At 43.2% G+C, this 228665-nt stretch overlaps 2 protein-coding genes and 2 long non-coding RNA genes across 7 annotated transcripts; 3 read left to right on the top strand and 1 right to left on the bottom strand.

Moving 5' to 3' along the window:
- Nucleotides 1-17979: 17979 nt before the first annotated feature.
- Nucleotides 17980-198975, bottom strand: LOC125891979 (rho guanine nucleotide exchange factor 10-like protein). Of its 3 annotated transcripts, XM_049581633.1 has the most exons (28): nucleotides 198592-198974; nucleotides 166262-166540; nucleotides 166155-166182; nucleotides 157719-157792; nucleotides 155006-155071; nucleotides 153128-153343; nucleotides 150808-150941; nucleotides 132970-133083; nucleotides 116191-116299; nucleotides 92175-92278; nucleotides 91963-92040; nucleotides 90166-90345; nucleotides 82066-82182; nucleotides 79377-79469; nucleotides 73716-73886; nucleotides 67567-67712; nucleotides 67085-67251; nucleotides 66813-66928; nucleotides 65939-66066; nucleotides 65713-65813; nucleotides 54479-54594; nucleotides 34299-34385; nucleotides 29073-29293; nucleotides 25990-26147; nucleotides 25681-25823; nucleotides 22920-23091; nucleotides 21898-22014; nucleotides 17980-21273 (listed from the first exon to the last, which is right to left on the bottom strand). In XM_049581633.1, exons 2-28 carry the CDS (start codon nucleotides 166428-166430, stop codon nucleotides 20702-20704), a joined length of 3897 nt encoding a protein of 1298 aa, XP_049437590.1. In that variant the 5' UTR covers nucleotides 166431-166540; nucleotides 198592-198974; the 3' UTR covers nucleotides 17980-20701. The 3 variants fall into 3 exon arrangements, with proteins under 3 accessions (XP_049437590.1, XP_049437591.1, XP_049437592.1); XM_049581634.1 differs by lacking the exon at nucleotides 155006-155071 and having other exon boundaries at nucleotides 17980-21291; nucleotides 198592-198975; XM_049581635.1 differs by lacking the exons at nucleotides 153128-153343; nucleotides 155006-155071; nucleotides 157719-157792; ... (1 more) ...; nucleotides 166262-166540; nucleotides 198592-198974 and adding an exon at nucleotides 151032-151373 and having other exon boundaries at nucleotides 17980-21291.
- LOC125892072 (uncharacterized) lies at nucleotides 29226-42843 on the top strand. Its single transcript, XR_007449690.1, has 5 exons — nucleotides 29226-29323; nucleotides 41206-42146; nucleotides 42259-42481; nucleotides 42645-42689; nucleotides 42795-42843. It is a non-coding gene; the product is annotated as an uncharacterized LOC125892072 (long non-coding RNA).
- Nucleotides 42875-52705, top strand: LOC125892029 (uncharacterized). 2 transcript variants are annotated; one of them, XM_049581754.1, is made up of 16 exons: nucleotides 42875-43150; nucleotides 43608-43682; nucleotides 43787-43855; nucleotides 43941-43988; nucleotides 44067-44192; nucleotides 44447-44617; nucleotides 44708-44814; nucleotides 45025-45335; nucleotides 45476-45655; nucleotides 45762-45934; nucleotides 46031-46081; nucleotides 46405-46619; nucleotides 46745-47693; nucleotides 48662-48795; nucleotides 50044-50209; nucleotides 50972-52705. In XM_049581754.1, exons 1-8 carry the CDS (start codon nucleotides 42902-42904, stop codon nucleotides 45137-45139), a joined length of 960 nt encoding a protein of 319 aa, XP_049437711.1. In that variant the 5' UTR covers nucleotides 42875-42901; the 3' UTR covers nucleotides 45140-45335; nucleotides 45476-45655; nucleotides 45762-45934; nucleotides 46031-46081; nucleotides 46405-46619; nucleotides 46745-47693; nucleotides 48662-48795; nucleotides 50044-50209; nucleotides 50972-52705. The 2 variants fall into 2 exon arrangements, with proteins under 2 accessions (XP_049437711.1, XP_049437710.1); XM_049581753.1 differs by lacking the exon at nucleotides 46031-46081.
- LOC125892078 (uncharacterized) lies at nucleotides 94433-95073 on the top strand. The gene is made up of 3 exons (XR_007449697.1): nucleotides 94433-94576; nucleotides 94663-94776; nucleotides 94893-95073. It is a non-coding gene; the product is annotated as an uncharacterized LOC125892078 (long non-coding RNA).
- Nucleotides 198976-228665: the final 29690 nt, after the last annotated feature.

Consider the following 228665-nt stretch of genomic DNA (forward strand, 5'->3'; position numbering starts at 1 on the left):
GCAGGAGGCATCTGGCAGGACCACAGCAGCAGCACAACCACACACGTCACGCTGTCCAGGCACCGCTGCGATATGATTACACATTAATTGTGCTGTCTCAGTGAAACTTCCTGATTGATTGCATGAGTTGATTTTGTCACAAAACTCTGATCCACACATCTCACTGGTAAATCCCAACCGCGCAGACCTGGGTCTGTGGGTGCATGAGCTGAATGCCACTCCATCCTGGAAGTCTACAACTGATCCTCATATTGATTTTAATGAGGAAATGAAGGTGTACAGAAAGAAACTAAATTGTGCCATTGAGACTTCCTGTTCAGTCGTGTTTGCAGACAAGACTGGTTTTGATACTGACATGTGCATGGTTAAATCTGTTGCAGACATCCCAGAGCTACAGCAGGTTTCCACTTATCTCTGGGCCAAAAGTAAACATGATGTTCCCTGTGAGGCAAATTGTGATTTGTGATATTGGGCTTTACAAATAAAATTGACTGATTGGTTGATGTTGGTCTGATAAAACAACTGTGAGCCTGTGATAATCACACCTAAATCAGACAACAGACCCTGTCGTAATCAATATCCTCTCAGATGTGAAGCAGTTGAAGGCATCAAACCAGTGTTTGATGATCTGTTGAAAGCGGGCGTGATTGTTCCATGTGCAGACTCTCCTGTGAGAACGCCCATATTTCCTATGCGTAAAATACACTTGATGGCGAATCTGCAGAGTGGAGATTTGTGCAAAACCTGCAAGCTGTGAATGCTGCTGTGCAGGCCAGGGGGCCTACGGTCCCAAATCCACATACAATTCTGTCCCTAGTTCCAGCTGATAGCAAATGGTTTTCAGTTGTTAAACTGTCAAATGTTTTTTTTTTTGACTGTTCCAGTACACCAAGAGAGTCAATTCTGGTTTGCATTTTGATTTGAAATTCTGCTTTGAGAGATAGTTTGGAAACTCTTGTACTGCCTAAAGGAAGTGCTTTGTTGCAGTATGTTGATGACCTATTGGTTGCGAGTGAAACCAGAGAGGGTTGGGTTAAAGACGCCCTCGCCTTGCTGACTCATTTGGCTGAACAGGGCCATAAAGCCAGCCTGTCAAAGCTACAGTTTGTTGTACAAGAGGTCACATTCCTGGGTCACATGATCTCTCCTGAGGGAAAGACCCTCACATCCAAGCGCATTGAAGCCATTCAAAAGATCCCAAAAACCTGAGAAAAAATTGAGGCTAAAAAAATGAGTCATGTCATTTTTAGGGATGACAAGCTACTGCAGGCAATAATTATGCTGAAACTGAGGCACCATTAGCAGCAATTGCTCATGGGAAAGGCCTGAAAGCATCCGAGTGTGTCATTTGGACTCCTGACGCAGAGAAATCTTTTGTTGATTTGAAACTTTCTTTGCAAACACCTCCTACTCTTGGACTGCCTGACTGTATACAACCATTTACCCAGACTGTTGACGAAAAGGCTGGGTACATGGCTTCTGTATTGTTACAAGCACACGGGGGGGAAAAGCGACCTGTAGCTTATTTTTCATCCAAACTTGATAGTGTTGCTGCAGTTGACACACATGACTCTGTAGCTGTGATAAATTCTGCTTGCTCTCCCAAGCCAGATTTGAGAGACACATCGATTGCCAACGCTGATTTGAATCTTTGTAGATGGATCATTATAATCGCGCAATAATGTGCTATTTAAATCTTAAAAGATTTAGTCCCCCCCTCCCATTCCTAGTAGTGGTAGCCTATATCCCACATTCTTTCCAGCGGGCGGGGCTAGGCTGGACCCGGCTGCCCACATCGCGCATCGGGGTAAGATGTACACTCACACAGACAGAATTTGCAACATTTCTCCTGCATTGTTCAAAAGCCAGAGTTTAGTGATAGTCAGAGAGGACAGGAGAGAAAGAAGAGGGAGAGGACAGGACAAGAGCAGTCAGTGGCGGAGCGGCTCATAGGTAATGGGTACCTGTCTGTAGGCTCTCCACCTGTCAATGAGACAAACATGAAAGACGTGCAGTCTAACTGACGAGGAGCGGTCATTACACCCGACTGTTAAGCACAGTTGTGAGGTGCACAGCGGCAGATCTCACAGCACACTGTTTATAAACCAGTTTACCAGTTTAATTGCAGGACATGTTTAGTTGTTAAGCCATTTCTCATAAGTATAGACATTCACTGTATATCCACTTTTCTACATGTGGCTGCTGCTGGCTTGAGTCTTGACTCTCTTGTTATCAATAACTTGCAATGCTGAGATAAATAAAGTCCAAAAAAGTAATTTATTACGAAAAGGTCAATAAGACAGGTTTCAAAATTCAACATTGCTGAACAGTGTTTCAAAAACATTTTTTTTAAAGTTATGATCTCGCTGCCGGTTAAACAAAATGAAAGGAAAAACAAAAAAAACGGTTTGCTCCTGCAGCCAGCCAGAGACAAAGGATCCATTCCACACACCTGAGCCAGAGAAAAAAGAGGGAGAGAAGGAGAGAGATCGAGTTTCTGTCTTTGATGAATATTGTTATTGTTTTGCTGCTATTAAACAATGAGTGACATGTTTTCTCCGTTTACTTAATGGCATAAATATTCACACTACTGCGCATGAGAGACAGAGACCTGCTCTGCTCCAGACACACTCAGCACCTTGGACAGCACGGCGCACCTGACTGTTGTCGATGTGTAAATGTTAATTTGATTTCAATCATTTTGTTTTAAATCTGGACATGTGCAGGTGGACTCAGCCAGTGCTAAGAAAGGTCCTATGCCTGCCTGTTGGAGAGATAGAGAAAAGATTAAAGCGTCAAATTGCGGTAAAAGATGCTGTATAAAAGACAGGCTACAACTTTTTTTCCTTGTCCCCCCTGGAATTATTCTCTAAAATTTTACTGTTTATTGTCCCTCCCAACTATGAAATTGGATTTTCGTTCCTGGTTGAAGCTTTTCCCACAGCTAAACAGGATGCAGCAGCAGTGGCGAAGGCTTTGATGACTCTGATAATTCCCAGGTGAGAAATTCCAATTGGTGAGTTGGTGAGTATTGATCTGACACACCATTGTGCATATCATCCAGCCTCTGGAGGGGCTTGTGAGAGAGAAAAAGCAACTTTGAAAAACAAACTTGAAAAATGTGTGAGGAGACTAAGAAGTCATGGACAAAAGCTCTTCCTATTGTATTGATGCACATGAGGGCTAGAAGGAGGAGCAGAAATGGATTCAGTCCATTTGAGATCTTATTTGGCAGACCTCTCAATACCGGGATTGGGCCGTAAAAAGGCAGTTGCCAGACACTGGTCGCTGCGAGGATGAAATGTTACGGTATTGTGCAACCTTGTCCTCTGTTTTATCTGAAATCCACCAACAGGTGAAAGCTGCCCTGCCCAAACCAGCGGAAGGGAAGCTGCATGATCTCAAGGCAGGCGACTATGTTGTGGTGAGAGATCTGAGACGAAAGTCGAAAGATCTGGAAAGCTCGCAGGTGGGAACGGTTCGTTCCAGGTGCTTTTGGTGACGGAGACAGCAGTCAGTAGTGATGGGTATGGATCGCTCAGATATCACGTCTGGGCATGTGGCAGACATTTTACCAGGCACTTCAGCCTGGATGGTGTGGCAGGTGCTACTTGGCTAAGCTGCTGCCTGATGTGACTATTGTTCCTGATTTGACTCATTTTCACACAGACTATGATCACTACTACCTACCGCACAGAGCAAGACGAGCTGTGGTAAGGGTGCCCCCTGTGGAGAAGGGTTTTGGGGGTTTCCTGTTATGGTGAGGAAACAGTAAACAATACACACAAGATTGATGCTGTAGCTGTGAACTTTGAAAATCTCACAGGCAACATGGCTACAGGATTTAGCTCACTCACACCAGCAGTACAGGGCCTCAGAAATGTGGCTCTGTAGAACAGGATGGCTATGGATTTAGTCCTGGCTAGCCAAGAGGGGTTTGTCATATTGTGGGTACTGATTGCGGTACATACATACATACATACATACATACATACATCACTGATAACATGACACATGTGGTTGCTCATCTTAATGACCTGTTGCATCTAGAGAAGAGTCGTGACACTGAACTTGGAGCAGGTATGGACCTGTGGTCCTGGTTTTCTTTGAGTGGATGGAAAGCGTCATTATTGCATCTGTTTGCCCCTGTCATACTGGTTCTGCTGATGCTGTGCATTTTTATGTGGTGCATCGTTCCCTGTGTGAGATCTTTTATTACATCAATGGTATCATCTTCTGTAGGGTGCTGCGTGCAGATGGATCTGTGAACTCCTCCTTAGAATTCACAGGAGTCACTCGTTTAAGTTTTATTCTGATTCACATTTATGTGTTTTGTTTAGAAATGTTTTGATCATTAAAGTTGATTCAATAGTAGTTTGATTAGCATAACACATTTAATCAAACTTAGCAATCACATTTTTACATTACACTACTTCACATTGATTACACTTAGCATTAGGTTAGTTGACACCATATTTACCCAATTCATTGTTTTGATTTTGATTTTCCTTTTTTTGTTTTCTTATCTCCATTTTTCATTATTATTTCATTATTCATCTTCATTCGCTTTATATGAACGTTCGCATGATAGTCAGAGTTCCCTTAATTGATTTGTTGCTATTGTGTAGGGATTTCATCCGATCAACTTCAAATTGGCTACAGATCGTCCTGAGAACATGCTGATCAAAAGTTATTAAAAGCTTTTCTCTATGTAAAGGGGCGTGGCCGCTAGGGCGTGACAAATTTTGGCGACTTTTCGTTTTCTTGCCATCGAATTTCGAACGGCTCTCACGCCCACATACTTGATCTCAGCAGCTTCAAACTTGCTGGACATGATGATGGCTCCGCCTCGAAATGTTAATATGCCACCTTACTCATAGCGCCCTCCGGTGGTAACAGGAAGTTACCAGTTTTTACTTTAACATGTACTAATGCCACAAACTTGACTGCATCAACTTCATTCCACTTCTAATGCATGCAGAACAAGTTGGTGAAGCTACCTTATGAACTCTGTGAAGCTACGTCTAATGGTGTCCATGTGGCGGCGTGGTGACTATCGAACCCTCGCCACTAAATATGTTTGGCTTTTTGATGGCTTCATCTCCTCATGAAAATTGATACACAGGTCAAGAATGGCGAGCTCTTGGATCTGATAGGAGCGTCACCCATGGGGGGGACAAAATGCCTCTATAGCGCCCCCTTGAAATTTTCAAAAAATCCTCCCCATAGGGTGTTTTCTGGAGTTGGAACATGAAAATTGGTACACATGTATGTTGTCCAGATGCACATAAAAGTCTCTGGCACCAATGGTCTACTCCAAACAGGAAGTCGGCCATTTCCTAGTCCCAGGGATTTCATCCAATCGACTTCAAATTTTTTACAGATCATCCAGAGACCATGCTGATTAAAAGTTGTGTTCTGCATGTCTGCAGGTGAAAGGGCGTGGCTTCTATGGCACTGCCATTTTTAATGCATCGCCATGCATATTTATTTATGAACGAGACATTGTGTTTTTTCACTTCTGCCAGGTTTTTTCTCCCTTCTCGCTTTGCGCCACAGCCCCCGCATGCCTCAGGCCCCCGCGGTTGCATGGGGGAGCGAGGGCCCGGTCACAGCTGCTTGCAGCTTTAATTAGGGCCCGAGCGACGATGAAGTCGTCCATGAGGACCCTATTGTAATCGCGCTGTTTATTATTATTATTATTATTGTTCATTCATTCATTCATCTTCTAACCGCTTCATCCTCTTGAGGGTCGCGGGGGGGCTGGAGCCTATCCCAGCTGACATCGGGCGAGAGGCAGGGTACACCCTGGACAGGTCGCCAGACTATCGCAGGGCTGACACATAGAGACAGACAACCATTCACGCTCACATTCACACCTACGGACAATTTAGAGTCACCAATTAAACTAGTCCCCAATCTGCATGTCTTTGGACTGTGGGAGGAAGCCGGAGTGCCCGGAGAGAACCCACGCTGACACGGGGAGAACATGCAAACTCCACACAGAAGGGCTCCCACGCCTGGGATCGGAGGTGGCGCTATTGCCACATTGGTGTGTTTGAATGACATGAAACTCAGTTTACTACTTCCCCATGAGCCCCTGAGGCTCTGTGCAAAATGTCAGGCAATGACCACCAGGTGGTGCTCTTTAAATTGAAGTATTTTATATCTCTACATCGGTTGGGCGAATTAACACGAAACTTGGTATAATTATTGTCAATGCCCTCCTGAGGATATCTGATGAAGGACTAACCGATTCGCCACTAGATGGCGCTCTGGTGGCCGTCTAATTTAATATTTGGCACTGTGCCAACACTTATGGAAATGAAATTGATAGGGGTGGTATAGACTGGCCCCTGTAACTCGCACACCAAAAATGACCAGCAAGTGGCGCTATTTTCAATGCAAAAGCGTTTTTGGCCCACAACTCCCATGTAACATGTCGCACATTGTTAAACCTTCTATTTTCGTGTTCTCTGAATTCAGCTGAATTGTGCAGTGTAAGCCACAGCCACTTTCGCAGTAACTTTCCATTCGCTAAATCGCGACAAATGAAAAACGTACTTTTTCGAACTCCTCCTAGGCGATTTGACTGATTTGCACCGAACTTTGCATGAAGCATCTGTGGACCCTCCTGACAAAAAGTTATTAAAAGAATTTTGATCGTCCAAAAAACGCCCAAAATATAAAACAACAAATTCCTGCACATAGTAAATTGGAACATCTTCAAATCCTCTTCAAAACTTTCAACCTCCTCTTGTCCCTCATACTTTGAGCTAGAGACACCATGTCAACTTTTAAAGAGTCAGAAGACCTTGAATGCATTAACTGTACATAATTAAAAAATGTCAGTGCCTGCTGTTTTTAGATCGGCGGGACAGAGCTGCCAGATGAAATGGAGGTGATACAGCCCCCTCTCTCCCTCAAATCTAATCAATTCCACCATCAAATGACTCCAAAACGCTCTAGTGTAAAGCACACGGTTTCTGCATTCCCCACGCTATGAAATAATAATGTATAATTAAGTAACATTACGACACATGAAGCAAATACTCAGAACTACTTTCTTCAGTAAACCACTGGGTGGAGTGACACAGTTCGTACCTGAGACAGTGCCATAGTTCTTGCTTGCAGCCTTGCATTTGCGGTATCGCCAGCTGGACGCAGCAGAAAGTTTGAGAAAAGTTTACAGAATGCTGCTGTAAATCATGGTTGACACATGTATTGTAAAAGGTTGCGGTAACTATGGAGATATATTTGTGTCTTTATTACGTGCGAGAAAATAAATGATATGAGAAGGGAAAAAAATGTTTGAGAGAAAAAGTTTTCACACTGATAGCAAAAAATAATAATATTTGAGACTAAAAAAAGTTTTGAAAGAAAGTAGGCTATTTTGTCATAGAATATAAAAAAATAATCTGAGATTTAAAAAATGATTTCCAAGAAAAAAACTCTCTCAAAAACTTTTTTTAATCTCAAATATTATTTTTTTTGCTATCAGTGTGAAAACATTTTCTCTCGAAAAAAAAAAAAAAAAATTGTTTCAAAAACACTCTTCTCAAAACATTTTTCTTCTCTCTCTCAAAACCTAAGTCTTTGTCAGGATTTTGCTCTCACTGTGAAAATAATGTCATGGGCAGGTCCACGTTCCTATTGGCCAGTCTTGGAAGTCGAATTCAACTGAATCATTAATCCACCATGGTGGATTCACCGGCACAGGTGCGCTGCGTTATTTGGGAGCAGAAACTAATGTTTGGATAAGATGATGACACACACACAATTGATGGCTAGCTAGCTGAGCAAGTTGGTTATCAAAATCATTCCTATAATGAATCCCTCTTCTCACCTAACGTTATTTTACCAAGATTGTGTTATTAACTGCACTAGCCAGCTAGGGTTAACTTTACATCTAGCTAGGTTATCCCATTAACGTTACTTTACTACGGTGCTTTTCTCTTCCAACATTCCATGTGTGGCAGGAAGAGCGCTGCTACACCTCCGCCCTTAATTGGCATCAGCTGGGCCTAATTTCCAGTTGTCGGAGCGTAATTGCGCAGTGGTGGCACCTGCGTTATTTGGTCTTCCCTTCACGGGCGCGCTCACTTCTACCTGGCGTTTATCTGGCGAGGGCTGTGTGTGGCGTGCTCGGTTTCTGTACCCAAACTTGGGACTCATAAAGTAGGCATGGGTGCTGCAATGTTTGTGTGCTGTTAAAGCGTATTATGGTGTCACAGCTGCCGTGACTCTTCGCTTACAGCGCGCTGGCCGCTCCTGCTGTGTGCAGCTCGAGGGGACTTGAAAAGCGTGGTGTCTGCTCTTCCTCACTGCGAGACGGTGACGGGGTTTGAGCTGTGCGCTGTGCGTCAAGCTCCCTTCGCTCCGGTAAGCTCGCTCTGTTTTTTTATTTCTACTTCTGCTAGTTGTGTTAACTTTATGTTAACAGCTTGTCCTGCTCTCTGTCCTGCTGTAGCTGAGGCCACAGCTTGTGGCTTCTTCTCCTCCTCTGCGCACTGTGTGGAGCTGCAATCTGCAGCCCGGTGACGTGGGCCGCCAGCTGGGCATTCTGAGGGACGGCTATCCACGGCCTCCAGCCCCGGTGCGGCCGCTCCGTTTTCCACTGCTGTTCTGCCGGTTTTCCACAGACTGATTAAAGCACACTGTAACGTGGCTGTGCATTCATGCGGCTTTGGACCTCTGTGTTATATTTGGAAGTCCGTCTCCTGTCCCCATATTTACCAGTGTACGAATCTGTGTGACCTTCTGTTGTTAAGAGTAGTCTACAGGTTTGAGTGAATTCCCTGGGGTGCAATTCCACAGGTGGTGTTGTCGGTTCATTTCCCTCTCCTCTCCATTTGGCCACACATGCATAACGTTAATGTATGCATATCCGCTCCCAAATAACGCAGCGCATCTATGCCAGTCAATCCACCATGGTGGATGAATGATTGTTGAATTTGACTCTTAAGACGATCCTCACCTAGCTGTCAATTCGATTGAGACTGGCCAATAGGAACGTGGCCCCGCCCATGACATTATTTTCACAGTGAGAGCAAAATCCTGACAGGAGAGCAAAGACTTAGGTTTTGAGAGAGAGAAGAAGAGAGTTTGAGAGTTTAAAAAAAAGGTTTTTGAGAGGTTTTTTTTTCTTGGAAATCATTTTTTAAATCTCAAATTATTTTTTTTATATTCTATGACAAATTACTTTCTCTCAAAACTTTTTTAGTCTCAAATATTATTTTTTGCTATCAGTGTGAAAACTTTTTCTCTAATATTTTTTTTTTCTTAAACATTTTTTTTCCCTCTCATCATTTATTTTCTCGCATGTAATAAAGACACAAATATATCACCATAGTAACAAGCCAAAGACGTGGAGCAGGGTGACGTATATGGACAGGATGAAACAATTTGTGCTGGATATCGATCCCAACACGCCTGTGGAAACGGTCCATAAAATGTTTGTTTACGAGGACTACAGTGAAAGGATGGAGCACAGAAGCTCAGGAATGGTTCAAATGCTTTTCTTGAAAGATACTGTCTTTTCATCTGTCGGCATCACAAAACGAGCAGACGTGGTAAGTGATCATTGATCGTGTAATTGTGCTCAGCATCTCTCTGCTGTAAAGTTAACATTACCGGGCCCTATTAGCAGCCGGCCTTTTACAAAAAAAATAATAAGTAAACGCCGGCCCCTTTTATAAACTGGTGGTGTTTATGTGACATTTTTGGCATTTATAGAGCGCTAGACCCGGATTACACACATCCACAGACACAGAGAAGCACATCCATACACACACATCAACCCTCAGCCAGGCACATGCGCAGTTGCGCACTCTCAGCTGATTGTAAACAGATAAGATGGCGACAAGACGCAACTTCAGTGTTCATTTAAAGCTAGAAGTTTTGAAATATTCCAAACAAATGTCAGGGGATTACACCGCGAGGCATATGACGCCTGGTTAGCAGAGGACGGCAACAAAACCTTCACAAAAGGAGGGAACATGAGAGCAGCTGACAAACGCAAGATAACGGCTTACCGGCGACACACAAGCCCGTCTCCAGGTCCAGTAATTTCCTCTTTCATTGGTGTCATGACTGCCCAGTACCTGGACAACCGAGCCGTGGCGGCACACAGGTATGTGCCGTGTCAGAGGAGAAATGAGCCATTAACATTTCTGTCTTTGTGTCAGTGTTCGGGGCTATCAATTGAGTCATCAGCTGTTCTACAGCTGATCTACAATTAACCAATAGCACAGTGACACACCTTCTCCGTCAGCCTATCATCTCACTGCTCCTCATTTTAAATATGGATCTTTTTCTGCCCGCAGTCCTTTCATGCTGCTGCTGTGCATACCCTCCACCTCCCCATTACCACCTAGTGTCCTTGGATGCAACCTCATTTCGCCTCATCATTCATCTACCAAGTCATCAACCACCACCACCTCCACTGGTGTCTAGATTCAATGGGGGGATTTATCTCAAATAATCTCCCTGTGGTGTCTAAGCGCCAAAGACTTCATTGCAATCATATCAGCACAATCATCTAATAATCTGTACACCTATATTTCGCATTAAATTTGATATTTATTCCTTATTTCTGTCTCTCCTGATTGAACTACTGTTACAACTCTTGTAATTTCCATCAAGTACACCAGCAACAACTGTGCCATCAAGGAAAAGATTTTTAAGTAAAATCCATTGTGTACTGTATGCAAAGTACTCTTCTGCAGGGTGTTTAGAAAAATAAAAATATAGTGACAGTGCAATTTGTAAAGAAACTGTAGGAGAACTCCTGTGTTGCATAAAGTAAATCAAATACATGCTCATAAAGAGACATCAAGACATGGATGCCTTGCTTGCTTGAAAAAAGGCCTCAGCTCAATTTAAAAATGTAAATATTACATTGCTTGATAACAAAACCAACACATTAATAATGCAAACATATCTGTATTCTCCATGGTGATTACCTCTAACAGCTGGCATTTTCTGTAACTCCTCCACTATTTCAATAGCAGTGGACATTACCATATACCACTGAAAGTGCAACCAACAATACTAGACAGGCAAACACAGACAATAAAGAGTCAATTCGGCACATGTGAAGGGCTGTACGTAACCCGCTGCTCAGCCCCAGTCATAAAGCTAATGCTAACCCAGCCAGCGGCAGCAACAATCCCCCACAGGTAACCAGTCTCTCGATCATCTTCATAAACAGCATCTTACCGGCTGCCTCTTCGGACTCGTGTGTGGATAATTCAGTCCTGCACAGTCTTTTCCGTTGCTTGCAGTACCGTTATGATGCCTCTTTGTCCAACTCCGCTTGCTAGTGTGGCTCGTTTACCTCCAGTTTACTCTCATCTGTGGCTGGGTGCACTGCTTTTAAAACTCTGGGTGGGAGCATGCCTATGTTCCCACAGCCTGTGTTCCCACAGCCCTATGTTCCCACAGCCCTGTGTTCCCACAGCTCTATGTTCCCACAGCCCTGTGTTCCCACAGCCCTATGTTCCCACAGCCCTGTGTTCCCACAGCCCTATGTTCCCACAGCTCTATGATCCCACATTTCCTTTTTCATAAATTTGTATCAGATTTTATCCCCCTTTCTCCCAATTTGGTAGCTAATTACACCCAACCTATTTTTGTATAAAGCAAGGCAGAATTTACTTCCAGGAAATATTCAAAAAATGTTTGGGGATAGAGATGGAGGGTACAACCTAAGAGGGAGAAGGAACTTAAAACAACCAACTTTTCGTACCACATTGAAAAGTATGTGCATATCAGTCTATGTCACTAGTCACTTGAAACAAATTTAGGATGATAGGAGGCGGGTTGAAATAAACCGAAATTTCCCTTTAAGCAAATAAAGTGCAAATGATTGATAAAATGCTATCAGTTCATAAGCCCAGTATGTGCCAGGGAACACCTTGAAATTTATCCATACTTCTCCTTCTCCGGAGGTCAGAAATTACCTGTTTGATTACTGTATTGCTGTCAATTACAGTCTGCTGTATTACCATATTACATCTTGTTTTGCATAATTTCAATCACACAACACTTATAATTAATTTTATCTCTTCTGTATGTTTAGATGGCAATTATCTTCTTTCTGTTAATTGTAATGTCTTACACCTTTTACCTAATACGGTATTGCATGCCAATCTAGGCTTGCATTTATTTTCGATGGTGCCTTTTGAAATCCTGAAATGTATCAATTTTATCCTCATCTCTAAGCCCGGAACCAGCATTGCTTCCCTTTGCAGCGAACCCAAGTTGGCATCAAGGACCCAACCACAGCTGATCTGCATCGGCAATCTGAAGAGCACAACACGGCAGTACATCATTGTCGCGAGAAATGATGGAGTGACCATTCCTGTAGATGAAGGCCTGACATGTGCTGTGGACAAGCTATTCAAGCTCTACTGGGTGTGCAACTTGTCCTATCCACCACAACTCAGCTCTGTGTTCACCTTCCTTGAATACATCTACAAAGTGCTCATCTCAACCAAAAGGAGAGCCAAGGTACTAGAGCTTATCTCTAAGCTTCAACCTGCACAGTAGATCACAAGAGAATGTACACATGTCCAAAGTGCAGTCAATATCTACAGAAGTAAAGCAAGTCATTTGGCATCTATGCGAAATACATGCCTTATCAGATGGACAGGACTTGACTATTACCTGCAGCCAAGATGGTTGCCCAAGGACATACTATAACTTCAATTCATTTTCCAAACATCTTCACAGAGACCACCAGTCCACAACAACATTCATGGACTATGTGTCTTTTCAAGCTAATGCCCACAGTCCATCAGATACATCTGAGACAGGGTCGTCTAATATTGAGGACACACCAGAGTCTGTTCCATTTAAAACTACCATTCCTAGTGACTGTGTTGCTTCTTTTGTGGCAAAAATGTATTCTTCATCAAATACGACTTTAATGGATGTGACAAAAAGTGTTACTTGTACACAAGAGGTGCTAGAAAGGACTGTAGAAAGTTTACAACATTCAACAACTATATTGTTGAATAATCTCCAAGTACCACTTGACAATGAGTCTGTCCAGTCATTAATGAGCGAATTTGAAAATGCTAAAACTATGTTTAAAGATGTAGACACACCTTTCAAAATGAACAAATACTTTTCAGAGAAATTTGGTCTTGTGAAGCCAAAAGAAATATTTCTTGGTCATAGGGCAGACACTGGAAGAAAACAGGGACAAGTAAAACAAGTGTTGGCAGCAGACACATGTCAATATATATCAGTCATTAAGACATTAAATTTTAATTCAGTAATGAGCAGATGCAAAAAGTTTACTTCCAGGATAAGAAACAAACTGAAGGCAAAATGCACAACTACTGTGATGGCTCTAAATTTTCATCTCATCCACTGTTTAAAACATTTCCTCAAGCCCTCCAGATAGAGTTGTATTTTTGATGACTTAGAAACAACAAACCCCTTGGGCTCCAAAACAAAAATTCATAAAATGGGTGCCGTTTATTTTGCCTTGAGGAATCTGCCACCGGAGTACAATTCATCACTTTCAAATATTCACTTGTGTCTTCTATTTAATTCTATGGACAGAGAGGTATATGGGTTTGGTAAAAAATTTTGCTAGAGGACATCAGACTCCTTGAAAGTTCTGGTGTACAGGTGGAGCTGCAAGGTCAAAATTATATTCTGTATGGAACAATCCGTGTCTTGGCTGCAGACAATTTAGCTATCCATTCCCTTTGTGGATATGTAGAGAGCTTTTCAGCAAACAAGTTTTGTCACTTTTGCATGGTTGACAAAACAGTTGCTCAGTCTGTTTATGATGAAGATAAACTTGAGAAACGCACCAGAGAAAATTATCAGCAGCATATGAGATTTAATGATCCAAGCTCAACTGGAGTTAAAGAGGACTCTTGTTTAAATAAGCTGCAGTATTTTCATGTTACTGAGAACACATGCGTTGACATTATGCATGATATCCTTGAGGGTGTAGCCCCTTTGGAGGTGAGACTAATGTTACACCACTTCATTTATGAACAAAAACTTTTCACCCTGGAACTGTTGAATCATAGAATTTCCAGTTTTGACTATGGGTATGGAAATGAGAAAAATAAGCCAAGTGTTATTCTCAATCTGAGAACTGCTGACAATGCAATAAAACAGACTGCATCACAAATGTGGTGCCTTTTGCAAGTGTTAGCTTTTTTAGTTGGCGATCTTATTGACATGAGAAGTAAACATTGGCATTTATTCATTATGCTGAGGGAAATATGCAGCATTGTCTTTGCACCCATTGTTACACACGGGCTTGCTGTATTCCTGAAACAACTCATTATAGAACACCACACATTATTCAAGAAGCTCTATGATAGACCCTAACCCTAACCCTTAACCCCTAACCCTAATGCTCCTAAACACCATTTTATGATTCACTATCCAAGGATGATGATTACATTTGGACCTATTTCTCAGCTGTGGTGTATGAGATTTGAGGCAAAGCACAATCCATTAAAAAGACATGCTCATGTGGTTGGAAACTTCAAAAATATTTCTAAAACACTGAGTTATAAACACCAAGTTCAGCACATGTATAGCTTCAAGTTTGGTGACGCTCTTTCTGAGAAAACGCATGTGACAAATGCATACCCTGTTACCATCAGCTCCTTGAAGAAAGCAGATGTTGTGCTGGACAATCTGAGATCAACCTATGATGATGATGACTTGACTTTGAACAGCTCTGTCTATGTTGCCCACACTGTTAGTGTGCTTGGCCAGACTTACAGAACCGGCTGTGTACTGCCACTTAAAGTAGACAACAATGGAGAGCCTTTGTTTGGTGAAATAATTCATATTATACCACAGGCTGATGTATCCATTCTGATGTTTGTAAGAATTCTTACAGTTAAATACTTTGATGAGCATTTTTATGCTTATGCTGTACAAAAAACTAAAGAATATGAAATGATCAGTCTGACCGCTGCCGCACATTTCAGACCTTTGGACATAATGTCTGGTTTCAATGCAGATGAACTATACTTAAACCCAAGGTATAAGATTGTCTAGCTTCTCAAGATTTGCTGAATCGTGGCAGCTCTACTTTTGGATTTCATATAACCTTTTAGAGCAGACAGCAACAAATCTACACATCTTGAAATTGTTGTCAAAGACAATCACTCTTGAAATTACATTGTAAACTGGAATAAATGTGCTTGATGCCAGATTATATGTGTTCTATTAACATTTCTTAATGTAAAATTATCTTAAAGTAGGTTATCTGACTGCATCACTGAATTTGAGTAGTGAATTATGTTTTTGATTACATCTTCAAGAAGGAAATAAGAACAATCTGCAGTCTGGAAATCAGATAATTCACTACTCAAATTCAGTGATGCAATCAGATAACCTACTTTAATTTGAGATAATTGTACATTAAGAATATGTAAGCTGAGTTGATAAAATTGAATTTTAAAACATTCTGTTGTACTTTTAAATTGTTAATGTACTTTTGTGCACTTGTGCATTGTTCCATAGCATGCCAACATTTGACCATTTATTAAATGGCTAACATTTTCACATCTGTCTTTTTGTCCCTTTAATTTTATGCCTCATGTTTAACACATTAGGTTGCAATATTAACACATTAAGTAGTAGATTTTGGTCATTTTCAGTTACACATAATCAACATTTAACGTGTTGAAATCACACATTTTGTGTGTTAAATTATCTGACACAATTTGTGTGTTAAAGTGGCTCACACATCTATTGTGTTAAATTTGACACAACACGTGTAGTCCCTGAGCACACTTGCTACGTGTTAAAATTCTGCATAATGTGTCATTTTTAACACATCTGTTTTTGCTGTGTATGCATATATGTAGCATGTGATTGTATTACATGTGTATACCGTATGCGTATTTGTACTTATCTGGTTTTGTTTGTCTGACTTAAGGAAATGAAAACAAGGGTTCGGTATCTATAAGCTGCTTCAGCCGAAACCCTTTTTAGATCAGCCTATTATATTTTTTCTTGTAATGATTGTGATTGTGACGATTTCTGCTGCTGCTGATCGAAATAAAATTACTCATTCATTCATTTACTATAAAGTGCTTCCAAAAAATTTTGTTGGAGGATAGGGCTTAAATTGAAGGGAAATGTAGGAACACAAGTGTTATTTTGAAAATGTCCTAGAAATGTTGGAACATAGGGCTGTGGCCGAGGCCGGTTCTACGGAGGGGCAAGAGGGGGCAATGCCCCCTTAAACAAATATCTTGCCCCCTCAAATCAAATCTGCCGAAAAAGGCACAAAACAGAAAAGTTTTCTCATCTGTCTCCATGCTGTGTGCCGGCTGTGTGTGATCTACTGTCTGCAGTCGGCAGAGACCCTCCCGCATCGGCGTCAGGTTTCTCAGTCTCAGTGAGGCAGAATGCAGCAGTAATGTGAAGTTCCGTTAAACTCGTTGTAGTGTCTCGTGAGATACTTAATATATAGTTAACAACAAAAACAAAAGTAAATATAGCAGTGTGAGCATATAGTGTGAGCCTGTCAGTGCGAACGTTTCTTCAATCACACAAGCACAGCGAGAGATGAGCGCCCTAATGCATGTCACATACTGAGGACAAATGCCCTGTGTGTGCCAGACCCCTAAATAAAGCCCCGCCCAGCCTCTAGTTCTGCACGCTGTTTTTTGATAATCACAGTGATTTTTACAAAGCTTTTATTAACTTTTCACTCCTGCAGCTTTCAGCAGCTCAAAGGAGAGTAGAGTGAAGAGAAATCTGTTAAATTGCTAACAAAAAAAGACAAAAAAACAAAACAAAACAAAAAAGTATAAAATGTTCTGCTCTATCTATCTATCTGTTGTGTTTGTTAGTTCTGTTAGTTTGAGAAGTTTTTTTTTATAAGACTAGCTTTGGTAAATACTGGCTATAGTGAGGTTATTGTAATTACTAGGTTCAAATTTATTTCATATGTCTAGATGCCTAATGGCCATCCAATAAGATAAATGTTAAGATGTTGGTTGTGCCTGGATGAAGGATATTTTTATTTTATGTTTTCTTAATTTTTATTTTATTTTTTGTTTATTTTATTTTTCAGTTTTCCTCCATGAGGGATTGCCACCTTATTGTGGTCAGGGGGTTTGTGTGCCTCAGTGACCCTAAGAGCTATACCAGCAGGAGCTTAGTCTTCAGGTGAGACACCCAAGTTGGACATGTCTTAGGGTAGAGGCCTGACAAAGTGCAATCCATTTCTTTAGGTTGGGGGTTGGACACACAGCGAACAACAACCCAATTCCATGTAGAAAACAGTTATCACCAACAAAACAAGCGGCGAGCACATTTGAGACCACGGTGCTTTGACACCCTCTATAGGGCACTCACACAGCGTCCCCACATCCTGCGAGTGAGTGAGTGAGTGAGTGAGTGAGTGAGTGACCGACCTTTATTTGTCAGCTCTACCTATGGCAAAAATGTGCTGGAGCATGATGCCCCCTTCACATTCATGACTGCCCCCTCTTATATGCCTGCCTAGAACCGGGCTTGTGGGACCATTGGGCTGTAGGAACAGAGGGCTGCCCCGGGCAGCAAGGCTGGTTTCAGACTGGTTCCGCTTGGCTCCTCTTTGTTTGTTTGTTTGTTTATTTAATCGTTTATACTAATTTTAATTCTCTCCTCTCTCCTTTCCTCACAGTAGAAACTCCCAGTTTGACTCGACACACAGTATTTAACAGTTCTAATTTCTGATTTTTCACCCTTCTCACCTGTGATGCCACACTTTGATTTCTTGACACAAACAAACTAATGTTTTACAGGAGAATGAGCAATTCATCTGTTGAGTTGAGTCTGGTTTGGATCTTTTGGTCTGTTTTGTAAGGGTCACTGTTAGAAAAAAATAGGGAAGCACAATATTGGATTTTTTGCCAATATGCCAATACATAACAATTCATTTGACCGATAATGGATACCAATATTGATATATCCACTTTTTTCCCCACCTCATTTTAGTGATCATCAAATCTCTTCTGTAGTGGAATTAACATCATATTATGCATGCATAACTTTATTGTGATGGCCCAGCAGCAGATGGAGACATGAAATAAAATACTTTTCAATATATGTAATATTCATTCATTGTGCAAATTCAGAAAAAGCATGTTTGCCAATTCTGATACAGTCAATTCAATTTAAAGCCAATATCGACCAGTACCAATGATGTGCCGATATTATCATGCATCCTTAGAAAAAAAAAACAACATCCTAGAATGGGGTCATGATATTTTAAGACACAAAGTCCATATGCTACAGCAATGAAGCTAGAATACATTACTACTTAGAAAACATTACAGCGTTTTCCTGAAAATATCCTGACTTAATTTTTGAGGTTTTAATTTTTGTGCCTCACAGTGCTCCTAAAATGGGTTTCACAAAAAGGACACCCAGCAACAGTGGTGACATATATTATTGTCCTGTATCACAAATCAAAACCCTTCGAACACAACTGTAAGTACCATTATCGCTTCATATTACAAAAACAAGTAGGCAAATGATTATGAAAGGAGCATGTTAAGGTGCCTGTCTTAGTGCAGATTAACATTTGTATGCACACCAATATTGACAGACTGGTTATTACTATAATACATTTAAACACAAACACTAAACGCAACTGATGTAATTTCTATAACAACTGAGCTCATGTAGATTTTTCAATGAAACTTTATAAGCAGTTAAGTTTTAGTTGAACTTTTTGCAACATTCCACTCACTGTTTCACTGTAAACTTAAAAGCGAGTTTCCTTGGTCTAACATCAAGATGTTTGTTGTACCAAAAGTGCTGGTTTTACTTTGTAAGTGGTCAGTGTTGACAGGATCACAGGCTCAGTGTTTCAGAAGGTGTTCATCAAAGGTTTAAAGAGCAGCTCCAACAAGTTGGAAAGTTTAGATGGCAGCAAAGCAGGATGTTCACTCAGTGTATAGTACCTGTCTAAATACATTTCATCCAACACCCAACGACACTTTGTACCTGACATGAAGCAAAAGACTTGGGGACATATTTACTAAGAACATGGCGCAGCTCCCATGCTGTTTTTAGCCTAGCTTAGCATAAAGACTGGAAGCAGGGGGAAACAGCTCATCTGACTCTGTCCAAAGTTCACCTACTGACACCTTCATAGCTTATAAATGAACATGTTGTATGTCATTTGTTGAATCCATACACAAACAGAAATATAAAGATAACACTTGTGATTTTAGGCAAAGTTGCATGCTGGAACTATTTCTTGACAACAGTTTATCCATATGCCCAGCACTTCTGTGCAGTGGCTTTGGTTATAGTGCAGGTTTTGGTTTGTATACAGATTCGATCAGGGTACCTACAGCTTAAGGCAAGTTTGATTTAACACTTTAAGCCTTTTTTAATGCCAAATGGAATAAATCTGAGACCAATTCAGCATATCATTTTACGACAACTAAAACTGATGAAAAAAACAAAACAAAACATGAACCAACATCAGTTAGGGGTAAGGACAATTTTGCCCAAATGAACAGAAGTGGGAAATACCTGGCATTTGTTGACAGGCTTTCTGGGTAATTTTAATGAAGTTATTATAAGTATGGTTCAGAAACAAGACCATGCTTCTCTCTCCTAATTCAAATCATCTGCATCTCACTAATTCAACAACTTGAGCCTCATCACTTCAACCAGCTGCCATAACCTATATAGGTGTGTCTAACCCTTTCTCCTGTTTGTCTCAGTTCTCACAACCCTAACCCCAAACCCTGTTCTTCTCCTCTCTTCCCTCTCAGCAGGACAGCAAAGTGGCTCAGCCGCTAGCACCGTCGCCTCACAACAAGATGTTACTTGATATGAACTCTGAGGGGATTACGCAGCACAGAGCTCATCAAGACGTGGCCCCCACCCTTAGTTTCGACCCCTGGGTTCATAAATGCTTTAGCCTCACCACAACTCCATCCGACCCATCCATCCAAAAGACTCTGAAAGACTGATACTGAAGATAGAAGATTTTTTAATACCAATTAAGGCCTTGTTGTTAAATTAATGAATTCAATGCCTTTGAAGACTTTTTAAGGATGACGATAGTAATGGAAACCTCACTGTGAGGACAAGACATCAGGAAGCAGTAGATGACTGACTCGAGTCATACTTCATACTCACTTAATGATGCGAATAATAATGATCTTCTACACTCACTCTAAAAAACACATTACCCACAGTGTTGCAGTATTCCTTATAATAAATATCCAATCAGGACAGGGATGCACAAAAACCATGTGTACAGCCTGTTTGAAAAACACGTTGGTCCTGGGTCAGAATGCATCACATCTGTGAAAAACAGGTTAAAAAATAGTCTGACATGATGTGACAGGCAGAAATGCAAATTAGGTCCAGTGTGAAGAGTGAATTTCAAGGAGCTGATGATTGTTGGTCTTCTTGATTATGAACATTAGTGGAGGTAGCTGCTGACTTGCATATTTTGCATCACAAGTAATGTTACCTTTAATGTTAGCTTGCTAACATTACTTGCTGAAGGTGTTCACCTGTCACAACCAAAGCACTGATATTAAAAACATTGAAGTGTCACAGGTGATGTGTCCTTGGCTCCTTTGACTGCAGATCAGATGTTGAGTCTAGGTGAAACATTGAGAAGTAAGCTGGTTTACCGATAACCACATTAAATGAGGAAACGGATTGCTGTCATCTGTCATTGGCTGAGAGTCAGTGGAAGCTGCCACACCAGCATTGTGTTTTCACTGGAACCTGAGCAGCTTCCTATCCTGTGGTATCCTCTGCCACCAGAGAAGATGGCTGTAGAGGTGACTTTGTTGCGCCTGGCCTCCCCCTCTTTCCACTCCACGGGCTGCCCCCGAACCCACACATCAGGGTCCTCACTCACTTCATAGATGGAGCCATCCTCTGGGCTGTGCTCCAGGGAGTCAGGGAAAGACCTGAGGCTCCCCTGTTCAGGCTGGGCGGTCAGCAGCTTCCCAGGCAGCTGGCAGGTAGAGTGGAGGCGATACTGCAGCAGGAGACACTTGGGCTTCTCCTCCCTCTGTGGAGGGGCTTCTGAGTCCTGGGGGTAGCTGCTCTGCTCCAACCTCTGCCCTCCTTCATCTCCTACCCCATCACCTTTACCTCCCCCTCCTCCGCTGGCACCCTCCTCGCTGCCGTTGAGGATGGAGTCCCGTCTGAGCATGTCAGAACCCAGAGTGCTGGAGGTCGACACCAGGAAGTCCACCGGACCACAGTGAGCATTTAGAGACGTCATCCCCTTACCTGAGAGGTACAAGAGTTCTGAATGAATCCACATGGCAATACACACACACACACACACACACACACACACACACACACACATAAGTGCTGTACTTGCCGTTTGATATGAATATTTGACGATTTCCATGTAAAATGATTAAGTTTGAACGCAGCTCAGCAGCACTAAAGCATTTCACATTTTCACATGTCTTGTGTGTCATTTATCCTGGCTTCATATGAGAAAGTATGTAGAGAAAAGCTCCGCTTGTTGCTAGGCTAATTTATACAATTTAAAATGCCATAGCCTTAGCCTTAGCACATTGGATTTGTGTGGAACCCATATCTACCATAAGACAATTAATTTGTCGGTGAACCTTCTGAGTTCACTCTCGTCATCATTGAAAATGAGGCCAAGCCCTCAATGATTCTTCAAGAATAAATAAAGGTTGAATAAATGAATGAATTAATGAATGAGTGTAATTGAGCCAAATATTCTAACGTTACCTTTGTTCAATGTTGCTGTTGTTCCTGGCTTCATACTTCATATATGTATAGGTATAGATAAATTTATATAGGTAAATATCATGTTGTGTTTTATGCTGCAGTCAGGAGGTGAGTAGAAGAGCTACTGTACTCCGTACTGACCTGTAATCTTGGGGATGCCCTCCAGGGTGGGCACAGGGAAGGTGATGATGATGCCTTGGCTGGTTCCCACCCACAGCAGGCCCTGGCAGATCAGTAAGCTAGAGACACAAACTTTACCTGGAATACAAAGAGACATTTAACCAACAGGACCACCATTGCTGCTATCACAATAGTATACAGTCCATGTTTCACAGTGGTTCAGCCCTGATCCAGGACCTAGTACCTGTCAACATCCTGGATCGCCAACTCCCAAAACCTGCACATATCAGTCACTGAGCAACTCAAGAGATGGTATTTGTCTCAGTGATTTATAAGTGAAAGAGAATGACATACAGTAGGTGCAAAGTAACAAAAATGATTTACACTGACCACAAAAGCTCCCCCTAACTGAAGTCAACACAAACCATGAAACTAGGGTGCATGCTATTTTATTTTTTCCGATATCTGATATGCTGATATGTGACAACTCATCTGACTGATAACCGATACCGATGTATCCACTTTTTTCTCCACCTAATTTTAGTGAATATCAAGTCACCTCTGCAGTGAAATTCACATCATATTACGCATGCATACTCTTATCGTGATGGCCCACCAGCAGATGGAGATATGAAATACAATTCTTTCCAATGTAAGCCAATATCGTCCAATACCGATGACATGCTGATATTATTTTGCCTCCCCACATGGAACATCAAAGATTCTTCCTCATTCACTGACTGAATGAACTTCTGTCTCCTTTACATACCTGTTGGCTACTAGTCACAGCACTGAGTGCTCTGCTGCTGAGCTGCACTACAGTCACTAAATACAGCTTCATTATCTTTATTTGCTTGAGATGTAACATAGCATTCATACAGGTAACTTATATACTTTATGTGTCATTTTGTCTGATTGAGCATGGCACTCTCAAGTGAGCAACAATGACTGTGCCAGGGTTGCTTCAATACAGTACTATAATTAGCACTATACACTCCACATATTCATCTGATTCTGGGTGTTAACATTTTGTCTGGCCTTGCCTGGTGTCAGATGGGCAGTGCGGGTGGAGATATTGACTTCCTGTAGTGGTTCCAAGGTCTCTGTGTGAAACAGGTGAATGGTGGAGCCCTGGGTGAAGGCCATCCAAACCCCCCCACCTGAACGAACCATGTGGCTAACACTGCAGCCTGGATCAGAGTGGGCTTTAAAACTCTGAGGAGAAAGGCAGAGAGATGGTCACAGTCTATAGGTCATCTGTCAGCAGTAACTCAAGGTCAAATAAGATTCTATGCATTCATATTTGTATCATATGTAAGAGGGGCCATTTGGGGACTGTATTTACAATTACCATACACATACTTTTGCTCTCACATACACATACACATACTGTAAGAGTCAGGTATAGCCTGTTAGGCTGTGTATACTAGGGTATTTAGAAAACGATAGGATTTTCAATAGCATCATATACCATATACCCGGGTGAAATGTCAGGAAGGTGTTATGGTATGAAAATAAAGATACCAGCCAAGCCTCATCTGTGTTATTGTTGTACACATTTTTTTGGTCACTTACGATGACTAGGTCACATGATATTGGAGGTGGTAGCTAAAGGAATTATACCTATTCACCAGTTACTTTTGTCAACGATAGGAGAGGGGGTGATAGAGGAAGCCTTATTTTTTGCTGATCACTGTTTATAGTTGATGATCACCTTTTGTATGCCTGTGAACCATTTTTTAACCATCTTTGGATAAGTTGTATCCTCAACAACTAGAGTTCAGTCAGGACCACTTTGTCAAAGAAAACTTTAATTCCATGCAGTATTATATTTGGCACTATGGCTCTGTTCTAGGGCCTCTCTGCCTTTCCTTAGGCCTACGCAGGTAGCCTAACGCTGAAAGAACACACCTCCCTGCCTTTTACATGCCTACGTGGACAGCCTTAAGGAGAAGAGAGCACACCTCTCTGCCCTTCCACATGCATAAAAGGAAAGAAGTTGAAGTTGCAAATATGTTGGAAAAATTGAGCACAGTGTTAGTTCAGGCAGGACATGAAGTCAAGCTCTGCTCAGCTACCAGCTACATCAGCTGATCGCAAGCAGCTCAATCAACTGATGGGTCAGCTGATTGGTGGAGGGGAGTCAGCCGATAGATCACATGATTCCTTTCTATGCAACCAATTGGCAAATCTCATTCAGGACACCCTATTTAAATTGCTTCGTCCTGCCTACTGTTGTTGCTTCCTCTGCAAGCCACTTTGCAAACTGCCTCCACCCCAGCTCCTCCTTTTCATGCTGTCTGACTTATTAGTGGCACTTCTGTTTGTCATTGATGCTTGCTCTGTTCTGTTCCCAGGAGGGTCTTTTGCTCTGCCTGCCTAATTCTTTTCATGTTGGCACATGGAAGGTCAGGGGGGTTTGCTCTCTCTCTGCCTCAGGCTATCCTCATTTGTGCATGGAAGGGTGGAGAGGTGTGCTCTCTCCACCTTAGGTTTTCCACAAAGGTGTGTGGAAGAGCAGATTGGTGTACTCTCTCTGCCTTTCCTCAGGCTTACGCAGAACAGAGCCACACTGCCAAATATAATACTTCAAATGGAAATAAAATTTTCTTGGACTAAAGTGGTCCTGACTGAAATGCTTATAATGATGTTCTACATAAGCAAATGCAATGAGTCCGTGAAAGCCTAACATTGTGTGTACCACAAGCTATGAAGTAAATTGTCACTTAGTCTAGGAGGTGTGTTTTTGTCTTTTCTTTAATTTCATCCACTCAGCAGCTTTTCCATTTTAGGGCTTATTCATATTTCAGCAGTTTTCCAAACCTAACAGTAGAAAGGTGACATGCTCAACAAAAGCACAAGGGCAAATACTCATGCATACACCAGTGAGTGAACACAGAAACACATTTTTTAAAATTCAAGTTTCCATCCTTCCCCACAGAGACTGAGCTGCTGTCACCAGTGAGGAGACGGAGGGAGGGGAGTTGCACTGCGTCTGGCAACCTGCTCCAGAACTGACACACAAGAGTTAAGAGACATTCATGGTGAGCAGTCAGAGTTCTGGGAAAGGGAAACTACGTACTGAGTTGATCACTGCTGGGACAAGCATATGAAATGTTTCACTTTGATCCCAATCTAACTGGATATATTGCCAAACATGGCGGACTACTTGGAGCAGTTGGCAACGCAGCTTTCACATCAAAATGTAAGTTTACCGTTATCTAATGTGCAGCGTTTTTAAGACCATACAAAGACCACCCACCATGTCATGTTAGCCAGCTATTTGAATTGTCACCTACGTAAAACGTGGGCGTACCGATCTCTAATTGAGCCGAGGTCATGCTAACGGTAGCTAACACGGCTCCACTGACTTGCATGTTAAGTAGCTAGCAGGCTAGCAAGGTAGCTGGCTTTGTTGATGTATTTTGCGGTCTATGGTTTAATTTAAAGGGTATTAACGGTAAGCTTACATTTTGATGTGAAAGCTGTGCTACCAACTGCTCCTTTCGTGAAGTAGTCCGCCATGTTTCAGATCCAGGGGCAGAGTTGTGAGATTTGGAAATCCTTATCCAGTCAGATTGGGATCAAAGTGATCCACCCTGCCAATGTTTTGAAATACCCAGATGAAGTCAGCAGGATGACCTTGATCCCTGACTGAGAAAAGGAGGATTTCATTATCCGGATTATTCTGACCCAGATTACAAGTTTTGAAATACTGGGCCCAGGGTCTCATAGTGTCTTTTAGCCAAAGCCAGCCAAAGGTTGTATATGATGATGACCAATGTGGAACACATTAAAATGTACCTGTGTGTTGAGGCTGGATCCTTGGATGACAGTGACTTGGTTGGCACAGCTGGCCCATACAGTGTCTTCAAGTGTCAGCAGACTGCAGACTGGCTCAGAGCCCAGAGGCACCAGCCTGCACGAGTCCACATCCCACAGCCTCTCTGAGAGGAACAATGGTCCATGGTTAAGCACCTTATCAGGACTCTTTGGTCAAGCAGTTATTACTGCAGTGTAACATTGTAAATCTGTCTGGACCACAGTCTCTTTCCTCTGACATGCAAACCAGCATAAGGTCAGTGTGATAAGTGTTCTTCAGTGAGTACTCACCGCCAGTCTTTCTGTGGTACACAGCTACTTTGCCATTGGCCAGTCCAGCGAAGAGGAAAGATAGTGAGTGTTTGAGGCAGAGAACTGGACAGCTGTCAGGGTTCACCAAGGTCAACAGGCACTGAACAGCTGTGTCCACACTGCCGTACACATAGATGCTGGGAAGACAGGGAAACACATTAGATTGAAAAGTCAAATACTACACATAAAATGAAAGACAAGCTTTAAGGAATATTGTAGTTTAACACTTTGGGAGAGTGAGATGGATTGATGGATATCCATCTCATGTCTGTGTGTTAAATACAGAGCTGGAATCAGAATGTGGTTAACCTAGCTTAAGGTATGTTCACACCGGACCTGTTTTTTTTCCCGCTAGAGACGAGTTTACATACAAAGTCAATGCAAACGGGCGATTGAGCATATATATTCGCCCGAGAGAAAAATTGCTCAGGCTCTGAGTGACAGCGACAGAGTGAGAGAGCGAAATTTCGCTCGTCACTTGAGATGAGAAATCCCAGCTGGAGCTGTATTTCGCTGGGTCCTGTCGCTTGCAGCTCAACGCTGATTGGCTGCCGTAATCCCGGAATCCCGGGGGGATTCTTGACTGTCATGACATGTCAGCTTCATTAAAAGTATAGCTGCAAATTAAAAGCAACAAGAGATGTAAAAACACACAGAGACAATACATCTGTGATCAGTTCCCTAATTTAATTTTAACAATTTTTTCAATCTTCTCCAATTTCTTGTTTTATTTTATGGAAGTGATCAATGTAAGTGCACTTGTCCTAGAGCCACCACGACGGTTTTTATAATGCAAATAACTCTGTTTAGATAAAAACTACAAGGTTCTCTTCCTATGACTTCCACTAAAAATGTGTCTTGTATGTTTTCTGAAGCCTTTAAGTTACAAAAATGAAACACACTACACTTCTGAGCATTTATACCTCCGACCGTGGCAGACCGCTAAAGATGGGACTCTACCTACACCAACTGAAAACTTTTAACTTTTTTAACTTTTTTTTTTGTATACAGCTAACTGACTGGACCAGATAAAAGGTGAAAATATGTGTGCTCTGAATCAGTTTGTGTCTACAGACTTAAAATCCATTCTCACTGAGGTCAAATATCCGCGCGGATTATTCTCGCGGAAAAATATAAAAGTTGATTTCATGGGTTCTTATGGAAGTTTGCACACCGGGGCGAAACTTTCATGTGGTGAAAAAGTTTCCACCCAGACTTTGACCCCCCGCGGAATTCGCCAGCAGAACTACACAGCTGGGCCAATTAAATTGTTTATTTAGAGTGCCAAAGCCACGCCCATTCCGGTGAAGCTCATGGGACCTTAGATCGGAAAAATATGATTGGCAGTGAATGAGGAGAGAAATATTATCTTTTGGTCCCGTTTGAGTTGTGACATGAAATCCAAATATGTCGTTAATTAATTTAAAACATAAATTTTAAGGTCAAGAAAGTCATACTTAGTGGTAAAACTGTTGAGATATAAGCTTTTGAAAAAAACCTAATTAGAAAAACTACACAGGAGGCGGTCGTGTATGTGACGTCATAGCTTTCGCTCACTTCCTGCAGCTTGGAGTGACCTGGCACAAAACACACAGACATCTTCAATCATAAATCGATTAATCATAAAACAGTGGAATTTCAGCGGGGAGGCCAAGCTGCAGGAAACGAGCGAAAGCTATGACGTCACATACGCGACCTCCTCCTGTGTACTCTTGAGTCTTTCTAATTCAAAAGCTTATATTTCATCAGTTTTACCCCAAAGTATGACTTTCTTGACCTTAAAATTTATGTTTTAAATTCATTAACAACATATTTAGATTTCATGTCGCAACTCAAACGGGAACAAAAGATAATATTGCTCTCCCCATTCACTGCCATTCATATTTTTTTCCGATCTAAGGTCCCATGAGCTCTACTGGAAGGGGCGTGGCTTCGGCACTCTATAGTCGCGCAGACCGGGAGAGTCCGAAATCCAGTCAGGCAGGGCAGTATGGGAGAAAGGTTGACAGCAGTTCACAGCACCCCGTCCTTTTTGATAAAAGATGGGATGATTTTATGAACAATGAATTAAAGGACAACGTCCTGTGTTGAGAGTGATAAGTGCTAAAGAAAGTTGATGTTGATGCTTGTTAAACGTTAGCTTGATAGCTTGCTGCCGCCGCTGCTGTTGCTGCTGCTACTCTCGTCCATGTTCATCCACACCCGTTCACGCAGCACTGACTTGGAACACAACAACGCGAAATTCCGCACCGCGCGGAAAGGCGCTGTGCGAATATTCCGCAAATCCGTCCCGCATTTCCGTATCGCGGCAGTGAGAATGAACCTTTACTGGGCGTTCACGCAGAACGCAAATTCGCATGTCGAGATTACATACAAAGTCAATGCCAATGACCATTTTGTTAATTCGCATTATTGCGTCAGTCGCGCGAGTAGCGAGCCCGCCCATCTTCACTAGATAACAACATCTTGCCCCCCATTCTCTCTTCAACCATGGCTGAGATAACCACCATCGCTGCTTTGTACCTGCTCTGGAAGTCCCAGATGCGTCGGAGGGCCAAACGCCGTCGTTTTCGGGTTCACCCTATCCTGCAGAAGCGCATCCAACTCGGCGAGTTTCACCACCTCCTCCAGGAACTCCGTCTGGATGATAGCCGCTTTCAGCGGTACTTCAGGCTGACTGGGGCCCAGTTTGAGGACCTGTTGGCGAGGGTTGGCGCCAGGATGTCCCAGCAGGACACCAACTACAGGCGGTTCATTTCAGCTGCCGAGCGCCTGTCCATCTGTCTCCAGTGAGTAGCAGTTTATTGTTGTCAACAACTGGACGTCAGGGCGTCAAGACGTCACTGACGTCGGGACAATCTCAACGCTGATTGGCTTTCATGGCACAGCGTCACGCAAATTCGCCTCAAAAGTTCAATATTTTCAACTCGAGCGATGAGGTGCGAATTTGCATCTAATCGCGTCTTTGCATTTACTCTGTATGTAATCTTGACGCGCAAATTTGCGAATTCACGTTTGGTGTGAACGCAGCATTAGGCGGTGAGCTGGTTCCAACGACTGACCTGCCATCCTGCAGGCCAACACAGATGATGTTTCCTATCTTGGCTGCAGTCTGGACCTTCTCAGCCTCTCTCGCCTCTTTGCTGGGACACAGCTCCTTCACATAGTCCAGACAGAGGACTGGGGCCCTCAGTGGGACAGTCTTGACCAGACGAGGAGTGGTTCGGTTCAGGGAGAAGATCTCCACTTGGCCATGGTTGAAGTTGCCTCCTCCAGCAGCAACCTGAACTCCAGTGGAAAAAGGCTTATCTAGGTAAATACATACCAATACAACATACATCCTCAAGATTTAATTAAACGTCATGAATTAAATTATTTGAAAATTTCTTAAAAAAAAAAAAAAAGTCAAGAAGCATTTGATGATGTGTACTTTGTTATCCCAGATCAGTACACCACGATATCTGATGGAACACTGGCCATGTTTTGTCTTTTTATAAGGAGGAGGAAGATGGCCATGGAAGATATCATGAGAAATGAAATTGAGAATTAAATTTGAAGAAGTTACTGAATATATACAGTACAGGCCAAAAGTTTGGACACACCTTCTCATTCAATGCGTTTTCTTTATTTTCATGACTATTTACATTGTAGATTCTCACTGAAGGCATCAAAACTATGAATGAACACATGTGGAGTTATGTACTTAACAAAAAAAGGTGAAATAAGTGAAAACATGTTTTATATTCTAGTTTCTTCAAAATAGCCACCCTTTGCTCTGATTACTGCTTTGCACACTCTTGGCATTCTCTCGATGAGCTTCAAGAGGTAGTCACCTGAAATGGTTTTCCAACAGTCTTGAAGGAGTTCCCAGAGGTGTTTAGCACTTGTTGGCCCCTTTGCCTTCACTCTGCGGTCCAGCTCACCCCAAACCATCTCGATTGGGTTCAGGTCCGGTGACTGTGGAGGCCAGGTCATCTGCCGCAGCACTCCATCACTCTCCTTCTTGGTCAAATAGCCCTTACACAGCCTGGAGGTGTGTTTGGGGTCATTGTCCTGTTGAAAATAAATGATCGTCCAACTAAACGCAAACCGGATGGGATGGCATGTCGCTGCAGGATGCTGTGGTAGCCATGCTGGTTCAGTGTGCCTTCAATTTTGAATAAATCCCCAACAGTGTCACCAGCAAAACACCCCCACACCATCACACCTCCTCCTCCATGCTTCACAGCGGGAACCAGGCATGTGGAATCCATCCGTTCACCTTTTCTGCGTCTCACAAAGACACGGCGGTTGGAACCAGAGATCTCAAATTTGGACTCATCAGACCAAAGCACAGATTTCCACTGGTCTAATGTCCATTCCTTGTGTTTCTTGGCCCAAACAAATCTCTTCTGCTTGTTGCCTCTCCTTAGCAGTGGTTTCCTAGCAGCTATTTGACCATGAAGGCCTGATTCGCGCAGTCTCCTCTTAACAGTTGTTCTAGAGATGGGTCTGCTGCTAGAACTCTGTGTGGCATTCATCTGCACTCTGATCTGAGCTGCTGTTAACTTGCGATTTCTGAGGCTGGTGACTTGGATGAACTTATCCTCAGAAGCAGAGGTGACTCTTGGTCTTCCTTTCCTGGGTCGGTCCTCATGTGTGCCAGTTTTGTTGTAGCGCTTGATGGTTTTTGCGACTCCACTTGGGGACACATTTAAAGTTTTTGCAATTTTCCGGACTGACTGACCTTCATTTCTTAAAGTAATGATGGCCACTGGTTTTTCTTTAGTTAGCTGATTGGTTCTTGCCATAATATGAATTTTAACAGTTGTCCAATAGGGCTGTCGGCTGTGTATTAACCTGACTTCTGCACAACACAACTGATGGTCCCAACCCCATTGATAAAGCAAGAAATTCCACTAATTAACCCTGATAAGGCACACCTGTGAAGTGGAAACCATTTCAGGTGACTACCTCTTGAAGCTCATGGAGAGAATGCCAAGAGTGTGCAAAGCAGTAATCAGAGCAAAGGGTGGCTATTTTGAAGAAACTAGAATATAGAACATGTTTTCAGTTATTTCACCTTTTTTTGTTAAGTACATAACTCCACATGTGTTCATTCATAGTTTTGATGCCTTCAGTGAGAATCTACAATGTAAATAGTCATGAAAATAAAGAAAACGCATTGAATGAGAAGGTGTGTCCAAACTTTTGGCCTGTACTGTATATACATACTGTACATACATATATATATATATATATATATATATATATATATATATATATACATACATACATACATACTGTACATACATGTATATATATAAATATATATATATATATATATATATATATATATATATACATATATATATATACACTAGTGTATACCCATTGAGTGCACAGTTGCCCACGTACAGTTTCACATGGTGTGTGTTTGGGATACACGTCATAGGAAATTGCAGATTAGATAGTCAACTGAACCCATTGGAGCAATGTATTCAGACAGAGTTTTTGAAAAACGTGGGACAGACAGAATGACTGAGTGACAGAATGACACACTGACAGTTTCCATACCACGACTTAGTCATACCAAAAATTAGAAAAAAAACCCCCAAACACTCGGCCACAGGGGGAGCCACAACGATCGGTCGCATTTTAGCTATTTTTAAGCATTTTTCTGTTGTTATAGTGCCACCCAGTTGCCAATTAGAGTGAAATTTCTCCAGTCACCTTGAGGCGTCCTGTTCTACATATCTACAAAGTTGCGTGGTGATTGGTGAAACTCTTGAGATGTTATACACCTTTATGTGATGAGCCACGCCCTCCACAATATTCATTGCCTTATAGAAGCTCAATTTTAGTAAGTTTTCCAACTTTTGCCAAGAGGGAACTTTAGATATTGGTCCCTAGATTATGTTCACCGAGTTTCATGCAGATCAGTCAAATTTCCTAGGAAGAGATCAATTTTAAATGTTTTTCAAAAAATTCAAAATGGCAGAAAATCTATATAACCGGAAGTTATGGGTTCTTGAGGCAAATTTGTTCCTCATGAGGAGAGGCATCTATGTTTCATGTGTCTACGACATACGGGGCATGAGATATGCCCATTCAAAGTTTGCAATTTCAATCGGTTAATATAGCGCCCCCCGTTGGCCAATTGATGTAATCAATCACCCACAGACACAGTTTCTGTCATTATATAGTAAGAGATATATATGTATATATATATATATATATATATATATATATATATATATATATAAGTGGATATAAATATATATTCATTCATTCATTCATTTCCATAACTGCTTATCCAAGCTTTTTGTGATCATCTTTTTTTTTTTTTTTTTTTTTTTTCATTTTCATTAAGTTCAAACAGAAACATTTCAGGGGATACAATTGGATTGGAGAGAAAGAAAGAAAGATTCAGAGAGAAAGACAGTTAGCCCAGGACAAAAGAACGTGTCATGGGTAGTATTGATGATAATAATAATAATAATAATACAAAATAGTAATACTCATAATAATAATAATAATAATAATAATAATAAATAAAATAATAATAATAATAATAATAATAATAATAATAATAATAAATAAAATATAAAAGTAAAAATAAAATTACATACATAATCTACAAAAATACACACAAACACACACAGACTCACAAACATATATTGACAAGACAGAGCGGACTTGACATCTAGAGGCACTAAGGTGAGAGAGCCAAACTGCTTATCCAAGCTGACACTGGGCAAGAGGGTGGGTTATATAGAACTGGTTTGCCAGGAACAAGCATGGGTTGGATAGCATTAGTTTATAATGTTCCTCCTGCTACAATGGAATGTCAGTTTATCAGCTAACGGACAGGAATTTAAAAAGCACATAGATGAATTATCCAGCAAAGCAGATGTAATCTGTGTACAGGAGACATGGTTGAGACCAAATGTGGATTTTAGGACAGTTGGTTATGATTCTGTTGTGTAGGGGGAGGATTTACAACTTCTATTAGAGAAGATATGTCATTTAGAAAGGTAAGTGTAGGTAATGATCAATAACTGAACTATGTAACTGTTGAGATATAGACACATAAGAGAGAGTTCGTATTAGTTAACTATTATAATCCTCGTAAGAAACTTGAGTTGAATAAACTAAGACAACTTAAAGGGACGGAGGATAAGAAGGTGGTGGTATGTAAAGACTTTAATGTGGATAGCACACTATGGAGAGGACTAAGAAGAAGCCCCAACTTAAAAAGTTGTTTGGAAAAACCTCATTTGAGCTCTGTTTTTAGCCTCATTGTAGTCTCGCCACCAGACAATCAGAGATCTCCGCCTCCTGATAGTCTGGGGACACTCCTTTCTAAAGTGTGTTTAACACACCAGCAAAAACGGCCGGCAACAAAGCAACGCCTCTTGCATTTTTGAAAAGGACACGCCTTCTCGGAAATGTGCGCTCCTCCTTCTCTCGTCCGCAAGGAAACAAACACACAGAGAGCTTGAAAATGGATGCCGAGAGATTTAACTCCGTTTTATCAAACGTGTGCTCATCCGTGAAGAAAATATTTTTTCCAGCGGATGTCTGAGTTACAACATGATTGAGCTAACTGGAGTAGTTTCATGTCGTATCCGACAACGGGAGGCTTTTTTTAGATGACGTCCTGATGTTAGCTTTGCTGCTGCTGTTACCTGTCCCTGTCAGCTGCAGCCACTGATGCTTTCTAGACATCGTGATTTCTCATAACTGAATAAATACCACACATAGCAACACAAAACTGCTTTGCTAGCTCAATCATGTTGTAACTAAGATATCCGCTGGAAAACATACTTTTTTCACGGACCGTTTAATGAGTTATTACCTATTACAGACACTGCTAACGGCTAACAGCTAACGGTTAGCCCAGCTAAACGTGCACACAGAAATAGTAATGTTCAATCATTGTGTTTATAGACTTTATAAACATCGAATTAGTCCAAACGGTGATACAGTGATGTGAAAAATGTGATATATAGGCTATATATATATAGCTAAAAGCTCTGCTGGTTTTCTACCCCGAAGTATTTGTAAACAACAAGGCGATTCCCTCTATAGCCTGGCTGGACGGATGAGTCATGGCCTTGTAAAAGATTATGTTTGTTTCTTTTACAGTAGTTGGTGAGAATGTGTCGTTGCATATGCATGTGTGTGTGTGTGCATACACTGTACAGTACAGCGAAGCTGTCGTAAGTGCAATTTATTTGCTTCTCAGTGGGTGACAACCAGGAGGTCCACTGGCCGTTAGCAGTACTGTAGCTAACTGCACTCACCCAGAGGTATCCCTGCGGTAAGGACGTACTGGTAGTGCAGAAACCAAGCAGGCTGGACTGAGATGGACTGTGAAGAGCTGCCGCCAGCTGTACATACAGAAAGAGACAGGTTTCATTTACTGTAGGTCTCCTGGACTCCCAAAAGTTCATTTTCACACATGTACAGTAAGAGTCATATAATATGCCCTGGGACCAGATGTAAACCTTTTTTCGTCCAAGATAACTTTCATTGTTGTGATCACATCATACAGAATGACTGCACAGTTTCCAAAAACAAAAGGGGAGAGATGAGGAATACATGCAACACTGATCCAACGTAGGATTCAAAGCAAGAATGTTCTGATGACACCCTATAGAAGCATGTATGACAACTGAAAATACTTACTGATCAATACATTCTGAAATTAATATATATTTTAATTCATAAATACAACCAATACAAATCCTATAACAGCTGAGAAATATTTTAGAATTAATAAACACAGTAATTGTCACATTCTGCTCTTGAATGCACCTCAGTCTCTCCCTGCCAATCACCCATACCTGCTCTCACTCCCCTGATCACCCACACCTGCAGCTCATCCCCAGCAATCAAGCCAGCATAAAAGCCTCAGTCTCACACTCACCAGTTGCCAGATTGTTCTTTGCCATGCGAGACTTTCCAGTGGTTTCCTGCCTGAGTCTACGGTTCCGACCCTGTTTATTCCCAACCTGCCTGCTCTGTCTGATCCCCGGTAAACCACCTTAGCCTTCTGTCCTTGACCAGGAGTTTTTGCCTTGTCCTCCTGGTTTCTGTCTGCCCGGCTGGTGGATGTCCGTCGTGATCTCCGGTCTGCAGTAAGTTTTCTGCTCTTCCATCTGCCTGTGTGTTCCCTGTACGGGCACGTCTGTGTCTCGCAGGATTCTGAACTGTGCCCTCGTCCAGCCTGCTTTTTCAGAGACTATCTTAAGTTCTCACCAGAGAGATCATTCTTCCGCCATCTTAAAGATAGGGTTGGGTCAGTATGAGGGGGAAAAAAAAAAACCGCATCAAGTCGGTAATACCGGATTTTCGTCACTTGGGGGCGCAATTGACTCATTTAAAACAAAAAAAAAAAACAACCTTAGGACAACAGAGTGACAATAACAAGTTAACAAATTTTGCAGCTTACTCATCAGTGCAAACAAGGGTTGCCTCTTTCGTCTGGCCCAAAGCCAAAGTGTTGCCATAGTGGTGCATTCTTTGATTTCTTTGAGACTAAATTGTCCGCCATGATCGACTCCCCATCACGACAAACTCCAGGCCTCGGCGCATGCGCACTCGCACCCCCTAGCTCAGTCCCCGCCCCACCCCCCTCTCTTTCCTGCTCGTTGTGCGCTTGGCGAAGAGGCAGACACAGTTGCTCACATACGGAACGCCAACAAGGTCACTAACACGTGAATTCCAACACGTAGACAACACGTAGACAACACGTAAACAACGCGTCAATTTTTCACACGTTGTTAACGTGTTGTTAACGTGTTGTCTACGTGTTGTTTACGCATTGTTAACACGTTAACGACGCGTTAACGACGCGTTAATTTCACGTGATTGTGAGCCCTTTGGCCACTTGTCCAGTTTGAAACGGGTGAGAATCTTGAGTCCCAATCGGCTCCTGAGCTGTTAAACCATTTACAGTACAGGCCAAAAGTTTGGACACACCTTCTCATTCAATGTGTTTTCTTCATTTTCATGACTATTTACATTGTAGATTCTCACTGAAGGCATCAAAACTATGAATGAACACATGTGGAGTTATGTACTTAACAAAAAAAGGTGAAATAACTGAAAACATGTTTTATATTCTAGTTTCTTCAAAATAGCCACCCTTTGCTCTGATTACTGCTTTGCACACTCTTGGCATTCTCTCCATGAGCTTCAAGAGGTAGTCACCTGAAATGGTTTCCACTTCACAGGTGTGCCTTATCAGGGTTAATTAGTGAAATTTCTTGCTTTATCAATGGGGTTGGGACCATCAGTTGTGTTGTGCAGAAGTCAGGTTAATACACAGCCGACAGCCCTATTGGACAACTGTTAAAATTCATATTATGGCAAGAACCAATCAGCTAACTAAAGAAAAACGAGTGGCCATCATTACTTTAAGAAATGAAGGTCAGTCAGTCCGGAAAATTGCAAAAACTTTAAATGTGTCCCCAAGTGGAGTCGTAAAAACCATCAAGCGCTACAACGAAACTGGCACACATGAGGACCGAGCCAGGAAAGGAAGACCAAGAGTCACCTCTGCTTCTGAGGATAAGTTCATCCGAGTCACCAGCCTCAGAAATCGCAAGTTAACAGCAGCTCAGATCAGAGACCAGATGAATGCCACACAGAGTTCTAGCAGCAGACCCATCTCTAGAACAACTGTTAAGAGGAGACTGCGCGAATCAGGCCTACATGGTCAAATAGCTGCTAGGAAACCACTGCTAAGGAGAGGCAACAAGCAGAAGAGATTTGTTTGGGCCAAGAAACACAAGGAATGGACATTAGACCAGTGGAAATCTGTGCTTTGGTCTGATGAGTCCAAATTTGAGATCTTTGGTTCCAACCGCCGTGTCTTTGTGAGACGCAGAAAAGGTGAACGGATGGATTCCACATGCCTGGTTCCCACTGTGAAGCATGGAGGAGGAGGTGTGATGGTGTGGGGTGTTTGCTGGTGACACTGTTGGGGATTTATTCAAAATTGAAGGCACACTGAACCAGCATGGCTACCACAGCATCCTGCAGCGACATGCCATCCCATCCGGTTTGCGTTTAGTTGGACGATCATTTATTTTTCAACAGGACAATGACCCCAAACACACCTCCAGGCTGTGTAAGGGCTATTTGAGCAAGAAGGAGAGTGATGGAGTGCTGCGGCAGATGACCTGGCCTCCACAGTCACCGTACCTGAACCCAATCGAGATGGTTTGGGGTGAGCTGGACCGCAGAGTGAAGGCAAAGGGGCCAACAAGTGCTAAACACCTCTGGGAACTCCTTCAAGACTGTTGGAAAACCATTTCAGGTGACTACCTCTTGAAGCTCATGGAGAGAATGCCAAGAGTGTGCAAAGCAGTAATCAGAGCAAAGGGTGGCTATTTTGAAGAAACTAGAATATAAAACATGTTTTCAGTTATTTCACCTTTTTTTGTTAAGTACATAACTCCACATGTGTTCATTCATAGTTTTGATGCCTTCAGTGAGAATCTACAATGTAAATAGTCCTGAAAATAAAGAAAACTCATTGAATGAGAAGGTGTGTCCAAACTTTTGGCCTGTACTGTATGTAAACCTGGGGGGGTTTCCACCCTCTATTTAACATGATAAGAAACCTCTTAGTTCTTTGCCATTGTCTTCCTTTATTGTGTAGCTTATAAAAATAAAACATTTGGGTTGCAGTTTTAGAACTTTATTAGTTATTACCAACATTAGTTATTAAATTATAAATTATCTTTATCAGGATAAAATTGCCTCATTTTGCTCCACTATAGTGGGCATTCTAGCTTTAACACCATTCATCAAACGTTAATTTAATATCAATAAAAACAATAACTTTTTTTTTTATGGAAATAGTAACTGCAATGGTACTCAATGAATATCTGTATTTGGAAAACATGGAACTTTACTCTTTGAGCATTTTAATTTAATATATGACCAGCAGGGGGCATACCTTACCTTACTCACTCTTAGTTCTGATTAAATGGTAAAATATAGGTTGATAAGAATGTCCAGATTTAATGTTGGTGCTATGGTCAAAAGAAAATAATACACATTCATAATATTCATTCATTTAAAATATTCAACTGTCTGTGATTTTTTTCCTGCCGTGGAGTCTTGAGCCGTTTGCAGTGGAATCACATCAGTCCCAGCCTTTTCATATGGTCAGTAAGCCATTTTAAGTCTGTCACATTGCTAAATCAGAATAAAAACAGTCAGAAAAGAAGCCATAAAAAGATGCCCTCAGCTCCTCTGACAGCTGCTGCAGGACTTTCCTCCGGGCTCTCCTGCTGCTGGTGCTCCTTAAATAAGATGCGGGCACTGATCCCAGCCAGGTCGAGGGTGTTATAGAAGACCGCAACTGGCCATCTTCCTCCGCCTTTGGACGTCCACGCCGTACTTGGTGTTGTTGTAGTACATCACAGACACTCGTTTTGCCTTTGCCCCACTAAAGGTGCCCACACCTGTGTGCAGGTGCTCAGGATGCAGACATTCTTCCTCAGCTGTCCCTGGTACACAGTCAGTGTCACATCATTTCTGCGAAATGATGTGCGGTCAATATGACCGCTTATGGCCGGAATAGGTATAACATATCACATTTTCTTTGTCTTTTGTGTAATTTATATAAAAACTATTAAAAGTTAAAATGCAGACACTTTTAGGAAAAGTCATGTAAGGGCAGTATTGCATTTTTTTCATTCAACAAAGTTATTGCACATATACATTTGAAAACGGTCAAAATTACGGTCTTGGCCGATATATGTTACAAAAAAATGCGTATCTTGTGTTTACTTAAATGTTATAATGTGTTTTAAACAACGGAGTGTCTATTTACACAGAGGTGAAAATTAGCCTTTGCCCTGCGATCTAGCTATTTACACTTGACCCCTCACCCATTCTAATCCTGAAGGTCTTTAGAAGGGTATACATTTCATTAAAATGGGTAAATAACACCTGTGTACCTAATTATGTCTGAGTGACTAATCTCTGAACAAGAAGAGGTCTGTTTAGGTTTTAACTAGCCCCATTATCAGTGATAATGCTGGTTATACAGCCCTAAATTAAATTTTGATGCTCAAAGAAGGTCTGTCTATATATATATATAAAAATTTTATATAGATACACTGAACAAAAATATAAACGCACCACTTTTGTTTTTGCTCCCATTTTTCATGAGCTGAACTCAAAGATCTAAAACATTTTCTATCCACACTAAAGACCATTTCCTCACAAATATTGTTCACAAATCTGTCTAAATCTGTGTTAGTGAGCACTTCTCCTTTGCCGAGATAATCCATCCCACCTCACAGGTGTGGCATATCAAGATGCTGATTAGACAGCATGAATATTGCACAGGTGTGCCTTAGGCTGGCTACAATAAAAGGCCACTCTGAAATGTGCAGTTTTGCTTTATTGGGGGGGGGTCAGAAAACCAGTCAGTATCTGGTGTGACCACCATTTGCCTCACGCAGTGCAACGCATCTCCTTCGCATAGTTGATCAGGTTGTTGATTGTGGCCTGTGGAATGTTGGTCCACTCCTCTTCAATGGCTGTGCGAAGTTGCTGGATATTGGCAGGAACTGGAACATGCTGTCGTATACGCCGATCCAGAGCATCAATGGGTGACATGTCCGGTGAGTATGCTGGCCATGCAAGAACTGGGATGTTTTCAGCTTCCAGGAATTGTGTACAGATCCTTGCAACATGGGGCCGTGCATTATCATGCTGCAACATGAGGTGATGGTCGTGGATGAATGGCACAACAATGGGCCTCAGGATCTCGTCACGGTATCTCTGTGCATTCAAAATGCCATCAATAAAATGCACCTGTGTTCGTTGTCCATAACATACACCTGCCCATACCATAACCCCACCGCCACCATGGGCCACTCGATCCACAGCATTGACATCAGCAAACCGCCCCCCCACACGACGCCTCACATGCTGTCTGCCATCTGCCCTGAACAGTGAAAACTGGGATTCATCCATGAAGAGAACACCTCTCCAACGTGTCAGACGCCATCGAATGTGAGCATTTGTCCACTCAAGTTGGTTACGACAACGAACTGCAGTCAGGTCGAGACCCCGATGAGGACAACGAGCATGCAGATGAGCTTCCCTGAGACGGTTTCTGACAGTTTGTGCAGAAATTCTTTGGTTATGCAAACCGATTGTTGCAGCAGCTGTCCGGGTGGCTGGTCTCAGACGATCTTGGAGGTGAACATGCTGGATGTGGAGGTCCTGGGCTGGTGTGGTTACACGTGGTCTGCGGTTGTGAGGCTGGTTGGATGTACTGCCAAACTGTCTGAAACGCCTTTGGAGATGGCTTATGGTAGAGAAATGAACATTCAATTCACAGGCAACAGCTCTGGTGGACATTCCTGCAATCAGCATGCCAATTGCACGCTCCCTCAAAACTTGCGACATCTGTGGCATTGTGCGGTGTGATAAAACTGCACATTTCAGAGTGGCCTTTTATTGTGGCCAGCCTAAGGCACACCTGTGCAATATTCATGCTGTCTAATCAGCATCTTGATATGCCACACCTGTGAGGTGGGATGGATTATTGCGGCAAAGGAGAAGTGCTCACTAACACAGATTTAGACAGATTTGTGAACAATATTTGTGAGGAAATGGTCTTTTGTGTGTATAGAAAATGTTTAAGATCTTTGAGTTCAGCTCATGAAAAATGAGAGCAAAAACAAAAGTGGTGTGTTTAGATTTTTGTTCAGTATAGATAGATAGATAGGTCATTTATTTTTGCAGAATCTTTTGACACAGTACAGTACAGTCTCTGTATTTATCATATTCAAAGGAATTCATATGTCCAATCAAGATATTTTACATATTCCTAATTATTTTATATATGTTGTATTATTTGTATGAATATCTATTTTGCCGATTGTCTGCTTGTTCATAAACTAAAATAAAGATTTCTAAATTGAAAAAAACAAAACAAGAAACAGGCTTGACTCAAGAGCAAGAGGTGCAAGTCAGAGGCCATTTACACGTACACGGTGATTTTGATAAACGGAGACATCTTCCTTCATTTGTACCCTTCGTTTACACGCAAACGGAGATTTCTCCTCTGAAAATGAGTCCTTCTAAAAACTCCGGCCAGAGTGGAGATTTTGGAAAACTCCGGTTGCCAGCCAATCACAACGCTGCTTCCCCTCCCCCACTCATTTGCAGGCACCTGGCCGTGGCTAATGGACATACAAAGAGAAGCTGGGACTGGATGCTTCAGCACTCTGTTGGTGGCGGACGGTGCATTATGTCGAGTAGAGGTTGAGATTACATCACTGCTATGAGAAACACATTTAACGGTGTAATTGAACGAATTCAGAACAGACAGGAGCAGCCGAGTTCTTCCGAGAGTCTTGTAGAAAGGTAAGTACTTCAAGTTATCTGTAAAGGACTCCAAGTGATGTTCACAAGGTTGACGTTTGCGTCGGTTTTGTAACATTATTTATGTTGTGTCTCTTTAAGCTAACCATAATAAACCATTGACGGAGTAATTTAAGTAAGTCATGTTTAAGTGATGTTAATAAAATACTCCGTGTCGTTGTCTACGTGAATTTGAACATTTTATTGCGGAGACAAGTTGGGATTCTTGTAACATTAATGCATCCATGGTTGAAGTGCGCGCTATAGTGTTGGCTAACATTACCCTATTTAGCAAGCTAACTTTGCAAAAATGCCATGTTTGGAAACGACGTTGGATAGAAAGATTTCAGCCATTTAAGGTTTTATAAAATGGAGGACTTGACTCACGCCGTTTCAGCAGCTTGGTTTTAAATGTATATTGATGGCAGTGAAATAACAGTTTGACAGTAGGCCTACATTTACTACAGTCTCTTAAAGAGGTTTCTAAAACGGTTACCCAGTATTTTATGTCTAGGTTATCCACTCCGTTTTGATTACAATTTATTCTTTTAGGAGACTTTGGCTAATTAGACTTTTGGCTTTGCTTCACAGTCTGCACATTTTCTGTCACTTTTTCAGGTTGCGGATTTTCAGGGAAAATGATGCCCCCAGTAGAGGGCCAAGGAGGAGGGGGCAAACAAGACTTGCCACTTTCAGAGTTGGTCTCCTCCTCCATCCTGATATGGAAACATTCCACCCACAAAAAGGTATGTTACAAGATGTTTAATTATGCATAGGCTACATTATATGTTCCTGTAAGAGAATTTTGCACAAATTACTTGTTTGTAGTGATTTTATTTTATGCAATTTGCATTGTAGCGGAAGCTTTGAGAAAAATAAAGGTGCCAGTGTCCTTGTCAGCAGAGGAGTTCCATGCTGTCCTCAGAAATGCGTTTCCGAGAGTGGGCAGCACGGATTTTGAGTTGGCAAGGGTAGATTGTCATAAAAAAATTACAAGGCTTCAAGTTTCTCCACTGTCACCATCTGTGCTGAAAGCCAGCAGAGAGCTTAATCGATCAGCTTTATATATATACTCCCAAAGGTACTGTACATTGACCATACCTTGAGCTAAATTACCTGTTTAATTGTAAAATGAATTTTTTAATGTGTAAATCTAATTGTCACTGTTTTGGGTTGACCTGTTCATGTGGACTTGATGATTCCTATTGATGAATAACTGAACATTTACTCCGTACTTTTTAAAGGAGAGTCTGGCAGAGCAGGTCGGAGAACAGCAAGATGGGTGTAATGTAAGAATATTTTTTACCACCCTACAGATCTGACAAGCAACATTTTAGCAGTATATTGTAGGTGTTAACATTCAAATGACCAGTACATTATTTTGGTCTCTTTAGGATGCAGTAGAAGTCTTGGCCTCTTGCCAAAGCCTGGACCAAGATGATGTAGGCACCTTTTTATCAATACCTGTGTAAACTCCATTTTAAAGGCAGTGTTGGTAACCATGTCCAATACAGACTTTTTGTGTATATTGGGGGGGGGGGTTAGATGGAGCCCCGGGGAGATGCATCTTCCTAGATTTTCTACATTACCAAGCCTGCCTTTTAAAGCTGTTTCTAGGCTTATTTTATACTTCACATATATATTGTATAACTTGCCAAAAATGGGGTGTTGTCCTGGTATTTTGAAGGATGTACAGGTGGTCCATGCTTTGCATAACTCCCCAGAGAGGCCTCATACAATCGAGAGGGATGTAAGTACATTTATCAGCACTTTTAGCATTATCTAATGAACATTTATCTATGACAATTATTACCCAACATCAACATTTTTGAAGTGTTAAAGTGTAAGTCCGGCATAGGAGTTTGTTTAAAAAAATGCTCTTTTACAAGCCTTAGCAGTAGGCTAGGTCTGTATTGACAGGCAGTCCATACAAGTCGATGCACTGGAGTTCAGTTCAAGGAGGAAAGTATTGAACGCCGTTTTGGATACGTTCAGTACACCGCCCCAAGCTAATCATTGTTAGCCATGTCTGGCTGTTGGCGTGTTTCAGGGATTTCTCCCTTAATGGTTGACAAACGAAAAAAATTGTCTCGATGGCTTATTTGATGTATTTTCATGCCGAAAAAGACCATGGGGTCCATTTACGCTGGACTTGCGCTTTAAGACAATCAATTGTTGACATTGATATCACATTTATTGTTTTACAGGTTGTACAGGAATCTCATGACACAGAGATAGTGGAAGTAGCAGATGATGTAGTGGAAGTAGCAGATTTTGCTGATGTAAGCTTTTGTCTTTTATGAGTTTCATAAGAGGGACTTTGAATATGTCAATGTCAATCATAAATAGATTTAATGTTTTTATATTTCTTAATGTTGCCCAATAGGAGTGGCGTGCACTTTGTGCAAGACAAGATGAGGAATACCTTGAAAGTCTGCAGACTGACCAAGAAAGGGTAAGCACAGGTGTGTGTGTGTGTGTGTGTGTGTGTGTGTGTGTGTGTGTGTGTGTGTAAAATTTGGACATCTCCTCCCCCACAGGACCAGGCACAGCGCAGAGAAGTAGACGTTTACAGAAAACGCAAAGAGGCAAGGTGTCACTAATTTTGTTTTTTAATTGAACCAAGCATAGACGGATTTATTTTATTTCTTGTTCTCTTTTGACAGGCTTTGGAAAGAAGGCGGCTTAATTTGAGCGACCAAGCCGAGCCGCAGGATGGCATTTCACTGCAAGTGAAATATCCGGATGGCCATGTTGTAAGGAGGAGATTTCTCCTCATGCAGCCAATTCAGGTACTCAAATTGTGTTTAGATATCAGATACCTCCTGGTGCATTATTGCTAATTTACAAAAATCCCCTAAATTATATGCAAACACTGTCAATGTACACTTTTTTCTCTAATTGTTTAAGAACTTTAAACAAGGAGACTATGTCGGCTCAGCATTAATTAAAATATATATATATATATATATATATATATATATATATATATATATATATATATATATATCTATAGATATAAATTTTTTGTTTTGTTTTTTTGAAGCACCTATTTGACTTTGTCGGCTCAGATGACATGGCAACAGAGGTCTTCTCTATTCAGAAAGCCAGGGCATCACCAATAAGAAGTACAACAATGGGCAGAATAATTGATCATATCAATGAATCCTGCACAGTTTTTGTAACCTGGGATGACGTAATGGACACGGACATTACTGTGAGACTCCTGTATTGCTATTTAATTTAAAACATCATTATTTAATGGTAATTGAGTTTACTCAGGTTTTGAATTTTTGTTCTTTGCCAGGACACTCTGGTTCCCGAAGAAGATGACAGTCCTCAAAACATCTCATCCGTGCCCTTGGATACAACTGCTGGCTTCCTGAATTTGAGTCATGTTAATGACACTAACGAGTAAGTAGTAGTTTCCTACTTTACTATTAATAATTTACTGTATGTATTAAATGAGCCATGGCCAGCAGGCCAATAGAGTGCTTTATACAGATTAAATATATTATATTAATGCAACTGTTTTGGATGTTGCAAAACCCCACCGCAAAATGGTTCCATCAGCCTTCACAGCTCATGGATGACATAACTGGTTACTGTTGTGTGTTGTTCCAGATCAGATCTGAAAACCTTACTGACCACTCTAGCATCAAAGGTCTGGATTGGAGAGACGCCCAGCTGTAATATGATAAATGTATGCAGAGAAAACATAATGGATGGTGCCATCTGAGCCTTTGCAAGGAGGAGTTTCAATCCAGAATCCAAATTAAGTGTCATATTTATGGATGACTTCATGCAAGCAGAGGGTTCAGTGGACGAGGGGGGCCCTACATGGGAGGTTTTCCGACTGCTTATGATGGCTCTCAAAGACAGCACCCTATTTACAGGGCCACAGAACAGCAAGAACCTGTCCCTGGACAGCCATGGTTGGTACCCACATATGGCACTTATCTAACTCACCTAATTGATATTCCTGCATTTGTTGAAATTTTAGCTTTGAGTTTGTTGAAAAAGCCTTATCCTGCAGATATTTGCCAACTGGAAAATCTCATTTCCATTTTTGCAGCATTACACAGAGGTCTCTACAAAACACATGGAGTGATGATGGCTGTCGCACTGGTGCATGGAGGAGTGTCACCTTCTTTTTTTTCCTGAGAGGCTCTACCAAAACCTTTGCTCTACACCTACATCACCACCCACTCTCAAAGAAGTAGAAGATCAGGATTTGCAGTTGAAACTCAAAAAGGTATGTCAGTTTTGTCCTTACTTGCTGTATTTATTTTACTTTATTTTACACTTGAAGTATCTCAAAGGCCTGCTTCTACTAATGAACTGTTGATGATGTCTTAAAGATCAGTGAGGCAGTTGATATTACAGCGGCTAGAGCTGCCATTGAGGAAGCTGCGGAGAGCCTGTCCTTGTTGGGGTCCCTGAGGCATATCACCACCATGGAGGGACGGGACCAGTTGGTTCAGGCTGCCACAAGTTTCTACGTGGAAGGAAGGACAAAGGAAGCCTTGCAACAGTGAGTATTTGAGTATAGTCCCACACTTCATCTGTAATGGTGTCTATAAATTGTAAATTTTGTTCAGTTTTAAATCCTTAATTTTGTTCATGACAGTGCTACAGCGGTTGGACCACATTTTACTTACATTTTGAGGAAAATGCTTGGGTGAGCTGGAAAATACTTATTGCTGGAAAAACAAATCTTCATGGTGCCACATACTGTTGTCTAATATAGTGCACTTGCTTCTGTTTGGGGCCAAAGTTTGACTGTTCACAATGTGTTGGGCCTGTCTTTGTTAAGGATACTTAACTGGGTAATGACGATCAATTGTGTGCCACTCCTGATTCACTTCACCTATGGCAATTGCTTAGTTATCATAACATGGGTGTGTTGGGCTAACGTGCTTTTCTCTGAACATGCTTTCTTATATCTCACTTGTGTTGTTTTTCGTGTGTATTGATCTCTTTAATTTTATTTGTTCTTTACAGACTTGCTGAAGGACTGGGCACACTTGGTCTCCTGGACCTGATGAAGATTAACCCCAGCATCTTCAAGGAGGTGTTTACTTCATCAGAGAGGCCTTTAAAGGCTACAGACTTGATCTCCCTGTTCAAAGCAACGCTGTCCCATCCTGAAAGCAACCAGTGGCGAAAAGAGAAGAGAGTGGAAGGGTACTGGAGAGACTTCTTACTTGATATTGAAGGTAAATGAATGATTCACTGTAACGATTGTGCTGAGTATTGAGATTTCATTTGAGCTACTCTGACTTTTGCCAACATAATCCTGCTTATCAGCTGTTAATTATTGTATGACTGTACAATTTTACAGATGGTGTGTTTGAGATCACAATGGAACAAATCCTGGTGTTTGCCTCTGGAGCCGACAGAGTGCCAGCTCTTGGTTTTTCCCCTCACCAAACGCTGACTTTCATTCACGAGACAGGGCGGAAGTACCCTGAAGCGAACACCTGCCTTGTAAATTTGAGACTGCCTATCCATGACAATTATGTACAGTTCACCAAGTTCATGTGTGAGGGTATTATTCAAGCTCCCACTTTTGGTCTGGCTTAAAGTCACTGACATGATTTAATGATGGCTGTTTTTGTTCATTAATTGAATATGATTTGAACCTGTTTCTTTCTGATAGTATTTGATGTGTATGCTATTACAAGTAACTAAAAAGTCACTATAGTAGGACATCAAGTAGTTTTCAAGCTTTAGCTGGTGGGCACATGGACCTGCTATTGTTTCTGGAACTCTCCTAATTAGAAATTTAGATTATGTCTACTTTATAGGTCTGTAGTTGATGACCTAACAATGTTAAAGATCTCTTAATTAAAAAAAGCTGTATTTACATGTGTTACAGAATTTGAGCAGTGCTGTTTGAAACTGTATCCCCTATAATTAACTGCTGCACAGATCAGAGTATGGAAAACTTGTGTTTTTAGGGAAATATGCTTTTATCCCAATGTTTATAAAAATGTCCTTTTGAGTAGCACAGTTTGAGCTACTATGCTTGAGTCTGCCTGACACAGCTCTAATAAAAAAAATAATTTGGCCAGTAGGTGGCGGTGTGTCAAGTTGCTGTGAGTTAAAATTGCAATGCAACAGGCTTCCGTAGGGTCTGGAAAAACAATACATGTGAGCGGGATACAAGGAACGAAGGTCATGGCTCTTTCAACTTTTCTAGATCATTGTAAAGCTACATATGCAGAAAGTTCCAGACTTTTCCTCACGGATAATGTTTCCAGTGATGTCCTGCGACCAGTACTTATAAGGTAATACTACTTTACGTTAGACTCCAAGAATAAATTCATGCTATTAGCAAGCTAACACAGGTTGTTTGACCTGGTATTGTCGCAAATTCTGAATATTCCTCATGCGGCTGAGCACATGTTTAATGGTCAAAAAGTCGTTAATCACAAATTACATTTGTACATTATTGCATGTTGCAGAAAAATAACATTAAATGTGTAGCAACAGACTGAGCCAGTGTCTTCATTCTGCACCCGCTACAATTACAGTAAATCCCACGAAATTGCCTGCCAGCAAAATTATTCCCTAACTGGGCCAACCCCCTTTATTAAAAAGATATGTTACTACGTGCTTTATCATAAGGTTACGCTTTTTAGGCGAAGTAACCCTACTGATGTTTTTAATTAAGGATTTGCGGCGCATATTTAGAGGTGAGTTTTTGTGACTGGTCAGTGGCCTAGCTTCGGCCGGTCCGAACTGATCGCTTGCATGTATTGTCCTCCGTGTCAATGGTCAACAGGTCATGAACACAAAACTTGAGTGAAATTAACATGACAAGGACAGCTGGCTTGTAGAAAGTTAGTAATGGCAGTAGCAGTTCTGGTAGTAATAACAGGGAGGAACTGCAGCAAAATAGTCCCAATGATCCAGGGCTTTATAACAATTGTTCAAGATGTTTATTGGTAGTTTTAATCTGCATGTTACCTGCACCCACTGCAAGATCGCTAGCACCCAATCCCGGTCACTTTACAGCTGACACAAATCGGTGATAAATGTGCAAACCAGCCATGTAGAGATGTGAGGCACTTGTACAACCAATAGGTGCTTGCAATGAGCGAGTTTGAGGTTATACTCAGTCATGCTCCATGCAGTTGTGTTCAAGTGGATATAAAGATTCTAAAATGCCATATTTTTTAGTTGGATGGGAATGCAACATTTAATGTTATTAAGATTACTTTTTCAGAAATGTCCCATTTTGTTAATTCCTTAGACTGGAGACCCTTGAGAGGAGCATCAGATGGGCAAGAGGGAGGATTCTCCCATTGGATGATGCAGATGAACTCCTTCCATTAGTGACTGGTTTTATTCAACTAGTGCAAACAGCTTTGTCAACTCAAGATGAAGGTATTTTCTTTGATTCATACAGTTGGCTATCTCTCTTGTCAGTCACACTATGTACAGGTAAATGCAGTTCAAAGTGCTTTGCAAGGAATAATTCACACACAAGACAGAGAACTGTAATGCACGAGACAAATAAATGAAAATGAAATATCTTAGCAGCATACTTGAAAAGGAAAAAAATGCATACATTCCAGGATTATTACAAACATCTAGTTAGATCTTATTTTAAAGAAGTAAGTTTTGAGGTTGGGACAGGATAGTTGTAATGTCTGCTAGAGATTACATCATGCATTATGTCAGATAATTGATTATTAAAGTATTTCTGATTCTGATGTCAAGGCTTTCAAGTTTCAAGACACTTAAATGTGAACTTGTTTTCAACATGCTTAACTGATGTTCAGGAGGTAGGTTTGACTAATATAAATGAGTGTGAAAGTGCCTGTGATTTTACAGGAGTGCAGAGAGGTGTATTAAACTGTGACTCTGCTTCTTGATCCCAACTCTGGGTTATCAGGGTTTAAGACCGCCTACAAACTCGGCCAGGTTCTAAGATATGAGAGCGGCTCCATCCACAGTGGGATGAATACCATCTCTCCTAATAAGACCAGGTTTTCCCCAGAAAGACTGCCAATTGTCCATTTAAGTTAAGCAGTCTCTTGTAACGTGTGTGAGACCCACAGATAGTACTTAATCTCAAACTGATAGAAATCCTGCCACTGTCACTAGAATTGCCAGACACCAACCTCTACTGCATCCCTGACCATAACCATCTCTAATGATCAAATTCTTGAAATTATGAATTCTGAGGTCTAGATTAATATTTTATCTTAATTTCATCTGTTTAACCAGTTTAAACTATTCCCTATTAAAACATTAACTGGAACACCTGCCATTACGTCTGTGATATTCCTGGAGCCAGACTATCCGTAGGAGATATGAGTATTCATTCAAGCTAAATATTCTTCATATAACATAAACATAATCTAAAAATTGCATAGTGTTGCTTAAATGCATTGTATTTCATACGACTAAAAAAATTCATATCCATGCACCTCCACAAATCCACCTGTATGAGTGTAATAAAATATAGGCCTTATCAGGAGAGCACTATCAATCCTGTCTGCTGTTGGTTTAAATTGGTTTAATTTAGAAGACATGGACTGTCTCAATGTGATCTTCGGGATACTGGCTGACATGCATGCATATTAGTTAATATCTATCTTCTCATTAAATCTCTTTTTGCAACATTAGGTACCTCTGGATATCAAGCCCCATTGGTCCGGACAGGTGATTTTGGACGATCCAGCTACCTAATCACAGAAGAACACCTGAGATTCCTGCTTTCATGTGGATTTGTAATTGCAAAAATTGCTGAAGTCCTGGATGTATCAGTCAGTACAGTTAAACGGAGATTGAGGTATGAATGACAATTGCAAGGTATACAAACAGTATATTTTCCGCTGATTGCAGGGCTAATTTTTAAATGTTTAAATAATGTGTTCTTTGTCAGTATATTCACTTGCGGTGCTTGACGGTAAATTATTTTTCCCAAAAAAGCACATGCTCCTAAATTGAAAAATGAGAGAGAGAGAGAGAGAGAGAGAGAGGAGTGCGTCTTCCTCTGAGATACACACGTACGTGTTTTAGTTACAAAGACAACAAATTCAATAAAAAATGTAGCAAAGTTAATGGGAACTACTGAATAGTGTTGCACACATGCTCCTAAATACATTTTACAGTACACTGTTGAGCCCTGACTTGATTTTTTTTTAAAATTTTACCATAAACTCAGTGAAATTGGTAGAAACCCGCTCATTTCAAGCTGGTATTTGGCATCTGAAGGTCAAAGTAAACTGGAATAAGCAAAAGTTAAATTACGTAATGTTATGTATACAGGTAAGACATTCCATTTATGTGAGTTGGGTCATTCTGAGAATTAAAACCAATGGCCATATTCTTTACATTCAAAATCAATAGTTTGGCTTAGTTTATTGTTGAGGAAAGAAACTGTCTTGAGGATAACTCATTTAACTAAATTTTAAAGGTGTAATTTATTACTAGAGTTGCTATTATTATTATTATTGCTGTTACCTGTATCAGAAGTTGTGTTTCTGTAACATGATCACTTTCAGGAAAATGCAGATACACTTGGACTGAAATGTGTTCTTCTCTCTCCTAGGTTGTTCAACTTGTCCTATTTAATGAGGTATGCACGCCTATCTGATGCAGAACTTGATGAAGTGGTCCAGCAGTTGGTTGGAGAAAATGAAGAGATTGGTGCTAATGCTGTTCAGGCCAGACTATCTTCTATGGGTGTTCGAGTGCAGAGAAGGCCAGTGAGAGAGAGTTTGATTCGAGTGAATCCAGCTGGAGCCGCACACAGAGCATTGTCTCACCGATTGCACTGGAGAACCTACAGTGTTGCAGGTCCCAACTCGCTGTGGCACATTGATGGGAACCACAAGCTCATCAGGTAGGCTGATGATAAATTCATTTCAGTGAGACTAAACACTCAACCAACTGGATAATTTACAGGGTTCTACAGTGCAAGCTTTTCACTCACTTTTGTGAGTGAATATGCTGCATGCAAATGTAAAAAAAATTGGCTGTACTGGTGTGAGTGACTTTTGGATCCAATTAACTATGATGACAGAATAAACAAGCACAGATCCTGCACAGATGTATGTTGTTATGACACAAGTTAATATTCAGTTTTTTTGTCAAGTGTTTTCCCAGTCTATTGAACTGTAAACAGATTTTATAAATTCAGATGTACTCTGTTATGTAACTTGTAATTATGAGAAGATGTTTGCTGTGTCTGTTTTGTATTATATTACTGATTCATTGACATTACAGTACATAGAAAATTGCACTTTGACTGCATCCCTACATTTTTGGCAGGAGTAAGCATAGAATCCTGAAGTTATTAATGTTATCCTAACACAGAATACAAATAATAGCTTTTTGTTTAATTTTTAAGTGGAGGATGGTGATCCATGGTGGAATCTGTGGCTTCAGCAGACTGGTTGTGTTTTTGCAGGCTTCAGACAATAACAGAAGTAGCACAGTGTTTGATCAGTTTGTTCAAGCCACTGCTAGGTATGGGGTACCGTCTCGAATAAGGTGTGACTACGGGAGCGAAAACAATGCTGTTTGCTTGTTCATGAACATTTACCGTGGATCAGAAAGGGGAAGTGCCATACGGGGCAGAAGTGTCCATAACCAGCGGATTGAGAGGCTTTGGGGAGATCTTTGGCGGGGTATGACTAATGTGTACCACCAGCTTTTCTCCTTCCTTGAAAATGATGGAATCATTGACTGTACGAATGAGCTGCACTTGTGGGCACTACATTATGTTTACCTGCCACGGATTAACCGGGACCTGGAGGTTTTCAGGGAACAATGGAACAACCATGGCTTGCGCACTGTTGGCCACCGCACACCATGCCAGATATTTGTCCAAGGATGTCTTCAGAGGCAAACACAACCACTCACAGCCATGGCTGAGATTTTTGGATCCGACACTGCTCAAGAAGGTGCAGCTGCTGCTCTTCCTGCTCTGAATTGGCAAGACGTAGTAACAGTCCCTGCTAACCAATTCAGTCCAAGCCATGCACAGATGCAAGAACTCCAGGGTGTAGACACTCTGGCAGGACTTAGTGGTAGTCTGGCTATAGATACACTCCAAAGTGTAATTGACATTTTGGAACAGTAATTTCCCGTCCATGTCACGGCCACAACTGTAAACCTGCTACATATAGCTGATAGACTCCTTTCCCATTGCCAGTAGACGAGTGACACTGACTATAGTGACTTGTATCTGAGCAGAGGTGTTTTCACATTTCCTCTGAACACCTATAACCCTGCAATAAAAGTTATGTTTATGAAGGGTATAATGATGTATTTTTGCTGATGGAACTCTGGTTATTCATTCTAATGGTGTTTTTTGGATTATATTGTAAAGTTGATGAGTGATTGTGATTTTGAACATTTTTACTATATACTAATGGTATGAAATAAAAATACCTTTCTCATGATGGTCTATTTCTGTGGGTGTTTTGATGTAGAGCCAGATGTGGATTGAAATATTTTCTGTTAATTAAAATATTAATTAAGAATTAAATCCGGACATTCTTATCAACCTGTATTTTAACATTTTATCAGGACTAAGAGTAAGGTATGCCCCCTGCTGGTCATATATTAAATTAAAATGCTCAAAGAGTAAAGTTCCATGTTTTCCAAATACAGATATTCATTGAGTACCATTGCAGTTACTATTTCCATAAAAAAAAAGTTAATGTTTTTATTGATATTAAATTAACGTTTGATGAATGGTGTTAAAGCTAGAATGCCCACTATAGTGGAGCAAAATGAGGCAATTTTATCCTGATAAAGATAATTTATAATTTAATAATTAATGTTGGTAATAACTAATAAAGTTCTAAAACTGCAACCCAAATGTTTTATTTTTATAAGCTACACAATAAAGGAAGACAATGGCAAAGAACTAAGAGGTTTCTTATCATGTTAAATAGAGGGTGGAAACCCCCCCCAGGTTTACATAAATGGTTTAACCCAACAGCTCAGGAGCCGATTGGGACTCAAGACTCTCACCCGTTTCAAACTGGACAAGTGGCCAAAGGGCTCACAATCACGTGAAATTAACACATTAACAACGCGTAAACAACACGTAGACAACACGTGAACAACGCGTGAAAAATTGACGCGTTGTTGTCTACGTGTTGTTTACGTGTTGGAATTCACGTGTTAGTGACCTCGTTGGTGTTCCATACTCACAGACTCGGGCTTACTATAAGCGGAGCAGACTCAGTGTAAAAATGTCCGTGAAAAATCCCCGGGATGTGAAAAATACATGCCAAACAGTCTTTTGTGTGACACTGGTGCACGGAGCAGAGTCTGCGCGGTCGTGCTTTGTACGCACAGGGTTTGCGAACGTCCACTTTTACCGGGTGGACCTCCGCGTAGTCCGCTCCGCGTACATTCTGCCCGAGTATGCGGTCCGCTCGGTCTCTTTAAAAAAAAAAAAAAAACCCCGGTCCAAGACGGAGTACCGAACCGAATTGGTATTACCGAGAACCAACCCAACCCTACTTAAAGACTCAGTGAACTGTGCTCTAGTCAGACTATTCTCTGCTATCTGCCCTGAACCTGACTGTGTGCTGAAAATAAAAGAAGCTGTGACTGAACTGATTCTGTCGTCCTATGTACTGCTTTTGGGTTCATACCACCCTGCTAACAGTAATACAAATACTATTACAAAAATAATTACCAGCTGAAATAAACACATAAATAAACGGTTAAATCAATATTAAATGAATAAATAACTTTAAGTTAGTAGCTCATCAGGAAAAAAAAACATATTTCCAAATGTCTGAGTCTATATCTTGATAAGACTGGCAGTACTAATCTCACTGCAGAAAAAAATGGAAATGACAAATTCCCCCCATTGTGGCGGAAATGTCTTTAAAGGGAAGGAAAACACAATTCATGTATCAGATGAAAATTAAAATATAAAAGTAAAATGCTGATGCTTGAATTTTCCTTGGGGAGGAGACCCAGAGCCACTGCTGCTCAATAGGTTTCACCCCAACTATAAAACAAAACCTATGATCTATAAACCCAGCTCTGTCTGTTATCACTATCTCTAACCAGCAGCAGCACTCACCTTCACTGTGTTTGTTTTGAAGACAGGAAGTTTGCAGGTCAACAGTGGAAAACTAAATGAGGCTTTTTTCTTCCCATCTTCTTCAGCACATTCCCACCCCGGAGTGTTTTCCCGTCCTGAGCAGACAGACCACGCACACACACACACATTTTAGACACAAAGTCAGTTTGAAGAGCTTTCTCGCCTTGATTGTAACCTGTCTTGGAATGTCCATGTGAACTCTGTGTGTAGCAGGATCCAGCAACAACTCCATTTCTGAAGAAGGCTCAAGGTGTTTGGAGTAGGACAGAAGATTATGATGCTATTCTATACAACTGTGATAGAGAGCGTATTGCGATATGGAATTGCTGCTTGGTTTGGAAACTTAAATGTCTCGCTGAAAGCAGAACTAAACAGGCTGGTTCGCACAGCAATGAAAGTGATGGGGGTGAGAGAATACCCTCCCATCCAAAAGATTTTGCAGATAGTGTAATTAGACAAGCAAAGAGGATTACTGCTGATCCCTCCCACATCCTGTATGCAGAGTATGATCTGCTCCTGTCAGGGAGGTGTTACAGGGTCCCCATCAAAAACAAAAAAAGATACCTTGATAGATATAAGAACTCATTCATACCTATATCTGTGAATCTCCTCAACTCAGGTCATATGTAGGGTGGGTGTATGAATTGACCATACACATATTGTATGTTTGCACTGTTCTGATTGGTTCTTGTCATTCAGCCATAGTGGGTTCTTGCAAATGCCATTAGAAGCACTCTGAAGAGGCAGAGGAACATCTTTTTCACAAATTATCTGCTTTATGTACTGAAATATTCATTGTTTTTTCAGTGCACTAGATGGTGCTGATATTTTTTTCCTGGTGAGGTCAGCAGAGGTCTCAGTCACCAGCATTTGGCAGGAAGTTCATCCAAACAAAGAGAGGCACCGGAGAAAGCAATAATGCATGGGCATTTAAATCAAACGTCTGGACTTATTTTGGACATTTTAAAACAGACGAAAAGGAGGACTTGGATATGACACATATGATTTGCAAGCAATGTCATATGAGAATAAAATACTCAGGGATTACTATGAACATGAGGGCTCAGCTAACACTCTACGATACAGAGATAGCGCTAGCTGCTGATGGAAAAGCTAAGGTTAAACCCGCTCTGCCGAAAAATCAACTAACACCGGACTCACTTAGCTTGACAAAACTACCATCCACTCTGACAGAGCTAAGAAGATAACACAATCCATCACTTACTTCATGTGCAAAGATCTGCGTCTACACAGAGCTGTCAAAAACAAAGGCTTTTGTTACTTGCTAAAAACACTGGAACCCAGGTATGTGAGGTGTACCCAAGCTCTATAGAGAAGTGAAGCATAAAGTTGAGGAATCAGAGTATGGCAGGAAGGGTGGCATTAACTTGTGACGCCTGGACTTCAAGATCAGTGGATTCATATGCGACTATGATGGCACATTATCTCACAGAGGACTGGCGATTGCTGTCTCACATTGTCCATACTAGAGCAGTGCACCAAAGTCACACTGGAGCAAACACTGCACACTGAAGCACAAGGATGGAGGATTGGTTGTAACAGACAACGCTTCCAACATGGGTGTTGCCATTCAGTTAGCAAGATACCTGCACGTGAAGTGTTATGCTCACATGCTCTGTCTTCGCAGAGGGTGTTAAATCTGCCAGTAGTTCAGTCAGGTGTATGCCGCATTTCTGACTGGTTTCATGACAGCGTTGGTCAGTCTGTCTGCTTTGCATCACATTTTGCCCCAATAGAAATTATTATATGAACAGACTGAAAACTTTATCTTATGAGGTAAAACTGATGCTGACAAAGTTTCCTTTGAGAAAAAAAAACTGCAGTTGGAAAAAGGTAAAAAAAATCACAATACATCCAAATGTATTATCACAATACTCAGCATGTTGCAATATCACAATAATATTGTATCGTGACCTAAGTATCGTGATAATATCATATCATGGGCCCTCTGGTGATTCCCAACCCTAGAAAATAGTGTGTAGGAGTGTAGGTCTTGTTAAACCAATATTGATAACCTGTCTCTTATTTTACTTTCTATGCATATACTACTCAGGCTACAAGTGGAGACTATGTTCCTGATACCAAAATCTTTTCCCATTGCCTACAGATTCTGCCTACAAAGTCAGCTCCATCTACACAAAGTTACACATGGGACAGCTGCTTGCATGCATAAATAAACAGAAAGGGAGATCTAATTCCTGAATGCTTTATAGTCACAATGGTCACAGAAGGTTTCAAATAACTCATTACTGAAACAAAAAGGGAGAGAAGAAACCAGCCAGGTTGTCATCGGCCAATAACTTCTCAGAAACAAGACGTCAAACATAAGGCTCAGCATGAATAAGCTTTCAGTATCATTTTCAATTTGATGCAAATGGATAAACTTCAGTATTCACCTAGTTTCCACAAAATCTGGAACATGGATATGATGTTTTAGTGTCCTAGAGTCTCCCATGCTGTGTCAATGGCTTTTCATTATGCTCACAATAAAAGTCTGAAAAATGTACACAAAATCTACAAGTAGGCTTGGGTTGTATCACGGTATTAAGGTTTGCCAGGGTATTAAGTAATCCAGATGGTATAATTTTCTATACTGTCAAAAATACAGGCGCTCCTCTTTATACTAAACTCATTGTATGTAATGCACAGCACATGCCACCAGAGGTCAGTCTCTGGTCTCTGCTGATGGAACAGGCAGCTGAGCTTAAAGGGATAGTGCACCCAAAAATGAAAATTTACCCATTATCTACTCACCCATATGCCAATGGAGTTTTAGTTTTAGAGTCCTCACAACACTTGAGGAGATCCAAAGGGAGAGTGGGTAGCAACACAACTCCATCTAATGGAGGCTTACAGCGCCCCAGATTCAGACGTCCAAAAACACATAATTGAAACCATAAAATAGCTCCATACTGCTCGTCCATAGTGATCCAAGTGTCCTGAAGCCCCGACATAAAAAGTTGTTTGGAAAAACATCATTTGAACTCTGTTTTAAGCCTCATTGTAGCCTGTAGCTCTAACTGCCTCTCTGTGCACCATATTCAAATAAACACAAGAAGTTTGTGCTCTAGAGAAAGGATCAACACTCAGTGAAAAACCTAAGCCCTATGATAAGCTAATATGGCAAGGCTTAACTATACAAACCAATGAGCAGTGATAACTAGCATGTCTTTGGGGTCATCAGGTGGGAACCTCCTTTCACCAGTGTTTCGTCTCGTTGGTCCCACAACACCTCCAGGAGGCTAGACAGTGATCTCTGGCGTCCCAGAGACACTCCCCTAATGCCAGGTCTCACTGCTCCCTTCCCTGCACCAACCCAATAACCTCCTTTACCTTACTTACACATGGCTTTCTCAGCCCAAACAGTACTGCCACCTTCAACCAAACCCAGGCTCCGTACATGTGAGCTCTAGGTAGAAGCAGGGCTGATACTACCTTTCCTAGCACATTCACCACACTCTATTTCACACGCTACATAGCATAACTACAATATAAGCTAAAGTTAAAGGAGCTAAATAAACTTACAGGATCAGCAAACACACTCACCTTGCCGCATGGCCTCAAACAAAATGGATTCAAATAGGCCACTCCCACATTTAAATACTTCCTCTTCCTGGATTTCCTCCTGAGAGGAAGTGGATCTCTCCACCTGATCTCAAGGAGTTATGTACCCTGTTTAGTAGTTCCCCCTGCTGGCCCCCAACTGACATTATTTCTTCTCTTATAGATAAACTGGCTACATTTAATTGCTTCATCTGACATTTCCCTCACTTCCTCAAACTCTGTCCCTGCACTCCGAGTTCCCCCAGGAGTGAGACAGCTGATCTTGCTATGAATCCCCTACACCACACTTCCACTGGACAAATCCTAGTCTTCCATCCTCGCTGCTCAGCTTCTGCTCCTAAGTCTGCATATCTAAGCTTTTTTTTTCATAGGCTTCTTCCACTGAGTCTTCCCAAGGAACTGTCAGCTCAATGAAATAAACTATCCTTTGACTCACTGACCACAACACTAAGTCAGGCCTCTGCCTGGTACAAACTATTTCCTGGGGAACAACAAGCTTTCCCCCTAAATCTACTTGCATTTCCCAATCACAAGCACCTTCTAGGCGGCCACACCCTTGCCTCCTTACTAACTTATCTCTTCTGTGTTTCTCTCCCTCACGGACAAACTGAATTACTAAACTCCTATCCTTAACACCTTCTGAATTCACCTGTCTTCATTTCCCTTCGATGCCTGCAGCTAAACATTTCAACACCTGGTTATGTCGCCATGTATATCGGCCTTGTGACAAGCTAACTTTACAGCCTGACAAAATATGTTTTAAGGTTGCGGTACGTGAACACAATGGGCATGATGGGTCCTCATTTACCCACAGTTTTAGGTTCTGGGGGGTTGGTAACACATTGTATGTAGCCCCTACCAGGAACCTAATACGATTCTCCTCCATACTCCACAGGTCCCTCCAACTAAGCTTCCTCTTCTCTACACTTTCCCAATTCAGCCACTGTCCCTTTTTAGCCTGGGCCACTACCCTTGCACCCCTTAGCATCTCTTCCTGTCTACGTATCTGTTCTACAACCAGTTTCTTTTATCTTTGAGATCTGCTTTATTCCATACCGGTTTGCCTGAGCCAAGCCCCAGGCCTCCCTGGCCAAACTGAACATCACCTACAATCTCTGCATGCCTAAGAGCTGCCTCTGCCTCCTGAACTGCTGATCTTGGGTTCCACTTCCTCCCCTTGGTTGGATTTGGAACCACACTCCTAACTACCACGTCCTTACTCCCAGATAACAACAGCTCTGTCCTGACCTTGGTACATTTAAATTCCTCTGTTAAACTAGATACTGGCAGCTGAAGTATCCCTTTTCCATACAATGCAACACTACTTAGACACCTAGGAGCACCCAACCACTTCCTAATATAGGAGCTAACCGACCTTTCAATTCTCTCCACTACGGATATTGGAATTTCATAAATTGACAATGGCCACATTAACCTAGGATATAGCCCAAATTGCAAACGCCACAGCTTCAACTTTCCTGGAAGTTCTGATTTATCTATTCTATCCAGTCTTTCTGCCACATCTTTTCTAAATTTCACCACCTGTTCCTCATCATTCAACTCCACATTGTACCACCTACCTAAGCTCTTTACTGACTTCCCTAATTGTTGGGATTTCCTCATCATCTATGACAAACTTCCTATCACTTAACTTCCCTCTACGTATCGAGATGCTTCTAGATTTACTAGGCTTGATCTTCATTGCTGGCCCACTTGAGGTTCTTATTTACCTTCTCTAGTAGCCTCTTTGTACATGGCATTGTTGTGGTCACCAGTGTCATGTCATCCATGTAAGCCCTAACTGGTGGAAGATGCAACCCATTCTGCCGTCTCTCTCCACCTACCACCTGCCTAGAAGCCCTGATGATTACTTCCATTGCCATAGTAAATGCTAATGGAGAAATTGTACACCCTGCCATGATGCCTATTTCTAGCCTCTGCCAACCTGTTGTGAAACCTGCTGTACTTAGACACAGCCTAATATCCTGAAAATATGCTTTCACTAAGTTAACAACTACCTGTGGCACTCTGAAGTAGTCAAACACACTCCAAATGAGGCTATGTGGTACTGAACCAAATGCATTTGCAAGATCTAAAAAATACTACATACAGGTCCCTTTTCTTAATCTTCGCTGCTGGTACCAGATCATGCTAGTATGCTCTAAACACCCTGAAAAACCTGGTATTCCTGCCTTCTGCACCATGGTATCTATTAAGCTATTCCTTTCTAAGTAGCTAGCTAATCTCTGTGCAACTACATTAAAGAAAATCTTCCCCTCTACATTCAAGAGAGAAATCATCCGGAATGGGCTAAGGTCCACAGACTCCTTCTCCTTAGGAATGAGGACACCCCCTGCCCTACGCCATGCTCTTGGTATAATTTGCTTCTCCCAAACTATTCTTAGCTGTTTCCATAAAAATTTAAGGGTATCAGGCGCACTTTTATAAACCTGGAAGGGGACTCCATTAGGCCCTGGGGCCGAAGAAGCCTTTGCACACCTGACCACCTCCTGAACTTCCTTCCACCTAGGTGGTCTGACATCCATCTCATGCTCTATCCCTTCTAATGGAGGGATATCGGGTGGGAAACCTACTATCCTATTCTTCTCTAAATCTGAATATTTTCTCAAATATTCTTCAACCTCTAGCCTTTCTGCTTTGAGCTGCCCTCCTTTCCTGGTTGAACAATCCTTTAACAAACTTAAAAGGGTCCCTGAAAAAACCTGTCCTTACATGTTCCTTCTTCCTCCTCTTTTTCCTGAGATGCTCTGCCCTTCTAAGAACTGCTAGCCTGCTTCTCAACTCCTCTTGCAACACCTTAATTCCCTCCCTTTCTTCTTCTGTAGCCTTTCTCCACACCTTTCTTAACTGTCTCCTTTCCTTGACTAGCTCCTCTATTTCTCTTTGCCGCCTAGACTTACCTGACTGTACCCCCTCACTCCTCTTTCTCTTATGCAACCCAAACCTCTCTACACCATATGAGTAAATTATATCTCCCATCTTTTCTAACCTTTCTATTGCATTTCCTCTAAGCCTACTTAAGATTACTGACAAATCTCTATTAACTATCTCCCATTCTTTACTGTCATTTGCCCTAGGCCATCTAACTCTAACCTTTTGCTCCATGGTTCTCTCTCTGACTGGCACACTGGCCTCATTGTCACCTGCATCCTCTCTTACTACCCCCTCCTCCTCCTCCTCCTCAGTGGCAGCGTTACTGATATCCTGTGAACTGTGGTTTTCTACCTGCCACTGGACTTCATCCGACTGACTCAACTGACTTCTTAGGAAGTACAGATCAATGCGGCTACTTTGCCCTTTCTTTGCCACACACTTCTTTCCCTGATGAGTTCTGAGGCCTTTTACTGATGTTACTTTCTTCCAGCCACAAGGACAAACCTGAAGCATCTTGTTCTCAACTGTGCTACTTTTATCCTCTACAGACGCGCTCGCCTTGCCCTGAGTGCTGCTAATTCTAGCCCTGGTGGATAGGTCCGTGCCCCTATCCTTCACTGAGTCACAGATCCAATGCATAGTCGTGTCCGTTCCAATGTCTGTTATCGTGTAATCCACCTGTGAGTCATCTTCCACCCCTGCTCTCGCTGACTCTTGAGGTATTTTTCCTATGTTGGCTGTAGGCTAAAGCCTCTCTGTGCACCATATTCACTTGTGCGCGCTTGCGTGAGACCGTGAGACATGGGCACCACTTTCATGTGTTCACGTTTATGTTCACGGTCTTGGATCACTACGGACAAGAAGTACGGAGATATTTTGTGGTTTCAATTATGTGATTTTGGACATTGGAATCTGGGGCGCCGTAAGTCTCCATTAGGTGGAGTTGTGTTGCTACCCCCTCTCCCCTTGGATCTCCACAAGCGTTGTGAGGACTCTAAAACTTCACCTGAGCCTCCACTGGCATATGGTAGATAATGGATGAATTTTCATTTTTGGGTGCACTATCCCTTTAAAGACACCGCGACACCAAGTGGTGGAGTGGTTTCAGTCTCAATGGGACTTCCTGGTTAAATAAAGGTTAAATAAATCAATAAAAATAAATAAAATAAATTTAGTTTGTGGGGTATAGCACCGCACACTCACCTTCATATACCATTTGCTTCAGGAAGGTATGAAAAATTAGCTACTGCCCAAGCCTATATACAAGGGTTGGCGAATCTGTAGAAATAAATGATCATGTTGATTTGCAGTGTCTTTTCTCCTTATCTGCTGAAATACATGGGGCACAGAGGCGGTTTGTCAAGTAGGTGGAGCAGGGCTTTTTACCTGCTTCTCAGACCCCATCTCTGCAGGGTGTGGTTGCTGCCAGCCTCACTGTGTATGTACTGAGTTTTGCCAAACAATAATGCAGTTGGTTATGGAGGGTCTGTAAGTGTATAGACTATATCAACTTACTGTATTTATGAACTGCATCATTTTAACATCAGGATACATCAGTTTCATTTATTTTAATGTGAAATGTAAGAACACACACAAGGCTGCTCTGCTGCTTTGCACTGCCTAGGTATTACTCTGTATCTTTTTTAAACAGATTGTGCTCATTTTTTACACAGTTCTATGTAGTTTTTACCTGTTGGAGGGCCATGACACACACAAACAGGAAAAAATAGACCAGCTGCGCAAAATAGAGTTGAGCAGTGTGGTGCCGAAGCAAGCACAGCTTCCTAATTTAGTCTAGCAGCCTCAGTTGATTATAATGGTTATAATGATTTGGGCATACCGTGGCTGGCATGTCGCGCCACACCCGTGTCCCATGTATTTTGGCTGTAACCCCAGGTTCACACTGGACATGTAGGCACCGCTGCTCGCCTGCGTTAAGCAATGGGGCTGTTCACACTTGATGTGCCTTAGCCCCAAATTCTGCAGCCACCTCGCAATCTGCAGAGATAGTTTCAGTGTCTGGTCCATTTTTTCTGTGAGCTATGAGCGAATCTGGCAAGAAAAAACACTGAATCTATACAAACAATATAAAGGATATATTAGATATAACGTAAATGATCTGATGATAATAAAACATGAACCCCATGCTTCCACATATTTGTCAGTTGTGTCTAAATAGGTTGAGGGAGACAGGCGGACACACACAGATGCACAGAGTCAGAGTTCTACATATAATTAGAAAAGAGCAGAGCAGAAATACATCAATTGCACAACAAGTGGCATATCACGGCACTTCTGCATCCAGTCTGAACATGGCGTTACACTGCATGAACTTCAGTGACACACCACATACTGTTGGAAGTTATTCTCAGTCCATGTTCACTCACTCACTCACTCACACACTCACACACACACACACACACACACACTCACACAAACGTATCAGCGAACACACACACAGTGCATTCACTGCGTACTTGATAGGTGTACATTGTGTGTGCAACCATCACCGTGAACTTGTTACGCATGCAATGCACGTGCAATGCCTGCACACGCCTAGACGTGTGGTTATTAGACGTGCGTGCGTTGACACGTCATGTGATTGCAGGGGTCAAAAGTGTCAGCTTGAAGCAACAGCGCGTCGTGTGACAGGTAGCATGTCATACGAAAATTATTATGAATTTCAATAGAACAAACTTGCCTGATTAACTGAAAACAATTATACTATAATGAAAAAAATAATAGTCTATCGAAAATATAAAAATAATAAAATAATAATAATAAAATAATATCTGAAAAAAGCCCATTTTACTGCGCTGAGACTCAGAGCGAGCAATTGACACTGAAGTGTCCCAAAATGCATGTGACAGATCATCTGTTACAATACTTGCAGCTTTATATCAAAGAAAAAATGTGTCTCATGAAATTGTTATATTTTTAATGTAAACTGTAAATGTATGTCTATTTAACGTTTAGAGTGATTCCAGCAGGTAGTCTGAGTAGACTCTTAGCATTGTGACTGAAAATATTTCCCCATAATTTACATGGAGTATTAGATTTTTAAAAGGTATCAAACTATTTGAATGCATTGCAGAGTAGAGAGTTTCACCCTCCTGGTCACAGGCTGAGGTGGATTAAAATGAGGTGTGTTAATTCAGCACCATGGACAGCTCCACGGATTTATCATTAAACAGCGACCTGCTCCACCTCAACCTGTGATATCCACAGATTTGGGTCATTCAATTTTAATCATTAATTAATAGCGTAATAGGGTACGGGCGGATTAAAACCAGCGGACCTCTGTGTTATACTTTCCCAAACTATAGGCTTTATTGTGTGTAGAACCACTTTCTACAGGCGGCGGATGGCTTCAGTCTTAACTCCCGTGATCAATAATGTGCTGAGAAAATGTCCAAAAAAAGAAATTTATTACAAAAAAAGGTCAACGAAACAGGTTTCAAAATTCAAATTATATTTTGTTCAAACGAAATCTTCAATATGACACCTTATCTTTGGTTACTTTTCTGTCAAACATTTTTTTTTTTTAAAGATGTGCACTCCACAGACAGAAAGGACCGCACGGAGCAAGGTTTTTGAGCACACTCGGCTTTCAGTTATAACTGAAAGGACTGCAAATATAACACAAACACTTAAGATGTCATACTTTAAAACAAACTCTTAACTGGCCGGATCAACAAGATCCTCTCCCGGGGTCTAGGCTTGTGGCCCGTATGCAGTGGAGGTTCCAGCGCTGGAACACTGGCGGCAGCGTGACAGACGCCCGCACACACAAAGCTGGAAAGCGGGAGGTAACTAACCTCCATCCTACCCCTGGAACTTCTCCACCTACGCTGGCTGTCTTCGCCCCCCCCCGACCGTGAATGCAATAAAGGTGGCTTCGTCGGGCACTTTACAGCTACTCCGCTTCCCAGAGCCAAACTGTCACTCGCTCGGACCTCCTTTCTCAGTTCGTGCCCTGCAATCAAGTCCAGCTGTGTATGATCAGTGAACACATTGTCTTTGATTACTTGTCGCCATGGCAACCGGTCCACTCAACCCCAGTTCATTAGCCTACAATATGAATAAATATTGGACGGTGATTAGAAATTCCTCCAACATGGTGCAGGGAAACTATTTTTCGGATCGACCCAGGAGAGAGACAGACTAGGATGCGGACTTAAAAGCAAAGAAAGGCAACCCTACACATATGGATTTATGAGAAATAAGAAGAAAAAAAGATGCGCCCATGTGTAGCCTACACGCGTTGTGCAAGTGCTGGGGTCAAAGATGTCAGTTGTGAAGCACACACACACACACGCCTGCCTGCACGTGTAAACTATGGAGACAGACAGTTTAATAAATCAAAGTAATTTGATGCGTTAGGTGTTAATGATGTGTACATGCACTGTGTGTGTGCGAGATTCACACGCAGGTGTAGTGTATGTGTGGCTTTGTAACGCGCTGTGCACGCGCCCTGAAAAGATGTGTGAGCGCGTCATGAGAGTAGAGCGAACAACGCCTGCGCGTCATGTAGCAGGCGTGCGTGTAACACTCGTGTCTCCATAGTAACCCTATGTAAAATGTAGGCGTGCGCTCACGCGGTTTGATTAGATCTGATGTGTCCTAAGTAGGCGCAAGTGACGCGTTGTAGTGTGGTTGGGTGAAATGTTTGACCCCTCATACACACACACACACACACACACACACACACACACACACAGTGTTGAACTTACCCTGAGCAATCTTGGCAAGGTGAAGACTGTTCACCCAGGAGATCTTACTGAGGGGACTGGGAGTGTTGAAGACGACACTGATGCTTACTGGACGCCCAGACCTGGGAACAAAATGTATAGTGGACATGAAATCACATGAACATTTGAACATACTTAACACATCTAACTAGCTGAGCCTCACTGTCCCTGCTGTGAGCCTGTCCCATGAGAACCTCCTGACACTCACTTGTCAGGTTTGCCTGGTACAGAGAGACGCAGGCGACACTTGTTGGCATTCTGAATCTCCTCCTCCTTCAGGCGGATCAGCCTCTGCAGAGCCAGACACCAGTCCTTAGACACTGTGGTGTTGAGATTCTGACACAAAGACACAACAAGGGAAAGAGGGGGTGAATCAGTTAGACTGGCCTTTACTTCATGAATGGAGAATGGTGATTATGCGCTCCTGTTTTTGTCATGGCCATGGTATAAACCCAGCATACTCATGTTATTCGTACATTAATAACTTTTCTAATGACTCCAGTAAATGGTCAGGTGTAGTTAGTGTAGCTCATATCCATAAATGGTCAAAGAGGAGAGCAACAGCTGTATCTGACTGCTGAGTGTTTACAGCTTGGCTGCACATCAGGACACAGAGGTAGTAAGGAGTCCTACAACTGTTAATATAGTATATTTGCAAATCTGGCTTAATGCCCTGCGTCACGCATCAAATGCCCTGGCTTTTCACTGATTAAATGTGGTAACCCTACAGTGACTTTGACCTTTGCCTCTTGACCACCAAAATCTAATTATGCCTCAAGGCATTCTTGAGATATTACATCCACAAGAATGGGACAGACAGATGGACGGACGGACAGACTGACAGATGGATGGAAAACATAATGCCTCTGGCCACAGCTATCCCTGGCACGGAGGCATAACAACAAATGTATGAACAAAGATGTGCTCTGATTTGTTTTAGACAAAAGCAGCAACAGTAAAATCATGGTTTAGGGTCATTTAAACATTCTGTTAGTTCCACAGAATATGAATGCAGTAATTGTATTCTAATTAGAACGGACACCTTCTGTGTGACATTAACTGAGACCAATAAGCACTGTTACCTGGTAGGTTCCATGTAGTGTGCCCACCAGCTGTGAGACCTTCTCCACCACAGCCAAGTCATGCTCCAGCTCTTCCAGCTCTTGGTACAGTATAGGAGGACCCAGAAACACTTTACCTGAAACACAGGAAGTCATATTCAGCTTCTATATCAGCCTAAACATCTGTAATTACGACCAAATTAGCACCCATGTGACTAAAAAATCAGATCTGAAATCATGTGGTGTAGTGTGGTGTGTGTGTTGGTGGGCTGAGCTGTGGACTGTGGCTCTACCAGAGGTGCCGGAGGTGGAGCTGTGGCGTCTAGCTGTTATGATATTGTCCCTGCTCTGCAGACCCTCCTGTCGCACCTCTACCACCTGTGTCTGCAGAAGGGGGACACACCACTTCACTGTGTACTTTGGACCAACAGGAACCAGGCTGCTGATGTCAGGGGGACCCCTGGTGGACATAGGAGGAATACTGTGTTCAAACCTAGCTGTCTCATTAGTCTAAATCACAGCAGCCCATCCCCTTGACCTTGGGAGCACATATCTGAGCAAGTTCTATTGGCCAAAGTAGGCTGTGAGATATATCACAGTATTGTAATGTCATGCAAAGTGATCCGAACTTCTGTTCATTTTTACATTTATTTTTTAAGCAGCACAATAAAACATTACAACATGGAAGTAATCCCAACCATCACACCTACGGTATCTGAGACAACAGAAGCTTCTGGAACTCAAGCAGCAGCTTCAGGGTCTCAGAGGTACTTACTTCAGGTTAACATTGGCACAGATCAGGGTGTCGTTGAGGAGGAAGACCTTTCGTTGCTTGGACTTGAGAACTTGACCTTTATCACCATAGACAATTTCAGTGAGCAGTTCACACTGAATTAGCTGCCTCTGCTCCGAGGTCAGCAGCTGAAAGCACAAAGCAGTTGACTGATTAAAGCAGATCCCTTTTCTACACTCTGACTGAAGTATAGAAATTGGTAAATGAGTTTCTGTAGAGTCTGCCTTCAAGGAAACCTGGCAGAATTTTTTGCTAAATGACAGTACTGTTCCAACCCAACGACAATTCACACTTCATGATCTACAAATTGACAAAATGACAAATTAACTAGACAAAGGCTAGTTCATGAATGAATCTGTTAGGTTGTTGATTTGTTTGGATGGTTAAAGCTGGGCCCTGACCAGCTGCTGCACTAAAGACAATGCCTTTGTCCATGGGAGGTGCACTCTAACCGCTGTGCTACTGGGCGCCCCCTGTCATAATTGTTTTAGCAATGTGTGGACTAGTCAACTTTTTGAGCCAATTTATCATGTTGGATCGGCGGCTGAATCAGCATGAGAAGAGAAATGGAAGTGAGGAAAGCAAAGAAATATCTAGGGTATGAGATCGAAACAAACTTGTTATATGAGGTAAGATGATTCTTTTTTTAGCACGTAATTATCAATTGTGTGTCCCCATTAAATCAGACCAAATATGCCAGGTTGAAAACATGTGTTTTCAGATGGGATTTGAAAGTGGAAAGGGAGTCAATATTGCAAATGTCATGGGGGAAAGAGTTCTAAAGGCAGGGGGCAGAATGGCTGAAGGATCTAAAAGTCATGGCGGGCAAGGGGGCAGAGGGTGATGTGAGTTGGATTGCAGAAGAGGATATAAGAGTACGGGAAGGTGTGTAGATATGAAGGAGTTCAGACAGGTTGGAAGGGGCTTGATTATGACAGGTCTTAAAGGTGAAAAGCTGAATTATTGAAATTGATGTGATATCAGGAAGCCAGTAAAGCTCCTGGAGAACAGGAGTGATATGATCTATGGAGGGGCTTCTAGTAATGATACAGGTGGCTGAATTCTGGGCCAGTTGGAGTTTGTGAAGACACTTGAGAGGAAGACCAAAGAGGACAGAATTGCAATAATCAGTATGGAATCTGTAATACACTGACGTGTGAGTGACGGGTGAAGACAATTAATATTACATAGATGAAAGTATGCAACCAAGTAACATTATTGATGTGTGCATCAATTTTACCCAGTGGCCACTAACGATATTACATTGACTGAATTACATTACATCCCTTGTGGCCTAAAACGTACTTTCCCCATAGACCACCATTATAAAAGCCACTTCTGTAAAACTGTTGACAGGACACCTCAAACCACAAGCAAGGTCAATTATTACTCTTTCTTTTAAAAAAAAAAAACGTGACATCATCACAATGTTAAGATTGTGAGCCAAGTGGGAACTCGCAGGTAGGACCAGCGGGAGAAACACTACTACGCATATTTAGTGGGCCTCATACCACAGAAGTTAACCCAGGTGCTAGAAACCTGGAGTATGCCCCAGACAAGCAATTCCATTGGAATGACTAGGCGCAATCTTTGTCTGGTATCGAGATATCACTATGCCTCTATGGCATATGCCTCTATGGCATAAGGCCAAAATAGTTCAATTTCTGTGTGTAAAATAAACAAGATCTTTGGCATTATTGGGCCCACAGAGCAGGTGCAGTACAGACTAATGCTGGCTACTTCTGGTTTAGCCCTCTGCTTACTTGAATGGGGATAAAATGATTCCGTTTGTGCAGCTCTTCTAGACTTCCCAATAGTTCACTAGCAAGGACCACACCACAACGATATGCAGTTTAAAGGTTTAATAAGGATGTGATTGTCAGAAAATGGTTATGAATGGGGTGGTGATAAATGGGGGAGTGCAGATTGGCAGGTGAATGAACGGGATGGAGATGACGTCATCGGAGGGTCGGACTGGGTGAGGTGTAGATGTGGGCGGAGAGACTCAGTGTGGGGGTTCCGTCTCGAGTTCTGATGAGCCCGTGCAGTTAGGAAGCCCCCAAAAGAGTCTGATTAAGTGAGGCTTAGTCTGTTGTGCGCTAGACGGAGATCATTGAGGTTATTGTGGATGTAGGTTTGATATGCTTGTGAAGACCAGCGGCCGAGAACCTGAATGACTTGGTCTGAAATACCTGATCTGGCGGCTGAGGAGGCGGCACCAATGTGGAACGAATGGCAAGAGTAATGATCTGATGAAATTCCGGAGAGACGGAGGATGTTATGGAAGTGTTTCTGGAACCAGAAACGGGTGGCCATCCTCCCTGTTTCGGTGAGGAAGAGGGGATCTTGTGGTGAAGCGCGGACGGAATACCGGGTGTGGATGTATCTGGTCAATGGCTCGTGCGGGCTGAGAAAGGAGTTGAGGCGGAAGATGTAGATGGGAAAGGTTACTCCTAACTGATCAGTTTTACTCCTGCGGAGCGTGAATATGAGCGAGTCTGAAGTGTGGGTGGTGATGTCGGATAGACTGGGATGACGGGAAGGATCGAGACAGATGATGTTGGAGCGAATTCAGAGCACCTCAGGAATCCGAAGAAGGCAAGTAGAAACATTGATTCCAGTGTTAAGTCGACTGTGGGAGAGATGTAACCGGAGCGCAGAGTGTGTATACAGCGGCAGAGCAGATCGGAGGTGAGGGGGAGGCGTCTGGCTGTCAGCGCTGGTTCTTGCTTTCGTAAGCCTTTGATTAGCATGGTGATGTGAGCATGCGAGATTGATTGACAAGGGAGGCCGGTGGATAATTTATGGAATAAATTGATACCAGATATGTTTGTATGCTGGAGGCCCGGATTTTTGTTACGGTATGACAGTGTGTGATGAAGTTGCACATGGACATGGCGTCCAGAGAGGGAAACGGTAGATGATAAGTAGCGTGGTAATTCTTGAAAGAATTCCAGCCGGTGAGGTAAGCAGATAGTATGCTTGGTGCTAAACTGTTAAGGATGGCTTCTTGGGAGGTGCGAGTGAGATTTGCCAGATGAGGATTTAGCTGAATATGGTCGCTGAAAACGGTGGGATTGGTGTGGGATGGACATCCGAGTCTGGAGCCAAGCATCTGAATTTCTGGAAAGAGAAGCGGGAGAGTGAGTCAGCAATGGCGTTGTGGTGATCGGGAATGTGACATGCACGGAGGATGAATTGATGCTGAGCAGAGATGAGAGTGAGTCTGCGGGTGAATGGCATGATGGCTGGGGAATGGGAACGGCCTTTATTGATTATATCTACTACTGCTGTGTTGTCAGAGTGGATATTGATGCATTTTTTTGACCATTCGTGCCCCAAGATTAGAGTGGCGATGATCACGGGGTACAGCTCGTACAGAGCAGACGAGGGAGAGCGTGACTCTGTGTCGAGGGACTCGAACTCGGAGGGCCAAGCGGCAGCAAACCACCTCCCCCCGTAATACCCACCGAAACCTACGGAGGGAGCCGCGTCCGTGTAGAGTTAAATGGCCTCGGGATGGGTGATGAAGTCGTCATAGAAGAATGAGATGCCGTTCCAGGATGACAGAAATTGCTGCCACATGCGCATTTCTGTTTTACAAGTGTCGTCCAGAACCACGTGGTCGTGGAGAGAGGGAATGGATGCGGCTCTGGTCAGCAGTTGAGAAAGAAAAGATTTTGCCTGTGGAATTATGCGGATGGCGTAATTGAGGTGCCCAAGGAGAGTGAGCAGCTGGCGTTTGGTGCACCTGTCTGTCAGAAGATAATTAGACAAGAGCAGCGAGATGCGCTGCACTTTATCCAAGGGCAGTGAAGCCTGGAATGACATTGAGTCCAGAGTGATGCCCAGAAACTCAATGGATGTGCCAGGTCCTGAAGTTTTTTCTTCGGACAGAGGGACACCGAGGTCAGAAAATGCAGACGTAAGTGTAGTGAGACCGTGGCGAGGAGGTGAGGACGGGGGAGTCACGACAAGAAAATCGTCAAGGAGATGAAGGACGTAGGGGAGCCTGTAATTGTTGGAGAGGATCCAGCATAGAGCCTCGGATAAGGAGTCAAAGATTTTGGGACTGCTCTTGCAGCCGAAAGTGAGACGCACGGAGAAGTAGTAAGCCCCCTTCCAGCAGACACCGAAATAGTGCATGCAGACGCCGGGTGAGAAGGGGCGCCACATAAGTCGCAGGAGAGGGAGGAACGAGCTGCGAAAATGCGGCAGTATATTTCTGAATCGAGGGCCCCCCAGTATGTCCCCTGGTTTAGCTGCTGCAACCGGCCGGCTGCTTGTGCGGCAAAGTGGACATGGTAGGTGTAAAATCCCGTCCCCCCGAAACGCAAAGCCATGTCCAACACGATGGACAGATAGAAGTCCAGCTCTGATCGACGGTGAGGAAAAGCAGAGCAGATGACATCGCGAAAAAGGGAGAAAGCGAGAGCAAACTCGACAGGAGTCAAGTCTTTGGACCTGGTTGGCATTGACTGCTTTAATAGAACTGGACCGAGGACAGTCTGCAGTTCCCTGGGTTGACTACTGTCAAAAAAAGATGGCTGAATGAGCTGGGCTAGGTCTACATAATTACCGGACAGTATTTGCTGGCACAGTGAGTGCGAGACGGGTGAGGGGCGGTGAATGGCAGAGGCCGGCGGAGCTGGTGGTGTGGCTGTGGCCAGAGTGTAGAGGGCAGCAGAGGAAAAAACATTAGGGTGTTGGGGAAGGGAGAGGGTAGGGAGGGGGTAGGGGAGGGGTAAGGAGAGACACGTCGGAAAGAGAGTGGAAGGCAGTGAAACACCCACCGGAGGAGCCTGTTGTGCTGCGGAACGGGGCTCCTGGGCTGCGATGCCAGCCGGAACAGGATAGTTGGAAGGAAGGGTAGAGGAAAGGGATGTGGGGATGGAGGATGTGTGTGCACGGGTTGAGAGTGGAGGCCTGCGAGACAGGGAGGAGAAGAAGGCAGATATGGCGTGTGACATATCTGCGTCTGAGGGAGCAGGCACAGGGGGTGATACGACCTGACCCCCGGCTGGGGGAATGAATGAGGGAGGCTGCTCCGGCTGGAGTGGTGGAGGCGCCGTGACGTCACCGACGGTGACGCTGGCGGGAGTAGGCCTCGGAGGGCGACCCGGAAGTGCGGCCGGCTTGGGAGAAGGAGCTGTGGCCTTGGGAGCCCGGACAGCGGCTGAATAGAGCTGGAACAGCCTGGATTTGTTGTCGCTGCGGTGGAAGGGGATGTTTTTTGCCCTCAGGAACCGCTGGAGCCAAGCGATGGTCCAATCCCTGATGTCGGGCTCTTGCTGTGGACGTGGAGATGGTGGAGATGGCCGAGTTGAGCGTGACGGAGCCCCGCGGGAGCGGCGAGGTCGACTAGACGCTGCACCGCTTCGGGAAGGAGGAGGAGAAGACCGCCGCTGGCTCCCACGGTTGTGGACGGGGCGTCGATTTCCCACCCGCGAGGACGGAGGAGAGGAGGCCTGAGATCCACTAGGAGTTGGGGCGATCTCGTTGATGGAGCCCGACGGAGAACCACGGCGAGACGGAAGGATGTGGACCACAGAGCGTGGCCGGCTCCCCTGGGAGTTTCGGCTACCGACAGACTGCTGAGACAGGGTCAGAGGATCACCTGGCTCGAACAGAGAGGCGTACAAGTCGTCGGAGTCTGATTCGGACAGGTTGACTTGCAACACGTGATCCATCGGTGAGTACGCACAAAAAACACACTTGCTGAGATAACCTATGTAGGGTCGCCAATGTTCGAGAGATCTGAGAGGCCTGTGGTAGAGCTGTGCTGGTATATATATGTTAGTCAGGTGATTAGAGGAGTGGTTGAGGCGTGGTCCTGCTCCTGAACCTAAGTTAAACAATTAACTCCATTTAATAGAGTAATTCTGCTGGGTTGTGGCACTTAAAAAAATGTATCCACTGATTTACAGATATCTGTTTCACAATGTAATTCTATGGGAAAAGCTTTTTGGACCCCATAGCATCACGTGACAGATGTAAATCCACAGTTTGGCCACTATGTCAAATTGGCCTAAAAGTCAGGTGCTGCTCCCAAAAAGAAAAAAACACCTACACCAACCCATGGGGTTTCCTGAATAGCCCAAGTTTGTGTATTCTAATGCATCATGTGTCACCTTGTTGAAGCTGCGGCCCCCCACACTGTGTGCTAACTGCTGGATCTCAGCCTCCTGATCTGCCAGACGCTTCTGCTCATTGAGTTTCTCGGCCAGGGTCTCCAGCTCAGTGAGAGCCAGCTGCAGGGGCAGCCGGTCAGTGTGGGCCTTTGGAGTATTCTTCAACATGTCCTGATACACACAACAACAATGCAACACAGGGTATTAACTCACCTTAAGGTGAAGGGTAACATGATAATGTAAAGAGGGTGCACCACACGCTGCCCCTCTCAGAAAGATTTACATTTCCTGTCTGAAAACACTGGCAAGAATGTCAACCTTTTCAAACCTGTTGGGTCTGTGTCTGTGTTCTGTGTTTTTGTTTTGTCTGTCAGCTGGTTGAGGCGGGATCTTCTGTCATTCACGGCACCTGCTTCCACTACCCACCTGCTGTTCATCAACTTGATTGCCACTACTCACCTCCTCCAGTATTTAAACCCGGTTTGCTCATCCAGTCCTCGCCAGTTCGTCAGTTACTTTCAGTGGTAAACTACGTCCCGGCCTCTAGTTGACTATCTATTTTTGCTGCATGTATATTTTGAATCTCTTCGTTTGGACTATTTACCTCTGTTTTCTCCCAGTACCATCCTGTTGCCTGCCTCCCCACCTCGGCCAGCTCCATTCCCACATTCCTGGCTCCAGCTCTGGACTCCTGCTTTTTGTTTCCCTGTTTTTTGGACTCAGCTTGGTGAAAATACACTCACTCTCCTTTTTTAACACAAGTCTGCATTGTGGATCCAGTTCTTTACTAAAACCTAACAAAACCAGGGATTCAGTCAGAACAGCTTCATTGATTTACTGTCAAACTAACATGTAAGTGAGCAATCACTAGTTTGTTTCCCCATGTTTTGTGTCCAGGTGACTATTGGGAACAACAATTTTTGAAATTGGTCCAATATTAAGAGAGAAAACAAAACAGGCTGCAATGTAATCCCCACAGGCAAGTGTGCATCCACTAAAAGTCCTTTTTGTCACTGACAGGTTCAGATTGTTATTACAAGTGTCTGACAACATCATGGAAAGGATCTACAAAGGAATTAAATCTTTTCCTGACCTTTCGCTGAAATGGTCTGTTTGTTAGTATGTGTGACCAAGTCTCACTCTTAAAACTTGGAAGAGGTGACTCAACAACAGTGGAAAGGTTCGTGAGAATTGGAGAGAGGAGATGCCGGGGAGAGTGTATTGGGTTGGAGCGTTATCTTAAAGATTTTCAATGTCATGGTTGAATATTCAGCTGATTTTGATTTTATTAAGAATGAGACTTGAGTGACACTAATAAACAGACCAGATTAGCAAAAGGTAAAGAAAAACATTTAATTTCTCTGTAGGGATCCTTTCCATAATGTTGAGACACATTTAAAGACACGCCAAGCACCATTGGGCGTCACTTCTGTTTACGCTCAACAACGTTATCAAACACAACAGAGCTTTATCTGCTCTGCTTTATCCCATTATCTGCTCACCCTCATGCTGATGGAGGATCAGGTGAAGTTTTAGAGTCCTCACAACACTTGCGGAGACCCAAGGGGAGAGGAGGTAGCAACAAAACTCCACCTAATGGAGGCTTATGGTGCCCCAGATTCAAACTTCCAAAAACACATAACTGACCTATGGCTAAACCACGCCCCCCTCCACTCACTCACAAACTATCAACATTCAGTGACCGGGCGCTATGGCAGGTGTCACAGTACATGGCATTTTGCAGGAGGGAATTGATTATTATTATTATTCATTCATTCATTCATCTTCTAACCGCTTCATCCTCTTGAGGGTCGCGGGCGGGCTGGAGCCTATCCCAGCTGACATCGGGCGAGAGGCAGGGTACACCCTGGACAGGTCGCCAGACTATCGCAGGGCTGACACATAGAGACAGACAACCATTCACACTCACATTCACACCTACGGACAATTTAGAGTTATCAATTAACCTAGTCCCCAATCTGCATGTCTTTGGACTGTGGGAGGAAGCCGGAGTGCCCGGAGAGAACCCACGCTGACACGGGGAGAACATGCAAACTCCGCACAGAAGGGCTCCCACACCCAGGATCGAACCGGCAACCCTCTTGCTGTGAGGCGAGAGTGCTAACCACCACACCACCGTGCCGCCCTATTATTATTATTATTATTTTCTAATATACTTTATTAATCCCCGAGGGGAAATTCAATTTTTCACTCTGTTTGTCAATTACACACAGGTCCGGCTACCAGTCCACGCTCCATATTTTGGTCCGGACAGGGACTCATACAGGCGACCGTCCGGTTCCCAAGCTACCGCCTGAGCTACTGCCGCCCCATGGCCTAATGACATAATGATCAGATGTCATTGAGAAGTAACCAGAATGGCCTAAACTATGCACTGGAGGGATATATTAATCATTTTATTGTTGAGAAGGTCGATGAAAAGCTTAAATTACAAGCCAAAATTTACAGGTCACAGTGTACGCTTGTGAACCGCATCTCGTTGCCGTCACCATCAAAGACAACAAGTTAAAGTGCCACTGAAGTTAAGGTTTTTGGCTCAGAATATTAGAAAAGGATAAAGGCCTTTTTACTATCTTTACCAAGAGTGTCTCTCCGTTAGTTTGGTGCTACAGTATTTACATTAAATCATTCAGCATAATGTTTGCCAACCTTTGTTATCTCTGCGATTACAGATAAGTTAATGAAGCTAAGCTCCACAAGTTAACGTTACTTTAACTAGAGCCCTTTGGACAACAGCTAACAATGATGTACGATCACCAAAGTACAAAACTAGAACAAAATAGGCTAATGAACTCCCAGCAAACAAGGTGACATGATGAACAACGCAGCTAGGCGCTAACGTTAGGCTAACTTCAGCTAACATTAGCTGGAGATGTTAAAGATAACTTGCAAAGTGACAATATGTTGCCTCAAACACGATGTTGACATACCTTAAAACAGACGATGTAGACATAATTGTTAATCTTATTCACGTTGAGTTGATGTTGTGGTCTACTGCACAACTTTATCCAAAGGAGACACTTTTCTCAGTTGAGATGAGGTTTAGGAAAGGGTAAAAAATACACCCTGTCGCCCAGCCTCTCAGGATACCTTGTGTCGGAGTTGCATGTACCCCAGGAACACCGCTACCATTTTTAAACTTCAAATCTCAAAAAAAGCTCATAAAACCAAATAAAACTGACTTTCTGTAATGCATTTCAGTGAACGTCCAGGCAGAGAATGTCTGAGTGTATGGGAATGGCCATACGCACTGTGATTGGCTCATTGCATTTGAGGGTGGGGCTTAGCCATAGGTCAGTTGAAACCATAAAATATGTGTCCTGAAGCCCCGACATAAAAAGTTCTTTGAAAAAACGTCATTTGAACACTGTTTTTAGCCTCATTGTAGCCTGTAGCTCTAACTGCCTCTCTGGGCACAGCGTTCACATGTGCAGGCTTGCACGAGACCGTGAGACATGGGCACTGTGTTCATGTGTGTGTGTGTGTGTGTGCTTGCTTTCGCTGGCCTTGCACTGGCTGGTTGGTGCAGCCTGGACCACAATGTTTTTGTTGCCATCTGAGGAGCCTGGGCTGCCTACAGAGACCGGACTTTTTCACAGCATATTCAGAGGACATGTAGCTAGCAGATCATGAGGAGATGTTTGCTGTATGTGACAAAAACTTTTCAAGCTTAGGAAACTTAGAGAGCTTTTAAAATAACAATCTGAGGCTGTCAGTGACAAAAAGAAGTGACAGTGCACAACTGCCTATAAGGATCACATTGCAGTCTGTTTTACAACTGCAGCTGCATCGGTCAATACTGGACCAATTTTAAAAGTTGCTGTCCCCATTAGTCACTTGGAGTCAAAAAAACATGACAAAATAGGATGCAGATTGAAAAATACTGAAGTTTCCTTTTAATGTGTAGCTGGTTTAATGGAGGATCTGTAGAATGTGGAAACACAATTAATTGAAAGGGGACACCTTCAGTTATTGAGATAAAAGCTTGGTGTCCCCAGGTGGCACAGTGCAAGCCAGCTCTTTCTGAACGGTGGTATTCCTACTCTTGGAGCTCTATTAAGACAACTGATGTATAAATTCATGTCTCGCCTGGACAAGTCCAAGAATGCTATTATAGAGGCTATAACTAGCCCTGAGCAAAGCTGCTTTCAAAATACATCTGGACTTCATAAACATAGCCTCTATAGGAGCTTTTAAAATTGTTTGATTGTATTATTGTTTTTATTGTATGGGGGTTTTTTTTGTCTTGTTTTGTGGCTCTATGGACCTGATCTGTGTCTGAAATGAAGTAAATATATATACATGTGTATATAAAGGTGTCCACCAGGGTTCCATCTTGGGGCCTATTCTATTTTCTGTTTTTATAAATGATTTGGGTAAAGATATTCAAGCAAAAATAAATTTATATACGGATGACACTGTCATTTAGATGCATGCTCTCTTCATAGTACAGGTAGTGCCAGAGCTTTGGACGACATTTCAGTCATTACAAACTGCTCTGCTGAGTTTGAAACTGACTGTAAATGCTCGGAAAACGAAGTTCATGGTTTTCTGAAAAGCTCGCTCACAGCTGCTTGATGATTTTAACATTTTCACTTCTGACAGTAAATCCCTTGAAAAGGTGCCCGCATACAAGTATCTGGGTAATGAACAGATGACAAGCTTTTATTTAATGTACATATTGCCACGCTAGTTAGGAAGCTTAAAGTGAAGATTGGCTTTTATTTTAGAAATAAATTTTGTCTTACTTGTGCTAAGAAAAAAAATAGCAGATGCTGCTTTTCTGTCTGACTGATTACGATGACATTTTGTACATGCATCCATTCTATGTAGCCTTGATTCAGTGTATTTTATAACAAGTGCAACGTCCCTTACTCGTCACTGCATTCTTTATGATTTGGTGGGTTGGACTTCATTGACCACTTGCAGATAATAGCTCTGGTACATTTTTTTTTATCTAAAAAGCAATATTGATCAAACTTCCAGCCTACCTATGCACCCTTCTGTGTGACAGCTCTGGTAATTACCAGCTACGCTCCTCTAGGTGGTTGCCTTTGAATGTAACCCCAGGTTTTAACAGATCCGGGGAAAACTGCATTTTCCTACTCTGCACCACAGACATGGAACAATCTTCAAAAGCATCTAAAATTAGATACACTTACATCCACTGATTAATTTAAGGGCATCATAAAGAATGTGGCGACAGAGAGATGCACTTGTTTTTACTTGGGATGCCACTATGTTTGAATAGTTGTTGTTTTATTGTGGATATTTGTTGTTATATATTGTACTTGTTACATTTTAATGTTTTTGTTTGGCTGCTACCTCAGCCAGGTCTCTCCTGTGAAAGAGATTTTCAATCTCAATGGGACTTCCTGCTTAAATAAAGGTAAAATAAAATAAATTAATTAAACTGTGGATATATGTTATTTACAGATTTAAGACAATCACATCTTAAAGGTCCAGATGAAAAATGCGCAGGTGTCCAGATGATGTTTTGTGTGTGTGTTTGTTTCATTTAAAACTGTTGCTTAAAACCATGGTTCAATATGTAATTCATGAGGATGAACATACAACTGCAGATGATGGAACAACACAGAGACATGCTGATGTGTGACAGCAGGTGACTCAATCACTCACCTGCAGCAGTAGAATGAACTGAGGAAAGCGTTGGATAGGTTTGACCATCAGGCCATACAGAGTGATTCTGTCTGGACTGGATGCCTGCTTCTTCTAAAAGTCACATGGAAAGGAGATTTTGTTAGTGCTTTGAAGATGTAACATTAAAACAGTCTCATGCACAGCCAAATAGCATACCTTGCACAATCAGGTACGCTACCCGTAGGCGGAAGTATTTTTATAGTGTAATGTCTTAGTGAAAAGTCACGTGTTTGGGAAGTACTGAGCATCCAACTGGATAAATGAGACTTTGATTATACTGCACAAGTTGTTTGAGAGTTTGTAAATCAATGTTTTGATATGGATTTCATGTTGTTAAGCATGGTCCCCATTAGGGTGGGCCATTTCATCTCATTCACAATAATACTGGTATAGTTTTTAATATCATATGAAAAATTCACAGTGTGATGTTCGCGATATCTGAACTTGTTGACATATTGACGACATACTGTTCCACACATCAACAACAAGCATGGCTGAAAGCAAAAAAAAAAATTAGCGACTCCACAGAGTTTTCAAAAAATAGGAGCAGCATTAGTAATGTGGAAAAAACTGTGGAATCCTGAATGTTTTATAAACAGCTGCAGACTTCTCAGACTCTTTTAGTGAGTTACTGCGAGTTATCCCGCCTGCAGATGGTACTCTTTCAGCGAATCTGCTGACAGCAGAACAACATCTCTCCCTCTCCTCTCTCGCTATGCGTTGGTGTTGTCAAGTGATTTTGTCATAAACCTTCGGTAATGTAAACCTGCCATTTCTCCTCTAATCATCACGCTGTAACCTGTGACAGGTTGTTATGCTACCGTAAGTATTTCAGATTCTCATATGTAGTTTTTTGTCAAGCCACAAGCGTCACATAGAATTACATTACCAAAGGTTTATGACAGAATCACTTAACGACACTGACTCCCGTGTGGGCATGGCGAGAGAGGAGAGGGAGAGATGCTGTGCTGCTGCCAGAGGAGCCGCTGAAGGAGTTTCCCCTTAGTGGTAAGACGCTAAAAGAGTCTGAGAAGTCCAGGGCTGTTCATAAAACATTCAGGATGCCACAGTTTATTCCACACTACTGAAGCTTGTATGCTTCTTTACACCAGTCAAGTTTCTCTTCCACTTTATATCCATGTCTGTGAAAACATGGATGCTTCACACACATCTCCCCTCGGCAGCACAGAAAATCATACAATCAGCACAGTTTCAAGGTGGACACCCAAGATTAGTGTCACCAATTTACTATCTGACTAAAATCTCCCCTTCTGTCCTAAGATATGACACTAAGTAATGTACTGAAAAGTGTTATGATGTCACAGTGAAGCTGTTTTGTCATAATTAGAATTGAATTCTTGAGTTATGGCCAAAAACAGAATTTGTGAGGTCACAGTGTCCTTGACCTTTGACCACAAAGTTCTAATCTGTTTATTCTTCAGTCCAAGTGGACGTTTGTGTCAAATTTGAAGAAATTCCTTCAAGGTATTCTTGAGATATCAAGTTCACAAGAATGAAATAAATAAGGTCTTTTGACCTATGACCACCAAAATCTATTTAGCTCTTCATTGAGTCCAAGTGGACATTTGTGCCAAATTTGAAAAAAAAACCAAAAAAAAAAAACCTTGAGATGTTCTTGGGATATTTTGTTCACCAGAATGGAATGTACGGACTAACGGACATACAGACAAATTGAAAACATAATGTCTCCGGCGACAAAAAACTAGCTCTCCAACAGGGCAAAACACCATGACACACAACAATATGTAACACTTAAAGAATTTTTAACACATTTACAAAATTACACCACTGAACAGCATGCAGGGGACCGCTCGCTAGCTGGCCAGTTAGCATAACAGTCTGTTAACAGCTGTCACTTCCATAATGTCACGTTTGAGATCAGAAAAGAGAGATGGAGGAAGAAAGACACCAAGAGACCGGAGAGGCACTAGATGAACTTCTTCTCAAGAGAGGGGCTGTGTCTGCTGTTTGGAAGGTTTGTTGGTTTTAAAAAATCCAACTTGTATGCACTATAAGAAAAAAAGAACAACCTCCCGGCATACAGGTAACTTTAGCCTGCTGCTGCGCCTCTCCAGACTCCATGATTTTCTGTCAAAGTCGGAGATGACCAAGAAACAACAGAACTGGAAAATCGTCCAACTTCTCTGAATGTTGTAAAATGTTACCTTCCCTGCAGGGTATGCTAGTGGAATGAAAAGGTCAAAATAGCCTTTTGCAGGTGAGGACACTCAAACTCAAAACTGTTGTTTTTGTGTTTAATAGTTACTCAACTGACTGGGGAAATAAATTATTGTTATTTATTACATTTAAATAAATTGTTTAAATGTGAACTTGTGGCCAGTGGTAAATCCCCAACAAAAATTTGGTGGGGGGGGTAATTTAATTTGATAGAATGCAGTCTCTTTTTAAAAAAGAATTTGGAAACATAAAAAAAAACAGTTGTCAGGGCATAAAACCAATGCTCTGTTGATCCTTACAAATCAACACCTAATAGTCCAACAATGGAATAGCTGTCAGCACTGGAAAAAAAATCAAATATTAAAACAGACAGAATCTCAAAAAATACCACAACACAAATTTTTGGTCGTAGTACCCAGCACTACACTGGACTATGACTTAAACTAATTAAAAGACAAAATGTAAGCACCTTCAGAAAGTCCAGGAAAGCAGGTTTAGACATGCAGGCTTTCTTGATCAATGCCATGGCGTTGGTGAAGTTGTTGATGTAGTCACTGTACACGTTCAGCACCATGGACTTTGAAAACTGTGAAGGAAAGAGTGTGACATCATCGTACATGGCCACCAGTGATACAGTCCACTGTTTCTTCCCACACACACCAATTTAACACTGCCTCTGCAGAAACTTACTGCAGGCTTTTGATTTATTTTTTAAAGATTTCACCTAAACGTAACAAGGAAACTGTTTTTCACCTCTTGAGCAACTGACCAACCAGAGGCTCAGTATGGATAAATACTCGGAGATGCCTTCTACTCTCACGCGCCTCTCTTTTGTGGGGTCCCCCAGGGGTCTATCCTGGGTCCCCTTCTATTTACTATATACATGTTACCCCTGGGGCTAATCATGTGTGAAAACAGTATAGATTTTCATTGCTACGCAGATGACACACAGCTGTATATCCCGTTAAAGCCCGGCACCACTGATGTTTTATGTCCCGCTTCACTGAAGTCATGAATTGGATGCTCAAAAATTTTCTGCAGCTGACTGACTCCAAAACAGAAATAAATATAATTGCCCCTTTTGTTCCCAGCACTACTACCATTAACAATATCTCTTGTCCTTAGAGTGCCTTATCTGATTACATGAAAAAAGAGGCCCATAACCTGGGAGTCATCTTTGAGTCAGTGCTGTCTTTGGATACCCAGGGGACTTAAGTGGTGCAGTCCTGCTCTGCCCAACTGAGACATTTAACAAAGATCAGGTCATTTCTTTGCTCTGCAGATTTAGAAAAGGTGATTCATGCTTTTATCTCCTCCAGACTTGATTACTGCAAGGTCTTTTAGTCCGACATCAACGAGCAAAACATCTGAAGACTCCAACTCATACAATACACTGACACTGACAGACATTTAACTGGTACTAAGAGAAGCAACCACGTCAAACTTGTCCTCTCTGCCCTTAACTGGTAACCTGTGAATTTTAAAATTGATTTAAATTTACTGCCTGTTTTTTAAGGCCCTAAATTGTCAGGCCCCCGCCTACATCTGTCATCTGTTAATTCCTTTTGTGTCTGATCACTGCTTGAGATCCTCCAACGAGGCTCCACTGATGGTTCCAAAATCTCGACTTGTCTCTAAAGGTGACTGAGTTTTGCTGTCCAGGCCCCTCAACTGTGGAACTCCCTGCCTGAGATCAAATTCAGTGACCTCTTTCCAATCTCTTTTTAAAACTCATCTTTATCATTTGGTCTTTTCTTAACTGATGGTATTTGTTACTACTTTTTATACTTTTTGGCAACAATTAAATCGTAGGCAACTGGACTTTGATTTTGTCTAGAAGACGTTTCGCCTCTTATCCAAGCGGCTTCATCAGTTCTCAACGCATCGGTCTGACTAGTGCTCACTAGTCTGACAAACAGTGGAGTAAGACTCAGGTTTTTAACCTCTGTGGAGGTGTACACCCACCACCCTCATAAGACAATACTTCGTTAGTGGAGTTTCACTGGACCATTGTTTGGGTCAGGTGAGTCACACTAGTGAACGACAGTCGTTAGGAGTGAGTGGGGCCACTGGTGAGCAACAGTCGTTAGGCATAATGTGTGGTTACCAGTGAACGACTGTCGTTGTGTTTCTTTGAGCCGCTTGAGGTTAGTTTCGGGCAGTCTTTGTTGTTCAATCTCTTAGGTACAGCAGCAAGGGCCGCATTGTAAATGGGGGATAGGTGGTGTCTCAGGCCACCTCCCCTATTTAGAGACGGCTTCTCTATTTTAACGTAGATGGATTCTTTCACCCCTCTTTCGAACCATCTGTCCTCTCTGTCCAAGATTTTCACATTGCTGTCCTCAAAGGAGTGAGCCTTCTCCTTTAGATGTAAATAAACAGCAGAAACTGGACCTGAGGAGTTTGCCCTTCTGTGTTGAGCACTGACTCAAAGATGACTGTGTTTAGCTCCTCTGGTGGGTAACACACCACACCACATACAAAACTCGCACGAATTTGCAGGCAAAATCCAGGGTCTAAGGCTAGAACCGGATGAAACCATGGTATCATATGATGTAACATCCCTATTCACTTGCATCCCAACCGGGGAAGCAGTGGAAACGGTGAGGCATCATCTTACACAGGACAGAACGTTACCGGACAGAACAAATCTCAATACAGAACAAATTTGCCAGTTACTGGAATTGTGCCTTAACACAACATACTTCCAGTTTATCGGTACTTTTTACAGACAGAAGCATGGCTGTGCTATGGGGTCACCAGTATCCCCCATTGTGGCAAACCTGTATATGGAAAGGGTAGAGCAAAAGGCACTGAACTCTTACAAGGGTACATCACCAAGCCACTGGTTCAGATATGTGGATGACACATGGGTGAAGATCAAATCCCAAGAACTAGAGGCTTTTACTGAGTACATCAACTCAGTGGACAAGAACATCAAGTTCACTAGAGAAGATGTTAATGATAACCACCTACCTTTCTTAGACTGTGATGTACACTTGGATGAGAACAGGAGCCTCCACATTGGGGTATATAGGAAACCCACACACACAGACCAATATCTTCTTTTCGACTCACACCACCCTCTGGAGCACAAACTGGGAGTTATCAGAACCTTACAGCACAGGGCTGATAATGTACCAACCACCACTCAGGCAAAGGTACGGGATCACAAACATTTGAGGAGAGCGTTGGAAACTTGTGGCTACCCTAGTTGGACGTTTAACAGAACAAAACGATCCAACAAGAACAATAACTCAGAGAGGGCTGAGGAAGGAAACAAGCGCAGGAACATTGTCATACCCTATGTGTCCGGGGTGTCTGAGAAACTCAGGAGAATTTTCAACCAACATCAAATTCCTATGTGTTTCAAACCAAGTAACACACTCAGGCAAAAACTGGTACACCCCAAAGACAGGGTACCACACACTCAAAAAGCAACTTGGAATATGCTGTCCAATGCAGTGAAGAATGCAAGGACTCATACATTGAGTGAAACCAAACAACTATTAAACAAGCGCATGGCTCAACACAGAAGGGCAAACTCCTCAGGTCCAGTTTCTGCTGTTTATTTACATCTAAAGGAGAAGGCTCACTCCTTTGAGGACAGCAATGTGAAAATCTTGGACAGAGAGGACAGATGGTTCGAAAGAGGGGTGAAAGAATCCATCTACGTTAAAATAGAAGCCGTCTCTAAATAGGGAGGTGGCCTGAGACACCACCTATCCCCATTTACAATGCGGCCCTTGCTGCTGTACCTAAGAGATTGAACAACAAAGACTGCCCGAAACTAACCTCAAGCGGCTCAAAGAAACACAACGACAGTCGTTCACTGGTAACCACACATTATGCCTAACGACTGTTGCTCACCAGTGGCCCCACTCACTCCTAACGACTGTCGTTCACTAGTGTGACTCACCTGACCCAAACAATGGTCCAGTGAAACTCCACTAACAAAGTATTGTCTTATGAGGGTGGTGGGTGTACACCTCCACAGAGGTTAAAAACCTGAGTCTTACTCCACTGTTTGTCAGACTAGTGAGCACTAGTCAGACCGATGCGTTGAGAACTGATGAAGCCGCTTGGATAAGAGGTGAAACGTCTTCTAGACAAAATCAAAGTCCAGTTGCCTGCGATTTAATTGTTGCCAAAATGGAATTGACCTGGATAAATGAGAATATCCACAGACTACTTTTTATACTGTTTTATCCTGTTTTATATCTTGTATGTTATGGCCTGCTTTTGATGCATGTTTTGGTGGCGGCTCGGGTGTTTTTTCTGTGTTTTCCTGTTCTTCTTGGACCTGCAGGGCTGGTGTGTGGAGGAGGCAGGGCTGACCTACATTTCCACCACTGGCAGTGAGGCACACCTGTTTTCCATCGCCACTAATCAACCCTCCATATAAGCCTGGTCATGACTCCACTCCTGTGCCAGATAATTCCGTCTCGTTCGGTAGTGCATGTCTCGTTAAGAGCCTTTTGTCATCTTGTGAGTATTTTTGCCTTTTTCACTCATGGACCAACCCCACTGATTGTGCTTTTTTCTCTGTTTTTGTAGTGTGTTGCCTCGCCGCCTTTCGGTCTCCGGAGCCCTCGCCTCCAGTCACCACCAGGCAGCTGTTTTCTCCCTGCAGCCGTTTTTTGTATTTAGCGGCTTGCAGCCGTTTTTTGTGTCAAGCGGCTTTTTGTAATAAACTGTTAAGAACTTTCACTCCGCCTGTTTTCTGCAACTTGGGTCCCGTTGGTTTTCAAGCCAGTCTGTAACAGAATTATCTGGCCAAGAAATGGACCCAGCAGAGACAGAGCATTTGAGAAATGCACTCGCTACACAGGGAGCCATGGTGCACAACCATGACGCCATGCTGAAGCAGATTTTGGACCATATGCACCAGCTTACAGACAGTGTCACTGTTTGTACAAGCTGAAAAATGTGAATTTCACGTTTCCTCTGTCAACTTTCTAGGTTATGTGGTGGAGAAGGGGCAGCTCAGACCAGACCCTTCTAAAGTTAAAGCAGTGGAGGAGTGGCCGGTTCCTTCTACATGTAAGCAGCTACAGAGATTTTTGGGCTTTGCAAATTTTTATAGGAGGTTCATAAGGAACTACAGCCATATCGCTGCCCCTCTCACCCAGTTAACCTCGGTTAAAAAGTCTTTTGACTGGTCTGCTGCTGCACAGAGTGCTTTTGATAATCTGAAAGGAATGTTTACTAATGCACCAGTGTCGATTCACCCAGATCCCAAGCTGCAATTTGTGGTTGAGGTGGACGCCTCTGATTCAGGGGTAGGGGCCATTCTCTCCCAGCACTCGCCTGCGGACAAAAAACTCCACCCCATGTGCCAAAAATCAGAAGCCGGACGCGCTCTCACGTCAGTTTGCGCCCACGGAGGAAAACGCAGCGCCTGAGACCATTCTTCCCTCATCCTGCGTGGTGGGAGTGGTCCGGTGGGAGGTGGAGCAGACGGTCCAGGATGCGCTTCGGAACCACCCAGCTCCCGATGAGTGTCCTGCGGGCCGATTGTTCATTCCCCCACCTGCAAGATCCCCAGTGCTCCAGTGGGGGCACTCCTCTCGCATGGCATGTCATCCCGGGGTCCATCGGACCCTCTCCCTACTTCGCCAGCGGTTTTGGTGGCCTCCAATAACTGTAGACACCAGAGAGTTCATCGCTGCCTGTCCGGTCTGCGCCCAAAACAAGTCTTCTCATCACACCCCTGCTGGTCTCCTGCTCCCCTTGCCTGTTCCCCACTGCCCCTGGTCCCACATAGCAGTCGACTTCGTCACTGGACTCCCACCTTCAGAGGGAAACACCACAATACTCACCATAGTGGACCATTTTTCCAAGGCGGTTCATTTCGTCCCTCTCCCTAAGCTCCCGTCAGCCTTGGAAACGGCCAACCTGCTTGTGTAACACGTCTTTTGTCTCCACGGCATTCCCTAGGACATCGTCTCTGACAGAGGTCCCCAGTTCACCTCGCAGGTATGGAAGGCTTTCTGTCCCACTTTGGGCACCACAACCAGCCTCTCGTCAAGGTACCACCCACAGTCCAACGGTCAGACGGAGCGTGCCAACCAGGACCTGGAGTCTGCATTGAGGTGTGTGGCTTCCCATCTCCCGGCCTCCTGGTGCTCCCACCTACCATGGGTGGAATATTCCCATAACTCCATGGTCAGCTCCGTGACAGGTATGTCACCTTTCATGGTGACCCACGGTTTTCAGCCTCCCCTATTCCCCAGCCAGGAACTGGACGTTGCAGTCCCTTCGGTCCAGGCCCAGTTCCATCGAGCTCGCCGGGTCTGGCGGGAAGCCAGAGCCGCTCTGGAGAGGACGGCAGTCCGGAACCGGCGGATTGCGGATTGTCATCGCACACCGGCTCCAGAATACAAGGTCGGGCAACAGGTTTGGTTGTCATCACGGGACCTCCCTCTCCAGACGGATTCCAGAAAAATGGCCCCCAGGTTCATCAGACCCTACCTGGTGGAGCGGGTCATCAATCCCAGTGCCGTCCGAGTGAAGCTTCCAGCAGCTCTCAAGGTTCACCCCGTGTTCCACGTCTCGCACCTGAAATCGGTGGTTGACAGTCCCCTACAACCTCCTGCTGATCCCCCTCCACCCCCCCCGTCTCATTGATGGTCACCCGGCGTACACTGTCAACTACATTTTGGATGTCCGCAGGCACGGCCGAGGTTACCAGTACCTTGTTGACTGGGAGGGATACTGGTTGTCCATGTCTCAGATTTTGGACACTTGCTTATTGTCTGATTTTTATGAAAGGTTTCCCAACAAGCCTGGTAGGACGCCAGGTGGTGTCCATTAGAGGGGGGGTACTGTTATGGCCTGCTTTTGTTGCATGTTTTGGTGGCGGCTCGGGTGTTTTTTCTGTGTTTTCCTGTTCTTCTTAGACCACCACGGGCGGTGAGGCACACCTGTTTTCCATCGCCACTAATCAACCCTCCATATAAGCCTGGTCATGACTCCACTCCTGTGCCAGATAATTCCGTCTCGTTCGGAAGTGCATCTCTCGTTAGAGCCTTTTGTCATCTTGTGAGTATTTTTGCCTTTTTCACTCATGGACCAACCCCACTGATTGAGCTTTTTTCTCTGTTTTTGTAGTGTGTTGCCTCGCCGCCTTTCGGTCTCCGGAGCCCTCGCCTCCAGTCACCACCGGGCAGCTGTTTTCTCCCTGCAGCCGTTTTTTGTATTTAGCGGCTTGCAGCCGTTTTTTGTGTCAAGCGGCTTTTTGTAATAAACTGTTAAGAACTTTCACTCCGCCTGTTTTCTGCAACTTGGGTCCCGTTGGTTTTCAAGCCAGTCCGTAACACTGTACATGTTTTTCAGCTTTATAGTTGTTTTTATTGTGAAGCACTTTGTAAATCTGTTTTGAAAGGTGCTATATAAATAAAGCAATAATAAAAAATGCTATAATAAAAATGCTGATATAATAAAGCCAGAATATTTGGATCTGATGGAATGGTGGACTTTAAGACTGGGGTTTGAATATTTCACTCAGTGTAAACATCCTATAGCTTCAACAAAGAGCTGACAATGAACAGCCAGAGAGAAACCCATAAGATTGAAACCCAGAGTGAAACCCATAAAAACAGAATGAATAGAAAGGACTCTGAACTGCTTGCTGTGGTTATTTTATGAGCTCAATAGAAAATGGTGATTGTTGTGAGTTGTCATGGTGACAACACATGTCAGTGGGTATGTCACACTCTCTGATTTGATAACTGTCTATTTCTAAACAGAAAAATACAACCATGGAGCAAAAAGTTATTCTCTGTCACCAAACTATGACTAATGTTAGTTTATCTGCCTTGTTAAGTCATCGTAAAACTCTATTTCATTGTCTTTCCACTGTTCCACCAATCACAAATTTTTGTTTAGTTGAAATAAACATGTCAGAACATGCTGATCTACATGCTGTTTATTCCAGCTGCTCACTGAGCAGTGCTTCTCACTCACTCCTCTGAAGCATAACATTACATCATGTTTCAACAAACATGCAATGAGGTTAGCCTGCTACAACAGTTGAAATGGCAACAATATACATAAAAATGGCTGCTGCTCTGACCATACTGATATGTTAATTTGAATGGGAATGTCCATTCTACTCTCATTCTATTTCTATGGAAGAACCATAAAACTAGTTCAGGGGAGATACAAGAGGAAAACTGGCTTTTAAGGGGATAAGCATAGGCTTTGACTGATCACATAAATAACATAATTTACTGTCATCTGTACTTGTGACTCAATTGTTTTACTTTGAAAGGAGAGCATTTTGTTATCTCCAGAGAGATGCTCTGTGTCAAGCAGAGGTCACTTCGCGTTCTCTGATGATGGTCCGACATACTGAGTGAAAAAAACTCTAAACACTCTACCCATTTTAAACATGGCAGTGAAGGAGCATGAGAAAATAATCATGACAGCTCAGAGACTACACATTTATAAGAGAAGGTGTGACTTTTAAAGACAACACCAGCTGGACACCTCCAACAAAGGGAAGGAAAGTGAGAAGGACAAAAATTAAGAAGGAATCAATGAAGGAAAGGGCTAAGTGACTGACCGAGGCGACAAACAGGTCTCCGATCCTCTCGCTATGATCCCACTCGGCAATACGGGATGCCAGGGCGATCTGGAACATTGAGTGGCACTGGTGGATCTCCTGCAGACGGTAAAAGATTTGACGCACCTTCTTGGGGTTTAGGGTCAAGTTCTGTGGCTCCAGCAAAGGCATCTGGTACTCCTAAGAGACAAAGAAAGGTCAGCTAGCATACTGAAGATCTATGGTTATGTTTCTTTCAGCCTCTACCAGTATTACACGACATACACAGTAGAGTTGCACAATACATAAATACATACTGGGTAGATGATTTTGTTGCTCTCTAAACTCAGCTCAAGACATGACATTTGCATAATGTTTTGTACACAGTCTGAATATACAGATATATATAAACATATGTGGTTTTGTAAATCAAGGTTTCAGATTTGGGATTTTATTTAACTTTCAGACCAATTTTCAACATACAGGAATATAACCATATTTAGAACTATAGAACAAATACCAGTTCAACACTACAATCTGTCAAAAAACACAAATTTTATTGGGGACCCACTCTAATCACCTTCTGTGGGTCCAAACCTATCAACATTACGGCATATTTTTTTAATTCCGTCTGCATAGGCTATTCATTGTCTGAGGTCTATGTTAGCAGCACAGACCTAAAGCAGAAAGACATTAATACTGTATGTTTCAATATTAATAAATCAACTGCCCACACCTATGGCCCCCTCCTCCCCCACCACCACTCTCAGGGATGTCAACAGGCTCTTTAAGAAGCAGAACCCCCGCAAAGCAGCAGACCAGACTCTGTCTTTCTGTCCGTCTTGAAGCACTGTGCCGACCTGCTGTTCACCTACATCTTCAACACCTCACTGGAGACATACCATGTGCCAGCCTGCTTCAAGGCCTCCACCATCATTCCCCAAAAAGCCAAGGACCACAGGACTTAATGACTACAGACCCATTGCCCTGACCTCTGTGGTAATGAAGTCCTTTGAGCGTCTTGTGCTGTCACACCTCAAGGCCATCACTGACCCTCTCCAGGACCCCCTGCAGTTTGTCTATAGAGCCAACAGGTCTGTAGACGACGCTGTCAACATGGCCCTCCACTTCACCCTCCAGCATCTGGACTCCCCAGGCACCTACGCCAGGATCCTGTTTGTGGACTTCAGCTCTGCCTTCAATACAATCATTCCGGCTCTGCTATAGGACAAGCTCTCCCAGCTGAGTGTGCCTGCCTCCACCTGCAGGTGGATCACTGACTTCCCGTCTGACAGGAGGCAGCACGTGAAACTGGGGAGACATGTTTCTGACACCCGGACTATCAACACTGGATCCCCCCAAGACTGTGTTCTTTTTCCTCTGCTCTTCTGCCTGTATACCGACAGCTGCACCTCCAGTCATCAGTCCGTCAAGCTCCTGAAGTTCGTGGACGACACCACCCTCATTGGACTCATCTCCACCTACTCTGCATTTTTTAGAGAACACATTGTGTACTTTGCAAATAATTAGCTAAATACTGAGTTATAATCTCATTATTACCATAAATCACACAATGAGGAACCACAGAACATCTCCATCATCAATGATGGTTGTGCTGTTATGTTCACTGGCTCAAGATCTTTTCCACAGAAGAGGTGAAGAACGGACTCTTTAGGGAGAGTGAACAGACCAGAAATGACTGGAATCACAATCCTTTGAATATGTTCTATTCTATTCCTCTTATCTCCAATAGAAACAAAGCCTTTGCACACTGATATGTTGTGGTAGCCCTGATACCTGAGGAGACATGTGGCTCACCTGGAGGATTCTCTTGAGTGACTCCAGGTAGCTGCTTTCACTCTGAACGATGGAGCTGAGGATGAGACGCCGGACAACCTGGGGGAGGCAGAGAGAAACTGAGATGAACCAAAGCTGGCTTTCTAAGGTTATGTGGTCATTTCGATACACAGGCATTTGCACTTGGGCAATGCACAAGCATTAGTGTACAAACACTCGCATCCAAAATATACCTGCTGACTGCTGAGGCCCTCTGGCATAGGACACAGTTGCAGTGGAGGGTGCTTTAACTCACACACAGACACATCCATATAACCTGCATCATCCTGTCCATCACCTGCGAAGTCAAACACAACCACTTAATACACACAGAAACCAAAATAAAAACATCAATCTGTTTTGGTAGCATTGTTACAGATATTTACAGGACAATCATAGCTTTAATTGTGACTCAAGTTTTACTTGTTTCCATTCCTGTAAAGCTGCGGTGCAGTCACTGACAAACTCGAACAGTAAATACATTTGTCGTAACATCTCACTCCAGTGAAGTAAATACTGTTAAGCATCTTTGTCATTGCAAGCATTTACCAAATTGGTATTATTCTTTGCATTGAAAACTTTTTCCAGTGTCTGTGTGTTTCAGTTCATTCTTGTATCTGTCTCTTGATATGCTGTTTTCGTGCCTGTAAATGATTGTACCCATGATTACATCTAGGGGGTTGTTTATTTGTGAATTGGACGTGCAGCTCTGCACCACGGAAAATCACTCACTTTCTGCTGTAGTTAGCCAGTCCCCTATAGCTGGCACAGAGCCACATAGTGTCGCTTCTGCTAGCCATCCTCTGGCAACCCCCTTACAGCCAGGAGGCTGGGTGACTGTCTGAGAGAAGCGTAGTGCCAAGCTTAAGCCCATGGTTCACCACCAACCCGTTGACATTTCTAACCATTTTTCATTTGGATGGAGCTGCTCTCATTTCTAGAAACCTGACTGACTTTATTAGTAGTTCAAAACCATGACAACCCAGAGTTGAGAGTTGAGGAAGCAGAGTCACAGTCTTACAAGACTCTCAGGGCTTCCTCCAGTGTAGTTACGCACCCATAATGTTATAAAAAAAAAGGTGTAAATTATTTAAATCTAAAGTTAACAAAATAGCACTTGTGTTGTGGTTTGATAGATGTCATCTCTGTGTGCTGTGGGGAGGTGTATTCTGTGTTCCTTTTATTTTGGCAGAGGCTGGGTGGGGATCTTCAGGTGATTTGGGAGCTGACTGCCTTGCAGCTGGAGCTCATGTCTAATCAAGGACTGCTCTTAAGCAGTGAGCTGCAGAGGTCCAGTGGCAGTTCTGGGGAGGGGCCAGCAGGGGCCAGTGCCCCTGTAACATTGAACCTGGACCCCCCTGTGCCCCCCCCCCCCACTCGGAATAAAAATTGATACAATAATGAAAATTGCATGTCCCGCCGACGAGAAAGGCGGAACCATTGCATGTGGCATCTTTGTCCAGTTGGATCCTTTAGTGCGCTGCACCATAGCCAGACTGGCTTACAACGTGGATGACAACTTTTGAGCATGATGAAGTATACCACTCGTGAAGAGACAGAAGAACGAGTCAGTTACGAAGGAGATTAAAGGTAAGCGAAGCCATTTTATACCTCTGACAGAAATGTTGTTAACTTATGTTACTAGCAGCAGCCGGCAGCCAGATGTAAGCACAAGGCTAACCGTTAGCCGCTAACGTTACCACGGCACAAGAAAGCTAGCAACAGTTCAGTTGCCTGTTATATTTAATGTTATTTGCATTCTGAGTTGCTGACGTGTGGTGTATTCCTCTCCTTTGTTTAGTAGTTCAAAATGAAAAGAAAAAAGCCAAAGGACATAATGTCCTATTTCTACCCATCAAAGAAAATCGTCAATGACAAGGCAGCTCATATTGAGACAGAGCCAGATGATTCTGGTGAGATAGCTTAAGAGAGGCGACAGGTGGTGGTTGAGAGCACCACAGAAAGAGAGACAGACACAGTGAACGTTGAAGAAAGTGGTTTGCAAAGTGAGGGCACAGAGGAGGACAGAGAAACAAACGAAGATCCTGAGAGTGAAGAGGGGGACATACAAGCACAGAGTGAGACAGAGACAGAGGATCCATGTGCATCAACAAGCACTGGACCATCAGGTGTGTGTGTGTGTGTGTGTGTGTGTGTGTGTGTGTGTGTGTGTGTGTGTGTGTGTGTGTTAGTATGTCAGAGAGGAGGAGTATCAATAAAAAAAACAGTTACACACACAAGATAGAAGGGAAACCTTAAATTCATGTGTGCATTAATATAGCTATATAAAATATTATTTTTCTTGCATCTGTTTGAGCTTGTGTGTGTGTGTGTGTGTGTGTGTGTGTATGTATGCATGCTAACCAGTGTATTGCAGTTTCTATGATGTGTTCATGTAGAATAAATGTTATTTACATATAGTCATAGTTTGTCCTTCTTCACAGATATCAGCAGATGTAGAGAGGACCCACCAATGCAGCCGAAATTAACGTTCCCAAGGACCTTGATGGGGGACAGGAGGAGGAGCTTTAAGGCGGCCTGGTACCACATCCACTCGCAACATTTTTGTTGCATATTCAACTGGAGTATTGTGACTGTATGCCGGAACTTCATATTCTACCTCATGATTTAAACTAAAGATTTTGAATGCTCAAACGCCTGTCTTTGTCTCTTTTACCTCAGATTGAATGTGCCCCTTTGACAAAACTCTTGGCCTCAGGCTGGCCCCTCCAGTAAAATAGGTCTAGAAACGCCACTGCAGAGGACCCACCGCCAGATTGTCTCCATTGCTCTGTGGTAGTGTTTGCCGTTACTTCTATGTGGTTTTTGCATTTAGTGAGAGCTTCTAGTGATTTTGGATTCTCAAGTTTGCTCCACGTACTGATTGACGTTTTTGCTTTTGTGTCCCCCAGGTCCAGCCTGCTATCGTTCCGTGCTCCAGCACCTAGCCACCAAGCCGCCCAGCCTCGAGCCCTCCCCAGCCACCAGACACCAGGTCATGAGCCTCCCTGCCTCCATTCTCCAGAGCCCCTCTCCACACGCTTCCCCCCTCTGTTTCAAGCTCCTGGATTCCTGTGTATGCCTGCGCCTCTATTCCCCTTCCTATACCACCAGCCTGTGTCGCCACCCGCCTTCTCCCCAGCTCATCCAACAGACGGCGACACCCCTCTGCCCCTTGCCCCGTGCCACATCACCCAGCCCCTTGGACTGCTGCTCACCTCCCTCTCTCTGATTATCCCTTCAGTAAATCGCTTTTCATTATGTTTAAACTGTCTCTGTGTCTGCTTTTGGGTCCAATTTACCACCAAACATCACAAGTTGTATATAAAAAACTAATAAAAATGAACACCTCTTTTGTAGGAGACAGGAAAGTTAAATGTGGACCTTTAAACATCAGATTTTTGTTATTTATAGCAGTGTTAGCTATCTTTTTTTTTTTCAAACCTGTCTGCATTAGTTTTCGTAGCTTAGCGCCACAAAAGGGTGTAAGCTTTTTATGAAGATTGATGCACTGTTAATCTTGCAGTCAAGTATTTTATACCCATACTGTGCGTGGTTGTGACCGTCACCCCCTCCCTGGAGACTAGCCTATCAGCCTTTATTGGAAAAACTTCCTAATACGAGCCAGAGATGGCCGTGATACACCGTAGTATGTCAAGGGGAAAGTAAGGGACAGACAGGGGGGATTGAGGGACAGGTGCTTAAGTCTTGAGTTATATAGCGACAGTGCATGCGGAGAAGAAGGAGAAAACAAACAAACAAGCAAACAAACAAACATACAAACAAAACAAAACAAAAAAACAGAGGAGAAACAGGCAGTGTAGCTGATGTATTGTGGCCTTGAGGTTGTTGTGCTCCATGCAGATTACAAAAAATAAACAAATAAATGTATAATAAAGAGAGAAAAAAAAAGAGAAGTCTATACTGAACACCAGAAATGTGAGAGTCCTGGTGGTGGAGGTAAAGCCCGATTGTGGAGAAGAGTTGCCAGCGCAGTGTGGTAGGTTTGAGAAGCAACTGAGCCCCTTTTGATTGATCCCATCGGTTCTTTGCGATGCGTCACGGGGATGAAGTATCGAACATGCATGCGTGTATTTGAACCCTCTCAATGTGTTTATGAAAACCATCACCAGGGACCAGGGCCAATGTCCCAGCCCTGCGGGAGAAGGCGGGTGGCGAGGCACCCCAAGGCCGCAGGAGCGCCCAGACCCCAAGCCCAGGGAGCCGCAGAGGCCGCAGGACACCACGCAGGCCCTAGGACCCGGGGTGGCAATGGTCAGCACCCTCAGAGAGCCAGAGACACACCCCAGATGGGCGGGGCAGGAAGGCCCGCCCACCCGCCGCCCAACGCAGACCCCCCCGCCCCCACCCCCCACCGCCACCAGGACGCACGGATGACGGGCCCCACCCAGCCCCCCGGACCCCGGTGCGCAGGAGCATAGGCCAACCCGCAACCCCACTAGTACCCCCCCCAGACCATCCCAGACCCAAAGTTGGACCCCCAGCCCGTCCGACCCGTCCCCCACCACCGGCCGCACACCCGGCCCACCCTGCGCGGCAGCAGAACACCCCCCCGCGGGCGGCACCCTGCCCCTGCACTAGGCCCCCAGCCCCGAGGCGGGGAGAGAGGAGCAGGGACGGACGGGGAGAGGGGGGAGGGAGGAGGGAGGGGGAAGGGAAGGAGAGGAGCGAGGGGCGCGGGGTGGAGGAGCCCACCCACCCCGCACCACCAGGGGCGGAAACAGCCCCTCAGGGCGGAACGGCCACACCGCCCCAGGCCCAGGGAACACAAGGAGACCCCGCCACCCCCAGGCACACAGGGCGGGGAGTCCAGACGCACCCGCCCCCCAGGGGAAAACCGCCCGGCCCCACGATCCCCCACAGAGCCAGGGAGCAGGCCCTGATTCAAGGGAGAGAGGGTGCACTTAACACATGCTTAAGGCCTTGAGTTCTGATGAACCGCTGTGGTATATTGTGGTGAGAGAGATAGAGGGATTAGGGGTTACATCATTAACAGAAACACATTACATATTACACAACAGTTTTTCTTGAGTTGTAATATTTATACATGTATGTACAGGTGGCATATGCTCACAGGCTGAGTGGCACTATACAGACACGTTTAGTGAGTGGATAAATGGTGACCATTTTTCTGTAAAGTATGTTAATTGGTTTCAGTGGCTAGCAGATATTTTCTCCAGCGAAATATGTTCTGCAAATAGATTCAGCCAATGGCTGATGTTGAGGATCTGTTTATCTTTCCAATTGAATTCCAATTTCTTGACGATGGCGAGAGCTACTAAAAGAGAATTGCAGTGGCTGTTTGGGAGGTCAATTGTCATCAGGTCACCAATTAAGCACAGGTTGGGAGATAATGGGATCCTGCAGTCCAAAATGGAGGAGAGTTTTTGAGTGACTGTTGACCAGAAGTGCTGGACGGGTGAACATAACCAGAGGGCACGAAAGTAGGTGTCTGCAGTGTTCTGAGTACACTGAGTGCATATGCCAGACTGACTGAAGCCCATTCTATTCATCTTTTGTTGGGTGATGTGTGTTCTGTGGAGTACTTTAAATTGGATAAGTTGTATATTAGTGTTTCTTGTCATCTTAAATGTATTTTTGCATATCTGAGTCCAGAAGTCAGGGTCCGGTGATACACCCAGCTCCTTTTCCCATTTTGTAATTGGTAAATGTATAGAATTGGTCTCTGACAGTAATTTACAAGTCTTAGAAAGGTTCTTTTTATTTCTCGGAGAAAGCTTTGTAATATGTTTGGCAAATTCTGGTGGCTATCCTGATCCTGAAATTTCCATTTCTTATTTCAAAAGTTTGAAATAAGTTTGTGTATGTCATAAGTATATTATCTTGGAAAAGGTGGTGGAGATGAGTTACTCCCTTCATCTTCCATGTGCTAAAATGGAGAGGTCTTTTGTTAATTTCAAAATCCGGGTTGTGCCAAATTGGAGAGAGCAAGCAAGGTTCTATCTGAGAGTTTGTGATTTCTAGTGTTTTCCACCAGGCTGACAAGGTGGAAGCAATCATTGGGTTCTTAAAACAGTTATGACGTCTGAGTGTAGTGGTGATAAATGGGAGGTCAGAGAGTTTTATGTTGTTGCAGTCCGCCTGTTCTAGTTCGAGCCAGGAGTTGTAGTCTTCGTTAGGATATAACCATTTGGATAGGTATTGTAGCTGGTTAGCTAAATAGTAATGTGTAAAGGTAGGAGCGTCCAATCCCCCTTCCAATTTGTTTTTCTGAAGGGTGCTTAGGCTAATTTTTGCTGTTTTGTTCTTTGAGTAGAATTTTATAATTGCAGAATCTAATGACAGGAACCATTTCGATGTGGGTGTGAATGGAATCATGGAAAAAAATTAGTTAATTTGGGGTAGAATTTTCATTTTAACTGTGGCTATTCGTCCCAGGAGGGAGATGGGAAGATTATTCCAGCGCTTCAGGTCACCACAGATATTGTCTAGCAGCGGGCTAAAGTTCAGGTGGACCAGGTCTGATAGTTTGGGTGAAATGTTTATGCCAAGATATCTTATGTTGCCCACAGGGAGAGAAAATTTTTGGTCTGCAGGATTCCAAGAGTTCTCCGTTATTGGCAGTATTGTCGATTTGGACCAATCGATGGGGTAGCCGGAAAGTTTAGAAAAATTTGTTATGAGATTAAATACTTCATGTAAAGACGACTTCGGTTCTTGGAGATAAAGTAAAATGTCGTCAGCATATATCTTAATTTTGTGCTCTGAATTGGCGGAATGAATACCTATGATCTTGCTGTTCTGACGGACTGCCATAGCCAATGGTTCAATAAATATTGCAAACAGTAGAGGTGAGAGTGGGCACCCTTGTCTGGTTCCTCTCTGCAAAATGAAGCTTTTAGATGTGATCCCATTGGTGGTGACTGTGGCCTTAGGGGAATTGTATAAGGCTGAAACCCACTGGATAAATGACTCTCCAAAGCCAAATCCACTCAGGGTGGCAAATAGGAAGGACCAGTTGACCTTGTCGAAGGCTTTTTCTGCATCAAGTGACAAAATAATTGCTTTTGTGTTGCCGCGTTGTACTTTACTCATCAGATTAAGAACTCTTCTGACGTTATTACTTCAGTGTCTGCCATTAATGAATCCCGTTTGATCATTATAAATTATTAATGTGATTATTTTCTCCAGCCTAGAAGCGAGTGCCTTTGAGATAATTCTGATATCACTATTGATTAGTGATAGAGGACGATAGCTAGAAGGAAGTGTGGGGTCTTTGTCTGGCTTTAGTAATAATTTGATTGCTGCTGTCTGGTCCTGGAGCCTTACCTGTTGGCATTTTGTCTAATGCGCTCTCTAGGTCATTAATAGTCAGGGGAGCATCTAAGATGTTTCTGTGTTCAGTGGATAATTGATTTAATTTGATTTTTTCCTCAATGTTTTTTTCTGCTTGCAATTCCTGTTTCTTCTTGTAGGAGGAGAACGATATAATTTTTCCTCTGATTACTGCCTTCCCAGCTTCCCATATTAAAGATGGAGATAAATTTGGAGAGTCATTATCTTCAAGAAAGTTTGCCCACTCCCGTCTCACCATTTTGTCAAAGTCTGGGTCTTTAAGTAATGAGATATTAAAGCACCATGTTGGGGACCGTTTATGGATGGTTTCTATTTGCAGATTGAGTGATATTGGTGCATGGTCGCTGATAATGATCAGGTGTATTTTTGTGGTAATTTTTTGTGAGATGGAGTTATTTAAGAGAAAAAAAGTCAATTCTTGAAAATGAGTGATGCACCGGAGAGAAGAAAGTATATTCCTTCTTCGATGGGTATTTGAGTCTCCAGCCATCGCCAAACCCAAAATCATCCATATATTCCTGTATTACCTTAGACGATTGTGATTGCTTTGTGTGTACTGAGTTACTAGATCGGTCTAATGAAGTATTTAGGACTGTGTTAAAGTCTCCTCCAATTATAGTTGTCGAGCTGTCTGATAGGTTAGATAGTAGAGAGAAGACTGTGTGAAAGAAGGCTGGATCATCATTATTAGGGGCATACAGATTAACGATTGTATATCATTTGTTAAAGATTGTTGCCTGAATAATGATGTAGCGGCCTTCTGGGTCTGTTACCGTGCTGTTTAAGGTAAATGGCAGTCTCTTGTGGACCATGACAGAGACACCTCTTTGTCTGCTGTTATAGCAGGATGAAAAAATTTGATTAAAATTTGGATTTTTAAGAGATTTTTCTTCTGACTTAAGTAAGTGGGTTTCTTGTAGGAGAAAAATATCTGTTTTCAATTTTGTGACAAAGTCCATCACTTTAATTTTTTTCGCCTGTGAGCGAACTGTGACATTAACAAAGTGGGGGTTCTATCATATTGTGTGTGAGTATGGAGAATAATCTGTGTGTGTGTTTCTATGTGAGTTTCTATCTGCATGGATTTTGCATGAGTCGATGTAATTGATAAGTGTATGTATTACAGTCGACCGATGTGTCATGGTGAAGCACCGCAGTGTTAGCTATCAATTCAATATCAGATAATCATATTGACTTATTCTGTGTTACCGAAATCTGGGTGTGTCATGGTGGATATGTTAGTTTGTTTTACAATACACCTTTAACTGGGTCCTTAAAGAAAGTAAGATAGCTCCCTTTTTTCCCATCGACGGTCTATGAAAAGTTTTCGAAATCTGAAGGGGCAGCATGGCTTGAATAATAGTGATTTTTATAGATTTCTTCAAGTTCAACACCATATTGACCAATTGATGAAGGTAAATAAACAAAAGCATGTGGATAATATAATACTAAAAGTCTTCAAAGAGGCTTACATTTTGAACTCAAATCAAAAAACCATCTCAAGACTTTAGAGGGGGCTACAACTAATGAAATGTAACTCATTGTATACAAATCAAAAAAGGGAAAAGGAAGTAAACCTAGGTATAACAGAAGAGGAATGGGAGGAGTTATGTGAACTACAATGGAAAACGGGTGAATTTTGGACCCATTAGCAACACCAGGGACAGGTGGAGCAGTTTATACTGAGCTTTAATACACCACTTCAACAATACAGGGACAGCAGACTGGCGAGGTAACAGAGTCAATGTTCAGGTTCAGAGCTCAGAATAGAAACAGAGCCTTCCGTGAGGAATGCTGAAGCAGCACACAGGTGAGGAGCCAGCGTCTGGCAGGCAGAGAGCATTGTCAGAAGAGCTGGCATTCCAAAGCCAGGAGTACTCAAAGAGGAAACAGTCTTTCTGATGCGAAGCCAGTCGTGGGTAGGGGAGAGCTTGTCAGCAGCGATGAAGCGTGGAATCCACAGCGCACACACAAAGGCAGAGTGTGCAGCCACATAGCGAAGCAATCCACAACACAGAAGATCACTGGTCACTGAATCGGTAAACTAACTTTGGATTAGTGGTTTACTGCGGTGCAGACGAAGCAGAAGAGTCAGAGACAGGCAGGGTCGATAACGAGAAAGCAGTCAGGAAACAAATTCTGGAAAGTCTTGTGTGGAGGCAAAGAACAATCTGACAGGGAGTGTCTGTGAAGCGGACATTGTTTTAGTGACAGGAGGCAATGATTCACAGGTGAGAAGCATAATCCTGATGAGGTGGATGTGGTAGACCAGCAGGAGCGGGAAATGTGTGGACAGGTGATGGGCTGACTGGTAGGTGTGGTGACAAGGCAGGGTCAGTAGGAAATTATTGAGTGGGCTGAGGAGATGGCAGGTATGGTGACTGAAAAGTGCCACAAAGTAATGCAACATAAAGCTACGAGTTCAGCATCATGAAGAGAGTTTTGTTCTGTTCAAGAGAGTCACTATGTCAATTCTTCAAACTGCTGGAGACAATGTGGGTGCTCTGATGCCAACCACTATCACATATTCTGGTATTGTCTGTCACTAATTTCTTTCTGGCAGGAGGTTCATGCAGTTTTGCAAAAAGTGTTCCAGATGGACATTCCATTTAAACCCTGTACTGGGTACCTTGCCATTGGACAATGTAACCTCTCATGAAAGATACTTAATTCGGATTCTAAGTGCTGCCAGCAGGAAAACCATTACCAGAAAGTGGCTAAATCCAGCAATAACAACAGTGGTTGATTGGATTGACATTATATATGACATCTTTAAGATTTAAAGGACTAGTTTTTGTATTAGACTGCAACAGGACAAGTTTTTAAAAAAGATGGGAAAATTGGATGGTGTGCATTAAACTTGATCATTGTTTGTTTAAGGTGAATTTGTGTCATTTTGAGTTATTTTATTTTTTAATTGTTTTTTTTTTATCCTTGTTTGTAAAGTGATTCAAGTATCATGAAGACACACCCTAACATTCTGGTTCACATAGTTCAGTTTTTTTCTGTATTAGTTTTTCTATGTTCATACCTCTACTTACATTTACTTTATCCGTCCATTTTGACATCTCTATTACAAACTGTAACACACTTTAATGTTACTTTCTGCAGTAACTGTTTCCTACAGAAGGCCCAGAAAGATAGGGTTATAAGCCCTTTGTGAATGATGAAGCTGTCTGACTGGACCCTGAAATAACTAAATAAAAAGATAAATGAAAACAAAACAAAATGAAACAACAACAACAAAAAGACAAAATAAACAAAATATACCAAAACCATTAAATGTTAACAAGAGAAGACAACTTTACATTGGTTAAATAATGAAATATGAAAACTTATGAAAAAACAATATCTGGCTTTGAAAACATTATCTTCTAAACTCAATACTGATAGTATGTGCTTCATATTATACACAACTTATAGGAAATGCCAGAGATCACAATGTATCTCTTTTGAAACATTTAAACAAATTAACCAATAAATCATACAGTCAAAAAGGAATTAAGGAATTGAAAAAAAAAGATTCCCTTGGGCTTGAACCTTTAATAAGACAGCACAAAAACAAAAGGATTTCGACCCTTCGGGCTTGAACCCCTAATAATGATAAAATTATCAGATCCAGCTTGGCGCATCAAAGGTGCGCTAAAAACTCGCTAGCTGAAACCAGGTCTACTGTCAGCACAGGCGGAGTGCAGCCGGTGTAACGGAAGTTTGGCTGACCAGTGGACAGTGCGCACACGTCACCAAAACCTCACAGGCAGGTTTCCAGAATCTCAGGCCCATTAACAATGCAATAAATACCTACAAAAACCACTATTCAATGCAACTATCTGCAATCAGCACATAAATGTATCTCTATATCGACTGTCCCGTCACATCTGATGTCAGATCAAAGGGGACTGGTGTAATGGAAACCTGTGTAGGTCTGCTCGCAGTTCCATATATTCGGACACTGCGAGCTTGGACCTCCCGGACCAAAACATCAGTTTCCTCCTGGGAGAAGTTTGGCCGTCTGACGCTGCTGCTCTCTTCTGCCATGGCGAATTGAGTAAACTCTCATTATGCCTTTGCGCGGCGCAATTAAGGGCGAGGAGAGGGGCTCATTTGATTGGTGTGATGTGAATCGGCTGTGTAAAACCCACTCCATGCCTTCTCTCCTCCCTCTTTCTGACTTGCACAGGTAGGAGGGACGGAGGTGGGAAAGAGGAGTAGCTGCGCCAGTGCGCGTGGTGTGTTTGCAAACTTGCAAAATCTACCTGGCCACATCCAGTTGGCGAAGCGCAGGTGCACTGCGCCTCCGCCTCGCCCGGTCTGTGAAACTAGAGGCCCCTGTCTCAATGTAACAGAGGTCTCCTATGCAAACTTCAGTCCCTCTCAAATTGATTATCTTGTTGGTAGTGCTAGCACTCACTGCAGACAACACTCGACTCTTTAGCACCTCTTAAAAATAAGATAATGAAACAAAGAAAGTTAGCTCTGTGGTACAACTCCAAAACCTGAACATTAAAACAAATATTGCGAAAATTTTAAAGGAATTGGCATTCAATCAATCTGGAAGAATCTAGTTTAGTCTGACAGGACAGTCTTAAAATGTATATGAAGGCCCTCTGCAATGCCAGAGCAAACTATTACTCACCATTAATAGAAGAAAATAAGAACAACCCCAGGTTTCTTTTCAGAACTGCAGCCAGGCTGACAGAGAGTCACAGCTCCATTGGGTCTTGTATTCCTTTAGCCTTCAGCAGTAATGACTCTATGATTTTCTTAATGACAAAATTCATCACCACCTGCCCTCGACGAGTACCAATCTGCCTTCAGACACAAGGACCTTAGACACAGCTGCAAGACCTGGTATAAATTTGGAATGCTTTTTTACCATCAATCTTAAACAACTAACCTCAACGATTTCCTCTTCTAAATGAACGTGTCTCTTAGACCCCATTTTTGTTATTTTTGCAATAACGATATTCTTGACAAATTAGGAAAAAAAGAATTACGTCTTTTTATAAATATATAACTAGCCCATACCCCTTGAGTGCACAGTTGCCCACATACAGTTTCACATGGTGTGTGCTTGGGATACAAGTCATAGGAAATTGCAGATTAAATAGTCAACTGAACCCATTAAGCAGAGCAATGTATTCAGACAGAGTTTTTGTGAATTTGATAGTATGACTGCTTTCTTGAGAGTACAGTAGTACCATTGCCAATAGTGGGATAGTTAGTGGGCTAAAGTAGTAGTTGACTAGTAGTAGTAAAGTAGTAGTTGAGGTAGCATGTTGAAAGGCAGATAATTAAAGTCATTGCCTTATAGAAGCTCAGTTTTAGTAAGTTTTCCAACTTTTGCCAAGAGGGAACTTCACATATTGGTCCCTAGATTATGTTCACCGAGTTTCATGCAGATCGGTCAAACTTCCTAGGAAGAGATCGATTTTAAGTGTTTTTCAAAAAATTCAAAATGGCGGAAAATCTATATAACCGGAAGTTATGGGTTCTTGGGGCAAATTTGTTCCTCATGAGGAGAGGCATCTCTGTGCAAATTTTCATACGGGGCATGAGATATGGCCATTCAAAGTTTGCAATTTCAATTGGTTGCTATAGCGACCCCCTTTGGCCAATTGATGTAGTATTGCTTCATTCGCATCCTCCCATGACCCTCTACCACTGTGCCAAATTTCACATGGATTGACCAAGTCAGTGAGGAGAAAAACGTGGAACAGACACACCCACACCCACACCCACAGACACAGTTTTCGTCATTATATAGTAAGATAAGCCTACCTTTATCTGCTGCAGCTGAGATGATGTCTGTTTGAGGTGGATGCACATATTTACATGCATGCACAGTGTAATTCCGCTGCTCGGCTACAGCTGATGTTCGTTTGAGGTTGGTTCAGGCCTCCCTTTCATTATAGTGTAGCTGGCTGTTCTGGTGTTTCTGTCGAGTGAGCTCGTCCCTGTGTGTCTCTGTTAGCATAACAACTGACACCGCTTAACAACTGACCCTGGTCTCCCCTAGCTACACTCATGAACACACAGACACACAAAGTTGAGGGGTATGGGGCAACTTCCCATGCGCACATACACCTACACGACATGGCAATTGGTTAGCGTGTCAATGTGACATCAGTGTGCACGTTTTAGCAGTGTAAATGTAATTAAGTAATTAATAAGCCTACCTTTATCAGCTGCAGCTGAGATGATGTCTGTTTGAGGTGGATGCATATATTAATGCGCATGCACAGTGTAACTCCGCTGCTCGGCTACAGCTGCTGTTTGAGGTGGATGCATATTAATGCGCGTGCGCATTAACTTGTGGGGTGAAGTCTGTTTGAAGTGGATACATATATCAACGCATGTGTGCAGTAACTTGTGGGGTGAATGCTTCAACTTTGTAAAATAATATACTAATAATGCTGTAACTTTTTGAAAAAGTAGCTTTGTTTCCTTCTACCTATGCCAATCCTCAATGCCTATGTGCAGTTTCACATAGATTGACCACGTCAGTAAGTAGAAAAACGTGGAACAGACACACCCACAGACAGACAGAGTTTTCGTCATTATATAGATAAGCCCTTGGTATTTTTTGAGCTTCTCGTGTTCCTTCTTCCTGATGCTACTGTCACTTGGGATTGCTTCATCCATCACCACTGCCTTCTTCTGTTGTTTGTCAATCAACACAATGTCCAGTTGGTTAACCATCACCAGTTTGCTAGTCTGGATCTGGAAGTCCCACAGGATCTTAGCTCGGTAATTCTCAACTACCTTAGGAGGTGTCTTTAATTCTGACCTTGGGATTTCCAGCCCATACTCATTGCAGATGTTCTTGTACACTATGCCAGCCACTTAGTAATGGCAATCCATGTACACTGTTCCTGCCTGCATCTTACACCCTGCTATTGCTTCTTTTCACACATCCCCTTAGAAGTGTTGTGAGGGTGGTGTGTTGGGACAGGGGACCAATGTGACACTGCAGGGTTTGAACTGGCAGGTTCAGTTGGTATGCCCTTGGCATTGGAACTGACAGCAAGCTATCTGTGTCAACTTTCTGAGCTCATGCATGAATGGGGTACCCTTACATGTCATGAGTACAATGTGAGTATGTACACAAGGATGCAGATTACACAAGAACAAGGACTTGAAGGTTGGGTTTTCTTCTAAGCCCCGGGCATCTTGCCCTGAAAGTATGCGTATCTCAAATGTTTGTAATAATCTCTTGGATTCTCAGGAAGTGCATGTTTAATTTGGAGGGCTGCAACCATTGAACCAATCTTGTCAGCAGTAGAAGAAAATTCTTTTGTCAGTGCTTGACAGAGCTACCAGTCATTTAGAACTGAAGAAGCTTCTTGGATGACAGGCGAAACGTCTTCAAAAAACGCAAGCAAGTCCAGTTGCCTACGATATAGCACTTGTGATTACCATGACCTGGATGACTGAGAATCTTCACTGACAAGTTGACAGAGCTTTTTGTAGTTATTTCTTACACTGGGAGGCTGGCACTTGTCCAGTTCTCTAAAATGATCATTAATGTGTTGATCACAATTTTCTGAATCAAACAGTTCAATGTTACGACACTGCTTCATAGTCACAGCATCAACAAGTGCATACAGACAAGTATGTGGCAGATCGGGGGAGGGTTTGTCTGATTGTGTGTTCAGGATGAAGACAAAGGAAAAGAAGCAGGAACTTTGAACTGACTCTTTGGGTGTCGCTCTGTTGAAAGCAAATTCGTAAATGAGTAAGTGAATGTGATATGTGTTGCAAAGGGTCTGGATTAGTGCAGAGGATGTTTAGTTGTGTGCAAGACATCTGTGAACAACACTAGCAAACTAACCTCACTTAGCTTTGGTGAAGCCAACTAATCAATGACCTAACTGCAATAATCACAACAATGATTCAACAAACAGCATTAAATCACATTCAGTGAGTTAAACAGTCTTGCTTAGCCTGTACAGCTGTGATGAAGATATGCCCAGTTGTTACATTACCAATCTTTGAATGGATGGAGGAAAGAGTCGCTTTGTCTTGTGTTGCTTTTGTTAGCCGGCAGAGAAAGGCTGGAAAGAGCTGTGGTTCCAGAAGCAGTCTTTGTTGTGTCCTTGTTCCCAAGGTGCTGATCTGAGGAACCCAGTCGCTCAGGGTCCGTGCAGAGTTAGCGCTGGGTTACTAACTCAACTTCATTCTCCTTGTTGCTGGAAAGTTAGTTCCAAACCTTGTGTTTCTATAGTAATTTCTCTGGTTTCCAGGATTTGCTCCTGCTGTGAGCAAGGGCACGTTGTGGTCCAGGAGAAAGAGAGTCTGTGAGCAATTGCCCTCCCTTTAGAGGTTCGGGGTAAGGGCATGGGTCTGAGTTGGCAGCTCAGGAGGAAGGAGGCTGTCTGGGCCCAGGAGGAAAGAGGGAGAGACTGTGTGAGGGGAGCAGAACTCCTACAGCTGCCTGGTGACATCACAGAGTCACATGACACCATAAAAGTACTGTCCAATCAAGTTTTGAGACTTTAAGGCTTTGAGACTCACTGAGGTGTGAGGTGGGGCATCCTGTGGAGATTGGTGTCATATGACTGTCCTCCGTTGAAGAGCAAAGAACCTGTGGTCTCTTACCATTTCAGATGGCAAGAGGAGAAGCCTTCACATGTCCAGTTTAGATTTTAACAAATGACAAATCATCTGTGGTCCAGTGAATCCCGACACTATTATGTGCTGAACTTTCTCAGGAGCATCTTTGCACAGCCTGCACCTGGGGTTCTGTCTGGTGTTGTAGACCTCTGCTTCTACTGATCTTGTACTAAGTGCCTGTTCCTGTGCTACAATGATTAGTGCTTCTGTGCTGTCTTTCAGTCCAGCCTTTTCCAGCCACTGGTAGGATTTCTCAATGTAGGCCACTTCTTCAATCTGTCAGTGGTACATGCCGTCAGTGGTACATGCCGTGCAGTGGCTTGTTCTCCCATGATGGTAAATGGTAAATGGCCCTGCATTTGTATAGCACCTTTCCAGTCATCTGACCACTCAAAGCGCTTTTTACACTATGAGCCACATTCACCCATTCACACGCACATTCATACACTGGTGGCCGAGACTACCATACACACACTAGAGACTACATTACACGAGACTACATTAACACACTCACACACCGATAGAACAGCCATCAGGAGCAATTTGAGATGCAGTATCTTGCTCAAGGATACTTCGGCATGCAGACAGGAGGAGCCCGGGACCGAACCGCTGATCTTTCGATTGGTGGATGACCCGCTCTACCTCTGAGCCACAGCCACCCCAATGGTTCGTCCTCCTCTTCTGCATTCTCGGTTTTCTGCTGCCTGAGCTATTCACTTAGCAGCTCATCTTTGGGGGCCATCTTCCTAATGTATTCCTGGATCTTGGTTGTTTCGTTCTGGACAGTGGCTCTGATGTCTCATTGTGTCATACGGATTACTGTTAATTTATTATGCTGATCTGTTCTGTACGACATCTATTGCACGTCTGTCCGTCCTGGAAGAGGGATCCCTCCTCAGTTGCTCTTCCTGAGGTTTCTACCGTTTTTTTTTTCCCGTTAAAGGGGTTTTTTTGGGGAGTTTTTCCTTATCTGCTGCGAGGGTCATAAGGACAGAGGGATGTTGTATGCTGCAAAGCCCTGTGAGGCAAATTGTGATTTGTGATATTGGGCTGTATAAATAAAATTGAATTGAATTGAAGTGAATTGATGCTCACCAGTCCCTGGCCCCCCTCACTACGTTTAATGTACAGTCTCAGGGTGCTGGACATGGGATGAAACCCTCCATTTATTGTGAGAAGCATCCTTGTCTTGATATCAGTGGCCTCTATCTCCTCCTTTGGCAAGCTTACTATACCAGCATGGTATCTGATGACTGGCAGGGTGTACGTGTTGATGGCTCAGCCCTTGTTTTTGCATGACCTGCCTTGCTCTGTGTACCTCTGGATGTCTCACTCACTACTAGCATACAGCTTGATGTCATCCATGTAGAGGAGGTGACTGATAGCTGCTCCCAGGCCCGGAGTGGCTGATCGGGAGGACCGGGACAATTCCCGGTGGGCCGGTCTGACGTTTGGGCTGCGAGGGCCGGTGTTCAGTTATTATTGGGCCGGTGTTCAGTCATGGCACTGGGTATCATGTATGCTGCTACCGCTGTCCCTGGGCCGCCTCCACTGGCAGCTCTTTTTTTTTTTTTTTTTTGCAGACACACCCTGACGTGTGTGTGCATGGGGGGGGTGTTCAGATGTATAGTCTTTTGTGCGCACAAGCCCACTTTCAGTGTAGACGCGCGTCATTCACGCTCACAACCCAAAGCGATGTAGTAGCGGTGCGCATTTGTTTTTTTCGCACAGTTTCACGGACCTGCTTCTCCCTCCGGTGTTGTGTCAGGTCCCAGTTCCCCCTCGGGCTGCGACTCTCCTACTGTTTCCCACAGAGCTCTGCCCCGTTTGAAAGGCGAAGGAAGCCCGTATGTGGAAAGAAGTCGCCTCCGAGATGTAGAATATAGAATATAGAGGAGAAACACACATTTCAGGACCACTGACTTGTAGGGCTGTCAACGAATATTCTAAATTTGAATTTAAATTTGAATTTGAAAAAAAAAATGGATCTTCGAATGTGAAAATTGATATTCGATTGTGGAGAAAAAAAAAAAACACCACCGCAGCTGTCCTGTTTGCGAGTGGGCGTTGGCCTGGGCCACTGCACTTAATGCACTGCATAGGCCACACTGCCTGCGGAAATGCGGCGAAGCGCAGCGCACCGAAATTCTCATGCGAGCCGGAGCACTTCCGTTCACATCAGACACGCATTTCTCCATGCTGGTCGACAAGCAGTTCGGCTCCCAGCTATTGTCTCCGTCACCCGGCTTGACACATTCGCACGCGGCTTGCGCAGAAAATAGACCAGACGTCGAAACGATCACTGCGGGGCGCGAGCCGGCCACGTAGCTGCGCGGCGCAGCACAGCTGGTGTGGATGACACAATCGGTTAACATGGGTGCCGAAAGGAAAATGGCTTCGCTTCTCGGCACTTCGAGGCTATTCGCAGCACTTCCGCGGGCAGTGTGGCCTGACGGGTCAGAAAGGGGGGGTGAGCGAGAGGTCCGCGTCATTTATAAAGTAATGTTATAGATAAATGTTTTATGTGTTTTAATGTGTAGGTATGTAAATGTTTTCAAAGACGTTTATGTTGAAATAAAAATACCTACAAGTAGTTATGTTTCCTTGTATTAATACATATACAAGTATGTTTCCTTGTATTAGTTTGCCCTCTTGTGGACATAATGCGAAAAAAAAAATTCGAATGGTTCGAACCTTTGAGTTATTTTTAGAAGGAATATTCGAATGTCATTTTTGAGCAATTTTGACAGCCCTATCAGAACAGACATGTGCTGTGATTTTCAGCAGTGTAAAGCCACCTTGCTCTTGGAAAAAACCCAGGGAAAACCCTGAGTTGTTATTAGAGAGTGCAACACTTTTTATTTTATTGTTTTCAAATTTAATATTTAATATTTTTATTTATTCTTTTATTTCATTTTTAAGGTTTGGATATCTGTGAACACTTATTTGAACAGAATATAGTTTCTGATATTGTTGAAAAGGATGTTGTGTTGTAAAGAATAATGTTGGAGATGTGCACTCATGTTGAAATAAATCTACATTGTGAAGCAACCCTTACTTGAACTGAAATGGAAATATTTTAGAAAAATACACTGAATTACAAGGCTTTTAGAGAATAGTGCGCTATTGTAGACTTAACATGTAAGGTTATAATAGGTCGTGATCTGAAGTGGGCCGGTCTGAGGAATGAAACTCCAGGGCTTAAAATGAGTCCCACTCTGTAGCCACTCTTGGTGATGAGTTGGCTGAGGGGGGTTCAGACCTATGCAGAACAGTAGCCTTGGTATATGCCGCACTTCATGGTAAATCGTATAATTGGCTTTGAGTTGCCCTCCAGAGTCATTTTCCACAGCCCCCTTGAGTTCTCGATGAAGGCTCTTAGTGTCCTGTTGATTTTGTACATTTCCAAGCATTCCAGTATCCATGTGTGTGGCATTGAGTCACAAGCTTTCTAATAGTCAATCCAGGGACACAGGTTAAGAGTAGACTTAAGACATTCTTCTTTGATAAAGCTTACTGTGCATTCACACCAAAAGCGTCATGAGCCTCATAAGCAGCCGGCAGCCATTCATTTTCAATGTACGCTTGCTACAAAGGGCGTCAGGGGCGTCGGCTGCAGCGAGCGGCGCGATGCCAGCGACCAGAGCGTCAAGTAGAAGTTGAGAGAAGCTGAACTTTATGCAAATGAGCAGCGCCGCTGCCGAAGCAGCAGCCAATTGCAGACCGGGATTGAGGTACGGAGGTCTGGGCTCTCCCGGAGCTGTACGAGCCGGTGAAATTCACCGTGGAGTTGCTGGGTTTGCAGGACTCTGTGGACCTAGACGGCCCGACGGCTCCGGTCCCTGTGTTTCCTCAGCAAATACGCCGATGCAGTACAAAGGAGGCTTCCGAAAGTGCGATTAATGAGCTCCCGCTTATTTACCACCAATTACATTTCTCAGTGGTCCTACGTGCCAACAGGAGAGTAAAATCATAATTATAAAGGACTCTATATTGACTGTGTTTATTAGCGTTATTTTAATTGTGTAATGAAAGTCATGGATAATACAAAGTGAAGACATATATGATATATTTGTTCATCCTTGTAAAGTGAACAGCCGTGTCAGCCTTGATGGACACCTCTGCAGCAGCCAGCCCCGCCCCTTTGGCCGCTACAAGCGCCTGCTGGAGCTGCTGCCAAGCAGTGCGATGCCAGCGACCTGAGCGACCGCTGGCGCTCAGGTCGCTTTTGGTGTGAATCTACCATTATAGTTAGGGCTGGATCAGGCTGGCCTTGGTCCAGCCCCTAGTTGAGCTGATATAGGCTTAGTCTGCTCCGGCACTTCCTATAACACACTAGCTCCCTCTGTCCTGCTCAGATTCTGAAAAGTTGGTTCTTCTTCATTTGCTAACATTCATGTCCCAAGTACTGCATGTCACTTACTCAGCTTCTTTTCCACAGCCTTTGTGCTCCACTGTCTCACAGGTTCGCCTGAATCACGTCATATGTCATATGTATTATTGTTATTTTATTATGTTGATCTGTTTTGAACAATCGAGATCTATTGCACATCTGATCCTTTCTCAGTTGCTCTTCCCGAGGTTTCTACCATTATTACCATTATTTTTGGGGGGAGTTTTTCTTTGTCTGCTGTGAGGGTCCAGGGACAGAAGGATGTTGTGTGCTGTAAATCCCTCTGAGGCAAATTCAGCCTGATCTCACAGAAATACGTGAAATGACCATGACCTCTTAACACCGCATTCCGTGGTGGCACCACGTAATGGGTTGAAATTACGTGCCGGTACCACGGAAACAATGCCAGTGTAAAGTCAATTAGGATCCACTGTCATGGTGTCCACGCAGATTCCCTGATTCAACAGCGTCCTGTATACACACAAAAACACAAAAGTGTTCTTGATATTAAAACGGCAAATATATTCCTCTGTTATAATTTCCCACCAATAATAATAATAATAATAATAATAACATGATAATTCGTCTGTACTAGATATTTGATATAGGCCTACTCAAATATTCAGTCCCAAAAACACTGTTTCTAGAGAACTTGCTAAAATATCTGAAATTAACCATCATCCTGACTTTTTCTTAACATATTTCATCTAGGTGCAGTGTCATTACTAGTTTGGCTTTAGTATACATTTGATATATTCAGTAGATGTATCTTTTTACGACTCAATTTTACAACAAGCAGCAAAAAAACTACCGTCCCAAAAACGCTGTTTTTAGAGTACTATCTAAAATATCTGAAATTAGCCGACATCCTTGCTTTTTTTCTTAACCCTTTGATGCACAACATGGGTCTAAAGTGACCCGACTGAGTTTTTATGTTCTATATCTTTGCAATAAATGAATTTCATCATTCAGTATTCCAGGTTTTCCTCAATTAACTTGTTTCTGATCATTATACATCCTTATTTTATGTTTTCCTTTCTTACTTTTTTAATAAAAACCCTTTTTGTATCACTACCCTTCTAATGCACAACATGGGTCTAAAATGACCCATATTCTATTTACTCTATATATGCTTCCTTTAGGCATCATTAGAAATCACTCTATAAATTTCCATTGTTATGCGGATGATACACAGTTGTATTTATCGATGAAGCCAGAAGAAAGTAATCAATTAACTAAACTCCATAACTGCCTTAAAGACATAAAAACCTGGATGAGCACCAATTTCCTGATGTTAAATTCAGACAAAACTGAAATTATTGTTCTTGGCCCCAAACAACTCAGAGACTCTTTATCTGATGACATAGTTTCTCTAGATGGCATTGCTCTGGCCTCTACCACTACTGTAAGAAACCTCGGAGTAACATTTGATCAAGATTTGTCTTTTATTTCTCATTTAAAACAAACCTCACGGACTGCATTTTTTCATCTGCGTAATATTGCAAAAATTAGGCCTATCCTGACCCGAAAAGATGCAGAAAAATTGGTCCATGCTTTTGTTACCTCAAGGCTGGATTACTGTAACTCTCTATTATCAGGTAGCTCTAGTAAATCCTTAAAAACTCTCCAGCTAATTCAGAATGCAGCAGCACGTGTACTAACAGGAACTAAGAAATGAGATCATATTTCTCCTGTTTTAGCTTCTCTGCACTGGCTCCCTGTAAAATCCAGAATTGAATTTAAAATCCTACTGTTAACTTATAAAGCTCTAAATGGTCAAGCTCCGTCATATCTTAGAGAGCTCATAGTGCCATATTATCCCACCAGAACACTGCGCTCTGAGAACGCAGGGTTACTCGTGGTCCCTAAAGTCTCCAAAAGTAGATCAGGAGCCAGAGCCTTCAGCTATCAGGCTCCTCTCCTGTGGAATCATCTTCCTGTTGCGGTCCGGGAGGCAGACACCGTCTCCACATTTAAGACTAGACTTAAGACTTTCCTCTTTGATAAAGCTTATAGTTAGGGCCGGCTCAGGCTTGCCCTATACCAGCCCCTAGTTAGGCTGACTTAGGCCTAGTCTGCCGGAGGACCCCCCTATAATACACCGGGCACCTTCTCTCCATCTCTCTCTCTCTCTCTCTCTCTCTCTCTCTCTCTCTTATTCTATTACTGCATCTTGCTAACTCGGCCATTCTGGATGTCACTAACTCAGCTTCTTCTCCGGAGCCTTTGTGCTCCACTGTCTCTCAGATTAACTCATATCGCAGCGGTGCCTGGATAGCGTGACGTGTGGTTGTGCTGCTGCCATGGTCCTGCCAGATGCCTCCTGCTGCTGCTGCCATCATTAGTCATTAGTCATACTTCTACTGTTATTATACACATATGACTATTGTCACACATGTATACTGCCAGATACTAATATATACTTTCAACATATTGTACCGCAGTAGCCAGAACTATAACGATAATATTATTACTTTCATTAATGTTGTTGTAAGCTACTGTCATTACCGTCTGTCCTGCATCTCTCTCTCTCTCTCTCTCTCTCTCTCTCTCTATCTTTCTGTCTCATTGTGTCATACGGATTACTGTTAATTTATTATGCTTATCTGTTCTGTACAACATCTGTTGCTCTTCCTGAGGTTTCTACCATTTTTTTTTCCCCCGTTAAAGGGTTTTTTTGGGGAGTTTTTCCTTATCCACTGTGAGGGTCCAAAGGACAGAGCGGTGTCGTATGCTGTAAAGCCCTGTGAGGCAAATTGTGATTTGTGATGTTGGGTTTTATAAATAAAATTGATTGATTGATTGATTGATTGATATCCATTTTCTATGTTATTCCATGTATGGCTGAGTGTTTCTATGATATATCTTTGAAATACAGTAAATGTATTTTATCATTTATTATTCCAAGTAATCAGTAAATATCTTGTTTTTGTTTAGCACAAATCATCATTTTTATTTTTTCCTTTCTTATTTTATGAACAAGCACAGCTTTTGTATTTCTACATCAAGTTTGCACACATGGGTCAGCATTTGGAACATACTTACCTCGGAGAACTACAGTATTCACAGCTCAGCACAGCTCCATTTGCACATCTGATACATGTTAGTCTTGTTTTATAATTGTTCAAACATTACCCTAAGAAAATATTTGATGATAATTGTGAAATATAGTTGTACATTATATTTGATTAGGTTTAGGTTACCTTGAGAGTGAGTACATTACTTGCAAGTAATGACTGTTAGGTAGCTAGCTGTTGACATATTCTATTTTAGTTCTTTGTAGTTAGCTAACTATTGTAGTTAGCTAAACTAACTACTTAGTTAATTTAGCTAACTACAATAGTTAGCTATCAAATGCTGGCATAATACATTTATTTCATTTTATGGCCTTGACATTAACCTGTCATATTGTTGAGTTATCAAGGACACTTCCGTGTTTTTGTGTGTATACAGGAATGTTAAAGATATCATTGAGGAAAACGAGGTTGACGTGACGTGATTGAATCAGGGAATCCATGTGTCCACCACGGAAAAGGATCCTAATTGACTTTACATTGGCATTGTTTCCGTGGTACCGGCACGTAATTTCAACCCATTACGTGCTGCCATCATGGAATGTGGTGTTAAGAGGTCGTGGTCATTTCATGTATTTCTGTGAGATGAGGTTGGGCAAATTGTGATTTGTGATAAGGGGCTTTATAAATAAAATTGAATTTGATTGGCCTGGTCAGGAGTGGTTCTAAATGCCTGCACAATTTGTGATGTAGGCACAGAGAAATTCATTCTTGATGCTGAAAGATACTAAAAAGATGATTTTCACAAACTGAACAGATTAGGTGAATTTGTGAGGTAAGTCTCTGTACCTGTGGAATGTTTTCTCTGTAGGAATGACACTCTGCGAATCATGGCTAACTTCGTCTTTTCTAAACCGTCCTTGGTACCGCTCCTCGCTGCTTTCATCAACTGCTGCACCTGGAAAACACAATGTAAGAACAACTTCGGTTATTGCAAATTATGCAATCAGATAAAAACATACAACAAACAAAATTTGATAAAATGAAATGATTTTGTTTGACCTTTTTAATCTTCATAATCAGCCCTCATTTGTACACATTACTCTGTCGATTAATCCCAGGTTTTCTCTTAAAGTTACCAGCCCTGGGGCCTCATTTATAAACATGGCATATGCACAGAAGATGGCGTATGCCACTTTCTACGCAAACTTTGGAATGTATTAAAAAAAAAACGAACTTGACGAGCAAATGTGCGGTCCTCCATGGCAGCTCTGACCCATGCGTACACACAAAAACTGTAGACATGAGAAAATGCACCCCCTGTTGCCAGTGGTAATTTTGTCAACTAAAACTTAAATGAAAACTTTTTCGTTGACGACCCTTTATTCCGTGACTAATTTGTGAGGAGAGCGTAAATTTAATAAGTACTGACAACAAAAACTAAAACGAAATCTCTGTTCATTATGAAGCGACGAGTAAAAACGTGATGAAAAAGCTGACGCTGGCCAGCCGGACAATCTGGATTACAACCATCCTCAATGCCTTGATTGTTTTAACCAATTAATTATCTAAACTCAAATTCAAACTCTCAGTCTATCTTTCTGATTGGATGACCTCCCCCTGCCCTCCGCGCAGTGGCGGTGCACATCCAGGTTTGCCACACAGAAGCCTTGGCTCCCCAGCGGGAAGCTGGGAACAACAACGCCTGTAAAACTCTGTAAAAGTACACCAAAGCATACATTTTCGTTTCCAAATATTTATTTGAAAACGAAACCATTCATACGGTCAATAAAAAAACATTTTGTGAATAATAAAAAACAAATGTAATCTCAACAGTGACCACGCCAGCCAGTGGGACTGCGGCTGAACCGCACCCAATGTTCATTCATTCATTCAATCGCGTGTTCAGTGTGTGTGTGTGTGTGTGTGTGTGTGTGTTAGTATGTCAGAGAGGAGGAGCAATGGCGGTTTTAGGCGGGGGCCAGCAGGGGCCAGTGCCCCCGTAACTCCGAGTCCGGCCCCCCCGCCGAGGAGTCGGAGGGGGAACGCGGAACTAAATCGTCTCAACAGGTTGCCGGTCGGACCACTTAAAGAGGCGCACCCAGTGAATCATGCAGAATACACCACACAAGAAGGAAAAGGGCCTGAGTTTTCTAGTGTTTAGTGTTTCCCATACATTGACTAATTTGCCCTGCCACAGTCTCCAAAAAATGGCCAGATATAAAATGCCTCCGGTGAATGAACGTCACTCTGTAGCGCACCGGCTGGAGCTCCTACTGGAAATTCTTCGGCTCCCCCCTCCCTCCCCCTCACCCTCCCCGGCCTCACCACAGACGTCGCTCTCCTAGCGCTAATGTGAGCCTGAGTTGATAGAGCAGACCGCATTTCTAAGCGGAATATTGAGGAATACTGACATCCACTTCGTGAGCATTCTTGAAAACACCCAGAACACATCAGTAGAGAATTGTGTGGCTGTATTTAAGACAACTCTGAGCCTGCACGGCAACACACAGCACCATTGAGGTAAGCTCTGAAAACTTTTTCCTTTTCATTTGACTTATGCCTGCCACATCATGTTTGTGTAGTGATGTGAAATACGATCACAGTTTTCATGGGTCTTTTATTTTGAAAATCGACTGGATACTCTCGTCTTTTCTGTGCCTGACTTCCTGTTTGACTCATTTGGTCTGTGCAAATTGACGTGCTGTCAGAAATAGACCCGGCGCGTAATTTTAGCGGAGCGGTGCGCCGAGCCGCTTCTAGGCCGTGGCTGGTGGAGCAGCTTCTTGAATGGCTGCTATTAGCTCCAGCACCCGCGCCTCGGCCGGATCGCGCACGCCACGGATCCAGTGGGTTGCTATAAATGGGCCTGTCCCAGAGGCATTCAACTACCTGAGGGCTTTTGAAATGCTCTGATTCAGGGTGCTGTACTTGCAAATCGAGAGGGAGGGAGGAAAGCAGTAATTTGTGCCTGTTTGTGTGTAATTTATTTGAATCTCACCTTTTGTTTTCCTTTCGTTTTGCGTATTTTGTATTGTTTTGCGTATCTGGAACTGTACTTGTGAGTGTGAGAATTTTAAAAGAATATTTTGTCTGCACATGATTTTAAATATTAAAATAGCCCTCCAGAGGCAGATCAGTACGTCATAACTTTGCTCTCAGAATTCACCAGATTGATGCCTTTAAATCAAATACAAAATTTTCTCCCGGGGGAGCATGCCCCCGGACCCCCTTACACATATATATATCTTATTGTTCAGACTTAGATATTTGACCGTACTTGTATGTGCCCCTGTATCAAAAGGACTGGCCCTAGCTTGGCCCCCCCATTGAAACTGGCCTAGAACCGCCACTGAGGAGGAGTATCAATAAAAAAGTTTCCACTAATTATTTCGGTGTTTATTTCTTTTATTCTTAAGTTTTTTTTTAATTAAAATGTGTAATACAGCCAACAATATTACAGACCAAAAGTTAATCTAATTTATTGTAGAATGTATTTAGCAAATCACCACTTTCAACTGGAGACACAGCACAGCATGCAAAAAAATAAATAAATAAATAAATAAAAGGCACTATAAAAAGCCCACAAATAGTGTTAATTAATTGACATGAGACATTGGAGAGGTTGTCAGTCCTATTCTATAGTCTGTAATATTTTTTTTATTTTATCATAACTTCTCAGAAATTACTCAAAAATGCATTTTTTGTGTGCTTCTGAGCACACGGGCAGCATAAACAATTAAGTTACTATAACCGTTGCGGCCCTTAGAGGTGCACTGTAATCCTAGCGGTCCTTGTGTTAACAAACACTGAATTAAAATGGGCATATGATTAAATGTGTTGGCTAGGTTTTGATGCCCTTGTAAGAAAATACTAAATTAAAATGGGCATAATAGTTAAGCTGTTATGATCTTCTTTTGATGTCTTAAGAGGATTGGAGCTTTATTCTTGCAGGTTGTAAGTCATTTGTTGTGCAAACATACAGAAAATAAACAAGAACCTGTGAAGGACATGATTATGTATTGCACTTTTTCTAACAAGCCTTAGACATTCATTTTTATCATACAAGAGTAATATGGTACATTCTTAGTTTAAATGACTAAACACACAGTTAAAGGTATGCTTACAATGGAGTTGTTACTACCATGACAAACATCCTTTTGCAAAATCTGTTACAGTATAACAAAACTGTCAAATTACATCAAAAGACTAAAATGAGACTAAAACTAAAACTGATTTCCACTGAATTAGTTTTGTTTTGTTTTAGTTAAAATTTAAAGACTAAAATGTGACTTTAACTAAATCCAGTCTTTGGTGAGTGACTAAGACTAAAATGAAATTAAAAATTCTTGTCAAAATTAACACTGCCTGTGGCAGAAAGATGAAAAGGAAGAAAAGTGAGGAAAAACCTCTCACGTTTTATATATGAAGGGTGCACTTGCAAAAGTGGATAAACATGTATAAAGAGCAAACATGTCTTTGACTGATAGTGCAACTGAGTTAGGAAACTAAATACAAGCAGATATCTTAATTTTAAAATAACTCCTAAAATAAGTTCTGTAATCATTAAATAATCTTATGAATGTAAGTCTGTGACATAATGATGTGAACAGTATCAATTGTACACTGCTGCCGTTTTCAATGCTGTAGTCGGGCGGAAAGGAGTGCAGAGTGTCACTGTTATCATCTATGAGGCAATATATTGTGTTTTATAATTTCTTTATTTTTTTATGGCTTTTGGTGTGTTTTATCACTGGGTTTAATGTGTTATTTGCCATTGTTAAGTGCTGTGACACTGTTAGAAAAAGTGTAAACAAATAACGTGTATAATCGTCACTATTAATATTTATCTCACGTGTTCATTGGCCAAAATTGCCCCGCAATTATAATCAGGGAATACCCCACACGCATGTAGCTTTCCAGGTGCAATCAATCAACTGATGCGTAGGTATAAATAGCAGAAATCACAGTGCGTAAAGACGCACAATGGCTTATTAGGCGCCATTATAAGATGCTGCGCATGGGAGACTCCGGAGGGAGCAGATCTTCAGGGACCAGCAAGAACCTCTGACTCAAAATGATGAGTGGCTCATAAGCCAGTTCCGACTGCCACATGCTGCTGGATCTCTGTGCTGTGCTGGGCCCGGTGTTACAAAGGAGCAACCACAGGAACTGAGCTGTGCTGGTCCCCCTTCAAGTGCTGACAACACTGGGGTTTCTGGCCACCAGCACCTTTCAGGGGCAATTGGCTGACAGGTCAAGGATATCACAGCCAACCTTTAGCCATATTATGTCAGACATGTTAGAAGGTATCACTGGGTTGTCACAGCGGTACCTAAAGTTTCCTTACACAGTGGGTTAAGAAGCCAATAAAAAAGCGCAATTTGCAGCAAAGTCCGGTTTCCCAAATATAATCGGTGCTATTGACTGCACTCATGTTGCTATAAGGACGCCTAGTGAGAATGAGTTTGCTTTCATTAATCGCAAGCATTTTCATTCTCTAAATGTTCAAATTATATGTGATGCAGTCATGTTGCTCACAAATGTAGTGGTTCGGTGGCCTGGGTCAACCCATGATTCCTTCATATTGAGACATAGCAGTGTAGGGCGCCGACTGGAGACTGGAGCTTTGCGTGATGGCTGGCTTCTAGGTAGGGATAATTAGAATGTATTTATTCAGCATTTCATCCACAAGGCATTGTATTTTTTCTCTACTGCAGTGTCTAATCCATTCACTAATATTTCAGGTGATAGTGGGTATCCTCTCAAACGGTGGCTGCTCACCCCTTTCCCCAATCCACAGAGTGCTGAGGAGTTCAATTACAACGTGCACCATGGCCAGGCACGCGCTGTTGTGGAGTGGACCATCGGGCTACTGAAGGGCAGATGGCGTTGCCTGGATGCCACAGGAGGGAGACTGTCTTACAGGCCAGAAAAGGTCTGCAAAATTGTCAGGGCACAAGGCACAATGTGGCACAACTAAAAAACATGCCACTACCACCTGACACGGATGTTGTCCTCAACCCTGAGCCCTATCCCCAGGCATTTGGTCCAAATGCTGCTGCTGTGCGCCAGCGTCTGGATGTCATGCATCACTTAACACAAGAGGTATATTAAGAAAGTCAAGAAAATCAGATTGTCAAACAGCGCTATGGCACAGGAAGTAATTAGGAGGTGAAGGTCCACACCACATTGGCCATTTAATGATCTCAAAAGGAGAAACTGATGTGCAGTCAGCTCAAAGGGTCCCTCAGTTTTCTGTCTAAATTAATCACGAGAACACAAATTTGAGTTGCACTTTCTCGTGTACCCACACTACCACTGTTTGAAGTAAAATTAATTAATGAATCCTTGGTTGCATGGTGTTTTGTCTGGGTGAATTCGGTAAATGATAAAGATACGTGTGGGATAAGGAAATGTGGAAAAACCCATTACTGAGAGAATCATACAAATATATAGGGATAGCTGATCTACTGGGTAAAGTTTGCTACTGCAGGAAGTCATTTAAATGGAATACATAAAGAATACAAACAGAGACAAATGGGCTACTGATTGAAACAAACACTCTTTATTTACCATCAGTTTCAGTGTGCAATGTCAGACAATACTGCCTTTATATCTCCTAACTCCCTGGCCACCTCCTTGATTGACTGTATGGTTTCTCATTGGATCTGCAGGACTGAATCAGTGCGGACACATCCACTGCTGCTGGATGGCTGAGATGCACGAGGTGCAGGGCGCACTCTGCTGGGCTGCATCACCAACCTCACTACGAGAGAAATTTTGAAGGAAGTAAATTGTTTTGGATAACATTGTTTGTACTTGAGTGTTATAATTCAACTTCAATGCACATGGTTTACTCATTTCAAGCGAGAATCAAATTACGTACCTGAGTCATTTGGTGTGTCAGCCACACCTGTATCCCCCTCCACCTCTATGACCATTCCACTCAGGAGGGAACTGCCTATGATCCCTGCTAGTTTCTCATTCAGGGGTGTGAGCTCCGGTGTCCTCTTTCCCCAGCCAGTGGCGCACACACTCTGCCTGTGTAAGGCTATGCACTTTTTGGCCTCTACTTTGATATCGGACCACTTCTTCTTCACCTCTGTCAGTCCAACAGTCTGACCTTCTGAGGCCACAACATTTACAGCATCTGCCACCAGCTGCCGCTCTGCTGCCTTTTTAGCATTGGTAATGGCCATACTGAGCCCACCAAACAACATTGTCTTTTTCTTTTCAACTTCTCCAACAAGAACTTCTACCTCACACTGTGTAAAGTTTCTTTTTTTACCTACTCTCACAGCATTTGCCATGATCTTCCTTGTGCCGTATCTTGATGGTGAATATTAATTCAGGGTGTTTCACTGGCCATTCATAGTCACCTATGGGTGTGGCTAGACACTTGTTCACCTGCGCCAAATGTCGAGTTGATTGTGATTTATAAAGGGAAACAGGCATGCGCACTGTGTTATAAATCAGGATATTTGTTTGTTTAAGCACTTTCTGTGCTTTGTTCGCACGTCACCTTTGGTCACCATTCCTGCGCACAGTTTAATAAATGAGGCCCCTGGACTGGTTTTCCTCATATCTTTTGGAGAGGAGTTTTGCTGTGTTGCATGGTCCCTACAGGTCTGATACTGCTGCTCTGGTGTACCTCGGGGTTCCAGCTTGGGTCCTATACCATTTGCTTCATATATGCTTCCACAAAGGCACATTATTAATAAAATCAGAGGTATATCTTATCACTGTGCAGCTGACAAAATTCAGCTGGATGTCTCCTTTAAGCCTGATAGAACCGACAAACTCTTGGTTTTGCACAACTGTCTGATTGCCATTAAGGACAGGATGTCCAACAAGTAAGTATTGGGTCCCTTTCCTAAGTTATACAGTAAAATTTAAGAAATCTTTCGATCACCATATTAAATCATTGACCAATACAAATAACAAATACTGCAATGCTCAGGTCTATTGTGTCACAACCTAAACTGGAGATGATTCCACATGTTTTTGTGTCCTCTTGACTGGACTACTGGGATTACCTTTTCACATGTCTTAGCAAATCATCTCTGAACCATCTCCAAATAACCCAGATTGCTGCTGCTGGGCTGTGAAATAGATCCAGCAGGACAACACACATTACACCCATTTTTCTTTCTTTACGCTGGCTTCCCATCAGGTTTAATTTTAAGGGCCTTGTTCTCACGTACAGAGCCCTTAATGCTCAGGTACCTGAATACATCTGTGACCTCCTCCATTCCCATATCACCAGTAGGCCTCTTAGGTCCTCTGAACAGGACCTACTGGCTGTCCTGCGCTCTAGACTGAAAACAAAAGGTGATCATCCCTTTGAATTAGTGGCTCCAACACTATGGAACTGTCTTCCATTAGGTTTGCTCTGGCGGTCATTCAGGATTCATAGAACCATAGTTACATTAGTAACTTTTGTTCTATTTCGTCCCTGCTAACTGCCAGAGGTGACTCATACCAGCAAAGTCACAAGGAATCCAGATTACAAACCTCAATGAGTAGAATCAGAGGATTCTGGTAAAAGGACGAAGCACAGTGGATGGGGAGAGAGCACAACCCTTGCCAGGGCCACCATAGCAGAGGAAGAGCTGTTCCGACCATCAAATGCCTGTGGTAGCTGCAATATATGCTCTTAGGGCTAACCACTTCAGACCTTGTCACCCCACTCTCCTGACGGAGGGTCAAACCATGCAAGCCTTATAGGCTGGTTGAGGTGCGAGCGTGACAGCACCTTAGGGAGGAACGCTGGGTTCGGCCACAGAGTGACCTCTGATCCATCTGAGTTCCACCTCAGACATGAGTCACTGACAGGCAGAGTGTGCAGCTCACTGACATGCTTCGCCGAGGGAATGGCCAAGAGGAATGCGACCTTATATGACACCAACTTCAGCTCTGTCTGTGCCAAGGGTTCAAAGGGAGGCCTGCATATTGCATCTGGCACCAGGGAAGATCCAATGCTGGGGGTCTCGTGGCTCTTGGAGGAAGCACCCTCCAAGCCCCCTTCAAAAAGAGGGACACCAGACTGTGGCTCCCCACTGTGCTGTTGTCAACCCTAGCATGTCGACACAATGTGGCCAACACATACACCTTCAGAGTAGAAGAAGAGTGACCACTGTCGAGGAGGGACTACAAGAATTCAAGAATTGTAGGTACAGAGCAATGCACTGGGTCTTCACACGACCCATAAACCAGTTGGAAAATAGCTTCCATCTGTTGTCGTACTGCAAACGAGTGGATGGCGCTCTGGCATTCATTATGGTATGCCTGACGGGTTCCACATAGCTACTCAGCAGCAGTTCAGGCCCTCCAGCAGCCACACACACAGTTGAAGGCGTTGGGGATTGGGATGCCAGATCCGACCCCCTAGCTGGGACAGGAGATCTCTCCTGTTGGGGAGGTGCCACAGTGCGCCGCAACAGAGTCTGTGCAGCAGAGGAAACCATGTCCTCCTCAGCCAGAAGGGGGCCACCAGCAGAATTCTGTGACCCTCCAGAGGAACTCTCTTAAGTACTGGCCAAATCAGAGGAAGCGGTGGAAAGGCATATAGTAGACCCTCTGGCCAAGGATGGCCAGAGCATCCTGCCCTAGAGGGCTGGTCGTCTCTGCCAAGGAGGACCACTGAGGGCAGTGGCTTGACGCACAAAGAGGTCCACCTTTGCTCTGCCAAAGAGGTTCCAGATGGTGTGCACCACCTCCGGGTGGAGGCGTCACTCCCCTGATGGAGGCCTTTGACGGGAAAGGAAGTCTACAAGGTGGTTCTGCTCTCCTGGTAGATATATTGCCCATAGGCTGATCAAGCAGGGGGCTGCCCAGGTCAGGAGATCCTGTGACACCCCCAGCAACTGTGCAGACTTGGCTCCACCCTGATGGTTGATATGATATATGGTTGAGGTGCTGTCTGACCGTATGAGGACATGCTTGTCTCTCAGGTACGGCAGGAAGTGCTCGAGAGCTCGGTGCACCGCTCGCAACTCCAGCACATTGATGTGCTCGGCGTGGTCGCCCACAGACCACCACCCGTGAGCCATCCTGCTCTGCCACACTGCACCCCATCCCGAGGGGCAGGCATCTGGAGTGACAGTCTCCCTGCAAGATGGCCAACCAAAGTGCTTTACAGTTAAAATAAGCAAGAACAACAACACACAAAAAAACATTTATAAAGTGAAATATAACAAAGGTAAAAGACCAAATAGAGGTGACTGTACTCAACCAAAGGCCAAGGTGAACAAGTGAGTCTTGAGCAGCGATTTAAAAGTGGAGGTCATGTAGGCCCTGTCCCTCCACGGGCCAGGGGGAGGAGACACTGCTGCGACACCCTGAGCTTCCTGTGCCTGTGCCGCCTGGCATCCAAGTGGAAACTGTTCAACGACCTCTGCAGGGGGCGCAGCGATAGCAAGCCCAGCAGAACAACAGCTGAAATGGATGTTGGTTTGCCAAAAGACGAAGAAGTGTGACCAAGGGCAACAGACGTCCCTTTTGGAATAGGGGAAGAAGGTGCAGGATGTCAGCCACACAGTGGGGGGACAGACAACCTGTCATAGTTACAATGTTCAATTCTACACCAATGAAAATTGTGGTCTGAGATGGTTCCAGACTCTTCTCCATATTTACCTTGAGCCCTAGGTGGGCCACGTGGGACAGGAGATGCTCTGTATCTTGGGACACCTGAGTGCAGGATGGGGCAGAGATCAGCCAATCGTCTAGGTACAGAAGAACCTTCATGCCCCGAGACTGCAGAGGCGCAAGGGCCTCTGCCACACATCTTGTGAACACCCTTGGGGAGAGGGAGAGCCCGAATGTTAGCACCCTGAAGTGCCAGTGGGGGCCTCGATTGGCAAAACGCAGAAACTGCCGGTGTTGATGGGCAATGGGAACATGAAAATAAGCGTCCGAGGAAGTATGTTGAGTAGAACCCCCTGGGGTGTGAAAGGGGGTCTACAGCCTCGATGGCGCCCTTGGCCAGGAGGGCAGATAACTCCTGGTCCAATGCTGGGGCTTTTACCGGGTCACTCATGATGGTCATTCTGACCTGGCTGGATGTAGGGGGTTGGCGTCAATACTGAAGCTTGTACCCGTGGGTGGTTGCCACCTTAACCCACAGGTCTGAAGTGTGAGCAGCCCAGTAATTGAACTGCAGATGGGAGAAATACCCGACAGCCGGCCCCGAGGCCTCAGTTCCTGGCCCCCTGGCCCCTGTCACTACCGTCAAATTCGACTGTGAAAGCCAGACTTGGCGACGAGTTTGAATTATGGTGGACATCATCTGTTCGATTTACCTGGACTGAAGGCCAAATGCTTCTAGTGAAGCATCACAAAAAATGATGGCAGCCATGCGCACGATATCACGCATGGAGCTGTCTTCTTTCTCGGCCAGTAAACTCTGCGCTGAGGAGTGGGAGACCCTATCCCTTGTATCTTTCCCATAATCATGGAAGTGAGTAGCCGAAGCTGCCAGGGAGAGCGCATCATCCTCTGGAACCAGTTCTGGCATTGGAGGAGTGAGCACCTCATCCTCCTCTGAAGGGACAGCAGGCTTGTGGGCCCTGAGTATGGACCTCATCTGAGCCAACTCAGCGGACAGCTGATCCACCTTTAATGAACGTCTGCCGTGGCCAGGCTTTGTCTTTTTTCTGCAGGGCGCAGCTGCAGTGGCCTCAGCCCGACGCTTAGAGTGTTGATGTTGGGGTGGAGACGATTGGCCTGATGGGGGGAGGTCACCTTCACCCTTTGGGTGTTCCAGCTCTGCCAGTCTGTCAGCCCTCACTGCCCGGGGCATGTAGCTGCAGTTAATACAAGGATTTTCAGAGAGTGCCTCCTTCAGGTGCTCCAGTCCAAGACACATATGGCAGAGATCATGGCCATCATCTGCCTGCAGAAGAGCCCCACAGGAAGTGCAGTAATGGGTGATATCCATCATGGTGCCACTGGAGGAACACTGCCACACCAGCTAATGCGCACCTGTCCAACTTGCAGATAACCTGAGCACGAACGCTGCGGTTAGCTAGAGTATAGAAACCATATGCTGGAGGGAGGGAACACGTACACTGCCTATACCAGCAGAGGCAAAATCCCAAGAGAGTGTAGAAAAAAACACTGCAGATAACCTGAGCGCAAATGCTGCAGTTAGCTGGCAATCTGGAGTACAGAGACTGGATGCTGGAGGGAGGAAGCGGGTACGCTGCCTATACCAGCAGAGGCTTAATACACAACACCACCACAGAAAACTAGCAGCTGTAAATCGTATGTATATATAAAGATATGGATAAAGCTATATAGATATATTCACCGTATGCTTGGAACAAGTAGCACTAACTCTAGCTTTCACCAGCAAAGGCTTGTCAAATGGCAAAAGCACTACTTGCAAAAACAATACAGTCAACCGGAGCACAGACACTAGTGTAAACCAAAAAACAAAACAATGCTTCCCTCCAATAGCGTCAGCTTATCCACTAAAAAGAAAAAACAAATACCTAATCAGAACCCCGACGCTGTAGGTAACAAAATGAGACCATATGCTGGGGGGAGGCAGCGCGCATGCAGCCTTCACCAACAAGGTAACGAATGCTACCGCTAGATAAACAGGCTATACACACTGGCAACTGGGAAGCGCTAACGCAACCCTCCAGCAGAAAAAACTCCAGAAACAGAGAACGTGAACTCAATCAGAGTAAATGGAGTGCCAGGAAGATGTTGCGTGAACGCAACTTTCACCGACAAGTCTTTAACAAAGTAGGTGATGTAACATTAGTTTGCAAACAACTTAGGAGTTACATACCTCGTCCGGAGAGGGAAGTGAAACACTGCCTTACCAGCAAAAAGAGGCACTGCGTCCACGCTGAATCAAATGTGGTTAAACAACTCCTCTCAAGAGGGAAAGAATGCCGTCGTAGCTCCTGGAGGGCGAACGTCCGCTGCTCCAACAGACAATGGCCACGGAACTACTAGCGACGGCATATAAGTTTGAAATGCAGTTCAATGCTTCCAAAAGCAACCTGCACGCGAGAAGATGAAAAGGAAATCATTCTCTGATGTCAGCGGAAGATATAGTCTCTTTCGGGTCATCCAGGGGTCACAGGTGACATTGTTGGTATCAACTGCAAATTTAAGTATCAACATTGGCAGCCACTGGAATGTGAGGGACCGCTGGCAAGCTGCTGCTGCGCCTCCTCCGCTGTTTTTGCTATTTTTGTTGTTTCATCTCGATTTATTGAAAGTTGTCTTGTATAAATGTTGGACTGTTAGATTCGGCTTGTTTGATGTAACACTCTGCGACACCGAAACAGCAGTTCAACAGTCTCTACCTGTTTGCTGCTACCGCCTCGCCACACGTTAGCCAGAAGCTAGCTTCGCCAGTTCAGAGCTCACCTGTACAGGACTCCTGGGACTCCTCGCCGCATTCTGTGGCTGGATAGCCTGCTCTGGTGTGCCCCATGAAGCACACCTCTTCGGACCAATCTGCTGCCATCCTGCCAGCTCACCTGTGCCCGTGGATTGCTGTCAACAGTGTACTGTCCCCCCTGCTAAAACCAGCCACATACACACCACTCACCTGTCTGAAACTCTGTCTTTTTAATATCAGATCTCTCAGTAATAAGGCTCTGGTGATCGCTGACTTTATTGTTGACTATAACTTAGATATTTTATGCCTCACTGATACACAGCAACAACCAAATGACTTCTCCCAGCTTAATGAGGCTGCCCCACCGGGGGGGGGGGGGGATTCGCTCTGCTTCACTGTGATAACATCAAAGTCACTGCTGTCACTGTCCCAAATCACTCCTCTTTTGAATGTTTAGCTGTCAAACTCACTCCACTATCATTGTTACCATCTACAGACTACCAAAACCCTCCACTGCTTTCCTCAATGAATTCTCATCACTACTAACATCTGTATGTGCAATGTCCCCCACTGACGATTTCAACATCCACATTGACGATCCAACCTGGTATCTTTGCAAATGACTTCACATCACTCTTGGACTGTCTCAGCATCACACAACATGTCAACCTCCCAACCTATAACAAAGACCACAAACTGGACTTAATCTGCTGTACTGACATCACTCATACTAACCTTGCTGTCACCGATTTCCCCATTTCTGACCACAAAGCTGTACTTTTTGACATTCACACCCAACTACACAAAGCCAAAGAACAACGGACCATCTCCTTCAGAAACACCAAACACATCAACACCACAGATCTCTCCACCCTGATCACCTCCTACCCCAGCCCTCCCCCAGCCTCCTCCCCTGCTGACCTGGTGACTCATTATAACAACTGTCTTTCCTTGTCCCTCACCACCCTGGCTCCCCTGAAAACTCGCTCAGTTTCATTCACACACACTGCTCTCTGGTTCACCCCTGACCTCCGCCAGCTCAAAGCCACAGGCCGTCGACTGGAGCGACTGTACAAAAAGACTGGACTCACTGTACACAACCAAATGTATTCGGACCACCTTCACCACTAAAAGAACGCCCTCACCACTGCCAAATCTTCATACTACTCCAACCTCATCACCACTGGTACAGGTAACAACAGAGTCCTCTTCTTCAGTCAGCTACCTACTTCAGCCTCCTAAAACCCTCCCTCCAGACATTTCCACTGATCAGTGCACTGCCTTCCTGGACTTCTTCAGCTCCAAAATGAACACCATTCACCAAAAACTGGCCTCATCTTGTTTCTGTCCAAAACATAGCACTGAAACAGCCCTGGTCAAAATCACCAACGACCTCCTCCATACAGCCGACTCCGGACTACTCACCATTCTCATCCTCCTGGACCTCAGCACAGCATTTGACACCATCTCCCACCCACTACTCCTGGACCACCTGGCTGGCAATGTGGATCACTGGTGTTGCACTCTCCTGGTTCACATCATACCTCACCGACCGTCAACAATTTGTGCAATTAAGGAACCACAAGTCTGGGTGTTTGGGTGTTTGACTGGGTGTCCCCCAGGGGTCAGTCTTGGGTCCACTTCTGTTCATCATCTACCTCCTCCCCCTGGGCACAATCCTCCGTCACCATGGGGTCTATTTTCACTGCTACCCCAACGACACACAGGTCTACATCTCCTCCAAACTAGTGCTGCATGATTTGAGAAAAATGTGCGATTGCGATTTGAGTGGACAATATCGCGATTTGCAGTTGCGATTACGATATAATAAATAAATGGTATCATGAGTCTTCTCGCTTGATTCAGTGTTTCCCCTACATTATATTGGGGGGCACTGACCTGACCTGACCTGACATAGTTATTGTTATGGACAGACAGTGTGTAAATGACCATCAACAGACTGAGCACAGTCAAACACGCTGCTCACACAGCAGCGCAGCACGGCACTGTACACAAAGCGGAGCGAGCCTGTGTTGCGTTCAGGCATTGTCACGTAAATGACGTCATTTCCAGCACGCCATAGTACAACACAGTAGCATGTCAAGTGGGCCGAACCCAAGCAAAATTGCTCAGTTTTTCATTTGTTATTATATAGTTTGTTATGGAGTCCGTGATTTCCCCATGACACTCACAAATGTTTGCGTAACTGTGCTTGGGTGTTGTTTTATGAGCCTCTGGCGCCTTTCAGTTGTCCCTTTGTCTTTAACGTTACACGGCGGCTTGGCTTTCTCTCGCATGCATTCCTCCTACTTTTCTCTGTGCTGTCTCAAGTGCTGATATAAATTGGTTGTGTTGTCGTGGGATGTGGCGACTTTAACTTTTAAACTTTTACACAACACGTCTTTCTGTTAAACGTCGCCATACCTGAATCCAAAGTATTCCCATGTAATAGATGTTGCGTTTTTTTCGCCACCAACTCAGCCTGTTCTTGGTCGTACTCATGCTCTTCTTCAGCATCTATGGTGGTCACTGCTGCACGCCGGCTGCTCACCTGACCATACGTGCTGCACACACCAGGATAGCTTGTGGCGTGATGTCAACAAACTTCACACAATACAGGAGAGGTAGTCACGTACACAGGCACACACGTTAACATTTATTTACATTAAATCGCAAATCACAGCCTTTTATGGAGTTATGTAATCGCACAGCCTGACAATGCGATTGCGATTGCGATTAGATTAATCGTGCAGCACTACTCCAAACCCACCTCTGCCATCCCTCCCACCTCTCTCATCACCTGTCTTGAAGACATCCGGAGCTGGATGAGCAGGAACTTCCTGAAGCTAAACGGCAATAAAACCAAGGCCCTGCTCATCGGCTCCAAATCCACCCTCTCCAAGTCACAACACACCCCAGCTCCACCCATCATCACCGACGGATTCCCTGTACCCTTCTCCTCCCAAGTCAAGAGCCTCGCTGTCTTTCTGGACAGCACCCTCTCATTTGCACCTCATATTCAAAACATCACCTGGACTGCTTTCTTCCACCTCCGCAACATCTCCAGACTCCGCCCATCACTGTCCCAATCCAGCACTGAAATCCTGGTTCACTCATTTGTCACATCCCGCATCAACTACTGCAATGCCCTCCTCACTGGCCTCCCCACCAAACTCATCAACAGACTGCAAATCATTCAGAACACGGCTGCCCGGATCACCGCCTGCACCAAATCATCTGACCACATCACCCCTGTTCTCATCCAGCTTCACTGGCTCCCTGTACAATACCGCATCCACTACAAAAACCTTCTCCTCACCTACAAAGCTCTCCACAATCTAGCCCCCACTTACCTCTGTGACCTCCTTCAGGAATATACCCCCTCCCGCACCCTCCGCTCAACCTCCCCACCTCACGCCTCAGTACCATGGGTGCCCGAGCCTTCAGCTGCTCGGCACCCAGACTCTGGAACTCCCTCCCCCCACACATAAGACAGTCAGACTCCATTACATCATTCAAATCTCAATTCAAAACCATCCATTCATCCATCCATCCATCTTCTAACCGCTTCATCCTCTTGAGGGTCGCGGGGGGGCTGGAGCCTATACCAGCTGACATTGGGTGAGAGGCAGGGTACACCCTGGACAGGTTGCCAGACTATCACAGGGACACATAGAGACGGACAACCGTTCGCACTCACATTCACACCTACGGACAATTTAGAGTTATCAATTAACCTAGTCCCCAATCTGCATGTCTTTGGACTGTGGGAGGAAGCCGGAGTGCCCGGAGAGAACCCACACTGACACGGGGAGAACATGCAAACTCCACAGAAGGGCTCCCACACCCGGGATCGACCCGGGAACCCTCTTGCTGTGAGGCAACAGTGCTAACCACCACACCACCGTTCCGCCCTCCAACTCAAAACCCACCTGTTCAAACTGGCATATTCACCTAACTGGACACTGTGCACTACACTTGTTTTTATGTTGATGTTTTGTTTTAATGATGTCTTTTATCTTCTACGCTCTGTAAGGTGACCTTGGGTGACTTGAAAGGCACCTCCAAATAAAATGTACTATTATTATTATTATTATTATTATTATTATTATCATTATTATTATTATTATTATTACATACTCGAACTGCGCATATGCGAAGGGGAATATTCAATGCTTAAAGCACCGCCTCTGGCGGTCAGCAGGGATGAAACAGAACACTCAGGGAGCATCTTTATAAAGAGGAAGGGGACAGAGTCCTACCTTAGTGTCACAGCTCTGTCTGATGTTGGCAACATGAGGTACACTGAGACGCACAGCAAACTCCTTCCTGGTAACAGCACAACGCTCCTTCAGCCTCAGCACATCTGCAGGCAACTACAGAACAGAAACAGTGTTGATGATTAAAGGTCCTATGTTGTAATAAGTTTGATTTTTTTTTTTAAAATAAAGCAGGTGTTCTATAAATACTATAAAAGTATCACAACGCTCAATCCACAGGGAAATGCACACTGAAAGGGAAACTTATCTTTGCTCTCTTCAAAGCCAGACTCCAGTATTACATTTTGTTTTTGTTTTTTTCTTTTAAGCAAAAATGCATGTGTTTAGGAAGTCCTGAGCATCCCACTGGATGAATGAGACTTGGATTACACTGCAGGAGTTGTGTGAGAGTTGATAAACTTGTGTTTTGATATAGTTTTGCTGTGTTTAACGTGGCCCTCAATCAATCAATAAATCAATATGTTCACCATTTACTGTGGAGCCTCGGGAGTATGTTTTCTTCACAAATTCAAGGTAACATGACATAACTATATGATTTAAAAATGATCCTTTTTTAAAGACTGAATTCATACCACATGCATATGTTCTAAAAACAATTCACTGTAGTCCACTAAAAACTTTTTTCAAATCTGTTAAAAACTGCCAGAAAATATTAGAAATACACTGTTGATTCCTGAGAGGGAAATGGTGATGCGTTATGTAGTATGTAGTGATGTCATCCGATACAGCATCAAACTGCTGGATTTCTTCCTGTGCAGTTTTATTTCTGTCTGTGGTGTATGATCATTATTATTTCCTTCTGGCTTCTTATTTTATATTATTGCCTTTTTATCATGTTTTCAGGACATGTATCATTGATCATTGACAGTGATCTATTATGGTGTTTCTTACATCATACCTTCCTTACATCATATTATTGTTGTTATGCCTGTTGCTGAAGGTGATCCTTTTTGAGTCCTATAAAGTTTTAACTTTATCCCTACTGTGATGTCCTTTTGTAAGTTATGAGTTAAACTCCTTATGAATATTCCAACCATATAAACTCTATTAGTTAGTTGTCTGTCCACATGTTGTTTATTGCCTTTGTCATATTTTTCATTTTCTGCCACTTAATGTGCAGGTTTGTCACAGTATCAATTCCTATTTGAATCCACTGTTGTTTCTTTCTTTTTATTTTGGATTGAACTCTTTTTCTTGTTATGGGATATGTGAGTTACTCATGGTATACATTTACCTCATTTTCATTTGTAACTTTTTTCAATGTTCTTGTCTAGTGGGTTATGCCAGTATATCATGTGACCTGTGTCACGTGACCTCTACATGATTTCTTAAATTGCACACCTGTTACCAAAGCATTTTATACCCTGATGAAGACTCTCCAGTCGAAACGCATTGGTTTATCCATGCATTAATATAGAATTTCACTGACAGTCAGCGTGCCTTGGATGTTTTTGTGGACTGCTTGTCTGTACCATGGACTTTTACACTGAGTGAGCTGGCCAGTTGTCGTTTTTTATCTTTATGTGATACATTACAGTTGCTCTGATGTATAGTACAGAGCAGTGGTTCCTAACTGCTAGGTTGTGGTCCAAAATTGGGTTGTGGGTCCATTCTGAATGGACCTCAAGCGACTTGCGAACATGTCAAGTTTGTAAAAAACACAATTTATTTAGAAGTACAGTGAATTTCCTGCACGGATCTTTTATTTTGATGTGCCGCTTCCTGCTGTGGAGTGAGTGACTAATGGACAGCTACTTGATAGAGACAACAAACTCACTCGGTGACGTGGCCAAACGTAAGTATGACGCTGAAAAACCTAAGTATTATGCTGAATACACGAAACTGTATGGACTTTGAACAAATGACTTCTGGAGCCTGTGGCTGGACCACTGAGATAAAGAATTATGAGAAAATAGAAATAAGATATATGAAAATAAGAAGTATGTAAAAAATATAAAAATATGTGCCTTATGAAACATTGCAATGTATAAAACTAGTTTGTAAAGTTCTTAAAATATAAAAATGCTCTCTCTCTGTCTCTCAATAAAATATATAAGAAAGAAAGATAGAAAATATGTAAAATATGTCAGTATGTTTGTTCTGCCCTCCAGGCAGTGTTCCTTATGTTTAATTGTTTGGGGCCACCTTCTGGTGAGATGTTGTGTTTATATAGAGAAACAGGAAATGAGAGAAACAGGAAATGAGACGCAGCTAGTAGCCTATGCTAAAACACGTTAGCAGCCAAGCATGGTGTAGCCTACATCATCCGTTGTAATCATCTGATTCTGCCATTGCCAGTATTGCCTGTAAGTATTAGACTCATTATTTACAAGTCTATCTTTCTGTTTCAAGAAGAATTTGTTGCAGATGCGATTTAGTTTATGTAAATATTAGATGATTTCAAGTACTTAGCTGTTGTACTAGTTATTTCTTTTAGTGATCCCTTGCATTATATAATTACTTTAGTAATGCTAACACAATCTGTATTTTGTTATTATTGCAGTTTTACACCTTGATGTATCAGCATGCCTCAAGTCTAAAGTAAAGTGGAGCTCAGTAAGCTACATCCCGACTCTCGTGCTGATTATTTGGGAGTTTGGCTGGCTGTCAACTTATGGTTAAAGAAGACACCAGTAATTGGACAGTACAGTAAAAAGGCAAGTGATAGGATGGCACAGCGTCAACCATTGCAACAGATCAAACACACCATATGAGAATTGCATTATGTCAGCTAAAGAGAACGAAGAGAAGAATAGAGCCTCTGACCATTCTGGCGTAACTAGCACATCTGCATCCTCAGCTACCGCAGCAGCAAGGGCCCAAGCAAAGGCAGAGGCAGCACGTGTATGTACGTCATTTGCAGACAGAGAAATCAAGCTGAAATTAGAGCTAGCTGAGAGAGAGGCAAGACAAAAATGGAAGAGGCACAGAAAGCTTTCGAAAAAACAAGACTAGAGACTGAATTGGAAGCTTTGGCTATCCAGAGAGAGACAGCTGCTGCCATAGTATAGGCAGACATCTTAGAGGCAGCTGAAGAGCAGGCTAACCCACCTGGCAGCAAGGACAGTCAGAGTCCTTTAGAGGAAGAGATTGAAAACTGCACATCTGCATATGTAAAACAACAAAATGACCTACTTAATAGCTCTCTTCATGAAAAACGTACACCTCCACCCATCGAACAAGAGCACAACCTAGTCACATGGGGGACTGCATACGGGTTTTCTTCAGATGAACCCTCATCTCAGCAGCCTATCAAATCTGAGCCTGCCCAGCTTTATAACCCAAGGTCTTCCAAACCGTCTCATCACTTCAAAAAGGTCTCGCCACACCTTGAGCCACCGATCCAAAGTATGAACCCTTCAGCTCAACCATTTACTCCTCATCACACCACGCCAGCTGACCCCGTGCTAAACCCTGCCATGACAGTACTAGGTACTAGGTACTAGACTAGGTACTTACCCCGAGAGCTTTAGGGTGTGGCAGTCATCCTTCCTCAACGCAAGCAACGGCCTAAACATTTCAGCCAGTGAGGAATTGGATCTCTTGACCAAATGGCTAGGCAAAGAGTCATCCCAACACGTCAAGAGAATTCGACAAGTGCACGTCAACCATCCTAAGGCAGCACTCAGAAAATCATGGGAGAGATTAATGGAGTGTTATGCTGCACTGGAAGTGATCACACATTTCCGTGGATCTCCAATAAAGACTACATCAAACTCAGAGAGCTTGGAGATCTTCTCATGGAGCTTCTGTCTGCAAAGGAGGATGGATATCTGCCTGGGCTAGCCTTCCTGGACACTGCTTGTGGGATTAATCCTGTAATAGAAAAACTCCCACATGCACTTCAGGAGAAATGGATAACGAGAGGTTCCAAGTTCAAAGAGGAACTTCACTGCTTTCCCCTGTTCCCCTTCTTTGTCGAGTTTATCCGCCATGAAGCAGGCACCAGGAACGACCCAAGCTTCGCTATCCACAGTAACAACAGCCCCCCTGTAAGAGAGAAATATCGCCAGGGGAGAACCGCAGTGTCAGTCCATAAGACGGACATCTCCACCAACGGTGAACAAGACACGACCATCTCTCCAAAGCAAGATGAGAATCCAGGAAAGAGCTACCCTATCTATCACAAACCTCACCCGTTAAGGAAGTATCATGGATTCAGAACGAAAGCAATTGATGAGAAGAAGACCTTCCTCCATGACAACAAGATATGCTACAGGTGTTGTGCATCCATCTCTCATGTAGCCAGAGACTGTAAAGCCCCTGTAAAATGCAGTGACAGTGTGACAGTAACTGTCATATCACGGCAGTGCATCCTGGTCCGGCACCTCAGGCGGCTCAAGCTCCTACCCCGGCACAAGAGCACGACGAGGAGGGAGACAATCTTCAGCCTGACTCTGCACCTACCGTCACCTCAAAGTGCACTGAGGTTTGCGGTGAAGGACGGCCATTAATGTCTTGCTCTAAGATATGTCTGGTTCGAGTGTTTCCCCAAAGGCAGAGAGACAAGGCAATCAAGACATACGCGGTACTCGACAACCAGAGCAACTGCTCTTTAGCAAGGCCAGAATTCTTCGAGCTATTTAATGTCAAGAGCCACATCTCTCCATACTCATTACGAACATGCGCTGGAGTCATTGACATGTCTGGCAGGAAGGCGGAGGGGTTCCAGATTGAGCCTGTTAAGGGAGGAGTTACACTTGCCTTATCATCACTGATTGAGTGCAATCAAATTCCAATGAACAGAGCAATAATACCGACCCCCAGAGCAGCTCTCTTCTATCCACATCTGAAGAAGGTGGCAGGTCACATTCGGAGCTGGATCAAAACGCCCAAATCCTTCTTTTGTTTGGGAGAGACATCATCAGAGTGCATAGGTGAGACAGCAGGTCAACGGCCCTTATGATGGCCCCTTTGCGCAGAGGTTGGATTTAGGCTGGGTTGTGGTCAGAAAATTGTGCCTTAGCAATGCCCACAAACCAAGTGTGAGTGCCTACAAAACCCAAGTCTTAGAGAACAGACGTCCTTCCTACCTGATACCCTGCGACAGCTACATGAACCTGAAAGAGAAGGTGTGCTACGGTGGGGAGCAGCGTGATAGACCCATTAGCACCCACAATGCCAAGCTGGAGAAGATGACCAAGCATAACATGGGTTGCAACATGTTCGAAACAACTGCGAACGACAGTAAGCTTGCCCTGTCCATCGAAGACGTCGCCTTTCTAAAAATCATGGACTCCGAAGTGTACAGGGATAAGGAGAAAAACTGGGTTGCTCCGGTGCCCTTCAAGGTGCCACGAAAGCGGCTCCCTAACAACCGCAGGCAAGCAGTCAATTGCCTCACCTCACTGCTTCGAACCCTCAACAAGAAACCTGTGATGAAACAGCAATTCATAGCCTTCATGGGAAAGGTTTTTGAGGCCAACCACACAGAACTAGCACCCCCTCCGGCGGAAGATGAGGATTGTTGGTACCTGCCAATGTTTGGAGTCTACCACCCTCAAAAACCTGACCGGATAACGTGGGACTCACTGCTCAGAGCCATTGCCTTCCTTATTCACATCACTTGTTCACACAAGTCTCCAGACAATGGAAAAGGATGTAGAGGGTGGCATCAGTGCAACCAACCTCGCACCCCTGACAAGCTCTCTCAAGCTATGGACGTCATCATAAAGGCAGTTCAAAGGGTGGCTTTCCCTGTGGAATTCTCTGCCCTCTCCGATAGCCCCTCCCAAAGAGTAGTTCACTCTTTAAACTCCATCCTGTGCTAGAGGCACACCTCCTACGGACTGGGGGGCGACTCAAACATGCACCACTGGAACATGCCAAGAAGAACCCCCTAGTTTTACCAAAACACAGCTACATCTCTACTCTGTTGGTGCGCTGCCACCACCATGCGCAGGTAAAACATCAAGGACGTCATTTCACAGAAGGGGCCGTCAGCATGCACCACTGGAACATGCCAAGAAGAACCCCCTAGTTTTACCTAAACACAGCTATGTCTCTACTCTGGCGGTGTGCCACCACCATGCGCAGGTCAAAACATCAAGGACGTCATTTCACAGAAGGGGCCATCAGGTCCACCGGCCATTGGATACAAAAGGCTTATTGGCTCAATCCTACACAAGTGCATCTCCTGTCAACAGCTCCATGGCAAGATGTAGGTGCAAACCATGGCAAACTTGCCACCCAAACGCCTCAGCATGTCTCCATCGTTCACCTACGTGGGCTTGGACGTCTTCGGCCCTTGGCAAGTTACCACAAGGCGCACAAGAAGTGGGCTTGTTAAGAGCAAGCACTTGGCAATTCTTTTTACCTGCATGAGCACCAGAGCGATGCGCATCAAGGTAATCGAGTCCATAGATTCTTCCAGTTGCATCAATGCTCTGAGGCGGTACTTCGCAATCCATGGACCGGCGAAGCAACTGAGGTCAGATCGTGGAACCAATTTCGTGGGCACTACCAATGAGCTTGGGCTGACCAAACAGGGAGGATCCAGTGTCCTGAGATACCTGAGTGAGCAGGGGCGTTCCTGAGAGTTCGATCCTCCTCATTCATCACACATGGGAGGCTCCTGGGAGCGAATGATTGGAGTAGCTCGCAGGATACTTGACTCCATGCTGCTGCAACAACACATCCGCCTCTCCCAAGAGGTCCTGTGCACTCTCATGTCTGAGGTATCTGCTATAATAAATGCCAGACCCCTGGTTCCAGTCTCTTCTGACCCAGATAACCCCTACATCCTGACACCTGCAGTGCTTTATACACAAAAGGTTGGTGCTCCACCTGGAGAGTTCTCGAACAGGACCTCCACCGAAGCCAATGGAAACAGGTGCAAGCTGTTGCCAACGCGTTTTGGTCCAGATGGAGACAGGAGTATCTCCCTAATCTTCAGTCTTCAGTGCAAGTGGAACAAGCATCATCGTAACCTACAGAAAGGAGATGTAGTGCTACTAAAAGACAGCCAAATCACAAGGAACGAGTGGCCTATGGCGCTCGTAACATCCACCTTTCCAAGCCAGGATGGAAAGGTGCGGAAGGTCAAAGTGAAGATCTCATCTCAAGGAAATCCAAAGACATTCCTGCATCCCATCTCAGAAGTCATTCCTTCTGTTGCCTAAAGAGGACTGAACATTGAGCTCATAGATAAGTTATCATTATAGATTTATAGTTAGTTATAGATAATCTGTATCTTTAATAGTGGCATCACAGACACCAGGCGGAGAGTGTTCTGCCCTCCAGGCAGTGTTCCTTATGTTTAATTGTTTGACGCCACCTTCTGGCGCGATATTGTGTTTACATAGAGAAACAGGAAATGAGAGAAACAGGAAATGAGACGCAGCTAGTAGCCTATGCTAAAACATGTGAGCAGCCAAGCATGGTGTAGCCTACATCATCCGTTGTAATCCTCTGATTCTGCCATTGCCAGCATTGCCTTTAAGTATTAGACTTATTATTTACAAGTTTGTCTTTCACGGAGAATTTGTTGCAGATGCGATCTAGTTTATTTAAATATTAGATGATTTCAAGTACTTAGCTGTTGTACTATCTATTTCTTTTAGTGATTCCTTGCACTATATAGTTACTTTAGTAAGCCTAATGCAATCTGTATTTTGTTATTATTGCAGTTTTACACCTTGATGTATCAGCATGCCTCAAGTCTAAAGTAAAGTGGAGCTCAGTAAGCTACATCCTGACTCTCGTGCTGATTATTTGGGAGTTTGGCTGGCTGTCAACTTATGGTTAAAGAAGACACCAGTAGTTAGACAGTACAATGTTAAATATAGAATCAATCCTCCATAAAGCAGCATCCCCTCCTTGAACTCTAGACACAACCCTGTTCCATATGTGCTTACTTACAGTCAGCATTTATACAACAAATGATAGCAGGTCTTCTCTAATACATTTATGCCCACTGCTGGCTTTAGAATACACAGTCACACAAGAACTTTGCCAAACTTATCATACTACAATTAAAAATCAGGTGAAATCTAATTAAATTTAAGTCACCAAGACTCAGAAGCTGCCGAGTTTGTTGAATCAACACTCAGTGTCAACTTTTAGGTGGTTGACAGTTTTCAGACTTGATCAGAGTGACATGATTCAAAACCCAGCTCTAGTTACTGCCATTATTTACTTAGAGCCTGAGAAGACAAAGACACATACCTTGTGTATCTGTGAATCTCTTACATTCAGTGAAAATATTCCTCCTCCTCCTGTTCATAAAAACATACAGCTTTTCCAAGGCTCTGCATTAACTTTATACCATCTGCACACTCAAAGTTACACTGCGTCCTTTTCAAAACACTCATATATGAGCAGAGTGGGGAAAGTCCAACACAGGAGTAATACATGGTGACAGAAAGAGAACACAGAAGTGCTGACAGAGCGAGGGGTAGCCAGAAATAATTCACTTCCTCTTTCCATCAAACCAGGTTTCTTTCACACTGTACATGTATATTATAAAGTGGCAGCGGCTCATCCCTGCTAAGATAATTCTGGGGTTGAACCAATATGAATGTTTTCAGGTCAGTATCCACAGACTTACGGGCTGTTTAGTCACAGCATTCAGTACTTTTAAATTCAACAAGTGTAAATGAAAAGAAAAAAAAAACCAAAAAAAAAAAACAACGGACTCTGGAACAGTAAGATCCAGCTGGAGGCCTCACCTAATCTTAGAGCAATATTTCTGAATATTCTTCTCCATTAATTGATTAATTAATGATTATGAAACAAGCAGTAATGAACCTGCAGACTTATTACCAACCCTGTAGTTCCTCTTAGTGTTTTACCATCTTTCAGTTCATTGTTTTGGTTTACGGGCCACATTTTACTGCTTTGGTCTTGAGTTTCAGCAGTAAACAGCAGACAGACAGTTAGAGAGGAGCTGGTGAACACAGTAGAGCATTTAGCAGCTTAAGAGACAGATTTTCTTCTCAGGAGTTGGTGGAGACTAAAAACAGAGCTTAAAGGAAAGTGAACATTGTAATAATATTTATCAGATGGATAAACATGACAACAAATGAATGATCCTGTTGCTTTTAAACTGCTGAATGTGTTTGCAACTGTTTACTAACCACAGCCATGTTAACATATTAAGTTGATATGTCAGTGTTGGGTTGACAGTGTTGTTCTGCTGCCCCCACTTAGCCAAAAATAATAATAATAATAATAAAATAAAATAAAATAATAATAATAATAATAATAACAATAATAATAACAATGCTTTAAATCTTAAAGATTTTTATAAATTAGTTTTTCAATTGTATTCTTTTGTCATGTTTATAATTTGTTTTATAATCCACTGTATGAATTATAATGACCTTAAAAAAAAACAATATCTGCTTTAGTTAGTATGTATTAGGGGTGGAAATCACTAGAGGATCCTTGAAACCATATTATCACAATCCTTAAGTCACGATATACAATATTATTGCAATTTTAAATATGTTGCAAAATGCTGAGCATTGTGATAACATATGTGATTTATTACCCTTTTCACCTGTAAATAATGTTCCCAAAGGGAAACTTTGCCAACATTTGTTTTATCTATTAAAAAAAAGTTCAGTCTGTTTATCTCACTTCAGCCTTTTCTTTTGCAGCAAAATGTATCATATGGTGTGAAAAAGCAATTGATTATATTATTCTAGTAGGCTACTTAAAGTTTTATTTCTATTTGTAATATTGATAATTTACATAATAAAAAAAATGATACTTGGCACTGTGTGACAATACGATATTGCCACATAAAAATATAGTGACACTACGCTGTAAGGATTTTGTCCCCCACCCCTAGTATCTATTATCTCATTGTCTTTTATCTGAAAAGCATTTTACAAACCTGTAGCTAAAAAGAATATTATATATTGATCACATAAAAATCTAAACGTATGCCCAGTAATGTCATCATATTTAGCATAAATAAATAAAACAAGCACAAAACCTATTCAGGCTGAACACACCACAAGACAGAACCCAAACACTCACCCCAAAGTTGCTGCAGCGTGGGATGGCTGTAGCTTACAACAACCTAACAACAACCTAAGCCTCAATCAATAGTTTCAATGATCAGTTTCATTTAGCTTCAGCTGAACTTACTTAAACCAAACATTTCTAAAATCTCAACTTTTTATTGATGTCAGAAACGATACAGAAATAAAACTCAAATGAAGAGCTGGGTGAAAAAAATGACAACAAAACAGAATAATGACATCCTGAAATGATAGAGAAAGTAAAACTAACAGATGAGCAAACATCCTGCATGTGTGCAACAACACTGCAGAATTTCCAGCATGGCACTGAAATGAAAAACAGGCATCAATTTTTTTCACACATGATTGATATAGCCTAGGTGTACGATGCATACATATAATAATACTGAATCACATCTTAAAAGAGAAACCTGTGGTGTTTCACATGGTTTGGTACTGGGACCTAAGTTATGCATACTTTATCTGAATTATATTGGTGTGGTATCTAATATGTTGAAATTTGTAACATTTGCTGATGATACAAATTTATTTTGTTCAGGTGAGGACATGAAAGAGCTATTAAAAACAGTAGAAAGGGAATTGATCATGTGGAAAAAATGGTTTGCTGTTAATAAGTTATCACTGAATGAAAATAAAACAAAATTGATGGTGTTCAGTGCTAAAAGGGCTAATTATAGATCATAAACTATGTTGGAAGCCACATATAGAACATGTTAAATGGAAATTATCTAAATCTATTGCTGTTGTTTATAAAACAAGGGGGTTGTTTGTATGTATTGTTCTGTTCACGTGTGTTGGGACCTCAGCCACGTGTTTTAAACAATAGAGATGCCTTCACCAAACCAACCAGTCTGGAAACAAAGGAAATGCGCCAGGTCTCCATCGGTCCAGTAACTGTCAAAGGTGTAAATCACTTCCAAAATTCAAACTCTTGCTCCCTATTGACAGATCCAGGTGGAATTCCCTCTGACGACACCAAGACTGAGACCGCCGCCCTCTGACGCCCCTCGCAATCCCGTGTGACGAGCTGCTGGAAGGAAGCCAAAATCTTTCTGTGCGCAAGTTACTGATAGGGAGCACTTCAAACGTTTGAATTCAACCCACCTAGGCTGCCCTTTTTCTTCGCTGGACAAGGAAAAACTCCTTTTTCTTTCTGTTTTGACACTCCACAGAAAACCAGAGGCCGCGCAACCCTGCTGATACTCAATATCTGCAGAGGTTGGAGAAAACCCCCTTTCTCCACAAGAAAACTGAACCACTGAACCACTGAGGCCCAGCTTCTTCAAACTAGTCGACCCCGCCGATCCCTCTTCTGCCACGCCGCAGACAGCCCCTTCCGCGCACTCATCGCAGAGCAACAGACTGGACACACACGGTCGCGCCAAGCGACCCAAGTAAGAGAGCTTTAAGCTAGGTACACGACCTAACGCATTGATAGATTGACACTGACCAGAAGTCATTCATTCCAATGGAGGTGAAAATGACGGATAGTAACGGACTAGCGCGCAGCACGGCAGCAGTTCCGTTGACCATCGGACCATGGAGGCATTGGATTTTTCCTACTCAGGCGTTGACAACATGGGAGAAACGGAGCGCTATGGTGCCGGAAGTACGAAATAAATTGCATTCGCAGTTGTAAACAAACAATATCTCATTTATTTATGCAAAAGAAAAATAAGCAGAAGCTTTGTTTTCCACTATTAAAAGTGACTGTTGACCATAGGTCGATTTCTATGCGGTTGATAATTAATCTATATTTTCGAATTTTGCGCTCATTTCCATAGCCCATTTAACGCCTATATATCAGCTCTTTCAATAGTACACTACTCAACTCGTCTCAGTTCAGTTGGTACAGTGATATGGGCTGAAATATGTGCCACCAGAAACTGAATTTGAATCATATAATCATATAAATAATTGCATTGAAAAACTGAATCTGAATAGTATAATATGAAATTGAATATATTTCTATATATCTTCACATTCAGTTCTCACAATTCAATTTCAATTTACTGTGACAGACATCCGGGTAGTTTAAGGATGAAGGAAAAGCAATCGAGCGCAGATACACAGGACTCCTCTTCGGCCAATCAGCACCTACGATTTTGAGTACGTAGGAAGAAGTGCTCGCCTTGATCCATAGACCATAGACAATAGGCTTGTTCGAGATGAACTGCGCCTCGCCTGAAAAGTAGACGAGAGCAGGCAGCCGCGGGAGGGGAGGGGCAGTCAAGTCGGGCAGTTTCCCGACAGTTTCCAGCAGCCTTCAGTCCGTACAGGAAGTCACAGACACACTTACATCCTGTCTGGAATGATGCCAATTCATTAAAAAAGTGATCAGACCCATATAGGCTATCAGTTTGCTCTCAGTCTCCAGTTGTTTTAATGATGATAGATTATTTTTTTAAAATGCTTCACGGGTGATCTGTAGTTTATGTTCATGGTTTATCCTCCATTTGATATCAATCAATCAATTCAATTCAATTTTATTTATAAAGCCCAATATCACAAATCACAATTTGCCTCACAGGGCTTTACAGCATACGACATCCCTCTGTCCTTAGGACCCTCACAGCGGATAAGGGAAAACTCCCCAAAAAAACCCTTTAACAGGGGAAAAAAAACGGTAGAAACCTCAGGAAGAGCAACTGAGGAGGGATCCCTCTTCCAGGACGGACAGACGTGCAATAGATGTCGTACAGAACAGATCAGCAATTCTGAATGAATTCTCCTGTAAATCAGCAACCTATCAGTTTGACCTGTTCCCTCAACTACACAGGCTGAATAAACTGTGTTTGACTATAAGGTTAATATTTTCAGAGAAAAAAAAATACAAGACAACAGCTTTCATTTAGGCTCAGTCAGATACAGTTAGGGCTTCACATCTGATGTTATTTTAAGAATCCTCACATCCCACTGACCACAAGTCTCTGTGTTGCTAAATACTTCAATAATTAAACTATTTTTGTTCTTCCTGGATATTTATTTGGACTACGTACCAGGAGGGTTAGAGCGCAGTGGTAACTTTGAATGACAATAGACAAGAGCAGACACCCAAAACACAGTTCTGCCAGTGCTTTTACACTCTCACAACTGTCATGTAATGATAAAACAATATGTAGATCATAAAATATATAACATAATGAATAAAAAAATAAACTATTAAAAATAAATTAAAATGTAATTAAAAATAAGATAATTTTTAAAAAAAAAAAAACACAACAGTAAAGCCAAAATCAAACTAATAAAAACAAAACTATACTAAAATGAAACTGAGGCATTAAAAAAAAAGATTGTACATGCATATGTGATTGCCCTCCCATCCCCACCCTGCTCTGTTTCCAATTGGCTAGCAAATTGACAGCCAACTAAGGTCAACTGACAACGGCCATATAAGGAGTGCATCCAAGAGAAGGAGAGGGATATACCCAGACAGACACAGAGACAGAGCAAGAGAGAGTAAATTAGGAAATAATAGCATGCCCCTTCGTTGAGGATCCTGTTGATGAGGAGGCCCACATTGTGCAGAGGGCCTTCCAACCACCACCAGCCCCAAGGGTCTTCCAGGATAGGACCAACCCATTGATACAGATGGACTCCTGTCTGTGGGAGAGATACTGGTTCAGCAGGCAAAGCATATGTATGCAGTTTGCTGGAACCACACATTATAAAGATCACACGCTGCAGCCAGTCTCTGACCACTGTGCAGTTAGTCTGTATTGCACTGAGGTTCTTTGCTAGCGGTACATTCCTGTATAGTGCTAGTGATGCTGAGAGGCTAAGTAAGGCAACTGTTTGCAGAGAGGTAAAAAGGATGTATTTTCTGTTCAATTTTTATTATTTCTAGCATCGCCATTCATCATGCATAGGGCTTGAGATGATTACATTAACATATGGTTATCTTTTATATTTATGAATTAACCATGACACAAAGCAACCAAATTAAAATAGGACACACACCATTGTGGATTGTCTGTTCCTCATCCTATAGCACATTCCATACATTAAAGGGGATTTTCCTTATTTTGATATAATAAGGGACAGAGCTTACAGTTGACTCCCAAATGATGAGAAATAGATAACTGATTCACTCTCACCTGCATTCACTTAATAGTTTTCCTCATCTCCACTGAACTGATGGATTTGCTAAATGGAATTTTTGTGACCCACCAGGAGGCCACATCCGCCATTTTCTCTCTCTCTCTCTCTCTCTCTGGGTCTGTTGCAATATGCAATAAGTCGGTTAATTGCACGGTAAATTTAAAGGGAGACAGTAACTTTTCCGGCCACGATTAATTGCCATATTCATGTGTGTTTGTTTTCCTCATCTCTCTCCACCAAAGAGACTGGACGACAAGAGCATTCACTGCCGTGCATCCTCTGGCAGCCAGGTGAGTTGGTTCATTGGTGTAATGAACAGAGGGAAAGCTCTTGTCATCGAGTGTCTGTGTCTCTGTTGGGGAGGTGGGGCTATGGGCTACACATACACACACACACACACACACACACACACACACACAGAGTGCTATCTTCGTGAGGGGGAGACGAGGTGGAGGGCAATTTTTGATAGGAGACTGAGAGTCCATTTTATTCGTTTTTGGTTGTTTGATTTTTGTTAACGGACTGAGAGTCTATTTTTTGGATTTAGTTATTTGTGTTTGTATTTTAGATTTTTACTTCAGAAAAGAGCTCTTAGAATAATACATAAAGTTGATTATCTCTAATCTACAAATCAGCTGTTTATAGCATCCTACACCGTAAAGTTTCTCAATATTGTTTATTTTAAATCACTGCAGATAATTTTTGAGTTGTGAACAAAAGCCTTCCTGTCTGTATAATTAAAGGTGTAATGTATTAATCATTAATTTATTTCCTTACTTTGGTATTGTTGATATTCTGGGTTATTCTTTGGTTGACATGCAAAAATAAGCCTGAGGCTTCAGCCTATTCCTTTTTCAGTTATTGACTTTGAGAAAATTTGTGAGAAATAATCTTTGTTTCTCCAGATGTATGTAACTGAAACAAAAATTATTCAGTCATTCATATGATGTAAATTATAACTTTAAGTGACCAATCACACACAAAATTCAACTCAAATGGAAAATGTGAGCCAACGAAACCATCACTCTGACTATTTTTGCAGACTAGGGGTTTCCTGCCAGACACCTGAGCTATATTTAGGGGTGAAAGTAAGCCAGTACAGTCCGGTGGCCTACTGCGTACCACTTAAAGGGCCAGTGTGTAATATTTGGCATGGTTTATTGTCAGTCTGAATCTGAATCTGAATATTCTACCCATTAATATGTTTATATAATTGTATGATCGCTATAAAATAAAATTTGTTTGGTTTTCGTAGCCTTATAATTATGCTTTTATATATATATATATATAGCAAGGGCCTTGCTTTAGAGAAATCGCCATCTTGCGCCGCCATGTATGTACGGTAGACCGAGTGGACAATCCAGCCAGCCAGAGAACGCGTTTCACGTGTATAAATGAAGCAACGAAGACAGCGGAAGGAAGGAAGAAGGAGGAGGAAACAGCAGAGAGTGTTAGTAGTTCGTTGATAGAGAGTAGTGAAAGGTTTTTTTAGTTCTAAAGTTTGCGAATGGACCACACTTACCACTCAACAGGAGAGAATGAACCCGAACCGTCATCTGCGAGGAAAAGAAGATGCAGCTTCACTCCTTGTGATGCACTCTCTGCAGCGCTTTTCCTCCTGATGATATATCTCCCCAGCGATGGTAGCAGTAGCACCGAATCCCATTCTGTGCATTCAGCCTCTCTTCTCGCCCGCTCAGCATCAAACACATGGAGTTCCTCATCTGTATGCTCCGGCTCAAACAGGTATGGCTCTGGGTCTGTGTCCGCTACAAGAAACTCTTCAAAATCGCGTTCAAAGTCGTCCATTGCAGCTACTATAGTCCAGAGATATCGCTAGGCTAAATAAACAGCTGAGCTCTGTTTACCGGCTACGCTGTCAGTCAGTGTGCGGGCTGGAGATTGGTGGAGCAGAGAGGGGAGGGGGTACCCACTCAGTATGGTAAACTTGTATGTGTGTACAGTTATGAAGTGTGTCTGTTACGCCAGAAGAGTCAGAGTTTGGGACGGAGTGGAGTGTTACCGGAGTTTCTGGAGTGCTCAAATAAACGGGCCTTTTTCCCAAACGCTCCTGTGGTCTCCTGCTCACGAGTGCTAGATAGACCTACTCCTGAAAAACTTGTGCGCAAGGCTTTTTGTCCCTACGAGGCCACCGTCATTTACCCGACGGGAGGGGTGAGCGAGTGAACCCTGCAATCTAGAATTTGACACCTGATGTCACTATTTTCAACCCATTTTACACACTGGCCCTTTAAAGATTCAGGCTGCACTTTAGGCCAGAAAATAGATGTGCTAGCAATATATGCAGTTTTAAACACCACTTTGTCTGTTTAATTGCTTTTAACTCATTCCGAATTGCTTCTGAACCGTCCGTGCTGTGTTTTGGTCCATGCTGGACGCAGCCTTGTCCAGACATCTCCCTCTCTCCCCCAGCCTGACAATGTTACTTGAATAAAAGAAAATTAAAGATTAGAAAATATAAAATATGTGTATACAGTATGTATATATATATATATATATATATACACATACATATACAGTATATATATATATATATATATATATATATATATGTATGTACATATAGATAAAATATATATATAAAAACAGTATAAATTGAATTACTGTACACACAAGACTATTTACAATATATACAGAGTATAATAAAGATATGGGATATTGCACAGTATGTAAATTGCACAGGGTCTTAGCAGCGATGATTTAAACAGGGTTTAAAAAGTGTTATGCAGCAGACATGACAGTGCTACATTAGACTACATCAGATGTTGCTGTAACGCACATTAAACACCTGTTCTGAGATACACAGTGTCGGCCCACCCCGCTTGACTTCCAGGGTCTGGCCAACACTGTGTAGCCCAGAACAGATGCTCAAGTGTGGGTGAGAGGAGCGGAGAGGACCAGCAATGGTAACGTAGGCCTAACCTGGGCTTGTAACTATAATCTAATTAGGCTACTATTACTAATTAATTTCTCCTATTTTTGAAATTATAATGCATTATATTATTCCGTTACTAAGCCTCCGCTCGGAAAATTAAACGGTTCTAAACTGCGGTCCTGAAACTGCAGCCTCGGGTACTGCAGCCTCCGCTCAGTAGGTGGCGCTGTGACGAAAATTAAACAGTCCTAAAACTGCGGTCCTGAAACTGCAGCCTCCATACTGCAGCTTTCCACTATTGCAAAAAAAGCCATTTGCACCGCGGCAGGACAAACAATAAATTAAACCAACAAAATTTCACACATTCTTGTGGTTGGCTCAAACGCTGTCAGCGTGATTTAAATAGTAAATATTTAAATAGTTTATTGAGATTATTGTGGATGTTGATCAATGTTTTTTGCAACGAAAAATAGGTAAACAGGAAAAGAGAAAAAGAAAAAAACGAAATGCATGGTTTTAAGTGTTCATTAAGGTTTCATACAGCACCCTAAACATTAAAACAAATACTTTGCTCTACACATTGTGAAGTATTTCTAATTTCTTTCTACTCCATACAGGTACAGTAAAATATTGAAATGTTTTTATTTGTTTGGTTTTGGCTTTGCTTTTTAAAAATGCATAAAGTGAGGAGAGGTGAACAATATGAAGCAATGAAGGTTTTGGTAATATTACCGGCAAGAATTTAAAACTACTTTCACCCCTGGATATATTATAAGGAAATCTTCATCTTATTGTTCACATTGCATAGAAAACCTCTAGTGAATGAGTTACCTTGCTACTGCTGTCGGCTGGGGGAACAGTGTCACTGTCAGACAGCTCATCATAACTCTCAAACTCACTGGAGCTCCAGCCGTTGGAGCCACAGTGATCAGGTCTCTGGATGTCCTCATAGATGTCATCAACATCTGTACACAGAAGCCAACAGATGAACAACACTCACTGTGTAGTTTGCTATAATACAGCCAATAATTGTGTCTCTTAAGGTGCTGACACACCAAACTGACATAGCGGCGACGAAAGCCAACTGTTGCGTCGTCTACGTCGCCTCATGTCGCCCTGTGTCAGTTGCATTTGAACACACTACAAAGACTACATCCGACGGCCAAGTAGCATGTACGTTCTGCGCCTGCATGAGAGGAAATAATGCAAAAAGGGAAACCAGAAGTCTGAGGAACGCATGAGATAAACAAAGTAGCGGAGTGAGAGAGAAGAACATCCTGTCAGCCGAGGGGTTTCCTATCTGCGCAGCCGAGCACCGCAGCACCTCCACAGACTATTACATCCAGACAGTCCCGGTGTTTCCTCCGCAGGCTCCACTTCACTCAGCTGCCCGACAAATCCACTGCTTCTTCCCACTTTAACCTGAATAACAAACCAGGGCTCGCTGCTCCGGTTGGATCCAAACAGAGAGCCAGGGCTAGCTCAGAGGCTAGTGGAGTCTAACTGGCTGTGCTTCCCTCTGGTCATGCTGCGGCTATTCAGGTTAAAGTGGGAAGAAGCAGCGGGTCTGTTGGGCAGCTGAGTGAAGTGGAGCCTGAGGAGGAAGCACTGGTTAGCCCCGGTTTCACTACAGGCAGATTCACTCGCTACAGGGGCGAGGAAATAAAACCTGAACAGCCAATCAGAGTGATCTCTCTCGCCGACAAGCTCCGCCGCTGATTCAACATGCTCAATTGACCGAAAAGCCGCCGACACCGAAGTGCCAACGGTGCGGGACACACCGCAAAAACTAGGGAGACAGACACTCACCAACGGCCCGACTTTGACCGACGGCCAACCGCCAGCTTGGTGTGTCAGGGCCTTTAAGCCTCTATAATTTTAATCAGTCTATTAACAGTGTATAGTCCAGTGTTAAATTATGTAATTACGAAATATTTTCGTCAACGACCTTTTTTCCATGACAAAAACGAGATGACGAAGTGTTAAAAATAGATCTCGATAATAAAAAAAACTAAGACAAATTCTATGTTTCATTTTCATTGATGAGACGAGACATAATAAAAATGTTAGTGGTGAACTATTGGACATTGAAAGCTGAGAGCGGTCGTGCTTGTAATTATCTTTAAATGCCACATGAGCAACAGGCTGGTAAACTCCAGTCGATAGCGCCACTAGCCAGTAAAAATTAGTTGAGCAAGTTGTGAGCTGTAATTCAGCAGTAAATAATCAGCCCTGTGTGTCCGGCTGTGGATGGTGGAGCTGCTGAATGGATTTGTGAAGTTAGGTAGTTGCATCGCCAGACTTCATAGCTGATCCCTGCAGGAATCCACTCAGTCCGGACTGGAGAGAGTTTATGGGTTGATGCTGTTTGACAGGCAGGTAGGAGGCTCAGTTATCTGTGAGTATAGCTGTAAATAGTATAAACTCAAATCAGTTTTCTCTAACAGAGATGAAAGTTTAGTTTTAATCACCAACTCTGTGAGAGGACACAGGTTTAAACCTCCAAACTAACATGTTGCAGATTAAGAAAGAATTCAGGTTTTAATTAAGTTAGTTTTCTGCTTGTTAACAGTGAGATGGATAAATCAGAGTTTAGACTGAACCTGGGTACAAATCGTAGTTGTCTCAGATTAGTTATTTGTGGTGTCAAAGTTTTTGAGAGCATAAATAGAGAGATATTGAACTTTTCAAATGATGATCATTAAGTGTGTGCTCGTAATCACACCTTTATTCTGTCAAACACTGCTGGAGAAATGACAGTTTGTAAGTGTGCAGAAACTATTTGTAGTTGTAGAAAAAAACTGTCTTAAAAACTGTTTTTATCAGTCACCTTGATTCTAATTTCTGATAAATGAAGTAGTCTAACTGGATTGGTTTTAAGATAAAAAACAACAACAAAAAAAAAAACAAGAAAACATAATGACTGAAAGTTAACTAAAATGTTTTGAATTTTTGTCAACTAAAACTAGACTAAAACTATGAAGGATAAAAATGACTAAAATGTGACTAAAACTAATAAGTATTTTCGTGTAAAGACTAAGACTAAATCTAAAATAGCAACATTAACACTGCTGCGTGGTGGTGGACGTGTTTCAAACTTATCAATCCTGCGTGGACGTGTGTCTTGTAAATAAACTATTAGGAGACTCACCTTCCACTGGGTGCTGGATGCTCTCAGCAGGCACATCATCATAGATGACCTCTGTGTCTCTGACCACACTGGCTGGGCTGCACCTCCCCGTACTATTGGTCTGTGGACTGACTGAAGAGGACACCTCAGCCTCCGCAGTGTCCTGCTGTGGGCTGCAGCCATTTACTGCACTGCTGGACATGTCTTGATCATCCTCTCCTATCAGAGAAGGCTTGCCTACAAAACAGTGAAACCACTGGTTTAAGAAGCTCAGTGTTAAAGGACTGTAGCAGTACTGTCTCTGTGAAAAACACATGAGCTTTACTCCATATTGACTGTGGTGTGTACATCAGATTCAGTTTCCACTGGCTATTACTGATTTTAATAGTGGTAATAAATACAGTAAAACATGCACTTGAATGGTAATTTATGTATAATACTAGACAGTTTAATCAGCTTTACTTTCCTTTTTACAAGATGAAACATGGCCAGAGCCTCAGATATTGTGGTGGACACATTTGGAACACTAGTTGTCAAGAGCTCTTTATCCTTTGAAAAATTTAAAAGGAAATTATCATTACATTTAATTCATTATGTCTAATTATCTCTTGACTTGTATTTAAATATATATTTCCCCCCTTTTAGTATTCTATGTGTTGTATTCTATGTATTTCTAAGTTTTATTGGATTATTTAGATGATAGATAGATAGATAGATAGATAGATAGATAGATACTTTATTCATCCTGAAGGAAATTAAGGCATCCAGTAGCTTATTCAACAGCAACACAACATATCCTCACACAGGTGCAAGTGCAAAAAAATGCAAAACTAAAAACACAGTAAAACACAATAAAAGGGCTAGATCACACCCAAAAGTCCATTGCACTATTTGTCACAGACTGCTCAGTGTGTCATTTATCTATTGTCATTTATCTTTTGTTGTATTTTTCTGTATTATGTAAGTTTAGTTCTTTTGTCTGCTTTTCTCCCTTTTTTGTAATTGTCTGTTTTTCTATTTAGGGTGATTGAAGGTCTGTTTGTATATGCCTGTGGCTTCTTGCCCTCTCCTGAAACATTTCTCATTTTTTAGTTTTTATTATTTGGATTTTATGCAGTTTCATGGGTGTACAACAAAACTTTTGTGGAAACTGGAGCCCCAGAGTAAGCAGAAGCTAACAGTGAACTGTAAATGTATGCTCACAGACCCAGAGTGATGGGCAGGTTTCTTTCAAAATGTAATATATTAGATATTATTAGTTACCTTCATGTGAAAGTAATAAGTTAATTTACAATATTACTCTGTGTAGAGTAATAAGTTATTTATTACACTACTTTTGTGTTACTTTGACCAAAATGAGCTCAGAGGAACTAATGTTCATTTTAAATGATGAGTGTCATATTGTTTCACAGCAGGTAATCAAAGCACAGAAGCTCCAGTTTATTACAGTTTATTTCAAATCCAGTGCTGCGCAGGTCTGATGTGGGTCTATGACATGAAACACAACAAACAAATATTGAGGTTAGCAGAACAAATGGAAGGGCGTGTGTGTCAGTCACTATGTGAAGCGCATATTAATCTTATGCATAAGAACTGGACTGTGTGCTGCTGTTGCTATGTAGTTGTAGGGGATGTGAATGGAAACACATCCAACATACTAACATCACCCAGATGTGCCAATCATTGTGACGAGGAAAAACGTACTGGAGGCCAGCTCCTTATTGCTGCTGCTTTCAGGCTGCCATAGGATACAAATACAGAACGGGACACGTTGTAGATGTTGCAGGTGTATTAAGGGAAACATACTGAACATGATAACACACAGTACAGCATGACTCAAATGTGCCGATCACCGGCACCCTTCTTGTAGCGTATAATAACATGGCAACAAACAACAACCTTTGGATGACATTTTTTCTGGTGGCACACTGGTAGAAGTGGAGTGGTGTGGATCAGTGTGGATAACTGAAAAATGAAAACAATAAACAGTTTATTTCAGGTGGTAACACGATATATTACTGCATTACTGCTAAAACATAATATAATACTTTATTACTATATTATATATTACTATACACCTTACTTTTGTAATGTGTTACCCCCAACACTGGAGAGCCACAGCTGTAATGAGTGGGACTTGGTTGCAACACAACTAGAGGAGCTTTCTGAATGAGAGGATGCCAGCACTTCACATACAGTCTGCAAACTCGCCATCACCAACCATCCACAGTTCCCTGCCTTACTGACTGCCATTGTCTTGTGGACCTCTTACGATGATAAATTGGAAAAGACGATTTGTCTACAAAGTTTTTGGCTCTCAGCACTATTGTTTAATGACTTATTCTCAAACACCCAAAGTTTCATGGGCTATGTTCACCTTACTGTATTTGCGTTAGCTGTTTGTAGCGGCAAACTAGGCTGGAATCACACATTCTACAGCCACTGGTCATAACCACAGCTTACAACATTTTATGTTGTGGTACGTAACTTTACTCTTTTGATGATATGTAGCTAAATACGTTAGTAAAATAGAATATATCTCATTTCCAAATATTCTAGTAATGTAGCTTTTCACAGATCATGGGAGTGCATATCAATGGTTACTATGCCTAGTATTTCATATTTTATTTTCAGATATCTAACTAGACGGTACATCACATACTCTTGATATGGGTGAAAAAGACTCAATATTATGGTTGAAGATGGAATGGAATTTTTTACACTGATCTGAGCTTATGCCAAAACATATGTTGGTATTTAGACTTTGCCTCCTGGCTGTTTCTTAGTCATACTAATTATTTTTTTCCCTGTTGTTGTTTTATCTGGTGATAAGCTCCCTCAAACTTACCTTTTAATTGGAATGTGTTTGGGTCCGTAAGTCTTTGTTAAGCAGGGCCTTAAACTGGATTTTAGGTTTGAACTTAATATGCAGGATTTATCCTATAAGGTTGTGTTTTCAAAGTGGGCTGTAATGTCATGGTACAGTGTATGTACATTCATATACTTTTGATGAAAAGGGCCCAGTTCATTTTATTTCACTGATCACCCTAAAACACCTGGGTTATAACTGCTTTGTTCCACAGGAAGAGGATTCAGCTCATGGGCTGTTCTGATTAAAAGTGTGTTTTCAGGAACATGTCAGCATATGATATAAACAGTATACTGAGGCTACAGTATTAATACTTTTTTGAGTTTCTGGAGTGCACCAAATTAAGTTTGTGTTTAACAGAGCACCCGAGTCACTCAAAGGAGGCACAGCTGTCTTGCATGGGATTTCTTAAAAGATTTGAAATACTGATTCATTCTCTAAGAGGAGGTTCACTGCCTTCAGGGAAGATTACTAGTTTAAAATCATGACACAAGACACCTCGGAAGAGCAGGTTTCACATACACATGAAGGTGACCTGTCATGACTGGAATAATGCAATTAAACATAACCACACAAACACAAGATCCCTACCTCTGTATTCCCACAAGTACTACTGCACAAATACACAGGATGCGCTCTGAATCGCATACTTTTTCTTTTTACCTTTAGTATGTACTGCAGCTGCCCTAAAAAAGTACGAAATGTTTCCAACTTTGACCCTCTTGCTTTTATATCCGTTACCACGGAGATAAAGCAAACGCTACATACTGAGTTCACCAGAGACGGAGATCAACCCACAGAGCTCTGCTGTTGTCACTTTGCAACATATGTAGTTTAACTTTAAAGTTTTAACTGCATAGATTGTAGATTCTAACATATTGGCAACAACTAAATTACATCTGCACTTCTCCGTCTCTGATAGTTTTATTATTATTTTATTAGAGATACACGATATTGGATTTTTTGCAGATATCCAACATGCTGCTATGTAATAACTCATTTGGCTGATAACCAATACCGATGTCAATTTTAGTGATCATCAAGTCTCCTTTGTAGTAGAATTAACATCATATTATGCATGCATACTCTTATTGAGATGGCCGCCCAGTAGAAGGAGAGATGAAAGACAATACTTTTCAATGTATGTAATATTCATTCATTGTACAAATTAAGAAAAAGCATGTTGGCTGATTCTGATTTTAATTTTTAAAGCCAGTATCGGCCAATACCAATGACGTGCCAATATTATCATGCATCCCTATCAGGAACTGATAGGGGGGTATGGAGCAGAGGACAGCTAATGCTAACAGCTTGGTGAAACTGGCTGCATTTCACTGTAGCAGGAAATTCCAATTTGGATAGTAATTACTGTTTAAATGGTACGTTATGGTACTCCACTTCACATTTTTCAAATAAAAAGAAACCTCACTGAAATGCAGCATCTTACCTTTGCTACAAGCTAGCTACTACCAAAGCTAACACTTACAGGCATGTTGCGTACCTTTGTTTAATCGCAGCGTGAGCTCTGAAACCACACTGAGCCACTCCTTGGCTCGATGTGATGCCTGGGCTGTCCGAATGCAATCAAACACAGAAACATCCTCACTTTGGTGCGCATAAAGGCACAGATCAGGCCAGGCTCGCAGCCCAGGACCCCAGGCTCACAGCCTGAGCTCCGGCTCTGAGCTGGATGGAGAGACCAGATGAAGCCTGTCAGATACTGATGTTCCTCTTATTTCTTACCTTCATAAATACTGCTCGCTTTCCAGAAACTCTCTGACTCTCCAGTCACTCCCAGATCAGAGGAGGTGGAACGTCTGCAACAAGCATTTCAATCTAGAGGTCAGTAGGTCAAAGAACTTCTCATATTTATAACAAGACATACTCTATCAGTTTCTAAGGTGTTTTCTCTCCCATTTTGAAGATGAAACTTCTGAACAGATAGCACCCTGAAGATAGCTGCCAAAAAAAGAAATGTAACTGAAAGTTCACTTGCTTATATGATGATGGCACATTGGTCACTTTGTAACAGGTGGTTGGTTATAAGAGGCAGATTGTATTCCACAGAAGCACTGTGTGTCTGAAATTACGTACTTTCATTAATACACTTCAGTGTAGTACACTTTGTACACTACGTACTTCTTGTGTGGTGCACTAATTTCTAGCGCTGCCCCGACTAACAATATTCCTAGTGGATCAATAGTCATCATTTAGGGCCATTAGTCAACTAGTCGCCCGCATGTTTACGATATTAATCTGATTATTAAATTATAAATTTTGGGCAGGGCAACACAATGGTTTGAGTTTAAGGTCTGAGAAAGAATAGTATAAGTAATATTGTTAACACTGTGCTACATTAGAGAAATACTAAACCGTACTGAACCTTAATTAATATAGGCCTATATTATATCTACAAATGCATGTCAGAAACTGAGCGAGCGGCCTGTTAATTACGCTGTCAGGAGAGCGGTAATGAATGTGCTAAATGGCTAATGGGCATGTAGCTACTTCCATGTTTCAGATGCTACATCATGGTTGTAGTCGACGAATGATGGGTAAATGTTTGCCTGCAGAGTTAACATATTACCTTGGGTTCATCCTTCACCTTCTCAACATGATCCCACACTTTGGATTTCCTGCCCATTGGGTTATTAGCTAGCTTGTGGCAAAATTGCAAACAGACAGTGGAGCATTATCACCAACATTTGAATGTTATCTCCACCCACACATAACCAAACTTATGCCACAACGTTGATGCTGACTAAGATGTGCTACCATAGCTAGGAGCAAGTTAGCCAGCTAGCAAATGATTAGTTAGCTAGAAAGCTAACATTAGTACTCAGATTATTGCTTACGGTACCAAATCATTACAGACTGAACAAACGTTACTGACGGCTTCTACTGGACAACAGTGTTGGTAGTAAGTGCAAAAACATAATATAATTAACAGGCTCCTTGTTGTCTCCAGCTGCCATGTAAAAAGTTGAGAAGTTTGTGATGTAGCGGAAGCCATCTGTTGAGGTCCATCATTCCACACTCAACTTATGAGCCGTTTTGACCAGTAGTACACTGCATTTTCCCGTACTATGGAGTATGTACACACTTAGTGCACTTGTACACTCAAAATATTAAGTGTTGCATGCAGTAGGATGCAATTTGAGATGCACTGACAGTCTACATTCTTTGCTGAACACCATGCAATGGAGTTGAAAGCTCTGGAATAAAGCTAGTAAGTGGACCTTGAGTAAACTTACTTTTTTCATTTCTTGTCTGTCTTCTTCTTTTTTTTTTGGTCAAACTACTATTTCTGAGGGTCTGAAATTAAGTTTCACGCTCAGCTAGAGCCTTACATTTAAAATGAAACACCAGTTCAGTGGAAATCCCACATACAAAGGTGAAGCAATCAGAGACCTGTATAAATAAAAAATGGGACAGACAGATGTTGCCACCCACAACATGACGTTTGTGGTAACAAGCAAATTCTGTGTGGAGTCCTATCACATGACTAGAAAGTATGGGATGAAATTAAGTCTATTGTTTTCACCCTGTGTGTATATACATAATGGGCTCTAGTTTCGCATACCAGGTGCGGCGGAGGCGCAGCGCACCTGCGCTTCGCCAACTGGGTGTGGCCAGGCGGATTTTGAAAGTTTGGCACACCGTGCGCCCTGGCGCAGCTACTCCTCTATCCCACCTCCGTCCCTCCTACCAGCGCAAGTCGGAAAGAGGGAGGAGAGAAGGTGTGGAGTGGGTTTTACACACATCACACCAATCAAATGAGCCCCTCTCCTCGCCCTTAAATGCGCCGCGCGAAGGCATAATGAGAGTTTACTCAATTCGGCATGGCAGAAGAGAGCAGCAGCATCAGACGGCCAAACTTCTGCCAGGAGGAAACTGATGTTCTGGTCCGGGAGGTCCAAGCTCGCAGTGTCCGAATATACGGAACTGCGAGCAGACCTCCACGGGCTGATGATGCAAAGGTAGCCTGGGAGGAGGTCACCACAATTGTAAATCAATGTTGCGTTTCTCTCGTGCGTGCGCGCTCTCTCTTTCTCTCTCGCAGTCTCACTCTGTTTCTTTTTTTTTGACTTTTCTAAGATGACAGATGCTGAATATATACTCCCTATCTGATGCTGTGGCTGTTTGTGGTTGGCTGAGAGGGATGTGAACTCATTAGTTTGCAGTTGTGTTAATCAAATCAGGTTGGGTTTCCATTACGCGTGCTAAATGTGCCAAAGGGTGCCAATACCCTTTGATCTGACATCAGATGTGACGGGACAGTCAATATAGAGATACATTTATGTGCTGATTGCAGATAGTTGCATTGAATAGTGGTTTTGTGGCTATTTATTGCATTATTAATGTGCCTGATATTCTGGAAACCTGCCTGTGAGGTTTTGGTGACGTGTGCGCACTCTCCGCAGGTCAGCCAAACTTCGGCTTACACCGGCTGCGCTCCGCCTGCACTGACAGTAGACCTGGTTTCAGATGGCGAGCTTTTAGCGCACCTTCGGCGAAGCCTTTTGGCACGAAACTGTCACTGCGCCAAGCTGGATCTGTCGACACCTCCCCCTGCTGCGCCACCACACCCATCTCAGCGCACCTCGGTCTGCCAAACTACCAAACTGAGCGCGCCTCGGGTTGCGCTGCTCGAAACTAGCTCTGCGCGGGGTTCGCCACCCTGTGCTGCGCCGGGAAACTAGAGCCCAAAGTGTTCATTGCATTGTAAAAACTAGGGAATATCTGTCTGAGAATATCTAAAGTTTAGCTGGCATGGGGTTCTGTTGGCTGTGAAAAACTGACAGGTATCAGAACTATGTGCTCAGACTGCATGATACCACTTCATCATGAATACTGCACATGGCATTGACTTTATGTGATCTTTTCTGTTTAAATTTGCAGAGCTAATTCCAGTGGTAGGTGGCACAGTAGTGCAGGGGTTAGCATTATCGCCTCATAGCAAGAGGGTTCCTTGTTCAAACATGGGGTGTGCGGAATTTGCATGTTCTCCCTGTGTAAGAGTGGGTTTACTATGGGTGCTCCGGCCTCCTCCCATAGTACAAAGATTTGCAGGCTGGGTTAATTGGTTATTCTAACTTGGCTGTAGGTGTGAATGTGAGTGTGATCGGTTGTCTGTCTCTACGTGTCAGCCCTGTCATCATCTGGCAACCTGTCCAGGGTGTACCCCACCTCTCACCCAATGTCAGCTGGTATAGGCTCCAGCGCCCCAGTGACCCATAGGATAAGGGGTTATGAAAAATGAACAATCATTTCAATGGTGATGTTGGTCAGTTTTGATGCCGGGTTCGGACAACACCTCCGCCTCGCCCCACCTCTAGTTTCACAGGCGGGGCGAGGCGGAGGTGCAGCTGACATTCTGGAAACCTGCCTGTGAGGTTTTGGTGATGTGTGCGCATTGTCTGCCCAGGGGCGAAAATCCCATTTCATAGTTGGGAGGGACAATGAACAGTAAAATTTTAGAGAATAATTCCAGGGGGGACAAGGAAAAAAAGTTGTAGCCTGTCTTTTATACAACATCTTTTACCGCAATTTGACGCTTTAATCTTTTCTCTATCTCTCCAACAGGCAGGCATAGGATCTTTCTTAGCACTGGCTGAGTCCACCTGCACATGTCCAGATTTAAAACGAAATGATTGAAATCAAATTAACATTTACACATCGACAACAGTCAGGTGCGCCGTGCTGTCCAAGGTGCTGAGTGTGTCTGGAGCAGAGCAGGTCTCTGCCTTCCCATGCGCAGTAGTGTGAATATTTATGCTATTAAGTAAAGGGAGAAAACATGTCTCTCATTGTTTAATGGCAGCAAAACAATAACAATATTCATCAAAGACAGAAAGTCAATCTCTCTCCTTCTCTCCCTCTTTTTCAACTGGCTCAGGTGTGTGGAATGGATCCTTCGTCTCTGGCTGGCTGCAGGAGCAAACCGTTTTGTTTGTTTTTTTCGTTTTTTTTTTTACCAGGAGTGAGATAAACATTTCCTGCAATTAAACTGGTGAATGGTTTATAAACAGTGTGCTGTGAGATCTGCCACGGCGCACCTCAAAACCGTGCGTAATAATCACGCATAATGGCCGCTCCTCGTCAGTTAAACTGCACGTCTGTCATGTTTGTCTCACTGAGAGGTGGAGAGCCTACAGATATTAACTACGAGCCACTCCGCCACTGACTGCTCTTGTCCTGTCCTCTCCATCTTCTTTCTCTCCTGTCCTCTCTGACTATCACTAAACTCTGGCTTTTGAACAATGCAGGAGAAATGTTGCAGACAGTTTATATTATCAGCCTGGACCTGGGGCTTGTTGTAACAGTAAATGGGATGTGTTGTAACTTGTGTAAGTTAAACTGTATCTGTGTGAGTGAACATCTTACCGCAATGTGGGCAGCCGGGTCCAGCCTAGCCCCGCCCGTTGGAAAGAGTGTGGGATATACCACTACTAGGAATGGGAGGGGGGGGACTAAATCTTTTAAGATTTAAATAGCACATTATTGCGCTTTTATAATGAGCACCGCTTACATTGTGCTTTTAATAAATACTACTGCATTGTTCAAAAATTATTAATTGTGTCTCAAATTAGTCTAGGGGGGTACAGCTTTACTGAAGAGGGAGTCATGTCCCCCCGTCCCCCCCGGGATTTCCGCCCCTGTGTCCACCGGTCAGCCAAACTTCCACTACACCGGCTGTGCTCCGCCTGCGCCGACAGTAGACCCGGTTTCAGCTGGCGAGCTTTTAGCGCACCTTCGGCAAAGCCTTTTGTCACGAAACTCACTGCGCCAAGCTGAATCTGTCGACACCTCCCCCTGCTGTGCCGCCACACCCATCTCAGCGCACCTCAGTCCTCCAAACTACCAAACTGAGCACGCCTCGGGTGGCGCTGCTCGAAACTAGCTCTGCGCGGGGTTTGCCACCCTGCGCCACCCTGCAGCGCGCCGGGAAACTAGAGGCCAAAATTTGTGTCTGTTCCAACAGTTACATGTCAGATTATGCAATGGTGGAGTCATTAAATCTTGCTGTGACTTGGCTGACAGACATGACAGACTACATGTTGGTCCACGACCAATCATCCATGGTTGTCTTTCACAACGTGTATGATGCCATCGGATTATACTTGTTCTATTTCTATTATTATTGTCATTATTTCAGTCACTGTGGCTGTTCATGTCCCAGCCAAAATGTTCTTGTAGTAACGTAAAAAGGGCCATCAGATGGCCAGAACAACATTTGAAGCACTGCATGAAAACTATGCAAGTCTCATGAAATGTTTCACAAAAAAAGTCTGTTTAGAAAATGAAGGGATTCTCTCAGCCGAAATAATAAGGGGCTTTTTATTTTAGAAGGATATAGGAAGTGTTGAGTTTGAAATGACGGTGCAGAGTACTCGCTTTAACAGGAGTGGACCAAAAATAAAATTAGGAAAATAGAGAGGGAATAATAAATAAACGCCTGTTTCAAATGTAGTCTGTTTCAAATGAAGCTGGTAACCTCTGCAGTTGTAGTAAGAAAAGACCCCGCCACTATTTGTGAATTTTATTCCTTTATAGCCACCTTTTGGGGGCGGCTGTGGCTCAGAGGTAGAGCGGGTCGTCCACCAATCAAAAGATCAGCGGTTCGATCCCGGGCTCCTCCAGGCTGCATGTCGAAGTATCCTTGAGCAAGATACCGAACCCCAAATTGCTCCCAATGGCTGTTCCATCGGTGTGTGAGTGTGTTAAAACTGAGTAGCAGGTGGCACCTTGTACGGTAGCCTCGGCCACCAGTGTATGAATGTGTGTGTGAATGGGTGAATGTGACTCGTAGTGTAAAAAGTGCTTTGAGTAGTCACTAGATGACTAGGCGCTATACAAATGCAGGTCCATTTACCATATCCTTCTCCATTATGAAGAATTGACATCCTTTGCTAGCCTGATGCCAATGACAGTTCTAACCGGGTTGCCTCTGCTGTTTCATGCCATCATTTTTCCCTTTTTACCCTAATATCTAAAGGGCTGGGGTGTTGTGCCATACATTTGTCCATGGCAGCAGATCGCTCTGTGTTCCTGGCTAAAGTGACAGCTGTGACAGGAGAAGTTGTGGAAAACCAAAAGAAAACCAAACATGCTACACTTTCTGTTGGAACTGTGTGAGGCATGCCAGACGTGGAGTCAGTTGTCATCTACCATGACACACTACAAGAGATAAAACAATACATTATTGTGTACGACACTCATTGTTATTCACGATCTGAGCTGACAGCGTACGATGCTGCATTGGGTTATAATTGGCTGAAATCATGTGGTCTGAACCCGTCATTAGTATGGAGGACTGGAACTGCCAAAAATAAAAATAAATACATAAATAAATAAATGAGTCAATAAATAAATTCATATGCCATTAAATTGCACCAAAATGCCCAAAAAATAAATGTAGGCATTAATTAACTGATAAAATGCGTCCTTTCTTTTTACATTTACATTCCCTCACACATTCTTTGTACGTTTACATTCCTACGTACATTTTAACATTTACATTCCTTCACTCATTCTTTATACATTTACACTTCTTCATACATTTACACTCCTTCACACATTCTTTGTACATTTACATTCCTTCAGACATTTAATACAATTTATACATTTACATTCCTTCCTGAATTCTTTTCACATTTACATTTCTTCATGCATGCAGAAAGGCATGAAGAAATGTAAATGCAAATGCTCAAGCGCGTATTGTCGTAAAAATGCTTACCTGGCTCGCGCATGTGTTTGTTTTGGGGATGAATGAAACAACAAGACGGGAAAGCTTTGCCCCCACTCCTATCAGGGATCCCAGCTCACCTCTGCCTCGCCCCAGCTCCACCTCTCCGGCGTAAGCGCCACTGCCGCCGGGGTAAACGCAGCGGTCGTCTGGTAAAGCTGAAGGCCTGTTTGGCGAGCACTTCCACGGCTTCTTGGATTGAGTATGGAGCTGTGCCTCGCCTCTTTATTTCTCGGCACTCACTGGACCCTGTCGACGCCTGGCTGGTACCTGTCGTCAGCCTGGATGAGGTGTTCCAGCCCCGCGGCCCCTGCTCTCCTCGTCCCCGCTGGCGCGGGGTGAATCTGCGCAACCTGCGGCCTCTGTGTGTGGCTCCCCGGACAGCTAACGCCGTGGACCCGTCGGCTCCTGCCAGGATTGGGCTGGTAAATGCTAGATCGCTAGCGAACAAAACGTTTATCCTGAAGGATTTCCTGACTTCCCGAGGATTGGATTTTCTCTGTGTGACTGAGACGTGGCTGACTGTTGGTGAGTCCAGTGCTTTCACAGAACTTTTACCCGATGATTGCTGCTATTTTAACTCCCCGCAGACATCAGGTCGAGGAGGAGGAATAGCGACTATGTATAAGCGTCACTAAATGTAAGCAGCTAGGTTAGATGACATGTGCTGTCTGAGTGCCATAAATCGTTTCGTTCTGGAAGCGACCTGGGGCGGACCCAGACACAGTTTCCTAAAGGTATGTATATACACTCTATAGAAATAGCTTATCTTCACACCGATGGTCTCATTTGCTGTTGTAGGTCACATACAGACATCAGCAGAAACGAGAGACTTTTGCATATCCAGTTAAAAGTTCCTTGCAGCGGCTTTAACGCCTACATTTATTTTTTATGCATTTTGGTGCTATTTAATGGCAAATGAATTTATTTATTGACTCATTTATTTATTTATGTATTTATTTTTGTTTTTGGCAGTTCTGGTCCTCAATACATTAGTTGCACTGATTCTCTTTAAGATAAGCCAATATGGGAGTGGCATTTTACTGTTGTCTTGTTGTGTTCTGTTTTTTCTTAAACTACAAAGCTTCACAGTATGGAGACTATGGTCATTTTGTGACTGTGTTCACAGATGGATTTGGTGAATGTTTACCACCTAAAATCCTGTTACAGCATTAATAGAAGAAACAATATAGATATTTGTCCAGCTTCCTTTTTTCTACTTGGTGTTCAATTATACTTATGGATGAAATTCTGCCCAACTGTGCAAAATGTTTTTGCCTTCGTAATGCTCTAGATATTACACACAATAATGATTTTAAAACCAATAATAAAAGATAATTGGTCAACCTATGTTTGGCTTACAGATTTGAGTGTGGTCAAATAAATGTTAATGTGTGTTAAAGGCTGTAATTTATTCCATCATAACTTACCCCTCTGGTGACTCCCTGATCTCCATCCCTGGTAAAAGAAAAAAAAATCAAATAAAAAAATGTTACAGTACCATCTACAAGCATAAAACCCTTATTTGAATATTCACCTGAGCAGTGGCTTTGGCACAGTGAGACATTTGGGCCCTTTTGCCCTGTGCTGAATGGTCCATTCATGCCCTGTTGTACTGTCTCTTGGGCTGTGTTTGTCTTGGCATAAAGGTTTGACTCTGCTGTCTCTGTGTTCCAGTCACTCTTCATCAAAGAGTCAGAGCTCATCTCTGTAGGTCCAATATCATCCCCGTCATCAAACTCAAACTTCTCCCCCTGCTCACCTTCATCCTCATCCTCATCTTCCTCTATGTGTGACGCTCCATTAGATACAGACACTGAGGAAACAAGCAAGTGATTTTAAATGAATTATTATTCCCTGTAGTGAGCACAGATATTCATCTCTAGAAAACATGTAATTTTGAATTTGGCTTTCCAGCCAGTGGCGACATGTAAATCCGAGACTACTTTGCTGCGAGATGAAGGGCTACTGCTGAACCACTATTGTTTTTGTAAAACGCAGGACATTATGAAGTCACAGTGAAGTTGACCTTTGACCTTTTGGATATGAAATGTCATCACTTCATCATTTTATCCTATCAGGCAATTGTGTGACGTTTTGTCATAATTTATAGTTATGAGTTATGGCTAAAAACATATTTTGTGAGGTCACACTGACATTGACATTTGAACTTCAACCACAAAATTCTAATCAGTTTATTCTTCAGTCCAAGTGTCAAATTGATGATTAGTGTCTTAAAGGGACATTGTGTAATATTTTCAGTTGTTTATTGTTGTTTATTCATAAATATGTCACCACTGGTGTACTATTACCTCCACCAATAATCTGACTTATTCTCATAAACGGAGAATTTTGGATTTGTTTGTACATTGTGCGGGTAGGTCGTCTGGGGTGTTCCATAACATTTCGCCATCTTGAGAATACATCCGCCAGCAAGGGACATACAGCCCCGCCTTCTGCGTTTTCGTTGAGAGCCAGGCCAGCGCTGCGTGACTGAGAAGCCGAAAGAGAGGAGCATGAGGCGCTTCGCTGCTACCTCGGCACTACTGCAGCATAACAAAGTCCCACTCTTTGGGCATATTGCAGGAACATGCATATGCAGCATCATGGGAGATGGAATTTTTGTCGCCAAGAAAGTGCAGAAGGGAATCAAAAAGGCAACGTGACTGGTGTGATGGAAAATTTGGTGTTTAACCATGTTTAACCTATAATGTGCTCTGCATATGTTGTGTACCCATGTCCTAAGGTTACTTGTTTTGATGAGACTGAACTTCTCACCTAATGATGTGTGTTGCTCATTTAACCCCTACTGTGACACCAAGTGTCTTTGTTAGTCTCAAGAGATGTTGTGTTTTAAGAATGTCAAGGCGCCACATATTTTGACTGTTGATGTGCATGTGTTATGGGAATTATAAAGATAGCAGGGCGAGAGAACTTGCTAGGCACTCACTGACTGACTGTTCATGCGGTTAGGGTTAGGGGGTTAGGGTCATGAATGCTTATTAAAAATCAAGAAAGACAGCCGATGTGTGAAGACTTTTTCTTTTAACTGTTCATTAAATAGTAGTGTTGTCACCACACCGGCGAATTCAGAAAATGAGGGTCAACATCGGGGTAGTCTTTCCCAGGCAGAGAGAGCTGCTGAAGGAGAAAGGTAATGCAATCACAGGCCAGCACCGCTGTTAGCAGTTGGTTTTTTGAATTCGCCAGTCACGTTGCCTTTTTGATTCCCTTTTGCGCTTTCTTGGTGACAAGGATTCCGTCTCCCATGATGCTGCATATGCACGATCCTGCATTATGCTCAAAGAGTGGGACTTTGTTATGCTGCAGTAGTGCCGGGGTAGTAGCGGTGCTGGCCGCTAACAGCGGCTAACAGCTGTTAGCGCAGTGATGCAAGGAGAGGGATGAGGTGTGTGAGGTTAAGCCATTTGTCAGTTGTCAAAAGACAAGACGTGATTGGTTCGATTTACACCCGGCCCAACAGCCCTACATTGTAAACACAGCCAGCATGGTGAGGAGGGGGTTTGTCAACTCACGTCATTATCGCCCATGAAGTATTGGATGATATGTTTTCATCAATGTTATCATAGCTTTTTGGTACACAGCGGCTACCGTTGTTGCAATACGCGTTTGAAACAGTGAGGCGCTAGAGTGCGCTATCCATTTGGATGCAATATATGATTTCAACGTTAGATGGGAGAAATTCCTACACACTGCACACACACTGTTACACACAGCTTTTAGGTCATCTTCAGATATTGTGTTCATGAGAATGAGGCAGATGCAAGGTTACTCTGACCCCGACCTTTGACCAACGAAATCGAATCAGTTCATTGTTGAGTTCCAAATAAACATTTGTGCCAAATTTGAAGAAATTCCCTCGTGGTGTTCTTGAGATATTGCATTCACAAAAATGACACAGACAAGGTCACAGTGACCTTGACCTTTAACCACCAAAATCTAACCAGTTCATCTTTGAGTGCAAGTGAATTTTTGTGCCAAATTTGAAGAAATTCAATCAAGGCGTTCTTGAGATACTGCGTTCATGAGTGTGAGACAGACAAGGTCACAGTCACCTTGAGCTTTGACCCATAACTGCCAGTTCATTGGTGAGCCCAAGTGAATGTTTGTACAGGATGGACAGACGGATAACCCGAAAACATATTTTTTGTATAACTCCCTGCCAGCAATATAGGTATAAAAACAAGTGAATTGCCATATATGTTATATTTACACTGTAAACTGAGTAGTGTTTGTGCTCTGCCATGAATGTCCAATTAGTTGGAAGAACCATAAACTGCCTTTACACGTACACAGGTGGAAGCCAACAAACTGATGCTGTGGGTGTTATTGTTAACAGATTTCAGCCGGCACACTGGGTGTCATTTATATTTTATTATCTTTATGAGTTTGTAAGTATGCAACGGTATCAATTTCATTACCGTCATTAAAAAATCTGCCGCGCATATAGGCCTATAGGGGCCTGATATAATATTAAATATAATTTATTTAATGCCTAAATAATGAGTGTTTGTCCAGCATCTATGTATATGTGGTTGAGTTTTCAATTTAATAGTATTACAATTCAAAACTAATAGTAGGCTATAATGTTTCTCTTATACCTGCCCTTAACTGTTGTCGGGAGATGACATTTGATAAAGTTTTTGGATGTGACGTCATCACGTGACAGCTCAGACGTGAGAAAGAGAAGAAAAGATGGCAAGCCCCGCATCAAGCGAGTTGGTCCCCCCACAAAAAAACACAACTTCACAACTTCTGCAAGCAGCAGCAGCAGGTCCAGTGGCCATCAGAGTGGAGGAGGGAGAAGTGCAACCCGAACCACCCAAAAAAAGACGACTAGGCAGTCTCCTTCAAAGAAAAGCCGATGCGGTGGCAGGTCCAGTTGGCACCATACAGGAGCAAGCAGGAGCAGAGCCTGTTATTCAGGGAGACAAAGACCCCCTTCTCTGGTGGAAATTTGATGGAGCCAGGCGTTTTCCTCTGATGTCAACGGTTGCCCGAAAGTAGGCTACCTGTGCGTTTGTGCCACGAGCTCTCCATCAGAGCAGGTGTTCAGCACAGCGGCCAAAGTTGTCAATCCACTACGTGCCCTGCTCCAGCTGGAAAAAGTAAACATATGATGCTGCTATAGTTATGATTATACTTTGTTTATATTTCATTTTCAATCAGGAGTAGCCTGTTCTAACAGACAAAACAGTTCAGACTTGGAGAGGCTGAACTTTTCAAACTAAAGCTAGGCTCTAAAAATAAACCAGCGAACGGTATTTCCCGTTGTCTTCTCAGGATAGGATTATATATGCCCATTTTCGGTTATGCCTTGTTATTTATTGTTCTGTTTTTCTTATTTGATAAGCCCTAGTACTGGATGCTGTAGAGCTGTGCTTTTAATGTATTTGATTTATGTTGAGGTTAATTGGTAACTCTAAATTGTCCGTAGGTGTGAATGTGAGCGTGAACGGTTGTTTGTCTCTATGTGTCAGCCCTGCGATAGTCTGGCGACCTGTCCAGGGTGTACCCTGCCTCTCGCCCAATGTAGCTGGGATAGGCTCCAGCCCCCCCACGACCCTCAAGAGGATGAAGCGGTTAGAAGATGAATGAATGAATGAATGAATCTAAAAATAAACCATCGGACAGTACCCATTGCGGTCTCGGGATAACGCTGTATAGCACATATTTCCGTTACTGCCATTTGTTATTTATTGTTACTTTTTTTGGAAGTTGACTATAGCCCATAGACAATTTGTTGTTATTTCATTCCATTTGGTTGACTGCTGCATTTGCACTTTTTTTTTTTTTTTTTTTTTAATATTTGTTAATAAAAGTTGTTAATGTTATACATGTTTTGTTGTTATTTTTTCAGTATTCTTAGGCCTATGTAATGTTTGCTATTCTGTTTCTGAACAGTATAGGCACAAGTTGACATTTTGGCGACTCCCTCTGAGCCCTTCAAAGTGATTTTTAATTAGTCACAGTAATACCACATACCCCGGGAAAATGTGGGGAAGGTTTAACGCTAACAAAATTTGGATATCGCCCAGCTCTAATGACTTGACTTGTGACTACCTTGACCTGACCAATGACTTGACTCAACTTTGCTTGACTTAAAGTGATAGTTCAGGTTTTTGGACATGAAGTTGTGTGAAACGCTGACCGTCTGTAGCTCTGATGTAATGGTGTCACTACTCTCAACGAGCCTCCTGCTCTGAGAAATTGCCTGTAGCTTACGGGATAAAAAATAATTATCAGCTCACCTGTGTCCAGGTGGGAGGTATGGCAAGGTATGTTCCTGAAGTCTAGGAGCAACTTGTGCAGGGCTGGGTAGTTGTAGCCTTATGTATCAAAATGTAAATGAGGCTTCAACTACAATCAAATGTAACTGCTGAATGTGTGACAATCAGCAATTACATTGAGTCATTATGTCTAGTATTATTCACAAGATCTGATGATCAGATGACCTTTTGCAATGATCTTTTTCACTCATATATAGCTCAGCTCCTGCACTTTTTGAAATTGAGATGTGTGTGTTTCTCTCCACTTTGTAAACAAGAATATACACCAATGGCGTGTAATAAACTAAAAAATGTCAAGAAATTCTTGAAATACAAGAGAAATTTCTCAATTTTGTTCTAGGCAAAAATCACAGACTTTCACTAAAAAAATCATACAATTTTAGGAAAGTCTGTAAATATTTTTTGGGGTAAAGTTGTAATATTTTGAGAATCACAGTAAATTTTGCGTAAATGTGCTGTAGTAGAATACTATTTCTGTGCTACAATTTACAGCTTGTTTGTAGGGATGCACCAAATATTCGGTAACCGAATATATTCGGCCGAATATTGCAAAAAAACACACATTCGGTATTTGGTGGAATAAGTGAAAAGCAAGGCCGAATAATAGCAGTGTGTTTTGATAACGCAATCAAACAGCGTGCGGTGACAGACGGAGTAAAATGTTGGCAGCGTGGCGATATTTTACTCTGTCCATCACCGCACTCGCATTTGCGACTAAAAATAGTTTTGTGCGGGCAAAATAAATCATTCAGCACGCTGTGCAAGTACAGAGCTCAACCAGCAGCAGAAACGAAATGGCGAATCCTGCTGGTTGTGGGTTGAACGGGGGTCACAGACACAGACACAGACACAGACAGGAATACGTATTCCTGTCAAATACGGCGGCGCATGATAACGGCTTACCGGCGATGGAGAAGTCCGGCTCCAGGTAAATAACTTGTTGTCATGACTGCCCAAAAGTACCTGAACAGCTGAGCCATGGTGGCACACACTATGTGGCGTATCAGAGGAGAAACGAGCCGTTCACATTACTCTCTTTGTGGCAGGTAATGGCCTACAAACCTCACTGCACATTAGGGACTGTTCTTAACTTATGAAGGGACTTATCAGGGGAGGAGGGTGGCTGGTTGATTTTTATTTCATTTATTTATTTTATTTTGATCCCCCCATGTTAATCACTTATTGATGCTGTTTTTGAAGTATGAATAAGTCAATAAGTAATTTATTCCATTGAAATATCATTGATGTATTATAGAAAGGTAATTTATCTTTTTATAAATGGCAAAAGGCACATCTGCCTCATTTTCGCTGTGGTATCGTGATACTACTCAGAACCGTGATACTTTCACTGGTATCGTACCATGGGTCCCAATTTTGGTACCGTGACAACACTAATCTGGAGGGGGTTCATCTGCAAAAACTAATGAAAAACTAAAAAGCAGCATTCGGTATTCGGTACTCGGTATTCGGCCAAGCGTTTAATATTATTTGGCTTCGGCCACAAATTTTCATTTCGGTACATCCCTACTTGTTTGAAACCACACAGTTTAATGGTCAGAAATAAGATGAAAATAATGATACTCATTTCCCCCCAGGCATGCACTACTGTTGCGAGGGTTGAACCGGAACAGTCAGAGCCCACAATGGATCCCAACCCAGAAAAAATGCAAGATATGTTTTCTGGCTTCAACTCACCAGCCCTGAGACTTCATCATCAAGAACATACCTGGCCGTACCTCCCACCTGGACACAGTCAAGAGTAAGCTGATAATTACTTTTTTATGGTGTTTACACTTTGTGTAAATGAACAGCTGAATGTCACACATTACTTTATAAGGAATATTTGTACACAAGGCCTAGTAAATGTATAAACTTTGAATACTACACATAATGTCTCAAATGTAATTGTTACTTTTATTTGTGTGAATATGTTTGGTCAGCCACTTGATACACTTACTCATTCATTCTTTCATTTTTTTTAGATGTCAGAGATCCAAAATCTACAAGATGCGTTGGAGACATTGGATACAAGTCTGAGTTCAGAGGAAGCACCATTTGAAGATGACAGCTCATTTCTTCCACCAGACTCCCCACAAACATCTAGCCGAGATACAAGCATTAATGCACCACCAGAACAAAGCAGAGACTGGTCAGAAAGGAGGTGGATTATCAATGAGTCAGCCCTTAAGGAATTATTTGAAACTCGCCATACTTGTGGGATTGTCACTGATGACAAAAATGTAACCAGGACTGGATCCATGATAAAGGTAAACTGGACATGTACAAATGGACATAGTAGATCACGGCAATCATGTCCTCATGTCAGTGGAAAGCCAGAGAATAATATCATATTGTCAGCAGCCATACTTTTCATCGGGACAACCTAGACTGAAATTCAAGAGTGGGCTGATCTTGTCAATTTGCAGCTTCCAAGCAAGACCACTTATTACTCGTTGCAGTCTGCCGGTCTGATACCAGTTGTTCATGATACCTACAATGCAATGTAGGAGGAAATTTTGACAGAGGAGAAAACAGCTGCAGGTTGCGACATTGATGTTGGTGGTGATGCAAGGTAAATTTGCATTCTTGTGTGTAAGAGATTCTGTACCACATGAATCTATTTAGAATTGGTAAATCTGTGCCGATAACACGCCAGGTTTTTTTTTTTTTCATATTGTCTTATTCCTTTTTTTTATTTCTACAGATCAGACTCCCCAGGTTACTCTGCGAAGTACACTACATATAGCTTCATAGATGACTCAACCAAGAAAATCATCATGTCTATTTTGGCAGATATCAGACAAAAGCCAGCTGATTTTGTTGACGTGTACAATGCTACTTTATGATTTCATCATTCATTTATCTAAAATACAACAGGTCACTGAAACCACAAGTTCACCAGCGATGGAGAAAGTCAGTTTCCAGAGGGGCCTGGATCGTCTCCTACAATCTGGAGTTGGTGTTGGCGTTGTCACCACAGTCACCCATCAATAAGGACACCGATGAGGGAGTCCTACCCTGAGATAAAACATCAGTTCGACCCATGGCATGTGGCAAAAGGTAATAGTCATTGTAAGTTATTACGTGTGAAATCAAACATAGTATTTTGTTTATAAAACTGAAATCCAAATTTTATAATTCAGGCTGTACGTTTCTTTATAAAATAATTATTGTTTGGGCTTTTCTTATGGTTTGCTATCCCTTTTTATTGTTGTTGCATTATTTAGGTGTGAAAAAGAAGGCATCTGCAGCAGCCAAAAAGAAAGACAGTCGTGAATTCCAGCCATGGATCAAGTCTGTGGGCAATCACTTGTGGTGGTCCTGCAGCTCTTGTGGTGGTGATGAAAAGGTAATGATTACTTTATCAATTAGACCTTTTTATTACTTGACAAATACACTGTGAGTAGGCACCACTTGATTTCCAATTGCATACTGTAGATGACAAAAAGTGACAGTAAAAGCAATATAATCAAATAACGTATGTAAAAGTGGGGAAAAAAACATGGTTCCTTGGATATTCATTTTATTCGATCCTAGATAAACTTCTTCGAAAAATGTAAGGGTAAACTAATCACAGTTGATTGTCATGTAAACCATGTCCAATGAGATATAGTATGGAACCATGGTGCATAGCAAAGGAAGCCATGAGACAATTTCTTATTAGAATCCACTTATATTTTTATATTTGTAAACTAAACTTTTAAAAAAAAAAATTCTAACTCAAGGAACTGAGAAGACTGTGGACCTCTATCCTCTATCATGTCTGTGGCATCCACCGTTGGGAGGAGGATGGAGAAGAGTGCACATGTCTACATGAGGAGCTCACCAACAAGCAACAGAAGGGCAGTGCTGCATACAATGCTCTCGAGGCCATTGTACTCGATAAAAACCTTTTGAGAGACCTGGGTCAAATGACCCTATTGAAACACACTGGTGAGTTGGAATAATCTTATCACTATTAGGTGGACCATGCTTGATAGCTTTTATTAAACACTCTTTCAGCTCTTCAATGATATAAAACTATAAGATGCTTTGACCAGTCTGTGCCAACATTGTATTTGCAAATTTTTAACAAATCAAATTATTTCTTTCATCCACACTTCTAAAATGTCATGGTGTTAGACTGTTATGAAAAAATAGGGAGAAATGTCTGAATCTAATCTGTTGTTTCAGGTTATCTTGAGGTTTTCCACAGTTCCATGCTGAAATATGCTGAGAAGAGGAGCCACTTCTAATATCCAACCATGTTGGCACGAACCCAGCTGAGTATCCTTGACCACAACCACAACGTTGGCCGTCAGCAGTCTACTACTCTCACTGGTAAGCATGAAAGATGAGGCAAAAAGAGAACATTACATGGTCTGCTATATCGTTATGTGCACCATAAAGTCACATTTTCACATAATTACACCGACATGTTTTTGATTATTCAGTGGATTTAGATAAGAACTACTGTTTTATCATTTTGGATAGGTGCCAGTCTACTAATATGTGATTCATTATCATTACTCCCCCAGGAAAAGCAAAGTACAACATGTTTCATTCCAGGCTGTCAAATCAATGGGTCGCAAGGAAGATCTATCAGCCAACAAGTCAAGACTTGGTGCATCGTGTGATTCAACGGGAACTTGAGAAGAAGGTCAAGCTTGCCGATAAGCACTTCCACATCCATCAGGCAGTCAACATACCAGCTAATATAGCTCCAGTTCCAAAGCCCAACAAAGCAGATGTGGTAGAGAAACATCTATCACGTTTCTAGAGCCACAGTGGAGTACAGCATATCACCTCAACTCAACTCTACTTAGCTTAGGTACAAAAGCATCACTGTTTGAGGTGTGGTCACCAGGTTTTATTACTTGTATTACAACCATACACAATTTTTGTTTATTTTTTATTTTTTTTTTTATAAAACCTTATCACTTTAGTTCTAGATTGTAGTTGTCCAATTGAATGCTGACTGAGATAGGATTTTTTTTTTCCCAGTAATTGCATCACACATTGTGTTTATTTGTATTTATTTATTTATCGCATGTTGTTTTTATCACAGAGTATTTATTTGTAACAAATATAATAAGCATTTTGGTGATTTATTTTCTGTTGAACACACAACTGTTGAAAATAAAGTTTTATAAACATACAAAAGTTTCTAAAAAAGGCCGAGTGTCTTCTCAGACTCCTTGAAGCCAACATATTGTCCATTTGTTGATGGGTATGTTTGTCTTATCATGTTCACCACACATGAGGGAAGAACATGCCTATTCCCTTTGCCCCGCTGTTCTCCGTTGAGGGCCGATTCAAGCACCAACCGGTAGCCAACCAGCCTGTATTGTCTGAAACAGAGAAATACAAAATACAGTGGTTATGGGTGTAGGCCTGTATATTGCTAAACAAGATATATGGTTGACTAGTTGATGTCATGTGGCCCATTTTTATTAGCCTAGTATCATGATGCTTTAGGCACACTTATTGAAGTATGACAGAAGTAGCTTATATTCCTTTTATTGACAGAATGGTAAGTGAAATTATGAAGTATTAGGATGTAGCCTACAGTAAAGTAACATGACAAAGGTGTAAGGCTATTATAGATCTGTAGGCTATATGAAAACAATCATCAAGTCAAGTAAACATCACTAAGTAGGCCAACAGAGACACCACAAATACACACAACTGCTAATGAATTACATAATCATTACATGTACAAGATATAACCAAACACTTACTTTACAGACAGCTGGCCATCAGGTCCAGCTGGCTTGGGATGCTTACGCCAATTTATTTTGGGAAGGTTGAAAAAGTCCGCAACACGCCAGAATTGATCATTGCGGGGAAGTCCTGGTGACTGGTGATGCAGGCTGAAGATGCGCTTGTTTCCTCTGGGTTGGTGAGTTCTTGCATCTGTTGTGCAGCTAATTCCCACTCGCGGCAGCAGTAGCTCTCTAACTCTGTTGGCATCGGCTGGCACTTTTGACAACTGCACCACCAAATGGCATTCAGTCTCTCTCTGCTCTCTGTTCCCATGGGTCCCTCTTCTGCTTGCTCCATTATTTCTCTCTCCTCTCTCTCTGCCCGATCATTTTCCATCTGAAGAAGTTCCTCATCAGTGAATTCCAGTTCATAAAGATAACCCCTTGGCAACGGGCTAAAGTGCAAATCATCGTCACTTTCATAGTCTGACATACACTAATAATACTGGTTCTCTGTTGTAAACAGCTGATGAAGTTTGCACGGCACGGTCCCAATTGATTTCTGTTGGCGCGCTGTCTTGCGGGCCTGCACGGCGCAGTGATACTGGCCAGAAAATAGTCCCAATTGATAGCAAGGTCTGACGTAATGCAGGGATGTTTTAAAATTATTGAAATAGTCTAACAAAACACATGCATACCTTTTTGTAGCTTAAAACCTTTTGGTTACGTGTCCCCCTTATATCTTCAGAACTACTTTTTCTCCGCTAAGCTACGGGCCATTTCTCAGAGCAGGAGGCTCTTTGAGAGTAGTGACACCGTCACATCAGAGCTACAGATGGTCAGCGTTTCACACAACTTCGTGTCCAAAAACCTGAACTATCACTTTAAAGCAAGGACTCAACTCAACTTGCTTGATTTTCACCACAGTGACTTGCTTGAGATTTAAAGGGATAGTTAGACATTTTGGCAAATTCGCCTATTGCCGTATTCCCTATAGTCACACGAGTAGGTACACTACCTTTAATTGTCAGTGCGTGCTGTTCTGAGATCGGTGGGACAGAGCTGCCTGTTGAAATGGAGGTAAATGGTACAGCCCCCTCTCTCCCTCAAAACTAATCAATTACACCATCAAATGACTCCAAAACGCTCTAGTGGAAAACACACGGCTTGCGCATTCCCCACGCTATGAAATAATAATGCATAATTAAGTAACATTAGGACACATGAAGCAAATACTCAGAACTACTTTCTTGGGTGAACCACTGGGCGGAGTGACACAGTTCGCAGCTGAGACAGTGCCGTAGTTACTGCTTGTAGCCATTTGCAGTATCATCAGCTGGACGCAGCAGAAGGTTTGAGGAAAGTTTACAAGTATTTTTGTAAATCATGGTTTACACATGCATTGTAAAAGGTTGCGGTAACAAGCCGAAGACATGGAGCAAAGTGAAGTTTCATGTAGTTCCAACCAGTAATAGGGACAGGATGAAACAATGGCTATTTGTGCTGGACATCGACCCCAACACGCCTGTGGAAACGGTCCGGAAAATGTTTGTGTGCTCCAGCCATTTTTTACCGGAGGACTACAGTGAAAGGATGGAGCGCAGAAGCTCAGGAATGGTTCAAGCGCTTTTCTTCAAAGATACTGTCATACCATCTGTCGGCATCACAAAACGAGCAGACGTAGTAAGTGATCGTTGTGTAATTGTGCTCAGCTAAATATGTTGTTGTGGTTATGTTATGGATAAGTGCTTGCCCAGAGCATATGGTGAAGTGACTGGCATTACTTGTCATTGTTGGGAATAAACAGACTGCTATTTTATGTTGTAGTGTTCCGGTGATTATTTTGAGGCGTACTCTATACTTATATTGCACAGGTGTACCTAATAAAGTGGCCAGTAAGCCCCACATTTACACCACCGGCTCTGGGTCTTCCCTCAGCCCCTGGTTGCTCGGCAGCCTCTCTTCTTGCTCTCTCTTCTTCCAAAACCTGTAACTCTTCCTCTGTATATTCTGGCTTCTTCTCAACAAACTTGTTGTTTTGATGACGGGACTAACTGCACTAAGTATACGCTGTTTGAAATCACTCCGCCCAGCAAGTACTGTATGTCTGGAATGTAGTTCCGGCTCTGCATTTGGCTTCAAAACAACTCTGTCTCGTAATATTACATTATTATTTCATAGTGTGGTGAATGTCCAAGCTACAAGTTGTCCACAAGAGCGTTTTGGAGTCATTTGATGGTGTATTTGATTAGTTTTGAGGGAGAGAGGGACCTGTACCGTTCACCTCCATTTCAGCGGGCAGCTCTGCCCCACCAATCTCAGAACAGCAGGCACTGACAATTAAAGGTAATGTACCTACTCATATGACTATAGGGATTACGGCAATAGGCGAATTTGCCAAAATGTCTAACTATCCCTTTAAAGGTTATGACTTGAGACTTGCTTTTGACTTGCACATGTGTGAATTACCACCTCTGCTAAATACAGCATACTCTTACACTGATATTGATTGTTTTAGGTGTTTAAATACGTTTTGTTGCTAACCCCTCCACAGCAGTATGTTGTTTAGCCTCTATGTCAGACTCCAGCTTGCTCCTCTAAACTGGGCGCATGCTGACTGACATCTACTGTGTATATGTATCCATACTGTCTAAGTACCCCATACAATTCCACTTCAAAAAATCTGAACTGTCCCTTTAAGGTGAACCCTTAAAGCCTTTGAGGCCCTGTCTTGAAGAATGTCCCTGTCCTTCACATCACATGCCCTTAAATCATTTGTGATTAATCCATTTTCACACAAGTAACCTGGAGCAAAGTTGCCTATGTTCCAGCATAGAGAGACTGTACACACTGCAGAGTGTGGGACAGCAGGGGTCAGTAGAGGCCCAGGGGCAAATTTCTACCCTGGAGGTCTGGCCATGTGCAATAAACTGACTTGTAGATATTCTGGTCGGCAATAAAACACACACACACACACACACACACACACACACACACACACACCCTTACCATGTTGAGAATTTCAGTTTTGTACTTTAATATCTACAGTTTCCCCTCCTAGACTGCAGTGTATTTATAGCACTCTGCCTCACTGGGATGCATCAAGAGTTCACTGGGCCAATCCTCCTGGCTGCTCCTGCTGCGGCTGCTGCTGCTGAAGTGCCTCTCTGACTGACTGGCAGATTTGTGTCAAGGTTGTCTCAGAAGCATATGGCCTGCAGAGGCTTGCTCCTTCTTACACAGCAGGTAACTAGGCTAGTGGGCCTTTTCCCCAAAACAGCAGGGGATTAATGAGTCAGGCCTCACCTTCAAGCGATTGCCTGAGTCTGGCTGCACTTGACAGACTTGACAGTTTCTGTTTTTCAGTTTTTCTTTTAACGTTTCTGTCCCTTGTTGCAGGTTGTCACTGCACAGGAAGTGCCATTACAAAATAGTGAGTTGTAAAATAAAGTAAGCTGAGTTCTTTTGAGAATCTTTCTAATATGAAAGGGGATTTCACATATGAAAATAATTTTTCACATTCAGAATATGAAAGCAGTTGTAGAAAATCATCTGTATTTCTGTAGCTCACAATAAAAACCCTGAAGCATTCTTTATCTCTGCTTTGACTTGAGACTTATACATTTAATTTAATTTAATTTAAATTTCTAACAAACGTCAGAGAGACAATGACATTTAGAAAACACAAGCCCTGTGTTACAAAGTGTGGCCATGGGTTTTGAGAAGCATAGGCATTTACTAGGGGTGGGGGGAACACTGATACAGCACAGTATCGCAATATTTTTGTGTGGCAATATTGTATTGTCACACATTGCCAGGTATCAATATTTTATTATATAAATTGTTAATATTATAAAAACAAATAACTTTAAGTACCCTACTCACTCGAAAAAATAAAGGGAACACATAATCATCACAGTGTAACTCAAAGTCAGTCAAACTTCTGGGACATCAACCTGTCCAGTTAGGAAGCAATACTGATTGTGAATCAATTTCACCTGCTGTTGTGCAAACTGGACAGACAACAGGTGGCAAGGAGAGGCAATTACCAAGACAACCCCTATTAAGGAATAGTTTTGCAGGTGGTAGCCACAGACCATTTCCCTCTCTGCATCCTTTCTGGTTGATTCTTGGCTAGTTTTGCATTTTTCCAGTGCCCTCACCACTAGTGGTATAATGAGGCAGTATCTGCAGCCTCACAGAAGTTGCTCAGGCAGTGCAGCTACTCCAGGATGGCACATCCATACGCGCAGTGGCCAGAATGTTGGCTGTGTCTCCCAGCACAGTGTCAAGAGCACGGAGGAGATACCAGGAAACAGGCCAGTACACCAGGAGAGGTGGAGGGGGCCGAAGGAGGGCATCAACCCAGCAGCAGGACCGCTATCTGCTTCTTTGTGCAAGGAGGAACAGGAGGAGGAGCACTGCCAGAGCCCTCCAAAATGACCTCCAGCAGGCCACTTGTGTGCATGTTTCTGCCCAACGGTCAGAAACAAACTGCATGAGGGCCCGACGTCCACAAGTGGGGCCTGTGCTCACACCCCGGCACCGTACAGCCCGAATGACATTTGCAAGAGTACACCAAAATTGGCAGATTTGACACTCACAGATGAGAGCAGATTCACACTGAGCACATGTGTCAGATGTGACAGAGTCTGGAGGTGCCATGGAGAACGTTCTGCTGCCTGCAACATCCTCCAGCATGACTGGTTTGGTGGTGGGTCAGTGATGGTCTGTAGAGGAATATCCTTGGAGGGCCGCACAGACCTCCACGTGCTAGCCAGAGGCACCCTGACTGCTGTTAGGTACCGGGATGAGATCCTCAGACCATTGTCAGACCATATGCTGGTGCAGTGGGCCCTGGGTACCGTCTGATGCATGACAATGCCCGGCCTCATGTGGCTGGAGTTTGTCAGCAGTTCCTGGATGACAAAGGCATTGATGCTATTGACTGGCCCGCCCGTTCCCCAGACCTGAATCCAATTGAGCATCTATGGGACATCATGTATTGTAGCATCCACCGCCGTCACATTGCATCACAGACTGTCCAGGAGCCGGATTTTCATCTGGAATATTTCATTCATCAAGATCTGGGATGTGTAATTTAAGTGTTCTGACAGCATTTTCATGATGAAAATGCAAACAAATGGAAAAATGTGCCAGGTACAACTTTCACATTTCAGAGCAGATAAACAGTACACTAAAATATGTTTCTGAAACATTTGAGGTGAGAAATAAGCAATGCAAAAACAGATTCTTTATTTATATTTGATCAGGCTTGCCTAGTTTGAGAGTTTGCAGCGATGGATGCATCTCATTTGCATAAAGTTGAGGTCGAGTCATGATTATGCAAATCACCTCGCCACACTGTATTCATCATGCAACACACAACCAGATCTTCTTTTTTCCATAGCAAATAAATAGGATCCGTTGACAGGTCCAGTGTATCTACACCATTGCCACTGCTCACATCTCAAGCACATCCATTTAAATGACAGTGGACATTTATATGATGGCTGAATGACTCACCCAAGGGATGACAGAGAAGTGGATGTGGAGAGGTCATTCTCAATGACAACATCAGTTAAAGTTAAAGTTAAAGTTCCACTGATTGTCACACACCTGAGTGTGTGAAATTTGTTCTCCGCATTTGACCCATCCCCTGAGGGAGCGGTGAGCAGCAGCAGTGCCGCGCTCGGGAATCATGTGGTGATCTAACCCCCCAATTCCAACCCCTGATGCTGAGTGCCAAGCAGGGAGGTAATGGGTCCCATTTTTATAGTCTTTGGTATGACCCAGCCGGGGATCAAACCCACGACCTCCCAGTCTCAGGGCGGACACTCTACTACTAGGCCCCTGAGCTGGCTCCTGTGAATGCACACATCACCTAATTAAAGACAGGTCAATCATTCAGAGAGAACAGTTGTCACTTGTTAAAACAGTTTAGCCTTAGATAAACACAACTGCAACTGAACATACTGTAGTCACAAACACAATTGTGTGCCCAGCTGTGGTCTAAATGTAACTCAGCCATGTAAATGTTATTAAAGATTTTATGCATAATTAAGGGTGTGGCTGACAACTTTAGGCCCCGATCACACAGAAAGCATTCTGCAGGTTGCAAAACACGAGGTGCACCGCACCGACTTTATTTATTTTTTATCTTTATTTGACAGGATCTATTTCCTAAAATGGACAGGCAGAGGGTACTTGCTGTAGCTCTGGTTGAGGGTGAGAGGCTGTCAGCAGGGAAAAGGAGATCTGTGTGGGTACATGAGACGCTAAAAAAGAGGGTGGATCACGGGGAGTACCACCAGAGGCCTGTATATGAAGCCAATTCAGCTTATCTTTTCATTATCTGGCTTGACACGGTAGCGAAAATGTCTGCAACCACAATGTTGGTGGTGTGGGATGTAAAAGACAATCTGTAATCTTGAAACGGTAAATCTAAAACATTGAAAACACTATCCAAAAATTCACCGTCATCCAAGACTTAAATTATGTCTAGGTATCACTGAGCTATGGGCCTATGTGACATAAGTACAGAGTATTTAGTTAGTGTAGTTGTATCTGCTCTGAATATTTCACATAAAACCCCTTAGAGTGATGCCAGACTGTTCGTGGTAAAAAAAAAAAAGAAAAAAGTAAAAAGTGGAAAAATAGGTCAGGACTGATAAGGGCTATCTGACCGAAATGTGGCATTTATAGTAACCGGAGCCAATTCACAGTGTGTAGATTATTTTAACAAAATAATACCTGTTTTATCCTAGTTCTCATTATCTAGGTGTCTCATTATTTTGAGCTGCAGTGATGGAATCAGAGTGTAAAAGTAGACACACTATCACTGCTGACTAAAAAAAACTTTGCATAATTTCAAATAGTGCTAAAATCATGTGTATTATGTAAACGATCTCTCTATTTGTTAGAAGCTCTGTTTTAAAACTAGTGGAAATAGAGCCTTGGAAAAATTAAATGATTTTACTGACCTTTTATAGCATATGGGGACCTCTTTTTTACCTGTCACTCGTTACCACAGCGATTTATCCCAATAAAAAGAGAACCAGCTTCATAGTACTGAAAAACCTGAGAAAATCCCAAAGTTATATCTTGCTAATTTCAAATCCTATACAGGCCTCAGTTGGTCTAGGAGCTTTGCCTCTATGACAGCCTACTGTCGGGCCTAGAAAAAAATACTAAATACTAACTGAATACTAACTACAGTGAGTCCACTGGTCCTGCTGAGTGACTGAGCACAGCCTGTTTCTCCTCCATTGTTTACTAACTGTATATTTGTTGTCGTGACCACTGCAGAAAGCTTGCCTCTCAAATCATCCAATGGGAAAATGGGAAAAAAGCTGAGATGATGAGTTGAAGTTGAAGTTTGTTCAATTCCAGGAGTTCAGAACACTCCGGCAAAAACGCCAGGCGCCTACAGCACAAAAAAACGGTTGTCGCTATCAAAATTTAGCATTAACATTATCACAGTTCACCACAGTCTTTGAGCGCAGGGCACTGAGCTAGCAGCTCAGTTAGCAGATTAGGGTTGGACTTTGATCCTTTTTAAAAAAAATAAAGAAAGAGGTCCATTGTGAGTTCCACAATGTTTTAGGAGCACAATGCTGTATTGGTGGAGAGCTATTTTAAAATAATGCATTCAAAACAAATACTAGTGTGAAAATTGTGTCTGCATTTCAGAGAAAATACCCAAGTGTACAAGTTTACATTCAAAATGAACTTATGAATCTGAAGAATTGCCTTACAGAGAAAATTACCAAGACAAAAAAAACAGTATTACAAAGGATGTCTGAAAAGCAGCATTCAAAGCAAACATTCAAATGACATACCCGTGATCATGCATACCTGAATAAACACACAGAGAAATGCAAAATAGGTTGTGCTTAAATGATCAAATACAAATAATGTGATGTACACCATTACAAACTTGTTGAAACGGGCGTGTTGGTGAACCCAAATGCAGTACCAGGCTCGCAGGAATAGTTGGTAATGACTTTTATTAGCACCACAGCAAACAGGGAATGCAGCAGGCAGAATAAACACAGGATAAAGTTCGTTCTTCGGGCAAGTTGCCCTAACACAGTCTCTGAAGCACAGATAAGGGGAAGAGTAGCGGCTGGGCTCAGTCACGGAACCGAGGGGAAGCTCCAGAGCCCCCGGTTCCACACAGTTCAAAACTCTTTCACAGAGAGGAGAAGAGATGTAGCTTACGGCAGCCGAAGGTGGCGAGGCAGGCGCTCCGTAGGCTGAAACGCCGGCTGATCGAGCTGAGAAGCCGACGAGGAGTGAGCTGAGGCGAGGTCGGGAGCCGGTGTGGGGGTCGTAGCCAGAAGAGCCGTCAGCGAAGGCAGAAGCACCGTTGAGGAGCAGGCAGGAGAGTTGACGAGGCCGGGCGGAGGAGTCGAGACCAGACGAGCAGGCAGAAACCAGAGACGCTGAAGCAAAGCACGAGGTCGGGGACAGAAGGCAGGTGAGTTTACCGGGAGGCAGGCGAGGAGAGCAGGTCGGGGACAGGCAGAGTTGGCACCGGGAGATCAGGCAGGAGAAGAACGCTGGAGAGTCTCGCATAATGCAGAAGAACAATCTGGCAGTGAGTGAAGGTGCTGGAGTGGCTTATATGCAGGCCTGATTGCAATGAGCTGCAGCTGTGAGGCAGGTGAGCAGAGTGGCCTGATGAAGTGGGCGTGGCTGGCAGGTAGAGTGGAGCAGAGGGAGGGAGAGTGGAAAACTACTGCAGCAGTGTTGCAGGAGAGGACTGAGAGACAGGGATTGTGACAGAACCCCCCCCTCAAGGGACGGCTCCTGACGTCCCAAACAGTTCCAGAGGAGCCGGGTGGGTGGCGGGGGCCTGGAGGAGGGCTAAAATTCCTCAGAGGCCTCCGTCCCAGTCTCTTCATCCTCTGAGGCCGATCCCTCCTCCTCCTTAGACCCAGATGCCTCAGATGCAGGAGGAGACTGAGGGTCAGTGTTGGGGCCACCTTGTGCAGAGGTGAAGTTGGAGGGCTGGTCAGGGTGTTGGCGATGGAACTCCTGATGAGCCGTGCGTCCAGGATCTGACGGGCTGGAACCCATGACTCGCTCCTCGGACCGTATCCCTCCCAGTCGGCGAGTATTGCAGGCCTCCCATGACGACGAGAGCGTAACAAGCGGTGCACCATGTAAGCAGGGGCCCCGTCAATGATGCGAGGAGGTGGAGGTGGCTGGGAGGCAGGCTGCAGGGGACTCTCTCGGAATGGCTTGATCCTGGAGACATGGAAGGTAGGATGGATCCGCATGGTGCGGGGCAGCTTGAGCCGAACCGCCACAGGGTTCACTACCTTCTCGATGGGGAACGGCCCAATAAACTTGGGGCCAATTTCTTTGACTCCACCCTCAGAGGAAGGTCTCGAGTTGACAGCCACACTTTCTGTCCCACCTGGTAGGGGGGAGCCTGGGAGCGACGGCGGTTGGCGGCCGTCGTGTACCGGTCAGCGGCTCGTAGGAGGGCCGTCCGAGCCTGCGTCCAGGTCCGGCGGCAACGGCGAATAAAGGCCTCCACAGAGGGGCAGACAGTCTCTTTCTCCTGCGCGCAGAAACAGGGGAGGTTGGTAGCCATAGGCGCACTGAAATGGAGATAGCCCGGTGGCAGAGCTGATGAGGGTGTTGTGGGCGTATTCCACCCACAGCAGTTGAGTGGACCACGAAGCAGGGTGCTTGGAAGCCATGCAGCGGAGCGCCGTCTCCATCTCCTGGTTCATCCTCTCGGACTGGCCGTTGGATTGGGGATGAAACCCGGAGGACAGGCTGGTAGAGGCTCCCAGAAGGCGGCAGAATTCCCTCCAGAAAGCAGAGGTGAACTGGGGGCCTCGGTCTGAGACCACGTCGGATGGGAGGCCGTGGAGCCGGAACACGTGCTGCAGAACCAGTTCAGCGGTTTCTTTGGCGAGGAGCTTGGCCAGGCACGAAATGAGCCATCTTGGTGAACCGGTCCACTACTGTCAGGATGGTGGTGTAAATTCCTGACAGTGGCAGCCCAGTAACAAAGTCTAAAGAGATGTGGGACCAGGGTCGGTGGGGCACAGGCAGAGGGTGCAGGTGCCCGGCGGGAGCCAGCGTGGAGCTTTGTTCTGATTGCAGACTGGGCATGCATTCACAAAGTCTCTGATGTCTTCGTCCATGGAGGCCCACCAGAACCGCCGCTGCAGAACCTCCTTAGTGCGGAGAATTCCGGGATGACAGGTGAGTCGGGAAGCGTGGGCCCACTGCAGAACCTCAGACCTTAGCTGCTGCTGGGGGCGAATAGGCGGTCTTGGGGGCAGGAGCTGGGCCCCGGCTGGTCCTCCAACGCAGCTCTCACCCGCTCCTCCACCTCCCAGGTGAGTGGCCATCAGATGAGAAGCGGGAAGGATGTTGTCTGGACTGGATGGTCCCTCCTCCCCGATCATGAATTGCCGGGACAGGGCGTCAGGTTTTACGTTGCGGGAGCCCGGCCGGTAGGAGAGGGTAAAACTGAATCTGGCGAAGAACAGAGCCCACCGGGCCTGACGGGAGTTCAGTCTCTTAGCAGAGCGGATGTACTCCAGATTCTTGTGGTCGGTCCAAAGCGAGGAAGGGGGTCTTGGATCCCTCCAACCAGTGGCGCCACTCCTCCAGTGCCAGCTTCACCGCCAATAGTTCTCGGTTCCGATGTCATAATTCATCTCCGCTGGAGACAGGACGCCTGGAGAAAAAGGCACAGGGGTGTAGTTTCTGGTCCTTGGCAGAACGCTGAGAGAGCACGGCCCCTACCCCCACATCAGAGGCGTCGACTTCCACGACGAACTGTCTCTCGGGGTCAGGGATCAGAAGGATGGGGGCCGAGGTGAAACGCCCCTTCAGGAGCTGGAACGCCTCCTCGGCAGCTGAAGTCCAGCGGAAAGGGACCTTGGAGGAGGTGAGGGCGGTGAGAGGTGCTGCCACTGTGCTGTAGCCCCTGATGAACCTCCTGTAGAAGTTGGCGAACCCCAAAAAGCGTTGCAGCTGCTTACGAGAGTCAGGAACAGGCCAGGAGGTGACGGCTGAGACCTTAGCGGGTCCATCTCCATGCGGTCCCGGCCAATGATGTAGCCCAGGAAGGAGACCGAGGAGGCATGGAACTCACATTTCTCGGCCTTGACAAACAGGGGCGTTCTCTAGCAGGCGTTGCAGCACCGTCTGGACGTGGAGGATGTGTTCCTGCTTGGACCGGGAGAAGATCAGGATATCGTCTAGGTAGACGAACACGAACTTGTTGAGCATATCTCTCAGCACATCGTTGATGAGGGCTTGGAACACTGCCGGGGCATTGGTCAGCCCAAACGGCATCACCAGATATTCGTAATGTCCTGTGGGGGTGTTGAAGGCCGTCTTCCACTCATCCCCCTCTCGAATCCGCACCAGATGGTAGGCGTTGCGGAGATCCAGCTTGGTGAAGACGGTGGCCCCTTGGAGCAGCTCGAAAGCTGAGGCGATGAGGGGGAGAGGATAGCGGTTCTTCACCGTGATGTCGTTCAGACCTCGTGTCGATGCACGGCCTCAGAGACCCATCTTTCTTGTCAACGAAGAAAAATCCTGCCCCAGCAGGTGACGAGGAGGGTCGAATGATTCCGGCCAGGGCATCGCTGATGTAGGTCTCCATGGCCTCCCTTTCAGGTGCGGACAGGAGTAAAGGCGGCCCTTGGGGGTACAGAGCCGGGAAGGAGGTCGATGGCGCAGTCGTAGGGCGATGTGGGGGCAGAGATGTGGCTCTCGCCTTGCTGAATACCTCCCGGAAGTCGTGGTAGTCAGAGGGCACCATGGAGAGATCAGGGATGGAGCAGGGGCTGGCAGACGGCGTGGGGGCCCCCGTCGGTCTGAGGCAGATCTGCTGACAGGAGGGCTCCATCCCAGGATGGACCCGTGGACCAGTCTATATGGGGTTGTGGCGTCGAAGCCAGGGATAGCCGAGAATGAGAGGAAGATTGGGAGACCTCAGGATATGAAACTGGATGGTTTCATGATGGGTGCCCGACAGTAGCATAGAGATGGGGGCGGTCTGATGGGTGACAGTTCCCAGGAGATGACCATCCAGAGCGCTGGCCGGCATGGGGCAAGGGAGAGGATCTCGGCTGATGTCCAGTTGGCGGGCGAGTTCCTCGTCCATTAGGTTGACATCTGCCCCAGAGTCGATGAAGGTAGCGGTGTGGGACCCCTACCAGCAGGAGCTGGACGTGGAACAGAGGTCGTGGGCTAGGGGCAGAGTTCTGGGACCGGCTCAGCAGAATGCCCTCTTTACTGCTGAGCCCTCCCTTTGCTGGACACCGGGAAACAAAATGGCCGGCCACAGTAGAGGCAGAGATTTCCCGGCGTCGTCGCTCGCTCCGGTGTTAGGCTGGTCCGTCCCACCTGCATGGGCTCCGCCTCCATGTATGGGTTCAGGAGGTGGGACAGGAGGGCTGGGAACCGTCGTTGACGGAAAGATGGCCGTGATCCTCCTCGTGGCGTTGTTCCCTCCTCCTTGCCTGAATCCGCCTGTCCAGCCTCGTGGTCAACTCGATGAGTCCGTCCAGGGAACTGGGAGGTCGAACGAAACCAGCTCATCCTTCACGTCGGAGCCAGCCCGTTGAGGAAGGCGTCACATTGGGCGGCGTTCGTTCCAATCACTGAGACGAGCCCGGGTCCTGAAGTCAATGGCGTAGTCAGCAACTGTCCGATCCCCTGCCTCTGGCTCATGAGACCCCTGTAGCATCAGGCCCCAGGGAAAGCGGGACCAAAACCTTGCGCAGCTCCTCTGAGAAAGCCTGGAAAGAGGCGCAGGCTGGTGTGCCTCTCTCCCACTCTGCCGTTCCCCACAGGCGTGCTCTTCCAGTGAGGTGGTTGATGGCGAAGGCGACTCTAGCCCCTCTGTGGCGAAGGTATGAGGTTGCAGGCGAACAGAATGGAACAGTTTGTCAGGAAAGGGTTACAGCCCTCAGGGTCCCCTGCGTAGCGTTCTGGCGCCCCCACCCGGGCTCGGGTGCAGTACTGGAGGGCGGCCCGGGGTCGGAGCAGGAGGGCTGGAGCCGCAGCAGGAACGGCGTGTGGTGTCATGGCGGCCGCCATCTGTTGCACCTGGACGGCTAGCGAGGTTAGCGCTCGTTCCAGAGCAGACGCCGACTGACGAGCCTCCGCCGCGTTAGAGGCTAACTGAGCCTCATGCTGCTGGAGCATGCCCTCCACCCGGGCTAGGCGAGACTGAGGTGAAGCGGGGTCTGCTGGGTCCATTTCTGGCCAGATTGTACTGAAACGGGCGTGTTGGTGAACCCAAATGCAGTACCAGGCTCGCAGGAATAGTTGGTAATGACTTTTATTAGCACCACAGCAAACAGGGAATGCAGCAGGCAGAATAAACACAGGATAAAGTTCGTTCTTGGGCAAGTTGCCCTAACACAGTCTCTGAAGCACAGATAAGGGAAGAGTAGCGGCTGGGCTCAGTCACGGAACCGAGGAAGCTCCAGAGCCCCGGTTCCACACAGTTCAAAACTCTTTCACAGAGAGGAGAAGAGATGTAGCTTACGGCAGCCGAAGGTGGCGAGGCAGGCGCTCCGTAGGCTGAAACGCCGGCTGATCGAGCTGAGAAGCCGGCGAGGAGCTGAGGCTGAGGCGGAGCCGGTGTGGGGGTCGTAGCCAGAAGAGCCGTCAGCGAAGGCAGAAGCACCGTTGAGGAGCAGGCAGGAGAGTTGACGAGGCCGGGCGGAGGAGTCGAGACCAGACGAGCAGGCAGAAACCAGAGACGCTGAAGCAAAGCACGAGGTCGGGGACAGAAGGCAGGTGAGTTTACCGGGAGGCAGACGAGGAGAGCAGGTCGGGGACAGGCAGAGTTGGCACCGGGAGATCAGGCAGGAGAAGAACGCTGGAGAGTCTCGCATAATGCAGAAGAACAATCTGGCAGTGAGTGAAGGTGCTGGAGTGGCTTATATGCAGGCCTGATTGCAATGAGCTGCAGCTGTGAGGCAGGTGAGCAGAGTGGCCTGATGAAGTGGGCGTGGCTGGCAGGTAGAGTGGAGCAGAGGGAGGGAGAGTGGAAAACTACTGCAGCAGTGTTGCAGGAGAGGACTGAGAGACAGGGATTGTGACACTTGTAAAGGATTTCATGACTTTGGAAGTCAGATTACTCACATATACAGTATGCATACGGTGACACACAGGTATAATAAAGAGCAAAGGTTTAGAAAGCCAGTGTTAATGTGGACATGAGGACAACCAGTTATAGCTGTGTTTTGCTGTATTTTGCTTGAGGCAACATGAGCGTGTTACATTCCTTTACAGCAAATCCAGACATGTCCTTTCCCAGACTGTTACTCAACTACATAACAAGCCACTTAAAAATCAGAACATAGCTTTGAATAATTCTCTAAACTAGGTAATTGGAATTGAAAATTAGGGATGCACCGAATATTCGGTAACCAAATATATTCGGCCGAATATTGCAAAAAAAACACACATTCGATATTCGGTGGAATAAGTAAAAAGCAAGGCCGAATAATAGCGGCGTGTTTTGATAAGGCAATCAAACGGCGTGCGGTGACTGATGGAGTAAAATGTCGGCAGTGTGGCGATATTTTACTCCATCCATCACCGCACTCGCATTTGCGACTATAAATAGTTTTGTGTGGGCAAAATAAATCATTCAGCACGCTGTGCGAGTACAGATTTCAACCAAAAGCAGAAACGAAAGGTGAATCCTGCTGGTTGTGGGTTGAATGGGGGTCACAGACAGGAATACAGCAGAGCACTATGGCCACCGCTATATAACAGTTTACCGGCGACCGAGAAGCCCGCTCCAGGTCCAATAATTTCCTCTTCGTTGGTGTTATGACTGCCCAGAAGTACCTGAACAGCCAAGCCGCAGCTGCACACAGGTATGCAGGGCTGCCAACTCTCACACATTGGCCGTGAGACACACGCATTTGATTGGCTTCACACGCTCTCACGTCACACCCACGATTTGTCACGCTGAAGTGTCCGCCTGAGCCAAAACAAAAAAAGTCTCTGTTTCAATGTGCAATACACCTCCCGACCGCTACATTGGATGTTGGTGGCACTGTGGCTCAATTGACACCAGGCATTGCACTCAGAAGAAGAAGGAGAAGAAGAAGAAGAAGAAGAAGATCAATTTCCCCCGCTCTTTTCAGGTATGTATGTTAAGTGTTTGTGCTCTTAAACTTTAAGTAACACCATTTAAAGACATTTCGAGAGCTTTGTACATATTATTTTGAGGTTTCAGTGCAGCTGTAAAAGTATACTGTAAGTTGATGCCTAATTAATTTTGTCTGTTTTATCTATACAAAACCATTCCTCTATGCTGCTTTATAATTGTATATTAATTACTGTATATATAGTAGTATATACAATTTAGAATAATTTGTTATGTATGTATCAAGTATCATATATAGTAGGTGCGTACATTTTGTTTTAGACAAAATTAATTATCAACCTTTACTCATTTTTCAAAGGAATGTGAGATTTTTTTTCCCACTGTGTTGGAACCCTGTCATCAATAATGACAATAAAGATGGCTGGCCTGGAGTCCTGCTCCATGTGGGAGCCCTCCCCTGAAATCATCAAGGCCTCAAAAAAGGCCACAAGCAAGTACAACAAAGCACACGGATCTTAAGGACTTTGACAGTAGCCTCCCTATTTTGGGAATTGTTTGTATTATGGTTAAACTTTAATTTTATTTTATTTTTTTAATTTAAATTGGTATTAGCTGCATGTAGTTTGGGGTGTTCAAAAATGTCACAATAACATAGCTTTTGGGGGTTTTCATTTTTATTTGAATGTTTCTTGCATGATGTTGCATATCTGTTTACTGTTTGATGACTTTATTTTTATACAGAATCTCAAAGTAGATAAGCAAGAAAGCAGATAACGGTCCACAAACCTCACCGCACTGAAGGGAGTGTTCCTAACTTATCAGAGGAGGAGGGTGGCTGGTTGATTTTTTTTTTTTTTTTTATTTTGATCCCCCTGTAGCCACAAATATTTTTCCTTGAGCTTTTCGAAGTTACTGGTGGAAAATGCTTGACCCTTCACCATGAATTTGATTTTTAAAATTTTGCTGAGTTCATCCGATGAACTCAGCTAAGCGTGCCAGGCGACCCAACTACAAAAGCCAGTGGACTTAAGACATCCTTTGTGTCTAATAGTAGAGCAGTAGGCCCAATGTAGCCCTGTGTGTGTGTGTGTGTGTGTGTGTGTGTGTGTGTGTGTGTGTGAGAGCTGGGCCCTTACCACACACATAATGGAGGAGAGGGTGGCTCCAGATGAACTTTGTATTTTGTTGTTTTCCTATCTACTAAGATCCCAATTTGTGGGCCATATCGCCCACCCCTAGCCACAATGTCAATGCTGATTAACATGTGCTGCCGTAGCTTAGACCAAGTTAGCTAGATAGTGAATGCTAACACTAGCACGTGCATTATTGTTTGCAGTACCAAATCATCACAGACCCAACAAACATTACTGATGGCTTCTATTCATAAGTATTGATACTTGGCACAAAAAACATGTATAAATTACAGGCTCCTTGCTGTGACAAGCCACCATGTCAAAAGTTGCTAAGTTTGCTACATCACAAAGATAGCAACTGTTGAGGGTGAAGTGTCCATCATTTCACACTCAACTTTTGGACCATTTTAAGTGTGCTGGTGGTACACTGTATTTTCCAGTACTATGCAGTGTGAATGCACGTAGCGCACTCGTGCACTCAAAATATTTACTGTTTAGTACAGAAATATGCAACTTGAGACGCGCTATTTGTGAGCTTGTTAGTATCCTAACATTTGCATTTAGCAGTGCTGGGGCTGTGCACAGCCATGCAGAGCTGCGAGCATGACTGTACTGATCTCCGAATGGGGATTCAGTCAGACCTGCTGCTACAGCACAAGCCAAAGCTGTCAAATTTTATTTATTTATTTAGTTAGAAATAGGGACGATGCATATTAACAAACAAATACATAAGTATATGTAAATATGCCAGATTGTAACCCACGGCTAATTTCCATCTGTTATACCTATAGGCAGGTTGATGTAAAAATGTAGTGAACAGCAGCGACAAAAGACAGAGTTAAAATTCATAACAACCATGTAGACACAATACAGAACACACAAGAGTTGCACAATCGACATTCAAAAATGCATCAAGTGTAGCCCAAGAGAACACCAGAAGTGACCAGGGATATCATAATATTGCACATAAACCCTATTGCACATGACCCCATTGCACGTGACCCCAGGTCTGACCACATTCATGCACTTGATCCTATTCAGTTTTGTGACCCCCTGAATTTCCCTCCATTTTGATAACTCCATGAGCCTTACTGCTGTGCAACAGTCAACAACATGCAGTTTATCTGGGCAGATAACATGAGACTTTATTGAAAACTAAGGAATGGTGGAATAAATCTTTTATTGATTGATTTCACAGACTTTTTTCTTGGACCACACAATAGTTCATCATTTTAACAACACTATTCAAAAAGACTAATCCACTAAAATATTTTATAAATATACATTGAGGATTATAATAACCTATGGCTACTCAAAGGGTCTGGGGATTTTAATTAGAGTACAAGTATCACAATAAGTGTGACCTTAGTTATTAAAAAAGGCCTCTATTAAACAGTAAAAACTGGAGAGGAATCATAAGCTGTTTTCATGACAGTCACGCTGCCAGGATATTGTGGACATTGCCCTAGTGTAGGTTACCTGCTGATTCCCAGTTGTTTATAGCCATAGTCAGTAGAGTAAGGTAGTTATGATGGGCCCCAGTGCACGCTCTCATGGCAGGCCCTAGTGCATGCTATTATGCACATATTGTCTCATCACATGATCAGAGACTTGACATTGGATAACATCAACAAACGTATTACCAAGCAATCATCACTGCATATCTGTATATAACAAAAAACACCAAAGAAAATAAGAAATGCATAGATTATTAATTTAATTTAATAATTTTAATAGTTGATTCATAGTTATAGAACAGCTGATTTATCCACCTTATTTTTCACGGAAACACGGAGGCAAAACAGAACGCAGCCAGCTTCTGTTTTTTTGTGCGACACTTCCGGTCCAGCACTCTTACCACTGTGTAAATGGGAATCGCCTTGTTGTTTACCTTGCTGAGTTTAGCTCTATATATGTATATATCACATTTTCACGTCACTATATCACCGTTTAGACTAATCTGATGTTTGTAAAGTCTATAAACACAATGACTGAACAAACATTAGTATCTTCTCTGTGTGTAATTAATAACATGGTTATCGTAGATTAGCTGGGCTAACCGTTAGCCGTTAGCCGTTAGCCGTGTCTGTAATAATTCACTAAACTCACAAAGTGGCCCGTGAAAAAAATATTTTCTCCAGCGGATGTCTTAGTTACAACATGATTGAGCTAATTGGAGTAGTTTCATGTCGTATCCGACAACGGGAGGCTTTTAACAGATGACGATCCTGATGTTAGCTTTGCTGCTAGTGTTAACGTTAGCTGTCCCTGTCAGCTGCAGCCACTGATGCTTTCTAGACATCGTGATTTCCCAAAACTGAATAAATACCACACATAGCAACACAAAACTGCTTTGCTAGCTCAATCATGTTATGGCTGGATGGTTGATGCGTACATGCTGATTCAGGTGCTATCAGAGCCGATCCGCGCATCACTATGGCTTAATGATCAGCTCAGTCAATTAAAACAACCCGTCCTGTGTTAGGAGTGTATGTCGCTGACAGAAAAGAAAGAAAGAAAAGGGAAAAAAGATAGAAAAGCAGTGTACACCTCACATATTTATTTCTCACAGTTGCGCACATGTTTGGCTGGCATGCAGAAGCACCGTCTGTGTGTCGAGGGTGTGAGCCGCAGCTTCAGCTGCTCAGGTAGAGAGGCTTAGCCCGGTGTGTTTTTTCGCTGATTCGGTTCTGCAGGTTCTCTGCTGGTACACTGGAGACGGGGATCAAGCAGTTTGTCTCACTCGGGATAGATTGTGCTTTTTTGGTTCATAGTTTATGACTGACGTGCGATTTATTTGCATTTAGAGGGAATAAATTTCCGTTATAACGGAAACGTGGGCACAGTTATCTATACAAAATACACAGACTAACTAACTAACTAACTAACTGATTGACTAACATAAACAACTGAAAATTGAAAAAAAAATAGCTTGCACCGTTAGCTCCGGTAAGGGAAAGCATGAGGGAAAGCGGCTGACTGGAAGTCACGCACAAAAAAACGGAAGTTGATCACTATTTACTTCCGTGTTTGAAAATAAGGTGGATAGAATAGGTGATTTATCTTTATAGAATAAGCATACAGTTTTGTTATAAATGTTATTGACTGTTGTTGGAGCTATTTATTTGTTGTTAGTATCTGTTGTTTTGCTAATGATTACTATTATTTAATTATTCTAGATATTTGATTTAGTTTTGCTAGTATTTTGTTTTGCTAACGTGTTCTTGTTTAGTATTTGTTTACTATTTTATTTTGTTTTGGGCATATTGTGGGCACCAAAGGTTATATATGTAGGAAAGCAGGTAGGTGACCAAAATGCACCTGGGCGGGTATATGTTTTTTGTTTTTTGTTTTTTACCAGAGTGGGAGAGGCATGCCGGGATTTCTTTGTTCTTTGTTTGTTTGCTTGTTTTTGGATAAATAAACTATTGGAAACACAGAAACTTTGCATAGACAATGGCCTTCTTTTGCCTGCGTACACTACTATATATATATATATATATATATAAAAACATACACACCCATATAGATAGATAGATAGATAGATAGATAGATAGATAGATAGATAGATATCAAAAGGACTGGCCCTAGCTTGGCCCCCCCATTGAAACTGGCCTAGAACCGCCCCTGCTAATGATCATCTTAACGTGACCAGTTCACGGAAGGACAAAATTGACAGATTTATGGACTATATTAACCTACACTGAGAATCAGACAAAACGCCAGGTATAAACTATGAAAACACACAGGCAGCACGCTGACAGTTGTAAAAGAGTTAATGTGACATGTATGTGCGGATGTGTGGAGACACTAGTTGATGAGGCATTGTATCCCAGCACGGGCAGCCGGTAGGCTGCTTTATTTGGACAGCCCAGTCTGACAGCACGTCGAGTGGGCTGAATTCCTGACGCACAAATGCATTTACATATATGGTTTGGCTTCGCGCACGGCAATGCTGTTGGTTATCAGCGAGAATATGCTGTAAAGCATGGTATCTCACACGTGTGATGTGGCAACGCCTTTATATAGAGTAGCGGGTGGAGCACCCCAGTCAGGGCCGTCGCATCCAGACAGGCAAACTAGGCAACTGCCTAGGGCCTCGAAGGTGCCTCTTGCCTGGGACCCAAGAGTGTCTTGAAACAGCTCTGGGTTCCAGCTGAGCTCAATTACACCTGTCAGTTGCCTGATACCTGAATGTCGCAAGTTTGGAGGGTGGACGTGTTTCTGTTGTGCCCTGACGCATTTTTTGGGTGCGGTAAACTATCTCATATGTGCATGCAGATGTGGGATATGTGCGGACAAATCATGATAAATGATAGTCATGATGATTCATTTGATTTGTGTGCCTGATGTGCAAAGCACATACAGGAACACACTTGTTATTCCTCATAGGCTACTTATTAATTTTCTTCCGCCAGATTTCGGTGCGTAACTTGTGCCACAGCTTTGAGCGCACATAGGGTCTTCAGAAAACATACAGATTCAAGATTCAAAGTGTTTATTGTCATTTGCACAGTAAGGACACGCGTTTCTCTGCAGAATAAAATTCTTTATTTTCTGTTACCAATTAATGCTAAACAATATAAATCTTAAGTATAAAATAGATCAAAATATATACGGTGCGCACTGTTTTAACATCTCCTTGCTTCCTGTAATATTAATTTGCCTGACGCCGCCAGATCTGTGATCTGAAGACTGTTGAGAGTGGGTCAGCTTAATCTTACACGGGAGGCTTAAGAGCGTTCTTAAGAAGCTCTTAACGCTAAGATCTTTACTGGATCTGGGAAACGCGGCCATTATCATGGTACTTAAGTCATGATACAATATTATTGTGATTTTAAATAGCCTATGTTGCGATATGCTGAGTATTGATGAAATACATTGTGAAATATTGTGATTTATTACCTTTTTTCAACAGTAAATTATGCCCCCCAAGGAAAACTTTGTCGACAGCTATTTTATTTAATAATATAAAGTTTTCAGTCTGTTCATCTCACTTCAGTAATTTTTGCAGCAAAATGTATCTAGTGGATTGATAAAGCAATTGATTATATTATTGTAGTAGGCTATCTAAGGTTTAATTTGTATTTCTCATGTAACAATTTATATAGGTAATAAAAAAAATGATACTTTGCATTATGTTACGATACGATATTTCCACACAAAAATATACTGTAGCCATACTATGCCGTATCGATTTTTTCCCTCACCCCTAACAAAAATATCTCCGATCAGTTGTTATGCATTATCATGTTACTGTGAACAGATTTGTTTGTAATTGTTTTCTCTCATGTAGCCTAGTTGACCTATATTAGCTATGTAGTATAGGCTACTAATAGGCTAGTGTAACTTTATAATGATGTTGAAACAATTTGTTGCCTTTTTTCTTGAACAATTCTTGAATTGTAAACCCCGTGCAATTTTTAACGATACTGTGTTATGTTCATACTATGACTAATACTTACAATGATGAGTGACAGACTGGAGTCAACACTTCAATTTTGGATTGCCTTGTTATGCACATTTCAACATGTAGGCTAGATGGTCTTCATTCAGTCACTCCTTCACAGTGCTTCCTGACCAATAACCCCCATGTAGTTCACTGTGTCACTCACCTGCCGCCTGGAAGTCACCACCAAGCTTCTTAATGTGCTTAGCATAGAATCATTCAATCGGATTGATCCCACAGTCTGCCGCCTGTGATTCTCCGGAGCTATTGCCTATATTCCCGCAGCAGTTCTCTTCTGACAGCTCACCTCTGGTCCCGCAGCTTCCTCACTGGACACTCCAAATACACGGCTTTTTAACATAGGCTTCACCGAGAAATTCTTCTTTCCACGGTTTTCTTGTCGTCTTTCTCTCTCTTAGCCTACGCCTCCTTCTCTTCCTCTCTCTGTCCCGCTCGGTCGTGTCCCGGCCTGTCCCGCTGCACACACATGCATAAGCTTGATTTAGTACCCGCTCAACAGCCGCTTGTACTTTGGGGCGGAGATTCAGATCACAGGCCTGCTTTCATAGGCTCCTGTCGGCAATAATGGCAAGCTGCAGTAAACCAAAGAGCATGGATACCAAGAGGCGACGCTCCGTTGAATTTTTGCCAACAGCCACTAGGGGCGCTGCGGTAGTGCTGCCGCCATTTTGGACTGTTGAGCTTGGACTGTTGCGCCCAGACAACATGCAAGATGTCAAGGAGAGAGGAGAAAAAAGTAAAAGAAAACAGTGTAGTGCAATTAACTGCAACAACTATCGGTGGAACACCCCGCACCTGGCCTTCCACCGCTTCCCGAAGGATCCCGACAGATAAGAACTCCTGAAGTGTTTTAATATCAATTTAATATGGCAGTTTTGGATTTTTTTTTTTTTTTTTTTTTTGGTAGACTGGCTTATGGGGTGATTTTGAAGGAGTAATTAAGTTAATCTTCTCATAAGTGGATGTAATATGTAGAGATGCCATCTCGGCCGTTTTTCTTCGTTTTGTTTTTTTTAAAGTCTATATTTTGCTTTACAAAAACGTGAAAAAGCAGCTGTGACTAAGCTATCACGAGGTGAGTAGCATTGTAAGCATAATTAATAGCGATATACTTCAGTTTGTCTGTGTGTTTTTGTATGCAAGCGGGTCTGCTACGGTCTGCTGACAGTCCAAAATGGCGGCGGTAGGACGAAACCATGGGCGAGTCTATGGGGCGTTCTATTGAGCTTCACCTCTTGGTATCCATGCTCTTTGAATAAACTACCGGAGGCTGCACAAGGCTATTCAAGAGAAGGCTGAGACACGGGGTCAAACATGGGGGGATTTCACATGCGCAGTGTAGTCTGAGTGGGCAGAAGTTTGCTGAAGAGATCAGCCTCTCATTGGGCAGAACGAGCCACCTGCTGAAGTCCCGCCCTACCACCTCCGGTTGTGTAGCAGTTTTCAACCGTTTTCAACACGTCTTTTACTAACTTTTGCGGTGTTTGATCTTGCGGGGATATAGCCATTTTTCTGCCATGGTTCGCATCCTGTAGATGATATTTTTGTGGGCGTGTTACACCAAACCGCAATATTTTTGCTAGCGCACCGTTGCTGTGGCACTGCCCAGAACGATTGTGATTGGTTGAAAGAAGTACAAGCAGCTGGGGCGTTTTTTTTCTCCAATCTCAAAGTGAGAGTCGGCCCAGCCAGACCTTTCTTTTCTTGAGAAAGGTCTGGTGAGCGAGACTATGCGCAGTGTAACTTAAGCTGCGATGCTGGTGGGTGACAGCAGGGGTGCTAGATAAAAAGCGCAGGATCCGCTCAGGCGATCAAGTAGTGCGCTTGGTGCGGTCTGCTTGGACTTTTGGACATCGGCTGCCTGAAGTAGTCGGAATTGCATCTCTGTCATTCTCACCCACAGCGCAGGCCACCAGTGACAGTCCAATAATAAGCTGTGAAAATGACATGCATGCACATCCCCCTTATTCCGCAGTCTCAGGCCATCTACTGAGCCTTTGAGGAAGTCCAGACCAGATTTTACTACGCATGTGCAATCCCCCCATGTTTGACCCCGTGTCTCAGCCTTCTATTGAATAGCCTTGAGGCTGCAGTTTCAGGACCCTTCAATTTTCATCACAGCGCCACCTACCGAACGGAGGTTGCAATAACGGAGGCTGCAGTTTCAGGACCGCAGTTTTAGAACCATTTAATTTACCAAGCAGAGGCTGCAATTACCTGATTTTTCATTAAAAACTCACTCACTGTTTATTTTTATTTTTTGTTGTACCCAAATACTACTTTTTTATTAAATAGTTATAATCAGTGTTGAGTAGTATTACTGTAATTTGATTATCAAAAATAGGAGGCATGAATTAGTAATAGCAATCATAGTTACAAGCCCAGGTTCATTACCATTGCAGGTAACGCAGTGTTGGCCCGCCCCGCCTGACCTCCGCGGTCCTCTCTGCTCCTCTCACCCACACTTAAACACCCGTCCTGGGCTACACAGTGTCAGGACGCTCCGCTGTCCTGCTAGAATTTGTTCTGTGTTGTTTATGGTTATTTATTTTTTGAGGGAACGGAGTAACTAGTAATGTCAATCAATCAATTTTATTTATAAAGCCCAATATCACAAATCACAATTTGCCTCACAGGGCTTTACAGCATACGACATCCCTCTGTCCTTATGACCCTCACAGCGGATAAGGAAAAACTCCCCAAAAAAAACCCTTTAACGGGGAAAAAAAAACGGGAGAAACCTCAGGAAGAGCAACTGAGGAGGGATCCCTCTTCCAGGACGGACAGACGTGCAATAGATGTCGTACAGAACAGATCAACATGATAAATTAACAGTAATCCATATGACAGAGAGAGAGAGAGAGAGAGAGAGAGAGAGAGACAGATGCAGGTAATGACAGTATCTTACAACAACATTAATGAAAGTAATAATATTGTAGTTATAGTTCTGGTTACTGCGGTACAATATGTTGAAAGTATGTATTAATACCTGGCAGTATACATGTGTGACAATAATCATATGTGTATAATAACAGAAGTATGACTAATGACTAATGATGGCAGTAGCAGCAGGAGGCATCTGGTGGGACCACGGCAGCAGCACAACCACACACGTCACGCTGTCCAGGCACCGCTGTGATATGAGTTAATCTGAGAGACAGTGGAGCACAAAGGCTCCGGAGAAGAAGCCGAGTTAGTGACATCCAGAATGGCCGGGTTAGCAAGATGCAGTAATAGGATACGAGAGAGAGAGAGAGAGAAGGAGAGAAGGGGCCCGGTGTATTATAGAGGGGTCCTCCGGCAGACTAGGCCTAAGTCAGCCTAACTAAGGGCTGGTACAGGGCAAGCCTGAGCCAGCCCTAACTATAAGCTTTATCAAAGAGGAAAGTCTTAAGTCTAGTCTTAAATGTGGAGACGGTGTCTGCCTCCCGGACCGTAACAGGAAGATGATTCCACAGGAGAGGAGCCTGATAGCTGAAGGCTCTAGATCCTGATCTACTTTTGGAGACTTTAGGGACCATGAGTAACCCTGCGTTCTCAGAGCGCAGTGTTCTGGTGGGATAATAAGGCACTATGAGCTCTCTAAGATATGACGGAGCTTGACCATTTAGAGCTTTATAAGTTAACAGTAGGATTTTAAATTCAATTCTGGATTTTACAGGGAGCCAGTGCAGAGAAGCTAAAACAGGAGAGATATGATCGCGTTTCTTAGTTCCTGTTAGTACACGTGCTGCTGCATTCTGAATTAGCTGGAGAGTTTTTAAGGACTTATTAGAGCTACCTGATAATAGAGAGTTACAGTAATCCAGCCTTGAGGTAACAAAAGCGTGGACCAATTTTTCTGCATCTTTTCGGGTCAGGATAGGCCTAATTTTCGCAATATTACGCAGATGAAAAAATGCAGTCCGTGAGGTTTGCTTTAAATGAGAATTAAAAGACAAATCTTGATCAAATATTACTCCGAGGTTTCTTACGGTAGTGGCAGGGCAAGAAAGAGCAGGAGAAGGAGAAGCCATGGCTAAGCTAATGTAGCTAACAAGGCTAAGAGCGTGCAAACAACAGCTAAGAGATTAGCGAGAAAGTCGTAGAAAGGAGGAGAGCTATAGGTGCTTAAACAGAACCAGTGTGGGTTATGACTTGAAGTAGACGTAAAAGCAGCGTTAAAGCAACTGAGGTGAGAAAGCAGGCAAGTGGAATTCACCAGAGCAGTACAGAGACGCTGTCACAGAAACACCGGAAATGAAACCATTTCAGGTGACTACCCCTTGAAGCTCATGGAGAGAATGCCAAGAGTGTGCAAAGCAGTAATCAGAGCAAAGGTTGGCTATTTTGAAGAAACTAGAATATAAAACATGTTTTCAGTTATTTCACCTTTTTTTGTTAAGTACATAACTCCACATGTGTTCATTCATAGTTTTGATGCCTTCAGTGAGAATCTACAATGTAAATAGTCATGAAAATAAAGAAAACGCATTGAATGAGAAGGTGTGTCCAAACTTTTGGCCTGTACTGTATATACATATACATATACACATATATATACATATACATATATATATATATATATATATATATTTATATATACATATATACATACATATATATATACAGTACAGGCCAAAAGTTTGGACACACCTTCTCATTCAATGCGTTTTCTTTATTTTCATGACTATTTACATTGTAGATTCTCACTGAAGGCATCAAAACTATGAATGAACACATGTGGAGTTATGTACTTAACAAAAAAAGGTGAAATAACTGAAAACATGTTTTATATTCTAGTTTCTTCAAAATAGCCAACCTTTGCTCTGATTACTGCTTTGCACACTCTTGGCATTCTCTCGATGAACTTCAAGAGGTAGTCACCTGAAATGGTTTTCCAACAGACTTGAAGGAGTTCCCAGAGGTGTTTAGCACTTGTTGGCCCCTTTGCCTTCACTCTGCGGTCCAGCTCACCCCAAACCATCTCGATTGGGTTCAGGTCCGGTGACTGTGGAGGCCAGGTCATCTGCCGCAGCACTCCATCACTCTCCTTCTTGGTCAAATAGCCCTTACACAGCCTGGAGGTGTGTTTGGAGTCATTGTCCTGTTGAAAAATAAATGATCGTCCAACTAAACGCAAACCGGATGGGATGGCATGTCGCTGCAGGATGCTGTGGTAGCCATGCTGGTTCAGTGTGCATTCAATTTTGAATAAATCCCCAACAGTGTCACCAGCAAAACACCCCCACGCCATCACACCTCCTCCTCCATGCTTCACAGTGGGAACCAGGCATGTGGAATCCATCCGTTCACCTTTTCTGCGTCTCACAAAGACACGGCAGTTGGAACCAAAGATCTCAAATTTGGACTCATCAGACCAAAGCACAGATTTCCACTGGTCTAATGTCCATTCCTTGTGTTTCTTGGCCCAAACAAATCTCTTCTGCTTGTTGCCTCTCCTTAGCAGTGGTTTCCTAGCAGCTATTTGACCATGAAGGCCTGATTCGCGCAGTCTCCTCTTAACAGTTGTTCTAGAGATGGGTCTGCTGCTAGAACTCTGTGTGGCATTTATCTGGTCTCTGATCTGAGCTGCTGTGAACTTGCGATTTCTGAGGCTGGTGACTCGGATGAACTTATCCTCAGAAGCAGAGGTGACTCTTGGTCTTCCTTTCCTGGGTCGGTCCTCATGTGTGCCAGTTTTGTTGTAGCGCTTGATGGTTTTTGCGACTCCACTTGGGGACACATTTAAAGTTTTTGCAATTTTCCGGACTGACTGACCTTCATTTCTTAAAGTAATGATGGCCACTCGTTTTTCTTTAGTTAGCTGATTGGTTCTCGCCATAATATGAATTTTAACAGTTGTCCAATAGGGCTGTCGGCTGTGTATTAACCTGACTTCTGCACAACACAAGTGATGGTCCCAACCCCATTGATAAAGCAAGAAATTCCACTAATTAACTCTGATAAGGCACACCTGTGAAGTGGAAACCATTTCAGGTGACTACCTCTTGAAGCTCATCGAGAGAATGCCAAGAGTGTGCAAAGCATTAATCAGAGCAAAGGGTGGCTATTTTGAAGAAACTAGAATATAAAACATGTTTTCAGTTATTTCACCTTTTTTTGTTAAGTACATAACTCCACATGTGTTCATTCATAGTTTTGATGCCTTCAGTGAGAATCTACAATGTAAATAGTCATGAAAATAAAGAAAACGCATTGAATGAGAAGGTGTGTCCAAACTTTTGGCCTGTACTGTATATACACACATATATATATATACACACACACATATACATATATATATATATATATATATACACATATATACATTTATATATATATATATATATATATACACACATATATACACACATATATACATTTATATATATATATATATATATATATATATATAAGTGAGAGGGGAAGCTTTGAAAATCAATAACCACACATGAATGCATTACACAGTCATGCTTACTTCAGGAAGAAGAACACCACATATGAAGTCTACTTCATCGGTAAAGCTCAGTGTTGTTGGTGTTTTCTCCAACATGCCCTTAAGACAGGCAAACAGGGTGTCTTGCTGCTCTTCACTGTCGAGGTACACAGGCACCTTGTATGAGGGTTTCTGAGGAAACCACTTAGATGGCTTTCTATTAAGCACATCCTGTAAATAAACCAAAGGACAGAAATAATTATGTTATTATGTTATGCATAATATGCTGACGTGCTGACGTATTGCGGTAAGCGAGTTGTGTCATTTCCAGTGTTTCTGTGACAGCGTCTCTGTACTGCTCTGGTGAATTCCACTTGCCTGCTTTCTCACCTCAGTTGCTTTAACGCTGCTTTTACGTCTACTTCAAGTCATAACCCACACTGGTTCTGTTTAAGCACCTATAGCTCTCCTCCTTTCTACGACTTTCTCGCTAATCTCTTTGCTGTTGTTTGCACGCTCTTAGCCTTGTTAGCTACATTAGCTTAGCCATGGCTTCTCCTTCTCCTGCTCTTTCTTGCCCTGCCACTACCGTAAGAAACCTCAGAGTAATATTTGATCAAGATTTGTCTTTTAATTCTCATTTAAAGCAAACCTCACGGACTGCATTTTTTCATCTGCATAATATTGCGAAAATTAGGCCTATCCTGACCCGAAAAGATGCAGAAAAATTGGTCCATGCTTTTGTTACCTCAAGGCTGGATTACTGTAACTCTCTATTATCAGGTAGCTCTAGTAAGTCCTTAAAAACTCTCCAGCTAATTCAGAATGCAGCAGCACGTGTACTAACAGGAACTAAGAAACAAGATCATATTTCTCCTGTTTTAGCTTCTCTGCACTGGCTCCCTGTAAAATCCAGAATTGAATTTAAAATCCTACTGTTAACTTATAAAGCTCTAAATGGTCAAGCTCCATCATATCTTAGAGAGCTCATAGTGCCATATTATCCCACCAGAACACTGCGCTCTGAGAACGCAGGGTTACTCGTGGTCCCTAAAGTCTCCAAAAGTAGATCAGGAGCCAGAGCCTTCAGCTATCAGGCTCCTCTCCTGTGGAATCATCTTCCTGTTACAGTCCGGGAGGCAGACACCGTCTCCACATTTAAGACTAGACTTAAGACTTTCCTCTTTGATAAAGCTTATAGTTAGGGCTGGCTCAGGCTTGTCCTGTACCAGCCCCTAGTTAGGCTGACTTAGGCCTAGTCTGCCGGAGGACCCCTCAATAATACACCGGGCCCCTTCTCTCCCTCTCTCTCTCTCTCTCGTATCCTATTACTGCATCTTGCTAACTCGGCCATTCTGGATGTCACTAACTCGGCTTCTTCTCCGGAGCCTTTGTGCTCCACTGTCTCTCAGATTAACTCATATCACAGCGGTGCCTGGACAGCGTGACGTGTGTGGTTGTGCTGCTGCTGTGGTCCCGCCAGATGCCTCCTGCTGCTGCTGCCATCATTAGTCATTAGTCATACTTCTACTGTTATTATACACATATGACTATTGTCACACATGTATACTGCCAGGTATTAATACATACTTTCAACATATTGTACCGCAGTAACCAGAACTATAACTATAATATTATTACTTTCATTAATGTTGTTGTAAGCTACTGTCATTACCTGCATATATATATATATATATATATATATATCTCAATTCAATTCAATAAGCTTTATTGGCATGACTGTAGATTAACAATATTGCCAAAGACATTAAAATTTACAAATAAAGTACAATAATAAAAGTAAGTCAGAAAACTATAAAAAAAAGATTAAATATATGTTATATAATACAAAATACACCAATCTACAATACAATACACCAATATATAATATAGAAAAAAAAATGAATAAAGAAAAATGTAGATGGTGAGTTACAAGGACTGTAAATATAGACAGGTGTGTCAGGTGTTGTGATGGTTGTCCCTCAGGCTGTGGCATAACCTGACATATGTTGCTGCTGCTAAGCTGCTGACTCTGTTCTCTCCAAGGATGTGTTGCATTTTAGTTTGATCAGGCAGAGAATCAAAGTCAGTGACTTTATGTTTTATTTTTGAGAGGAAGTCGGCTCTGATGTGTTCATACTTGCTGCAGTGCAACAGGAAGTGTGTCTCTGTCTCCACTTGTCTGTGTGGACAGAGCTCACACAACCTGTCCTCTCTGGGCAGCCAGGTCTGCCTGTGTCTGCCCATCTCTATGGCCAAGCTGTGGTCACTGAGTCTGTACATGGTCAAAGTCTTCCTCAGTTTCTCATCAGTCACGGTGCTCAGATATTCTGCCACCGTGTACTGTCTATTTAGAGCCAAATAACACTGAAGTTTGCTTTGCGTTTTTGTGGTCGATGTCCAATAGTTAATGTAATGTTCTTTTTGTTTCTCTATAATTTGGTGGGTCCAGATTGTGTGAGGGCTGTGCTGAGGTCTTGTGTTGTTAGAGGAGCTGAGCCTCAGGACCAGCTGGCTGAGGGGGCTCTTCTCCATGTTCTCCTCTTGGCATTGCAGAGCTTTGTAGTGGTAGGAGTTGGGGTCACTTGTTTTAAGGTGTTTATAAAATTTGATGGCTCTTTTTTGAATTCTAATTAAAAGGCGGAATTGGCCTATCTCAGCTCGGCACCCGTTGTTGGGGGTGTTCCTGTGCACTCTCAGGATGCTCTTGCAAATCTCTGTATGCAGGATTTCGATGGGGTGTTTGTCCCATTTTTCAAAATCTTGATTTGCAAGAGGACCCCACACCTCACTATCATACAGAATAATTGGTTCAATTATAGATTTGAATATTTTGAGCCAGATTCTAATGGGCATATTAATGTTTGAAGATTTCTTTATAGCATAGAAAGCCCTTCTTCCCCTCTCTCTGAGATCATCAACAGCCAGGTTAAAGTTTCCCGTGGACGTGATGTGTAGTCCTAAGTATGTGTAGTCGTGTGTGTGCTCCACCTCATGAGAGCCCAGGAAAAACCTGGTTTGGTTTCCCTGACCCCTGGGTTGTTTCTGGAATATCATAATTTTGGTTTTGTCCAGATTAACTGTCAGGGCCCAGGTCTGACAGAAGGTTTGCAGGTGATCCAGTTGCTGTTGTAGTGCTTCATTTGATGGAGCCAGCAATATGAGATCATCTGCAAACAGTAACCTGTGTGTCAGACAGAGTGAGACCAGGGATGTCAGATAGTTCTAGTGATTTGGCCAATTCATCGATATAAATGTTGAAGAGGGTGGGACTGAGACTGCAGCCCTGTTTTACTCCTCTACTCTGGGGGAAGAAATCTGTTTCCATGTTGTTAATTTTAACAGCACATTTCATATGACTGTACATGGTTTTGATGATGTCATAGACCTTCCCCCCTACACCCTTCTCAATTAATTTTAAGAACAGTCCATCATGCCAAATTGAGTCGAATGCTTTTTTGAAGTCTACAAAACAAGAGAAGATTTTCCTCTTGTTTTGCTGGACGTCTTTATTAATGAGGGTGTGAAGGGTGTAGATATGGTCTGTTGTTCTATGTTTGGGTGTGAATCCTATCTGGCTCTTGCTCAGGACATCATGTTCTCTGAGGAAGTCTTGCAGTCGGCTGTTTAGGATGCTGCAGAACAACTTCCCAGGTTGCTGCTGACACAGATGCCTCGGTAATTGTTTGGGTCAAATTTGTTTCCACTTTTAAAGATTGGTGTGATGATTCCTTCACTCCAGAGGTCAGGAAATGTCCGACACCCAGAATAAGGTTAAATAATTTTAATATGGCAATGTTAAATTTATGGTCATCAAATTTTAGCATTTCATTTAAAATGCCATCAGGACCGCTGGCTTTCTTTGGCTGCAGTGCCTGGATTTTAGCCAGCAGCTCTGCTTCAGTAATTTGGTAGTCTAGGGGGTTCTGGTTATCTTTAATGACTGATTCTAAAATTTGTAATTTGTTGAGGAGATTGTTTTGGGCGAATTCAGGGAACAGCAGTATACAGACTTTCAAAGTGATTTTTCCAGATGTCACCATTTTGAATAGCCAATTCTTCTTTTTGTGGTTTGCTGAAAGAGTGCCATTTCTTCCAGAAGTCATTGAGTCAATGGACTCTTCAATTATTTGTAACTGATGCCTCACATGCTGTTCTTTTTTAGTTCTGAGTGTTTTTCTGTATACTCTCAGTGTTTCCCAGTACTGGAGGCGGAGCTCAGGGTTGTCAGGTTGTCTGTGTTTTTGATTTGACACATTTCTGAGAGTTTTTCTCAGTTGTCTGCATTCTGTGTCAAACCACTCGTCATTGGTCGGGTCTTTTGGTCTGTGGTGCTGGCGCTTTTTCAGACTGGACAAGTCTGCCACATGGTCAAATATGTTGTAGATGTCCTGTACAGCCTGTCTGAGGCCGTCCTGATTGAGGGGATACGAGGTGGAAAGAAAACAGTCTAAATGGGATTGAAAGATTGGATTTTTGATTGCTGTCTGGTATTCGTCTTTGCTTTTGTTTGTCCATTTATAAGGTTGTTTTCTGTAGGTCAGATTGCAGGGTTCTACTGTGTGAGGGTCGTTTGTTGTCGTTTTAATGTAGAGTGTGATTTTACTATGGTCTGATAAGGGGGTTAAGGGGCTGACTGTAAATGCTCTCAGGTAGAAGGGGTCTAGGTCGGTGATGCCATAGTCTACTGTGCTGTTGCCAAGAGGAGAGCTATGAGTGTAAAGACCGAATGAGTCCCCTCGAAGCCGACCGTTAACCATGTACAGACCCAATGTTCGGCAGAGCTGTAACAGTTGCTGCCCACTTTTATTGACAGTTTTGTCAAAGTTGTTTCTGCGGGGTTGTGAAGGGAGGGGGATGCTGACTTGACCAGGTATATGTTTGTCTCCCTGTGTGCTGATAAAGTCTGGTTCTGTACCAGTCCTGGCATTCAGGTCTCCACAGATCAGTACACTTCCCTGGGCCTGGAAGTAACTAATCTCATCTTCGAGAATGGAGAAACTGTCTTCATTAAAATAAGGGGATTGTGATGGGGGGATATATGCTGCACACAGGAATACATCTTTATCTGTGGTGATAAGGTCTTTTTTGATTTTGAGCCAAATTGAAAATTCTCCTTTTTTGATTAATTCAATGTATTGTACAAGGTTTGCCTTATACCAGATCAGCATTCCCCCTGAATCCCTTCCTTGTGTTACTCCCTTTAGTTTGGTGGACGGGGACATTATCTCTATGTAGCCTGAGGGACAACCAGTGGAGACATCTCCTCTACACCAAGTCTCTTGCAATATAAACACATCTGCATTTTCTAACTCTCTAATAAAGTCTGAGGTCCTGCTCTTAAGGCCAAGAGCAGAAGATCTCAGACCCTGAACATTCAAACAAGAGATGACAAAAGATTTAGATTTCATTTAAAACTCAAAAGGCTGCATTTGGTGATCAAAATGAGATAAACTACTAAGTCAAAGAAAATAATTTAAGAGTATCTACATGACATATTATAAAAGGTAACAAATCAATAACTGGTATATTAAATAATCAATACTTATGTACAATGTAAATGTCCTTTTTTTTTTTAAACTGTATGAGCACAAGAAATACTCTAATAATAATTCATACAGTGTCTATTGTGGTACCTGTCCAATCAGATGAGAGCAAAGCAGGCTGAGCATCTGCTGAATGTCCCTCAGTTCATTGTGTGGGGGGGTGGTTAAGGTTGGTTCTGCTGCTCTCCGGACCACCTGGGCATAACTCAGTGGGCCAGGGTGTGGCTCTTGTCGCTGTGGTTGGGGTGGGGCCCCGAGGGACAGGAGTGACTGTGGTCTGGCTTGAGGGGGATCATGGTTGCCTTTCTGGGGTCTGATTTGGACATGATGTGGGTGGGGCTGAGGGTGGTCTTGTCTCCATTGTGTTGGTCTGGATGTTGGTTGAGGATGTCTTGGTGTTCTGTGGGTGTTGTGGGCTGATGTGCTCCTTCTGCGGGCCGTGGATTGGTCTCTGTTGAGAGCGACGCTTTTCAGTGTTTGGGCGAAGATGGGGACTGTGCTTTTAAACAGATGGACGTGGTCGGAGAGACAGCTGATGTCCAGGGTGGGGTGGTGGGCTAGGTGGACATTGGGTCTCCGTGCACAGTCTCTGGACAGGCTGCTGTTGATCCTGTGGATGGTGTCAGGGTGGAAGTCTTTCCTTGGGAGCAGAGTGGATATGACCACTCTGCTGTTGGGGAAGGTGGTGGAGGCTTTCTCTGTCACTCTCTTGAGTGACTCTGACACCCTTTCCTGCTGGCTCAGATCATTGGTGCCAGTGTGGATGATGATGTGACTCGGAGATCCAAGCCGCTTCTCTGACAGCAGGTCTATGGCATGGTGGGTGTTTGGACACCAGATTTTAGCCACTTTGTGGGTGGGGAAAAGTTTCTTTTCATTTAGGAATTTTCCATTGGAGTCGATGAGGAGGACAATGTCTGTCTTCTCTCTCTGTTGTGCTGGTCTGGTGGAATGAGGGGAGGTGCTGGTCTGTGGGCTGGATGTGGAGCTGGGGATGGGGGTAGGTTCTTGGATTGGTGGGTCCTGGCTGCTCACAGGGTCCTGGTTGTGGTCTAGTTTTTCATCCAGGTCCTGTGTAGCTCCACCTCTCTCCTGAGGCTGTTCTGACAGAGTGGTGAGTGCTCTGCTGTGCTCCTCTCTCTCTCCTCTGAGCTCCTCCACCTCCTTTGACAGAGAGGTAAGTTCTCTCCTGTGCTCCTCTCTCTCTCCTCTGAGCTCCTTCACCTCCTCTGTCAGAGCTGTCAGTGCTGCTAGACGCTGCTCTGTCCTGATGCAGCTCTCTGATCTCAGTCCTGAGCAGGCTCAGCTCTCTCCTGCAGCTGTCCCTGTCCTGCCTCAGCATGCCCAGCTCTGTGCTGATGGTACAGGGATCAGGCTGAGCTGTGGTGGGCTGGCATGGCTGTTGGCTGATCAGCTCTCTCAGTTGTACAAGTTCTCTCTCCAGCTCTGTGAATTTCACCTTCAGTTCGGTGATGGTGCGGTTCAGCTGGGGGTCCTGGACCTGCTCTGGGCTGGTGGGCTCCTTCTCTTCAGGGGGCTGCTCAGTAGTTAGGCAGCTGGGAGCTGGGACCTGGGAACTGTGAGTGGAGCTAGATCTCTCCTGCTGGGCTCTTTCCTTTATAAGGAGGAAGTCCATCTCAAACAGTTTGAGGTTCCCCTGCACTATGATAGTCCCATTCTTGTATAAATTTACTGTCATCATGAAAGTATCTGAATCCTCTGCTTCTTTTATTTTTATTTTCCAGCCGTTACAGATCCCCTCTTTTTTGACAGAGGGGTAGTGGGCACTGATGGCAGAGTGCCATGCTAGCGGCTGGTCTGTGAAGAGGATCAGGTTGCTGACCTCCCCGGTCTTGTAAAGATCAGAAAACAGGGTTTCTGGTCTTTCTTTTAGCAGTTTTTGTTTAAATGCCTTCCTGGCAGTCTCATTGGTTACATCAGGAGGATAGAGGAGAGGAACAGCCTCTGTACAGCCTTTGGTGGACTCCATCAGGCTCTGCTGCTGTTGAACTGCTGCTATTTAAATTCCTTGGCAACAGTTGCTAAGGGTCTTGTTTACAGCTAGCTGTGTTATGCTAGCTTAAGTTTATTTAGTGTTCAGCAATTTTTTGTTTCCTCTTTTTAAATATTATATTTTCTTTCTGATGGTTTCACTCACTTGCGTCTTCAGCTGTTTTCCTCCTCTTTGCTTGACCTTTTTTTTGTTGCTGGTTGGACAGTTAGGCTAACTGTCAGTTTGGCAGTTGGTTCCGTTGTTTTCCAGTCTATCACTGTTTTCTGAGGTTTTTGCTGTTTTTTTTCCCTTCTTGGTAGATTTTTTTTTAAAAACAACGGTTTTCTCTTCTGTTTTCTTCCAGCTCTTAGAAGAATAGTAGTTTATCTCACTTTAAAACATCCAAAAAAGCAAAAATATTCAGGAGCTCATGTTCATGCTCATCTTCATGGAATATCTCTCTCTCTGTGAGGGGGATCATGGTCTCTCGCTCTCTTTTTCTCTCTCTCTCTTTCTCTCTCTCTCTTTCTCTCTCTTTCTCTCTTTCTCTCTCTCTCTCTCTCTCTCTCTCTGCATGTGGAAACATCTGAAATTACACTGTGTAGATCTCTGGAGCATCTGTATAAGCAGACGAAAGGCTTCGGTAAAGAGTTTACCGAGTTTACCTACCTAGATTACCTAATTGAGCATACTATAACCTATTTGGATGTTCTTGGGATCGTTGAGAGCGTCAAATGAAGTGGCAACTTCAACTGGTTCAGTCTCAGGATTAGCAGCAGCCTTGGGAGGAAGTTTGTTTGCAATGGGTCGTTCAGGATCCTCAACTACTCCATCAGGTGAGTCTCCTTCTGGTAGGGTATTGTTAGGCAGATTTTCCTCCACAGGTCCAGGTAAGTTTTCCAATAGTTCCTCAGTAACCAGGTTTTCCTCCACAGGCCCAGTTAAGTCTGACTTGTTCCTGTCCGGTGATTCAGGTGAGTTTCTTTTATCCAAGGGTTCAGTGGGGGATTCAGCAGAGAGGAAAAGTTGAGGCATTTTTGCCAGGGAGCGGGTGATAGATTTCCAGCTTTGCTGTCAGCATCCACATTAGATTTAACCAGTGGAACTGGACATTGTGGAATCCAATCAAGATGAAGAAGGTCTTTGATGTAAGGTGGGCTGGGGACCATCTTTAGTTTCTGGCTTCACCGTATAGACTGAGAGATCACCTGCCCGCTTAATGACAACGAAGTGTTTTTATGGTGGATTTATTTGATCTGATTTTCCTTGTTTTTAGGATTTTAATATAAATGTCATGATAATCTGTTTCCTATGTTAGGCTCTTTTGTTTCATTTTTATGAATGTATTGTGTTAGATAATCTATCATTATCATTGCTATTATTTATTATTATCATAATCATCGTTGGGTGAAAGTCCTTGCTGGATGTAATCATTTTCTCCTTCTTTTTTTTTTTTTTTTTTTTTTTTTTTTATCCCACTCGTGCATATTTCCTATAATTGTGGTGAGCTTCTGATCTTGGATTATTGCAGCCCATGGAGTTTTTATTAAGAGTAGCAAAAGTGTCTTTTCTGTCCTCCTCCTCGGACTCGTGCAGTGCAGCGTTGTGTCCACGGTACAGACTGAATGGGAGGAGGCGGCGCTAAGCGCTGATAGACAGCAGGCAAATCAGAAAAAACATTATTTCATGATTGTTTCACAGCGGTTCAGCTCTAAACACTAATAGATAATATTTCATTTTATAACCCAAAAACTAATATCAAATTATTTATGATATGAGCTGTTAAAAGTCTATAATGAATAAGCCTATAATATAACCATGACCTCTGTATTATACATTAAAAAGTGTTGAGAAAAGTAGGCCTCCGAACTGAAACCTGGGGTGTCCCGGAAAGTAACGTTAGTTACAGTAACGGGGTCCATGTCATTGGTCCAACAGCCCATTGGTCCGACATCCCATTAGTCCGATGGTCTGCGGTGCTGAATGGCTCCCAGCGGGCACATTTCTACCTTGATGGTGCGCCGAGACCGGCTCTGGGTCAGCTGGGAAAGGCTTAAGGCGAAGCAGGCTCACGGCTTATGTGTTTGTCACTTTCTTTTTCATTTTAACCCACACCATGATCTTTTCCTGACCCTAACCAAGTGGTTTTTGTGCCTAAACCTAACCAGACCTTAACCACAGGGCATCATGATGATTTTGGAACAGACTTCAGAACAATAGGTTTAATATGGTCGAACCAATGGGCTGTCGAACCAATGGGCAGTTCCCCAGTAACGTTAGCTAACATTACTACTATGGATACACTACTCATGTAGAACTCAAAGTCTCTGGCACGCTAATGTCAGCTGTGTAAATCAGCTTCACTTTCTTTATACAGTAAAAGATGAGGGCCACATGTGGAAAAACAAGAAAGAAAGAAAAATAAAAAAGAACATGTACCTTTTGTGTGTTGCCTGTCCCGGTTCCAACTTTCCTCCAAACATAACATTCTTCTTCTCGCTCACTCGTCTGTCTCTCGGGTGGAAGCTCAGTACTGCCCCTAGAGGCCTGGAGCACTTCCGTTGTATGAGTAAATATGCAGCGTTTTCTTTTTGCATTTATTTTCTTATATGCAGCGCGTTTCTCTATTTGCAGCATTTTCCCTTTGTATTTGTTTTCGTATATGCAGTGCATTTCCGTATATGCAGCGTTTTCCCTTTGCATTTGTTTTCTCATATGCAGCGCGTTTCTCTGTTTGCAGTGAGTTTCTGTATATGCAGCGCGTTTCAGTATATGCAGCACGTTACTGTATATGCAGTGTTTTCCCGTTGCATCTGTTTCCTTTTTTGCAGCACGTTACTGTATATGCAGTGCATTTCCCATAGCATTTGTTTTCTTATTTGCAGCACATTTCAGTATATCCAGCATTTTCCTGTTGTATTTGTTTTCTTATATGCAGTGCGTTTCTCTATTTCCAGTGCGTTTCTCTATTTGCATCACGTTTGTCCTTGTCAGCCACCGTAAAAACGTGATAATCCCCCAAGCTTGTGTTAACCACAGACCTTATTTGAGGCTCAAAACCCTTAAAAAAAAGCCATTGACTTTGAGTTTGAGTTTTTACACAGATTATCTGTTTAACTGAGTGCTGCCTGTATGAATATATAAATGTATATACATTTTACCAACTGTAGCTTTAACTCTCCATATTAACATAGTTTTCTATATACTCCAACAGCATTAGCAAATCACTGAAATTCACTGTTTTGGTGCACCACCCCAAAATTTGGCCCCATGTAGCCACTCCAATGAAAAAATGTTGAGGGTGCTACTGGTTTACAGAAGCAGCTGATAATACCAAGACTAGTACATTATAAAAGAAAGATATCCACTGATTAATAAACAGGGTATGTGGGGATATTCCTCATGTGATAACAAATTTTTGGCTGCAGGTAAGCCAGCAAAAAGACATCTTTTCTGATGATTTACTAGACTGAGAGAAGAGCAATCATTCAGCACAGTAATGTAAGGTAGTTATGATGGGCCCCAGTGCACGCTCTCATGATGGGCCTTAGTAAATATATATTATGTAGATAGCCATATAATCATGTTATGATATATTGAGCAAAATGCGAACATGATTTGAATAATTATTATTATTATTATTATTATTATTATTATTATTATGACATTGCTATCACAAGATGCAATTAAGATGATAACAGTGGTGTTGGGGGGTGGCGCCAGGCCGGGTGAGCTGGGTAGGTGTGGGGGTGTCCTCATGCCTGGCTCTCCGGTAGCGCGGCGAGGCTCCTGGTTGGGGCAGGCGGGCGGTGGGGCTGGCTGGGCCTACTCCTCTCAAACATCACAGAGGTAATCAACAAAATAAAACTGTCAGGCCATGTCCCTCCATGTTGGGCAGACTGCCTCCCAAGGGGTCTGGGAGTTGCCCAGGACTGAGACAGGACATGGGATTACGGCAAGACCTGCAAAGGGTCAGCGGCCACCTAAGAGTCTGGGTGCGGCCCAAAAGCAGGACTGCCCTAAATAGATAAAATAAAATATATATAAAAAACACAAATAAATACTATACTGAAAAGAACAAAAGTAACAATGAAAAGAAAGAGAGGAGTGGACCCACGTCAGTCTGCCGCGCCTGCCTCTGGCTTGGCCCTCCGGGCGTGCTGGTGGGGGCGGGTGGTAGGGATCCCTGCCCTCCTGTCCTCGGATCCTCGAATCCCTAGGATTTGTTTTTTTTTTAGCTTGGCGCCACCTAGCGTCAGCGATGTTGCTCACACTGTCACAATGACCAAATTGACCATGGGGATCAGAGATAATCAATAAAATGTAGGCTGTAAAGTCACCAGTATACCTCTATGTATATGCAGAATGAGAAGATGTGTGGACACTCTAAATAAATGAGTAAAGAGACCGAGCAACAATTGTCAGATTTATCTGAAGAAAAAAACAAATAGTAATCCAAATAATTATACCAGAATGCACAGCACCAGTACATCAAATCACAGTAAATTATACTAACATGTACAGTATCAGTACAAACAACACTAGACGCGTAAGGGATAATGTATAGTGAGCCGGTGACAGTTGAAAAATAACTCATGACAGGGGAATGGAACCCCGACGCACAGTTATTTTTCAACTGTCACCGGCTCACTATACAACATCCCGCTTAGAACATGGCTTACTACTAAAACATTCAAATGTTACAACTGGCATCGATATTATTAAATTGCTGGCAGAGTGTATTGACAGAGGAGAGGCGTTCACCAGACAAACGGGAGTGGAGGAGAGGATTTTACTCCACTTCTCCTGGTCGGAGATGCTGGGTGCCCAGTAGCTGCGAAGACTGCCCTCACATTTATGGCCAGTGAACAACATGATCTCCCTGCTCTCCGGGCCAGCGATTTGCGATGCTGGCAAGCTGGGAATTAACTAGTAGCCAGTACAGTCCTCTCTCATCTAGCTAACACTTAGCCGTGTTACTTACTGATCCATTAGAAAGAAAGCTAGCTGGACATTGGTTTTGAAGCCTCTTTGGTCACAGAGATCCCTCCATCTCTTGAACGCCTGAGTGAGGTTTACTCTTGTTTTTCCTTTCTTTTATCACTCTCCTTTTTGCTCTTCTTTGCCTCCTCAGACAGAGGAGCTCGTTTTCTTTCGTGAGGCCATTTTTCACTTGTTTCCAAACTTTGTCCATCTGTCATTGTGCTCGTGACTCAACTATCTCATGCCCAGCTCCTCATAAGGACCAGCTCCAGTCCCTGATTGGCTGACCGACCAATTTCGCAATACATGACACGTTTCCTGCCGTAAAGCAGATTTTTTCCGCAAAATTTTGCCCCTGGTGGCAGAAGCTTATTACCACCAAGCTTATTATTGGCCACTACCCTGTGCAACCCACATTATTTTCATAATGACATATTGAGGAAAAGATGCTATCTGTTGCCTCTTTAATTTATAGTTACAGAACATTTGATTTATATAAATTCTATACAAATATAGAATAAGCACATCATTTCTTATAGATGCTATTGACTGTTTTAAAAACTTAAAAAAAAAGATGGAGATGGGTTTGTCTTTTACAAGGGCATATACAGCAAATGACAATGTTTTAATTTAATGAGAGTTCTTCTTTGAACACAGGCTCATTCTCAAGGTGGCAGTCATTCATAAGGGCCCCTTCTCCACCCAACATAGCTATTGTTGGAGGGCCCACTCCCTCTATGGGCCCCCCACATCACGGACCCCAGTGCAACCCACTGCCTGCACTGTCTATATTTACGCCCCTGGCTCAGCAGAGGTGTCTGGGAGGCACAGTATCTGAACCCCATTGATACCAGATACAATGTCAATCATTTTGCTCCAAAACGGTTTAACTGAATTGTTTTTAATGAAGTTACGGACTATCATTGCCAGTGTTGGTAAGACTGTGTTACTTCCTTTACTAGCATCTCTGCGGACCCAGCAGGATTTAAAAAGGGCCCAACAGCGGTATCTGGCGGTCATTCTTATGTAGTGAGAGCCTACCGCGCCAATCCCCTAGGCTATACCCTTCAGTGAGCTCAGCACTGACAGGGAGTAGGGTAAAGCTGCAGTACCGATTTCAGGACCGCAGTTTCAGGGCTGCAGTTTTAGGACCCTTCAATTTTTGTCACAGCACCACCCACGGTTAGAAGGACTAGAGAGGATGAGATGAGAAAATGTGAGTATCTACGGTTAGAAGGAGTAATGTTAGAGAGGACAAGACGACAGAATGTGAGTACAGTTTTAATTATTTAAGGTCAAAAGTTGGCTACTTTGTCTTTAAATGGATCTGCGAGTTACTATGGGCTGGCTTCATTATGCATTCATCGATACATTTACCCTTCCGCTGAGTATGATACTTTTACGATTGTTTGCTGCAACGGCGTTAGCTTGTTGGCATGCTGGCTTACACGGATGCTATAACGTTACATGCTAACATGTGTTTTTGGAAAAAAAAAAAAGAAAAAAAAAAATCCTATATAGCCAGTGGGTCTATTCTCTTAGAGAAACATCACAAGTTGGTTTAATTATAAAGGTTTTTGCAGACTCATTTTATTACCTCCATACTGACAGTGTTTTACCAGGATATACTTTGATTGAGGACATTTTCACAATACTGTAGCGCCCCTCGGTACAGAAGCTACTACAATCTGCTGGTTTGCGAAATAGGCTAGATGTAGGCTACAAGGTTGATTTTGGACTTGACTAACTATATTATCTCTTTTTTAGGATGCTTATTTCAATACAAAGCGGGCAATCACTGCCAGACATTAAAAGATGCAGCAGATGCTGCAACAAATTTCATTGTCCGCTCTGCAGCTCAACAGTTTACCAACCCACAAAGTTGAGCAAAGTACAAGCTCATCTGGACAGCCACTTCACTCGTGCAGTTGTCCATGAAGGTAAAATTTGGAAACGTCTCTCAGAAAATGCTAATAAAGTTACCATGTGTCTGTCAGTCCATTAATACCAGATATGCACAATATTGACATTTTCCTGACAGATCTGGAGATCTTGATGGCTGTCTCTGTTGACGGTGTTTAGGAATGTCAGTTGTGCAAATATAACTTGTCCTTTTCCACATGTAATAATTTATTTCAATGTTGTTATTAAGACATGGCCAGAGATTTGCCTTCTGCAGTAATGAGGCCAACTTGCTCCAGGGAACTCTTCAGCCAGTGTACAGAGTACCAAAACAGATAGCCCCAACTGAAGATGTTCCCGCTTACATGCAGGCAGTAAGTTACCATACCCAAAATGAAAAAAGACTTGTGGATTCATCATACAGTCACAGGGAGCAGCGCAGCATTTGGTGGTACTTTGACAACTATTGCATTTTACATACTAAATAACTGAATTGATTCACCCTCTGCCATTGTTAGGATTCAATTCAATTTTATTTATAAAGCCCAATATCACAAATCACAATTTGCCTCACAGGGCTTAACAGCATACGACATCCCTCTGTCCTTATGACCCTCACAGCGGATAAGGAAAAACTCCCCAAAAAAACCCTTTAACGGGGAAAAAAAAAACGGTAGAAACCTCAGGAAGAGCAACTGAGGAGGGATCCCTCTTCCAGGACGGACAGACGTGCAATAGATGTCGTACAGAACAGATCAACATAATAAATTAACAGTAATCCATATGACACAATGAGAGAGAGAGAGAGAGAGAGAGAGAGAGAGAGAGAGAGAGAGAGAGAGAGAGAGAGAGAGAGAGCGCTCCCGAATTGGCCGAATTTTTTTTTTTCCCCCTGTGTTGAAACTAGTGGAAAAGAAGAACTTGGAGAGTCTACTTCAAGCACAGGTCTGCCAGTGTGGTAGGCCACTAACCTTACTCCTGCCCCCCCCCAATTATTCTGGACTATTTACATTCAGACTCCCTGTGGATGCTCTTTGTTTTTGGGCGATAACAAACCTTTGTTTTGAAATTGGAGCCGGACCAACAATTCGCAACCTGCTTTGTACATTTTGTAAATATTGTGTGTGTGGGGTTTTTTTTTTTTTTTTTTTCAATACATGGTACCAATGTTTCAACTGCACTTTCTGCCTCCCGTGTCTCATTGAATTCTATACATCAGTTTAATCATCCCCTCCCGTACTTGTGTTTTGTGAACATTGTTGGTATTAGATTGTATTTAGGGTTGTTTTATTGCATGTTGGGTTTTTTTGTGTTGCTCAATTTAATCCAAGTGTTCACTACGTGATTTTTGAGGCTGTAAAACTGAGCATTTTACTATGGTTCACTCTTTGTTTAAAAAAAAAAAAAAAAAAAAAAAAAAAAAAAAAAAGTCTTTACTTGTTAATTCCTGTGTTGTCCACTCTCTCTCGACTGAGGTGCTCTGCCCAAGGCTTTTGTTGTCTAAAAGAAAAAGGGGCTTGCTCCTGTTACATATACATAGATAGATGTCGTTGTTCCGTTTTCTCACCACAACAATGGGTGAAGAAAATGGGGATGATGACTCTTATTACACCAGTTTCAAGCAATTCTTGAAGATGTCTATGAACAGCTTCCACATCCTGGGGGTGAATCGGCCTGGCACGTTGCTTGAAGGGTGTTTCATCATGAAACTTAATATGACGTTTCACTTTGTCTGTGCACCTGAAGTCCAAGTCATGGTGCGAGAAGACTTCAGACATAGCACAAAGCTTTTCGGTGATGTGCACCTTCCACTCAAGGGACAGAGGAGAGTCACCAAAGTTGAAGCTCAAGTCTGACATATGCTGGGCTTCAGTAGATGGTTTCACACTGTGTTGTGAAAGGATGCTGTCAAAATTCCCAAGCTCTGCAACAACACAAAGAGGTGGAATGGAAATGTCTTGTTCTGATGTGTTTGCAACCATTATAGGGACTTTGTAGGGTGCATGAGTAGGTAGAGAAATGAGACAACTCTTAACGCAATGACCACCAGGTAAAGAAGACTGGGTGGGATGTTCTACAATGGCCCAACAATCAACAGCAGGAGGGCAGACTTGGGCTGAGCCCTCCAGAAGCACACTACAGCCTGCAGGAATGAGAGCTGGCGTCCTGCCCAGCATTGTCACCACTCCAATACGCCCCTTTCTGTTCTGTCGGTGGTGTAACTCATGGGCTTTGAGCACTGCCCTGTACCCATATAGACTGGGCTCCTGGTTCACAATTTGGCTGCCAAGGTATTGTTCATACAGCACATTGAGGATGCTGGTTCATATTAGAACAGGTGACAGGGATTCTGGGTGCACATCTGGCATGACAAGTGCAAGGGTAGATATGTCAGTGACATCACCCAAAAAGTCTTTGGGAAACTTGGCGGAAAAAAGTTTTCAGACACCCCATGCATTTGTGAAATATTGCATTAAGAATCACTCTTAGGTCTTCAAGTGCAATTTCTTTTAGTACAGCCACAGCCAAAATACTAAATAAATCCTAAAAAAGCCATTAAAAACTTAAAATTGATTGGTTCCATAAAAATACATAAGAAATTTTGAGTATTGGGTCATTTTGGTACCAGTGATGAAGGTCGTTCTTTTTATTAAAAGACACAATTTTTGTTGCCAAGCTTCGTGTCTACATAAAGCCAGCACATTTGAAAGTTCTTCAGACACAAAAATGGCTAAAACAAGGAACCTAATGCAGGAAACACGCCTGAAGATAAAGATTCTCAGCCAGGAAGGGTACAGCTGCCGCCAGATAGCCAGGAAGTGCAGATGCAGTCCTTCAGCAGTTGGATACACTCTGTAGAAATACAGACTAACCAACAGCTTGGAAGACAAACCAAGATCTGGGCGTCCAAGGGTTTCTTCAGCAAGAAATGACCGCATCCTGATCCGCATGTGCAGGAAAAACCGCCGAATGACATCATAGGAGCTTCAGTGGTCAAACCAAACTGGTGTCCAGTGTTCCACCCGCACTGTACGTGGCCGACTTTTAGATCATGGCTTAAGGTCCTACAAGGCTGTCAAGAAGCCCCTGATCAATGAGAGACAGAGGTTAGCCCGGCGTCGTTGGGCCCAGGCACACAAGAACTGGACAGCCAGGAAACGGAAGAAGATTTTGTGGTCAGATGAGTCCAGTTTCCAGCTTTACCTTCCTCCTACTAATGTGAGGGTACGCAGAAGACCAGGCGAAGCATTATCTCCAGCATGTACAGTACCTACTGTCAAGCATGGTGGAGGCAGTATCATGGTTTGGGGATGCATGAGTGCTGCTGGTGTTGGTCATCTCACTGTCTGTGATGGCACATTGAACTCTACCAAGTATTGTACCATTCTCAAACCCACATGCTCCCTTCTGCGCGTGCACTGTTCCGTCGAGGTAAAAACTGGATGTTTCAACAAGATAATGCCCCTTGCCACACATCCAAGGCCAGTAGAACTTGGCTGCAGGAGCACAGTATCCAGGTCTTAGAGTGGCCAGCTCAATCCCCGGCCATGAGCCTCATTGAAAATCTGTGGTGGATTATCAAAAGGTCTGTTTCAAAGCATAAACCAAAGAATTTAGAAGAATTAAAAGCAGTAATTCAAGAAGAATGGGACAAGATTACCCCTCAACAGTGTGAAAGGCTCGTGGGGAACATGCCAGCCAGGATTAGAGCTCTACTACGTGCCAGTGACAGGACTACTAAATATTAATTTGATGATGTGATGGTTTATTTATTTTTTGTTCAGTTTTGAACACATTCTCTGTTATTTGTTGACTTTGATACCGACAATGTTGAGAACTGACATATTGAAACTGTCAAGAATTTAGTTTTGTTAGTTTTTCTTGTAAACAATAAACAAAAAAATATAATTTGTATTTGTTTGTATCTGTCTAATGCAGCCACACCTTTTGAAACACACGAAAGATTTTTCCACAAATATTTCATGATAATATTTGAGACTGTAAAATTTTAAGGGTGTCCGAAAACTTTTTTCCACCACTGTAACAGCCACTTCTACATAGCCCAGGTATGGAACAGACTGCCCAGCTGCGCCTTCAGCTTCAAGAAGATTATCAAGAGGCTTGACTGGTTGATCAGAGAGATGCTGGTTGTAAAATGACACCGGAACAGTCGTGACCTGGGACTCGGTATCCAAAAGGCAGTTGCAGTTAATGCCGGCTATGTTGACTGCAGCTGTGCACCTGGAACCAACAAGTCCTTTGGGCAACTTAGCAGCTTGTCTCCAAGCACGTGCCTGGTCAAGCTGAAGATGTGCTTGTACTTACTGGTAGCAGGACATTTTGTGTCAGTGCCAGTCCCCGTTCGTCTTGTAACAGGAACTGGTTCTAGTTAAAATGAGGTTTGGGAATGGCGGGGGATCTCCTCTGCCCGGTTTGGAGCTTGTGTGGCCAAATGGAGAGGAGAGGGAAATGAACCAACAACACCACCTGGGGAATTGCACACCAGGGAATTCACTCAAACCTGTAAACTACTCTTAACAGAAGGTCACACAGATTCGTACACTGGTAAATATGGGGACAGGAGACGGACTTCCAAATCTAACAACAAATTTTATTAGTTAAAAGTTTATGGTAGTTAAAAGAACACAAAGGGGACAAAATATTCTGCCTGAGTGTCAAAATATACCACTGTTGCTTGTGGTGGAAAATATACAAATAAATGGCTGGAACAGGGCTTGCTTGGCTCGGGCGAACAGACTCAAATAAAAGTAAAGGGACAACTCAAACCAAAGAATACTCACTGCAAACCAAACCACCACGTGCCACGCCAAATTAAAAGGGAGTGAGGGGGGACACCACCACCGGGGAAGACTGCCGCTGTTTGCAAAAGCTCCTGTCCTGAAAAGAAAGAAAGAACATTAACAAAATGGTGGGCACTCAGGCCAATGTATACAGTCCAGATAATTTCTAAAAAACTACTACAAACACACAGCACCCACCCACCCACACACGGAATTAACCTAATTAATTGGATAACAAACTAAATAGTATGAAACTAATGCAACAATATATTAATGCAGAAAACAAAGAAACTTAACACCAAAACTCAGCTGTGGGTGGGGACCAGGAGTATAAGTAAGCCTACTAACAGATGACCCAGCAGCTGAGTATTAAACCAAAATCAAAAGAATATCACAAATAACCTAACCCAATAAACAAATGAAAGAAAATAACACCAAATAACCCAAGAAATTAGTTAACTGAATTAAATGAATTAAGAGACAAAAGAAATTAATCAAACCAAAATGAAGTCGTGGTGGGATGGAGGTCCAAAGCCGCATCAATGCACAGCCGCGTTACAGTGTGCTTTAATCAGTCTGTGGAAAACGGAGCGGCCGCACCGGGGCTGGAGGCCGTGGATAGCCGTCTCTCAGAATGCCCAGCTGGCGGCCCACGTCACCGGGCTGCAGAGTGCAGCTCCACACAGTGCGCAGAGGAGGAGAAGAAGCCACAAGCTGTGGCCTCAGCTACAGCAGGACAGAGAGCAGGACAAGCTGTTAACATAAAGTTAACACAACTAGCAGAAGTAGAAATAAAAAAACAGAGCGAGCTTACCGGAGCGAAGGGAGCTTGACGCACAGCGCACAGCTCAAACCCCGTCACCGTCTCGCAGTGAGGAAGAGCAGACACCACGCTTTTCAAGTCCCCTCCGAAGCTGCACACAACAGGAACGGCCAACGCCGCTGTAAAGCGAAGAGTCACGGCAGCTGTGACACCATAATACGCTTTAACAGCACACAAACATTGCAGCACCCATGCCTACTTTATGAGTCCCAAGTTTGGGTACAGAAACCGGAGCACGCCACACACAGCCTTCGCCAGGTAAACGCCAGGTAGAAGTGAGCGCGCCCATGAGGGGAAGACCAAATAACGCAGGTGCCACCACTGCGCAATTACGCTCCGACAACTGGAAATTAGGCCCAGCTGATGCCAATTAAGGGCGGAGGTGTAGCAGCGCTCTTCCTGCCACACTTGTCATTGAACTTTTTTCTCTTTTCAGCAACCAATGCAGGATTGGGCTCGCTGTCACACTGAGGCTTTATATGACCATCTTCGCCACACTGGAAGCAGTAACCTGGTTTAGGCTGTGATATTTTTTTCTCTGAAGCTGGTCGCTCAAGTGATGAACGAGAAGACTTGGAAGGAATGAAAGAATTGTGTGGCTTCACTGTTAAGGATGCTAGCTGATGCTGGATCTCTGCCATTTGTTTAGTAAGCTGCTGCATGAGAGTGGTTAATGCAGCACAAAGCCCCTGTTCTTCACCACTGTAGACAACTTGTGCATGAGATGATGCTCTCTGCTTTGCAGCCCCAAGATGCTGCTTCATGCGCAGAGTCTTAGCTGCATTGTGATCCTCTTCTGTATGTAAGAGAAGTAGCAACTCAGCAAAGAATGGGGGATTGGCTTTACTCTGCTTCAGCTGGAGATCAGAAATTAGGGAATTATCCCAACAGCCTCTACAGAACTGATTTAACAAACGTCTGCTCATGTCTACCACAGGCACACCTCCAAGGTTCAAAGCGCCCTGGAGACGTTGAAGGAAAGCTGAGGGCTTCTCACCTGCATCTTGGAATGTGTCCATAAACTTAGCATAATGCTTATCACCATCCTGAACGATGCCGAAAGGCTGAGTCAAGTTGTTGCAAGTAAACATCAGGCAAAGTGTCAGAGTTCAGATGCTTTATCATATCATCAGCAGGTGGCAGGAGACTGTCAAGGATCTTTTGGGACCGTTGGAGATCTGAAATGGCAGGATATGGCAGGAGGTCTGGGGATTTTGCCGGAAAAGACTCTCACCAACAGAACCACATCATCTGCGAAAAGCAGAGATGCAATTCTGAGGTCCCCAAACCGTATCTCCCCCCCCCCCCCGGCTGCGCCTCGAGATCCTGTCCAGGAAGATCCCAAACAGGATTGGTGACAAGGGACAACCTTGCAAGAGGCCAACACCTACCGAGAACATGTTCGACTTTACACCAGGTATGCAGACACAGCTTGGACTTCTGGAGGGAGCTCGGAGTAGAGCCACTGCTCCTTCGCATTGAAAGGGGTCAGTTGAGGTGGTTTGGGCATCTGACTAGGATGCCTCTTGGGCGCCTCCCGCTGCAAGTGTCCCAGGCACGTCCCACTGGTAGGAGGCCCCAGGGCAGACACAGAGCCCGCTGGAGGGATTACATATCTCGTCTGGCCTGGGAACACCTTGGGGTCCCCCAGAAGGAGCTGGAAAGTGTTGCCAAGGAGAGGGATGTCTGGGATGCTTTGCTCCCCCGCGACCCAGGGCCCGGATAAGTGGATGAAAATGGATGGATGGATGGATGGATGGATAGATGGCTACTGACTATGTTACTAAAAGAAAAGAGAAAATCATGATGGGTTTTCTTTTTTAAGGGCATATAGCCTATAGCGAATGGCACCATTTTAAATTTAATGTAAGTTCTTCTTTGAACACAGGATTGGTTCCGAGGTGGCAATATAGGTTACATAAACTATGAGGTACGGCCATATATCCCTCCATCACTAAGGTGTTTGAAGTGCCAAAAATATGGCCACGTAGCAGCAAACTGCAAGGGCAAGCAAAGATGTGGTAGATGTGCAGGTGAGCACGAGTATGGGAAATATGAAAAAGGAGCTTAACTGAAGTGTTGCAATTGTGGAGGTGAACATAGGTCAGCCTATCAAGATGTGAAGTAAGTAAGAAAGCAGCAGAAGTGCAACGAATCAAAGTCTCTCAGGGGATCACATATTTACAGGCAGTGAAAAAAGTGACTGGGCAGACAGAGGCCTCTAAATCCGTGGGCACAGAGACCCTGCAATGGATGTAACAAGATTGCGGAAAGGAAAGATCTGTTAATTGTGAGCAAGAGTGAATTTATGTTGTTTATGGTATATGTAATAAACTGCTCAGCACAGACAGACAAGAAAACTGAAAAAATCAAGATCATAGTAAAATCAGCAGAGAAATACCTTGGTGTTTAAGGACTAAGCTGGGAAACAGTTGAAGAAAAGGTACGTGGAGGAACTTCTGGCACTCAGGCATGGGGTGGGGGCTCATAATGGTATTAATTGTCCTGCAATGGAATGCTAGAAGCCTTATTGCTAATGGACAAGAATCTAAAAAGTATGTTTCAAATTTAGTTGACAAACCTCACATGATATGTACACAGGAAACATGGCTGAAATCAGAGTAGAATTTTGTTTTATATGGATATACTGTTGTCTGGAATGATAGGAAAACTGGGAAAGGTGGAGGTGTGGCTACATTTGTAAAGGATGGGATAAGTTATAACTTAGTTTATTTAGGGAAAGAACAACAATCTATTGTAGTGCAAATATAGACAGGAAAGGACAGCCTAATGATAGTCAATTACTATAAACCTTGTACTAGACTAAGTCCTGACATATTAAAATGCTGCATGTGGGCTGACACAAGGTAAAATAATGTAATATGGCGATTTTAACATGCACAATACTTTGTGGGGGAGTAGCAATACAGATGCTAATGGCACTGTAATTGAGGAATTCATGGATGAGAAGTGCTTAGTGTGTGTTAATGATGGAAAAGGTACAATATATAACATTTCACAGAATACAGAAGGTGCAATAGATTTGACATTCACATCCTCTGTAACTGCAGGAATTAGTTCTTGGGAAGTACTGAACCAGTCATTAATGGGTAGTGATCACTACACCTAATAACTATCAAAATAAGAATAGAGATATATCAAAAGGGGGATGGAGATTAGCAAGGTGGAAGTTAGGTAAAGCGAACTGGGATGCAGTTTAAGTGTTAGGTGAAGTCAGATGCGCAGAGCTAACAGGGGAGAGTATAGTAGATGTGGAGAAACTTAACAAAAAATTGGTTACAGCTATTATACAGACAGCAGAAAAGACTATTCCAAAGAGTGTAGGAGGCAAGTGGAGGACAAATGGTGGGATGAAAATTGCAGTAAAGCAATTAAAATGAGAAACACAGCATTCAGACAACTTAAAGCTCACCACACAATGGACACAATGATTCAATAAAAGAGCACAAGCAACAGTTCAGAAAACGGTTAGATCAGCAAAACAGACATATTGGAGAAAACACTATAATTAGATTGGGAGAGAAACACAAAAGGTCAGATGTGTGGTGGGTATGATTAGGAATATGAATGGCATAAAGAATAAATTTTGAAATACCAGTGCTGACCAACAGTAATATAAGTGCAGTTAGTAATGTAGAAAAAGCAGAACTGTTACTGAAGACATTTGTGAAAATCCACAGCTCAGGAAATTGATCAGAAAAACTTAAGCAGTGTAGAGACAACACCCTTGC

The sequence above is a fragment of the Epinephelus fuscoguttatus genome, linkage group LG7 (genome assembly GCF_011397635.1).
Source record: "Epinephelus fuscoguttatus linkage group LG7, E.fuscoguttatus.final_Chr_v1".
Taxonomy (NCBI): domain Eukaryota; kingdom Metazoa; phylum Chordata; class Actinopteri; order Perciformes; family Serranidae; genus Epinephelus; species Epinephelus fuscoguttatus.

Bases quoted from the DNA above. Each gene is read 5' to 3' on its own strand.
- LOC125891979 (XM_049581633.1), bottom strand. From the start codon at position 166,430: ATGAGCTCTGACTCTTTGATGAAGAGTGACTGGAACACAGAGACAGCA. The intron at 34,386-54,478 runs GTGAGTGCTGCT...CTGTATGTACAG, and splicing joins TCAAAACAAACACAGTGAAG to CTGGCGGCAGCTCTTCACAG. The intron at 29,294-34,298 runs GTGAGTGCAGTT...ACTGGAGTTCAG, and splicing joins TACCGCAGGGATACCTCTGG to GTTGCTGCTGGAGGAGGCAA.
- LOC125892029 (XM_049581754.1), top strand. From the start codon at position 42,902: ATGTCCAATACAGACTTTTTGTGTATATTGGGGGGGGGGGTTAGATGG. The intron at 43,683-43,786 runs GTAAGCTTTTGT...GTTGCCCAATAG, and splicing joins AAGTAGCAGATTTTGCTGAT to GAGTGGCGTGCACTTTGTGC. The intron at 43,856-43,940 runs GTAAGCACAGGT...CCTCCCCCACAG, and splicing joins TGCAGACTGACCAAGAAAGG to GACCAGGCACAGCGCAGAGA.